This window comes from Solanum lycopersicum, chromosome 6 (assembly GCF_036512215.1).
Source record: "Solanum lycopersicum chromosome 6, SLM_r2.1".
In the NCBI taxonomy this organism is placed as follows: Eukaryota; Viridiplantae; Streptophyta; class Magnoliopsida; order Solanales; family Solanaceae; genus Solanum; species Solanum lycopersicum.
Genome location: NC_090805.1, coordinates 40,936,733 through 41,225,090, shown reverse-complemented (window position 1 = coordinate 41,225,090; position 288,358 = coordinate 40,936,733). Strand labels below are relative to the sequence as shown.

The 288,358-nt window shown below is 31.0% G+C and overlaps 26 protein-coding genes, 3 long non-coding RNA genes and 4 other non-coding genes across 46 annotated transcripts; 17 read left to right on the top strand and 16 right to left on the bottom strand.

Moving 5' to 3' along the window:
* The first annotated feature begins 6,168 nt into the window (after positions 1–6,168).
* On the top strand, positions 6,169–10,644 carry LOC101252997 (peroxisome biogenesis protein 19-2). The gene is made up of 5 exons (XM_004241953.5): positions 6,169–6,386; positions 6,591–6,639; positions 6,742–7,033; positions 8,810–9,126; positions 10,440–10,644. Exons 1-5 carry the CDS (start codon positions 6,344–6,346, stop codon positions 10,483–10,485), a joined length of 747 nt encoding a protein of 248 aa, XP_004242001.2. The 5' UTR covers positions 6,169–6,343; the 3' UTR covers positions 10,486–10,644.
* A 102-nt stretch (positions 10,645–10,746) lies between these two features.
* Positions 10,747–15,893, bottom strand: LOC101247438 (putative glucuronosyltransferase PGSIP8). Of its 2 annotated transcripts, none has more exons than XM_069298757.1 (5): positions 15,269–15,893; positions 12,428–12,680; positions 12,090–12,291; positions 11,856–12,003; positions 10,747–11,601 (listed from the first exon to the last, which is right to left on the bottom strand). In XM_069298757.1, the coding sequence occupies exons 1-5, from the start codon at positions 15,517–15,519 to the stop codon at positions 11,058–11,060; spliced, it is 1,398 nt and encodes a 465-aa protein (XP_069154858.1). In that variant the 5' UTR covers positions 15,520–15,893; the 3' UTR covers positions 10,747–11,057. The 2 variants fall into 2 exon arrangements, with proteins under 2 accessions (XP_069154858.1, XP_010322898.1); XM_010324596.4 differs by lacking the exon at positions 15,269–15,893 and adding an exon at positions 12,753–14,927.
* A 9,869-nt stretch (positions 15,894–25,762) lies between these two features.
* Positions 25,763–28,407, top strand: LOC101247729 (uncharacterized). Its single transcript, XR_742110.4, has 2 exons — positions 25,763–25,888; positions 26,022–28,407. It is a non-coding gene; the product is annotated as an uncharacterized lncRNA (long non-coding RNA).
* Positions 28,408–32,222: 3,815 nt separating this feature from the next.
* LOC101253295 (serine/threonine-protein kinase ZRK4) lies at positions 32,223–33,894 on the top strand. The gene has a single exon (XM_004241954.5). The coding sequence runs from the start codon at positions 32,663–32,665 to the stop codon at positions 33,782–33,784; it is 1,122 nt and encodes a 373-aa protein (XP_004242002.2). The 5' UTR covers positions 32,223–32,662; the 3' UTR covers positions 33,785–33,894.
* A 3,101-nt stretch (positions 33,895–36,995) lies between these two features.
* LOC101253598 (serine/threonine-protein kinase ZRK1) lies at positions 36,996–38,665 on the top strand. The gene is given in 2 exon segments (XM_004241955.5): positions 36,996–37,087; positions 37,090–38,665. Coding segments are annotated over 2 exon segments (1,047 nt in total). The 5' UTR covers positions 36,996–37,065; the 3' UTR covers positions 38,115–38,665.
* A 9,346-nt stretch (positions 38,666–48,011) lies between these two features.
* On the bottom strand, positions 48,012–59,260 carry LOC101253908 (protein arginine N-methyltransferase 1.6). 8 transcript variants are annotated; one of them, XR_011221504.1, is made up of 14 exons: positions 58,129–58,590; positions 57,233–57,467; positions 55,580–55,748; positions 54,299–54,519; positions 54,107–54,225; positions 53,933–54,036; positions 53,263–53,534; positions 51,138–51,368; positions 50,909–50,985; positions 49,480–49,569; positions 49,246–49,395; positions 49,068–49,142; positions 48,885–48,981; positions 48,012–48,727 (listed from the first exon to the last, which is right to left on the bottom strand). XR_011221504.1 is itself a non-coding variant. In XM_010324599.4 (14 exons), exons 1-14 carry the CDS (start codon positions 58,437–58,439, stop codon positions 48,573–48,575), a joined length of 2,211 nt encoding a protein of 736 aa, XP_010322901.1. In that variant the 5' UTR covers positions 58,440–59,260; the 3' UTR covers positions 48,012–48,572. The 8 variants fall into 8 exon arrangements, 6 of the variants coding, with proteins under 6 accessions (XP_010322901.1, XP_010322903.1, XP_010322899.1 ...); XR_011221505.1 differs by having other exon boundaries at positions 50,909–50,982; XM_010324599.4 differs by having other exon boundaries at positions 49,480–49,573; positions 54,299–54,463; positions 55,623–55,748; positions 58,129–59,260.
* On the bottom strand, positions 50,405–50,530 carry LOC112941731 (U11 spliceosomal RNA). Its single transcript, XR_003247304.1, has one exon. It is a non-coding gene; the product is annotated as a U11 spliceosomal RNA (small nuclear RNA).
* Positions 59,261–64,505: 5,245 nt separating the features above from the next.
* Positions 64,506–66,056, top strand: LOC104648117 (uncharacterized). Its single transcript, XM_010324696.1, has one exon. It carries the CDS (start codon positions 64,506–64,508, stop codon positions 66,054–66,056), a length of 1,551 nt encoding a protein of 516 aa, XP_010322998.1.
* A 17-nt stretch (positions 66,057–66,073) lies between these two features.
* On the bottom strand, positions 66,074–75,445 carry LOC138349392 (uncharacterized). Its single transcript, XM_069299727.1, has 5 exons — positions 74,058–75,445; positions 71,796–73,989; positions 71,458–71,654; positions 70,383–70,566; positions 66,074–66,100 (listed from the first exon to the last, which is right to left on the bottom strand). The coding sequence occupies exons 1-5, from the start codon at positions 74,312–74,314 to the stop codon at positions 66,074–66,076; spliced, it is 2,859 nt and encodes a 952-aa protein (XP_069155828.1). The 5' UTR covers positions 74,315–75,445.
* A 7,104-nt stretch (positions 75,446–82,549) lies between these two features.
* Positions 82,550–86,766, bottom strand: LOC101248019 (cation/H(+) antiporter 15-like). Its single transcript, XM_026031534.2, has 3 exons — positions 86,628–86,766; positions 86,174–86,420; positions 82,550–86,056 (listed from the first exon to the last, which is right to left on the bottom strand). Exons 1-3 carry the CDS (start codon positions 86,657–86,659, stop codon positions 83,753–83,755), a joined length of 2,583 nt encoding a protein of 860 aa, XP_025887319.1. The 5' UTR covers positions 86,660–86,766; the 3' UTR covers positions 82,550–83,752.
* On the top strand, positions 82,608–83,302 carry LOC101254214 (14 kDa proline-rich protein DC2.15). Its single transcript, XM_004241957.5, has one exon. The coding sequence runs from the start codon at positions 82,608–82,610 to the stop codon at positions 83,010–83,012; it is 405 nt and encodes a 134-aa protein (XP_004242005.1). The 3' UTR covers positions 83,013–83,302.
* A 10,843-nt stretch (positions 86,767–97,609) lies between the features above and the next one.
* On the bottom strand, positions 97,610–101,085 carry LOC101254502 (protein NRT1/ PTR FAMILY 6.3). The gene is made up of 5 exons (XM_004241958.5): positions 100,754–101,085; positions 100,219–100,396; positions 100,045–100,084; positions 99,148–99,716; positions 97,610–98,756 (listed from the first exon to the last, which is right to left on the bottom strand). Exons 1-5 carry the CDS (start codon positions 100,869–100,871, stop codon positions 97,883–97,885), a joined length of 1,779 nt encoding a protein of 592 aa, XP_004242006.1. The 5' UTR covers positions 100,872–101,085; the 3' UTR covers positions 97,610–97,882.
* A 20,788-nt stretch (positions 101,086–121,873) lies between these two features.
* On the bottom strand, positions 121,874–121,944 carry TRNAG-GCC (transfer RNA glycine (anticodon GCC)). Its single transcript has one exon. It is a non-coding gene; the product is annotated as a tRNA-Gly (tRNA).
* Positions 121,945–130,899: 8,955 nt separating this feature from the next.
* On the top strand, positions 130,900–136,456 carry LOC101254810 (flavin-containing monooxygenase FMO GS-OX-like 4). The gene is made up of 7 exons (XM_004241959.5): positions 130,900–131,914; positions 132,915–132,985; positions 133,567–133,719; positions 133,905–133,987; positions 135,046–135,181; positions 135,270–135,443; positions 136,054–136,456. The coding sequence occupies exons 1-7, from the start codon at positions 131,311–131,313 to the stop codon at positions 136,264–136,266; spliced, it is 1,434 nt and encodes a 477-aa protein (XP_004242007.1). The 5' UTR covers positions 130,900–131,310; the 3' UTR covers positions 136,267–136,456.
* A 2,803-nt stretch (positions 136,457–139,259) lies between these two features.
* On the top strand, positions 139,260–143,899 carry LOC101255111 (probable trehalose-phosphate phosphatase F). 2 transcript variants are annotated; one of them, XM_010324603.4, is made up of 15 exons: positions 139,260–139,449; positions 139,565–139,640; positions 141,095–141,180; positions 141,267–141,371; positions 141,548–141,713; positions 141,825–141,965; positions 142,055–142,126; positions 142,222–142,344; positions 142,450–142,506; positions 142,622–142,723; positions 142,837–142,914; positions 143,002–143,071; positions 143,198–143,268; positions 143,352–143,444; positions 143,526–143,899. In XM_010324603.4, exons 5-15 carry the CDS (start codon positions 141,555–141,557, stop codon positions 143,577–143,579), a joined length of 1,020 nt encoding a protein of 339 aa, XP_010322905.1. In that variant the 5' UTR covers positions 139,260–139,449; positions 139,565–139,640; positions 141,095–141,180; positions 141,267–141,371; positions 141,548–141,554; the 3' UTR covers positions 143,580–143,899. The 2 variants fall into 2 exon arrangements, with proteins under 2 accessions (XP_010322905.1, XP_004242008.1); XM_004241960.5 differs by having other exon boundaries at positions 139,328–139,449; positions 139,587–139,640.
* Positions 143,900–159,003: 15,104 nt separating this feature from the next.
* Positions 159,004–163,242, top strand: LOC101255412 (bidirectional sugar transporter SWEET1). The gene is made up of 6 exons (XM_004241961.5): positions 159,004–159,131; positions 159,273–159,309; positions 159,740–159,835; positions 161,058–161,337; positions 161,897–162,016; positions 162,874–163,242. The coding sequence occupies exons 1-6, from the start codon at positions 159,086–159,088 to the stop codon at positions 163,063–163,065; spliced, it is 771 nt and encodes a 256-aa protein (XP_004242009.1). The 5' UTR covers positions 159,004–159,085; the 3' UTR covers positions 163,066–163,242.
* Positions 163,243–163,897: 655 nt separating this feature from the next.
* Positions 163,898–166,594, top strand: LOC101248588 (bidirectional sugar transporter SWEET1-like). 3 transcript variants are annotated; one of them, XM_069299259.1, is made up of 7 exons: positions 163,898–164,038; positions 164,792–164,857; positions 164,977–165,013; positions 165,121–165,216; positions 165,642–165,924; positions 166,003–166,122; positions 166,226–166,594. In XM_069299259.1, exons 2-7 carry the CDS (start codon positions 164,812–164,814, stop codon positions 166,403–166,405), a joined length of 762 nt encoding a protein of 253 aa, XP_069155360.1. In that variant the 5' UTR covers positions 163,898–164,038; positions 164,792–164,811; the 3' UTR covers positions 166,406–166,594. The 3 variants fall into 3 exon arrangements, with proteins under 3 accessions (XP_069155360.1, XP_004242288.1, XP_069155359.1); XM_004242240.4 differs by lacking the exon at positions 163,898–164,038 and having other exon boundaries at positions 164,681–164,857; positions 165,645–165,924; XM_069299258.1 differs by lacking the exon at positions 163,898–164,038 and having other exon boundaries at positions 164,689–164,857.
* Positions 166,595–167,566: 972 nt separating this feature from the next.
* Positions 167,567–167,639, bottom strand: TRNAK-CUU (transfer RNA lysine (anticodon CUU)). Its single transcript has one exon. It is a non-coding gene; the product is annotated as a tRNA-Lys (tRNA).
* Positions 167,640–167,738: 99 nt separating this feature from the next.
* Positions 167,739–170,565, bottom strand: LOC101255707 (uncharacterized). Its single transcript, XM_004241962.5, has 6 exons — positions 170,392–170,565; positions 170,194–170,286; positions 169,580–169,678; positions 168,905–168,946; positions 168,593–168,824; positions 167,739–168,058 (listed from the first exon to the last, which is right to left on the bottom strand). The coding sequence occupies exons 1-6, from the start codon at positions 170,515–170,517 to the stop codon at positions 167,877–167,879; spliced, it is 774 nt and encodes a 257-aa protein (XP_004242010.1). The 5' UTR covers positions 170,518–170,565; the 3' UTR covers positions 167,739–167,876.
* Positions 170,566–177,359: 6,794 nt separating this feature from the next.
* LOC101256008 (uncharacterized) lies at positions 177,360–178,571 on the top strand. The gene is made up of 2 exons (XR_011221770.1): positions 177,360–177,906; positions 178,083–178,571. It is a non-coding gene; the product is annotated as an uncharacterized lncRNA (long non-coding RNA).
* Positions 178,572–181,392: 2,821 nt separating this feature from the next.
* LOC101256299 (protein cornichon homolog 4) lies at positions 181,393–185,755 on the top strand. The gene is made up of 4 exons (XM_004241964.4): positions 181,393–181,822; positions 182,368–182,549; positions 185,091–185,213; positions 185,382–185,755. The coding sequence occupies exons 1-4, from the start codon at positions 181,751–181,753 to the stop codon at positions 185,422–185,424; spliced, it is 420 nt and encodes a 139-aa protein (XP_004242012.1). The 5' UTR covers positions 181,393–181,750; the 3' UTR covers positions 185,425–185,755.
* Positions 185,756–186,371: 616 nt separating this feature from the next.
* LOC104648088 (uncharacterized) lies at positions 186,372–190,055 on the bottom strand. 3 transcript variants are annotated; one of them, XR_011221768.1, is made up of 4 exons: positions 189,685–190,037; positions 187,096–187,186; positions 186,819–186,973; positions 186,372–186,714 (listed from the first exon to the last, which is right to left on the bottom strand). It is a non-coding gene; the product is annotated as an uncharacterized lncRNA (long non-coding RNA). The 3 variants fall into 3 exon arrangements; XR_011221767.1 differs by lacking the exon at positions 187,096–187,186 and adding an exon at positions 187,565–187,688 and having other exon boundaries at positions 189,685–190,024; XR_011221769.1 differs by lacking the exon at positions 187,096–187,186 and having other exon boundaries at positions 189,685–190,055.
* Positions 190,056–191,468: 1,413 nt separating this feature from the next.
* Positions 191,469–193,450, bottom strand: LOC101256600 (protein DETOXIFICATION 56-like). The gene has a single exon (XM_004241965.5). The coding sequence runs from the start codon at positions 193,315–193,317 to the stop codon at positions 191,854–191,856; it is 1,464 nt and encodes a 487-aa protein (XP_004242013.1). The 5' UTR covers positions 193,318–193,450; the 3' UTR covers positions 191,469–191,853.
* A 6,933-nt stretch (positions 193,451–200,383) lies between these two features.
* LOC101256890 (uncharacterized) lies at positions 200,384–201,423 on the top strand. The gene has a single exon (XM_004241966.5). It carries the CDS (start codon positions 200,384–200,386, stop codon positions 201,284–201,286), a length of 903 nt encoding a protein of 300 aa, XP_004242014.1. The 3' UTR covers positions 201,287–201,423.
* Positions 201,424–217,342: 15,919 nt separating this feature from the next.
* Positions 217,343–218,593, top strand: LOC101257183 (AT-hook motif nuclear-localized protein 24-like). The gene has a single exon (XM_004241967.5). It carries the CDS (start codon positions 217,557–217,559, stop codon positions 218,217–218,219), a length of 663 nt encoding a protein of 220 aa, XP_004242015.1. The 5' UTR covers positions 217,343–217,556; the 3' UTR covers positions 218,220–218,593.
* A 6,384-nt stretch (positions 218,594–224,977) lies between these two features.
* Positions 224,978–230,868, top strand: LOC101257481 (transcription factor VIP1). Its single transcript, XM_004241968.5, has 4 exons — positions 224,978–225,761; positions 227,022–227,154; positions 229,648–229,732; positions 230,633–230,868. The coding sequence occupies exons 1-4, from the start codon at positions 225,238–225,240 to the stop codon at positions 230,722–230,724; spliced, it is 834 nt and encodes a 277-aa protein (XP_004242016.1). The 5' UTR covers positions 224,978–225,237; the 3' UTR covers positions 230,725–230,868.
* Positions 230,869–231,546: 678 nt separating this feature from the next.
* LOC101249183 (zinc finger protein ZAT3-like) lies at positions 231,547–233,221 on the top strand. The gene has a single exon (XM_010324606.4). It carries the CDS (start codon positions 231,940–231,942, stop codon positions 232,747–232,749), a length of 810 nt encoding a protein of 269 aa, XP_010322908.1. The 5' UTR covers positions 231,547–231,939; the 3' UTR covers positions 232,750–233,221.
* A 12,380-nt stretch (positions 233,222–245,601) lies between these two features.
* On the bottom strand, positions 245,602–246,538 carry LOC101249467 (protein MKS1-like). Its single transcript, XM_004242242.5, has one exon. It carries the CDS (start codon positions 246,407–246,409, stop codon positions 245,687–245,689), a length of 723 nt encoding a protein of 240 aa, XP_004242290.1. The 5' UTR covers positions 246,410–246,538; the 3' UTR covers positions 245,602–245,686.
* Positions 246,539–258,017: 11,479 nt separating this feature from the next.
* LOC101257781 (uncharacterized protein C57A10.07) lies at positions 258,018–263,176 on the top strand. Its single transcript, XM_004241969.5, has 3 exons — positions 258,018–259,369; positions 260,823–260,947; positions 262,653–263,176. Exons 1-3 carry the CDS (start codon positions 258,775–258,777, stop codon positions 262,968–262,970), a joined length of 1,038 nt encoding a protein of 345 aa, XP_004242017.1. The 5' UTR covers positions 258,018–258,774; the 3' UTR covers positions 262,971–263,176.
* Positions 263,177–265,762: 2,586 nt separating this feature from the next.
* Positions 265,763–270,240, bottom strand: LOC101249739 (transmembrane emp24 domain-containing protein p24delta4-like). The gene is made up of 5 exons (XM_004242243.5): positions 269,810–270,240; positions 269,492–269,704; positions 269,332–269,408; positions 268,391–268,495; positions 265,763–267,964 (listed from the first exon to the last, which is right to left on the bottom strand). The coding sequence occupies exons 1-5, from the start codon at positions 270,020–270,022 to the stop codon at positions 267,856–267,858; spliced, it is 717 nt and encodes a 238-aa protein (XP_004242291.2). The 5' UTR covers positions 270,023–270,240; the 3' UTR covers positions 265,763–267,855.
* LOC112941724 (small nucleolar RNA Z221/R21b) lies at positions 266,018–266,119 on the bottom strand. Its single transcript, XR_003247298.1, has one exon. It is a non-coding gene; the product is annotated as a small nucleolar RNA Z221/R21b (small nucleolar RNA).
* A 931-nt stretch (positions 270,241–271,171) lies between the features above and the next one.
* Positions 271,172–273,768, bottom strand: LOC101258075 (transmembrane emp24 domain-containing protein p24delta3-like). The gene is made up of 4 exons (XM_004241970.5): positions 273,348–273,768; positions 272,545–272,757; positions 272,350–272,426; positions 271,172–271,491 (listed from the first exon to the last, which is right to left on the bottom strand). The coding sequence occupies exons 1-4, from the start codon at positions 273,552–273,554 to the stop codon at positions 271,347–271,349; spliced, it is 642 nt and encodes a 213-aa protein (XP_004242018.1). The 5' UTR covers positions 273,555–273,768; the 3' UTR covers positions 271,172–271,346.
* Positions 273,769–274,955: 1,187 nt separating this feature from the next.
* On the bottom strand, positions 274,956–279,685 carry LOC101250027 (uncharacterized). The gene is made up of 4 exons (XM_069299726.1): positions 279,626–279,685; positions 279,039–279,161; positions 278,015–278,182; positions 274,956–275,222 (listed from the first exon to the last, which is right to left on the bottom strand). The coding sequence occupies exons 1-4, from the start codon at positions 279,683–279,685 to the stop codon at positions 274,956–274,958; spliced, it is 618 nt and encodes a 205-aa protein (XP_069155827.1).
* Positions 279,686–288,358: the final 8,673 nt, after the last annotated feature.

Here is a 288,358-nt window from a genome sequence, read left to right as displayed (position 1 = left end):
ATTGGAAGTGTTAACTGACAATTTTACATTGGTAATGAAGTTGGATCAACAGTCCTTCACGCGCCCATATGCTGTGACAACACAAGTAGTGTTAAAATTAGTCAAAATGGTATATTTATTGTAGACTTAGATAGTTTTATGGGGTAATAGACACTCACAAAGTTAAAGTATCTTTTTGAAAATTTGAAACAACTTCAATGGGGATTTGATATTTTTTCTCTATTTCTTTTTGTATAAAATTTCAGAACTAGATGTATTAAGGTGTACCCTTCCTTTTGATTTTGGATTAACAACTATCTGATTCTTTTATTCATTTCCATTCTACTTCTTCAAGTATATTAATTGATGATACATTTAGTAGAAAATTTATTCAGTCAATGTGTTTGATAAAATTCTCCTGTGAATTGTGTGTATAAACAGCAGTAGGAATGGTACTACACTCTTGAAAAAACTCTTGTTTTTTTTTCATTGACATGTTTTCTGCACTTGTCTTTGAAATGATCATTTATAACCTCTGTGCGAACTGGCACAAGTCTAGATAAGTAAAATCAAAACGAAAATGACTATCTATATCATGTATATATATATAAACTGACGCAAGTCAAGATGAGTGATTCGGAATGTAGTTGGATGGCCAAAGAGAACGAACAATTTTGTGCTTTCTAATAAATGAAACTTGATCTTTCATTAATCGAAATTCAGTGATACAAGGTGTATTATTGGATCCAACATGATCTATGTAGATAAAAGGAAATTGCATATGTATGACTTTTTGTGTTTAGGTGGAAGTTTTGTATATACACGATTGGCCTAAAAGCCACACTCCATCATAAATATAATCATTATGTGTATGTTTTGTCTAATATTTTCGATTATACGTGTTAGCATATACAACTTTAGGATGATAGCTTCGCTTACCAGTAAGTACTGCAAACTACTGATCTGCCAGAGAATTTGCTTTTTAGAAAAGTGATTTGAGAGTTACACCACTTGCAAACCATTGTATGTTGATTACTTTTTAGTCGGTGTCTATAAATTTCATCGAAAAAAACTTATTATGAAGGATAAAGAAGAAGATTAAAAGAAAAGGCTAGAGGAAGAGAAAAAAAGAATTTCAACATAAGGCATAGTGTGCCCTTTATTTAATGTAAGATGAATCTTTTTGAAATGGTTCTTTCATGTTGTTACTCTATTGTAGTATTTTACATATATATGCATGTCAATACTTTTTTGGTTTACTCATGCAACTTTATTTATAAATTCTCAGTATCGTTGGTGCATGAAGGGTGTTTGACAATATAACTAGATCAACCAATGTTGATTTACTTTTTTTTTATTTAAACAAGTGTACTAAATGATTATAGTTTGAGAGCGGATATAAGGCATAGTTCATGTTCTTTTTAAAGTTCCTTAAATTTTATTCAATCTAAATACACATATGGTTGTCATTTATGCATTATATGTTTTTTATTTTTTCCAAATGAAGGAGAAAAAGATACAGAAAATGACATATGATTGTTACTTATGGAAAAGTTGGTAACGAAATTTGGTGTTGGACCTAATTAACATATTGTGATAAAAATGTGCCACTGAAATTTTATGATAAATTACATCTGGAGCAAAATGACGGTCAATCATGAACATGCATATCCAAAAAATGAATATAACAAATAGAAGTATGCTCGGATGGATATGTAAGTATATTAGGAGAGATAGGATAAGAAATGAAGTTACACACAACAAGGCCGAGTATGATTTTTTACTTTAATATTGCGAATATATATTGAAAAATAATGAGTGACTTCTTGTAACAGTAGAAATTGATAAAGTAAAATTCCTTTAGATAAATTATCTTACAATGTTCCAAAAAAGAAACAAAAATATGAAAGATAAGAAAAAGAACTGGCAAACAAACAAATGTATGATAACTTTTGGATTGGTTTAAGTTGTGGAGTGTGTTGTAGATATCATTTGCTAACAATTTAATAACATTTAGTCATTTACACATGTTCATGTTTAAATTTTGAACTTTTTTTTTTGAAATATGATTTTTTTCGAATTTGATAAATCGAGTTTGTGTAGTGTGGAGACTGAAGTTCGCTGTTTTATCTTTCTATAATATTTATGGTGATCAAGCTAATAGTATATTTCTACTAGCAGTCAAGAAGTAGGAGTAGGTCAGGTAGAAACTGTGAATTTTGGACTACTGCTATTTATTTCTTTTTCATCAATAATGTGATTTTTTTTGTTTTATGAAAAATCATATGATTTGTTGCAAGTATTTGTATTGTTTCATGACAAGTCTTTACATATTGAATATTGAATTATAGTCGTGTTATATCTGAAGAAATTCCTCTTTGAAGCTGAAAGAAGATTAGGAACTCTTTATCAACGCCATGCTCTCCATCCCGCCTACACTAACAAAAGTTTTGCTGGTTTAATGGGCTGCTCCTTTTAGTACATCAATGGAAGTGCAAAGACCTTCAAGAGTTCACATAAAAAAATTTATATATAATCCAAAGATTATTTATATTCATTGGTAGATTAGCAAATGATATTAAATTGAGCATGCAATTGTGCTATTAAATGGAGCATGCAGTTATAATAGTAATCATGTAAGAAATTCAATTATTGTTTATATTAACGTATTTGTGAGCATTGCTGGTGGAAATGTGAAACCACATATGTATCTTTATTCATCAAAGTCTTAAAAGAAGTTTTAGACAAGTTTTCTATTTTAAGTGAATAAGTTGTGGTGATTGTATTGGGTACCTACTAAGCACAGTCAAATAAGAAGGCGAATTCAAGATTTGAAGATAGAGAATACTATTTCTTTAAAAACAAGAACTCATGATATTGCATAATAAAGTCAAAGTTTCAATTGATATATCGAAACAAGTTATGATAGACTCATTATAAGGGTGCACGATCAAAATATATGGTTATTTCTTAGACTCGCGTTCATCCTCACGGCACTGTATGGGTTAACCAGTGATGATTCTCTGTTTCGCACATATAGCAGAGTAGTCAACTGTTTTGGTTATGCTACCTCAAAGTACCTCAAATTAATTATAGAAATTACATCAAAATTCAGCATCTTGGGCCCGTGCTCAGCAGGCAATTCCATCTAGTATATACTTATGTTTTACTAGAAAAAGTTATTCAATATATTATGTGTTAGTATTATTGGAAAAACACCGATAAAAACAAAAACATATATGATAATAATGGAAATAAAATGAGAAAATAGTGACACCAAAAATTTTACGTGGAAACCCTTCTAAATAGGAAAAAAACCAAGGGCCAAGAGGAGCAACTTATATCACTATAGTAAGGAATTTTACACTGTGTGGTCACGAATACAATATTCTAAGTGTCTACTACATAGTCAAAACGAACAACACTCTTTTGATTTCCACCTTATTAAAATATCACTCACACTCTATTGTTGTTCACTGACAATTTTTCTTGTAGAGTGTATGGAATGCCTCACTTTGCTCTCAAAATGGTATTTTTCTCTCTAACTTGGTGTATAACAAATGAGCAAGAATGTTTTATTTATAGAAGGAGAAAATCATGCATATGTCACTAATGACATATGTAAATATAGCAAAGTCAAAAATGATTGCAAATTTTACCAATTTACCAACCACCAAATCTTTTATTTTCAACTCTAATTACTATTCCTTTTTAACAATTACTTATAGCAATTAAATAACAAAAGTTGACAAATTTATGAGATGAACTCAACAAAATATTTAGTAAAATTAGTTAAGGAGTATGCAAGCTGATCTGAATATCATGATGATTATATATATAATTTTTTATTCAGTATAAACTGAATATATATATATATATATATGTGTGTGTGTGTGTGTGTGTTACTGTATTTGAAATATAAGGAGCACCATTTGATAATAATAGTATGCTTTACTCTAATAAAAGAATATTTGAAATAATATTTTTGTTTGAATGTACTTTAATATAATATCAAAAGTGAAAAATGAGTTTAAAAACATATATACTAACATGTTTTTCAAATTTGAATATACCTTCAAGTTTGAAAGGTATATTTCAAATTTTCATGATCAAAATCAATTTTCAAATAAGTAAAAAGAATTCTTTGATAAATTTTAAAAGTAAAATTAAAATAATACGAAATACAAAAGTGGAAATTTTTAATTTACTATAAATGAAAATGGAAGAAAAGAAATAGAAATAATTTTGGTGGTCAATTTTATAATATAAATGACCATTTAAAGAATTAAGTTGAATTTTTTATTCTCATGCCTTTTGAATTAATAAAAAATTTAAAAAATTTGACTAATATAATAAGATAAAAGAATTATTTTAATATGTACAAAATGATAGAGTACTTAAATTAGTTTCAAAATAGATTTAAAGAAAAAAAAGAGGAAAGAGAAAAAAAAAAGCGGAATGATCTGATAGACTCTTATACTTGTATCAGTTTTTATTGGTGACTCTTCTACTTAACATTTTGTTAGCTGAACCCTTATACTCAACTTAACACAACATATTAAACTCCTCTTACCATTGACCATCTTTATGTGGCATTAATATAGATGAGTTGGCAAGAGAGTGTTGTCACACGCCTATAAAGGCAAGTGAACATGATATTTAGAATTTTAATTTTTACTTTTAAATTATTAAAATTATTAAAAAAAAAAGAAAAGAATAAATTTTAAAAGGAAAATACTCCATCTTCTTCCCCACACTACTATTCTTTTAGCCACCCCAAGCCCAACTCCATTTTTCATTTTTATCCACACCCTATGTTATTTATCTTCTTTTTTCTTTCACTTCTTTCTTCTTTCCCCCACCCATTTCTATTTTTTCCCTCTTCAATCATCACTTTCCGTTCTTTCCCTCCCATACCTCAATTTCTCTCTTTCTGCCTTTCTTGTTCCTTTTCAACTTCTTTCTTGTTTTTCTTTTTTTCGTTTGTTTTTTATTTTTTGTTACCCTAAGTAAAAAATGGAATTGAATTTTTTTTGAACATAATAAGCAAAGAAAAAATCAGAAAATTAGTGGAATAAATATAATTGTTAATATCTCTAATGAGTAATTTGACCTCTTTTACTGTCAAAATTATTCTTGTATTTGTAAGCAATTTGGGTGTGAAATAGTAGTTGGCATTGGATTATGAAAAGTTTGGTCAGATCTGGTTGTTAGGTGGCTTATGTTATCGTTAGTGGTTGTTAGGTGGCTTAGATTGTTGTTACTTTGATTTCGCCGGCAAATGTGGAGACGACGCCGGCAAAAATGAAGACGACAAAATGGCTCCATCGATTTCACTGACATCGATAAGATCTTCTACCTTCTCCGACCAGTTTGTATTGTTATCCATGTCGAAAAATCGAAAATGCTATGTTGGATTTTACAGTTGGATTTATGATACCGGCGATGACTTTCTTTTGGTGGTCAAATAGTGAAAAATGGGAGGATGAGAGATGTCAATAATAAATTAAAATGTTATTATTTTACGTTTTATTAAATAATTTTGGTTAATAATTTATAAAAATAGTTATGAAATAATTATGATACGACATTAATATATCTTACTTGGATATGACATGTCAATTAAATAAAAGAGAGTGAGCTACACACATGATTGGAGGAGCTTAAAAATATCATTTTGGTGGAGTTTAAGGGTTCAGTTGACAAAATATTAAATAGAAGAGTCTACAATACAAACTGATACAAGCATGAGGGTCCATCAGACCATTCCACCAAAAAAAAATAAGAGAAAAAGAAGAAAAATAAAGTGCAGGTCCCACATGTGTAAAAATAATACTCTCTGTCCTTATTTAGTTGTCTACTTTAGAAGTGACACAAATATTAACGCATCAATTATTATCATAGGTTAGTTACTGTTTAACCATTAACTTAAAAGATTATGCAACTCTCAAATATAATAAATGTATTTTCTGGTTTCAAAAAACATGCATTACAACTCTATATTATTAAAAATTTTCTAGAATTAAATAAAGACATTTTAGAAAAAAATTATTATCTTTTCTTGATTTATTAAAATAGACAAGTAAATAAAGAATACATACTAAAAAAATATGAACAAATAAATAGAGATACAAGTAAATAGAGACGGGAAATAGTAATAAAGTACTCCCTCATATATTGTGCCTCATTAGTAATAAAATTTTTCGCAAAACCCTATTTCCCTTTGTCGGCTTTTCCGCCAAAAAATACGTCATTATACTACCCACACCCTCTATATAAATTAAATCTCAATTTTTATTCATTATCTTTGATTCAAAAAGATTAGGTTTTGGCAATAGAGGAGACGCGGAGCTTAGAGGCATCCATGGCTACGGACCACTCTGATGATTTAGACCAACTTCTTGACAGTAAGTAGCAAACACCCTTTTACCCATTTCGACCAATTTATTTCTATTAACCTGTTTCTTGCCTATATAGTCAGTTGCTTTGGAGTGAATACAGTGTTTGATATTAATGTTTTTTTTTCACACCGAAAGCAACAGTTATGAGGTAAGTGTTTGATTTTGAGGAGAAGATTGAATTGATTTTGATTGGAAATTCATTATTTTTAGGTGCTTTGGATGATTTTCAGAGCCTCAATCTCACTACTGCTTCTCAAAGGTTTTTTCTGCTTTCTCTTGTGGCATGTAAATCTTTACTTATGTTTTAGCTAATGGGGTTGAATTTTGAGCTGTGATTGAAAAGGGTTGATTTTGATTGTAGAAATGGGGATGGAGAGGGCAAGAAAGAGAGTTCTTGTATGCCTAGTGAGGTTCAAGGGCTTGGGATGTCGTTACCCAATTTGAAAGCTAAGAATAAAGGGAAGCAAAAGGCTGCCAAGGAGGTGAAGGACTCGCATGTCTCGGAAGCTCTTGATAAGCTTAGAGAGCAGACAAGAGAGGCTGTTAAAGGATTGGAATCAGTGGCAGGGCCAAGACCCAGTGTGGAGAACTTTGGAAGTGATCCAATGATGGAGGATTGGGTCAAACAGTTTGAGGAGCTGGCTGGTTCTCAGGTATATTTCTTATGCTTTTTTAATGTTTAAGTTTGTTGCTTTTTTCTCTTTAGTTCTTTCTAATGAATAGTGGCCCATTTTGTGGGTTTATACTGGTGTATGTTTTGTATGGAACGGTGAATATTGAAACTGCAAAATATCCATCTCTTGTGAAGCTTCATAGTTGAGTGTGAAGTCCCTTTCAGAAAATTTGTATAATGATCGAGACATTTGGTTCTCCTACATATGGATGTTCGGGAAAGGGAGGGTGATGAGGAAAGAGGATGTTAATATATTGATATAGTTAAGAGAAAGCATTTTGCTTCATTATGAACATAATTAATATTTTCAGCTGACTAAATGATTGCTTCTATGCATGGGAAACTTTTGGTGATGAATTGATGTAAGATCTCAAGGCTTTTCAATGATTTTAAACATTCTGCAGATTGTGGAAGTTGTTGTAGTCTTGTTTTTAGTTGGCTTGTTAAGTATGTTTGGACCAACATATACTGTATAAATCAGTTCGAATCGCATATGTTGATCTGTCCTAATCAAAAATAAAATAAAATTGCATATGTAGATCAGTGGACTAAGGAAGCTGAATGAAACTTCTTGTTCCAAAGAATGAATTTCATTAAATTGTTTGGTTTTGTTGACTGAATCCTCCAAAGTAGAGAACTGCCACACTTCTAAAGACCCTTTGGAGGAACCTATCCAGGACGTGCCCCTTTCAAAGCCTATTACATTCTTAGGTCCTGTTTCCTCTACTTTGGGATTTCTCTGCTTAGGATTTTGGATATCATTATTGATTTATATGCTACTTTACTTTTCAATATCTAGCTGTTTGAATAGCTTGTTTTTCCTGGTAAGGAAATTGTTCTGGTTATGAAGGTTCAGCTTTGGCTAGATCTCTGTTTCATCTTCTTGATTCCTCCTACTTAATAACGCAAATGAAGTACAGTTATGGATCATATAAGAATAACGTAGGACTGTTAAGAGCAAAGCGCTGAGACAGCTTTCTCATTGGCTGGAGTGGGGGACAACATTGGAATGTTAATTACAACAGTCTTTTAAAAATAGAGGTGGACAATATTGAACATGATGAAACATTTGAATGCGTTGAATGAGAAATTAGAAAGACTCAATAGTTTTGTACTAATTGAATGGGAGGCTAGAAAGAGTTTGGTTGCTGTGCACTTTTGGATTAAGGTGTTATATGGTTTGGAATCTGCACTATTGGCTTGGCATAGGTTTCTTTGTCTATCAGAGCCATGAAAGGTGTTCACAGCTTGGATTTGCTTTGAAGTTTTGGTTACCTATAGTATGAAAGCTTCCAGTTGCCTTATTCTCTTTTTCTTTTCTGTTAATAAGTCAAATTGCCTCTCTATCTCCACGAGGTAGTGGTAAGGTCTGCGTACGCTATACCTGCTCAAACCCTACTTAGTGGGATTGCACTGGGTTTGTTGTTGTTAATAAGCCAAAATCATTCTATCAATTGCACCACCATTGTACCTCAGATAACACAACACGACTATTTTACTAAGCCTTTTAAAAGTCCATTGTACTATCTAAAACATAAAGAGATACCTTATGTACACCAAAAAGTACAAAAGAAATTTAGTAGCGAATAGCTCCTAAAATGTTCAATTCCTTTGTTTTCTGTTCATTTTCTGCGATCATCCAGAATGTCCATGTAGGGACTAAGCATTCTCTCTAGTGCATTTATTATTCTTATATGTTTCTTCTTCTAACTTGTTTGGAATGGATTTGTAACTATTTTGATTGACTAATTGCTAGGACATGGAGTCTATTGTAGAGACCATGATGCAGCAGCTTCTTTCAAAGGAAATTCTTCATGAACCTATGAGAGAAATTGGAGAAAGATATCCAAAATGGTTGGAAGACAATAAAGCCAAGTTAAGCGGTGAAGAATATGATCGTTACAGGCAGCAGTATGAACTTATCAGAGTTCTAAACAAAGTTTATGAAACTGAGCCAAGCAACTTCAACAAAATTGTTGAGCTTATGCAGAAAATGCAAGAATGTGGCCAACCACCAAACGATATAGTGCAGGAACTTGCTCCAGACTTTGATATATCAACTCTTGGACAACTGTAAGTGCTCTAGCATCTTCAGAATTCCATTCAAATTAAGTTGTCTGGGTGTTGATCTATCGGTAGCAGTTAATTGCTGGAATCATGCCCTTTTTCCTTGTTTTACCTGGAAATTTTAGGCATTTAAGCTTTTGGCCTATACAATTTGCCTAAAGAGGATGGACGTAAAGCATGCATGCAAGTATCTTTTATAGTCTATATTAGATATAAGCGCTGATCATGTGTGTCAACTGTATTACCTTATGATAGGATCCTATTAAAGCCGGAAAGTTCCACTTCTTGGCTCAAACTTTTTGACTAAACAAACCATTCCTACAAAACTCAACTGCAGTCTGATCAAGATATCCTTTTTTCTTGTGATACCGTTAACACCGCTTTATGTGGACCTTAGATTAAACCACCATAAGATTTCTGTTAATCTTGACGCTGAAGGGTGGAGATATTAAGTCTCAGTCCCATTGTCTCAATTTATGTGACACTCTTTTTTTAGTCTGTCCCAAAAAGAATGTCACCTTTTTATTATTAGAAACAACTCAACTTTAATATTCCCCAATTGCCCTCAATAAAATAAGTTGTAGCCACAAAAATGTCTAAGGTTTGTTTTATACCCACAATTTTCTCTCTTTTTCTTGAACTTTGTGCTTTAGTCAAAGGGTGCCACATAAATTACGACAGAGGGAGTACTATTTACTGGGAAAACCTATTGAGGCAAGTTAATCAAACAATACAGATGAGGAAAACAATATTTTGGTGGTTGCACAATGGTTGCAATTTTCAACTAGGATGTTAATGGACGTGCTTGTTAATACCTCCAGCTTCAACAGTAAAAAGTCCATGCAAATATGGAAGCGTGCAGATATTTGTAAGGGTTTTTGCTGATTTGCTTTAACCTTATGGACAGCAAGCATGTGCACTTCTCGACCACCCTTTCTCTTCCCTCTTCTGTAGAGAGCTACATTATGAAGTTCAAAGTTATCTTTGGACTGTATCCTGTGTGACAACTATCCCAGTTTCAAAAGGGAAAACAGCTGGGTAAAGAACCTTGTGATACATTATAAAGGAAGAACAAAATTGATGGCTTATGTTAGAAAATGAGGAGAATTCCTCAGTCTATCCACCATCTTTTTGATGATATCTGAATCTTTGGTGCTAACCCACGTTTCTTGGAAATGAGCCCTCTTCTTCATTTGAAGACGTTTTTGTTTTCATGTCTTATCACTGTATCTGCATGAAAATGAAACCCCTGTAACTGTTTTGATGTTTCGAAGTATCTTTAATTGTGATTGAGCAGTTTTTCTTCTTATGGTTTACAGATCACCGGAGATGCTCGAGTCCCAACAGAACTGCTGTATTATGTGAAGACACTGGGCTCGACCATCCTGATGTCCACCTTGCTCCTTAAGTTGGTTCTTTTACCATTGTAAACAATATACATATAGAACACGGGTTATTGTTTGTATGGAATTTGATTGTGGTTCTCATCTTTCTAATAAGCATTGATATGCATTTTTTTCTTTCCTTTTGGCGATCGTTATTGCATGCCTTTCCATAAATGACATGCTTCAAGATTCTGGAGATGGTGGACAAAGCATTGACAATTCTTTAAATGCATGAATAAGGTAAATAAATAATCTCATACTTTTGTTCTTTACTGATTTCACCGTAAATCCATGAATAAATTTTGAAAAACCTATTACACATACATTTTAGCAACAGAAATAATCTTTTTCGTGGAGTAGCATTCAAGAGACCAGAGATGGTTCATGTACAACACAAACATACTCCCAATTCTAAACTCACTCACAGAATTCGTTCCTAATTAAGAGCACATACTGAAGCAGCAAGCGCAGACTCCAAGTCTCCCAAGCAAAAAGTTTGGAGATGTTTCTGAAGTATTAGTTCTCCTGTTGATTGCTTCAACTTATCGAATTTCAATAGAGTTTGTTAGAACCAGCAGGTGCTGTAGATTCACTTATCTTGGGCAAGAATCCTTCCCTCTCAAGTGAAACATGAAGAGAGCACTTGATTTTAACCAATGCCATCCATAATGCTGGGGAGGCACAAAAGGCGTATGTAAATACAGCCATTGCTCTTACAACACCGTCGTTGTACCAAGGGTAAGCCATCACTAAAAGTGCCCCAAGGATTCCAACCCATGGCACTAAAACAGGTAGCATCGGCAAAAGAAATGCATTCACTGTTATACATGATAGTGAAAAAGAGCCGAGTAAGTAGAGACTCCAGCCAACTAGTGGATGAACTGTACATGGAATCACGAAGAAAGGAACTGTGTAGGCAGCAAGAATAGACCATATCGCAATCAATTTAAGGCCAGTTCGTAGTAACAAGGCACTCTTGCTATCATCATGGCGATAGCACAACTTTGATAAATTTGGGCGTGCTAGGCGTGTCACTGCAATTATTCCTAGGTAGAATATAGATTGGATCAGTACTGCTATCATCTCAGCACCGTACCTGCCAAATATCAAACAGGTGAATTGATGCTATTGAGAAGTCTCAAGTTATAACCAAAAAGTACATCAAATCCTGCAGATTCAGGGTGCACTTCACGAAGAAACTAGCGCGAGTAACAGGAAGAGAAGAAATAAAAGAAGAAACTGATTGGCAATAACAATTTCTTGAGTAAGATGATCAACTTTCAGGTATAAATCACACAAAGCAAAAAGAGTTCTAAACATATTACAAAGCAAAAAAGGTTCTAATCTTACCCAACAGTTAGACGTCGCTGTTCATGCCACTGGATGCCCAAAGGTAAGACAGGCCATGACCACCAATACCATGGTTTTAACCATGGAGCACCAGGAAATGTAATGACACTATTAGGTCCACAAGGTACCGACCAGTGGAGTTTGAGATCTATAGAAATAAAAGTAGACAATCATTATAACTTGTGAAATATGATGAACTTTGTTCAGATAACACGCTCAGAGTCTCAAACTTACAATAATAAGACGCGTCCATTTGATATCCTAGAGGAAGCCTGTAACTTCCCTGGAGCTGCGTACCATTAAGAGTAGGGTGGAACATCGGCCGATCAAGTAAATCAGGGAAGTGACCTCCAATAAAACCTTGGTCTGCACCGTCTTGATTTTCCCTCCCAATCTCTATCTCATGAATCATGTCATTGAACACCATTTTTGATGGCTGCAATTTAGCTTTTGTAAGTAAAATTTAGATTTCAAAATCTATGCCCATATCTATAGTGATACAAGAGGAGTAGCTATCATTAGCAAATTAATCTGTCAGGAAAAGAATACTATTGAAGATCGAATTCTGTTACCTGTAAGACGAAGAGACCAGTGTGGAAGATGCAGGGATTGATGAAGACAGCACAAAACTGGCCACATTGGAACAGTTCATCAGTTTTCTGGAGGAAAAGGTTATCTGCATCAAGCATGACAACCCTGTCATAATCCACGAGGCTCCACGCATAAAGTTTGTTCAGTGTGAGCTTGAATCTCCAATTAGGGTTGATACAATACGGATTGTTCAGATTTTTAACTCTCACTACCTTTGCACCATCTTCCTGTTCTCTGCATACCAAGAACATAACGGATTACTACTTCATTTTCAAGGTTCATATAGTTTTTACATGTCATGGATACCTTTGCACACATGTCCCCCACAAGTGACTACGTGCATCATCTAAGTTTGAGGTCGTTATATGAACCCTAATTGTCCTTATCGCGACATTTAAAATCATCTCATTCCAATAATAACTTTGGTAAACCATCTTATCTAAAATTGAAACGTAACAAATGAATTTATTCAAGTTGCAGGGTAAAATGACTGCTAGGTGCATCAAATAAGCGATCACCTATCAGATGAAATTGTTCATTGGTTAATACTAATCCTTTCACAATATAATATTCATAAATCACGACATAGCTACAATTCAATTGCTAGATTTTTAAACATAACCTGAGATACACCACTTTAGATCCCCACTATGGTATGGAACCTGAAATAAGCTCACTTAAAATATTACCGAAAGGCAACATTGTATAAAACACAAAGTGCAAACAAATATTCTAATGAAGTGGATACTTTTGATTACTGTTAAGTAATAACCTGCCTACTCTGCTTTCTAATAATGTACCAAAAGAAAGAAGAATAAACTAGTAACTTCATCTGTATATAACAACAATAAAAAAATCCGTGTGTAGTTCACAAGCGAAATCTAAAAAGGTTGATGTGTACATAGCCTTAATCGAGTCAAATAAATAAATTAAAATAGTTTAGTGTACTAGATAGAATAAACACATGACATATGGACCATTAGAACTCGTAGATTGGTTCATACTTAGGCAAGTCTTATTATGTAACAAGAAATACAACTTTTATCTGGAGTATTAAGTGTTCTTTAATCCTCTGAAGAATACACTTGTTCCATTTCAATTTATTTTCATGCTTTTCTTTTAAGTTTATTTCAGATACAATGCATTCTTCGTTGTATATATAAATTTTATATTAAGTTAAAACTAGATATAAATTAAATCGATCGGAGTATCATTCTCGGGTCTACATTCAGTAACCAGTCACATGATCCAGCAGTGCTTTGAGCGACTTCCCAAAAGCATTGAAGTGGCAATATATTATTATATTATATGTGGAAAGAACAAATTAAAGGGCAAGGTGCACTTCCAAGAAGCAACCCATCCAATCAAAACTTGGCTCTGTGTCAGAAAATTTTTATCTTTATTCTACTTATATGTCAGATAGCACTATAATTTTGAAATAAACCACTTTTTTACTACAAAGTTATCACTTTTTTTTCTTTTACAACCAAAGTGATATGCACGATTTTCAACTCAATGATAATATGTTTGTCCAAGAGATAATATTTTTGGTGACTTAGACCAAAGGCTTGGAGCACTATTATCATATTTTTGCTATTCTTATCTTATAAATCATAAAAAAGAATGAGGTTGAAACTATTTAATATAATTATCATCCAAATTTACGCCAATTAATCAGTTTCTAATTAGGTATCCTTTATTTTTAATTAATATAAAAGTCGCATGGGTAAGAAGCTCCGAAGCATACTTTTAATACGAATTTAAATTAGTTCGATTCTAAAATAAATATGAAATACCAAATAAGAAATCAAATCAAATAAATTCTTATCATGTATTCCTAAAAAAGCTAAAACAAATATCCTAACTATATCACCTCTGTCTTTGATTGTCGTCACATAGCATGAAACAGTTAAAATATCTTGGCCGTGCCAGCGTATGTTTAAGCTGGCAAAAATAAAATTAACCAAATTGCCAATTAGTTTCCTAATTTGCCCCTCCCTATTACCTGTACCAAAGCCATAACGCAAAATTCTTATTTAATTAGGCAATTACAAATAAGATGGCTTCCACGTCACCCAATTATAATCCTTATCAAGTCTTTGGCTTTTTAATCAGCTTGGCGTGGGCCCAACAAGCACAAAGCACAAGCTCAAAACCCCAAAAGTAGATGACAATGCTACCAAATTATTCAAATAGCTAAAACAAGTGTTGAAAAAAATATCAAGGTGACAAATTGTAGTCAAGACTCAAGGTGACAAATTGTAGTTTTCTCGAGAGGGTTACGAAAGAGTGGCAAGTAATTTTTTATCAATATTTGAATCTAGTCTGACTAACAAATATAACACCCTACAACGAGGTTCATAACAAGCAAGTTATAATTGTAAATAAGAATAGAAGTATTTTTATGAGGTACGTTTTAATAAATGTAATATTTTTTTTGGATTTTTTTTCTTTTTTAGTATTTTTAAAAAAGAATGTATTTTTTATCTTTTTTGATAATATTTTAATTTCAGCTTTTCACTCGTAATGTTTAAAATTACAAGACAATTTTATACATTTGACCCAATTTTAATTTAAGACTATAAAATTTAAAAATTATAAAAAATTCTTAAATTTTGTGCCAATTCACTCTTCAAAATATAAAATTACCAGATTCATAACTATAGAACCAAAAATGACTGGAAAAGTATATTTTTCGGGCAATTAGGTTATGTATCATATCTAGGTGGTACCTGAGAGCCACGCCCAAGGTGACAGCGCATTTTAGCAGAAAACCACCAAAAGATAATAAACAGAGAAAAGGAGAAAAAATGAAAACTTACAGAGTTTGAACCCAGTGAAGAGGAACGTCAAGTGAAGCAATAACAACGAGATCGGCTTCAACTCCTAGCCGGGTAAGTGATCGGAGCATTACTCGAGTCGCCACATAAAACTCGTAGTCCCTCGGAGTTCCCATATACATCATAGTCGCATACGCATTTCTGTTTACCCTTTTTAACGACGTCGTTTCAGCTCCAATAGTCGTTATCGTTGCTATCAACAGTACCAACAACAAGCCCGCCCTCCCTATCATCTTCTCTGTTTTTCTCTTTCCTCCAAATAAAAAAATCTCAAGTAATTAATCACAAGTCTTCAAAAACTTGTGATGTTTTTCACATGATATTATCTACTACTTCTACCTAGAAATAACAGTGTGGGTTCAAACTTTCACCGGGAAAAAAAAGATTCCGGTGAAAATGGCCTCCGGCAAGTGTATTGAATAAAGTTGGAAAAGAAGATCTCGGAGCCGATGGATAGAAGAGTATTGAATAAAGTTGAAGGAGTTCATGGAAATGAAGAGGCATTTTATAGAATTTGTAATTTTCAAATGCTTTTCATCTTTTGTTTCTGAGATACATGTGGGACTCATCTGCATGTTGAAAGTTGTGCTCGTTTGTCAAAGTTGACTCGATGGCATCAATTAAATGGTTAATTTTTATTACGTGGCAAAGATATTTTTGTCTTAAATATGTAAGTCCTTATTAACTTTCCTTTTCTTTTTGATGTATTTTATATATTTTTAATTTTAAGATTGTACAATTTAAATACTTTTTATCTTCTTAAAATTTATTGAAGAATTATAATATCAATAATATAGAGAAATAACTAATCATTGTTGACTTTTTTCCTATTCAACATTTGGAATTGACCAGCTACTTTCAATATAAAAGAGAAAAACGTGTTGAAATAAGAGCCTACTTTTTAGATAGGTTTATAAGAAATAATTTATTATTAATTATAATTATTTTAATATATTTCTAAAGCATTAAATTTATTATATTAAATAATCTGCTTGTTAAGGATAATAATTATTCTGTTTACTATCCTTAAAAAAATCTATTAAATTAAACTAAAGATCTAGTAAATTAAACAAATAAAAATAGACGGAAAGAAGTGTTTATTTGATTTTTGAATCATTCCATTCGCTGTTTATGATTTTGTGTTGAATACTTTGATTGAGTCCTGCTATGGGCATTTGTTTATGATTTTTATTTTTCTTCTTTAAAAAGTTGTATTTGCTCTAAACTGGAATCCACCACCTTCATGGCCAAGTGGCAATTCTTTGACACACAATTTATAAATTAATTAGGATCGTTATAATCTTGAATTGGAATATCCTACCCCTTCCATACTCGTCCTAAGGCCGGCTCTATATTTTAGTTTCATATTTTTATTAAAAATAAATTATGTGTTAAATTTTTTTTTATAAAAAATTATTTAATATTGATTAGAAGTATGATATTATAAAAATATATTATTTTAATATTTTTTTTACTTCGTGAAAAATAAGAATTAATAATGAAAAGTGTTGAACAAAGTGAATTATAAATTATTTTTTTAATTTTTTTTTAGCTTCAAGTGTTACAACAAGCATATTAAAATGGTGTATATTAAGTCATCTACTTCACGAGATTCTATGGTTCAACTTTTATCTTTATTCAATATTTGTTAACTTATACTTATAAAAATAAAATTTGAATCAATGTCTATACGAAGTTTGTTTATATTAGGTCTCGAACTGAAATTTTGCTTTAGGCCCCCAACTACGTTAAGTCGTTCCTGCCTCTATCCCTAATTATTTATGCATATTTCCTTTTTTAGTTGTCCCTTATTACTTGTTCATTTTGACAAATCAAGAAAGAACAATCTTTTTTTTATCCATTATACCACAAAATTAATTATTTTTGGAAAATATAGAACTAATTGGAAATATTAAGTTTTTAATTAATATACTTCATAATTAATAGGGGTAACATGATAAACTCATTATATCAATTATTGATTTCTTAATAGGTGTATCGATTCAAAAGTGGACAAGCAATTAGGTGCAAAAGGGAAACATCAATTATTTATTTTTTACACGTCTTATAAAAACTACGTCATTAATTAGGAATTTTTTTCTAGCTATATATCTTTATTTATGTTTTTAGAATTTAATCTTTCTTAGTTGAAATTTATTCTATTAATTTAATTTCTTCTTAATTGGAATGTTTATAATTTGATTAATAATTTCTGATGTTACAACTAAAAAGAGTAATTAATTATATCATAAATTTTTAATATTATGATTAATATGAAAAATTATGCTAAAAATAACAGTAATGCAAGTGGATCATTACGAATTGAGATGGAGTAGTTTTGAATATTTGTGAAAAAAGACAAAATTGGGAAGACGCAAGTGGAGTAGGAAGCACCGCAGTAATTGTGATTTGTGTGCCTCCTGCCAAACTATTTCTTTGACATTTTTGGTAATTACATCATTATTTTACTTTTAATATTAATTTATATATAAATTTCAAAATAATAATAATAATAATAATAATAATAATAATAATAATCTACGAAATATTGTTTAATGGCTATTTTATTGCATTTTAATATAAGCTGGGAAATTTTTGATTTTATATATCCTGTTTAGTCTTTATTGTCATGATTACATTTAGATTTAATGGATATTTATGATGATTAATGTGAAGATATTTTTTTCGTGTACGTTCGTATTCGAATTTAGATATGTCTTAGACTATAAGAAATTGTTTGGTTTGAATATGAGTTATAATGGAATAAGTTATGTTGAGATCAGTTATGATGATGTAAATTGTGCTGAGATTGTTTTCTATTTATTATTTGATTTGTGATATTTAAAATAATATAAATTGATAATTTTTTAGAATAACTAATTTATTTTACAAAATTATCCTTCACTTTATTTAATTTTTTTATATTTTCTTTGCTAACTTTAGTTATTCACTTTTTAAAATAAAACTTTTATTTTATTTAACATAAATATTTTTGTTTATGTATTCCCATGATAAGTTATCTCGAAATAATTATACCACCCAATATAAGAGATAACTTATCTCGGTACTAATTCATAATCTTGAGATAAGCTATCCCAAGCTTTCCAACCAAACAAGGAAATAAAAAATGCTAAAAATTTTATCGTGAAATTAACTCTCCTTATCCATGACCCCAGACAATCCCTAAATTCTCGAAGTTCTTTTCACTTCAATATATAGAGATTGATCTATTTTCTACGGGATTTTCTATGAAAATGACTATTATCAAATTATATGCACCTAGTTTATTATTAGAAGGACTTGCTAAAGCATAAAAATATATTTAAACCAGTGAAAATTCTTAAGAATAGTGTCGTGACATATTGCAAGCTACGAACGTTTCCGTATTTTACATCAAAGGGTACCTTTCGAATGTTACTCAATTAATTAGTTCGAAAAACATTCTTCCCTCATAAAATATGGATGAGGTAATTTAGTGATTCATTAACAATTTTTTCAGTATAATATCAAGTTGTTTTTGAGTTTAAACTCTATGATAAACATTTTCACGTTATAAGATAAATCACATTTAATAATTATTTTTGAAGAGTTTAAGATTTGTAAGTATATATATCTTGGTTAAATGAGGATATTTGATTATAGCTAGCTTGATGATAGACAGGATATTCGTTTAATTATAGAGCATCAAAATATCATTCATATTTGACTTTTCATGTGTATAGATCAACGGAAAATATATAAATTTAATATTTTGTACTTGTATGTATCAGCCGAAAATATATAGATTTAATATTTTGTACTTTTGTTTGGGTTCAATATTTAATTTTTGGATCTAGGAATTTCATTACTGGGAATATATATAATGTAGCTTTGACAATATAATATCATACAAATACATATATAATTGATGATCAGTTACGATTCAATGATTTGTTTAAATAATTAGTAGTTGATTGAACATGTTATATTAATTATGCGCCAATAGTACTTATCAGCCTTTAAATATTACTACTTGGCAAAAAATATATATTTGTTTTTCATTTCCTTGATTGAGTTCTGAATTTTGGAAATAGCATGTGAACATAGTACATAGTAAACGTAAGAAATACCAACAACAAATAAGATACTAGTAATTAAATTACAAAGTGAATAACGAAAGAAGAGACAATATTCCAGAATATTTTATTCCGGTTTGATTATGTTAATATTTAAAATGATACATATACATCTTTTTTAAAGCATTTCATTTTCACAAGAAGTAAAAGTCAGATTGTCAAATATAGTTAAATTAAAATCTTTCAATAATCGAACTCTCCCTTATTATCCTAAATAAAATAATTGATCAAGTTGAAGTGTGACCACATATATGCACAGCGCCATCATTATCTGCAATAAAAGCTAGTGCAAATGATTAATTAATTGTTGTTTTGATCGTAATTTATTAGAAACACACACGGTTTCACTAATAAATTAATACTATATTTAAATTACTCTTTCAAGTTTCAACAACCCATAGAAACTAAGAAAACCCAAAAAGGAACATTTCAAGTCAAGGGTACTTATTCATTAATCTACACACCGCGTTTGAATCCGAGGTGACCAGATCCAAATAAATCCATTTTCTTCACAAGTTGTAAACATATCTCTATTTCCTACCCGTCATTAAAAAAAAAAAAAGTCTCGTACACCTGATTAAAATCATTATATTTCCAACATTCAAACAACAAGGTAATTTTTTTATATTAATTTATATGTTTGCACCATAATATCAATAATTATATTATGAAAGATATAAAATTATGTTGTATATTGAGAGCACAATATATTTCTCAAAAATATAAATAATAATGAACCCACATACGCATGTATCCTATCATCTCATATTAGTTATTTTTTTTTTTATGTAAAACACATAAAAGAACATATGTGCAAAAAGCATATATATCTCTAATTTCTGAAAACTTAAACACAAATTTTAAAATACTATGCAATTTATATTGCATAACTTAATTCTTATAAAACATATGACAAATGAGAGAAAAAACATAATTTCAAAAAGATAAAATATTCTAAACATACAATGTCAGAATAAATTCTGTATGAATAGATAGAGATACTTTGATCCACAAATTTTTCTTAAATGAATAACAAGCAAAAATTAAATAGCAGTCCATCTAAGAGGTAATCCATGCAAAAACTTATAAAATTAAAGGGTGAACATGGTATTGACATATGGGGTGAAGCAATTGACTAGGGTTTATTCACTGAAATGTTCATATCATAGAGAAGTCTTTTAACTTTTTACCTCCCAAAGCCATGTTTGGATGAGCTTCAAAGTTAGTCAAACTAATTTAAAAGTCAGTTTTTAATTTATTAGAGTGTTTGATAATTATCAAAATGATTTATTTTAAGTATGATTTATTTTAAGGCAGAAGCTAAAAGTTAGGTGAGAGTATTTTTTTTTTTAACTTAAAAGTCATTTTATGTTGACCAAGTATATTATTTTATTACCCCTAATTCCTTTTTTTAATTATTATTATTAATTATTATTGTTATTTTATTGTTATTATATTTATTATTAATTTTTTAAAATGTCAATATTTTAGCATTTAAGAGGACTCATTAGCAACAATTTCAATATTTAGTAAAAATGTCATTTAGTTTGTTATGTATCTTATTTATGTTTTTATTATTTATTTTTATTTAAAGAATATAATTATTTAATAACAAAAAGGAGAAAATTAAGGAGAGAATATTTCAAAAAAGACAAGCATCCTTAATTTTCTCATCAGTTACATTTTCAAATAAAATTTAAATTTTGTTTTTTTTTCTCTAAAATTTTTACCTTTTTAAAATTATATTCATTCCACAATATATTCTATTTATATTTATTATAGTTTTTTATTAGTTTGTATTCATTCCGATAGGAATGCCGAATTAATCTATATAGTCATTTAAGAAATATATTTGTATTTTCATATATTTTTTCCCTATATAGTTTTTTCTTCTTCAAAAATCCTGTATGTATTCATTTCAATGTGTATTTTATTTGTATTTCTATTTATTCTAGTTTTTATTTAGAATTTTGTATAATAATATATAAAATACAAAAAATTAGTAAGATGAAAAAGTGAATGAAATATAAAATTTGAAAAGAAATAATTGAATATTTGGTGTACTCATTCTTAAATAAAATACATAACTAGTTGACATACCTTTAGAATAAATACAAATTAGAAAAAAATGTCAAATTCAGTTGACATATCTTTATTAGTTTGTATTCATTCCAATATGTATATCAAATAAAATGTAGCTATTTAATAAATACATTTGTATTCGTATATATTTTTCATTGTGTATTTATTTTTCTTTTCAAAATCTTGTTTCCTTTTCTAAGTCATATTCATTCTAATATGTCTATTATTTGTATTTGTATTCGAATATAAATAAACTAATAGAAAGTTGTTCTTCTTATAAATAAAATACATAACTAGTTGACATACATTTGGATAAATACAAATTAGGGACAAATACAAGATTCATAAACCATGCAACATGCAATTTTTAATAAATACAAATATTGATAGTATACATAGTGATTTGAATACAAATTAAGAAAGCATACCAAATTCTAAAAAAGAACTATAAATACAAAACAAACTAATAGAAAATTCTTCGACAACTATCCGATCTTCGTCGTCTTTTTCAAGATCCTCACGAGTAGACAAAGATTCCACATTTCCGTTCTGAATTTGAGGAAGGTTTTGCACACCAATGAGTCTTGTAAATGTTCTTACCCTCTTTCTTCCCTCATTTTAGCAGCGGATCATACATTATACACTATTTGTTAAGTAATAAATAAATTAAAGGATGAAAAATCACCAGAAATTGGTTGATTAAGATGAATACCTCTAGTAAGCCTCTTGGATTCAGCCATTGGAGAGTAAATCATAACGGAAATTGAAAAATACAAACAACATTTTTTTAAGATTTAAAGAAAAATAAAATTAGAAAAGAAATCTGAAAATAGGATAAAGATTAGAGATACCTTAATCAAAGAGATTCTTGTTGATTCAATTTTGGATTAAAAAAATAACCAAAATATATGGCAAAAAAATATTTGCAACTTGAATGTTGGAGGAAAATGAGAAAAGATAACCATGAGAGAGAAAAAAAAATTACAATTTGAAAAGATAAATATGAGAGAGAATGATTTTTTTTTAAAAAAAAAGATATATAGAATTAATTGAAAAAGAGAGATAAAATAGGAAGAAAATTGGGACACATAATTTTTTTAAAATAATGACATTTTTGACATTATTGCTAATATTTATAAAGTATGAATATTTTTACTAAATATGTTATTTATTTTGACTAATTTACTAATTTTTCCAAAAAAATTCCCCAAAACAAAACCCTCTTTTTTCTCTTTTCCCTTCATGTTATACAATCTATTCTTCTTTTCTTCAATTTCTCCTTAATTATCTCCACAAATTCAATTTCACATTTCCAATTTCTCTAGCACGTCTTTCGGTTCACTAAAGTATTTCAAAAACTTTACGTAGAGCCCAAAAACTCATCTCACTTTATCAATTGTTGTTTATTTTTTTCAATTTCTTCAAACTAATTTTTCACTTCACTTCATAATCCCTTTAGATTTTTTGTTCAAACAATGGATGTTCAATCTCCATCGAAGAGATTCACATGACGTATAATTTTGAACACCCATCGTTTTTCTTGGGTCTAACTCAGAATTTTGGGAAGATTTCAGGTTCAATGTCTAAACCGAACACCATGCAAATGATCAAATTCAAATTGAGGAATGACCCAACTAGATTTGTGGATGGAGGTGTGAAAGATCATGCCGATGTTGTTGATGGGTCAAGTAAGAAAATGAAAGTTGAAAATGAAGCTCTTGGTTCTGGGTTATTTGAACATCATAAGGTATTTGTATAATCGTTGTCCATATATTTCAATTTTATATTATATTTATATTTTTGTTTTGATTCATGTATTATACTGTTTGTTTATACAATTGTGGTTGTATAAATATATAAATGTATAATCTATCTTAGTATCTGTTTTGTGTTTGTGTTGATTCATGTTTTATGTAATTGTGATTTTATAAAATATAATCTTAGTATCTGTTTTTGTGTTTGTGTTGTTTGTTTATACAGTTGTGGTTGTACAAATGTATAATCTATCTTAGGTATATGTAAACTAAATAGGTATATGTATAGAGCTGACAAATTCGTATAAACATATAACAGTTTCATACACTTATACAACAGTTTCAGCCTTTACATACACAAATTAAAGCTTTATACAAATATACAATTCACGAAAAAAACATGAAATAGGTATATGTATATAACTGACGAATTCGTATAAACATACAACAATTTCATACACTTATAAAATTCACCAAAAACAAATAGGTATATCTATATAATTGACAGATTCGCATAAACATTCAACAGTTCAATATATTTATACACTTCGTATAAACTGACAGTTTCAATAGCTTGATCGATTTTTTGAACGGATTAAAATGGAGTTCTTTTGATTGAATAAGACGAAGAAGGAATGAAATTATATTGAAACAGAATCTGCGTGATTGCTGGGATTTTTTTCCTTTTTCATCTAAAGGAAGTTATAACCCTTTTTAATTTAAACAATTAAAATGTATAAATCATACAAAAAGCACATCCGTAGCAAACTACAATTTTGCTACGGAATGGAATTTTGAAAACTTTGTCAAACGCACAAAATTCTTAATTTAATATTTGCTATATATATAAAATTTGCCCTAATTTTTATTATTGTTATTATTATTTATTTTATTATTATTTATTTTATTATTATTATTATTTTTATTATTATTATTATTATTATTATTATCATTTATATTATTATTATTATTATTATTATTACTATTATTATTATTATTATTATTTCTTATTTAATTATAATTTTTATTATTATTATTATTTTATTATTATTTATTATTATAATTATAATTATTATTATTATTATAGTTTCTTATTTTATTTTTATTATTATTTTATTATTTTCTTATTTATTATTATTATTATTATTTTCTTATTTATTATTATTATTATTTTCTTCTTCTTCTTCTTCTTCTTATTATTATTATTTTCTTATTATTATTATTATATATTATTATTATATTATAATTATTATTATTATTATTATTATTTATAAATAATTTGTGATGATAAATAAATATGTGAATGATAGGAATGTTATTATGTAAAATATAAATTAATTTTGTTTTATTTTTTTTAAAGTATAAAAACCTTACGTTAATCAACTTTTTATCATGTTAACAGGGCATTTAAAATTTTGATTAAAAAAAGTGATTACCAACACTTATTTATCAAACACATCAACAACTTTTTTTTCAATTTCAGGACTTTTATCCAAACACATAACTACTTATTTTAAAAATAAGTTTCACACTTTCAAAAGTATTTTTTAAAAATTGCTTTTTGTAAGTCAATCCAAACGGACTCTCAAATATGTGACTGTAAATATTTGTTCTTTTAACACTATAGTAATAAGACAAAAATAACCCTATTATTGAAAAGAAAAAAATCTAAAAAGGAAAACAAAATTCGCAAGACAATTATTTTTGCTAGGCACATGTTATTCTCTATATATGATATAAGTTTAGTGGTAAGAAATTATATCTTAAAACATTAATGTATAAATTTCTAAAAGAGAACTTATGCCGTTCATGACATAACTTGTATATCTTGGAACATAAATTTAATTTATAACAGTATGCCTTAAAAACTTCATGCATTGAACTTATCTTGTAGGCATAACTTGTGCTTTGAAGAAAACAATGGACCACATTTTTATCACAAAGTTAGATTGCTAATTATGAAATAGTGGCTAAAAAACATATTTTTATGATGTCCATAAGCTTATGCCTATTTATATTTGTTGGGATATTTGGAAGACATATGTAGAGCTTAATATGGTCATCTTTTGCTAGAATTCTTTATGCTATCAACTATATATCATATTCACAGTTTTGAATATAGTCTTTCTATGTATATAGTTTTTTTCAAGGATGAGGCTCCCTTTGAATCATCTATTTGATGTGTTTTAGGTCTCTAACTTAGACCTCACATTGCAAAGCTTTTCTTTCTTTCTTTCTTTTCTTTTCTACCTATCTAGAAGTGTGAGTTTCAACGTGTGTGTTTATAGTCATATTCATATTTGATTAGGGTATTTTTGTCATATTACATTAATTTTTTCTTTCTACCTATGTAGAAGTGTGAGTTTCAACGTGTGTATTTATAGTCATATTCATATTTGATTAGGGTATTTTTGTCATATTACGTTAATTTTTTCTTTCTATTCTACCTATATAGAAGTGTGAGTTTCAACGTGTGTTTATAGTCCTATTCATATTTGATTAGGGTATTTTTGTCATATTACATTAATTTCCATGGTTTAACTTCATTACACGTGGATTATACGTGTCCTTCACCCCCACTTCCGCTCCTTTTATCAAAAGCTCAAAGCTTTCTTCAACTTTCTCAGACTCGAAGTTGCTGCACTTCTAAGGTACGATTCGTTGTTCTTTTATTTAGTTGAATGGTTTCATATTTTTCTTCTGTTTTCTCTTTATCTTTAATTTTTTCTTCAGTTTTTTATGTTTTGTTGAATGGGTTTATGAAAGTTTTTTACACATACATAGGTAAAAAAAAGAGTTCGCAGTAAGCAAAGGAGAAAAAGAAGATGGGTTCTTATTTATGTACTTGACAATTCTATGGGTTTTGAAATTTTGGTGCTTACAAGTTTTATTTAGGTTTACGAAGTTTTCAGTTTTTTGTTAGTCACAATTCAATGAGAACCAAAATTAGGGCAAAAATTGAGTTACAAGCCTGCCAAATATTTACTACTCAGAATAAAAAGGCGAGCACAACTTAAAAGAGCAATCCTTGAAAATCTAGAGGATTAATCTTTAATTAACATTTGACCATGAATATAGAAAGAAAGTGGTTCTTGATTATCAGTAAAAGGCCAATTATATTATGAAACAAAGATGTCGAACAGAAACTATAGTACCCTTCTTAATTACTTATTCATTTTTAAATTGTTACACCTATTATAACAATAATGATTAACATATTAAATTTATCATTTTATCTATATTACTTATGAAGCATATAAATTTAAAACATAAGATTTTCAACAAATTTTACTTTTTTAAAAATAATTAATTGAGGATATAATAGATAATTTTTTTTAGGGATAATAATATAAAGCAAATATAGTAGTTACCATTTGATTTATTTGTGTTCCACATCAAATTATTTGTCATTCCCTCTCTCCCTCATATTCTCGCTCGCCACTCTTCATCCTCTCTTTCGCTTTCTTCGCTCGTCTCTCTCGCTTTATACCATAGAATTATATAAATTGTGCTTTTTATTGTATAAAGCAATAGAAAATTATGTACACACATGCAAATATATATATCTCTATCTTATACACTTACAATTATACAATAAAAGCATTTTTCTGCTCAAGTTTTTTTTATCTTTTCTCTTTCTCGTTTTATACAAATTCAAATTATAGATAATTTTTCTCTCGTTTTATACAATTTCATTTAATTGTATAGTCCCCGTCCAAGTCTCTTTTGCCTTTCTTCCTTTCTCGTTTTATACAAATAAATTGTATATAATTGTCTTATGCACTTATAATTATACAATTTATTTTATATACTTCATTTTATACAATTTTCTGTCCAAATCTCTTTCTCTTTTTCATTTCGTACACCCCGTTTTATATAATTTGCTTCAATTGTATATGTATAGCGAATTATATATATATATATATGTTTGCTATGGAGCGTATTGTGTGAACTTTATTATATCATACAAATATAAATTTTATATTTGTTATTTATATAGGTGAAGATTGTTCTTTTTCTTATTTTTTCTTATATTGTCAAAAATAGATAAGCAATTAAAAATAACTAAAATTAAAAATAAACAAGTAATAAAAGAAGAGAGTAAAAAGATAAAATAGGAGATGTAGAGGTTTGTGTTTCATTGGCTTTACCCAAAAGTCGGGCACTGAGTCAACTCCATAACATAAATAAATAATACTCCTTCTGTCCAAGTTATTCATTATTGAGCGCAACTTTTAGAAGAAACAAAAAATAATAGAGTAATTTATAAAATTATCCTTTAATTTTATTAAATTTGATGTATTGAGAAGTGTGTTAGATGAGTCTAGTAATATTTAAGTTAAAATAGATAAAATATAAGTGTTTATATGTTGATTCTGTAAATTGAACAAGTATGATTGGACCAACACAATTATTAAAAGAAAAGTCAACTAAACAAACATTTCCATTAATTAATGTGTTGTATTGGGAAAAACTTGACAAACAACTACAAGGAAAGTGCTTGGAAATTCTTAAAGAGAGCCCAATCAAGTCGGCATAATTTTGTGTGGAATTGAATGCACAAATTAAGATCAGCAGCTTCCCACTTGTTCATAGCTTCTAGTTACTTGTAAATTAGATGGTGATGCCTTTCTTCAGGGTACTCGCAACAACGAAAAATCTTCTCTCCTCTGCTTGTGCTGTGAGGCGGAAGAAAGAGCATGATTGTTATTTAAAGAACGGCAGTGCGGTGCTTGAGGAGTTTCTTGCTTTATGCGATGGAAATTGCAGAATTCCCATCCGTTACTTCTCTGCCGTAGAGATCAACAACGCAACAAAACACTCTAAAACCATAATATTGGATGTGTATGTGGTTACGGGCTTGCTTGAAGAGGATAATGTACTAGATCCCATCATTTTAGAAGAACATGGAACTGAGATTCAACGACAGTTGGAAGACTACTTGGACCTTGTTAAAAAATGCACAGCTGATGATAGACCCTACATGATTCATGTCGCAAGGGAATTGTGTCGAATGGAAATGTCTTTCCGCTCTTGCTCAAAATGAAATGTTATATCTTAATTCTTTGAACTATTTATATTATGTTTCTATTCAAAGGAAATTCAGTTTGTTTGTACCCTTGAACAAAAAATGATATCACAGATAATGAAATTGCCACTTTGATCTTAATTTTGCTCTATTTTAGAATGATTACTTCGGTTTACCGAAAGAAAGAAATGATTAAATACACACGGTTTCACTTATTAATTTATTTAAATTTAAAATTGAACTCTTTCAAGTTTCAACAACTTTTAAGTCAAGGGTACCCGTACCATTCATTAGTCTACACGCTGCCTTTAAATTTGATTTGAGACGATCAAATTCAAAAATTAAGCTAATAATAAAAATTATGTTAATTTGATCTAAATATTCGATATAAATAAAAAAAATTAAATATATTTTTCACCCACCAATGTTACTAGTCAACTTATTGATTTTACAAAAATTAGGAGTCTCGTGCACCTAATTATATGGTTTATGTCATAAAGTCGTTATGTTTGTCATATCGAAATAGCAAAGTAATTTTTCCGTTATTGTTCAATATTAGTTTATATGTTCGTATAGTAATATCTAGAAGTAATGTTATGAGAGATATAAAATTATGTTGTATGTGTAATGACTCACTAGATCATTTGGAATTCTCCTGTAAATTTTAAATTGAAATTTGGAATTTATTTGTTTTACTATAGTTATTAAATTAACATGTATTTGTCAAATAATTAATTTTAATAAGTCATAAAATCTAAAATAATTACAAGTTCATATCCAAATTCAAAGTAATTTCTGAAATACTCGTTTTCTCATTAATGTTATTTATTCAGAAATTACTCTTTAGTCAATGATATTATACTCCCTTTATTTCATAATAATTGAATTTTTGAGATGTCTCACGCCCTTTAAGAAAGTAGACTAAGACATAAATTGAACATAATTTTTCATTTTTACCCTTATTTATTATTGTCAAATTATTGAAGTCATCACATTGGAAAATCAAATAAATGCTAAAATTAGAAGAATATTTTAAAAGGGAAGTGTTTAATGGACGGAAAATAAAAAAAAGTTATAATATTTTTTTTTGTTTTAATATAAACTGATGTTTGTCCATTTTTAGTTAAAATGTATTAAAACTAAAAGGTAAATGTTTAAAAAAGTAAAATAACATAGATAAACTATTATTTTGACCAAAAAAATTGTTCCATTTTAAAAATAATCTTAAAAATAAAATAATTAAATTAATTTGAAAAATGAAAAAATATCTCAAAAATGAAAATAAATGCACAATAGAAGAGTATCCCGCACTGAAATTTTGTGAAGAAAATCAGAAAATAACAAGCAAAGCAATTTGACAGCCCAAACAAAATTATCTATACTGCTGTCTTTTTGTTAGAAGTGCTTTTGAAAAAATTCTAATAATTGTATTTGACTTATCAATGCAGTAAAACATGCCGATGTGTCTATAGTTATGGGATCGCTAGACAACCGCCCTGTTTTAATTTACATGTGAATTCAACAATATCCACCGAGATATAGCAATTACTGCTCAGATGAGTCAGAATTTGAAGAAGCAGTTATGGTGTATGAATATGTTAGAAGCTATCTCTTCAATTTTAACATTTTACTATATTTTTTAATTAATTTTTATTGGCCCACGGGCGGGTCCTATCGATAATTCTAAAGGCCCACAAATTAGAAAACTTATTTAGGCCGGGGTAAAAATAGATTTTTCTTAAATAGATTTCACAAATTTTAGTCCAACCCTATTAAATCTCAGGTTAGGCTAGGCGACTCAACGAACCTAACCCATATTGACAATATTTAATCAAGTCTTCTTTATTCAAGGCATCACTTCGATAGAGATGGTTTAAGATTATAAACTTCGTGGTCTCATGATTTCAGACCAAACACAAATCACACAATCACACAATCAAGTACATAAAGGACTTCACAATATCATTCAATGCATATCGATCACTATTAAGAGTCTGTCTATCAAATAAAATAAACTAAAACATACCTCCACCAAATAACCGAAGTCAAGCAAGCTACTTCTTCAATACTTTCTCTATACTCAATGCCTCCAAATCTTTCCAATGTATCAAGTATATATGCATAATTTGTAAGTTGACGAGTCTATAAGCACTCAAATTATTCAATGTCTAGCCTAGACCCAAAAATTCAATTAATACTATATATAATTAATTTCCTAAAATTCAAACCTAAGTATAAGTTTTAATTCATTCAATTTGCATAACCGTATTCAAATAATACAATAAACTTATAGTTTAATTACCTATATCAATATGAAAATTTAATTTGATATGATAACAAAAATAATAATATATAAATATGAAAACCACTGGGTTCGAAACCAGTGGCGGACTAATAACAACCCAACGTTCAAAACTCAAATTGATTAACAATTACACTAAGAGTGTGTTTGGTATGAATGAAAACATTTTCTGGAAAATAATTTTCTCATGTTTGGTTGGTACAAAAGTTTTGAAAAATGTTTTTCAAATCAACTCATTTTGCTCAAAATTAAGGAAAAGACTTCCCTTCAAAAATTAAGGAAAACATTTTCCAAAACTCTCATCCAATTTTAAATTTACATTTTTTTGGGGGAAAACAACAATTTAAAAAAAATTCAATTTTAAAATTTTTTTTTTTTTTACCCTATCCCTGACCCCAACCCACTCACCACCGGCCAGCCCCCCTCCCCAACCCCAACCCTTCCCAAAAAAATAATTTTGCTTTTTCAAAATATTTTTAACTTCAAATTTTTATTTTTAAACTCCTCCCCCCCCCCCCCCCCACCAATCCCCCCAAAAATTAATTTTGTTTTTTATAAATACTATAAAGTCCAAATTTTTATTTTTTCACTCCTAACCCCCTCCCCCTCCCCCTCTCCCCACCCCCACCCCCACCCCAAATAAAAATTATTTTTAAAAATATTTTTAATTTTATAAATTATTTTCTACTCTAGTAAAAATAAAAGATGTCTCTCAAAAACATTTTTTATTCATAAATCAAACACTAAAATTTATTTCTAAAATATTTTTTCTACTCACCAACCAAATATGAAAAGATAAGTTTAAAATTTACTTATTTTTCAAAAAAATATTTTCTGAAAAAATATTTTCTATAAAAAACATTTTCATTGTTACCAAACACACTCTAAAACTTTATTTGCTCATCATTAATGGTTGGTCTCCATCTTCCAATCAGAATGCACCTTTAACTATTGAATACACATCTATATCTAGCCATAATGATTTTTATAATATAAACACTTATCGACCATTTTTATATACAAAAGTTGCTATATTGCCCCTCCAATTCATCATCCATTTACACCCATATATATATATATATATATATATATATATATATATATATATATATATATATATATATATATATATATATATATATATAACCTTCCCTAATTATAACAACAACCTAACCTTTCAAACAATATTTGTTTTCATCCCCAATTTGACCAATCATTACTTTCCTCAACTTGTACCTTTCGATTCTTTATTCATTTTCACTATTCAACATACAAATCCACTTAAAGGTAATCAACCAACAATATAAATTAGAATGCTGGAAAAATTCTAGTGAAAGAATTACCTCAGGCCGTCTTTCACTCTTTGCTCTACGATCGTGCGATTTTTATGGTAGATTATTTACTAATCTAATCATTATATGCTTAATTAATAAAAGTGACTATCTATTTATTGTGATGCAATTTTCTTTAACCACGAACTAAATTAGTTATTTAATTTATCCCTTTAATTTTATAACTCTAGTTACGAATAGTCTAAAATACTCATTTAAAATCTATTGGAAAGTATTTTATGAAATAAAAAACTTTAGTACTCAAAACGATCAAAAGGGTCATGACATAAAATATCTTATTTATGCAATCTAATTTAACTTTGAAAATTAGTTCAAATTGACTTTTGAAAAGCACAATATGACAATTAAAAGTGAACATAAGAAGTATTATCATTTATGCATTAATTTTGTAAAATAACAAGTACTAGTAAGCCTATTTTTAATAAAAAAAGAACAAAAATTAATCCGAAGCCGAAAGGACAATTTTTTTATTTATTTTTTAAGTAAAACATTGTAAAGGGACAATAGAAGTGGAAAAGAGAAGAACAAACGGACAAAAGCTTAGAGGTATCACGCGTTATTTTTCTTTTAAAAAAAGGTTAACGGAGACTTAACTTTGTAAAGCAGACGCGTTTCCACTGATGCTACCTACATTCACAATGAAAGTTGTTGGAAACTCAATTTGTGTGGAATTCAATGCACAAATAAAGATAGCAGCTTCTGACTGGTGAGTAGCGATGTGCCAATTTATCCCAAATTAGACATGCCATTCTTCAGTAAAAATCTTTTTTTCTCTGCTGTAAGGCGGAAGAAAGAGAAGGACTGTTATTTGAAGAACGGAAGTTGTGTGCTTCAGGAGCTTCTTGCTTTATGCGACGGAAATTGCAGAGTTCCCATCCGTTACTTCTCTGCCATAGAGATCAATAATGCAATAAAAAACTCTCAAACCAAAATGGAACTTGCTGATGTGTCTATGGTTACGGGATTACTAGGCAACCGCCCTGTATTAGTTAGGTTCAATAAATGGACCTACAATATCCATCGAGATATAGCGATTACTGCTCAGATGAGTCATCTGAAGAATGTGCTGAGACTAATCGGTTGCTGTCTAGAGTTTGAAGAGCCAGTTATCGTGTATGAATATGTTAAAGGTATATCTCTTAGCGATCTACTTTTCAAAAAGGGTAATCTTAATAGAAAATCGTCCTTGTCTTGGGGAAGTAGATTACGAGTTGCACGTGATGTCGCTTCTGCAGTCGTTTTCCTCCATACTGAATTTACTACGCCAATCATCCACAGAAATATAAAGTCATCTAAAGTGATAATTGATGAGATCTGCGGTGTTGCCAAAATAGTAGACTTCTCGCTCTCCATATCACTGCCTCCAGGGGAATTGGAGGTACAAGATCAGGCGTGTGGAACAATGGGGTATGTAGCTCCAGAAAATTTAGCCTCAGGTATTAGTACTCAAAAAACTGATGTCTACAGCTTTGGGATTCTTCTCTTACTGATATTAACCGGAAAGGACGTGTACGATATTATTGACAGAGTGGATTCTATAAAATCAGAAGAGAAAATACATTTTGGAGAAGACTCGGGTAATTCTACGAATTCAAAAGAGACAATAGTAGATTTTAAAAATCTTCCAACCTCTTACGTCCTTCTCGATCACTATATTAAAGAGGCTAATGTAATGGATATAACGGACCCTATCATTTTAGAAGAGCATGGTATTGATATTCAACAACAGTTGGAAGACTACTTGGATCTTGTTAAAAAATGCACAGCTTTGAAGGGAGATAATAGACCCTACATGATTCATGTCGCAAGGGAATTGTGTCGAATGGAAAAGTCTTTTCGTGCCCTCGCTCTTGGTCAGAATTAACTGTTTAGAGGTATTCGTATTAGGTTCCGATTTCAAGGAAATTCAATTTGTTTGTAGCCTCATATTTATGTTAAACAAAAAAGATCAATGAATTGTCAATTTGATCTTTACTTTGCTCTATTTAGTTTGATTTCTCCTTAGTTTGTATTTGTTGATTGAAGCAGCACATTCCTGATGCATAAATTGCATAAACGCTAAAGAGGAAACAATAGACCACATTTTTAGCACAATTAGTCAACTAGCTAAGAAGAGAAGGTATCACTACAACGAAAGAGATCTTTAGTGGTATTTAATTTTTCTTTTAGAGGCAATTTTTATTGCTATAAAAACCTTTAGCGACATTTAATCTAATGCCATTACATCTACTGTCGCTAAAGATTTTAATGACATTTATTTAGAGTGTTAGTAAAGGCCTATAAATTAAAATGTTTATTTGAATTCTCTGAACTATTTATATTAAGTTTCAATTCAAAGGAAATTCAGTTTGTTTGTACCGTTGGGAAAAAAATGACATCACAGATAATGAAAGTGTTAATTTGATCTTTATTTTGCACTATTTTAGATTGATTACTTCGGTATACCGAAAGAAATGGGACCATGACTGAGTATTTATATAATTACTTTATATATTTTTTAATTTTCTCCAAATTTAATAGCAAGTTAAATGAGATTGATTGAGAGAAAAAACAATTGAAAGAACATATTTATGATAATAAAAAGGAGACATAATATATATCATATATTATTATAAGTGGGAAGCTCAAATATTTAAAATTGGATTATCATTTTGCCCTTTCACTAAATAAAAATAAAATTAATTAATTTATTAAATATTAATATTTTAATTACATTATGATGGAATATGAAGTTCAACAACTTCACTTTAATAATAAATGACTCTTCTAATTCAATGACTCTTTAAATTTTGAAACTAAAATAAATTTTATGTATTATGATTCAATGTGCTCTATTAGTTTGATAGGTGAAAAAACAACTAAATATCACTAAATTGTTTTTGATATCATCATATTCATGGAGAAAAGAAGCAAGTTATTGAAGATTAAGTGAAGAAGGTGGACAAATATGTTTTGTCAGAAATTCAGGCCAAGGGGAGGTTTTCCTTTTAGAAAAAAAGGTTTTGGATTGACTAATTTTTTTTCTGGTAGTAAAAGGTCCAGAACTCTATAAATAGAGGCATGTTCCTTTTAACTTAGTCAGCATTCACAATGTAGTCTTAATGGCTTTGAGAGTTTTGATTAGAAGGGAAAATTTATGGGTCACAAGTTTGATATCTATCACTTGTGTGAACCTCCCATGTATTTCGAGTGAATTGGTTGAGGTTATTTCTTAGTGGATTGCTATCTCCTTTGTGGATGTAGGTCGATTAACTGAACCACGTCAAATTTTTGTGTCTTTTGGTATATTTCTTGTTGTCTTCTTACTCGTGGTCTTTTGAGATTTACTTTGTTAGCTTCCGCGTTTACGCCTGCTTATTTCCGGTCCTAACAATATAGCCATTTCTGCTCAGATGAGTCATCTCAAGAATGTGTTGAGACTTGTAGGTTGTTGTCTAGAATTTGAAGAAGTAGTTATGGTGTATGAATATGTTGAAGCTATATCTCTTTTCGATCTACTTTTCAAAAAGGATAATCTTAACAGAAAATCGCTATGTTGGGGAAATAGATTACGAGAGGTTGCTTCTGAAATTGTTTTCCTGCATACTGAATTTACTAAGCCCATCATCCACAGAAGTATAAAGCCTCACAATGTGATGATAGAGAGGCACTGCCACAATATTGAACTTCTCACACTCCATATCATTACCTCCAGGGGAATTGGAGTTACTAGATGATGGTGTGAGTGGATATAGCTCCAGAATATTACCATCAGTGTATTATTACTCAAAAAACTGATATCTACAGCTTTGGGTTCTCCTCTTTCAGCTATTAATTAACCAGAAAGGCCCGTATGATACAGTGGAATCAAAAGAAACGATATTAAATTCACGTTAAAGTGCCATGCCCTTGCCCTTGCCCTGGGTCAAAATTAAATGTTCATTTTAATTCTTTGAGATATTAATAGTATTAGGTTCCAATTTCAAGGAAATTCAGTTTTTTCGGTTTATAAAAGAAATGGGACCATGTTAGTTTTGTTCTTGTCATTCTCATTCAATTAATTTTAGTAATAGAATTCAGATAATATCACTGCAGGTAATTCTTTCCAAATAACTATCTGGTAATTTATGCTGACTTCATTGTTTATCACCGAGTAATTATATGCATAAGTCTAATCACAAGGTTATATTATATTTTTAAAATTAAATATCTACATTAGACAAATGAAGGCATTTATAAATGATTTAAATGAAATATTTAAGATATTTTGATTCTTTTAAAATATGTTAATTAACAAACATATGTTTTTATTTTATATGATAAAAACTTAATTTAGATTTTTAAAATTAGTAAATTTTCATTAAATTAAACTAATAATAAAAAATAAAAGTAGATAATTTCTACAAACATAAAAAAATACTTGTTTGACAAAAAAAATCATGAGAAAAAAGATAATCTATCAAGTCTAATTAAAAATAAATGACTCACAATGTGAAATATCAACTCATTATTACTAAAACAAATGAAACTGATAATATAACATAAGTTTAAATTCAAAATAAAAAAATTAATATTATATTTTTATGTCAAATTTCAACATAATGTATATAAATATGGCTTAAAAGAATACTAATAATGTCAATGTTTTACCGTGTGATTTCTAAGAAATTGCACTACTGATGGCCAATTTTGGAGGTTTTGATCAAAACTAAGCCAGAATATAAAGTAACTTACTAAAATAATATATTTTTGTAAAATTGTACAAAATTAGTATAAACGTATTTCACATTAACATTTTAGGATATATTTTATTTTTTTAAAGCTGACGGCGGTAGATTGATACACGTTACTTAGGCTGAAATCCTTACTTATTAGTTTTTTTTTTATCCTTTAAAAATATTATTGTTACCATTATTTGTAATACTTTTGGTGGACTAACAGCAAAATATCAAAGAGGACAAGGTGTCGTAATGGACTTGATGATATGAAAGTGCTTGGAAACCCCACTTGTTGTCATTTTGTGTGGAATTTAATGTACGCGCTAGTGTCAAATTTTCAATGGAAACTCAATTAGTGTGGAATCAATGCACAAATGACAAATTAAAACCAACAGGTAGCAGCTTCCTACTTTTTTCATAGATTACACTACTAATCCCAATTCAAATTATGCCTTTCTTCAGGAAAAAACTATTGTAAGGCGGAAGAAAGAGCATGATTGTTGTTTAAAGAATGGAAGTTGTGTGCTTCAGGAGCTTCTTGCTTTATGCGATGGAATTCCCATTCGGTACTTCACTGCCATAGAGATCGACAAGGCAGTAAAACACTCTACAACCAAAATGGAGCTCCGAGGTGTGGTTTTGGTTACGAGCTCACTAGACAACCGCCCCATTTTAGTTAGGTTCAACCGATATAAATTCTTCAATATCCATCGAGATATAGCAGTTACTGCTCAGATGAGTCATCTGAAGAATGTGCTGAGACTGATCGGTTGCTGTCTAGAATTTGAAGAAGCAGTTATGGTGTATGAATATGTTGAAGCTATATCTCTTAGCGATGATCTACTTTTCAAAAAGTTTAGTCTTAATAGAAAATCGCTATGTTGGGGAAATAGATTACGAGTTGCACGTGATGTCGCTTCTGCAATCGTTTTCCTCCATACTGAATTTACTACGCCTATCATCCACAGAGATATAAAACCATCAAAAGTCATAATAGATGACAAGAGCGGCGTTGCCAAAATATTGAACTTCTCACTCTCCATATCATTACCTCCAGGGGAATTGGAGGTAATAGATAATGGTGTGTGTGGAACAGACGGGTATATAGCTCCAGAATATGAGCAGCAGTTAATTATTACTCAAAAAACTGATGTCTACAGCTTTGGGATTCTCCTCTTTCAGCTATTAACTGGAAAGGACGTGTACGATATTATGATTAGAGTAAGAGATATAGAATTAGTACCGACATTAAATTATATAGATAGAGTGAAAAATGCAACCAACGTGGATCGTTATGTTCGGGAGGATAATGTACTAGATATAGTGGATCTTACCATTTTAGAAGAACATGGAATTGAGATTGAGCAACCATTGAAAGACTATTTGGACCTTGCTAAGAAATGCACAGCTGATAAGGGAGATGATAGACCCTACATGATTCATGTCGCAAGGGAATTGTGTCGAATGGAAAAGTCTTTTCGCTCTTGCTCAAAATGAAATGTTTAGAGGTTCCAATTTTAAGGAAATTCGGTTTGTTTGTTTGTACCCTCCTATTTATGTTGAATAAAAAATGATATCTGCAATTGTTAAATTATGAAAAAACTCACAAACTGTGCTGAATTTCTGTTGATTTTTTTCTGTAAGCAACTATGGTGAAAGTATTGAATGTATAGTGGTCCAACGAACAGGGAGATTCAAAAAGGGATTGAGAAGAATTTCTTGTGGAGACTAATTTGGGCTATTAAATGTCTAAATAGATCACCGGACTGAGGATTTTCTTTCTTCAGCCGCGGAAGGCTTGGTTCTGTCGAAGAGCTAAAATGGTGAGCCAGAGGCTAAACAACATTATATAAAATGTTCTTATTAAGAACATAAATTAATTTATTTTGATTTATTAAATTGACCAATGAACATGAATTAACCATTTAATTTTCCTTTGTCGGTCAAATTTATACTTTCAAAGTAAAATAGTATTGTCATTTATGCATTAGTTTTGTAAATAATAAGTATTAAGATTATTTTTAATAAAAACGATATATAAATAGAAATGAAGAAAATAATTGAAAAGCTAACAACATATTGAAAAGCTTGGAGGCACCCCAACTAGTCCTATTAGGATTAGTACTTCTTAATCCTAGTCCTAATATTAGTACTTTTTAATCCTAGTCCTATTAGGATTAGTACTCCTTCCTATATCTCCTATATATATCTCCCATATATTCCCTTATTAGGTTAACACTTCAATACAATCAATATTCCTTCAATATACACCGAAATATAGCAATTACTGTTCAAATGAGTCATCTCAAAAATGTGTTAGAGACTTGTCAGTTGCTGTCTAGAATTTGAACAGTCAGTTATGGTGTATGAATATGTTAGAAGCTATATCTCTCAGCGATCTACTTTTCAAAAAGGTTAATCTTAATAGAAATCGTCATTGTCTTGGGAAAATCGATTACAAGTTGCACGCCATGTTGCTTCTGCAATCGTTTTCCTGCAAACTGAATTTACTATGCCCATCATCCACAGAAATATAAAGCCTCACAATGTCATAATAGATGAAAATAGCGGTGTTTTGTATTTGTCATTTACTCCCAATTTATATGACTTATTTTTCTTTTTATATTTATCATTTGCCATTTGGATATGTCATATGTCTTCTCTGCTAGTCGAGCACAGAATTCTCAAATTAATATGAGCAAGACCAGGTTCACGTCATTATAACGAATTATACATATAACTAGATAATTTGTTCGTATCATAAATAATTTCAATAAGAATATCGATCCTTCTCTAATATCCAAATTCTTAACGTAATGAAAAGACTCACAAACTGTGTGAGTTTCTGTTTGTCACTTCACATAAAAGATCCATGTTGCTTATATTTTTCAATTGCTCACTTTACGTTGATTTTTTTGTACATTAGAGTCTAGAAAGACCTAACACATAAAAATGTTCTTTTAACTTGACGTCAGCTCACAACTATGATCTTTAACTTTGTATATGCACAATAGACATTTAAATTTGTATAAAATTGAACAAATGAATACATTTGTCCTACATGACAATTTTTATATTTACATGGCATTCTACGTGTATTATGTAATGTAGGACACGCGTATTTATTTGTTCGATCTTATTCAAGTTTAAGTGTATATTTATATACACTCAAAATCAAAAAGCATAATTATCCGCTGATGTATTAAGCGATAAAGAAAATATGGAGAAAGAAGTCATAATGAACATTCTGAAAGTCTCAACCAAAACAAGGCTAAACATGGAATAAATTGTGATTTTTGTTCAATATAATAATTGAAGGCCCAAAATTCGACATCATCAACAAAGAGTATATTGTTTTCGTAACGTGAAACAAAATTTAATAAACCTTCCCCAGATATTCTCTCCTTAATTAGTCCCTGTAAGGTGGGGGACAAGTTCTCCAGCTTGCTGCATAACATAGTAATGTCACATCAAATGAATTCATTTCACTTGTACATTTTCTTCACCTTCACCAGATGCTTTTGTGATTTTATCAGTAATCTAATTTACGAGTATTAAATGAATGGATTAAGTTGAAATTCAGTATATTAAAATGAGTTGAGTTGTTAAGTAAGTGGGTAATTGATCAGTCCAAAACTTACTTGAAATAGATTAGGCTGATTCGAAAATGAACTAAAAATTAAGTCATTAACTCAATTAAACCAGTTCTTAATTACTATCCAATTTGCGTATGTTACATAAATTTCATAACTTCAGTATGAAATTACAATCTATCCCTAAAAATTTCTAATTACATTAATTTCTTAAAAATTAAAAAAAAAATCGGATACAATAATTGAAATTCGGATATATTAATATATAGCTCGGATACATTAAATATTATTTTGAATACATTAATATGTAGCTCGGCTACGTTAAAAACTAGCTCCGATACATAATATGTAGCTTGAATATATTAAATACTCGCTATAATACATTAATATGTAGCTCGGATGTATTAAAGAAATAAGGAATTTTAGAGATTTTTAAATTAATAGGAAATAATGGAAATAAGTAAAACAAAAGGCATGTATTTCTATAATTTGTTCAATTTTCAATTTTAAATGATTTGTTTGTTTTCATATAATCTATTTTGAGTACCTAATCTTGTTTCCATATATTATGACTATATACCATATTAAGTACAAAAATATCATGAAAAAAAATCAAATATAATTTTGTTATAGGTCAATGTCAATATAAATGATATATCAATTCAAATTTTAAACAAAGTCAAATTAAACGGGTCATTAACTCTAAATTGATCGGATAGATTTATCTGTTGATGCGTCATTTCTAGTCTTATCTAAACTTTAAAGTGAACATTTTATTGTTTCAACTATTAAAGCTATTTCCTAATTATGGCAATTAAGGTTCTCTAGATAAAATTAGAGGAAACGTTAAAAACACATAAATTATCTTATCTAAAAGTTCAATATTTCGAAAAAATAACATATTATTTTCTTTATTTTCAATTTTTGTTTTTGTTTTTTTCCCCACAATCACTTACATGGCTGCTGCTTTAAATTGTGGCCAAGTTGCTCGTAGGCCCTAACTATTTGCTGGCACTTACCTACCACAAATTCCTTCTTTTAAAAGAGATGCTTAGCAATTTTTAACGCATTTTTAGCAACTAAAATAAAACAATCTCCATATTTTAAGCTAATCTATTTGGCTATTTAAGCATTCTGGTATCTATTACTAGTAGGAAAATTATCGTATTTTTACTCATTAAATTTAAATTTTAAATCTAATTTCCGATAAAGAACAACAAAAATTATACTTGATTAAAAAAAGAACGGACAAAAAAAGCTTTGAAATGTACCACAACACCAGTATATGTATAATAATAAATCAACAGATCAATCCAACTGACCTAATATTATTATTTTTAACTAAAATTTCAATAGATACTAAACTACTATGATCACAACTTGAAAAAATTTATACTATCGATAGATCGACAAGCAACTAAATCATTGAATTTAAATTCAAAATCTACCTCTTTCGTCTTTACCCACCCGAAATTCCAATCAAATCTTAGTTCAAAGAGCAATCATGGAGAGAGCGCGCAAGCTCTCTTCATCCATCTCTCGAAATTGTGTGTGCCTTGTACGTGTGAATCTCTCGTAGACAAGACGAACAGCTCTTTCCCATCGTGTAGGTGCTGGGGGTTGAGAATTTAAGGTAATTTGGCTCATCTGGAAGAAAAAAAGCCTAATAGAATGAACCAAATTATAGTGAATTTGATGAAGAGGTTTAAAAGAACAAGCAGCTAGCCTTATTATAAAAGGGCATAACAAGCTTATGACTAAAGGAGTATTTAAACTCAAAGAAGATGCTCTCAAATTCAGCTTTAAAATAATCAGTAAATGCAAACCCATGAACTAATAAGTTAAGATCTGTTTTTTTTAATGGATGATATAAGTGAGAAGAATTGAAGAAAGACTTGAAGATCAAAAAGAGAAAGAGAATATAGTCCAAATAATATGGGTAGAAATCATGACTATGTAGCAATTAATTAGCAGTTGCTGCTGAATATTGAATAACAAATAGATTGGGTAGAACTTATTTTAAAGAAAAAAAAGACAGTCAGCGTTAGATCCACAAAATAGTGTTACATAGGCTGAAAAGGGATAAAAAATTATTAATAAAATAAATTTAGTAGGTAATAGGACCTTAGTGTCTCTGAAATTTCAAGTATAGGTTGAGGGGATATCTAAATGAATCAGATCTGTAAGAGACTCTTAACAACATTCAGACTCATTTAATAAGTTATTAAATAATAAATCATCGTTTCTCTGCGTTAAGCGTGTCTTTTTATCTCATAACGAAAAATTTTCTTTCTCTCTTTTCTCAATCAAACACCATTTTTTCTCTCTTGAAATCCTTTCAAGTTTTCTATTATATTAATAATTTTCTTGTATTGACTGTGTCAAGAACACTGTTGGTGTACTGGCTTTTATCAAGGTTTTGAATTAAAAAAATAATGTACTTTCAATCATGATTACTAAAACTTTTTTTTAATCAAAAGCGATATATTTTGTTAATTATGAAATTTTTATGATATTTTATTAATTTAATGATAACTTCACATGCACATTCAGATATTGAAAAGTGTTTGGATTTAGAGACCACATTTTAATATTTAGATGTGTATTCAGATCAAAACATCTGAATCTTAATGCAAATCTTAATATTGAGATGTGTATTCAGATTCAAACTTCTTAATATTAATGAAAACAAATAAGACCTTAAACAGTACGTTACAGTAATTATTTTGAAATATTAATTACTGAATAAAAAAGATCACATATAATTAAGTAGCAAATAACCCTATATATATCCATAATAAAGTAAATTCAGATGAATTCCTTCCATCACGTAATTCCGCTCCTGGGATTCTTCTGGACTATAATAAATTTATAATAATGACATCTTCTAATGTTAGTTGGAAAAAGTAGTGTATATTCCATTTAAATCTTCGCTAGATGTTATCTCTTAATTTTTTTTGTCCTTATAAGAGACAAGCTCTCCAACTTTAATTTTGCTACATAACATAGTAATGTCACAACAAACTAATTAGTAATTTACTTGTACCTTTCTTCGCTAGTATTGAAATGTCTCTTTCTTGCTTTTGCATTAATTTTTGTATTGTATTGCTCTCTTAATATTAATTACGAGAAAAGGTCTGAAATATATTTTAATTTTGATCGATATTATTGTAACAATATTAAAATTTAGAAAGAACCTTTTATCTTTATACTATTTAATAGTGTATTTTAACAGTATATATGTGTTCACGTAAACATCATAAATATTGCTTAATTATAAATAGTAAAGTGTCCATGTGGACGCATATAAACCTTTAAAATACACTATTAAATAGTGTAGGGGGTAAAAGGCCATCAATTAAGTTTGGTATCGTAACAATAATTTCGGCCAAAGTTAAAGTATTTTTCAGGCCCTTCTCTCTTTAATTTATTTATTTGATTTTAACTTAATCTGGAATTAAAGAAAGTAAAAAGGATAAATCTTGTGATTATAAGTTAAAGATACGTAGAATATATTGAAATTATCATTTAATCTTATATTCTAATAGCAGAGTCGAGAATTTAGTGAAAGTTGTGCAAAATATCTTCACAGTTGTATTAAGAATGCATAAAATCAAATATATACTTATAAGGGAAAAGAGTCTGATATACCCCTCAACTTTGTCATTTGGAGATGATATGCCCCTCGTTATAAAAGTGTCACATATATGCCCTTACCTTTATACAAACGGGTTACATATACCCCAGCCGTTACAAAATGGCTCACATATACCCTTCATTTAACGGAAGTTAAAAAAATTAGTTTTAAATTTATATTTATTACTTTTAGTTTTTTAAAAAAATTATTTAGGGATATATATGATTCTTTTATCAAAGTTCAAGGTATATTTTAATTTTTTTAATACATAAATTATTTTTTGACTTCTTTTATTATAATTATTTGAGTTTATTATTCTTATTTTGTTTTTCTTTCATTCCTTTGTTTAAAGAAAAAAAATTTAAACTATTTTTTTTGTATCTGTTGTATTTCGATTTTTGTATTCGAAGAAAAAAATTGTTCATCTATAATAAGTTTTACAAGAATATTAGTGAAACATAAATAAATTTGATTCTCAAAATAATAATTCTAAATTAGTCATTGAAACAAAAAAAAATCAAAAAAATATGTTTGACGAGGATTAAATTTACTCATATGGGATTATATATTGTAGAAAAAAATAATAAAAAGTTAGATTAAAATTATCTTTTTTTCATTTCCGTTAGAGGAAAAGGGTGTGTGTGAGCTATTTGTTTATAAGTACGTGTATATTTGAGCCAATTTCATAACAAGAGGTATATCAGCTCCAAATGACAAAGTTGAGGAGTATATCAGACCTTTTTTCCTACTTATAATAGCTAACATTTAATTTATATACTCCACATAAATCCTTTCAACAAAAAATATGCGTCAAACCATCCTTCGCCTAAATATATTAAGTTGAAAATTAGAACATCTTTTTGAAAAAACCAAAAAAAAAATAAAAAAAAATACAACAAATCAACTAAAACGAAGAAAAGTACATGGTAGTCTCATCTAAACTTGAGTGTGATTGAGTAATTGTAACATCTACTTATTACTCTCTTTCTATTATTTGTCATTTATAAATTTGTCATATTTATTAAAAAATAATGAACAGACAACTATTTTGTCACACTAATCCTACTAATTGATGTTTTATATATAATTGCTTAAAAAAATTCGAGAATAACTAATTAATATTAAGAGTAAAATATAAAATAAAATAAACCATGGATTTGGTTTGTGAATTTTTTTGTTGTTGTGTAGCTAATGGATGATATAAGTAAGTTAGAAAATTTGAAGAAAGATTTGGAGAGTAAATAATTAAGGGAAAAAATACATAAAAAACTCTTAAAAATTTGATCGGATAATTTATTTTAGTACTTAAATTATATGAATATTTAAATATTTTCTTTAACATCTTTGAAGTAATTTAAAAGTGAGTGAAAACAGAGGAAAAAAATTGAATTTTCAAGGCCATGACCTTTTTTTACTGGCCTATATATAACAAATAGTTAAATAGTTTTTTTTTACATAAATATGTAAATTTTCTTAATAAAGAGGTAAATGAATTAGTGGGTCTCCTTTTTAATTTCATTATTTTTTTTATTTTTTTTATTTTGTTGTCTTCTTCAATACACACCTTTCTCCATTAAAATATCTCCTCCATTATCATTCCCACCTTTATCTACTATTTTTATTTCACTAGTTTTTCACTAATACGTAAAATTCAGTAACAATGTCATCTTATTGATGTTAGTTTCACTCTTTATTATTGGTGACGAATATAAATTTTCTTAACTTTTGAGTGACCCATTATTATTTCTAGATCCATTCAAGTATTTCTCATAAAAAGTATATTTTTTTAATCAACTTTCTTATACAATCTTCATTTCTTATTTAAATTGTCAAGAAAATAGTGACTTTAAAAAAAAATTCATTCTCCAAGTGGTTAAATTCGCTAGGAGGGTTCGAACAAAATAATGTGAATATTATAGTGGTTTTCCTTCTATAAAGTGACTTAAAAAATTGTTAAATGGTGAAGAAGAAGAAAAGAAACTACTGAAGGTTGGAATAATGGTGAACAACGAGGAAATAAAAAGAAAGGGGGTGAGATATGCAGTTATAAATTAATTAATTGATATAATTAATCTTCAAAAGTGTTTAAGAAAATAATGTGGATAAGTAAAAAAAATGACATGTTGCCTACAAGGTTATGATGTAACGCTTATGTGGCTATAATCTGACGGATGAGAGTGGTGTAATAGTCTCTGAATGAAAAAAAAACACTTCAAAGATATTAAAAGGAATATTTTAAACATCCGTATAATTTAAGTACTAAAGTAAATTATTCGATTAAGTTTAAGGAGGTTTTATGTATTTTCTCAATAATGATTCGTCTTATTAGTTCAGTTAGTATTAATAAGAGAGAGGAAGAATATAGTCCAAATAAGATGTGTTTGAAATGAGTATATGTAAGTCAACATCGAATGGGGTACATTTTGTATAAGAAATAAACATCACAACAACTTTGTGTGGACTAATACATACTGATTTTGAATATATACAAACAAAATATTTAAATTTGTACGGAGTTGAATAAGTAGATACATGTGTCCTACTTGGCAATTCATGTGAGACATACGCCAAATAGGACATGTGTCTACTTGTTCAATGTAATTCTATACAAGTTTACATATTTACTTGATATATATCCAAAATTGGATAATATGAATTACAGTTAAGACCAAGTTAAAGAATATGTTTATCGTTATGCCATATTTTATCCTTCGTAGTTCCTCCTCGAAAAAACAAAGCTTCATTAGCTCAATTGATAAAAGATAGGAAGAAGTGTTGAAACGTCCTTAAACTTTGCACGAACTATTAGTTTTATTCTCTAATTATTGACAATCCTAAAAGTACCCCACTACTTGACTAACTTAAATATACCCCTGATCTTACAATATAAGTGCAATATTCCCTACATTTCCGTCAAGTTTAAAGGTATTTAAACACCTCTCTCAACTTTTTACTAAGAGTTTCATCCTCATACAAAGAGTTTGAGACCACTTGTTACGTCATGTTACTAATCGATGATGTATCTAATTTTAGTTAGTTAAGTAGAAGGATGTTATTGAGGTCGTTCAATAATTCGAAGATAAAATTAATAATTTGCATCACATTCCAAGATTTTTTCAATACTTCTCTCTAAAGATACTAGCTCATAAGCATCAAATACTGAAAACCCCCTTTTTAACGATTAAAATCAATTTTGTAAATAAACAGAATTTTTTAAATATAGGCGATTACCTGAAATGTCATAAATATTTCATCAAAGGTAAGTTTGATAGGATGATCTTTAGATCAACTATGTCGTATAGGGCATAGCAAAAAATCAACATGCTTATGAATATATCAGGAGAGACAAAATTAAAAATGAGAATGTAAATAATAAGATGAGAATGACCTCCGTATTAGACAATTGCTAAAATGATTCGGACATGAAGAGGAGGATAGATGCCGCAGTATCTAAATTCTAAATGTTGACAAATAAATTTTTGATTGTTCATATATTTACCCTTTATATAGCATACTATAATAAGTCGATGATTAAGAAACACATAACTTCCATAAGGGAAATGGAACTTAAACATTGATGAATTGATGTTACATTCCAAAAGGTTATATAAAAAAGAAAAGAACTGAAGTGACGTGCAAGACAAAAAAGTCACAATAACTCTTATTGGATAGTACTACTATAAAAATAGATGATAATTTGTGTCCACAAGTATAACTGATTTAACTGTTTTGAGTCTTTTGAAGGTGAAAAATGAAATTATATCTCAACTACTGCAATAATTTCATATCATGTGATCAGCACCAATTTTGGGGCCTAGTATTATTTTTTGTTCCTTTGTACTAATAGAAATTTAGCGGGAAATGACTGACAGCAACACAGTGTAACAATGATTTGAATTTATTCTTTCAAGTTTTTCTACCGGACCAACTAATTCAGATTCATACCAAAAAATCTTAAAAGCGTTCATCCACTCTAGTGATGGAGACACGAAAGGTGTGTTTTATGACAAAATTGACACAATGATGCATGGTATCTCATTAAAAAATGGATATGACAAGGCACACAGGAAGAGTAATCTGCAGTGAACAGGTTAGTGATATCTAAATACTCTTAAAACATATATTTGAGTGAGACACATTAGGCATTGAAATTTTGAAGGATCCTTTCTCTTCACAGAATACCATAAATTATTAATATTAAGTATAGGGCTATTCAAAAGCGAATCGAAATTGATAAGCCGAACCGATAATCAATAAGTCAACCCGATAAACTTCAAAACCAAACCGAACCAGCCGATACACAGCCCTAATTAAGTAGCTTCTACTTCATGTTTACCTTCTGGTGGTTCTTTAACATACTACAAGTAGCGAGATGAAGATGACTTGTAAAATGGCGACAAGTACAAACACATGGAATGATGACTCTATCCAATCTAAAATACATAACTAGATGCAAAACTTCTGCACAAGGTCACATCTGGATGATATAATCTTACTGTAACTCGCCATCAAGGAGTTGTAGACTGCAGTATTACGCAGCAAGTAGTGCTGATTAACATCCTTGAAACTGTGGCCTTGGAATTTGAGCTAGACCTTCTTCATTGCCGATATATTTATGCCAATTAAGAGTGAGGAGTACGGTGACTTACAGCTCTGGACTTGGATGGCATTGAGAAGATTAAACTAGCTTCAAGTCTGATTGCGCAAGGCAACTAATGCGCTTGGTTACAAGAAAGCATATTCTACAATGAGGTCACCAGTTGATGGATCGAAAGACGTTTCAATATCTGCTGAGTGACAATCAGTGGTGGCAGATCTATGGCTCCCCACAGCCACGGGCTCCTTCATAAGCTTTACCCCTTGCTTCCAGTATCTTTGTTCTGAATCAGATAGAAGATTTTTAAGTTAATGAAAATTCATTCAAGGATAAAGGGATAGAGCAAAATTTTGTGAAAAGAAAACAAGAAGCAAGCATTTGACACCCCAAACAAAATGTCTTAGCAATTACTGCTACATTGCGACTTCTCAAAGACACACCTGGTCCTGTAGACAAGACAATGGATTCTTCTGCATCCATCACCCAGTCGATCCAAAGAACAAATCCATGACATTTTCCATGTGAAATAAATTCTACCTGCAAAACCTTGGTTTTGTGAGCTAATGTACAAGCTGCCTTTATTGTTAACAGAATCTTGCCAGTTTCCACGCATGACCTGATACCTTAGCTTTTCCAGAACATGGGCTTATTGTTTTCAGGAAATTGAATTCCATGATAGTAACTATGTCGCTCATTTTCTGCAATTTTAAATCTCAATTGTATCAACATCAGATTTAAACTTTGTTGCATTAGATAGTCTAATTTGTAGCATTCTTCTTCCTCAAAGATGATGTGAACTACCTTGCTCTCCCCACATTGCCAGACTGAAAAAGGTAAAGTAGGATTTTCTTGTCCGGGAGGTAAACCTCCACATGCCCCTAACGTGGAATTGACAACTGAATGATCAAAGCCTTCAACATGTTGCAGGCACTGATGACTTTGCCAAAGGTCCTGCAAACAGTTTAACATGTCCATCACATGAATTTAACTCTTCTCATGGTCAAAGCATCAAACAGAATGCATCCATGAGCTTACAGGAAGAGACATCGCACAAGCCTTTAACAATCCTTTGCAAGGCATAATCACTGCACCTTCTGATAGGATTGAATCCAATAAACTTCGGTCCTTCCTACATATGATCTCATAATCAGAATAGATACTTTATAAGTAAATTCCCATGAAAAAAATTTCACATTTCTCATAGGTATTATAATAACCTCCACCTCCACGAAAGAATAAAGAGTCATACAGCAGCAGCAAAATTGAAGAACAGGAACATAATTATTTTTTTGATGACCGTTGTGTCCAGGCTAGCTTACGCGCACCTCAACTAATTCCACAGGATATCTTTCACCTCTACCTAGGTAACTCTGTCCACCAAGGCTAGAACAGAGAGGAAGAATCACCTAGTGTTTTTTGTCTCCACTGAGTTCTGAACTTGAGACCTCAGGGTTCTCAACCATTGCATATAGTGGCAGTTTCTAATCTCAGTATGTCCAAAGGTGGAGATTGTTTTTGGTCAAATGGTAACTGCTCTATAAATGCAGCTTACAATGATTAGAAATTTTTATTACGTTGATACAGTTAAACCCATCCCCTCCTCAAAACCCCATAACCAAGAGGGCCACAGTGGCATTTCTCATTTTACTCCCTTGGTGATTCAAATCCCAACCTTATGGTTGGAAGTAAAGGTTCTTTAATACTAATTGATCACTCCCTCGTTAGCTTAGAACAAGAAATACAGGTTTATATCCACTACAGCTTCTAAGAAACAAAATGATGCTCTTCTATTGGTAACTGACAGATTGTTAGGCAGTGGTGCAGTGCTTTAGTGCTGATTGTAATTCCAAAGCGGCTCGCAGGACATGTTGTGCCTATGTGTTCTGATTAGATTCAGGTTGTATTTGGAACTCAGTGAGGCACTAGCAAAGAGTCTCATTACATTTTATTTCATTTTATTTTTTGAGGGTCGGTCAAGGAGCCAACCCGATAAAGTTCCACAAAATTATGTCGGCCATATGTCTTAATAGCCATACAGCATTTGCCACGCAGGCAGAGTGGCATATTTAGCCAACAGACCCTTTTTTATTCATTACATATTACAATCAATATTACATATTGATTGTAATATGTAATTATTACAATCAATACTAGTAAAAAAATTCCATAGGTTTAATGACATCAATCCTCTTAGCTGTGTTGTGAAAGACATAACTGCTAATCCGCAGTGATAAGGGTATCAAAACAGTATAGCTGGGAAATCACTAACAAAAGCAAATGCAAGAAAAATATTACAAACATTGATCTAAAGAGACCACATTACGAGATTGTTTTCCAACAAATAATTTAAAGCATTCAGTGTCCAGCACTGAATAATCTATCCATAAAAGTGCAGCACAGAATCATTTCAGACAGCATCAACTCAGTACACTAAAATCAAAGGAACAAGTTACATCATATTTACCAGAACCGTAGATTTTGCCATGGAAGCACACTGTTGTTACCATAATAAAAAGGTTCCCCAACTAACAAGTCAATCTGCTGAGAAACAACAAATCATCAACATTTGCAAGGAAGTGGTATAGTGTTAGGCAGACAAAGTTCCATATTTGAGATGCCATGGAAAAATAGGTTAGAAGAGACAACAAGCAATCATGGTCGAGGTTCAAGAGAAAAATTGTTACATTTGTTACCTTCTCCTGACTACTTTGAGAGGTCAACAGTTCACTCATCTTCTGAACTTCTACATGATCCTTTGAATAACCATTTGCAGTTGCAACAGCTTGCAAATATAGCGCACCTTTCTCTTGCAATCCTGGAAACAATGATAGCACATGAGACCCTTTTGCGAGATGGGCAAGAGCAACCGCAAGAAATATGCTATCATCCACAACAACACACAAGGAGGGAGTTTTCTGCTTCATCTGTAAGGAGCAAAGGAGCACAATTAACTCCAACTGACTATTTGAAGTAAAAATAGCAAAACAAGCAGTCAGTTCCATGTAAACAATAATAACATGCATGATTGTAATTATGAGCACATATTATCTGACTGGCTTTGTTCTTCAGTAAGAATAATTAATGTAGGAAACAACATGAAAACTGATAGGACCCAAAAAATATCGGCAGTAAACAAAAAAAGATGTAGAACGAACTTGAGGAGCTATGCTGATGAGAACTTCCATTTAACAATGAATTTGGCACAATACTTGAGGTTACACTTTCTCCCCCGAAACAACCAATACTTAAGGATTTACACTCATGCCATCAGTAGTAGAAGTAATCACCTGTTGCTTAAGAAGCTACAGTTACTATGTTTGTCAGGGTGAAGTGACACTTCTTTGAATAAGTGTGCTTCAAAGCTATGTTTGGAGGATCTGACACGGCTATATGGCATTTTTGGAGTATCCAAACGACTTAATCAGAAAAGTGAAGAGTAATGTAATTTAAGAGACAAGTGGTCTCATTGAACCCATCTTTAAAAGATTTAACCACCAAAGAAAGAACATTTTGCAATCTTCTTCTACTTTGGTCAGCCAGTACTCTCTTTCATTAATTCTATTTCTGTTCACTCTTGATAGCTAATTTCTTCTACTTTTCTTCACAATGACTATCTTTTTCTTCTGATGTACAAAATCTCCTCTAGCTACTTCTGTTTTTGAACTTCTTCTCTTCTATCTCTCTCTCACCCTCTCCTGTTGTCAACAATTTCCTTTTTTTCTTCTTGTCCTTTTGATGAAGGTATATCATTAAAAGCCATCAAGTGGATGCATAGTTACAAAAAGCAGAAGAGAGTTTGTTAAGCCCTTTAGGATGTGTGAATCTAAATCAGGGATCTGACGAAGTCCAAAAATTTACAGGGGTTAACTTAGTCCAGCAAAAAAGATTTAAGTAAATATTTAGCTTTGAGACGGTGATTGGTGTTGAAATTCCATAAAAAAAATCAACACAAAAGATCCTCTATCGAATTCCTTTCACTGTTTCATTCTCGATTGTCCCGCTCTATATATAAAGCCTTATGGCATAGAAACAAAATTGACTTGCAATTGAAAATTATTAATACTGCTACTGAAGTAACTGACTAGCTGATGGGAGACAATGGGGTGATACTGGTTCCCGGAAGAGTTAATATCTCCATTAGCTAAACCCTTTCTTACCCTGCCTTTGGATTCGTATTTTGTTCGTACACAATCAACGGAGGCCTTCCCGACATATGTTGCAACGTCTCCAATAGCATGCTCTTACTTCGTCTTTCCCTTAATAATTTTATCGGGACCAATGCTACGAGCTTCCGGAATAGAATGGGATCTTCGTAAAGTTGATCATTATGAGTCTTACGACGAATTTGATTGGCAGGTTCAATGGCAACAATAAGTGAAAATTAATGATGAAATATGCACAACAAATATGTCATAGAAACACTTACAGATTCTGCCACTTGATAAAAAAAGATATAGCAAGGAACAAACACATTGAGAATGGAAGCAATAAAACATCAAATGATGCATCAAATATAATCAACTCAAAGGTAAAGTAAACCTGAGAGGCACCAAATACCATAAGCATGGAAAATCTGAAAGCATATGGCTTCAATTCATCAAAAGCTAACAAGGATATGATAACCAACATCAATTGCAAACATCCAAACATGTTTTCGCTGTTATTTTCTGAGTTCAGGTTCACAGTGCTCAATTCTAAAGAACTATACTCAATGAATCCACATGTGCAAACATTCTTTTTAGAAAAACTGAACAATTAATGTGGATGTACAAACATTCTTTTGGTTGGTGGTTCCATGGAATAGATGTGAAAACTTACTGCATTTTTTATAGCTTTCAGCATTGAGCATCTCCAATTGACATCACTATATAATGCAATTTTTTCTGGCAGCAAAGTGATTTGGTACTTCTGAGCACTGACCTCACTTTGTTCAAGTTCCAAGTTCTGGGACAAAGTCTTCATTTCATATGAGATGCTAGTATCAGTGTGAACCGCCAGCAAACTAACTTCTTCATCCTTCAATAAAGACAAACCTTTCTTTGGTATGAACCAAACACACTGTTTCCAGTGGTCACACCAATTCTGACTCCCTATTGTGCATACAGATAAAAGCACAAATAAGGAGTTATGTTTAACTCTGATACTAGAAAGCCTGTTAACTCATTTTTCCATTTATAGGCATGCAAAGGATACCAATAACAAATATAATAATGTGAAAGAGTACTCCTTGCAGCAAATCCACAAGTGAAAAAGTATTCAGTTCTATCCCAAAAAAAAAAAACGAAACGGTATGTATTTTTTATGTCAAAATCAACACTAAGGAAGTGCTAATTTTTATGATTACATAAAAGAAATTAAACAAGACTCAGTTTCCAAAAAAAAGAAATTAAACAAGATTATATGTAATTCTATCCAAATTGCCTCTAGAAACTACAAAGTCCCGCCCTAATATCAAAAGAAAAGAAAAACACAGAGATACTCCACTCACAGCTGATAGATGAATTAAATCCTTCCACGCTAGATGGGCAACTTATCCATTTGGGTGCAGTGGAGTAGAAGATAGTGCCTTTCTCATCAAGCTGGAGCAACCACCTAAAAAGTAACCAAGTTATATATTGTTTAACGTGAGAAAACAAAATCACTTCAGAACCAAAATAAGTACCATGAGATTACAGCATGAACAGCGCCAGTATCAGTAGCTTGTACACTCAGCTTTGTTACACGATGACTATCCGGCCTTCTCCAGAAGTCAAAATCAAATACTTTAAAGGGTTCTGAGAGCTGTATAAATTGAAGTGAGTGGTATTCCAGAAGTTGTCAATATAGAAACATATTCCGCTATGAAGTACTTTACCAGCTTGATGTCTTCTTCCAATGCATCACAATGCATGGAAAATTGTTGCCGTTTGACACATAAAGCTGAATCCATTCCTTCTGGAACAAGACAAATTTCATCTAGTACTTCTTTCTCAGTGTTATACAAATCATGCAGCTTCCACAAATCTGTGCTTTCTACCAGCTGGAAGGTAAGTTGGGGAAAAATAACTGCTTTATAACCAAAAGGAACCCAGTGGGCTGAAACATACTCTAACGATTTTAGTACATCGCAACCAAGTAATATAATGGCAGGCAAGTTATTACTCTTTAGCTAGGTTCAATAAATATAAAAGGAATATCTGATTAGTTTGTAGATCTGAAATGCGTTCTATTAACTGTATATAAGATGAGTTTATCTGAAATTTACTACGAAGCACTTGGAATGGCACCTGAATTTCAGCTGATGCAAAAACAGTAAACCCAGCCCGACAATCAGGACACGCACTGACACAAGTTATCTAAATGACTTAACCGATCAACCAAGAAAGGAAATTGAGCTATCTAAATGACAGCACACTAACAAGGTCAGTCAACTTTTGAAGACCCAACCAAAACTCATTGGTTTTCGGAGAGGACAAGTAACCAGTCAGTTCATGGAAAATTGCAGGTTTAGCTGAAAAGTAACTGCCTGCAACCAAAGGACCCTGACCCTACACCATCAGGTAGAAGTAGAACAGATATAAACCAATTGCTACGGGAAATTTTCCTAATAGTGAAAAACAAAGCAGAATATCTTTAATAGTGATCATTTTGCATAAGAAGAGCTCTTCTTTTCTTTCTATTCTTCTATATGTATCCATAAAAGCCCACTCTTCTAATTTTAACGTAACAAGAATTACACTAAAAGTTTTGAGTATAACGCAAAATGTTCTACATCTGTCATTAGAAATTAGTACGTGGTACAGGTAGGATTGTTGGCAAATAATATACTGTTCCATTATCTTTCTACAGCATATCACAATGGTACTACCTTTTTTTTAATCATGACAATGTTACAATTTTATTGTAGATGACGATATTTTTTTAATTCATTTAATCTCTGGTTACTTTGAGGTTTCCTCTTGCCTTAGGCAAGTGATTTATGAAATTGGTCCCTATTGTCAGCATATAGACTACTCATAGTAAGTCATTGTGCTTCTCTGACTCCCTAGTTGACCATAAGTCCTATTAGTCGGGTCAATGTCATTACGACGTGATGCAGAGTAGTCTTAAGATTAAATTAAATCAAAGCAAACTACAAGAAACAAATTAAACTTACAATCTGCAAAAGAATACTTAAATATGAAGCCATGGTCAAACACCTGACCATAAACCGTTGCACGGTAAGGCACTGTTTTTGGATTGTCTACCAGTAGCTGGTCATGAGCATGCTGCAGAGTTGGAATTAACCCTTCTCCCAAAAGCTCAGAGTCAAGTATTTCGCTAACCTGAATTTAGTGGTAAATGATTAACAAGCATTCATGCAACTGTACCATGCCATTGGTTAACAATCAACCATTCAATCTTTTTAACATAATAAAACATGGCAGATGTGCAGCGTGAATCTCCAAATGAGATAAGTGTTCAGAAAAGGAACCAAACCACCAACCCAAATTAAAACAACTCATTACAAACTGACACCCAAACAAAAATAAAGCATGGTAGTTTTTGGATTGAAAAATTGCAAAAATGGAACGGCTTTACCCCAAAAAAAAAACAATCTACATGATATGTAAAATAAAGTTCTTTATTGTCCCATTTTTATCATCCAATTAAATAATGAAGACTCTATAGGTAGACTTGAATTTATTTATTTGATAAATTAAGAAGTAAGCCCTTAAGTCTGAGTAAATGTTACTCCTGGAAGTTTGAAATTTATGTAGAAGTTGATCCTGTGTTATTATTTCAAGCAATAAAATATTATCAAGTAAGAAGTAGTGAAGAGAAAGTATCCATTTAAAGAAATAGACACCATTTACACTAAGATAATATTTACTTTCCTAACTACGGTTGTAGCTTAATATATGAGAATAGAGGTTCATTTTTAAGAGTGATGATATGAATTTTGTTTATATCATAACTACACCCTCACCCTTTAGAAATAGGAGCGCAAAAAAAAGAATATTCAGAAGCTTTGCATGAAGAATCTCATCCAAAGTTAGAGACCAAGACGCAAGTAAAAACTTTACAGGTAAAAGTAACTTTCCTGAACAAACTTGTTAGCAGTATTATACAATTCCATTACCACTTATATTGTACTACTCCCTCCATTCTGCTTCATATCATACTTTTTCTACTTGTAGACATTCCACAATGTTGACACCATAACGCAAATAAAGCTACTCTATACAACTTTCAAAAATTCAATTCATTTAATTATTGAAACTTTTTATACCTTTGATGTGATTTTTGCACATCCAAACTAGCTTTTTGACACACTACTTCAATAACCTTTTTTACCACCATTTATATAATATACATGTCAAATTAATGTCTTATACTTCGTGTCCAGTCAACCAATGTCATTTAAAATAAAATGAAGGGAGTACATAACATTTTAAACTTTGCACCAATGGCGTCAAACAAAATGGCCATATAGACTGGTAATTTTCATATACAGCAACCGGCCCGGTATCCACAAAACTTGAAGTAGAATGGCATCATGTTAAATAATGTTTACATAAACGAGGCAAAAAGAAGATTGAAATTTTTAACATATTTAAACAGTAAATTAGGTGAGTGCATCTTTCATTTAGTCCAGCAAAGTCTGTAACTAAAACTTCACAGACTAGCCCACATTGTACTCTTTTTTCCCCGACTGGATGTCGTGGAAAAAGTTCATGACTACTTTATCAATCATAGGCACATGTTCAGCGTAAAGTATGTCAATAGTCTGGATCTAGTAATAGGGAAAAAAAACTAGTGTACTCACAAGCACATCTGCCCGTGAAGGCATGTCCACACCAACTTCTAGTTCATCTGACCTCTTGTTAATGATGCGGATTTTTCTTTGCATACCATTGGCATGCAAAACCTTCCGCATCAATTTTACCATAGGAAGATATGACTCACAAGCGGTAACCATCCCCTTAGAGCCTGAGCTCTCCACCGAATCTCCAAGATCCATTGCTCTGGCTGCCATCATAGATAGTAAACCAGTTCCCGCTCTGCAATTTGTATTAAAAATAAGAACCTAAAATATATGTATGTTGACTCCCAATTAACAAACCATACATCCACCAATCTTAAGTCTTAAGACCTACCTAATTGTTGCAAAAAGTTTGTCAACAGTAAAGTCATAGTTTATACAGATCAAGCTTTTCTCACCTTTTTCCTTCTTACATTTGGTTGCTCTTACTTATCATATTACTATAACATATATTTTCTTTCATCTATTATCATCTTAAACCAATCTTACGGTGTTTCCCCGTTCAATTTTGTTACTTACTTCTCATTCCAGAAAAAGCTGAAACCTTATAATAGACCCTCTGTTGAATTCTTCATTTTCTGCTGATTCCATTCATATACATAGAGGGGCTGACTTTTGAGCTAAGTTTAATTAACACTACGTCCAGTGTCCAGGAAATATTCTGTATGAAAAATGTTTTTTATCTCGGGAATCATTTACTGGATAAGTTAAACAAAATGGAACATAAGGTATGTCCATAGATACTCAAAGTGATTCTTCTATAGTTATATGCATTATAAATACAAAATCCGATATAAGAAAATACAGTCAGGATAGTGATTTTTCCGACTTATTGTGCAGATAACATTCTTATTTCAAAGTAATTTAACTTCCGAAAATGATATATAACTAATGAATACCCAATATCGAGAACATGGCAAGGCTTGGTTATGGTCTTGTCAATGGCTTCCCTATAAGCTTTATTTCTTCGAGTATCATTAAGCATGTCCAGGTAAGAAGTATTGGCAAGAAGCTGCTTTGTAGCATCTCCTGAAGCTTCATCTTCTTCAATGACGACCCATTCGGAGTTTCCGGTAAGTGGGTCGACTTTGAGCTGGAACATTCGTGACCCGGAACTCATGCTTCGGACAGTGAAGGCCTTTGAGCGAGTATTGTTAAAGGAACGGAGAAAAAATTGGGGGTTTAGGGTTTTAGGGAAAAGGCACTGCATAGATGTTAAGACTACGAAGAAATATTCCCGACAGTGGTGGATAACATGTCTCGCAACTACGCCGAACTGAACAAAAATATTTTTAGTTATAATAATTAATCTAAAATATTAAAAATGTGAGATTCATATTTAAGCTTTCACCTTTAAATTTGAAAAATAATGATAATTTAAGCATAAACCTCACGCTCTATATATGATGACTTAATAGGTCAAGGTGTACTTTTTTTCAAATAAATACATTGTTTCATTCTTTTTTTGATGTATTTTTGTTTTAATAATAATTTATATTACAAATAAATGTTTATCCTACTTACTCAAGGAAATTAAGAAATATAAATATTTTTTATTTTATAAGAATGTTTTAATTTTATATATCTAACTGCTATTTTAATTAGTAAAATGAGATTAAAAAGAAAAAAATTAGTTAATATATTCTTTTTAAAAAAAATGAAATTTTCTAGAAAGTACAGTAATTTCTTAAAAGAAATAAATAATAGATTTATAAGAAAAAGAAAACTTTGGGTATTATTAAATCAAACTATTAATGGTGGAGCTAACTTTGGGTCTTTTTCATTCTTGAGAATGGTCGCCACTTCTATCAAGACCGGAATGATTATCCCTGCTCTGCACCAGCGACGGCCCCTACCTCATTCCTTTGCCTCCCAACGAAGCCAACATATATCCGATCCGAATTAAAAAAAAAAAGGAAGTTTGATTATTGTAGTAAGATCAATTGGCATAGGCCATAGACGGAGAGGATGAAAGAAAGACATAGAAATTTTCCCCTGAAGCTACTATTAATGGTGGAGCTAACTTTGGATATCTTTTAAAAGGTAAATGAAAAAATTGGCTATATTTGATGCAAATAAAATTAGGGGCATGTAAAAATCGAACTGGTTGATAAAAGCGAATCGAGAAAAGTGTTATTAACGTATTGTTATTTGGTTATTGAGTTAACGGATTTTTAAAAGTTCTATAAAAAAAATTATAGGATTAGCGGTTTGATATTGATTTTTAATATTGGATTATTCGGTATAACCCATTAAGACTAGTAATTTACTAATTTTACTTGTACATGAATATCATATACTAATTTCAATACTTATTAGTAGGTGTTTTTGTCCTTAAGCCTTCAATTTACTTTATAGTAACTTTGAGTTCACAACATCAAATCCTACAAAACATCAAAATCTAAAGTAAGAATCATATTCCTTTTAATTTCTCGTTGTATTACACTTATATAGTTCTTTTTCTTGTGTTTTTATTTTTATTTCTATTTTATAAACATTTGTAAGGTCACATCAGTGTTGTAGACGTCATATACGTATTTTATAAGTATTTAATAATTGGTTAGACCGAAAATTAAATTGTTAAGAATCAAAATTGATAAACCAAAAACCATTAAAAATATTATTGATTTAATGTAATTATAAATAAAAATCAATAAGTCAAATCGAACCGACCTATGCATACCTCTAAATATAACTACTTATTTATTCTATATTTATGAAATCTATCCTTTCAATACTCTATATTTTTAAATTAACTTTTATTAAGAAAATTATGCAGTTAAGCAAATTTATACTATTTAATTACTCAATATATTTATAGTTTGTTATAAATACCACTCGCAACTAACATTAACCAGTAATTATATGGGAACACTTTCAATTTATATAATTAGTCAAGTTTGCATAATTCGTCACATTTCTATAATTATCAACTAACTTTCTTTATTTGGTTTGTATTTAAACATGACAATGATTTCCTTTGGTTTTCAGTTTTATCATTATATACATTCAACCTTTTTTGTATAAATTTTTAAAGTTTGTATAAACGTGTAGTCTTTAGATTTTGTATAATACAATTTATATCATGTAATTTGTATAAAATAATTGTATCATTGTTTAAATTTCATATGTTTATGTTTGTATCAATTCGTTATTTCAAATTTTATAATATTTGTATAATTCGAGACTTTGTATTACTCAATTATACAAAAATACGTGAATTAACGAGATGCAAATTATACAAATTGTTTTTCTCTCTCGCTCGTCTGTCTCCTCCCTTTCTCAATCTCGCTTGCCTCTCTCCTCCCTATTTCAATGTCGCTCACCAGTTATACAAATGCATATGCATATCAGTTACATGTATACAATTATATAGCCGATATACACATACAATTCATCTCTCTCACACTCTTTGTCCTCTCTCGCTCGCCTCTCTCCTCCCTCTCCCAATCTTGTTCGCAACTCTCCACCTAACATTTAGCTATGCCTCGTAATTAGCAAATTATAGCTATGGAGCGAAATTAAACATTTTTGAGTGACTATATGTGAAATCCCCTTTTTTGTTTGATCCAAGTCTTGGCCCAACCAACTTCGCTCAAGCCTTTCCGGGCCCACTTGAAAAAATCATTTTTTTGAATGTGTTTCAAAAATCATATTACAACCTTATCAAATCATGAATTGGGTTGATCGGTTCAACATGTGTAGGTCATATTGACGATTATAACTATAATTTAGATGTCTTAGTCTGAATACTAAAATGATAAATTAAAATCTGAATACTAAATAATTAAAACTATTTTTTTGAACATATGAATATATAGATTTGTGTTTATTTAAATAATAATAAATAATGAATTAATCTACTACCACACCGAAAGAGTGCTTTTAAATAATTATATAGTTATTGTTGATGGTGATGAATAATGAGTAGTAATTAATATTTATGGTGGCTGATAGTAATAATTTAGTGTTAACAACCAATAGTTATGATGAATAATGTCAATATTAATAGCAATGACGAATGATGTAGGTGGTTGGCAGTATATAATAGTATCCGGCGGTGATGGTTATGGATTGTGATTGATTGTCACTATAATAACGATAGCTTGTGCTGATTGTAAACATTGACTAGTAGTGGTGATGTCTTATTATAATGATCGATAGTGATCATAGTGATTGTGGGAGGTGGGCGGCAGCCATTGGGGTTGATAGCAATAATGTTAACCGAATAAAATTATATTAATGACTTATTTTCTTCGTTTGAAATTCTTGAATACGACTTTGTTACATATCATAATTATTCAAATCTATTTAGATTAATTAGGTGGTTAAAACATATTTAAAAACAAACACATTTAATAATTAAGGTCATAATAATTAAAACTTTATAATTGTCTAAGAATTAAAATTAAGATATACTAAAACCAATAAGCGCCAAAATGAGGAGGTTTAAAAGATGGGATTAGAAATTAAAATCAAAGATTGGAACATAATCAAATCCAATCACAAACTTTTGTATGAGTGGAATAATATCTACCCTGCTATCATCATAGTTGATTAATTAATTGAGTAACAAATATGGTACTTACTCTGTTTCATAAGATTAGGCTAGTCATGTTGTTAATTTTTTTATTTTTTTATTTTGTGTGTCTCCTATTTTGTTGATTTCATTTTGTAAAACAATAATTGCTTCTAGTCTCAATCAATCCAGAAAGCTGAACAGTCATTTTAAAAATTATTCAGATTTAGTTAGTTTTAATGTAAAAGTAAAAGTTGAAATACTTCTAGCTAAAATACGAAAAAACTCCAACACAATATGTTGAATATTTCTTAAATAAATATTTGAATTTTGAATATGTAGGTCAAATTTCAAACTCCAAAAACTAATAATAAATTCATAATAGCAAAACTTATTTGAACCTCATAATATTATTGAAACTCTGATAAAATGTTATTGATCAATTTAAAGAGGAATAATAATGAGTGAATAATCTTTTATCTTATTTTACTTATGATAGCTAGTAAACTTATAATCAAAACTAAGAATATACCATGAAAAAATATTTTGAAAATTTGTATAATCTTCAAATTGTTCAAAAAGTAACTTTATGTAGTATAAAATCTCCAATAGAAATGGATTTTTTGGTTGCAAAAGGAATAATTAATTCCCATGTTTAAGTAATTGACATAACTAATTATTGTTAATTGATCACTTACTCCAGAAGACTAAACTTTGCATGCAGTGTAGTCTTTATTTTTCAATTTTCAAAGGTCTTATTCTAGAAAAATAGTTCTTTTCTGGACCAAACAATTTTGCTCATGTTAGTAACATTTGTAAATATAATATATACTTTTCTATAGTCAAATGAGTCATAAGAATACTAATGGCCAATGCGCTATAGGCTATGTATTTTCTGATTTGTATTTTTTTTTCTATGTTCGATATTTATGTTGAGGTTTTTACTAAAATTAATTAACTTTAATTTGGATTGGAAAAATCTATTTTCTATAGCCATGTACGTATGAAGTTTGGTTTGCTTTTATTGGAGATTTGCTTCTTTTTTCAATACTATTTTTTTGATGGGTTCAGTTTTTTGATTTATTTTTTATTTTTATTAACCCTATCGGGTTCTTAATTACCTATTTACTATTATGTTTTTTCTTTTTCTGTCTTTTCTTTTGTTCATACATATAAGATAAGAATTTAATAGTTTTCTAGTTCTTCTAGTCTTTGTTGATTTTTGAGTGTTACATGAAGTATATTTTATAATAAATATAAAGTTTCTTACAAGTTGGAAATCTGACTCAGTAGGGGGTTGGGTTGGGGTTGTGGACGGTGACAAATATTGCAACTGAGTGTTGATTCGCGAATTTGATAGTTAAATAAGAAATACGTTATTTATATATTAATTTTTGTATAACTTATACGATGTTTTGTAGGTATATAGAAAATAAGTTATTTATGAATAAAATTAATATGATCTTTGATATACAACTAGAAACATAACTAGCTAATATATGTATAACTTATAATTATGAGGCAATCTCTATATATGTGTACAAGTTATAATTATGAGGCAATCTATGTATTACTTTATTTAAGATAGAAGGTGGAATAACTAATATATGTATAATTATATTCTATAAAATATTACATAAATTCACTAATAACTGATCTCTACATTACTAAAACATTCATAACTCTAACCAGCTATTAAAATGTTTGTTACGAAAGAAAATGTTTTTCATGAAAAATAGGTGAGTGTTTTACTTAATTTTTAGTGTTTGGTAAGAAACCAAGAAAATATTATACAATAATATTTATATGTTATCTAGCAAAACATTATGCAGACAAATAGGGATGGAAAGTGAGGATTTCGGGGGTGCATGAAAGCGATAAGAGGAGATAATAAACTTGAAATGTCACTTATCTAACTTGTTTTCACTACTTACATTAGAAAAATTAGTAAAAAAACTCTCATTATTATTTTAAATGTTTTGATTCTCTAAATATGACATGAAATTTCCACTGAAAATTGTATACTAGTACTAGAAATAGAAATCAAAGGATATTAGTTGCATGGAAATTTCAGTTCACTACTATAAGGTCAAAAAAATAGGTCGTTATCGTCAAAGAAAGCATTGAATAGACTTTTTCCTATAATTTCAATTTTTTCAAAAACATTGCTCTCACTATATTCGTATAATCTCCAAAAGATTTGGATTTTTCTGTTGCAGAAGGAATAATATCAATTTTTTAAAAATTGTTTTAACTAATTGTTAGTTGACTTGTACTCTGGTATGAACATACTGAGCAATTTCTATAGCAAATGTCAAACTGCAGACTCAAGACTCAAAAGATAATGAGTCAAGAATTTTAATTTTATCGGTTCTAGATTCTAAAATAACCGTTTCAAGTGTTAATATCTGAGTTCTAACCTCAGTATTAATGAATTTCTTAACACAATAAAAGTTACTGGGTCTGACCGAACCTATACCAGAGTTCTAGCTCCGCTCATGCTCAATGAACTTAAAGACTAGGAATAAAGTCTATTTCAAAGTAATATTTTCTATATAAGTGAAGTCGAGTGTCTAACGGAAACAACCTCTCTATCTCCATGAGGTACTGGTAAGGACTGCGTATACTATTCTCTTCAGACCCCGCTTAGTAGAATTTTGCTTAGGTATGTTGTTGTTATTATTGTTCTCTATATAAGTAAGATTGTGGCCATTGCTTTTTCTAATCTAAATTACCTTTCATCACAAATTAAATAATATGTCTCATCATGACAATTTCAGTGCACCAATGCCATGGATTGGGAGGTATATTGTAGCAGCATCTTTGATTTGCATACTTGCAATGTTAGCAGATGCAGAACAAGGAATTAGAAGGCGAAAATTCTGGATTCCATGCAGATTTTTCACTTTTAATGCTGCTTCATTGACATTGTTAGGGGTTGTAGTTAAGTTGCCACTTGATCTAAACAATCCCATGCCAGGGAAAATTGATCAAATGGCTAAACTTAGCAGTGTTGTCTTTATGTCTACAGCAATGGCTAACTTTATGCCATCGCTCGCGCTGATGGATAACAAGGACATCCTCATGGGCATGACAGCATTGGGTATTCTTGTGATCACCCTTGTTGTGAATGTCTGCATTGAATTAGGCACTGGTATTATCTACTCAGAGAAAACAGAACATATTGTTGTTATGCTTTCTATGGTTGTTCTATTTGTGATCATGTGCTTCTCCGCGCTCACAGTTCCAACTATTAAAAGTTATTTGGAACTGGAGTACAGAGAAAGAAGCAACATGATTGAAATTGATAATCTAGTAGAAGGTGAAAAACCGGTTGAAGTGAAACTGAAAGAAAATTTGAGTAAATTTTTCGTCATGGCAAAAACAGGAAATCCTCAGTTTGTGATGGCGCGTTCTGCTACTTGTGCTGCTTGTTGCGCTATCTGCTGTCTGAATTGTCTGCTGTTACTGGAAGTGTCATTCCGTGACAACTTATTTGATGCACATGTGCTGTCCATGTCTGATTACAGAAGATCAACATATTGCATTGCGAGGATTCAATCTGCTGGAGTGGCAGTAGGCACATTGTCCTCACTCATCAGATGGTTTGCGATTGCTACAATTAAGTCGTCAAGAAAAAGCATATGCATTAAAGTAGAAAAGCATTGGCTTGAGAGACTTAAAGATTGGAAAGATAGTCCCTTTGCCCCGGAAATCAAGAATCCAAAATGCAGAAAGTTAGTCCAGCAGATACATATTATAATCTTGCTAAATTGTATAAGAGTACAGATACTAATTGTTGTAGCTAGCAAGATAGTGCAAATATTCCCTATTCTCCTCCTAAGTTTTCTACGTTTCTGCTTTTATTCTTCCTCACAGTGCAACAACATAATCAATTCTGAATCAGAATCAGCAGAGAGTCTGGAGGAAGACATTAGTCGATATGTTTTACATCTGGAAGGCGAAGAGGAACTGACTCAGGTGACGGCGAACAAGAGGGATGACACCACCTGCATGATGGAAATTGGTAGAAAACAGAAGCCAGAACATCTCATTAAGCTTTTGCAGAAACTGACTGATTTTAGAGGAGTCAGTAAGTTTGACATCAACCAATTTCAAGAGCTACATATTGGTTGGAAAATGTGTATAGTAACTTTAACAACAATTGCCACAACAATACCTAACATTGATCACAAAATGGCGGACAGTCTCTTGCTTAGTGTCAAGGTCTCAAGTATGTCAGCCTCGTTGAACATGTCCTTGGAACCAAAGAAAACTCGGAGAAAAATAAACAAGCAGCAGAGGTAGCGTGGTTGGAGCTATATCTACATCGTAGATGGCTTGATCAAGAACTGCAAAAAATGGATCTTCAAGGAAAAACAAGCAAAGAGATTCTTCACAATTTTGCAGACATAGCGCAAGACTACGCCACAAAAGATGCTTACTCAAGAAAGCTAATTGAAGTTATAGCAGCAAACTCTATGTATCAAATGAGTCAAATCATACTACAGGACAGCGAAGGAATTGATGATCAGACAGAAGCACACTTATTCGATCATATATCTACTATGATTGCAAGTCTACTTGGCGCGATATGCCTTATGCTATTACTAAAAAATGTTCTTCCAATGCCATAGAGATGAGGGAAGATAATGTCCAACATGCTATTCGTCTTCTTGGTGAAACCGAAGAAATAATAAAATTTCTTCAGCAGCATGTCACGACCGGAATCTAGACCCCAGACGAGACCGGCGTCGTTGACCTCTCAGAGGTCGCAGACAAGCCTGCTTACGTCATTCTTACTTTACATAGATTAATTTTAGCGGAAAATTTGAAATTTTTGATTCTTTAATCATACTTGCTGAACATTCTTAACATTTCGTAATCGTTCATCATCAACCATCTAACATTTAAGAGATAAGCAACTGAAAGAAATAATTCATTAAGTATTACTTGTATATCGGCCAAAATAGCACCAATACAAAGTTTGAACCAAAACAGGAAAGAAACGCTAGTGGAACATGCTCCGCTAGCTCAACTCTAAAACTACGCTAGAATGTAAAACGGTAGCATCCTCGAAAGCATGAGGACCTACCAAACTCTGGATGAATACTGATGTCCGGATAGCTGCAACAACGAACCTGTAGCTCTAGCGTCCACCTGTGCTTACACCTAAAAGTAGATGTTCGTATGGAATTAGTACACACTTGTACTAAGTATGAGTATATGCAAGTACACACCAGGGACATGCATGAGGAAGAATAGCTCTTTCCTAACAACATGATTTTTGGAAGTCAAGTCAGTGGACTTGCCAAATTGAGATTGGGAAAGTTATGCCATGAGAGTGACATGCATCATTATAATTATCGTATAGCACACAAAACATAACATATTCATATAACACATAACATATAACACATACTTTCTTTCATATTATTCATTCGTATACCATGAGACCTTATTATCATAGACTTAACTTTAAGACTTTCCAAAATGAGGGCTCAACATATGGGACCTCAACTAGGGAGCCTTCTTTAGCAAACACAGAATCTGCTTCACTCATTCATTCGTATTTCATTTCAATTCATTCATAGGCCAGTGCGAACACCAGGTATACCTAGGATGTAGTTTAAGACTCTCATCGGGTTTGCTGTGCAATGATCAGGAATGACCTAATGTCATTACCTGAATCTAGCTCACCTCTTGATTATCCTATCCTAACACCTTCGGTATTATTCATTTCTTTATATGATTCGTTTGAGGCTGACCTCATTCATTCATTGGGAACTTTAACTTTAACCGACATAGATCATGTGAGCATCATGAAATCCAGTGTCTTCCCCACACCGAAAAGAGGTGGAATCACCGGCCAAAGCGATTCAGTAACATGCTAGCGTATATGGGAATTTAACCCCGCCAGATCCCTATAGTGGCAATATAGGTTCAAAGACTAGGAGATGTATGGAGACCCATACCCGGCAAGCCGGACAGTCTCATCTCATGAGAATTACGTGAACCTCCGCCCTTCCCGAAAGAAGGCATCACCACTCATAGCTAGCCTATCGGTGCTCGGTATAAAGTTCCATTACATGCAACTCATACATCATAGAAGTTTGCTTCTAGTATGAAGACATCATAGCTCAATAGATGATTTCTCATCTCATCATTAGTATTAAGTGTTTTAAACTCAATATTTTTATTAGAGTATTCATAGAGACTGGTCTCTTCATTATCTTACACTCTCATTGGTGAGTATGTATCGGTAACATTTACTTAAGCTCATTTAAGATTGCTCTCATCATATGCATTAACCTCACATCATGATTGTCGCCACATTCTTCATTTCATTACGTATATCTTAGGTTCACTTATTCTTGAACGTATGTTAAACTTATATATCTATACATACAAGCCATGAGGCTTCATTTATAGTTCGTTAAGTGAATTCTTGTTTTTCTAAGATTATGTATTACAAGACTTATGTATCTTGTATATATGCCAAGATCTTTGATTTTTGATCTAAGTAGATGACATTATTCTTGAATATTTCACTCACGTATGACTTATGTATCAATACGGAGGTTTGGACACGAGAACCCAAATTTTGAATTATTTGGATATCATTTATATTTTTCATTGATTTTAGTTCTAATATTCATAAATTTAGAACTCTAAGTTAAGTCTCAACATTTTCGTGAAATAATAAATTTTCTATTTTAATTAGAATTCTAAATTAAATTTCAATCATTTACATGAAAGAATAATTTTCTAATTTAATTAGAATTCCAATTTAAATCTCAATATTTACATAAAAGAATTAATATTCTATTTTTAATTAAGATTCTAAATTAAATCTCAATGTTTACATAAGAGAATTAATTTTCCAACTTTAATTAGAATTTTAATTTACTATTATTATTATTTTTAATTAAATTCGCTTGAATAGGGAGGTTGTGGGTTCGAACCCCCACAGCCCCCCTCATTTTCCTCTTAATTTCGCTGGGAATGGAGGCTGTGAGGTGGTGGGTTCGAACCCCCACAGCCTCACCTTTATTCCCTTAATATTTTTACCCCCCCTTCAGCCCTGAGGTCGTGGGTTCGATCCCCACGCCTTGCATCCCCCCTTTTTATTTATTTATTTTTTTTTTTTAATTCTTTGACATCCCAAAAATTTCCAGATTCTTTTTAAACCTATTTCTATGTTTTTGGAAATTTATTCCACTATTTTTCTGCACTTTTTCATCAAGTTTCACATTAGTTCTTAGGGAGATTTCATGGTTCATTCACTTCACTATGCTTCATCAAAATAAACATCACATTGCACACCCATTTCACACATAAAATACATGATAAATAAACAACTTATATACCCCAAAACAATGCCTAAAACACTGCCCTATACACACCCATACATCAACTTTTTCCGATCATATTCTGATGATCATTATCGCGATTTCCCGCACATAAACACATTCATATTTAATTTAAACACATCATTCATGCAAAAATCTAGCAGCACAACATACCCATCCTACAAATTCATTAGGGAGCTAAGGACAAGGACATACGAAGGGGAACAACCTTAGTTTCAAGAGTTTAAGAAACGTCCGAAAGAAAGTACTCTTGGAGAAAGAATTCCATGAGAGAAACTCATACCTTAATCGATGTTCAAACTTTAATGTTGCTGCCCGGAAAACTCCTCCAAACCACTCCCAATTCACTTCAAAGTATACCTCTCTCGACGAACCTCTCTTAGCCTTGACGTTTTGATTACTTTTTCTTTTGCTTAAAAATTTTTTTTGTGAGTTCTTCAAGCATGAAAATTATTGATATTTTGGCAGAAATAATGTGAGGAAGATGGAGAACGTGAGAGAGGGAGTTTAGAAGCGTGAGAGAGATAGGACTAATTGGATTAGGAGACTAATTCAAGAATTAGTCAAATAACATTAAAATAAATAAATACTAATCTGTTTTATTTATTTATTTATTTATTCATTTAAAACGTGAAAGGACAATTATGCCCTTAAATACTTATTTACATAATTCTCTTTTTTTTTGAATCGTTACATTATCCCCCCCTTAGGAACATTCGTCCCTGAATGACACCACCATTTCACTTCATAATGCCAATGAGATCATAACTTAATTGCTATGTACAATCAGCCAATAGCAACAAATACGAAGAGATAAGGAACTATAGTTTTACGAGTAGGAAGCCTAACCTCAAGAGTTGAAAAGATGTGGATATCGGGATCTCATGTCGGCCTCAGTCTCCCACGTAGCACCCTCAACAAGATGGTTTCTCCACAATACCTTCACTGTGGCAATCTCCTTGTTCCTCAGCCGCTTGACCTGTCTGTCTAAGATCTCAACAGGTATTTCCTCATAGGACAAGTCTTCACCAACCCCCAAACCTTCTACAGGTAGGATTGATGCTGGATCACCTAGGCACTTCTTCAACATAGAGACATGAAAGACTGGATGCACAGAAGCTAGCTCCGCAGGCAATGCTAACTCATAGGCCACCTCACCCACGCGCTATAGGATCTCATATGGCCCCACATACCTCGGACTAAGCTTCCCTTTTCTACCAAATCGCATCACCCCTTTCATAGGCGATATCTTCAAGTAAACCTGGTCACCAACGTTAAATTCTAAGGGTCGCTTTCTGTTGTCTGCATATGACTTCTGTCGGCTATAAGCGGTAGCCAACCTGTCTCTAATCATTCTAACTTTCTCCAGGGCTTCATGAATGATCTCTGGACCCAAAATAGATGACTCTCCAACCTCGAACCACCCAACTGGAGATCTGCACCTCCTACCATACAATGCCTCAAATGGTGCCATCCCAATGCTGGAGTGGTAGCTATTATTATACGAGAACTCTATCAAAGGTAGATGGTCATCCCAATTACCTCTAAAGTCAATCACACACGCTCTCAACATGTCCTCCAATGTCTGAATAGTGCGCTCTGCCTGCCCATCTGTCTGAGGATGAAAGGCAGTGCTAAGTTTCACCTGCGTGCCTAAGCTTTTCTGGAAAGATCTCCAAAAATGCGAAGTAAACTGAGCTCCTCTATCTGAAATAATAGACAAAGGAATCCCATGCCATCTCACAATCTCATCAATGTAGAGTCTCGCGTAATCCTCGGCCCTGTAAGTGGACTTCACAGGGATAAAGTGGGCAGACTTAGTCAGTCTGTCCACAATAACCCATATAGAGTCATGCTGCCTCCTAGTCCTCGGAAGACCAACTACGAAGTCCATATTAATGGCCTCCCATTTCCAAGTCAGAACCTCAATAATCTGAGTCAGACCACCAGGCTTAAGATGCTCTGCCTTAACCTGCTGACAATTAGGACACTTAGCCACATAGTCTGCAATATCCTTCTTCATGCCATCCCACCAATAAATCTGCTTAAGATCATGATACATTTTTGTGGAACCTGGATGTATGGAATATCTGGAACCATGGGCCTCTGTAACAATCTTGGTCCGTAAATCATCTACATCTGGTACGCACAACCGGTTCTGGTATCTAAGTATGCCATCATCTCCCAAAGCAAAAGACTCATTCATTTTTAACAACACTGAGTCCTTCATCTCCATCAACACAGGATCGAGATGCTGACCCTTCTTGACTTCCACTATCAGGGATGATTCAGAACTAGGGTGAACTGAAACACCTCCACTAGTAGAGTCAACCAACCGTACACCCAGCCTGGCCAGTCTGTGTACCTCTTTCACTAGCTCCTTCTTCTCATCCTCAACGTGGGCTGTACTCCCCATGCTCATCCTGCTCAAAGCATCAGCCACAACATTAGCCTTACTTGGATGATAGTGCACATTCATGTCATAATCCTTCAGCAGCTCCAACCATCTGCGTTGCCGTAGATTCAGCTCTCTCTGCGTGAACACGTACTGGAGACTCTTATGATCCGTGAACACATCCACGTGTACTCCATATAGATAATGCCTCCATAACTTCAACGCAAACACCACAGCTGCCAACTCCAAGTCATGAGTGGGATAATTCTTTTCATGAACCTTGAGCTGTCTGGAAGCATAAGCTATCACTTTACCAGCCTGCATAAGAACACATCCCAAACCGACCCTAGATGCATCGCAATAGACAGTGTAATTCTCGCCACTCTTAGGAAGAGTAAGTACCGGGGCTGAAGTGAGTCTGTCCTTGAGCTCCTGGAAACTCTTCTCACAAGTATCCGTCCATTCAAACTTGGATTTCTTCTTTGTCAAGGTTGTAAGTGGGGCAGCAATGGAAGAAAATCCTTCCACGAACCTGCGGTAGTAACCAGCCAATCCCAGAAAGCTACGGATATCGGTGGGTGTAAGAGGCTTTGGCCATTTCTTAACTGCTTCAGTCTTTCTGGGGTCCACTTCGACACCTTGATCGGACACAACATGGCCCAGGAAGGTCACTGATCTCAGCCAGAATTCACACTTGCTGAATTTGGCATACAACTGATGCTGTCTAAGTACCTGCAAGGTTAGTCTCAAATGCTGTTCATGCTCTTCCTTGGTCTTAGAGTAGATGAGAATGTCATCAATGAATACTATGACGAAAGAGTCAAGGTATTCATGGAAAACTCTGTTCATGAGGTCCATAAATGCAGCAGGTGCATTCGTGAGACCGAATGACATAACCAAGAACTCATAATGACCATAACGGGTACGAAAAGCTGTTTTTGGGACATCCCTATCCCTAACTCTAAGTTGATGATACCCTGAACGAAGATCAATCTTAGAGAAGAAACTAGACCCTTGGAGCTGATCGAACAAATCATCAATTCTGGGAAGTGGGTACTTATTCTTTATAGTGACTTTGTTGAGCTGCCGATAATCGATACACATTCTAAGGGTCCCATCCTTTTTCTTTACAAACAACACTGGAGCGCCCCAAGGGGATATGCTCGGCTGAATGAAACCCTTATCCGTGAGATCTTTTAACTGCAGCTTCAACTCCTTGAGTTCTGCTGGAGCCATTCTATAAGGAGGAATTGAGATTGGTTTAGTATCAGGTTCTAAGTCGATACCAAAGTCAATCTCTCGAAGGGGAGGGACTCCAGGCAAATCTTCAGGAAACACATCTAGGAATTCACTTACTACAGGCACCGAGTCTATGGAAGGAACGTCATGATCTAAATCATTAACACTCACTAGATGACATAGTAACCCTTTGGCCATCATTTTATTGGCCTTGAGATTTGAAACCAAGGGGTTAGGACGAATCGGATTGTACCCCTCCCAGACTAACTCTTCTCCATTAGGGAAGCGAAACCTCACCACCCTACTACGACAGTCCAAACAAGCATAATAGCTGTGAAGCCAGTCCATGCCAAGAATAATATCAAAATCGCGCATGGGTAACTCAATCAAGTTTGCACACATAGCCTTGCCACTCACAACTATTGGGCAATTCTTGTATACCCTATCGGTTCTCACATTTTCTCCTAAAGGCGTACTAACCACTATAGGATCATGCAGAACTTCAGGTAGTATTTCAAAGGTAAGGGCAAGCAGAGGAGTCACAAAGGAAAGCGTAGACCCTGGATCAAGTAAAGCATAAACAGAAGTTGAGAATACTTGCAGCATACCTGTGACCACATCAGCGGACTTCTCCTGCTCCTCCCTACCTTTCAAGGCATAAAATCTGTTCCTCTTCGGAGGTTCGGCTGCTGCTGCATTATGTGGGGTAGGCCTAGGCTGAGCATTACCCCCAGCCTGACCTCTGTTCTGGGGACAGTCTATGACCATGTGTCCACTCTTACCACAACCGAAACAGGCATTAGTGCCCTGTCTACATTCTCCAAGGTGCATTCGGCCACACTTAGTACAAGTCTTCCTTGGACGCTGCATCTCACCTCCATTGCCCCTCTTGGGTTCGGGTCTGCCTCCTCTAGGCGTTGTATTTCTCTGAGGGTCAGAATTTCCAGCACTATGTTGCCCCTTCTTGAATTTGGGCTGCTTGCGGACGCCAAATTTGTTTCTGTGGCCTCCATGGCTGGGACCTGCCTGATCTTGAGGCCTAGGCCTCCTAACATCACGTACACCTCTCCTCTTTCGGCTGTCCTCTACCTGTTGGACATGCATCATTAATCTAGAAAGGTCCATATTATCATGGAGCATCGCAGCCCGACAATCTTCCTCTAGGTCTCCATTGACTCCTGTGAGGAATCTGCTCATCTCCTCCCTGCTGGTAGAAACCAAGGGAGTAGCATACCTGGATGATTTCAACAAAGTTAAGTACTCTCATCATTCTTGTTATCAAATACTAAGGGAAGCACATACCTTGATAACTTCACAAACTTCAGGGAATACTCCCTGACAGTCATGGATCCTTGCTTGAGGTTGATGAACTCCTCAACCTTGGCCTCTTTCATCTCTCTAGGGAAGAACCTTTCCAAAAATGCTGTCTTGAACAGCTCCCAAGTGACTGGCACCCCTCCTAGGACACGACTATCTCGCCACATTTTGCACCAAGTCTGTGCAACATCTTTGAGCTGGTAGGAAGCCAACTCAGCCTTCTCAATATCAGTGGCCCCCATGACCACCAGTATCTTATGCAACTCGTCTATAAATTCCTGAGGATCTTCTGAAGTCTTAGCCCCTGTGAAAATTGGAGGATTTATCCTTGTGAAGTCTCGCAGTCTGTCAGCTATGTTGCGAACCGGTGGGTTTTCCCTCAGAACATCCTACCGGTTGACTTGGGCAGTCATATCTTGGGCCTGCATCGTGATGGCCTGTGCCATCTGGGCTAGAGATGCCCTCACCTCCGCATCAGTCAACCCAGCTGGGTTCACTGGCATGGCCACTCCTTCAGCTGGAGCCTGGGGTGGATTCTGATTACCCCTAGCTGCTGCTGCTCCCGTCCTCAGACCCTTAGTTCCCCAGGTATTCATTCTCTGAAAAAAACCAAGGTTGATGTTAGACACGTTCGTAACACCAAGAATTAAAACATTAGGAAAAGCACAATAAGATAAGAAGAAGGGAAGTCTTTCCTACGCATCATGCAGTCTCTAATCCAGGATAGTGGTGCACTTCACTACCATGACTTAGAAACTACTCAATGTGGTTGATGTGAACTCATTATTTCAGGAATTTAACCTAGCGCTCTGATACCAACTTTGTCACGACCGGAATCTAGACCCCAGACGAGACCGGCGTCGTTGACCTCTCAGAGGTCGCAGACAAGCCTGCTTACGTCATTCTTACTTTACATAGATTAATTTTAGCGGAAAATTTGAAATTTTTGATTCTTTAATCATACTTGCTGAACATTCTTAACATTTCGTAATCGTTCATCATCAACCATCTAACATTTAAGAGATAAGCAACTGAAAGAAATAATTCATTAAGTATTACTTGTATATCGGCCAAAATAGCACCAATACAAAGTTTGAACCAAAACAGGAAAGAAACGCTAGTGGAACATGCTCCGCTAGCTCAACTCTAAAACTACGCTAGAATGTAAAACGGTAGCATCCTCGAAAGCATGAGGACCTACCAAACTCTGGATGAATACTGATGTCCGGATAGCTGCAACAACGAACCTGTAGCTCTAGCGTCCACCTGTGCTTACACCTAAAAGTAGATGTTCGTATGGAATTAGTACACACTTGTACTAAGTATGAGTATATGCAAGTACACACCAGGGACATGCATGAGGAAGAATAGCTCTTTCCTAACAACATGATTTTTGGAAGTCAAGTCAGTGGACTTGCCAAATTGAGATTGGGAAAGTTATGCCATGAGAGTGACATGCATCATTATAATTATCGTATAGCACACAAAACATAACATATTCATATAACACATAACATATAACACATACTTTCTTTCATATTATTCATTCGTATACCATGAGACCTTATTATCATAGACTTAACTTTAAGACTTTCCAAAATGAGGGCTCAACATATGGGACCTCAACTAGGGAGCCTTCTTTAGCAAACACAGAATCTGCTTCACTCATTCATTCGTATTTCATTTCAATTCATTCATAGGCCAGTGCGAACACCAGGTATACCTAGGATGTAGTTTAAGACTCTCATCGGGTTTGCTGTGCAATGATCAGGAATGACCTAATGTCATTACCTGAATCTAGCTCACCTCTTGATTATCCTATCCTAACACCTTCGGTATTATTCATTTCTTTATATGATTCGTTTGAGGCTGACCTCATTCATTCATTGGGAACTTTAACTTTAACCGACATAGATCATGTGAGCATCATGAAATCCAGTGTCTTCCCCACACCGAAAAGAGGTGGAATCACCGGCCAAAGCGATTCAGTAACATGCTAGCGTATATGGGAATTTAACCCCGCCAGATCCCTATAGTGGCAATATAGGTTCAAAGACTAGGAGATGTATGGAGACCCATACCCGGCAAGCCGGACAGTCTCATCTCATGAGAATTACGTGAACCTCCGCCCTTCCCGAAAGAAGGCATCACCACTCATAGCTAGCCTATCGGTGCTCGGTATAAAGTTCCATTACATGCAACTCATACATCATAGAAGTTTGCTTCTAGTATGAAGACATCATAGCTCAATAGATGATTTCTCATCTCATCATTAGTATTAAGTGTTTTAAACTCAATATTTTTATTAGAGTATTCATAGAGACTGGTCTCTTCATTATCTTACACTCTCATTGGTGAGTATGTATCGGTAACATTTACTTAAGCTCATTTAAGATTGCTCTCATCATATGCATTAACCTCACATCATGATTGTCGCCACATTCTTCATTTCATTACGTATATCTTAGGTTCACTTATTCTTGAACGTATGTTAAACTTATATATCTATACATACAAGCCATGAGGCTTCATTTATAGTTCGTTAAGTGAATTCTTGTTTTTCTAAGATTATGTATTACAAGACTTATGTATCTTGTATATATGCCAAGATCTTTGATTTTTGATCTAAGTAGATGACATTATTCTTGAATATTTCACTCACGTATGACTTATGTATCAATACGGAGGTTTGGACACGAGAACCCAAATTTTGAATTATTTGGATATCATTTATATTTTTCATTGATTTTAGTTCTAATATTCATAAATTTAGAACTCTAAGTTAAGTCTCAACATTTTCGTGAAATAATAAATTTTCTATTTTAATTAGAATTCTAAATTAAATTTCAATCATTTACATGAAAGAATAATTTTCTAATTTAATTAGAATTCCAATTTAAATCTCAATATTTACATAAAAGAATTAATATTCTATTTTTAATTAAGATTCTAAATTAAATCTCAATGTTTACATAAGAGAATTAATTTTCCAACTTTAATTAGAATTTTAATTTACTATTATTATTATTTTTAATTAAATTCGCTTGAATAGGGAGGTTGTGGGTTCGAACCCCCACAGCCCCCCTCATTTTCCTCTTAATTTCGCTGGGAATGGAGGCTGTGAGGTGGTGGGTTCGAACCCCCACAGCCTCACCTTTATTCCCTTAATATTTTTACCCCCCTTCAGCCCTGAGGTCGTGGGTTCGATCCCCACGCCTTGCATCCCCCCTTTTTATTTATTTATTTATTTTTTTTAATTCTTTGACATCCCAAAAATTTCCAGATTCTTTTTAAACCTATTTCTATGTTTTTGGAAATTTATTCCACTATTTTTCTGCACTTTTTCATCAAGTTTCACATTAGTTCTTAGGGAGATTTCATGGTTCATTCACTTCACTATGCTTCATCAAAATAAACATCACATTGCACACCCATTTCACACATAAAATACATGATAAATAAACAACTTATATACCCCAAAACAATGCCTAAAACACTGCCCTATACACACCCATACATCAACTTTTTCCGATCATATTCTGATGATCATTATCGCGATTTCCCGCACATAAACACATTCATATTTAATTTAAACACATCATTCATGCAAAAATCTAGCAGCACAACATACCCATCCTACAAATTCATTAGGGAGCTAAGGACAAGGACATACGAAGGGGAACAACCTTAGTTTCAAGAGTTTAAGAAACGTCCGAAAGAAAGTACTCTTGGAGAAAGAATTCCATGAGAGAAACTCATACCTTAATCGATGTTCAAACTTTAATGTTGCTGCCCGGAAAACTCCTCCAAACCACTCCCAATTCACTTCAAAGTATACCTCTCTCGACGAACCTCTCTTAGCCTTGACGTTTTGATTACTTTTTCTTTTGCTTAAAAATTTTTTTTGTGAGTTCTTCAAGCATGAAAATTATTGATATTTTGGCAGAAATAATGTGAGGAAGATGGAGAACGTGAGAGAGGGAGTTTAGAAGCGTGAGAGAGAGAGGACTAATTGGATTAGGAGACTAATTCAAGAATTAGTCAAATAACATTAAAATAAATAAATACTAATCTGTTTTATTTATTTATTTATTTATTCATTTAAAACGTGAAAGGACAATTATGCCCTTAAATACTTATTTACATAATTCTCTCTTTTTTTGAATCGTTACACAGCATGAGAAAGTTACTCTAACTAATTCGTCTAACAGTGACTCGGCTTCTTCAAGCTTAGATGAAATTAGAATACCTATTGAGTAATGTATAATAAAAAGTGAGAGATATGCATATTAGTTATTCATTAAATTGGACCTTCTGTTCTCCCAATTTTGTTTGAATTCTCTTTCAAATTTTCAATACATTTAACAGCTAATTTTGTGTACATTTCAACTGCAATAAGTTCATCTTTGGGCTATAAATGTTACAACTTGTGATGCATTGGTGCTTTTTGGTATTATGATTGCTTTAAAGTCCCAAAGAAGAATTGAATCCCCTGTTTTTTGCTTAATAATTCCCCAAAAAGAAATAATAAAAAAGGCGTAGTTGCTATTATTAGGAGTATTAATCATGTTGAGTAATCCGTCCGTTTACTTTTATATGTCATGATTTTCTTTTTTAGAGTTAAACAATAAAATTTTGATCAATATTTATGATGTATTTTTTATCGTATCGATATGCAAGAAATTACAATTTATAATACTTTTTATATAATTTTTAAAATATCTATTTTTTTAAATATCAAATTAATATAATCTAATTTAACTTTAAAAATTAATCAAATTAACTATTAAAAATAACGCACAAAGGGAGTAGCAATTTCCATAAAACTCTAGTCAATGTTGAAATGGGTGGATTATATGCTTTGGAATTTGAAGAATAAAAGACCTTAACTTTGAAAACCAATATACACCAAGTTTCTTCAATACGAAGGAATCTTGAAAAATATTTTTATTAAAAATATAGTAATTCAGTTTTATATTCATTTTCTTGTATCGTAAAAAAAATATTATTCTAAAAATATTTATATGCAATAAAACATAATTCGGTGTGTGGTAGATCACTATGTGAGGTAAATGTGGAGGTAAAGAATATGGTGGGGGATGGAGCTGATCGGTAAAGAAAATACAATCAATATATAAGTCGGAATTTCATTTCCTTTATCCCTATTTTTAAATAACTTGTTCTTTTCAGATAATTTTTTTTTGACCAAATCAAACATGAAATAACTTGTTTTTTCAGATAATTTTTTTTTGACCAAATCAAACATGGCAAAATTTTTGTCTAGATTCAAATTCTGTACGTCTATATTTGAAGTTTCAATCTCTATTCCACGTCATTTATTTTCTTCTCCTACATTCATGTCGTTTACATTGATAGTATAATGAACCTTTTGTTGAATGTTGAATGGCATTAATTTACCTGACATTCTTTTTTTTTTTTACAATCAATTTAAGAAGAATGATATTTTCTTATATTCACACAAACAATGAGGTATGACTAGAGTCGATAATTCCAATTCATATTATCGATCGGGTCAATAGTAATATTTCCTTCTCAGAAAATATCTTCGGTTGTTTTTGTAGACATTAAAATTTTGAAGGAGGTTTACAAAATCAGTTTTATTTCGATTAGAATTTTTGAAGGCTATACTTTAACATAAACTTTAGCTCGCATCTATATAAATGGGAGTAATATATTTTCTTAAAGAGACATATAGAATATTTCACAATTCATAGAATATTCACAAAGATCAAATAAATCTCAAGGAGATTCATATTATTCTAATTTGAGAAATATATCATTTTCATTCTCAAATCGCGAAGAAATCTTAAGAGAGAAGAGTCAAAAGAACAAACAAAATTGTACCAATATATTTTTATCGACAAAGTTATGTTAATTTCTTCATATTTTATTTGTGATTGCAATTTATTTCTATTACTTTAAAATTTGTTGCCAACTTTAAGTTTAGAATAGGGTGACATATTGAGGGGCTTCCCGGATAATTATATTTTAGGGAAAAAGATTTGATATACCCCTTATTATGAAAGTGACTCATATATACCCCTACTTGTAAACAAATGGTTTACATATACCCTTTTCCTCTTACGGAAATGAAAGAAAAATAATTTTAATCTAACCGTCAAATATTTTTTTTTTGACTTTTTTTTGTTTCAATGACTAATTTATAATTATTATTTTGATGATCAAATTTATTTATGTTTCACTAATATTCTTGTAAAACTTATTGTAGATGACCAAATTTTTTCTTTGAATACGAAATTAAATTACAATACACAAAAAAAATAGTTTAAGTTTTTTTCTTTAAACCAAGGAATGAAAGAAACAAATAAAATAAGAATAAGAAACTCAAATAATTATAATAAAAGAAGTCAAATAATTTATGTATGAAAAAAATTAAAATATTCCTTGAACTTTGATAGAAGAATCATATATACCCTTAAATAATTTTTTTTTAAAAAATTAGAAGTAATAAATATAAATTTAAAACTAATTTTTTAACTTACGTTAAATGAAGGGCATATGTGAGCCACTTTGTAACGGCAAGGGTATATGTGAGCCGTTTGTATAACGGTAAGGGCATATATGAGCTACTTTTATAACGAGAGGTATATCAGCTCCAAATAACAAAGTCGAGGGGTATATAAGACCCATTTCCCTATATTTTAAGAAGCTTTATGTCAATAATCATGACTATGCTGCAAAAGGTTCATTCAATGTAATTCCTAAAATGGTTCTTTTGTGTAGTTGTAAACTTGTCCACTCCATTTAGTAAATTTAAAATGAAAAAATACATGGTCTCCAAGTTGTTGTTTTGGCACAAGACTTTCAGTAGGAGTATCTAAGTTAGACACATGGTATTAATTAATGGATACATTAAAATCATGTCAACTACTAATTGCCATGCCAAGAAGGCAAGAACTGAAAACCACAAGATCCCAAATATCATCAGTGAGCTTTGAGGCTCTGTCTTTATCAAGTCCAGAAGAATCCTTTCCACTTTCATAAAGCTTGGCCATGCCCAATTATGACCCTTCAATATATATATATAGGTTAAAAGATATTTTCTCCGTTCACTTTTACTTGTCATAATTTACTTCACAAAGTTAATTTGATTAATCTGAATTACATATGTAAGTAACAAATTATAATGCTTCACTTTAAAATATTGATCAAAGTTGTTATATATTAATTTTTGAAAAATGAAATGGAACAGCAGGAATATAAGCAAGGAAATACTAAAAACTTATAAAATAGGTACATGTCATCTGCAGTTAGATAATAATAATAATTACAAATAAGACTTTGATGGAAGTGGTAAGTACTTCTTCATCCTTAATCAGAAGTTTCAAGATACAAAACACTTGTGTTAGAGAGCCTAATTTTTTTTTTTTTAATTACATTCCCTTTCTGTACATGAATATTCTTAACAAAATTGTACTCTATGTAGCATTTTGAGGACAGGATACACGTGACCCAATTTAATAGTTACAAAATTAATGTTAATTACTTAATTACAAATTAACACTTCAAATATATGATGGTTTAGTATTTTCTGATTAATGGGTTATTACTTCCTAAATCAATATAGTAATTAGCAGAGCTTAATCTTAATTTATTCCTGCGTGTCATTCTCTGCCACTCTAGGAGCCATTAATGCAGCATTTTTGTGACATTATTGTGTTTGGTATAACTTATTAAACTCATCAGGATATTAGTAGTAGTTTTTTTCCACCCCACTCATGCTGAGTAACAGTGTTCCCGTTCAATTTATCGATTAATGATGGAGATGTTCAACGCCTTAACTAGTTGAACAAGCCTTACTTGTCGAGATAGTAGTATTTAATAGCTTCATTTGTTTGTGAACAAGTTATATTAGAAGTAATCATTACAAAATTAATTGTTCTGAAATTATTTTCCTATAACATTGTAATACCGAAATAACTAACATATAATTTTCAAGGTGAAAATAAGAACCAATATACACCTAATGAGGATTTTAGATAAAGATCCAACATCTTCATGCAAAAATAGGGGATAGTTTTGTTTTTTTTGCAGATCGAAGAACATTGACAACTAACAAAATCCACAAAGCTCCAATGTCAACAACCATTATAGGCTATGCTTATCTTGAATTACATTTTGCCAGCTTACCCTTATATCTTTCTATATCTAATGCACATAGCCCACAACATGGACATGTCCCTCTCTAAATTTTCTTGATCACTAATTAGTTACTCCATCGGTTCTAACGTGACTTTGTTTGATTAGGCACGAAATTTGAAAAATGATAAGCAGATTTTTGAAACTTGTAATCTAAATAAGCCTTATATATTTGTGAAATTTAAAAGTCGAACCGTTTCTAAATTGTGCTACATAAATTTACATAATAGCCAAAAATAAATAAAAATACTCACATTTTCCATCTATAAATTGTCACTCACTTGTTCATTTCCAACACCAAGTACCCTCTTAGCTCTAGCAAAAAACACACATCCCAAATTTTCACTTGTAAAAATGGCTAAGGCTATTAAATCATCATCCATTGCTCTTCTCTTCATCACTTTGAACCTTCTCTTCTTCACAATGGTTACTTCAACTTACATCTCATGTCCACCAAAGACTCAACACAAGAATCCTCCATCAACTTACCATAAATGCCCAAAGAACACACTTAAACTAAAGGTGTGTGCCAATTTATTGAATGACTTGGTGCATGTTGTTGTTGGAAGCCCATTATTGTCATCAAAGAGTTCATGTTGTTCTCTTATTGAGAATCTTGCTGATGTTGATGCTGCTGTTTGTCTTTGCACTGCCATTAAAGCTAATGTCTTGGGAGCTCACCTTAATGCTGCTCTTTCACTCAGCTTGTTGCTCAACAACTGTGGAAAGACTGCCCCTAAAGGTTTCAAATGCGCGTAAATTATCAAAACCATCTCTATGTGTTTGTTCATTGTCTACAACTTCTTTTTTTTTTCTCGTTTGGATTTAAGTTATATATACTGACAGTGTAAAGAATTTTTGCACTATCAGTATTATGTATGAGTGTTACATGCATGGTTTGCTTATTTTGTTAGTAAATGTGTGTGGAGTTATTTTACTATTTGGTTTGAAGGAAGGCTTCTCCTATCCTTCTTTTCGCTCTGTTGTATCCCATTTTTATTAGTTTGATATTTTCTGACGAGATTAATAAAAAAATGGACATTTATGAATTGAGGCTCCTGTCCTCTAGTTTTTTCCAGTACTAGATAATATGTTTTTTTTTAGAATATTTCATATCGTTTGAATATTAACGAGAGATAAACTAGTAGTCCCTCAACTATTAAACGCACACTCTCAATAGTTCAGAACAAAAGAAATACTCTTCATTCAAGCTTTGAAATAAATGAATACCATGTTGCAAAGTGAAAAAATAAAGAGGAGAAATGAAAGATAACACAAAAGGTCAAAATCTTAGCAGTTCAAGGCTATTCTTTCGCAGAGAAATAGTAATTCAATCAGTAAGTTTCTATACATAATAAATAGGTGGAATCCAATGACTACTTTCCACTCTTGGAGGTGGTCTTTCGAAAATTCGAAAAAAATGAGGAAGAATGTCACTATTATCTTGAAATATTAATTGACAAAACCACAAAAATAAAAAATCTTAATGTATATTGTTTTCAGGGTTGTGTATGACATTGAGGTGGTTGTCCTCTTATTTGTGTTCGATTATTCGTATAGCCAAAGTTAAAATGTTCATGTAGTTGTTGTCCGGGGCTGTCTGGTATGAGAATATGATCCCCATGCCCCATTCCTACATATTGTTGCACCACTAACACTGAAACAATCGCTGCATTATCTGATGATGCTAATAGATCTCCAATTGCACCTAGCTCCGGGCACTCGCTCCAATCAGTAAGTCCTGCTGTCAACGGCGATATGGTGCCTTGTCCTCTGCCTACTATGAACAGGTCATGTGATTGATCTATAGTCCTTATTGCTGCTACTGTCTCTTCTCCATGATTCACTACTTTTTCAATGTATACAACTGAATCATCATTAGCTGTTCTTAACCTGAACGCGTTGACATAGTCCTCGTCTAGCTGTTTTTCTTTGTCGTCATCTGTTACTATTGTTAGTACATTTGGATCATTCATATTACTTCTTCTTGAACCTGATCTTGCCTCTTCATGTGCAGGTACTCCAGGGAGGAATCTCATGACGGTGAGGTTGATCCCGGGATGTTCCCTCATCCTCAATCCGTAGGACAATGCTTCACGATCATCCGGTCCACCAAAGAATAGTACAGCCACATGGTGAGAAACTTGATTTGCTGCTAACCTTGTGGAACCACTTAGTCCTCTGTCGACAAGTATCCCAACAGAACAAGGTGCATTTGCTAATACATTTTGGTTTATCGTTCGAAAATTTGGATTTGTGATTTCCATTCCGCCATCAACTGTTAGCTGCTTGTGAAAAGGAATGATTAGAAACGCCACTCGTTTGTCCTCAGCCACGGTGCAAATGTCTTCGTGCATGGTGGAGTAAGGGGAGATGGCAGTGAGGGGTTGCACGGAGACACTACCAACATGTTGCTCAAAGTTCTCAAATGCATTGATAATATGATCCGATTGAGCTTGAGTTCTGTTAAGTGCTGGCCTGCCAGATTTTCGTGTATTGTGGACGATTAGCATGGCAGACGAGCGTCCAGTGAGCTCAACAAGGTGTAGGACATATATGCATATTGGAGATTTCTTAGTAGGACAAGATGCTTCAAGAAGATTGATGATTGTTGGAACATTTCTAGGTGTGTGGATGCAAGTCAGTACCCTAAATTCGCTATCTGGTTTTGTACTTTGAACTGTTCTTCTTTTATATGGTGCAAACTTTCTTGCTGGCTTGTAAATCAGCGTCACGAATGGGATGATAATTGCAGTCATAAGCACAACTGCCACAACCATAATTGCAAAAGATTTCTGATCAATAACCTTTTGATCTTTACCAATATTGATCACAATCATCTCAATGAGTCCTTTGGCATTCATGAGGAGACCAAGAGTAATGCCTTCATGGATTGGTGTTCTGTAATACAGTGTTACAATGACTGTTCCAGCAATCTTTCCAACACAAGCTAAGACTATAACCAGAGCTAATATGGCCCATGAACCAACTCCATCAATGGCGTTAATCTCCGTCTTGAGACCACTAATGGCAAAGAAAAGAGGCAACAAAATCCCCGAAATAAAGTCCTCTAACTTTTCATTAAGTGTAAGGCCAAGGGGACCGTTAGGAATAACCAAACCAAAGATAAAAGCCCCAAAAATAGAATGCATTCCAATAGCATCTGTTATAAATCCACTTATCATGACTCCTGAGAGAATGATACATATAAAAAACTCACTGATGGATTCGCCTTCTGGAGTTCGCTTTATCATCCATCCAATTAAAGGCCTGATAATTATAATGCAGAAAACAACAAACGCTGCACTAGAAAGAAGTACCCATACAGAAGTCAAAGCCATGTTTTTGTTCTCAGAAAAGGCAATGGCAAACGCCAAGAGAACCCACGCGAAAATATCATTTATAAGTGCAGCCGACATGGCTATCCTACCAATTTCACTGTTGATAAGTTTTAGCTCCGCAAGAATTCGTGCAAGAACAGGAAATGCAGTAACAGAAAGTGCAACACCAAGGAAGAGCACGAAAGTCCCCTGTTTAGTATCGTGTGCACTTCTATGCAACATGAAGGAAAATGAAATCCCTATAAGAAATGGCACTACCATCCCTGCTAGAGCTATAGGTATCGCCCTTTTCCCTGTTCTTCGGATAACAGCAATGTCCATTTCTACTCCAACCAGAAAAACAAAGTAAAGAAGGCCTATATTTGCCATTGTCTCAAGCACCATCACACTTCGTAGAGGAAACACTGTATCAGTAAATTTTTTACTTCTTCCTAATACCGATGGCCCCAAAATTACACCACCCTGTTACCATTGAACACAAACATTCATTAGTCCATTTAATCAAACGATCAGGGGCCTAAAACCAATACTTATTACCATTCACATAAGATTATGACATTTTAATAAAAGGAAACTTACAAGAATCTCAGCAATAACACGAGGTTGTCGAAATGGTTTCAACATGAAAACGAGAATACGAGTAAAGACAACCACTAATGTCAATTGCAAAAGGAAGAGTGGCAATGCATAATCAAGTGGATTTTCACCCTGCCATACTCCATTTGTTGTTATCATCGATGGCGAATAACATACTATGTTTTCCTCTGTTTTATTTCCCGACGTTACAACCTCTGTTGCCATTTTGCCTCTTTTCAATAATGTTACCCTGTATTTATTCAAAAATTAGATCCATAAACATAATATCTTGTCAACCATATAAAACATGCATGAGTACGTTCTTGGATGAGTACAGATTTGCATGAAAGAAAAAGAAACAGAGAAAAAAGGGAGAAAACAGACAGAAAAATTTTCAAAGATGGAAATTAGGTGATTGACTCATTTGAGCGCTAAATCTTCTATGGTCCATAATTACCATTGGAATAACAGAGGCAAATAATGTGGCATCTCTATTCTCTAATATGCTTTGGAATTTTTTTTTCCTTTTTTTTCTCATGTTTTTTATATTTTTTTCCACTTTTATATGATGTCTTGTTCTTAAATCTTAATTTGTTATCATGATTCATTTTTTAACACCCATGTTACATGTTTATGAATTATGCATGATTCATTGCATTCAATTGATTCACCTTTATATCATGTTATTCCTAATGATTATAGTTACAATTAGGTCAAACTTAACTGATCTGTTTATTAAATACTGATCATTTTAACGTTTACTCAACATGGATTGACATAGAGGTATTGACGGCTCAAGCTAATTGGTGTTTTCAAATCAAGAATAAATTGTAGGCATAACTTTTACTTTATTTTTTTTATAGCTGATATCCAAAGTTATTTATATTGTGGCGCTCTATTTTTTTGCAAAACAGGTCAATGCTGATTGATTTTTTTTTTAAGCTAGTGTCACTTAGGCCCGAAAAGAGGTATACTATATAGAAAACGTGAAGTGAAAGGAAGACCAATGGCACTTGAGCAAATTTGACTTTATATAAGGGCAAAAGGTAATTACGCCATGAGATAAAAGTGGACTCTGAAAGTATTTGATTTCTCTCTAGAAAGTATTGATTTCTGTTTCTCCTCCCAATAGATAGAACAAATAAGCAACAATTTTCTCTTCGTCTTCTCCTCATCCCTGTGACGCCAGGTATGTTTTTTCATTCAAATTAGTTTTTGGTGTCTTATGTCTTTCAATTTTATTCGTCAAACCTTTATTAAATTCGTTCTGATTTTTGTTTGCTTCTCCAATTTCTTGGTCACGAACATGACGGAAACAATGTAGAACAACTAATTCATCTCTCCATCCTGTTAACCATAAATGACCCACAGTACTTCATCTTCTATAACAGAATTTTGCAACAGATAATCTATATAATTGTGCCAAATATTTTTCGAGCTTTAGGAATATTAACGAAATAGATCTATTTACCCACAAGAAAAAAATATCAACCAACTGGATCGTTGCTATATTCCAACTGCAAGTTACAGAAAGGGATAGCGACCAACTTAGCTTCAATGAAAACAGAGAAATGATAGTATATATAAAAGTAGTAAGCTCCTATTGTTTATTTGTTATAACATGCTTAAAATGAACATTGATTTGAATGTTGGTTAATATATGAAGTGTCGGAGGACCTCGTCGTTTGCAATTGCAATAACAAGGAGCCAATGACGTCTACAATGGCTTAGAGTCTATGACAGTTTTATGATTGATTCTTTTTCTTGTCAAAAATCCCCTCTGATTTTTTTTTTCTTGAAAAATCCAACTTAATGAAATAGTTTAGGAATTGGATGTATCTTTTGAGAAGATAACTGTATTGCCTATGTCTTATATTATATTTGGTTATTGGTGTCATGTCTTTTATGAATCACTTTCAAGTTCAGGGACTTACATATTTATCCAAGACTTATAAAAACTTGCTTATTAGTTATTATCATGTCAATTCACAATGAAAAGGACCCAACAGTTATTCCATTGTTATCAACAGTAACAATGCTAACATGATACTCCCTCTGTCCCATTTTATGTGACACTTTTTGTTTTTCGAGAGTCAAACGATTTAACTTTGATCAGACATTTGCGCATGGAATCTTCAATTTTTTTTTTGAAATGAAATTTATATATTTGTAACTACGTAAAGAGTTACTAATGAGTCACAGTAATTGATAATTCAAAATGTTAAAAGGATCTATGAAAAACTTACGGTCAAAAATAGACTTATTTAAATCTCGAAATGCGAAAAGTGCAACGTAAAATGGGACGGAGGGAGTATTTATTTAGTCGATCCAACTTTTCATTTTCTGTTCAGATTCAATTAATCTTGTTGTTGTTATTACCTACACCTTTTCTTTTATGAAGCAAGTATGTTTTCATAAAATGCACAAAAAGAGATGCTGCAAAAAGGTTACAAAACTTGTGTCTTTCTGAACTTCTGCTCTTCAATTTAATTTTTAAAAGATTTCTGTAATTTATAAATAAAAAATGATACGCAGGTTGATTACATGATGCATCCAATTACTTCTGTTTTGGGATAATAGTTATATATATGGGCCATGATTTTCTAAATTTATTTACTTCACTTTTAATGTGTGACCTTGTATCATAATATTTGCTATAAAAAAAGCATATCAATGTGGTCTGATTTTTTTTTTCTTTTGTTATTTTATTTTCTTTTAGTGCATGGCCTTGCATTGCACTCCTACTTGATGCTGTAATTTCTTCTATCCTTATGAAATTGAGGAGTGAATACTTAAATCTCAGGGATACTAAAATCAAATAGAAAATGCACAATACACATGATCTCACATAACCAAATAAATGAAAGATGTCGTAAATTGTTCAGTAAACAAAACAATCGTTGAACTGCATTTTTAGCTATGTTCTTTATGTTTGCCATTGTGCTAAAAAATTGAAAATGCTTAAGCTTTATGCGTTAATGAAATTCAAATCTATGTGATGGCTGATTAGAAATGATTATATATGTTGTTTTAAATCCATCAAATACTGTTTACCCAAATTTGAACAGGCGGACCCACGTGGTGTCCGCCGGGTGCTCAAGCCCCATTAACTTCGTTACGGAATATATATATCTATGTAGAAATTGATAGGTATTTGTATAAAATTAATATAAAGCACCCAATAAATAAATGATTTAGTTGGCCCAATGGCTCCTGGAGCACCCACAACCTTAAATTCCTAGATCCGTCACTGACACACCGTGTGATGTTTTAAATTTACAAGCAGCTTGTTTATTCTACATGAACTATATACACCTAGCTGTCATTGGGTGATGCTTGCGGCAAAATTTCATTTCAAAGAGATAGAGAAATTAACCTGAAAGGTTTGAAGGTTACCGAATTAGTGAAGAATTGTAGTTTATTATCTCAAAGCACCGATTAAAATGTCTATTCAATTGACAATTGGTATTGTGGTATCTTTTATGTAAGTTTGCTAGCTTATATAGCTTTTTTCATAATAGTTGTTGAGATTTCAGCTCCATCTTCTTCTTCAGCTCCTTCAAGGAGAAATACAGCAAAGGAAATGTGGACAAACAAGCAAAGAAGAAAACATTTGGGCTTCCTCAGATTGGGGCTCAGATTGGGCCTCCTCTTCTTTAGAGTGGCCTCAGATTGGGCCTCCTCTTCTTTGGAGTGGACCTAAAAATATTCCTCAAATTGGGCCTGGAAAATCAAATTGTATACGGGCCCAAATTGATGAAATATCTAGTTTGTGTACATATTGATGATCTAGAAATATTTTCAGTTAGATTGTTTTAGAGAATAAAGTTTGTTATTGAATAGCAAATAGCAGTAGGACACCTGTATAGTCAGTTAGGAATAGAATGTTCTTTTGATTCCCACATAGCTGTATATATACATGTATTTGGAAGAAATGAATATACAGAAAATTTCCAATACTATCTCCTTTACTATTTCTTGCAATTCCTACATGGTATCAGAGCAGTAATCAATCTTATCAAATCATGCCAAACGAATCACTCTCAAACCCTGAATCAACACCTACAGTTTTGGTAGGTGGATCATCTTCAGGAAACAAGATTGATATCAATCATGCTTTCTATCTTCATTCTTCAGACTCTCCTGGAATGGGACTGGTGAGCAGCATTTTTGATGGAAAGGGCTATCAAGGCTGGAAGAGATCAGTTCTCATAGCACTCTCTGCGAAGAACAAGCTGGGTTTCATCACTGGAACACATCCTTCACCAGATTCAACATCTTCAGATCTGCAGCCTTGGAGTAGGTGCAATGACATGGTAACATCTTGGCTTCTTAATTCCCTTTCAAAAGAAATAGCAGATAGTGTTATATACTCTAGAACTGCAAAGGAACTCTGGATGAGTCTGGAGCATAGATTTGGTCAATCAAATGGTGCTAAACTTTTCCATTTAAAGAAGGAACTTAACAGGCTGGTGCAGGGAACTAACAACATTGCAGGATACTTCACCAAACTCAAGAGGCTGTGGGATGAGTTGGCTTCACTTGACTCACATGATAAGTGCACTTGTGTATGTGTCTGTGAAGGAAAACAGAAAGTGGAAAAATCACTAGAGGATGAAATGCTCATACAATTTCTCATAGGACTCAATGATATATATGCTCAAGCTAGGGGAAACATTCTTATGATGAATCCTCTTCCTAACATTAATATTACTTATTCATTGATTTTACAGGATGAGAATCAAAAGAAGACATACATGAGTCCTATTATGTCTAATGACTCTTCATCCTTCATGGTAAATAATATGAATCAAAACAAAATTGGTAAGCAATTTCAGAAGTTAAACCCCACTGCACCAGGATCAACATCTGGTTTTAAGCCAAACATGGGCTACCCTAGGGTGAATAACCAGCAACCACCACCACCTAGATACCCAAAGCAGAATCAAAGATTCAAAGGAAAGAAGAAGTATAATCCTAATGTTTCTTGTACTTATTGTGGCAAAATAGGTCATATCATAGATGAATGTTACAGATTGATTGGGTTTCCTGAAGATTTCAACTTCACAAATGACAAGAATCATTCAGCACCAGTTAGGGGAAATGCATCTTCTTCTATGGAGGAAGAGGATCCTAACTACTATATGGATCAAGTCAATCAACACATGAGCAAGGAACAATTTGGACATTTCATTCAAGTCATGAAACAAATGAAGATTCCAGAATCAACAACTAAAAGTGCAGCAGCTGATATCAATGCTAATGCTGTAGCCGGTACTATTTTAAAATACTTTGGGACTTGTTTTTCTGTTTTTAATTCTGGAACTTGGATAATAGATTCAGGGGCCTCAGAGCATATGTGTTTCAATTCTGACTCTTTTATTTCCTTATCTACTCTTAGAATTCCAATCAATATAAATCTTCCTAATTCTCACTCTATAAGTGTCACTCATATAGGTAGTGTACAAATTTTTTCTGACTTGACAATACACAATGTTTTGTATGTGCCAAGTTTCAAGTACAACCTATTGTCAGTTCATAAATTCTGCAGTCAGTCAAAAATACAGTTTCCTTCAATTCTAACAACTGTATGTTGCAGGGCCATTCAATGAAGAGCCTTCAAGTTTTTGGTAAAGCAAAAGAAGGTCTCTACTTGTTGCAACCTTTCCCTAAGAAGTCTAGTGCAAATCAAAATACTTTCCTGGAGTCTAAATATTGTAGTAGAATCAGTAGTTCTGTTTGTTTTCCTGATTCAATTTCAGTTTCCTTTCCAGTTTCTTCAAATGTTTCTTCCAATGTAAGGCTATGGCATGTAAGATTAGGGCATTTGCCCTATGCATCAATGAAAAATGTCAGTTTCTTATCTAAGTCTCAGTTCTCTGATTGCTCTTGTGATGTATGTCCAAAGGCTAGACAGTCTAGATTACCTTTTCCTACCAGTGAAATCACCACTAAGAATTGTTTTGATCTAATTCACATTGACACTTGGGGACCATACAAGGTGTCTACCTATAACAACTATAGGTATTTTTTAACAATAGTGGATGATTTCAGCAGAGCTACATGGACATATCTAATGAGCACCAAATGCAATTCCTTTTCTGTGATTCAGAGTTTTTTGTCTATGGCTGAGAGACAATTTAATGCTAAAGTGAAAATAATTAGATCTGATAATGCTATGGAGCTAGGGAAAAGTGAAACAGCCTTAAACTTTTTGAGATCACAAGGAATTATCCACCAAACTTCCTGTGTAGCTACCCCACAACAAAATGGGGTAGCTGAGAGAAAACACAGGCACTTGTTGGAGATTGCAAGAGCCCTTCTGTTTCATTCAAAGGTTCCTCTTATCTATTGGGGGGAATGCATCCTAACAGCTACTTTCTTGATCAATAGATTGCCATCAAGAGTCATTCATGGAAAAACTCCTTATGAAGTTTTATTTGGTACACCACCCTCCTATCACAATCTCAGATGTTTTGGTTGTCTCTGTTATGCTAGTACATTAAGTCAGGGAAGGAACAAATTTGAGCCAAGAGCTTATAAATGTGTTTTTCTGGGATACCCAAGTAACCAGAAAGGATACAAGGTTCTTAACTTAGAAACTAGGAAAGTCAGTATTTCTAGAGATGTTCATTTTGTTGAGAATCATTTTCCTTTTTCACATCCTACTACTGATAATTCTATCTTCATTGACAATTCTTCTACTCCACCACCGGATCTTTCAGATTCTGAGGATTCCACCATAACTATAGGTACTGATTTTTTTCCCACAATAAATGTCCCTGTCAATTCCCCTGTTATAGATACATCACCAGTACAGTCAATTGTTCCTTCTGAACATGTTGCATCACCATCACCAATTCCTGTTAGAAGATCTCACAGAACAAATATAGGAACTCTACCTTCCCATCTTAAGGATTATATCTGTAACACCATTTATCTTTGTGATGTTACTGATTCTTGTCTTGCTGTTCCCAGCAATCCTTCTAATTTTTCTTATGCCAATCTTTCTCAACCTAGTCAAATGATCCTGAAGTCCACCTCCACTATATCAGAACCTAAAAGCTTTTATGAGGCTTCTATGCACACAGGTTGGCAGCAAGCCATGCAAGATGAACTTGATGCCCTACAATTTAATCATACTTGGGGTGTTGTGCCTCTACTAAAGGAAGAAAATCTTTACCTTGCAAATGGGTCTACAAGGTCAAGCAACATGCTGATGGGACAGTTGAAAGATTGAAGGCAAGACTAGTTATCAGAGGGGACATACAGAAAGAGGGGATTGATTATAATGAGACATTTTCACCAGTGGTAAAAATGACCACCATTAGATGTTTACTAGCAATTGCCACTAAGAAAGGGTGGGATATTTTCCAGTTTGATGTCAACAATGCCTTCTTGCAAGGAGAATTGCAAGAAGAAGTCTACACGAAATTTCCTAATGGTCTGGATCCACCTCAAACCAACATGGTCTGCAAGCTGAAAAAATCACTATATGGGCTAAAGCAAGCATCAAGGCAATGGTATGCTCGATTAGCAGGGGCATTAAATTTTAAAGGATATGCAGCTTCACTCAACGACTATTCTCTGTTTTTTAAGCAGAAAGGTGAATCCATTACTATTGTTGCTGTTTATGTGGATGATATTTTAATCACGGGGAATGCTGCAGATGAGATTCAATCCTTAAAAAGTTTCTTGCATAAAGAATTCAAGATAAAAGACCTAGGCCATTTACATTATTTTCTGGGAATGGAAGTATTACGAGAAGAACAAGGGATGATTATCAGTCAAAGAAAATATACCTTGGAATTACTGGATGAATTTGATGTTTCCCATATCTCTTCAGTTTCTTCTCCAATGGATCCTTCACCTAAGCTATCTGCAGATTCAGGCACACCACTGTCAGATCCCACCATTTACAGACATCTTATTGGAAAGATCAACTATTTAACTCATACTCGCCCAGATTTATCATTTGCTGTGTTAACACTTAGTTAGTTCATGCATATGCCTACCATTGATCATTACAATGCTGGCCTACGAGTCATTCGTTACCTGAAGAAATTTCCAAGCCATGGTCTTTTCTTTAATGCTTCATCCTCTTTATCGTTGACCGCCTTTTGCCATGCTTATTGGGCGTCGTGTCGTGCTTTTCGTCGATCAGTAAGTGGTTTCTTCATCAGTTTGGGGGGATCGCCCATTTCCTGGAAATCCAAGAAACAAAGTTCAGTTTCTCTTTCATCTGCTGAGGCGGAATATCGATCAATGAGAAGATTAGTTGCTGAGCTAACATGGCTTACCAAATTACTCACCGATTTGTCGATTCCTCCTCCATTGCCGGTTCCTATTCACTCGGACAGCCAAGCAGCTATACATATAGCCCGCAACCCTGTCTTTCATGAACGGACGAAACACGTTGAACTGGACTGTCATTTTGTCCGCCAACAGTATCTCGCCGGCTTAATTTCTTTGTCCTTTGTTCCGTCCAAGGATCAGTTGGCTGACATCTTCACCAAGCCACTTGCAGGTCCTTCTCATCATAGCAACATGCGCAAGTTGGGGCTCACTTTGTTCCCCTCCAACTTCAGAGGGGATGTTGAGATTTCAGCTCCATCTTCTTCTTCAGCTCCTTCAAGGAAGAAATACAGCAAAGAAAATGTGGACAAACAAGCAAAGAAGAAAACATTTGGGCTTCCTCAGATTGGGGCTCAGATTGGGCCTCCTCTTCTTTAGAGTGGCCTCAGATTGGGCCTCCTCTTCTTTAGAGTGGACCTAAAAATATTCCTCAGATTGGGCCTGGAAAATCAAATTGTATACGGGCCCAAATTGATGAAATATCTAGTTTGTGTACATATTGATGATCTAGAAATATTTTCAGTTAGATTGTTTTAGAGAATAAAGTTTGTTATTGAATAGCAAATAGCAGTAGGACACCTGTATAGTCAGTTAGGAATAGAATGTTCTTTTGATTCCCACATAGCTGTATATATACATGTATTTGGAAGAAATGAATATACAGAAAATTTCCAATACTATCTCCTTTACTATTTCTTGCAATTCCTTCAATAGTTCCTTTCTTCTCCTCATGATGAACAAGTATTATGCTTTGCTTGTTTTCTGTTGGATCACTTTTATAGACGAAAATTTTATAGACAATTAAACAAAATGGGACTAGAATTTCACTTTAAATGCCTGAACTAAATTCTTCAAGTGTTAGTTCTATGATCTACGGGTAAAAGATGTGGTTATTAAAAGAACTTTCTATTTTTTGTATAGATCAAACATAAGGTACATTATCTACACTGCTGTTTATTTCGACATGACATTTTTATCTATATACATTCTCACAAACACAATAATTTTATGTATTGACGATGTTATGAGGCAGGTCCTGGTGTTTTGTGAAGACCACGAACAAAGGAAGATGATACCGAGGCTATCCTTTAAAGTCATGATACCAAAAAAGCAATTGGTATGTATAGACTCACACACTTTCTGTTGTTGTTTTATGTAATAAGTTTTCAATTAGCTATACACCATTGTAATTGAGAAATGGTAAATTCTAATAAGATGAATGCTGAAAACAGACTAGGACTTGTGCAAAGTATTCAATGATCTAAGTATTCTATCATATGCTAAATCGTTTGTGGTCGCTAAATTATGTATCTTACAAATTTGCCAATCTCACTTTTTGAATTATCATTTCATTCCTCAAAGACTACTAATTATTGTAATTTCAGGTAATTTCTTTCTCAATTTTTTTTCCTCTTCTTTCAATTATCTCTAGAAGTTTTCTCAATTTCACTGATTGACAGTTCTTACTTCTTTTAAGTCTATTTCTACGACTTATTTTTAATTTTCTTGCACGGTTGAACACTACGTTTACTTAAATTCTTTTTTTCATTCGGATATAGCTTGGACTGATATTTTGATTATTGGTCCTGTTAATGTAAAGCTCCAATAAGTTACCGTGTTTGTACTTTTTCATTTACTTGAGCTAATCTGGAAAATATTGCGACAGTTAATTGCCTATCTCTTTTTTATTGGATGTTCCCTAAGGGACAGTTGGCTCTCTCTTTGATTGCTATTTATTATAAATAATAATTATTGTTTAAACTTTTTTCATTTTGTTTCATTGTTGTCTCATGTATGTACAACATGTAAACTACCATTTTATTTGAGACAATACCTTAGTAATAATGTGGAAATTAAATTCACTTGTGCTAAAAGCTAAAATGATGTTGTATGGAAGGCCAAGTTCAAATCATATAGACGTAAAAAGAAAAAAAAACAATCATCTAGGTCCCTATCGTGCAATACAACAAAGACCGCTAGCACGTCTCATGTACTGCAGTTATAATTCATTTTATCCTTATTTTTTTTCCAATTAAATAAGTAAAAAAATTTGTTGAAATATATATATGTCAATTTTTTTAATTTTGTGGTCCTAAACATGTCATGTGGAAGTTATATTTAAAATTGATAAAAAAAAACGTTCTTTAATGTTTCAAAACAAATTATAAAATGACAAATAAACTATAAAAATATAGTATATATTTTTTTAAGTGTTCATATTTTTTATAAAATTTTTAAAAAGTTTTTAAGCGATAAATTAATAAAATTATCTTTTTATTTATAATTTTTTAGTATCATATAAAATGAATAAATTGATTATCACTCATTATTTACTGAATAGATATTTCAATTTAAAATTTAACAAGTAAATAGAAGGGCAAGCTAGTTAACAAGTTAACAATGCTGACCCCCAACACTACTACAACGAGGATTTGCTTCTTTTTTTTTTAAAAAAAAAAAAAGAAAGTAAAAATAACAGGTTGATCCCAAACTTATAATTATTAAAAAAAAGTAAAAATATTTCTTTATTCAAATGATAATAAATATTTCTTTATTCAAATGATAATAAATATTACTCCATGAGTTCTTTAAACAAGCAAACGAGCAATTGCAAGGAAAAGATCAACCACAAGAAATAAGAATCATGGCTATATATATATATATATATATATATATATAGGTATATCTTTTTAGCTGTAACTATCATGAATTATAACCCCTTTTTTTTCCAAAAAAATGATTGGAAAAGACACATTTTCATGATTTTAACTTTTGATGGGAGATTTGAAGGAAATAAAATAAAGAGATGATTGAAAGCGACTTAGCAAATACACGACAAACTCTACATAATAAGTGTAGTTGTTCTCAAGGTCCCATAAAATAAATTCCAAAGACTAATTATTTTACTTTTCCTACATCTTGGAAAATTCGTAGAAAAATTAAAAAACCCCACAAAATAAAATGACAGCCTTGACACTCATCATACTTTCCTTATTTTAAAAATAATTTTAATTTTAATATTTTTAGGTCATAGCATTTTAACGTTTCTTAAATTTTTATGTCCAGATAAATTCGATACTGAGATTATAGTGCTACCAAACCACTGCTTCTTTGAAGCAGTGGGTTCAGATCATCTTTCATATATAGTACATTATTTTCTACATACAAACTATATAGTAGGCTTGAGCCAAAGACAACGGGTCCTTTGAACCCACTTTTTCTATGGTACTTTTGCCACTAAAATAAAACCCCAACAAGAAACTCAAACACACACAAAAGTAAAAAAAAAAAAAAAAAAACTGGCTATGCTAATGAAGTACTGCATTGATAGCTTTTTTTTTTCTTCTTTCTATTTACTTAATGACAAACTGGTCCCGAGTCCTCCATTTGAATTCCCACTTCAGCTAGCCTCTTCTCCTTGTACACGTAACGTTTAGCACAATAGAAAAAAAGTATCACGTTCAATACACTCAAAATGGCCAAAAGCCAATAGAAATTATATAGTTTCCCTTGGTTTAGATTATCAGCTAGCCACGGCCTTGATTTCGCGGTCACCTTATCTACGATCGATACTAAAATCGAACTAAAGAAAAATCCAAGCGAAATCGTGCTTATAAATAAGCCAGTACTCATAGTTTTCATCCCTTTTGGACACTCTCTTAAGAAAAAATCAAGTTGTCCAATATATGTAAAAGCTTCACCTCCTCCAACAAGTAAGAATTGTGGCACCAACCAAAACACACTCATCGGAATCACCGCGTTCGGATTGTTAATCAATCCGTGAGACTTAGCAACGTTTAATCTCTTTATCTCAGTTAAAGCAGCTGCAATCATCGCGAAAATAGACGTAACTAACCCTATTGCAATACGTGTCAGAGGAGTGAAGCCATGTGGACTGTTCATGTACCGGGCGCATAAGGGTACAATAACCCTATCGTAGAAAATAATAACCAACATGACACTTGCAACGAAAAACGCGGTGAGTGAAGCCGGAGGAATTTCAAAGGATTTACCGATGTGACGATCCATAGTTGTAGCTTGTGAAACAGAAAATGTTGTCATTTGAGCATAAACAGTCCAAAACATAATGGACGTACCCCATGTTGGTAACATTCTAATTACCAATTTAACTTCTTCGACATCTGTTAAAGTTGCTAACTTCCAATTATTCAATATTGCTGTCCCAGAAAATTCACTAGAACAATCTTTAATAGCTGCTTTATCCAAGAAACTGCAAAAAAAAAAAAAAAAAACATAGCCAAAAAGTAATTAAAATGTTGCCCACATGCTTGGAAGATAGTGGTGATTTGTATTGTTCCTATCAAAGATTGGCCTACCCACGTGAATAATTACAATTCCAGCAGTCCCAATTGCTCTTTTTTTTTACATTATTTACATAAATAATTCAAGACATCGACGACGCAAACTTCAAATAATTCACTCGACATATAATAAACTTGATTTCTTACCTAACTATAAATTAAATTTTCTTTATTGAAATACTAGTACAAATCACGTGCGTATTCATTCAACTCTACGCGGAATTTAAGAGAGAATGAAGAACTTGGATAAAAGTATAGTATCAGTGCAAAAAATATTATCGTTAAAAGAGTAAAACTCACCGGAATTCCTTGCTATGAGGCAACTTTTGTTTGTCTTTAACGTTTTCATCTCCAATGATATCATCAATATTGAACAAAACGGAAGAATCTGACGGTAAATTCATATGCCGTTTTCTCCAGGCAGCAATAAATACCGAAGCAAACTGCGATAACGGACTCCCAACGAGTTTCTTGAACCGGTACCTTTTCGTACCGCACAAGAAAAACACAAGGCCAACTAAAATGGCGCACGCACAAATTCCATACCCGAATTTCCTTCCAACTTTATCTTGAATGTACACCAGTACGGTTACAGCAGTAAGTGCTCCAACATTGATTAGGAAAAAAAACCAACTGAAGAATTTAATCATCCGTCCTTTTTCCTTCGGGTCGGACTCATCAAATTGGTCCGTCCCAAAGCCCGAGACACTGGATTTCAGAAATCCAGTGCCTAGGGCTGTCATGTAGAGGGCGATGAAGAGGACGGCCAGTTGTTTGCCGTCTGCAGGGATGCAGGATGGGCTACCGAGATCACATTTTGGAGGTCGTAAGCTTGGAACTATGGTCGAGATTGTTAAAATTGTTACACCCTATTAAGAAAATAATTAATATTAATATGAAAATAATGTAAAAGCAAAACCTATTGGCGTTCTGAGATAGTTTTGAATGATCTCTTAGTTTTACTTAAATGATTGTCACTTTGTCTAGTGATATAAAGAAAAAGAGTCTACAAATTACTATTTGGCAATATGCTTATCACTTGTTGCATACGTAAGAAAAGAAAAAGGTTGATTGGTGACTATATATATTTATTAAGTTCCAACATTTTAGCACTCTTAAAAAGTGAATGAGGTCATTTAATTAACAAAATATTTCTAATTTTCTTATTCATTTTGGGCAAGAAACATCTACACTTACTATTGCTTGAACAGTGGCTCCGATGCCAACGGTAAGATACCTGCAAATGATTAAACCAAGAAAATAAAAATCAAAAGATGCTAAGCAAACCTATTTAGTTTTCAAATAGATATTGGATCTAACTGATCAAGAAGCGAAGATTGTCCAAATCATATTAAAAAGATCACTAAGTACCTTCCGAGGAAAGTGTCAGCAACGTAGCCACCAAGCAAAGTGAGTATATAGGAAGTTCCCATAAAGTTCGTAACAATGTTGGCAGCGCTAGCATTCCCTAAATGCATTGTTTTAGTCAAGTACACCACCAAGTTCACAGCAATGCCTAGCGTTACTAGCCTCTCCACAGCTTCGACACCTGATAAATAATATTATACATACAAAAACTCTACGTTAAAAAAACACAACGATAGATCTATCTACTAACGAAAAAATAAAAAAAGATATGTTGATTTCACGGATCACCACTCAAAATAGTTATTGTCTCAGAAAATCAACTTTCTTTAACAAAGAAAATGACTTTTTGACATAGTAATAATTATTATCAGAGTGAACCACCTCCTAATGGATGTGGTGGACACAGGTTTGTACTCTGAAAGCATTTTATCCATTATTTACCCTATCTGACACGAATCTTAGACAATATAGTCTCGATATCTATATATATATATATATATGTACGAGATAATTTAAATAGTAAAAGAAAAAAAGTTACCTAAAATCATGGCGGCACCAGCCCAACCACCAGAGGTAGATCTAAGGGCAGGTCTACCTTTGTAATCCCAGGCATCTGGAATAACTTTTGTTTCCTGTTGTGTGTGTGGAAGGGCCATTTTTTATTGGTTATTGTATTTTTTATGTTTCTTATGAGAAATGAGATGGAAAAGAGAGGTCTATAATGGTAGGAGATTTTAAAGGAGTAGTAAAACTCAGACTATGGCAGACTGAATTGATTCCTTCACCCTTTTATAGCAGAGAGTCGTGTGTGTTGTATTCTTGTTTCTTTAATATTTAAATGCAGGTCCATGTCTGACGGGTGGGTTACACTCACGGGTCATTTCATTTGGTACGCCACATGAAAATTTCCAGATAAAATATAGTGATAATTTCATAACTTTCCTTCGAGGTTTCTTCTCTAATGCTCATGACTTTTTTGATGTAGTCTATGACTTTTTTGATGTAGTCTATCGTATTATGTTTATCTTTTTTTATTTTAATTTTTTTTAACCATTCTTTAACTTTTTTTTACGATTTGATAAATTTATCCCTCTTTATATTAATATTTTATATTATTGAAAATGACTTTTAAAATAAATCAATATGAAGAAGTAACTTATTTATGTTGATTTATATTTTAATTATTTATTAAATAAGTCAGAAAAATGCTTTAATATGAAAAATATAATATAAAGAAGAGCAATTTGTCAAGTCAAAGTTAATTTATATTTATTTTAAATAAATTTAAAGGATAATTTTTAAAAAATCAAAATAATGAAGAAAAAAGATAATGTTAATAGAGTAAAAATGAAGGAACGACTCTATTGATATTGATATTAATGTGTTTGCTTATTGATATTGTTTGAAATTGTTTTTATCTCGTATAAAATGTGGAATAATTAATTATATAAGATATCTCAATTCTTTTAAATAATTTTATCTATCAACCAATCCCTTCATACCCATGATTAGTTGCCTTTCCTTTATCTTCTTTTTATACACGGTAAGTGAATTTTAGTGGTCCATAGAATCTTATGATAGCATAAATGATTGATATTTGATAGTGAAGTGAACCTTTTTCCCTCACATCCGTGAACTTTATTACTCTAGCCCCTATTCAAAACTTTCAGATATACTTCAACCAAGTTTCTCAAAATAATCTCTTCCGATGTTTCTCGAATTCTTTAAATTTATTAATGTATTTGTTATTTGTATTGAATTTTTCAAAATATGTATATATAAAATAAGACAATTTTCACATATAGCAAATAAAAGATTCATATTTGTATGCTATAGCAAAGTTTGCATAATTGCGTTCCATAGCAAACATAGAAACTGTATAATTCGCTATACATATACAGTTGAAGCAAATTGTATAAAACGAAGTGTATAAAACAAGAAAGAGAAAGACACTTGGGCAGAGAACTACATAAAAACAAAGTGTATAAAACGAATTGTATTATTATAAGTGTATAGAACGATTATATATAATTTGAATTTGTATAAAATGAGAAAGAGAGAAAGACAAAAGAGACTTGACAAGGAATATACAATTGAATCGAATTGTATAAAACGAGAAAGAGAGAAATTAGATACAATTTGAAAATTGTAACAACCAGAAAGAGAGAAAGGCAAAAGAAACTGGGCAGGGGGTATTTTTATTGTATAATTATAAGTGTATAGGACAAAAATATATGTACTTGCATGTGTATATACAATTTTCTCACGCTTTATACAAACAGAAACACAATTTATACATTTCGCTTCTGTTTGTATAAGTGAGAAAGGCGAGGGTGGCGAGCGAGATTTGGGAGAGTGGCGAGCGAGATTTGGAAGAAGGGAGAGAGGGGAACAAAAATATATGTATTTATACAATTTCCTCTGCTTTATACAATTAAAAACAATTTTTATACACTTGTGCTTGTATAAAATAGTGAGGAAGCGAGCGAGAGATTGAGGAGAGTGGCAAGCGAGAGATTTGAGAGAGAGACGGCTGACAATTTTTTTCAAACATTTCCTATGGAGCACAATTAAATCAAACCCTAGCTACTCCATTTATTTTAGATTATTAGTTTGCTATTATATATAATTTTCTCTATAAAATATTTGATACGCATTCATCGACTGTTATATTAGAAATTCTCGTAACTTTTTTTTAGAATATTACAATTAAGTTAATTTTTTTTTATATCACCAACCTAACGACCTAACCCCTCATCCCACCTCCGATGCCTCACTCCCACCCCTTTTCACTCCCGTAATGTTCTCCAAAATTACATGTTAATACTCTTGGGATAATAATTTTTTTGCTACTTACAAATTAAAAAATAATAAACAAAAAAAAATCACTTGTTTTCCTTCATGCCAAACACATGACCGTAAGGGCAAAAAAGAACATTGAAATTAAACTACTACCTATGGAAACAAAAAATGTCATTCTTATTAAGATTGACTAAGATAAATCGAGACAAAAAATATTAGTACTACTTATTTCAATTTCAATAAATTTTTACGCATAATTAAATTTATATTTTATATTAAATGTTATGAACCGTTAACCGCTCCACACGCGCCCTACCACGATGCCTGTTGAGTATCTATATTTTCATTTCATCTTTCAAAGTAGAGTTTTTATTGGTAATAAAAATTTCTAGCATTGCATTATTTTCTTTTATTTAAAAAAATGAAGGGGCAACATTCGATAAGATGGCTGAAAGAAAAACAGCCACTCTTGTTGGATTAAGGGTCTGGTTAACACCTTCATTTTCTAAGTCAAGTTCCTATCTATTTATTTATTTTTAAATCATTTTTAGCTTCAATTTTAATAATAATAAATAATTGCCTAAATTTAAAATTATAAGTAAGATAAGATCTCAACTATTATTAAAGGAATATTCCATCTTCAATTTTCTAAACTTTGAACACCCAAATTTTTTAAACGCAATGAATTATTGGTGGAGTATGAAATATGCCACTAATTCGAACTCTATCTTTCTTTCTTCATAGCCACATGTTAGCTTTTTATGTGTTGTCACGAGCTTAATGCTGATTTTTGCTGCTGATAGATACGTGATTTGCATACGGATTCAATTGAATTCAATAGATTTTATTCAAACAGTATATTTGTATTAATAAATTCATTGAAATATATAAGTATTAAATAGAAAATTCAATTATTATCATTTAAAATCTTCGTGATAAAATTCATAACCTATAAAGCTAAAATTTTAACTCCAATCTCTCAATGAATATATTGTATGGGGCATAATGTTGTCACTTTCAGTGTTACTAGCTAGTTGACTTAATTAGTGTTCACAATTCTATTGCTTGTGCTTATCGATCGTGGGAATATAATTGATATATACATACATTGTTGGTGGCCCTTATAATTCTTATTCATAATCACACTCTATTGCATTGGGTAGCTATTCATATTTTAGTCAACATCTAATTATAGACTACTAATGTTAGCTTCTTTTTTTTTTTTTGCTTGCATGGAAAATTTACCCACAAAGTGTGATTCATGAGTTTTCACTTGTAACAACTTCAAACACCAATTAGAGTTTTTCCCAATTTTAAGTCTAAGTGTAAATTTTCATCCAAATAATTTTTTTTTTTACATTAAATAGTGACTGATTATAGAGGTCCAAAAAGTATATGGCTATGTAACGAATTGACCCTAGATTCAGTGTACACTCTTTTTTCATTAAAGAGTGACTATGAATATATTTTCATCATCTATCTCAATCTCATTATTATAGTGAAACATAGTATACATGAATTTTCATTTTATGAACCATCCATCGCTGCCAATTAAAATTGTACAACGTCCTTCTGGTATAGCTCCTCTGCTGAAATTCAATGGTCCATATAGTTGTAGATCAACTCAAGTGCTCCTACAACAACCACATACAAAAATGTAGTCCAACTCAAGTGCTCCTACAACAACCACATACAAAAATGTAGTCCAACTCAAGTGCTCCTATAACAACCACATACAAAAATGTAGTCGGAGTGTGGAAATGATACTGTGTACACATATTTTACTTTTCTTTCATAAGTGAAGTAGAAAAATTATTTTTAATAGATCTTTCATTCAATTAGGCATAAATAATTTTTAAAAAGATGTAATAAAATTACAAAAGACAACAAAACAAAATTACATATTGTACTGAAATTGAAATAATTAAAATATCATGCAAAAAATTATATCGACGATAAATCATATATCAATGAGAACTATACTATTATAATATATTAATATTGTTTGATCAAATAAATACGTTTCGAACAAACTTAAAGTTTAATCATTCCTTTTTGTTAAACTCGTGACTAAAAAAGAGGATGTAGGGAGTATTAACACATGTTCCAAGTATATAACAAGGTCGGCCTTTCTTAAGCAAAATTAATTAGCATTATTAATAAAGAGGATATGTATAAAATAAGTGGATCTAAATCAACTGATAAACAGTTTAAAGATAAGTCGGTGTAAATGAATAATTATTATGTAGAGAATAATGATACTTTAATTAATAGTCTAGCAAAAACATCTACTATTCCAGATTAGATTGTCCTTTTAATTAACAACTCTAACGCCACGATGTTTGTCTTCAAATGAGAAATATTACAACTAGAGAACCTATACATTGACTTAGTGACAGATCTAGAGCACAACCTATGAATTCACCAAGGTATAATTTTATCAAAAATTTACTAATTCATAAAATTCACGTGGAAATTAATAAAATTTAAATTTTGAATCATGTATTTTTACGCTATTTCACTCAACAAAATCCATCCATTTATAAGCGAATGATATAATTATATTTGCACCGAGAGTGCTATATAAAAAGCTAATTTTATCAATAAGGGTTGTGGTAGAGACATGGAGTGGTAATTGGTAAGTAGACGCGGGACCCACCTTTCTAGATGGAATGCATATACACGTTATAACTTTGAAAAAAATCATATGTATATATGTATATTTATTCTAAAAAATTTACGAAAATTAGAATATACCTCTCTATTTTAAAAAGGATTACCTAGTTTTTCTTGAAACGGAGTTTAAGAAAAGAAAGAAGATTTTTTTAATCTTGTGTTTTTAAATTAAAGTTATGTCAAATGTATCAAAATGCCCTTTAATCTTGTGGTATTAAACATATCAAGTGAAAAATTAAAGTTAAAATTTGCCAAAAAAGAAAAGTGATCATTCTTTTTCGAACAGACTAAAAAAAAAATAGAGTCATTTTTTAAAAACGAAAAGAATAATTAAAAATCATAGTATCATTGTACTGTTGGTAAAATCTGAATTCAAATCAAGCTGGAGTTAATATCGGGCAAGACAAAAAGGATACTAACAAAGAAGACAACTTATTAGTGAAAAAAAAATAAAAAATAAAAAAAGATAAAGTAACATTCTCCATAAAACTATGGGGTGGAAAGTGGAGCATCTCAAGTAAAAAAATATTGGGAAAATCCAAACAAAGAGAACATGAGGCATGGTTTGGTGTTTGAGATAACTAGGACAAAATTTTAAAGGGTATATACCACTTGTTTATAATGTTTCGTCTTTGTCCAACGCATTTAATTGAATCTTTTCTTCGACTTCACCAAATCCCACTATCTACCAATAACCCATTAATAATCACAATTCTATTTTTTTATTAACTTTACACATTTCTAACGCGTCACATGTTTACCAAAAGTTATTATTTCTATAGTGAATAACAGTTTCATATTAGTTCGAAATTCTAATCAATCAATGCTTGATTTATTTGAGAATTTGGACAACTTTTGTTTTTGGAATTGAAATTTATTGTTTTTCTTTTTTTTAAAAAAAAAATTGAATTACGTTTTACCCTCTTTATATCCTATTTAATAAACTTTATTGGATATATTATATCGTTTATTTTGGGAATAGAATTAAATACAAAAATCATTTATTTACTATTGGAGAGATATAAAAGATGGACAAGATTGTTGATAGATTTTGTGATTCCTTCTTCGTTTTTTTATTTATTTTAGTATTTTATTACAACAAAAACAATTATTAGCGACAATAGATATTGACATTAATAAAGAGTGCTAAATTTTTTATTGACATTAGTTAAATGCTATTAAAATCTTTGTTGCTAAGATTTTTGGGACATATACAAAGTATGAATTGCCGCTAAAAATACATATTTAAATGTCATTAAGAATTAATCATCGCTGATGATCATTTTAATTATTTTTAAAATATAAATATTTTGTTTAAACTTAAAAAGACTAACTAATTATTTTTAATTACATTACAAATGATTACTAAAGTTAATGAAAAAGGAGATAATTCCATCAAATTTTTATTGTTTGTTCCCCTTTGCCGTGTTGACCGTCCCATGTGACATGTTTACTCCCACTCATCTAAAAGGTGATCGTGTAACATATTTGTTCTTTTTAATTATATCAAAAGTTATAAAATTTAAGTATACATTTATAGTAATTGATATTTTAATTTTTATTTATCATTAAAGCTGTGGATAATTTTTATTTATCACATAATTCTACCATTTTCTTTAATGTTCGATCGATTAAAAAAACTTTGATGAGACAAAGTGTAAGAGTAGAGTGAAACAATAAAAAGGTGGTGGAAAGCTCATTTCTAGAAAATAAGTGATGTTCTTGTATTTTTATTTTAATGATTAAATTGGTAAGCGAGAAATACTTTTCAAAAGTATATTTTTAAAGTTTTTTGGTTGGTAGATACTATTTAAAAATAATTTGGGAACATGATTTATTACTTAAACAAATCCCAGAATAAAAGTAAAAAAACTCACTTATACTTGGAAGAAAATACACAGAGAAAGCATTTTCCCTCACCAAACACACCCATGATCAGTTCTAGTAGTTCATGTCATTACATCACATTATGATTTTGAGCGGCAATTAATTAATAGTAATATCTTAATAATCGCTAAATATATATATTTTACAATAATTAATATTTTTTATAAATATTCTTAAAATCTATAACAACATTGAATTCAATAATAGTTATTTATAATTAACGATAAAAAATTTAGCATTATTTGTTAATACATATATTTAGTGCTACTAAAAAGTATTTTTATCGTAGTGTGTGCTCTACCCACCCACCTACCTACCTCCATCTATCCAATCCCCCACTTCCAAATTTCTATATCAAAATATTCTGTTTGATTAATTACTATTTCTTCCAATACAATTTTGTTTTTTTCAAATATAGAAGTACAATTTGATGAATTTGGTTATTCAGTTGGACGTAAAAACAGGGAAAAAAGAACATTGGATGGCTGAGAAAAAACTTAAAAGTAATTTATCGATGCTTGTGGAAATTGTCCCCTAGCTACATGTTAGGAAATTTATTTTCGAGACTTTTAAGGAAAATGTAATTTTGAGAAAATATTTTTCCACAATTAAAATATGAAATATTTTTTTTAAAATAGTTTATTCCATTAACCAAATATAGCAAAAGAGATATAAAATATTCCATGACGTTGGAATAAAATAGTGTACGTTTTAGTTGGAACATTTGTTGGACCTTAATAAGAGATTGACACACGTTGTCTACTGGAATAATAAAAATTTGAAATTACTTATTAAATAAAAACTTAGAGGTTGACGGATTTGGGGAATATAATTATTATTTGTCGACTCTAGTCAATGCCTCAATGGTTATAAAACAAATGGTATTAGATAAATTATTAGATTTTTTTTTAAAATGTCATAAATCTCTATGTATAATCAACAATTGTAGTTCCAACTCTTAAAATTATAAAACTAAACTAATTTCAATATTTAAGTAGCTAACAACATGATATTTTAACGATCAATCTTAGGTAGAGAGCCAAGGTATATAAAAATGAAATTTTATAAAAATGAGAACTTATGAATAGAATCATGAAATTTGTTTTCCAAAAATAAAAAAAAATCATGAAATTTGTGATTTTATAATTGAAAACTCAAAGACAGTGTTATAGAATTACGTTCATGTTTCTATAATTAATTGCACTGAAAATAAATTCCTCGTGGAAGAGAATTTTTCAAGTCTCACAAAATGTACTGGAATTATTTTATATATTGATTGAAGGGTATTTTTACTTAAAAACTTTAATTATGTCCACGTTAAAATAATTATTTATCAATTACATTTTAAACTTTGAATAAGCATAAAATAGGGGTGTATCCAATTTTATTTTTTTTAGGGGTGTATCCAATTGATTTTCACTATTTGTACTCCTATACCCCCATTGACGTGCCCATGTGACATGTTACCACTTTACTCTCCCACTCACGATTGCATTAAAACAAAAAGCTAAAAAAATTATTTATTTTTATTTTTAAGTTCCACTAAGTATTTTTTTTTAGTGAACTGGTCGATGAGAACCAGATAAAAAATAGTAATAATTTACACTACAATTTTTTTATTTATTCGCGATGGAAAAAACTTTATAATTTTCTGTAGTAGTGATTGAACTGATGCCACATTCTTTACAATACCAATCAAGTAAAAAAACTTGACAAAATAAACTAAAAAAGTAGCATGAATCGATAAAAATGAGGTGCCACAATTATATTATGCATTGAAATAGAAAAACAAAACGCATATGGTGCAACGTATAAAAAATACCATTGGAATCGAATATATAGTATTAGTTGAAATATAGTTGTTGAACCTTATTACTTTAATAAGCAATTGACACGTTGATTATGAACTCTTATATATATCGTATATTTTTATTGGCTAATAAATACAATCATGTATATATTAATTTCTGACTTTTAATGGATAGATCAAACTTTGGGGTTGAATACGAGGGAATAATCTTTATTAATTTGTCGACCTAAACTATAGTTACTCGTGACTCATGAGTTTTATACGTTGTATCCAATTTTTTTGTCATCATTAGATTAGATAGTTACGTGCGATATAAAATTAAATTATTTTGTATAGCACACATTATTTTTAATGTAGAAAATAAGTCAATATTATTAAATATAATAAGTCTTCGTTTTAAAAAAATGAGGTAGGAGTAAGGAAATTATAAGATAGAAAATTAAATCTCAATTAATAAAGTGAAAAATTAAATTACCAATTAACTAATAACTAATTTATTTTCTATTAATTCTAAGAAGCCTTTTTATAAAACAAGAACACATGTGCTATTTATTCTATTGGTAATAAGAGAAGTCTTCAGACAAAATAGAGAAATAAATGAAAAGGGGAAGTGTGTTATTGTAAAACATATAAGTCAAACCATTACCTAATTAGTGCAATGATACTATGTAAAATAAGAATAATATTAGAGCTGGTATATATATATATATATATATATATATATATATATATATATATATACCAGCTCTAATATTATTCTTATTTTACATAGTATTATTGCACTAATTAGGATATATATATGTATATATTCACATGGAAACAACTCATATAATACCCCTTTCATTTTTACTTGATCATTTTACAAAAATAGATGTCTAGATTTATTTATTCAAGTTGAAAAATTAAGAAATAATACATCTAAAATGTATAAGTGAAAGTAATGACAAAAATAAAAAGGGTATAAAATATATAATAATTTATTTCAATATTGCTAAAGAAAATACATAAAAATTAGTTGTTCCAATTTTTTAAAAAGACATTTTAACTTTGCAAGTGTCCTATTATCCTATTGAACAATCTCAAAATAGTATGTATATTCCATTTTTCAACCAATACCATTTATACAAAATATCTGTAAGTCACACACTAATAGTCACTTAACACGTGTTAAAACTAATTTTTAATTATTTTTATTTAATTTCTTTGCTTTTCTTTTTTTTCTTTTTTTTTTTATGTTTTTTTTTTGTTTCTCTTTCTTCTTCGCTCAATCCTGTAACTTATGTTATTCCTTCTTCCATAAGAACAGTCGCCAAATCCATTGGTGTGGGATGAAATTTTTCGAAAGTATTATTAGTTATTTGTAAAATTATCACCAATTAATTTATTTATGAAAATATATATCGTCAAATAATCAAAATTTAAATATTCAAATATCACCAAGTTAAAATCTGACATTTAAATCACCTCCTTCTCCAACTTCTTACTCCCAAATCGAGTTTTTCATAATTTCACTATTTCCAAATTTTAAATTTGATTTGTATAAGGAATAAAATCACTAAACTAATTTGTTTTTCAAAATAAAAAAGAATAAGAATGAACACAATAACAATAGTTTAGAAAAAAATTGAAGGAAGACGTAGATGTCCAAAAAACATAAGTAAGCTAATGATGGTAGGGAAGATGAGAAAAAAAATTTAAAATTAAAAACTATTCCTAATAAAGCTTTAAAAAAATTAATACATGGGTTTTCGTATTTTTTTCAAAATAAGTCAAATTGAGAATGTCACATGACAATTTTACGTTGGTCTGAAGCTATACAAACAGTCTTTCACGCGCCTAAATTTTGTGACAATATGAGTGGTGTTAAAATTAGTCAAAAAGATATATTTATTGTGGATTTGGATAGTTTCATGGGGTAATAGAACGCCCGCAAAATTAAGGTATCTTTTTAAAAATTTGAAACAACTTTAGTGGTTACTTTATGAGCCCGTTTGGCAATAGATATTCCAAATAATATTTGGGAAAAAAACTTGGCAAATAGTGTTTGTCCGTACACTTTGTCATTATTTGACAAATATCCTAAATTTTCAAATACTAGTTTTTCTAGAATTTTCGTTAAATCTCATTATTTAAGATCTTTTAAAAATTGAAAGCTTACCCCAAACTTTTGTCTTTTACAAAAACACCCTCTATAGTTGTTGCTTACGTTGTATTATATAATTTTTTACATTAATTCTAAAGTATTGATGAAATATTCGGTGAATGTGAAATGATAATATAATTATTGATGAAAATAATGAATAATCGGTTGAAGATAACAAAGTCATGTGTTTTGTCTACTTCACGATGTATGAAATGATGCTTGCTGCATTCACTCAAAACTACCACATTGCTCTAGTGTCATGGACACTATTTGTTATTGTTGTAACAAAAATCCAATTGACTTGTAAAATTAAAACTTATAGGTATAAATCATATTTTTCTAAAAAAGTGAAATATATTTCCCAAATACTATGATTAAACACATGATAAAATTTCACTCAAAAATTTACAAATAATATTTACCAAAAATATTTAAAAATTTATGACCAAACATTAGCTATGTCTTTTCTCTATTATTAAATTAACACGTAAAATGACATCTATTCTTTTTTATTAGATACATAAAACGAAAAGAGCATATTACGATATTAATATATTTAGTCAAAGACTCTAGTAATTGACGTGTCAAACATTTAAGGCATGACACGTGGAATTGAACCATTTTTGTATGTCGGCATCTTTATAAAACACAATAAAATAATCGACCATTCTTGTAATGTTATGGTGCTCAAATTATTTATCATTAAAGGTAAAAGGTTTATATATATATATTTCAGATATATATTGGTGTATCAAATCTTTTTTGTGAATATATATATCAATCTCTAGACATGGGCCAACACATGGCCGATGGAATCATACACTAGTTGAAAATCATTGAAGTCCATGCCAATAATTACACTTTTAATAATGATTTTTCTTAGTGAATGTTTGAATTTTTATAAATAGATCTCTTTCCCCACATAAACTTGACAAGTGGCTGGTTAATACTACTAATGCATTTTTTAAATTATTTTTTTTAATTTTATTACTTCAGTGGAGAAATCATTCTCTATCAAAAAAAAAAAAATTCGTACTTAAAATTTATAATTAAGTAAAAAACAATCTCTTCCGCTCCATCTTAATGATGATGCATGCATGCATTAACTTTTGAAGTCTTGGTGATCCACCAGGGAAGGAAGTGAAAGAGAATTCTAAGGGGTCAAGACTTGTTTTATGTGGTAAATTCTTTGTATGAGAATTTAATGCGTAGAAGAAATATTCAAGAAAAGATTGATGTGAGTTCAATTTCTTTATCGACAAAACAATAGTCGACTTAATTCGACTCATTTTGGTAAAGGGTCGTTATGTTAGTTACTATAACATATTTAGATAATATATTAGCTTTTAAACTTGTAATTAAGTATCTTATCGACATCTTATTTGGGACACCTTAATGGGAATTGAACAACAAAGATGGCATCACTGGTGACTCGCTTATCACGTTTAAAAAATTTTTAAAAAAAATCAAATGGTATATACACTTATAGGCGTTTAATATAATTTTTCATATGATTTTTGATACTTATATTGAGATTTCGTTATATTTCAATTTACGTCACATAATCTTTCTACTTCATAAAGAATCAAGACTTTAACTAAAAACCTTTAATTAAGAACATAAAAAATATTTACTGTTTCACCATAAACACTGGTAAACTTAAAAGTATGTAATGAAACATCTTACCTTTCTCTATTTCGATATTATGAGAGATCAAAATGTTTCTCCCTATTGGATATACTCTATATTCGTGTTCATCCCAATAATTACGGGAAAAAAACATAGCTGACGTGACGTGGCTTGATATTTAATCATCACTTACCTATACAATTAATCAAGATTAGTTAGTTTAGTTTATATATGAACCGACCTTTGATCAGGTGAGTTTTAAGTAGAAAAAATGAGTGTATATATACATATGTCAACTCATGTACCAAATACATAATTTATTTGAATTAATTATTAACTCCAAGAATTTAAGGAAATATGTCTATTGGAGGACTTGAAAAGGCAGCAAAGAGTAGTACACTTATTTTAGTAGTATAAAATATAATAATTATAATAATAATGGGGTATATATTGTTAATCTGCAGTTGTCTTGAGCTGTATATCCAAGTCATCATGTGACACCTTTGTGTCTTGTTTTATGTGCAATCATTTTTGCCTCTCCAATTATTTATCCTTATGATACTACCAATGAAGGATTATACTCTAATTTATACTTTAAAGTATTACTCAATGTACTTATTTAATGAGGGACAGAGTTGTTGTTTGTTATCTTTTGTTCCTTTTAGATATAGAAAGATATGAAGTATTTTTTTTATTTTTATGTATCATGTTCGAGCTTCCTCTTCTCATTTTTAATTTATTCAATTATACTTATGGTTTAATAATTTGCTTCATAGTTAGTTTTCCTTTTCTCATCTTATTTTTTAATTACTATTATTGTTTCCATAATTTCTAGTTGTATCACTTATACATGGTTGAGTTTCCCGTCTCAATTCTACTAAATTTTTATATTTCTAAAATGAAAAGTTTTCTTTTTTGGTTAATAAGTGGCCACTAGTTCTTTGCCCATCTTATTATGCCATCCTCCTCTTGTAATAATAGGAAGAGAAGAAAATACTCTCCCATCCGAAATTATTTGTCATGATATGCTTATCAAAAGTTAATTTGACTAATTTTCAAAGATAAATTAGATCACATTAATTCGATATCTTAAACAAAAAAATTAGATATCCTAAAACTATATGAAAAATGTTATATATTACATTTTTTTGCATATTAATATGATGAAAAAATTCATCTTAAAATGTTAGTCAAAATTTTTATAATTTAACTTTAAAAATAAAAATCATGACAAATAATATCAGACAGAGAAGGTATTTGGGATAACCATTCTTAATGAAAGAGTTAAAAGTATTCAGTCACGAATCATGGAAAACTACAAGCTAATAAATATGATGTGTTTTACTTGTTAATTGTGCATTATTTTTGAATATTTTCATTACACAATTTTATCAAATCTTATCCTCTTTTAAATAAGGAAAAATAGTTAAAAATGTCTTTAAACTACGCGAAAAAATAAAAATATCCTTCATTTATAGTTTAGCTCAAATATCTCCTTACTGTCAATACTTTGGTTAAAAAATGCCCTTTAACTATACGAAAAGAACAAAAATGCCCCCCATTTGTTGTTTGGTCCAAAAATGTTCTCGTCATCGATATTTTGATCTAAAAATACCGTTATTATTATTAATGTGTCAAAAAAGTTCATTTTCTCCAAATAAATATATATTATTTTCTTTTTGATACATTTTTTTTCAATTATTTTTTTAAAAAAAATAATTAGCAAATGTTTATCTTACTTTAATCTAGATATACTTTGATCTTACATATATGACATATATTATCTATTGAAAGGGTGTATGAAATTATTCTATTTGATAAAGTGATTTTAGAAGAAAGAAAACAATAGTAATGTTCCTTAATAATATTTTATAAAGAAGATGTGTTTTAAAAGAAAAAAATAATATATTTATTAGGAAAAGGGCATTACATTTTGTAATTACAAGGGTATTTATGGACCAAAGTATTGACTGTAACGACATTTTTGAGCTAAATTATTGACGGTAAGGACATATTTGAGCCAAACTATAAACGAACGACATTTTTATTCCTTTCACATAGTTTAAGGACATTTTTAACACTTTTTCCTTCAAATAAATAAGTTGTAGACTGATATGTGTGTCATACCGTAGGCGCGCGCGCATATATATATATATAAATATATATATAATTTGAAAGAGAAACTACTATCTCAAAATATACAAAGAACAATGAGATTATTTGTCGGACTTAAATTTAACACAAAATAAATAATTGCGTTCAATAACTTGGAAATAGGAATTCTATGAAATGAAAAAGTAATCTAGGTGTAGCACAAATCGGGGTTTGGGGGGATGGAGGTAGACTAAAACTTAAATTGAATGCATAATAATGGGTTTTATTTTGTTATTGGAGCGTGTTGGGCCATTTTGAAATGTATAGTTGTATACTATACATAGCTAATATCATACTGAGTTTTAGGTTGTGGAAAATTATGACTACTAACATTTGAAATTTATTTCTATCTTGATACCTACTATGGACATTGTGCTTATTTATTCTTAAAAGGTAGCTCATAAGAAACGATTTTCCAATAGAACATGATTTCGTTCCAAAAAATAAATTGAAGAATGAATTAAGGTTGCACAACATTTTTAACGAGGAAATGACATGTATATACAACTGATAGTTATTAAAGATAATTATATAAAATAGCAAACTAATAACCTAAAATAAATGGAGTAGCTACTGTTTGATTTAATTGTTCCTCATTGCAAACGTTTGCCAAAGTTTGTCAGTCGCCTCTCTCCCAAAACTCTCGCTCGCCACTCTCCCATTCTCGCTCGCCACTTTCCCTCTGGTCTCCTCTCTCGCTTTATACAATAGAAGTGTATAAATTGTGTTTCTGTTTTGTATAAAGCGAGAGAAAATTGTATATACACATGCAAGAACATATATCTTTGTGCTATATACTTATAAATTATACAATTTACAAACATTTTACTTCGATTCAATTGTATATAAATGCAAATTTTATACAAATATTGCAGCGAAAAAGGCCAGCGAATTATACAATTGCAGTGAAATACAATTTTCTCTCGCTTTATACAACAGAAGTGTATAAATTGTGTTTTTGTTTTTGTATAAAGCGAGAGAAAAAACATATATCTTCTTCCTATATACTTATAGTTATACAATATACAAACATTTTTACTTCGATTCAATTGTATGCAAAGCAAATTTTATACACATATTGCAGCGAAATATACAATTGCGCATTATATAATTGCAGTGAAATAGGCAGCTAATTATACAATTGCAGCGAAATAGGCCAGCGAATTATACAATTTAGGCCAGCGTATCATACAATTGTATAGTATAGCGAGGCCAACGAATTATACAATTTAGGCCAGCGAATCATACAATTGTATAGTATAGCGAGGTAGCGAATTATACAGTTGTATATGTATAGCGAATTATACAGTTATATGTTTGCTATGGAACACAATTATGTAAACTTTCACGCAGATATGAATTTTTTGTTTGCTAATTGTGAAAATTGCCCTAGTTATTATTAGCAATAAATAGACCAACATTAATTAATATTTAATAGACAAATAAAAAATAAGCACAAAACGACCCAAATTAATAAATGACTTTTTTTTTTGTTTTTCTTGTATAATCAATATCACTAAAAAAAATTCGGTAAACATATAAAATTATACATACAATATAGTAACCGCCTAAAAGTCATAAATTATATTTTATCATTAGTTATTTGATAATAAAAAATTCAATTGTATACTTGATGATTGCATAGAGGTAGAAAATGGTGTATTCATTCATTTAGTATTGGTATACATTTATAGCTATGTTATCCCTTTATGTATTCATTCATTCATAATATGTATACTTGTATTGAAAAAAATAATTTAATCATGAACATCATGTATGTATTGCATTCATGTATGCATATCCGTGTATTCATTCTCTCAAAGTTTATATACATTCTAGATTTGTTCATCAGAAAATGAGGATTGCACATGAAATATAAAATGTTCAATAGACAAACTTAGATAGCTATAAAATTTTAGAGATGGAGAATCCACAAAATTAGAATCAAAATCTTCATTTTTATAAATAATCCCTAGGATAACTTTCTTGAACATGACAATTAATACCACAATTAAAAACTATAACATAAATTTTTTTTTACCTAAATTAGATATAACCTTCTATTCAAAATTAAACATCCCCCACCCTCCACCAAAAAAAAAAACAATATAAGAGGAATCAAACATAGCCTAACAATTAGAAAAATTGAATGGTAAATATTAACAAATCATCAAAAATTTAGGAGCGAAAAAAAAATACACTATGACGAATGTTTTTAAGAAAATACAATATGTTAAGCTAATAAATAAAAAAGTAAATCATCTTTTGTTCAAAATAATGAAGAAGCGCGATTCAAAAGAATTGTTTTTGACAGAAAAGAAGAGAAAAAAAAATAGAAAAAAACTACTTACCAATAAAAAGGGACATCATGCTGCCACCCTCTCAAAATTATTAATTTAATTAAAAAAAGCTTTTCAATATGTGAGCTACTAATTGCAAAATTAGATTTTTAAAAATCTTTTTTTGTCAAAAAAAAAAAATGATATACATGCTGTGCCATTTTTTCATTAAATGACATATATATACAACTGTTATGAAAAATTAGCAATAAATAATCCATAAATAAATAACATTTAATAGACAAAAAAAAAAAAGAGCACAAATTAACTCATATTAACCACTACATGCTATTATTTTTTTTTTTTTAAAAAAAAGTTCTTGTGAAACTAACCACCACACACTATTCAATTCAATTAGCATAATTAGACACATAAATCTATGTTATCCACAACAATGAATATCTTTTCAAAAATTACATACTTTATGTATCCAATCATTTATAATAGGTAAACAATTAACTAAATTATTTTTGATCATATGATTGGATTTTTATCACGTGGATGAACAATCATGTATATAATGCATTCATGTATATATACTTGTGTATTCATTCACTAAAAATGTAAACACTGAATCGAATAATCTTTTAACACTTGAATGATTTTTTATCATTTGAATGAATAATCGTGTATACAAAAATTCATGTATGCATACATGTGTATTCATTCACCAAAAATTTGTATACATTCCATATTCTTCCTTTAGTATGTAAATGAGGATTACACTTGGAAATTAAGATGTTTAATATTACACAAGTCAAAAATATTTAAAGTTAGATGATTCATCACTTTCTATAATCCTTCTCCTTCTAGCAATGTTAACAACAACAACCGATTCACATTGTTTACCTTTAAAATTATCTTTACTACGAACCGGATACTGCGAGGAATTTGCATGACTCAAATTTGAAGTTTTTTATGGAGATTCAACAAAATCAGAATCTCTTTTATTAGAAATAATTTTTGAAATATTTTTTCTTAACCATGACAATTGATACCCACAATTAATTAATATCTCCATAATTTTCACCCAAATATAAAAACTTTCAACTTGAAAAACAAAATCAAGAAAAAAGTTAACAACAATATAAAAAGTGAAAACATACAAATCTTCTAGAGAAGATATAACATCAATTTTTTCGAACACTTTTGCTTAAAAGGATTGAAGAAGAATGATCTAAATATTTACATTATCAAAAAATATTTACCAATCAAAGAAAATGTGTATATAAAAAAAGAAGAGAAAAAAAAAGGGAACAAAGGCCCACTTCCCTTTAAAACTGCAACATGTTGTCACTAATTTTAAAAAATAATTAATTTAAAATTAAATTACTTCTCATATTAAACGTGGGCCATAAGGGCCAAAATATACCGATTTTTTTTAAAAAAATCTTTTTTTGTTATAAAAATAAAAAGAAGCTATATGTTGCCAATTAATTAAAGTATAACTTACCTAAACCTCATAATATAGTGGCCTAAATTACATATTATCCCTATTTTTTTTCAATTTACAAAAATCCCTCAAAATAAGTGTTTATCCGAATACATAGCAAATGAGCTGGATACATATATTTCGATACATTAAAACAAATTCAGTTACACTTTTAAAGGAAAGAGATTCATTTTGAATATGACTTCCCCAATTCATGCTAATCATTTTGATGTCAATCTCTCCCAAATGGTAACAAATTTAACAATTCAAAATTTAAATTTTCTTCCATCAATTCTCTTCCAAATATTTAGTCAAATGCAAATCCTTCCATAATCAACAAATTCAAATTTCATTATTTTTTTATTCATCGTTTCATGTTCATCAAATGATCATTCAAATTTGTTGAAAATTTGATAAGATGCATAATGAATTGGAGTTGGACAAATAATTTTGCGTGGATCTCAATTTCACCGTTGCAATATATCGATGAGATGAGGAAGAACTTGAAAATTCAATATATAGCAGAAGGAAATCATAGGAAAATGTTGATTATGTTGCTTGGCATCCTCTTCATCTCATCTCGATCGTGGGCACCATAGTAGGATATGACCAAAAAAGCTACTGTTCATTTGAATTCGTATTTCATATTACATTAAAATCTAGTTAATATATCTCAAAATTCTTCTTCTCATTCTTTCTAAAAAATTTCAATTTTGAATCAAACTTGTCGACAAATTGTACTGATACAACTTGAACATGTCGATCTTGTTGAGACATTTCAAAATATGAGAAAGTAAGGTGAGGTATGAACGATACAAAAGTGATAAAATTGTTGTTGGTCAAAATATTAATTTGTGAATCTCAAATCAACCATTGCAGTTGAATTAAAGATCGATAAGTTGTTGAAAAATTTGTAGATCTAATATATCGTTAAGGTGAAGAAATAAGAGTTGAAATTTTCAATGTATTCGTTATGCATTGATACAACAAACACAAATGCTAAAGAGATGCATAACTTTGACAGATCATCATACTTTTTAAAATGTTGCGTAAACGTTTTTCTGAATTTTGTTTTTGATATGGATAGATTTATAAATACATTACTATTTATGTATCTCTTTTAAATTGGTAAGTGTTATATTTCTCTTAAATACATTAAATAAGTAATTGTTGTCCATACAAATGTTAGGTTTAAGATTGTTACATTACTTTGTGGTAGTTTCTACGTATCATACCATTAGTATAAATTCAAATTTACGTATCATATCTAAAAAATTGTGTATTTGCTCATTCAAAAAATAGATTGTTGTGTACCCGATACAATATAGAGTATCGTATACCAATTATATGATTTCATAGATGTAAAATTGTGTATCTAACACACAATTTGTACAACTGTGTTTGATAAAAGGGCATTTGATATTAACACTGTTTAAATGACAAAGTATTGTGTACATGATCTTCAAGATCTTCACATATTGTGTCAAACTAAATAGGCTTTTGATAATAACATTTACGTATCACCATTTATGAATTTGATACATACTTGTCTGACACTTTAATGTATCATGTATTGTGTACGAATACATATCCTTCTAAATTTCAACATGATAGAAGATACATAGCAACACCTAGATACATGATACATTTGGTAGAAATTTTATATCAAGTATGAAAACTAATTAAGTTTATGTATCAAAACGAATATTTGAACACGATATATTGTGCATAATGTATCGAAGTGTTGAAACAAAGACATAAAATATTAATTTGAGAAACAAAGTTAACTAGATACTTTAAAAAACAGTTAATGTATCCCAAACTATAATCATAAGAATACTTTAGTATTTAAACACGATCATTGTATATGATGAATTTGTAATGTATAATAATATTAAAATGGAGGTATTATACAAGAAACAAAAACAACGAGATGTATTAGAAATCTGAACCCATATAAATTAGAAAAAGATGAACAAGAAAATCAACAATTTGATTCTATTTCGACTTCTCTTTCTCAACATTCACTTTAGAAGATAAATATACATCTATTTTTTTCTACATTTACCCTTGAATCTTTTTTTTTTTGAACTATTAACATAGACATGATTCATGGATCTCGATCCAAAGTCCTTACCGAAATCACCGGTAGATCAATTTTTTTTCGTCCTTTTAAGCATTTTTTTCACTATCTATTTAAAGCCTAAATGCATCCTTCTTCGACTAGTTTAGTAATTATAATCCTAAAATAAGGATCTTAATCCGTATGTATCAAGAAATAAGAAGAAAAAAAAAATTTAAGAAGATGACTATGGAGGTGACACACTTTATTAGGAAATAAAAAAGAAAAAAATTAAAATTGAACAAGACAACTATTGATTAGTTTAAACTTGATTTAGTGGAGAAAGAATTCTTTTGTAAATTAAATTGATATGAAAATTGTAACTGATAAAATTATGGAATGAAATCAGGGAGAGATTGATGGAGTGAAAAAAGGAAGAAAATCGTGTGTTAAGATTGTGATATATATATATATATCTGTTAACTTGAAAATTAGAAAAAAAAAGAATTTTAGAAATATTTTAAAATAATAGAAATTATAAAAAAAAAAAGATGTATTATACATCTTAATTAAAAGAGAGTACATGTTTTGCCTTTTTTTCATCGAAATTACGAGTGTTAATGGGCCCAACCTAAAAGAGCGGATCCACCTAACGTTGAAAATGGTTTGTTTCGATTTTTCGTTTAAATGGGGGGAATCAAACAAAAAATAAATCCAAAAGTTCTGCACCAGCCGGGAATCGAACCCGGGTCTGTACCGTGGCAGGGTACTATTCTACCACTAGACCACTGGTGCAAGTTGTTATAATGTCATGTTGTTAATTATAAAGATTTCAACTTTTTGTACTACCATGAAGCATTTTAACGAATATAATGTATAATAATTCTAGGGATAAAATGCAATATCTTTTTGTCCTCCGTTTGATTGGAGGCACTAGATAGTAGTTGAATTACTCATCTCACCATTTGTATTATAGTAAAGAGATAAATTATTCCATATACATGATAAGATAACTTATTTCGCGATAATTAACCCTAGAATAACTTGTTTCCAATCAAACGATCGTCATATACATTGATAAGATAACTTATTCCAAAATAATTAAGTCTAAAATAACTTGTTCGCAATCAAATAGACCCTTTCTATATGAAGATTACTTAGTCTTCTACTTTTATTGCACACAATATATATATATAGAACATAACATAGTCTCAAATAGTCATCTCATCTCATAACCATCTAGTAAGAGTATATCGAATTGGTCCTAGCCCATACATCAATGAAATAAGACCACATATAGGTCATACAACGTTTAATATCCAAATGAAAAGGAAAGAAACATAAGAGTCTTAAAACTAAAACAACTCCGTTAGCTCAACAGTGGTATCACCCTCAGAAAGTGAGGACCAACCCTACTTGGATGAATAAGAGATCCAAGTCTTCTTCAAGTCGTCTCTAAAAGCCCTTCAACAACCGGAATCTAAAATGTTGGGGAAAAGGAAGAAATGGGGTTAGTATACCACTTGTACTAAGTATGAAACCATATGCACACTATCGTAAAAACATGCTAAAATAGAACATTTCATTAAGTATGCGATTTACTTTGAAAAGCGTTATGCACATTCAACATGACCATACCAAATCAATAAGACATAGTCATTAAGTCATAGGCATGTACATCACAAGACCCAACAACATCAAAACTAGTCAAGTCAACATTCATATCATGTAATTGAATACATAGTCAAGTAACTCTACCACCAAGTCATAACCTCAACAAGCATGAATAGGAGTTCATTATAACACAGCCAAAGCAAAACAATTACCCATAACCCCTATCAAGTCAACAAGTGCAATGACAAAGCAAAGCCTCATAACTTTACTCAATTAAGTAACCCAACAAAAATCATGACTAACATCCTACTTCACATAACATAGCATTTTAAAGTATATGTCATCATACCTTAACAATATAGACCAACATATGTTCATGAGTGAAACAATTCAACATATAATATTAACAATGTGCAAGTTCATCATATACATGTCATGTACCATTATAAACATATTCATAATAAGAACATCCTCATAAGGTTTACCTTAACAACATAGACCACAAGAGCTAAGTGTGAAATTCGGTGTTGTAAAACCTTACACCGAAGAAAGGTGTACTACCGGCCAAAGTAGTTAGTCTTCCTATGGGGGCAACATAGTTCAAGAACTAAGAGATAGATATGGTCCCTCGACATACCACTTGGCAATTGGGGCCTCCTCTCATGGGAATCCATTGGATGATTATCCCTCATTGGGGAGTCAACACCACATGTGGAACTACAGGGTGAATCTTCCTCTATGGGAAGTTATCACCTCCCTTTGTCAAGTTCACTCGGTCCTAGGCTAAGTTCCTTTTGAAATATCTTTAATGTCTTTATTAATCATCATAACTTATTGTAGGTCATATTGTCTAACCCTTGTATATTCATCATTATCATATCTCGATAAGAATTGCATGAGTATTATTCTTTCATTACAATTCATATCAGTGAGGTTAACACATTTACATATCACTTCATGATAAGGTAAATCGGTATATCATTCACCATCCTTGTAACATTTAATTCTTAAGCCAACACCTCACAAACCATAGTCAAGACATTTCAATTCAACATCATACCACTCTATCAATCCTAATACAAGGCATACTCTAATACAACATCATGACTTAATCACAATTAACCATAATTTGAAGTAAAGAATAAGGATCACAAGACTTACGACGTCTCCTTCATAATTCATCAGCAAGGTCTTACCATCAACCCTTAATTCAACCCAATTAGGGTGTAACATCATCATAATTAAATGACCAATATGGTAACAAGGATAAAAGAATCACTACATCACAATTTAAATACTAGCTCATAACTTAAGACAAGATACTTTGGTCAAACTCACAACATAGTTCATAGCCTAGATCAGTTCTGAAGAACTAGCATGAAAGGACTATAAATCATCCTAATTAATTCATGATTAGTATAACAACATCATCTAGTAGTAATTCAACCAATAACCAAGTTAATTAAACCAATATAACATAATTTATATTAAGATCATAACCTAGAGTTAAGGGGTAAAGGTCATCTTCTACAAATTAGACAAATCCATTAAGATATATCATAATTAAGTTAGAATACATGTTGATATATTCATAATATCCAAAAGAAATCATAAATAAATCAATTCATAACATAAATTTTGAGATTGGATGAAACCCAACTTTGAAAATCAATTTTATGGAACCCTTTGAGAAAAGAGGTCTCAAAGGTGAAAGAGATCTCATACCTTGATAATTAATGAATATTAATGGTAAAAATTGAGTCTTTTCATCACTTAAACCCTCCCCTAGGTTGGTTTTCAATGGAGTTCTTCACTAGAGAGAAAAAGAAGAGAGAAGGAAGAGAGTTTGAGTTTGTGAGTTATGGGAGTTTTAGTTAGTCTCAATTAGGTTAGGACTTTATATAGGGTGTTAACTAAGTTCATTAGACCTCCCTAATCCCCCAACTAATTAAATAACCCTTAAATTAATTAATTGAAACTAACTTAAAACGTGCAAAAAGGTCAGGCCCTCACAGACGAGACCTCGAGCGACGGTCCGTTTGTGAGTCGACGACCCCTGCCCCCTTCCGTGCTACATTTCATCGATGAGTTCAGAGGGTGGTCCAAATGGACCATTATCAAAAATGGATAAGTGTTGGTAAATGTATGGAATCGATGTCCTGTCGATCCATACACGCCCCATCGTTTTCTTTCGTAGGTGAACACTGCCCAGGCAATCTTGACCCCAAAATGCAAGGGTCCTCCTTAAGGGCCCTTGGTTGGTCCTTGGGGAGTCGTACCCGGACGTTTCTACCATGAATCAACCTAAACACATGTTAGACACCCTTCCACCAATTTTCATCATTTTTCGACTTCTAAAAGCTAGTCAAATATGCTAAGGCACGCTGGTACCTTCTTGAACTAGTTTACGGACGCCATGGACGTTCTTGGATGTTTTAGTTTCTAAACTTCCTAAATGACTTATATTCATTAAAGTAGGCATTAAAACACTGTCTAAACCTTATGACACTTATGTTAGGTTCTAGAACACGTCTTGAATTTTCGAATTGTTACACTAATACTTTTCAGATCTCCAAGTTGTAAATCGTATGTTCTCATATCTTCATGATTTTGATCACACTTGGCTCCATGTTTATGATAAAGTTCCAACAAGTATTTACAGGGCGACTCAATAAGATAAGGGGCCTCAAGCGTAACTTAAAATATGGGCCCTAATATTTTTAATTTGTTTATCGTATATACTTTTATATAGCTAATTCATTCAATTTCTCGTGAGACATTATTGATCTTAAATAAGACTTAATCAATATTAGTTTCGAAAAACTACTTTGGGCTAAGACAACAATTATAAGAACTGTTATATTCTATAAGCAATATATTTATTTCGGAAAAAATCAAGTCTTTTTATTTGATTGATTATTTCTATAAAATCATATCTTTCATTTGTATTATTTCTCATAACTCTTTTAATTCAAAAAATAAATTTAAACCATCAATATTAAAATAACTATAATGTGTTGAAGGGACTTTGTGATTTTGTTATTCATATTTTAATCAAACCGTTTCTTATGAAATTCAAGTTCTATATTCATCACATATACAATTTCCTTAGTAGAAATGATTCCACTCATAGAATATATAATTTTTTTTTTAAAATTACCATTTATAAGTAAAAAAAAAGAAGAAAAATTAAAATAAGATCCTAAAAATATGGGGCCCTCAACGATAACTTTAGTGGCTTAGGGGTTGAGACGACCTTGAGTATTTTATCTATTTAAGAATAAAACAAACCCTTACACTTTGTTTGGATCATTGTTACTCATTGTTTTATAATGTATTTTATTATATCGTACTATATTGTATTGTATTGTATGATAGATATAATGTTTGGCTAGATTGTATTGTTTGATAACATTTTAATTGCTTGGTTTGTTTGTATTGTATTGTAATTTATAAATTTACGAAAACATCCTAAACTATTCCGTGGTAGGAGGTTTGACTAGATTTAAATAATTACTGTAAGCGATAAAATTGTTATGAAATTATATAAATTTAGAAGAAGAATAAAGTAGGAAGAAGAGAAATGACTTTTTATTCATCTTGAAGTATATTCAGGATTCATGGATTTTATTTACAATGAAGGAAAACCCCTTTATTTATAGAGGAAATCTAACTTTGTCCCAAGTAAAATTCCTAACCATATCTCTAAAAGGACTCCACGCGATAGACATAAATATCATGTAAAGATATAATTGAAAAAAAAATTAAGTTACAATGAGAACACACCAAATCAATTTGTTCCATAAAATATGAGTTTTCATTATTATGTAACAACGAAATTTAACAATACAATACAATACATTTTAATTAACAATCAAAATAAACATTATAGGTACAGTAATGATACAATACAATGGATAATAATAATTCAAAGATAGTGTTAAGTTAGCTACCATTAAAAGAAGACTTCGAGAATTATATCCTTTTTTATTTGACTTTATAAAAATTATGCATTTACATAATTAAATTACGCAATATGAAGCTGTAAATACTGAATGGATTCAAACACTGAATGTCAGAGGCGGATCCAGGATTTTGAGTTTCTGGGTGCAAAGTAGGTTCAACGGTTAAATTAATTTTAGGTTTCAGTCGAATTATTCATCTTTTCGGTCTATGAAAATATGAATAACAATAAGATGACAATTTTTGTATAATATATACTACAAATTCTTTGCGCATGAATCATGCTAATCTTTTTCGCATTATATTAATTTTATCAGATGTCTCCAACGAAGCAAAAGTTTATCGTTTTAATTTAAATGCTCTTGTTGAAAGTCGAATTCAAGACCGACAACGGAAGATTAGTTTTCTCACATATTATTTGAAAAAAATTACTTTAGCTCAATTGGTTGACGATTTGAACTCTCACCTTACAATTTTCCCTTCACTTCCCTATCTCCATATATAAATCCAAATTTTCACCTCACATTTGATTGAGATCATAAAGTAAACAAAGTTAAAACTTTCAATTATACTATAACTAGCATAAATATTTATCATTTATTTATAATTGTACTCGACAAGTTTTTACATTTTTAAAACGATCAATGACGATATCAATGCTTATATTTAGAATGAATCACGTTTATTGGAACCGCTAGTCAAATATACTTATAAATTACTAATCCATATTAAGACAACTATTAGTTACAAACAAAAAAAATAATACGTCGCTATCATTAGGGGTGTGTAAAAACCGAATTGACCGATAAATCGAACCGAAAAAAATATTATTGGGTTGTTGTTATTGGGTAATTGGGTTATGTGGTTTTTAATGAGTTTATAAAAAAAAGTTATTCGGTTATTGGTTCGGTATCGGGTTTTATTGTTGGGTTATTGGATAAACTGATAACCCAATAAGATAGTAATAATTTATCATTTTATCCTCCGTAATAATTTAATATATAACTAGACACTGTAACTATATCAAATTATTAATACTCTATCTATTTCACACTAGGCTGCTTAACTAATTTTTATTGTTTACTAAAAACCTAAAAACTAATGTAAGGTTTCGCAATTGTAGCTTTTGATTTTAGTTTTAGTTTTAACTAGTGTAGTTAGCCGCGCTTCGCGCGGTTATAAAAAAGAAATTTCATATTAATATCAATAATTACTTTAATAAAAAGATTTTTTTTGTTAATCACATAATTTTATAGAAGAGAAACTATGAAAAATATTTAGATTAAATATGAAATTTATTAAGAAATCAATATATGTGAACTTCGAAAAGTTAATATTAAAAATAAATTTTATAGAGAAAAAGGGAAGGTAATAACTAATAAGAATTGGGTAATATTAGAACTACTTAAATGTAAACTTGTGATCATTTTTTTCTTTTTTATTTGAGATTTTCTTAGTATAATTTATATATATTTATGTAAACTTTAAATCTAATCGTTCTTTTATGCTTATTTGTAATTTTATAAATTATATTCTTAGTATAATTTTTCGGCAATGTATAACTCGGATTGCTATTAATAGTTAGTATTCATAACTATATAGTTAGCCAACATTATTATAAATCATTATCCACAATTACTATTACTTGTCCTCGTCATGACCCCCAATCATCACATGTTTTAATTATTTTTATTGTACAATATTAGATTAATTTAATATTTGTATTAATAACTTTTTAATAATTAAATTTTAAATAAAGAAAAGTTTAAAAATCTTAATTAGTTAAATTTCATACTTATTATTATTATTATCATCATCATTATACATAGGTTTAGATATTCAATTATTTTTGGGACAACTTATATTGGATAAAAATGTAAAATTTAAAAATAACATAAAAGAGAACAAAAGAGAGAATTAACTACGAAAAAAAGATTCAAGAAAATGAACATACACAATTCCTTTTTAAAAAAATTTTGTTTGGCTTAAACACAAAATATTAAAAAATATATTTCACATTTTAAATAAATATTACATTAAACATAATAAATTCCTAAGAATAAAAATCACAGTAACTAAGAGGATTAATAATATGACTTTGAACTTTTGTAACATAATAAGAGTAATATTTGTACATTATTACACTAATAAAGAACATTAACTATAGAAAATGAAAACAAACAAATTAGAGTTATTGAGACAAATATTTTATTATAAGTAAATAGAAAGGTAGGAAACCAACTAAATTTTTAAAATTATAAATTAATCGTAATTTTGAAATAACTTTAGAACTCCCGAAAAATAACAAATATGAAAACATAAAGACTTATTAATAAACAACTTGAAATATCTAAGAAAAACAACAAAAATGAAAAATTTAAGAATTGTAATTTTACATATTAATAAATAATTTATTTTTGATAAAAGCATGTGTATTTTAAAAATAACAAATTAACTTTACATTCTTATGTTCTATCATTTTTGTTAATAAAAATTGTTTCACCGGATTATGAAACTATATGCACATATTTCTTTAAGTAGCATATCGATTTCTACTTCTATGTTTTAAAATATTATAAGTCACAAACACAATAAACTAATATTATCAATAAAAAAGTGAGAGAAGACTTTACCTAAACAAATAATTATTTTTGAAGAATGTTATCATTATATATAATTAAATTATCTAAGAATCATATAGAGGTCTAAGGAGAATAAATTAGATGTTTTTTTTTATTAAAAAAACTCAACATTTCTATCTTCATGAACATAAACAAATAATATTAAATGTATGATTCAACAAAGAAAGAGTTGTAATTATATTAGACATATCAAATTATTTTTCCTTGTAAACTCAAATTATGCAAGAATGTCTAACCATTTTCACTATAGATATATCTTCTATAATCGGCAAATCTGATTAAATAAGTTAAAAAATTATCTACCAAAAGAAGAAAAAGATAAAGAATAAGGAGAAAATACCATTTAAACACATATAATTATTTTTGACAAAATATAAATAATTCAAAAGGAATTAATATAATAGAAACATTACTTCTTAAGGACCTAAAAAAATAAAGAATAATCACTATATAGCTCAAAATCCATTAATCTCTATCTCTGAATGTTCTCATTTTATCCTATATACAAGAGTCAAGAAAAATAATAACAAATAAATTATTAGTCCTAAAATGAATCTCAAAGTTAACAAAATAAAGTATTATATCTCATAAAGAATAAGGAAAAATTACATTTAATCATAAATTTTCCTACATAATCATTTTGGACAAATAATCAATATATTTAACTCAAAATCTACTAATCTTTATCGCTTGATGTTATCATTTCATCATATATACAAGAGTCAAGAAAAATAATAACAAATACATTAATAGTCATTAAATAAATATCAAAGATAACAAAACAAAATAATTTATCTAGAAGAAATAAAAATATGATGACATATTAGCCTTACTTGCTAATTAAAAGTAATATATGAAATAATATTTGAAAAAATAATACACCTTAAAGCTTACAAATATTGTAACATTTCTTCCACTAATTCTCTATCAAAGATGACTACAAAATAACAAACAATTTTAGTGTGATTTTATAGTGTTAATGTAACCTTTCACATTAAATAATTAGAACTTATGAATATGAAAGGTTTAAGAGGCTATGAATATGAAAGGTTTGAAGGTTATGAATATTATTAATACTAATTTAAGAATAAAATTTATATAATTAAAGAGGTATAAGTTTATAAAAAAATAATTGAAAAAAAAAAGAAAAAATGTCAAGTAAAAGAAAAAAAAAGAAGAAAAAATGAATGGAGGTCATAGAGGAGGTGATATATATATATATTTTAGTCTTGTTGGACTGGTTGGTTTTATTTTTAGTTTGTAATTGTAGGTTGTAGCATTTGCAAGTTTGTAAAGGTCCGTAGTATGTTTTGGCAGTGACATGTAATTACATAGTTCGTACTATATTTAGCTAAGTAAAAAGTCATATAATATTTTACGGATATTTTCTTATTGGGTAAACCGAAAATCGAACCGGTAACTATCAAAAACCGATAAATCGAAAACCGATAACTAATATCTTATTGGTTTGTTATCGGGTTAGCTTATTTAAAAACCGAATTGATAATACATAAAACCAAACAGAACCGACCAATGTACACCCCTAGCTATTATATTAAGGAAACAAGTTAAAATTGCAAAAGGGGCTCAGCAGCAAATTAAAAATTGCAAATTAAAAAACTGTCAGGGCCTTAACGAGATTCAAATTCGCGACCTTCGTATTCGATTATGACCATTAGTCAGCCACGCCATAAGGCCTTTTCGGTTCCTTAAGTGGCACGTTTAATATTTATAATTTATTATAGACATATGCCTATATATATTAGAGTTTCCGTCAAATCCCGTGGTGGCGTGACACTCCCGCTGCCTTTAGTAGATCCGCCCCCGCTGAATGTGGTGAGGAATCAACCAACAAATCCACATGCAAAGATACTCAAATACAAAACTCAACCAAACAAATCCACATGCAAACTCAAACACAACATAAAATATTACTTTAGTCATGATTCTTAAAAATGTCATCTTTTCAAACCAACCTTATACTCGTACACTTGTATGCCATTTGCCCATGTCTCAAAATTCCTCCAAAAACGTCGCCGTTATTGGTGCGGGCTCCGCGGGCCTCGTTGCGGCCCGAGAACTCCAACGAGAAGGTCATAGAGTAGTTGTATTCGAACGAGAAAATCAATTAGGAGGCACATGGGTTTACACGCCCGATACAGAATCCGACCCGGTTGGGATCGACCCGAATCGGGAGATTGTTCATTCAAGTCTTTATTCATCTCTCCGTGTTAATCTTCCCCGGGAAGTAATGGGTTTTGGGGATTACCCGTTTGTGGCCAAGAAAAAGCCCGGTAGAGACCCGAGAAGGTATCCGAGTCATGGGGAGGTGTTGGAGTATTTGAATGATTTTGCTGTTGATTTTGGGATTATTGGGGTTGTGAGGTTTGGGATGGAAGTGGGGTTTGTGGGAAAGATGGAGAATGGAAAATGGAAGGTTAGTTGTAGAAAGAGGGAAAATGATGATTTGTTTGCTAATGAGGAGTATGATGCTGTTGTAATATGTAATGGACACTATACTGAACCAAGAATTGCTGATATTCCTGGTAATTTATTGAAAAAATTTGATCTTTATGTTGAATAAAGTACCATATCTCCTTTAGTCACTATCAGATTTTTCGAAATTATAGATTCTTTGGTGAAATAAGTTTAATGCTGATGAACTTTTTTACACTTCTGTGCTTTTAGTAATCCAGTTGTAGTACCTTTTTTTTAGCTTTTGTGCACCAGGTATTTGATAACTTTGTCCTAGGACAAATGGAAAAAATGATTTTAACTTGACATTTTATTGACCTCTAGATCATGCCCTTGGGTGCATCCAATTGTACTTTGATCTTTAGTTGTTCATACTTGAATAGAATATTATCTCCAGGAGTTATGTTTCTCTTTGTAGTAATTGTAGATTCGTTTAGTTGAGGGAATAAGTCTAAAGTGTTGATGAAATTTTTGTTTTAGTGATAACGTTTGATATGAAGATTTCAAACATCTGTACATTGTGCTAATAGTTACATCCTACTAACTGAAATATAAGTTGTACCCTGTGGGCGAGCAAAGTTGATCTTTTTATGACAAAGATCAACCTTCTTCTTTTCTCTTTCTGTTGTTAAGGCAGTGTCCACGAGAAAGAATGAATATTGTACAGTTAAGATTAGTCTTTTTTCAGTGGAAAGATTCCAGCCTTCTTTTTGGCTTAGACATAATTTTGTTTCTCTTATGTGGCACACATATGTTAAGTAACTTTTTTCCTGTTATGGTTTTATACGTTGTGAGCAGTTCAAAATTTTGATTTTTATTTGAATTCGCACATCTTTTCCATTTTCTGTCTTGTTCAGAACAACCATATAACAAAGTGAAGTATTCTGAAATTCAATAGTGTCTTTTTTAACTTGAAAGTGTGGCTGAAATTTTCTTTTTTCCATTTTAACATCATTTTGTGGCAATACTATATGATTAGCTCTGAGAATATCTGTGAGTTGCCAAACTATTGACATACTAAGTCAATATGCAGTTTTTGAAGTTTCTAACTGGAGGCCTCTAGCCTTTCAGGAATCGAAGTATGGCCTGGAAAGCAAATTCACAGCCACAACTACCGTGTTCCTGACCCTTTTCGAGACCAAGTATGTGTCAGGTTCATTGTTTCTTTAAGATGTTGATGTTTCTGAACTAATACTGTTGTGACTGAAATGCTTGCAGTTACTTCAATTATGAATTTGCTCTACTTATTGGAAGCGATCTTTTAATTACTTACTAAAAGTGTTCTGTGATATTCTATTGCGTGAAGTTTCAGGCCAGATATAATAGATTATTGAATGGAACGTTCTTGAACAATTCTATTATTGAATTCTTACTTTTGCATGAAGCACTGGATGTATGAGTGATGACGCCAAAAACAAAGAAAACTTTAAATTTTAAATCTACCTTTTCTTCATAAATGAATATTAATAGTTAGTACAAGTATAGTAGTCCTCCTTCCTAGGAAGCTGTTTAGAAACGATGGACTATACAGAAAATGAACATTATGTATATATGCTTATATGAGCCTAGGTATGACTTGGGAAAAATGCTCCTTGGTTATATCAGCTTCTAATATTTGACAAATATAGCTCAAGAAATAGTATCATCTTTTTGCCTGATCCCATGGCATAACTACCACCCTTTGTACCAAGTTCAGAGTAAATGACAAATGGTTTTTTGCCAGGTTGTTGTGCTGATAGGTGGTGCTGCAAGTGCTACTGATATCTCCAGGGAAATTGCTGAAGTTGCTAAAGAGGTCCACATTTCTTCTAGGTCAGCTACTAGTGGAGTTCCGATGAAGCTGCCTGGTTATGATAATATTTGGCTCCATAATATGGTAAAGTGGTTAATAACTTGTATATTCATGTGGAGGTTTGTCAACGCTTGATGCTGAATCTGTACTTCACATCCCCTGGATACTATTTAATGAAATCCTCTTACGTCATAAAAAGAAAAGAAAAAAACACATGATACTGAATCGTCAGTTGCGTAGGAAAAAATTTATACTAGCTAATGATGCAGATTGAAGCTGTTGGCAGTGATGGTGGCGTGAATTTTCAAGATGGGTCGAAAATCCTTGCTGACATCATCCTACACTGCACAGGGTGAGTGATTAGTCCTATTGAAACTTCCCTTTTCGCCTACGGTTAAAGAAAATGAAAGAAAGCTGACATTGATAGCCTATTCTTTTTCTTTTTGAGGAAATGTGAAGGGTAATGCATGCCTGTTTTTCTGAGGGTCATAATGATATGAAATTGCGAGGTGAACTGACCTTATAAAATAGCAAAAGAATGATGAGGTCAACAGATAGTTAAAGTAGGAACTGGCATGATAAGGGTAGATAATGGATCCAAAGGCAAGAAACAGTAAATAAAGTAGTTGATCTGCTCTTGAGTAGGCAGTCTCAAAATGAACCTCCCATATTATATGTTTAATTTCATAATTGTAAGCGTAAAAAGATATTCTAATCTATAGGTTAGAAACAGTAAATTAAGTAGTTAATCTCCTTGAGTACGCCAATCTAAAAATAAACCTTGTAGCCTTTAATACCTTTAGGGGCTGTTTGGTTGATGGGATGGCATAGACAAGGATATCCCATTGGATTATTTTGTCTTACCTTCTACAAGGGATAAAATATCCCATCATTTATACTAAAGTGGTGGGTCAAAATAATACCTATCACCAATCACAAGATAAAATAACCACATGGGATATATCGGGATTATTATCGTTATCCCATCTACCAAATGACCCCTAAGTATAAGCTTAAAGGAATGTCTATTAATATTGTCTTATCCCAGACCCCTAAAAGATTGAAGAATGTCTATTAATATTTTCATAGCCTATAAGAACATCAGAAATCCAGTAGTTATCTATTTAAGTATGACAGTTTAGTGAGGCAGATTTGGTTAGATATTGTGAAGGTAGCCAAAGACTAAGGAGTGTAAATTTTTCTGTTCCGGGTTACAGAAACGAAGGGAAGTTATCTTCAGCTAAAATGAATACTAATTTATGTGAGTTTGGTAGTACAGGCCTCCTAATTCATAGTAAGATGTCTCTAACCTTTACGATTGTAATAAAAAATAATTGCTAGTAATCTTACAAAATAATCAAATTGATGGGAGAATAAGTATCATGAATGTTTCTTATCTTTGTTTCCCAGGTACAAATATCATTTTCCTTTCCTCGAAACTAACGGGATAGTGACTGTGGATGACAACCGTGTTGGTCCACTTTACAAGCACGTTTTCCCACCAGCCTTTGCACCAAGCCTTTCATTTGTTGGGCTGCCTTGGAAGGTAAAATTTAGAGGGTTTGTGCTGGGGTTTATAGATTTACATTTTAAATGGTGGACTTGAACGTAATATTTGTCCTGGTTGGCACCAGGTTATACCATTCTTCTTGTGTGAATTGCAAAGCAAGTGGATCGCTGGTGTTTTATCTGGTCGAATTTCTCTCCCATCAAAGGAAGATATGAATGCTGATATTGAAGCTTTCTACTCATCCATGGCAGCCTCTTGCATTCCAAAACGGTACACTCACAATATGGACGACTCTCAGGTATAACATCTGCCAAAAAACCTTGTCGAATGGTTTTAGGTTTTTTGTTTTGTTCTATGGGTAAAGTGTGGTAGAAACAGCTGAACACTTCATGCCTACCCGTAACATACAGAAGTTCTTGGTTACACCATCTTAGTTAAGTTAGAAAAGAAAAGAAAGAAACAGAGAAAAGAATCGAAACTGAAGAATTAGAGTGTAGTAAGCTTCTGTCATTAATTCAGTGCACGATCCTGATTTAGTTGGGGTTCCAATGTGGGCTTCAAACACCGGGTGGGAAACCCAAAAAGAAAAGAAAAGAAAGAAAGCGAGTGTAGAGCTTCTGTCATTGATTAACATAGACTGCTAATATGAACACATCCAAGTTGGGGGTTCTTTAGCACGGTGACATTATAGTCGTCCTTTATGAGATATGAATCTCTGAGCGTGTTGAGCATGTTTACTTTCTGTATATGCTGGCTAAACAAGATTGTTGCACAGCAACACCAAACCAAATGGCTTTGCCCCTTTTATACAAGAGTGTAGCTCTGGTGTTCATTATGTTATGTATTATAGATTACCAAAACAGTATTACATATAGTTCGTGCCTCGTAAATAATCCCTCTCTTTACAGTTTGACTACGATGATTGGTTGGCTGCTCAGTGTGGATCTACACCCTTTGAAGAATGGAGAAAACAAATGTACTTAATCTCAAGAAAGAACAAAAGGACTCTGCCCGAGACATATCGTGACGAGTGGGACGATGATGACTTGATCATTCAAGCTCATGAAGACTTCGTAAAATATATTCCTGAACTAGCTCAAGAACAGAAGCTCTCAAGATGATTAATTTTGTTGTTACATGAAAATATAGCTGAATAAATCGAGAAGTACTGTAAATAAACAGGAAATTACTCAATTAATTTCAATTGCAACTCTTGCCACATGAAATTTTAATGCAAGTCATCCAGTTTGTAAACATTACACATATACATTTATTAAATAAGATAGTGGTAAATTTCCAGTTCCTTTTCAATTTCTGTGCAGGAAGCAAAAAAGCAGAAAACAACAGCAGATTAAACAGGGGTTGTAAATTTGGGTAAAACTATTTACCGAGGTCTAAACAAATGAGAAGAAATCACTCAAAGTATTTTTTCTTTTGCCAAATTGTAATTTATACCAAAGACAGGCTTCATAGTTCTCAACCTACTTTATTAATCACCCGGTTACACCTTTGGATGGAAAAAATTTTATAAGGAATATATATGTTACCAACCCATATTTGATTTTTGATATCAATCCAAGCTGGTCATCTTTAAAAAATTGGTTGCAGTATTTTCAGGTCAGCTTGGTTTTGGGGAAATAAAACGTCACTTATTATATTCATCCGTTAATACAGAAAATTCAAATACTATTCAATTTTTTATACGTTAATTATCTGTCACACGTAATGCACTTTACAAGGACATACATATATATTCGGAAGAATATAATACTAGGTAAAATCAAATTAAATATTGCAAAATCAAACTAAATTAACCAAAATGTACACCTACCCTGAAGCAGATTGGCAGGCTTGAAATAAGAAATTCTAGACAACGTACTATACGATAAAAATATTATTTTTAAGTAGCTTGTTACTGGGAGTAACATGCATAGAGCTTTGAATATGACTACAACTGAATATTGACATCAAGAAATTATAATGGAGAATTACATTTTTATCTTATATTATCTGTCATCTTTCTATACATTGTCATAGTCATGGCCTATTGACTTTTCATATTGTTAATGTAGAGACGTAATTTGTGTTGGACCTCGGACATTATGGCCTTGTGAAGACCAAGCAACAACTTTTTTGGGCATGTGTTCTTTAAGTGTCAATTACGTAGTTAATTTATCTATGTAATGAGCCCTTAACTTTTTCAAAACTTTAATCAAGACTATCTGATAGAAACACTTTATAACACTTCACGTCCTTAATTGAGATATACTATAAGTTAAGTATCTAAATCAAACTTAAAAGCGATATATTCGATCACTACACGACAAAGTGTAGGAGAGCCATGCAATTTCTTAATTTTATTTTATTGTGCCTTTAAGAATTACTGGTCCAAGAACCAACTAAACCTAACGAAAGATACCAAAGTCAAGTTCGCAACTACTAAATAATCACGTGTGACTTTAATTTTCCCATGTTATTTTCATGGTGGGGGGATGTCCCTGCCCCCTATATATCAATGGTTGGTGGGATGGAGGTGGGGGGTGGGCGGGGGTTGTGGTTTTTATTTTGATTTTTCATATCTGGTATTCATATTGAAGTCTGACTAATTTGAAATAGCATTACGTAACATCTCATTCGAAAAAAAGTAGTCTTTATTAAAAAAAAATTATACTCAAGACTCGAATCTAAAAATTATACCGAAGAAAAGAGCTAATGCATCCACTCCATCACATCCCAGGCTAGGATGGATGCCCCAATATATTCCATGGTGGAGGAATAAAGAGGGGTGGGGGGAAATCCCTACTTCTGATTTGGTAATTACTTTTGACAACAACTTGGGAATTGGCCAGACATACTATATTTTCTTTTCTCACATGGCTAGCTAGATCAAATTAGACCAATCAATTAAGCTTACCATTATGAGAGCTTATTTGATTTTCATTTATTAAAAAGGATATAATAAAGTATATATCATTAAAATGTTGGGGATTGTGATTTGAAATCTATCCAAGCTTTAGAAATGGAGAAAATTAAATTCAAGTAAATAGCGTGAAGTTCTAATGTATATATATACAATGTGATTAGAGTTTGAACTTAAAAGTACAAAATCATTGAGTTTCCAATTATAAATCTACAAAACCATGACATAATCCTTGCGTTATAAAACTATAAACGCTGCTATAATTTCCTTGAATTTTTAGACAAGCTGTACGTTGCTATTGTCAACTTTGACATTGTATAATAAAGACATGGAAAATGCCTTCTGGTTTTTAAGTAGTCGCAAGAACATTAATATTAAAATTTTAATCATTTGTTTTTTTTTTTCACTAGAAAGATTCAAACATTGACTAAACATTATAAGAAGAGATATCTCTTTATTTTCATAACTCAATTTTGATATACAAATTTAATATCAGTTGCTTCAATCATTAGTTGATGTATCACATGTAGTGATGGAAATTAAATACTTTTCCATTGTATCATTTGTTATTCCAAATCATTTTCGTAACTCTCCTTCCTTATTACCATCTCCGTCTCAAAATAAGTGTCATCTTACATGTATCACATTCATTAAGAAATTAATAATTAAATACAATGTGCAGTTTATTTTGAAACAAATTATTCGTTAAGATGACAATTTTTTGGGACGGAGGGAGCAATTTAATGTTTTAACAAATACATTCAGTTCATTGCTTCTTGTTTTTCCGTTACGGTCTGAAAGCATTTAGTAATTTAGGTTTGATGAAACCAAAAACGGAAAATAAGAAGCTAAGTTTTTCAAATTTAGTTTAGGTATTTTTCTCCAACTATTACACAAGTGGCTAAACACAATTTAGTTTTTAGATGGTGACTAATTTTTAATTAGCAGTGTAAAAGTTGCTAATTTGTTATTATTAATATTATACTTGAAACTAGTCGAAATTAAAATATCGAATTAAAATAATTTTATTACCAATTTATAAAGTATAAGTACCCTATGCTTCTATACACATTTTGCATAAAAAATATTGAATTAGGATGAACCATTCACCTCAGAGCTGCATCCGGTATTGAATTAAAATAAACCTATATATATGTTTTGCATAGCTGAAATATAATTAATATTTCAAAAAATGGGAGGAAGAAATTTGTTACTTATATGTCACGTCTATTAAACTCTATAAATACGTGGCCTTTTACATCCTTCATTTTCTCTTTCATTTTCTTTCCCACTCCAAATATAATTAGTAATTAAATTAATCTCCTTCTTTATTTTTTCCATTACATCTCTGGCAATTCTTAGGGTTTTCTCATTCAATTTCTGGGTAAAAATTCATTTTTATTTTATTCATCTCTTTTAAATCTGCATGCTTTTCGTTCACTTTGGTATCTAACTTTTTTTTTTTTTTGTTTTTGTACAATTCAATTTGTATCTAACAGTTCCTTTTGGGCTTCGAATTAGGAGATCGACATTGGATTTTAGATATTCACGTTTTTTCTAAGATCTTTCAACCAGGTACTTATTGACATTTTAGCTCTTATACTTGTATATATTTCGTTTTTTTTTTGATAATCTAAATTACATTTTCTCATGCAACTATTTTGAATTTTTTTTTCTGTTTCTTGAAATTGTTACGCTAACTCATTTTGATCCTTCTTGATAATTTATTCCTAATTTTGGATGCGTACGCAAATTTGCAAGTTTTTTGCAAAATTTTGCGAAATACCAATCGATCAAAGGTTTACCCTATTTTTATTTGTTGTTGTGACATTTACCATGTACTAATAATACCAGGCTTATAGTCATATTTGACAGCAGAAAATCCTCTAATATATGTAGCAATAACGGATCCAACATTTTCATTTAAGGTTCGAAAAATAAAAATATAAATATGTGAACTAGAGTGCCCGCCCAAACAGGAATTGAACCTGCAAACTGGGGATCGCATTCGCGACCCAAGTTGCATAGTCCAGTACCACTTAGCTATCTCTCTCCTTTGATTGAGGTGGTTTGAAATTAGTATTATATACAAAAACATTGAAAATCAAAGCTATATATATGGTGTAATTTTTTGTGGAGGGGTTCGCGTGAACCCCTAGCACCCACGTAGGTCCACCCCTGGTTGTTAGATGGATGTAAATATTTAATAGAATAAGTACTAGTTAATGTTTATTTTACAAGTTTACATATGATTACTTTATATAAGTGATGTGATCGTGTAATATTTTATATTCAGAATTTATGTTTTGCCTATGCCACCATCCTTTATATGCGCAATTGTACATTTCTTTAATATTGTTTAAAGTCAACTGCATGTGTATGCAACATTTTATAATTTTGTTGTAATAGACAAAAATTAATCTTTACAGTTGAATACTGTTCATATCTTTGTTTTTTTCTCTCCAAATTTTCGTGTTTGAAATGGTATAAATGTGGTTATAGAGAGCTTTAACTCGATAAAGTTTCAAATATGTAAAGTTGTTTGTGTTTGTAAGTGATCTCTAAGGTGAAAAGGTTTCAAATGCATCTAATCTTGTTACCTACATTGCATCTTAATCCATAGAACTGGACAATTGATAGCTATAACTAATGTTTATGATTTAAACGAAAAGTCACACTTCGTAAAAAGAAAATGTCTGCAAGACAGCAAACATCCTGTAGGACATGGATTGTGATAGTTATGCAGAGTAAAAATGTCATCTCTGTTATTTTTTCTTCTGGTCTAACAACAAAACGCCTACGGATTATAAGCACTAAAATTAATCTTGGTTCCTTATTGACTCAAGGAATATCGAGTACACTTTCTATACTATGTTAATATTACTAGATACGTTTTTCTTTTAATGCTCCATGTTGTGTGCTACCATACCATTGTTTAGCTAATATTCTTGCCTCCACTGTTTTTTTTTGTTTTTTTGGATACAAGTAACGCCATGACATGTATACGCTGTTTTCTTCTCTCCATGTAGGAAGCACAGAGGCATATAGCTAATATCAAGATTGTAAGTTCAAGCATGTTGTGTTTCTTAAACTGCAAGTTGGCTCCGGAAATGAGGTATTTTTGTGCTGACTGATTCATATAATTGGCTAAATTATGCCAGTAATTTGACAGTCATGCAAGTTTTTGTTTTGATTGACCAGGTTTCAGGAAGTCGGTGCTTGATGGGCGGTATACTAAGGAGTAGTGATAAGAGAACACTAAAGAGGTGGTTTTTCATCGACAAAAGGGTGGGATAAAAAGATTAGGTACTACAATTCAACTAGTAAAAATCAGTCAAATTCTTAGAGATTCATTCAACTTGAATTCAAGCGAATGCTTCTTCTGTTCTTACGGATCCTTTGTAGATAATTAAGCAAGTCTAGGTTGTGGATTTATTCTAACCTATTGACTTATTCACAATCAATGCTTTCATTCTCCATAGTGTTCTAATGATTCCGAGAAAGAAGCCAGGGAGGCTAGATGATGTTCGTTCTAATGGTTGGCTTGATGCAATGAAGTCTTCGTCACCTCCTAGTAAGAAGGTTCAGAAGGAAGCAGGCGTTGAGGGTTTCTCTGATGATGCTAAAGTTGGTTACTCTTCTTGGATGGTATGTTCAATATTTCATTGTTTCCCTTAGTTTTAATTGATATTTTCGTAGCCAGAATGAATATCAGATACGTTATAATCAAGTGTCTCTCTTCATGTTGTTTGTGTGAAGTTCAAGTATCCATCAGCGCTAAAATCTTTTCAGCAAATTGTAAACCATGCGAAGAATAAAAAGATTGTTATCTTTTTAGACTACGATGGTACTCTTTCTCCAATTGTAGATGATCCTGACCGTGCTTTTATCTCCGCTGAAGTAAGTAACTACTCTGATTTTTCCTTATTTTAATAAAGAAGCTTACCTGAAGATGTTCACACAATGAAAAGAAATTACAAATTCTGCAGATGCGTGCTGTAGTCAGGGATGTCGCGAAGCACTTCCCAACAGCCATCATCAGTGGAAGAAGCCGTGATAAGGTAAAGAGTTTCTCATTAGCATGTAATTCAGGCATTGTTTGTGTTTACGTTCTGTTGGTGTGCGTCATGCTCCAACATGTTCGTCCTGTTTTCAGGTTTATCAGTTGGTAGGACTAACCGAACTCTATTATGCTGGTAGTCATGGTATGGACATCATGCTTCCGATTAGAAATGAGTTGTGCACTAATGATTCACTTATTAAATCTACTGACCAGCAGGTATTGCAGTTTATAAGAGTCGTAGTAAAGATTGGCATTTCGTCCTTTTTACTCATTTCTACGTTACTTTCTTATAACGAAGGCACTAATTAATGTTTTGAGCAGGGCAAGGAAGTTAATCTATTCCAGCCTGCTCGTGAATTTTTACCTATGATAGATGAGGTGTTTTACTTGTTTCTCTACATGTTGCATATAAATGGATCTATAGTACTAATTGGCACCAAAAGAGATGAGAATGTTTGATGACTTGAACTGAACGAGCTACAACACCTTGCAGGTTTTTAAAACCCTCGTCGATAAAACTAAAGAAGTTGTAGGTGCAAAAGTTGAGAACCACAAATTTTGTGCCTCTGTACATTACCGTAACGTAGATGAGAATGTGAGTCTCATTTCCTTGCTGTTTCTATTAGTCTCTTAATTCCGAGGTTCATTACCTTTATGAATTACTTTGCAGCCATTTGTTTGTGATGATGGTTTTCATTTTGAATGCAGAGTTGGCCTATTCTTGCCCAATGTGTCCATGATGTCTTGAAAGAATACCCTCGACTACGACAAACTCATGGGCGGAAGGTATCTCCGTTACGTGATTTTGGTAAACATGACTACACACATCATTCTATTTGTCAAAATCTTGCTCCTTTTTTTGCTTGTCGATAGGTTTTAGAAGTCCGCCCCGTGATAGACTGGGACAAAGGAAAAGCAGTTGAGTTTTTGCTTGAATCACTAGGTATGTTACATGAATGAATTGCTCCATGATCTCCTCAACCCTCCTCTCCCCGAGAAAAAAACGTATAATAATAGTATAAAACGGATGTTTCCAAACTTCCATCCATTTGTATGCACAACAATGCAGGTTTTAGAAACAGCCATGACGTGCTCCCTATCTATATTGGCGATGACAGAACAGATGAAGATGCATTCAAGGTACATTATCAATACACGACGAAAGAATCTCAGCATCACTCTTTTTTTATGCTGTGAGATTAAAGAGTAACTGTAAAATCCAGGTTTTGAGGGGGAGATATCAAGGTTATGGGATTCTTGTTTCGGCTATTCCTAAAGAGAGCAACGCTGTCTTTTCTCTCGGGGATACTTCAGAGGTTTGGAATGTGACATTATACCAAATTTATGTTGAAATAATGTAAGTGAAACGTCGTTGATGAGAAATCTAATGTATGCAGGTTAAAGAATTCTTGGGTTCTCTTGCGAAAACTATGGAAAATCAAGAAATCTGAAATGCAGGATGGGTGAGGGAACAAAAGAGATATTATGAATAAACTGTGAAGTCATTTCTTTTATCATATTGTTCAAATATGTTTCTTACAAGTGCAAGAATTTTGTTTTCATTTTCATCTTTTTTTGTAATTTCATTTTGAGTAAGGAGGAGACTGTTGAGAACAAAGGCCATTTTCCTTGAGTTAGTGTACTTGATGGGTCGTTTGATCTTCTTATATGGACTTGTGTCTTACTTTCGTTACGAGTGTGTTGAAAACATGATATTGGTCGTACTCAATCCAGTTTTGATGTCAATGAAGACCTAATTTTGCTAGTTATATATTTCAAATCTCTTCTTTTTAAATTATTCTCATGGAAATATATTTTGAAAATATAGAATGGTAAACAAAGATTTAATTTTTCGTTCTCTTCAATCATTTGCATGCATCTTGAACCAACAAATAATTAATCATTTTCTCTTTCCGTCTGCAATTTGTAATCTTAATTATTAATGTAAACAAAAAACACTAATTTTTTATTTATATAAAAAAAATTCTTCTTTTTTTTTTGAATCGTCACTTGGTGCATTTGTTTATAAACCAATTCATTTGTAGAAGAAAGAAAAAACTTTTTCGAGATAAGTCAAATCTAATAACAGATAGTATTAAATAAATAGTATTAAATAATATTAGTATTTAATGTGTACTAATTCTAGTCCTATTAGGATTAGTACTCCTTAATCCTAGTCCTATTAGAATTAGTACTCCTTCCTATATCTCCTATGTATTTCCTTATTAGGTTAACACTTCAATACAATCAATATTCCTTCTAGGGCGGATAGACAGAGCGGACCAGAGCGTGAAGCCATTGACAGAGCGTGAAGCCATTTGGAAGAAGGATAATTCTCGATGTCCCGCTATGCCTACCCCGCTCTAATTATGTCGAATTTCTTTATTTTTTCTAAGTATTATAGTGATTTTGTGAACGTAAAATTAAAGTGATGGTACGTCTCTACTACGGTTAGGCGATATGATGGACCTGTACCTCTCCCTTTCAATCTAATGTAAATTTACTTTTTTTGGTCAATTTCTAGAATTAAACGAGCCTGTTTAAAATTAGAAAAAACTTTAATTTTAGGATTTCAAGATTACGCTGCCATTATTTTTTTAAAAGCAGACATAGACCCCCGCACTGATTAGTAAACAATCTGTGATTTGTTTATTACGTAGAAAAGAATACTTAAATTGCATTTGAACTGCTTAGAAGTCATAATTTTAAATCACTATTTGAATATTTAATTTATTTATTTTAAATATAAATTTCGATTTCATAAATTTATATTCATGTATCAATTTTTTGGGTGAAGTATTATCCAATTGAATATGTATTTTCACTGATAGGGCCAATTCTTCAACTATACCCCAAACATAATCTACATCCTTAAAATATAATTTTTAGCAGAAAACATCTTCCAAGTATTTAAAAGTAAACAATTTTCATCTTTATGTTAGATATCGTCAAAAAGCTAAGAAATCTTAAAAAGTCATGAGCAGTTCACGTGACTATCAACAAAAGTTTTCCTGCATAGTTTTATTACTTGCTATAAAAAGTTTCTGAATTTTTTTAATAAAATATTAGACATTATTGCTTATGGAAACAAAAAAAATGTTTGAAAGTTGTGAGAGTAGATACATGATCTGCTTTTTTTCTCATTTAGTAATCGGAAAGAAGTTAGAGCTTAATTATCTTACCTTTTTCATAGCCAAATTGTATTTTGGATCAATAAGTTTTTGGGTGATATTGAAGTAATCAAAATATTGATTATGTTTCGCATTTGAGTTTCATTTTACATTGTTAGAAGCTGAAGTTTCCAACAAACGTGCTTTTAGCATATTCAATTGAGAAGAAACATATTTCAACTAATAATATTTTTAATATCAAACTACATGAAAAATAAATGAAAAAGTTGTCAAATTAAAAGATTATGCATAATGCTAAACTCATTCACCGGAAAAGTTCATGATAGTATTTTTGGTGTATCTAAGAATAATAATTCGAAAGAAATGATTTTATTCTTGTGGATCTGTTAATTTTTTGATAAATTAAAGTAGAAGGGTGAAAATTGTTCACTTTTAAATACTTGCATGATATTTTATGGTAAAAATTATACTTTAGGGATGTAGTTTAGATTTGGAGTATACTTTAAGGATGATTTTAGCAAAAACTTGAGCTAGAAGCTCAAATACAGGTTTGATAGAATCAGTATACCCTATAACAACACTAGCTTTTAGAGACTGTAAATATGCACATTAATAAAACTACTAAAGCATTTATCGGCATTATTTAATCGTGATTGAATTCATTGTCGTTATAGACTTTAACGACACTTACAAAGAGTATTAATTGCTACTAAAAATTATTTAGCAACAACTAAATTATTGTTACTAATTAATTATCGGTAATAATCATTCTTGATGTAGAGAAAGCTAAAAGCTCATATACAGGTTTAGCCAATTCATCAACGTTTGCTCACATAATATATTATCAAAAAATTTAAATTTAGAATCTAATTATTACCGTCTGAAATATTCATAATAATATTCAAAACCCATACAAATAAAACAAGGGAAACTTTCACATATAGCCACTTAAAAATAATTAATTACTCTTTATAGCTATAGTTTGATAATTACAATTTGTAGCTACATGTTATTTGGAGGAGAGAAGCGAGCGAGACTGGGAGAGAGAGGAGAGAGGCGAGAGAGATGGAGAAAAGAGTGGGAAAAGGTGAATTGTATATGTATATTGGTTAGATAATTGTATATTATACATATATAATTGTACATATGGCAAGAGAGATTGGGAGAGGGAGGAGAGAGGCGAGCGAGATCGAGAGAGGCGAGCGAGAGAGGACATAAAGTGGGAGAGAGGTGAATTGTATATGTATATAATTGTATATAGCTGTATATTATACATATACATTTGTATAAATGGCAAGCGAGATTGGAAGAGTGAGGAGAGAGGTGAGCGAGATTGAGAGAGGGAGGAGAGAGGCGAGCGAGAGAGTGCAGAGAGGTGAATTATATGTATATAGGCTAAAAAATTGTATATTATACATATTTATTTGTATATCCTGGTGAATTATACATATGCAAACATGACTAATTATACAAACTCGAAATCAGCCCACGTAATTAATAGATAATATTAGTCGTGAATGATAATTATAGCAAAATATAACTATTATGAGTAATTAAATAGTACAAATTTACTTATCCGCGTAATTTTCTCTATAAATAAAGTCCTAACTTTGCCTCTTTCTACTTTCTAACCTTTCCCCGTAATCTATCTAAAAACTAATAATTGTGAAGTGTTACCCTAGAAGGCTTTTCTATAATACAAATAAAATATGAAATACGCTTGTACAACATTTTATTTCATTTGAAATGTGCTGAATAAATTTAACTAATTAAGTACAAAGACTCACCAATCATGCACAAAGTTACCGGCGCATTATCATTTTTTATTTTTTTAGTCCTCCAAGAACCTACGCAACAATTCCACTAGGAAGTTTCTTTTTAACAAATATTTGATATGTTCCTTTATGTCCAATTATCTTCAACACAAGGGGTCGTGTTTGTTTAACTTTTTTGGGATGATTTAATTACGCAGAAATTAATAATATATGAATTAGTTAAGAAATTTATAATGAATTTAAAGATGGAAATACGCAAATAGTAATACGTGAACTGTAATTTAGAAAATTTTAAAAACGAATTTAGCTTGTTTTAATAATACGATATGTAATTTTAAGAAAACATCTCAACTTTTTATAATATAAATAAAATAAGTTTGTGAACTATTTAGTTTTTATAAGAGGGCTTTCCGTCTTTTGATTTTTTAACCCATTTAATGCTATTTTACATTTTCTTCCGTTTAAATAAATACAAATAATTTTATAAGTTAATACAAAAACATATGTACATCCAAATCTCGTTATATTAGTAATGTTCGCCTTAAAACGTTATTTTTAAATATTTGTACTTTGAAATTTGTAACTATATAAATATCATAAGTGTTATTATAGAGAAGTAAAATATAATATGAAAAAATGATTCTAATAAAAAATATGTAGATTTTTATAATGAAACATTGTTAGAACTTAATTGTTGTAACGAGGATTGAAGATATATTTTGTAGGCCTAACTCATTCGTGATCTCCTAAAGTTGGCACCAACTTTCACTTAGACACTTTAACTAAATTTTGTTCATTTTAGACACCTCATGTCATGGTCTCGTTGTGTCATTTTGACACTTTTAACTGACATGGCATAGTGAGTGTATCCATAGCAGCGCGTAAAAGGCTCATTTAATCATTTTTTTTTCATTTTCTTCCTCATTTCTCAGTCACCAACTCACCAACTCACCATCTCTCAAAACTTGAACTCCTTCCATGGAGAAATAGTTTTGATGATGCTACAAAAAAAAAAAAAAAGAATTTCAACACAAAGAGATTTCACAAAAAATAAATTTCAATCATGATTCATGTTGTCACAAATAATAAGGATAGCGAAAAAACTTGAAAAAGACGGTGGGTGGCGTGGGAAAGGGGTGGAGAAGACGATGTGAGTGGGGAAGGGGTTGGGGTTAGGGTGGCCAAAGGTGTATAAGACGTTGGATGGGTGGGGAATAGTGAAGAAGGCGACCTAGGTAGGTGGGTAGAGGTTGGGGTGGGTGGAGTGGAGAAGATGACCTTTGTAGGGTTGGGTTTTTTTCTCTTTGAATTTGTGTAAAATATTTTACATGTCCTTAAGTCATTGGCTACTTTTTCATTCTACTAAAATATCATTATTTAAAAATTATTTTTAATATATATGCCACATGTTTTTATTTAATTTGTCACTTTGACACATTGAACGAATGTGTTACACACACCTTATATATTTGATTGATTGTTAAAAAAATATTAAAATGATACAATACAGTATGACATGAAGTGTCTAGCATAAACAAAGCTTAATTAAAGTGTGTTAGTGAAAATTAGTGCCAACTTTAAAAGGTCACTGATAGATTGAACCTATTTTATTATACTACTTTTATATGTTTCACATGAAACGAGCACTATTATTAGTCCATGGCACGTTTAAGTGTAACATGGTCGATTTTCTTTGTAAAGTAATGGACTTTTTTAACTCACTATCACGATTATATGCAGATAAGGTATCATATATTTAGTTCTTTCATTGTTTTATTAATGAGTATTAATTAGTTGCTTGAATACGTACATGTGAAGGTCCACCTAATCCTGTCATTTGATAAGTATTGAGTTTTAGAATGTATATATATTAATCCAAACTCTTTGTAATTTTATATAAAAAAGTGACATTTATAGCTAACTAATAAAATTTATTAATAATACTATTTAGTGATTTATCAACAACTTCGAGATGTATATGGTATGTATATTATAACTTTTTATTGTATTCAAGGGTGTGATCTAGTGGTCAATAAAGTGGTTAAAAACTTTGAGATTTCAAGTTTAAATTCAGCCTAAACAAACAAAAAAAATGAATAAATATCTCGTAAGATTAATTGAAATGCACGAAAATTGATCTGAATATCACGATTATTAAAAATATATATGGCTTTTTGTTGTTAAGAAAATTGGGCAGGGGAAAAGGGCAAATTGCGTTCAAGGTGGACAACATAAAAAAAAAGATTGAGTGATGTCATTTGCTTTTTGTTAAAGCCTTAAAGGAATGGTTAATTTACGGGGAAAATAAACATCTTATCCTATTTTCTGTCATATGATTAGCACTAGTGTCTAATAATGCATCAAATTGCATATTACATAAGAAACTTTTAAGTTGATGAATATAGTAGTATACCCATGATGATTCTATTAATTTTATTTACACCTTATCCTTTTTTGTTTGGTGCAAGGACGAGTCATCACAGAAATCTCATATTGTGATGCATCTCACTTTTATTTTATCCCATTTGTGAACAATTGTACCCAAATAATATATACACTTGCCCTCAATCCTCTGTGTCATGGCTTGTGAGATAAAGATCACATACTTTTGCGTATGTAAATTGGAGTTGTAATCAACAAAATTTTGATCAAGACAAACGAAAGTTAGGTGTGTGGCGGTCGTTAAGTGTTATTTTCGTCTTTAATAAGAGGTTCCAATAGAGTTTTGTTACGAATCGAATCTATATCCTGAACGTGGCTGACACTCCAGAATTATTGATGGTTTCCAACCGAATTCTCATTCTAGTTGATTACAAGCGGAAAATCAACTCAAAAAATAATAGACTTAAAACTGAATTACATCTGTTAAAGTTAAATAATCAACTCATAAAGTCTAAACATATTCAATAGAAATACTTATAATTTGTAAAGCAACTCAAAAAAAAGTAAATATTGGAAGACTTTTCAACTCTATCTATAAAGCCTCTATGACTAGGATAACTGTCGCGATGGAATCCTCAACAACTTAACAAAAGCAGGACATAAACGTGAAGCCCTTCGAAAAGCGTGAAGGCTCACCAAAGCTAGATGGAGTGCAAATTGTATCAAGTAAGTTTTTGTTGATGACTCTGAACACCTGTATTTGTATCATAGTAAAATACAGATCTAATGACATCGGTAGACTGAATGTGCAAGCATGTAAGGAGATATGAAAGGATAGATAACTGAACTGACAAACTAAATACAAAAGCAATAACAAGAGATGCAATGTTTAAAGCGTTATAAAACAGAAGATATAAAATCAATGATATATAAAAATATAATAAAATACTCTTTACTCTTATTTGAGAGGTTCTCTAAGTGACAATCGTTATTATAAGTTATGTGATAAAATATATCACCCACGCTGTCAAAATTGTTCTATACTTTGTCGGGGGTATAGAACACCTCAACTAAGTGGATCCACTAACCTATGCTTAAAAGCAATACAAAATAGTTCAAGTACAATCCTTTACCCATGTTGGATACATGGTTTATAAGGAATGTGTTGTCTGAACTGAGTGTCATATCACTGCTCAATACTACTCTCAATAATTATATACTCATGCTCAATGTTTGAAAACATTATTTTTGCTCAAATTGAGGTAATTACTCAAAAGGTCCTATTAAAAGAGATAATGCTCTCAACGCATAAACTTATTTAGAAATCAAAATTTCTCTCTTTCAATGGAAAAGTGTTACATTTGTGAATACTTAGTTCTCTTATATTCTTTCTCACTCATGAAGACGACTCTTCTCATTTCTCATATTTACTTTTTCAAAAAATTAGCTTAAAACCATTATTCGTTACAAAGGATCCTCAAAATAACTCAAAAGGACTTCTTAAAACTTTCCTCTTAAATTCACTCTTAGTTTTGAATGTAAATTAAGACATGTGATTAGAACATGCAGGAACTCTGAACTAGTTTTGATGATATTTATAATTAATTATTGAAGAATCAGATTTTAAATTGTTTTTAATATGAAATTAGTAGTTTGGACGATTGTCAAACGACTACAAAAGAATCAGCTCCCTAACTAGTTAAACTGACAAGTGAAATTTGAGTTACAGAAGTGAAAAAATCACCACCCTTTCCCTGGCAACTTTTACTTTTTTACTCTCTCAATAATTCAAATTCGTAATTTTTTGAATTAAAGATAAGAAACATTTACTGCCTACCATCTGAGCAACTCATTTTTATAAGTGAATTTAACAAAAAAAAATTATTGTGAAATTTTTTTATATTTTTATATTTCGTACCCCCAATTATTCAGCACGGTAAATAATATTAAAATAACATATAACACCAATTTATATTCATTTACTCCAAAAGTAAGCAGACATTAATCCTCATATATTTGCATATCTTTAGTACAATATGTGGAACTCACCAACTACTAGTAGAGTGTAGTATAGTAGTAGTATTAATTTTTCTAAAGTATGAGACAATATAATGGCATAAAACTTTGGACCAGCCAACAAAAGCTATTATATATATATATATAGTATAGTCAAAGAAATTATAATAACTAATGACAAGTTGACAACTACTTTTTCAGATTTAAAACGTGTGGTACGTAAAATTAGCTGCAAGATCAAAAAATAAAGGTGAAGATTAAGGGTATTAATCACATTTACAATGATTTTCGTTTCTATATTGTCTTTTAATGATTTATACTATGAAAAATACGTATTTATGTGTGGGCAAGCTTTACTTTTTTTGATATAATTTTTCACCCTACCCCACCCAGTCCCCACACTCCTAAAAAATTAAAGTTTATTTTTTAAAAAATATTTTTAATTTTTAATTTCATTTTTTTTACCCTATCTCACCCCTCCCCAGCCCCTCACCCCACCCTCCCTAAAAAACTTTAAATTTATTTTTAAAAATTATTTTTCAATTTCTATTAATAAAATTATTTTCTACTCTCTAATAAAAATAAAAGATATTTTCTCAAAAATATTTTTCATTTATAAATCAAACACTAAAAAATCTTTTTAAAAAAATATTTCTACTTCAAGCAAACATGAGAAAATTAATCAAAACTCTACTTGATTTCTACGAAAAATAATTTTGCTAAAACAATATGATTCATTCACAGAAATATAAAACTTCAAGAAATAGTAAATTATTTTATTTTAATACATAAATGTGAGGTTAGAATTTAAAATTAATTAATGTGTCTTGAATTTGTTACCAAAAGTCATAGCTTATTTTAGTTAAGTAAATTTATAATTAAATATTAATATATAATTCATAAATTTCTACATAAACATTAAACTTAAATAAAAGTTATTGACTTTATTCAAAATATAGAATATATATTGTAGCTTTGTTCTGGAAAGTCCGATCTCCGAAATTTTTAATCACACTCATATTCATTACCACAAAAAATGGGTTCAAGCTTCCTCTAGCACCTTCTAATGTATTGTTTCATTTTTAAATTTTTTTTATGCATAGCGCCCAATATTATATATGAGCATAATAAATAAATATGTTATATGATTTGATTTTTACTGTATTATTTATATTTTTGATTTTTACTGTATTATTTATATTTTTTTTAATTTTATATAAATATAAATAAATACATAAATTTATATAAAATTAAAGATATAAAGATATAGGATACTACTACTCAAAGATTTTGAGTTAACCTCAAAGGAACGAGCATGCCTTTACCTATTGTATTTAATCAAAGAAAAGTATAAAAAAACAAAACGTTTGCAAATTAACTAAATAAATGTTCAATAATAATGTTATAAATTCATTGAATGAGTGGATAGTCCATAAGGTTGGTACATGAACAACCATTCATATTCACTAGGTTACATGAACCTTTTTGGATAAGAATGTATCTATTTATTATGATACTTAATATGGTGACCTTTGGAGTGATTTCTCACTCTATAAATAGGGTTGTTCATTCACTATTGTAATATATACATATGAAAGTTATATACACTTGAATAAGAAGAAAATCTTATCTTCTATCTTACTTCTCTTGTCTTCATCTCTTTATATTTATATCTCTTATGAGCTTGATTTTATAACACGTTATCAGCACGAGTCTCTATCTAATTGAGAGTGAGTTCTTATTTTTCTTTAGCTCATATTTTGGTTGATCTCGTTATGAAGATCAAAGTATTATATGCATAAAATCAGGTATGTATTTTCTAGAATAAAAATAATATTCAGTCATTAACAATTATCAAGAACCGAATACATATATTACTATTGGTTGAATATAACATGTTATACAAAACTTCTTAAATAAATGAAGGTATAAAATTTTAACAGCATGAGTTTGAATGTTATTTTGATTGTTTTGAAAGACTGAAAGGGTGAGTCATGTTGTACTTCGGTTTATTATACCGTTGGTTAAGGGTAAGACGATGGATTCAAGTTTCATCGCATCAAAAGGGTAAGACATCAGGTTAAAGTCCAGATGCATCATAATAAAAATATTTGGGGATAAGACGATAGATTCAAGTTCTATCGCACCAAAAGGGTAAGACATCAATTTGAGTTTTGATGCACCGTGATTGGGTTCAAGTCCCATAGAATTATGGCGTAAAACGCCTTATATGGATAAGACATTGAGTTTGAGTCAATGCACCATAATGATGATATAATGATGACTAGGCTTTGATGAAAAGTCTTGAAATTCGTTCTATTGAATTTGCTTCATTCCTTGAAAAGAATGTGGTAGCAACATGTAATAACTCTGAAATCCGCCTGTTAACTTGCTCCATTCAATCATACGAATGTGGTAGCAGTGAATGTTAGTCTGAAAGATGACAAATAATTAATGATATGAATAAGGGCGTGGAGGGACATAATTATAATAGTCATCATTGTGGTAATGATAAAAGGAAGAACACTATGAGTTCTTCAAATAGTCCTTCAAAATGTGAAGGCAATTTTTATCAAAATGGTATCTTTGATATGAAGTAGCGCTCAATGATATAAATTGTGATGAGGATCTTGAATTCAAATCTGTCATATAGTGTGGACAGATAAATGGTTGGCCAAGTAAAATGCACAATTCAAGTATATTTTGTTTCACTTAGAAAAGTGACATTTTGGACTGGTAGTCCATAAATCAAGATATAATGTCAGTGGGGTACAAATAAATTATTATGCGATAGTATAACCGTAAGATATCAAATACGGTTTGTGCCTTGGGGCATAAAGGTTTACCGCAAAAATCCTGACATTAGTGGAGATGTTTTCTCCTTTGGTGGATGAAATGAGGTTTGTTTTGATCTGGCAACATATGAAAACTTGAATGCATGTAAATGAATAATTGTAATGTCTAGCTAGACAATGAAGGTTATATGAAAATCCTTGAAACAATCGAGGTGTCTGAAGCATATAAGAGTTTGAAAGAAACTTATCCAATAAAGCTTCAAGAATTCTTATATGGATTGAAATAGTCAAGGAAGAAAAATGGTACAAAAGAATGACCCTAATTGTCCTTGTATTTTTATGAAAAGGTCTTGGTAAGACAAAATTTTGCCTTGACCTACAGATTGATAATTTGACAAATGAAATATTTGTCTAACAGTGCACATACACTGAAAAATTTTGATGCAATTTTATATGAATAAATCGCATTCATTGAGTACCCCAATGATTATGAGATTACTTGACATAAATGATGATTCAGTTTGATCTCAAAAGAAGGATGATGAGTTTCTTGGTGATGAAACTCTATCTTGGTGCAATCAGGGCACTAGTGCATCTTACTAACAATATTATTCCAGATATTTGTTTTGCAGTAAATTTACTGGCAAGATTCATTTTCTCCCCGATAAAAGGACATTGAAATGGTGTTGAGCACATGATTGAATATCCTCGAAGGACCATAGTTATGGGTTTATTCTATCCCGAGGAATCCAAGACAAAATTGATTGGTTACGCAAATGCAGAATATTTATCTGATCCGTATAAAGCTCTATCTCAACCACGCTATGTGTATTCATGTGGAGGCACAATATATCCCGGCGATCAATGAAGCAAACAAATGTTGCTATGCAGAAATAAAAGTTCTCCATGAAGCAAGTTGAAAGTGTGTTTGGTTGAGATAAATGACACACCATATTCAAGAAATGTGTGGTTTTTCTTTAAAAAAGAATATACCAACCACAATGTACGAAGATTGGAGACATCATCACAAGAAATTAAGTGATGTTTAAATCAGGGGGAGTACAATACGTGTTGCACTCTTTTTCCCTTGATCGAGGTTTTTTCCCACTGGGTTTTCCTGGCAAGGTTTTTAATGAGGCAACAAATGGTGCGTATCAAAATATATGTGTACTCTTTTTCCTTCACTAGAATTTTTTCCCACAGGGTTTTTCCTAGTAAGGTTTTAACGAGGCACATTATCTATGGACATCCAAGGAGGAGTGTTATAAATTCATTGAATGAGTGGATAGTCCATAAGGTTGGTACATGAACAACCATTCATATTCACTAGGTTACATGAACCTTTTTGGATAAGAATGTATCTATTTATTATGATACTTAATATGGTGACCTTTGGAGTGATTTCTCACTCTATAAATAGGGTTTTTCATTCACTATTGTAATATATACATATGAAAGTTATATACACTTGAATAAGAAGAAAATCTTATCTTCCATCTTACTTCTCTTGTCTTCATCTCTTTATATTTATATCTCTTATGAACTTGATTTTATAACATAATAGTAATAATAATAATAATAATGCCAAATATAGGTATACAACGTGTAACAAACAAAAAAGAAGTAAAATATAAAAATGACTCTTCCACTTTTAAGGAAAATTTTAGTGGTAGATATTCTATTAATAAATAAATATTATTTCATTTTTAATATATGTATATTTGTCTGCCCTTTTCTTTTTCCATTATATTATATTATATTATATTTTCCTTTCTTCATCTTTTTCTTCTGCTTTTCCTCTTTGCCTTTATCTATTCTTTTTCTCTTTATTCCGTCCATTCCAAAATCTCTTTTCGAATTTTATATCAGTATTTATTTTTTTCACCTTTCTTTTCTTGTCCTTTTCTCTTTCCCTCAGTTTTTTTTTCCACTCCTTTTCCTTCAATAATACTTCATAAATAGTCTTTTATTATTTCAAAAATAAATAAATATTATATATCTCAAATTGATATTTTAGATAATCATTCAATAAATTCTTATAATCTCAAAAAATTAAGATAAAAAGCAAAAATTTTTTTAAAATAAAATAACTAATATTTGAGTGATCATTTGAGAAATTAATCCTTATATCTAACGTCACATGCAGGGCGAAAGGGTTGAACACCAATATGAATAGCTTTTATCATTTTTATACAGGAGTATTAATCAGTAAAAAGAAGCAGATATTTTAAAAATTGAATATTCTAGTACTCCACCATTTTACGTGAAACTGAATTTTTAAAATTCAATACATAATCCATATACTAGCACTTGTAAATTGTGATTGTATTTAAAATTAAAGAATTTTCAATTTTAACTAGGACGTATTAAGGCTCATAGACTTGTATGAATTAAAACAGAATCAACATGTATATAGGACATGTAGCTAGCTAGAAATAAAAAGAAGTTTCAATTAAATAAAGTAACATATATAATAGATAATGAAATTCATTGAGTGCATCATAAACTGAATGTGCTACATCACTCAGTTTAGTATTTTGCTTCTTTAGTTTCGTTGTATTTTTCCTTTATTCATTTAAATTCGTATTTGAATGATAAAATATTTGTCTAAAATTTTGATTAAATTGATTCGAATTTAACATATAATTATTGAAGTAAATTGTCATGAATTGTTGGCCGGCTATAATAGATTGATAAACTTGGCTATTTAATTGATCAAAAGCAATCTAATTATCAAATATTTTTAAAAATAACTTTCCAAATGGATTAATCTAACTTCTGAAAAGGCAAAAATGTTCATTTTATAGAGATGAGGTATTTCACCAAGTTCGAACGTGAAAAGTAAATACTTTGAGTAATAGAAGAAGCTGAAAAACTTTTTTTAAAAAAATCAAAACAATTTTTGAAATATTAATCACAAATCATTACTTTAATGAAAAATATATTTTTTAAAATAATTAATCAAACATAAAATGTTATTTAATATTGAAAAAAATACCTCAAATTGATTATCGATAAACATTTTCTTTTTTGCACTACTGAAAACAACATATTCAAAAGAGCAAATTTTAAAAAGCCTCTGTTAAACTGACAAAATCTGATATTCTCAAAAAAGCGTTTTTCTTCTTTGAAAAATGCTTTAATAAAATATTTCTGAATTTTGTGCGACCAATATTTTATATATATGTGTGTAATCTAGTCCCAAAAAAAAAAGATTTTTGGAACGCTTTAATTTTTTTCTGTTTCTGTTTAAAAAAATTGAAAAACATATTTTATCACTATACACTTTTTTTTTTGGAACCTCAGGACTATCTCTATCACGATCTCTATTTTTACTATGTAATAATTTATAAATCACATAAGAAATGTAAATCGCACTAGACAAGCCTTTTGTACATGCTCGACTCAGAAGGCATTGAAGGAGATCAATCCTGAATTATACAGACCATCCTCCAAACCAACTAAAGCATTCCAAAAGATATTTCATTCAGAAATACTTAAAGCTTGAGTAAACACTAACTAACTTTATTACCAAAATAAGTGTTGTTATTTTTAAGAAAAATATAAACAATACTTTCACAATCTTTGAAAAGTACTTTTTTTTTCGTTGTTTGCTTTTTTAGTCGTGTATGATCATGATCACATCTTTATAGTAACACATGCATCTATCGTCTTCCTCTGATATACTTTTGAATAATTATTGGTCAGTATTCCATTTTCTTGGATTCTTTAATTATTTATTCGGAAAAAGGTTTAATATATTTTTGAAATATTAAAAATGGTATAAAATTATCCTTTATTCATCTATTGACTTCAAAATGTCCTTCTCATTTATTTATTGAATTTAAAATACCCCTATCATTCACCTTTGGGTTCAAAATTGACCACTTCTTTAATTGTTTTAAAATTAAATTCTTTAAATATTTTTTAAAATACTTGGTGTTCAACAATTGGTTATAATTTAATTTATTAATATAATTTATAAATCAATCCACTGCCCGCTCATTACTATATAAACCCCATCTAATTAATAATCTAATTATCATATTAAAATCGCCATAAACAATACTAAAACACGATGAAATTATAGATTCTTGAAAATAACATCTAAAATTATTCGAGTCCGAATCGAAGCCCCAATTAAATTTAGATTGAGTTGTTTATTTAGGAGTACACTTTCAATAGGATTCTCTTTCAAGATTGAATTAGAAATTTATGCATCCTGAATTAATTCATGTACTTTTTTTAAATATATTTTTATAAATATTTATGATTTGTTTTAAAACTTTTAATATATCATTTTAAAAAAGTTACATATGAAGTAACATCACATAATTGAAACGTAAGAATAATTAAGATGAACATAGTCAGACTTTTAAGTTTATTGGTAATTTTTATTTACCTCAAATTTTTAAAAACACTCAATTGACAATAGCTTTTCTGTTGTTGCATTAATAATATGACGGGCTTATTAATTTGAAGGGGTTTAATTAGTAATGGATGGATAGTGGATTGATTTATAAATTATAACAAATTGTTGAGCGCCACACATTTAAAAGAAATATTTAAATAATTTAAATATAAAACCGTTAAATAAGTGGTTAATTTTGAACCAAAAAGTGGATGACAAAGGTATTTTGGACTCAATAGGTGGATGAGAATGGTATTTTGGAGCTATTAGATGGATGAAGGATAATTTTATTCCATTTTCAATACTTTAAGAATATTTTAGATCCTTTTTTCCATTATTTATATGACTATAATATTATTTAAAGCACATAGAGTACTCTTTTCCTCTATATATATTGAACAAGTTCATGGACTAAAGAACTAACTAATATATAGAGAACACAACAATATGGGTGGTCTTGTACATACTATACAATTCATTTTTGGGATTGTTGGTGAGCTTATTTCACTTTCGTTTATTTATTTTCATATATTAAATTTATTTTGTATATTTTTTTCTTTAGTTAATTAAATTAATTTCTGGTTGAGTTTTTCTTCTCATTTGCTTCTCTTTTTTTTCCTATACTAATTAACAGGAAATGCCGCTACTCTTTTTCTCTTCTTGGTACCCACGTAAGCATAATTCTCAAATATACTCCTTAAAGAGTTTTATTTTATTTTCAATAATGAAAACCCGTTTTTAAATCAAGATTTATTTCTTTTACTTTAGTATTTGCCAAAACTAACACTTTAATCTAGTTAGATTGGTATATTATAAATTTAAAATTCTTGTTTTCTGTATTTATTTTTATTGATCAATGATAGTATTTTTTAATTGAAGCGAATTGGTCAATTTATCTCTAACTTTTTTGCCTGTAAAAAAAAAAAACTCATTTGATATATTTTTATCTAAATTATTTTATACTTGACTATAGATAAGCAGTGAAACTTTTTTTGAGAAATTAGATATTCACTCAAATGATAAATCAATATTACTCGATTATAATTTATGTACACTGATAATATAAATAAATTTAATATATTTTTGTTTTATTGAATTTAGGTTTACATTCAAGAGGATTATCGAGAACAAATCAACAGAACAGTTCTCTGGAGTACCTTATGTTATGACATTTCTCAACTGCTTGCTTTCTGCATGGTAGTTATCTATGCTCCAAATATCATTACAATAAAAACACATCATATATAAAAAGAAATATAATACATAAGTTGAACAAATGCTTCTACTGTGTGTTTCTCGAACTTATCAAGTTGAAATTAAGAAATAAATAAATCGTTTTTATGAAATGTAAAAGCTTAAAGTAAATTTTAAATTGTTAAAACTTTTCAAATAATAGAATATAGGTAAATATTAATTTTTGTATAGTATTAAAAAATGTTTTATCTTTTGTCAAAATCATTTGTCATATAATAACCAATCGTGTAATCATGCACTATGTGTTATATATAATATTTATTCAGAAACGTATTTGAGATAAAATAGGTTAAGATGTGGTTTATACCTAAACTTTTTCATTTTTTATTACAAGTTTTAGCTGTTTTATTTTATAATACTCCTATTTTAGTTCCAAATAAAACTTTATTATTTTTAGTATGATCATATATAATATATAAAATAAATACTATGTATTTTCAAAAAGTATTTTAACATAGATTTTGTATATGTCAATTTAGGCTACATATTAGCTTAACTTTTCATAGAGTAAATTAGAATTTTTCATCGTAATTATTGTATTAAAGTTTACTGATAAAATTATTGATTTAATGAATGAATATGTGTTTTTTTTTCAAAAAAAAATACTTTAACATAGATTTTTCATATGTCAATTTGGGCTACATATTTAGTTAACTTTTCATAGATTAAATTATAATTTCTCATTGTAATTATTGTGTCAAAGTTTACTGATAAATTATTGATTTAATGAATTTCAAAAAATACTTTAACATGGATTTTTCATATGTCAATTTAGGCTACATATTAGCTTTAACTTTTCATAGATTAAATTGGAATTTTTCGTTGTAATTACTGTGTCAAAAGTTTACTGATAAAGTTATTGATTTAATAAATGAATATGTTTTTTTCAAAAAATACTTTAACATTGATTTTTCATATGTCAATTTAGGCCACATATTAGCTTAACTTTTCATCGATTAAATTAGAATTTTTCATCATGTGTCAAAGTTTACTGATAAAGTTATTGATTAATGAATATGTTTTTTTTATAAAAAAAAATTAACATAGATTTTCCATATGTCAATTTAGGCTACATAATAACTTAACTTTTCGCAGTTTAAATTAGAGTTATTTATCGTAATTATTGTGTCAAAGTTTATTGATAAGTTATTGATTGAATGAATAGGTACGGTTTGCCATTTATATCATCAAACAATATTCTAATAGCAACAATAAATGGAGCTGGAGCTGCAATTGAGTTGATATACGTGTTGATTTTTTTCATATATGCACCCAATAAACAAAAGGGGAAAATATTAGCAATGTTGATATTAGTTATAATCGCATTTGCTATCGCGGCGGTTATTTCGGTACTTGCTTTTCATGGAAAAAATAGGCAACTCTTCTGTGGTACGGCTGCTACCATATTCTCCATCGTTATGTATGCATCTCCTATGTCTATCATTGTAAGCTCTCGATATTCTTTTTATTTCAATTTATTTATCTAATTTTTATTTGATACGATGTTTAAGTACGTAAAGAAAACTTTTGATCTTGAACGAAAAATATGTAAAAAAAATATCAGAATATCATTTAATTTTATAATCTTATAAACATATGTGAAAAAATTCTAAAATTTAAAAAACACGAAAGAATTTTAACAAACTAAAAAGATAAATAGAATTGACAAACAAACTTAAACAAAAGAAGTATATATATTATGCAATGATTCCTTTTCACCATATAAATTTCAAATCCTAAATTCACCTTTAACCGTTAGGTAGATTTAAGGTTTAAACTAGATGGATCCAGTATTTATGCTTTCATTATTTAATTTATTGTATTTTTTTAGTTGTGGATTCAAAAATGATTAATATTTGTTAATTTGTACAATTTTTATGCTCTGTTTGATTTAATCTCACAACCTTAAAACTATAAATAAGGAATATTTTATCATACGAGCAATTCCCTCTGATTTGATTTCGTTGAAGAGTACTTATGAATGTAAGATTAAAATTTGTGCAGAGACTAGTAATAAAAACCAAGAGTGTGGAGTACATGCCATTCTTCTTGTCATTTGCTGTTGTGGTATCTTGCAGCTGCTGGTTTACCTATGCCATGCTAGGAATGGATCCATTTGTTGGCGTAAGTATTGTGCCTAGTCTCTCTCATATTTATCATATGTTAAAAATTGAATCAAATCTATATTTACAGTGGTAAAAATAGCTCAAATATACATAATTTGCTTAATTTATCAAAATCTTATAGATTGTGTTCAAAGTAATTCGAATTAGGTCAATTTCAAATTATTTAAGTCTTAATTCATTTTCATTACAACAAAAATAATTATTAGTTGTACTTAATTTTTAATTATCGTTAAATATGTATTTTAAGTAACAATTGTCACTCTTTGTATATATTTCTAAAGCCTTTAGCGACATTGGTTCTAATGACACTTAACTAATGCGGTAAAAACTTTAGTATTCTTTTTATTAATGTCAATATTTAATGCCGCTAAATGTTGTTTTTGTTGTAGTGAAAATAAAAATCTTCAATTGAGTTCAATTTTTTAAGTCTTTTTATTTGCATTAGTGCAATGTATGTTCTCATATCGAATGTATGAATTACTATCTATTTAATATTTTTTTGGATTTATCTATCAATTCGTAAAGAAATTTCTAAATTTTCTTAAGTTAAAATTCGAATTTTATTTGTATTTATTTATCATTGCTTTCAGTGAATTTCGTATTTTATAACGACAATGTGATTATAAAAGATAATAACAATATTTTAAAATTATTTAGATTAAATCGATCAAATTGAGCAGATCATGACCCACCCAATTGTTAGTCCAACTCATTTGAATTCAAAATAAAATTAGACCTGTCATGACCTAACTCAACCCGGCCATTTACACGCCTAACTATCACTCAACCAGCATTAATTAATATGTGGGACATTTGTGAATTACTTGTATTAATTAATAATTTTGTTCTTTGCAGATTTCAACAGGTGTTGGCTTGGCTTTAGGAATAGTGCAGTTGATCTTATATTTTATTTACTGTGACAAAAAGATATTAAATAAGAAGACATCTGCTACTGATGAGTCCCTACAGAATATGGGCAATGACTATAGCAATAATGTTAAGTGTTACAATGATGAGAAGCAATCAAATTTTCATGAGCAAGTCTAGACAAGTTATGAAATCAAGTTCAATATGCAACTCAAAACTTGCTGATTTTTGTGTAAAATCTCTCTCTTTAGATTTTATTAACATTTTGATGTACTTGAATAATATCATATTGTAAAAGCATAAAAGTATGTCAAGAATGATTAGATATCTAAATGAAATATGTATGATTATGCATTATGTTCACACTGTGATTGCTTACATTAAAGATTATTTAATGTTTATGGTTATAAATATTTATATATATTCCATGAATTTCTTAACACATTTCATGATCTGGTCTGCACTTTTTGATGAAGAAGCTTCGGATTGATCACCTTATTTTATCATATTTTCTAAAATATCTATCATTTGAGAAAATTATAAAAATTTCTGTCTTGGATATACATTACTTAACGCAATATATTGATCGGGTACTTTAAGCGATGAATCGAACATTAAGTAATGTATTTAAAATTGAGACACGATTATCGAGATATATTCAAAATTGAAACGTGATATATCGAATGTATCTAAGGTGTTTTTGTAATTTGAAAAAGATTAGGGATAATTGTAAAATGTAATTAACTTTTAACAAGATTGGTGTAAAATTTCCCAATAAATAAAGCTAGTAATTTCGCATTTTCTAAGTAACAATTTTTTTAGTCTATTTATTAACTTTATTTTTTAAAAAGAAAATAGTTAGCTAATATTATTATAGTATATTATACTTTGTATATATATTTTTTTTTTTAAAAAAAAAAACAGAAATGGAGGAGAAGAAGTCCTAATCTAAAACTAATTCCCCCCCAATCTAAAACTAATTCCCTCTAAATATTTTCAAAACAAAACCTAGGTTTCCCATATGAATCTTCAACCAAATCACAACTTATACACGGAAAAAGAAAGGAAAAAAAGTACTATTGTTATATTATTTTAAACGATCGAACACATATCTGATTTTATAGTTTGTTTAAAAAATCTTGGCTCAATAAAGGTTCGTTTTTTTCCCTATTTTATTTTTCTGATTTTTATTATATATTATACTGTTTGACTCTATTTTTATCATAGTTTGGCTCAATAATGCTATGGATTATTTGTTGTTATTTTGTGAATGATTGACACCCCAAATTATCGATCATTAGAATTTGAAAATTTGAACAATTTTTCATGTTTTATTTATCCTTTGACTCTAATTCTTCATATTGAAACTCATCATTTCCATTTACCATTGCCTTGTACAGCATGAGCTTTCCTTCTTTACTTAGGTAATTTGCTTTTGACTTAACACGTAAATATTCTCATTTAATTTGGTCTTATGCTTTCTAATTTTAGATGTGCATAAATAAATATTAAAACTTGTATAAATTTGAACAAATAGACACATGCGCTGACGTGACATAATACATGTAGAGACCACGTTAGATTTCTTGTAGGATATGAATTGCCACCTAATTAGATGTCAAGTAAAACGCATATGTTTATATGTTCAACTCTATACAAATTTAAGTGTTTACTTATACGGACCCAAAAAGAAAAGAATATAAATATCATATGACAAAGTTAAAGCTTTTTACTTTTCTAGTAGTGAGTGATCATGATGATATCTTTATAATAAGCCACGCAGTTATGAATAATTATTGGTGAGAATTTTCCCTTTTTAAGTACTCCATATTCTTGATTTAATTACTCCTATTTATTTTGAATTAAAATATCATCTCCTCTTTATATTCAACTAACTTGCTCATAGCTTGTAGAGTAATCAACAATATGAGGGGTCTTGTACACACTATACAATTTGTTTTTGGGATTCTTGGTGAGTTTATTTCACTTTAATTGATTCATTTCCATATTTATTTTCTTTGTATATTTTCCTCTTGAATTAATTAATTTTTGGTTGAGTTTCTCTTCTTCTTTTTTCCTGCTAATTAACAGGAAATGTTGCCACTCTCTTTCTCTTTTTGGTACCCACGTAAGTATATTTCTCAACAACACGATCAGAATTTCTATTATAATTTATACACATTAATAAATATAAATCATTTTAATTTTTAATATATTTTATTTGATTGAATTTAGGCATACATTCAAGAGGATCATCAAGAACAAATCAACGGAACAATTCTCTGGCATACCTTATGTTATGGCATTTTTGAACTGCTTAATTAGTGCATGGTAACTATCTATACTCATGCAGCAAATTTCTTTTCAAATTTTGATGCATATAAATGGACTTTAATTATTATTTTTTGGGAAAATGCGCAAGTACCCTTCAACCTATGCCCAAAATTCCATAGACATACTTATACTATACTAAGATCCTATTACCCCTGAACTTATTTTATAAGTAATTTGCTACCCTTTTTCGGCCTACATGGCACTCACTTGAAGAAAAAAAAGTCAACCAATGTTGGGCCCACAAGATAGTGTCACATAGGCTGAAAAGGGGTAGAAAATTATTAATAAAATAAGTTCAGGGATGTAATAGGACCTTAGTATAGTATATGTGTGTCTCTTTGATTTCGGGCATAGGTTGAGAGGGTAGTTGTGCATTATCGCTTATTTTTTTAATAAAGTTATTGATTTAATGAATGAATTAGCAGGTATGGTCTGCCATTTGTAACATCAAACAATATTCTGGTTGCAACAATCAACGGGACTGGAGCTGCAATTGAGTTAATATATGTGCTTATATTTTTATTATATGCGCCCAATAAGCAAAAGAGAAGAATCTTCGCAATATTTGTATTAGTGGTCGTTGCTTTTGCTGCAGCTGCTGTTATCTCAGTGCTTTTTTTTCATGGTAAAAATAGAAAGCTCTTTTGTGGCATTGCTTCCACGGTTTTCTCTATCGTTATGTATGCTGCTCCTCTGTCTATTATCGTAAGTACTCTCAAATACTCCTCGATATAATCTCACATATTTTTGGTAATATTATACACATTTTTAATTTTTATTCAGAGACTAGTGATCACGACCAAAAGCGTGGAGTACATGCCATTTCTCTTATCATTTGCCGCTATCCTATCTTGCACTAGCTGGTTTATCTATGCCATACTAGGAATGGACCCATATATTGGGGTAAGTACTTCTTTCGAGAACATAAGTAATGAAAGTTTAGATGAAACTCATATGAATTATGAATTACTAGTAGTAGTAATTGGTGAATTTTGTTACTATGCAGATTTCAACAGGTGTTGGGTTGACTTTAGGAATAGTGCAATTGGTCTTATATTTCAGCTATTGTGACAAGAGAATTTTAAATAAAAAGACATTTGCTGTTGAAGAGTCTCAGAAGAATATGGACAATGACGTTAAGCCGTATGATGAGTCAATACATGAATGTCCATATGTGAAAGTCTAGACAAGTTAAAACGGAGGACCAAGTTCATGGCTTGATGATTTTTGTTCAGAAACAGTTTGTTTAGATCTATTATATTGGCATTTTCATGTGCGCAGACAGTATTGTAAGAGCATAAAAGCATAATCTTCTGCTTTACGTATTTGTTGTTGTAAATTGATCAAGGAAATGACTATGCATTTATTCATTCAAGTACTTTTATAGTATACAATAACTTGTTAAAAGATTTACCTTTCTATATGAAAATTAAAAATAACACGTAACCCCAATCACACATATAATATTGAAATATTTAATATGCTCACTAGATACATTTAATAGTTAAATATGATCTTCTGAATTTGTGCTACAACAAGTCCAGTTTTTTTTTGTTCTCGTTGACTTTGCTAGCTAAATTATTCAGTTTGACGTTTTGCTATATATATATTGTTCTTCAAAGAACAATGTCAATCTTTAGTTTTTATGTAATGAGTTGCCTGCAAAATTACCTTGAAGCTATATTTAGCTATCTTAAAACGTATTAATAGAACATCAAATCCCAGCGAGTTTCTATAGGACCAAAAAATGTTGCCTTTAAAATCTGAATTTGACCACTATTAACTATATTCTTATTTAATACTAAGGGTAGTATGAGAAAAAAAAACCCTTAATTTGAAAAATGAAAAATCAAAACATTTAACTTAATATTTTTTCAGTGGATATAAACTTGCTCGTGTAGTTTGGTAGGCTTTTTTTAAGTATCTAATAATTTTGCTTCTGCTCGTTGTTGGTGCAGCTTTTCTAACTATTCCGAAACAATCTTTCTAGGAGAGATAATTTACATATTTTTGTCAAATCCTTCTATTTTTACGTACGGTTGGAATCGTACCATTTCGATGTGTTCTAATTCTTTCGACCAAGAGAGGTTTGATGTTTTTCAATCCATTGTATTAATTCCACTTCCTATTCGTGGTATGTTATTTATGATCTCGACTTATGATTCAATTGTCATGTATTTAGCTATTGAGCCTCAAAGTTTATATGATCGCAACATCAAAAAGAAAGTCGACTCAAAATATATGATCTTAGATACATTCCCCTCTGTTTAGGAAAAATCGGACAACTACCAATATCTGTTATAATATATATATTCGAACAAGAGGTGTGACCACGGAAAAGAAAAAACGCCCACCGTGGGGCTCGAACCCACGACCACAAGGTTAAGAGCCTTGCGCTCTACCAACTGAGCTAGACGAGCTCTTGTCATATTTCACCAACATTTCTTATAATACAAATAACTGAGAGAAAACACATTGCAATAACTGCGAGAGAACACATTGCACCACTAGTTATGATATATTAGAGAATTGATCAGAAAATTAAATAGATATAAATAGGTACATACTAGGTTAAGTCTCTACATGCATAATATATTTATATTAAACTAGCTTTTGTAATGCAAAAATAGAATATAATAGAGAAGAGCTTTTGACTATTATTCTTGAGCCTTTTGGATCTCTACTTCATTAGGCTTCTCTAGTTTTTTGCCTTGTTCCACACCATTTTCAATGTTAACATGTTTGCAGGCTTCATTTGGTCCTCCACCAACACAACTCTCATTGGAAGATAAGGCAACTTCCCTTGTCCAACTTTTCAATGTCTCCACAGCTGCTTCATCTGTTTTATATCAAATTGTAACATAAATTATACTCACAAAACAGATAGAAAGAAATTTTATTGATCCCATTAATTTTTAGTTTTTTCTTATTCGTTCCTATGAGTTTTCATCTTTTTGCTTATTTGGTGACTCAAATTTACAACCTCAGAATTGTACGAGGAGGGTGCGTATTGTCTACATAACCTACTCTTTGTCAATTTTTAATTCCTTCGCTTGTAATGGTAAGAAAATGAATTTTAGGTTCAATTCAAATAAATTGTGTGACTCTTATTTAACACCCCAGCTCATGTATAGGACTAGACATCTAAAGCATGAACACATAAATGTTGAGATAGAATCAACCAAAAATTAACTCAAGAAAAAAGATTGCCCAAAAATCATATAAAAAGACCACTCACTCATCCCCTATTTGTTCAATGGAACTACTCAACTATTATAAGTTTTTTTATTTTTCTCAATCTCCAAATACTTCATATCAACTTGTAAAATTTTTAGTAAAAGATAAGACAAGACAAATTTGTAATTTCACTTGCCTATTCTTGGCACAGTGTGGCCTTGAGGATGCCTTATGATGATAGGATTCTCAAAATCTGTTGTAAGTTCTTGTGAAGGAAGTTTGAGCCAATCTTTCTCTCCAATAAAATGAACTGATTTAACCTTCATCATATCTTTGTATGCAATGTTACAAATATTTGGGTCCCTAAATTTGGCACCTGATATTGATACAAATAATTTCATTGGTGGATGCTCTTTCAGAATCTCCCCCTGTATAAATAAAAACGTATAAATTTCCCAAATTATATTGGAAATTATGAAGTAATTTTGGCTAAGAGTTGAGGTGATACCTGCTCCATGTACCCTAGTAAAAGGCCTGATAAAGTTGCTCCCTGCACCAAGGGATTATTCAGTAATTTGATATTTGTGACAAATTTTAAAATTAGATAATCAGTTTGGATTTGATTTGAAATATTACTACAATTTACTATAACAAAAATATTTTTTATGCTAAAGTCTTTACCGACATTATTTAAGTGTCATCAGAACCAATATTGTTACAAAGAGAGTGTTAATTGCCGCTAAAAATACATATTTAGCGACATTTGTGAATTAATTGCTGCTAATGATTATTTTTTGATGTAGTGATTTGCTATTCAGGATTCCCAGACTATTGAATTATTTACTTAATGAAAATCGTATATCAAATAGGTTCATTACTCATTAGTACAAGTCCAAAGAATAAGTTAAAGATTAAACATTTTAGTTGTGTCAATTTATTTTTCTTGATGTGTTCTTATTTGTTGATCTTCCATTATAATGTGTTTCTACATTAAAAATAAAAATATTGAAGCAATAGTAATACACTTGGCTTCAACTTCAATTTAGTATTATTGAATATCATATCAAATCAAAATTTAATTTACTGATTACCGAATAATCAAATCATAATTTAAGAATTCTATATTCAAATATCTACCTTATTAGGCGTAAAAATAAAGATCTCTCGTAGAAAGTGAACAAACCTGGGAGAATCCGAGAAGACCATCAAAAGGCCCTTTGCTTGTTATATACTCACACAAGTACGTAATGCATTCTTCTAAGTTCTCATATTCTGTGAAATCCTGAGAGGAGGTAAATCATTGTTGGTAAAAATTGATTGAGATATCAATCTGGATTGTGATGTAGTGGTGTCATTGCTCTACTTAAAAGGAGGAGTTAGGTAGAGGTTCATGGATTTCGAATGAATCCGATTGTTTTTTTTTATAGATTTTGTATTTATAATAAAAAATTAAATTAATATATATGTATATTAACTTGTGAACTCGGTCCCGTGATAAAAAAAAAAATGAACTGTGAAAATACTTTTCAATTAGAGTACTTGTGGATTTGAAACCCTCTCTTTTAGGACTTCCAAACTTTAATCCCGACTTCATCTGTGGCTCCATAGGTCTTGGGTTCGAGCCTAAATATGGAGGCAATTTCAACATTACTCGTATAAGATATGGAATTTGTCCGCAATCCTTAGCTAATTTGCTGCTAAAATGCTATCGAATCTTCTTATAACTATAATCCATAGCTAAATGAGATTAGCATGAAATTTTTGTTATTTAGCTACACGTTTGAGGTAGGTATTTACCTCATTATACTGGAACCACTCAAAATATGGTGGTGGAAATATCCCCTCAATATCTGATTTACCCTTTGCTGCAAATATTCCATCTGGAAAATCCTGCCAATGTATATTCATTTATGATTTCAAAAATTAAACTTTGATCTGTTACATTATGTACAAAGAAAAATATAATAAATTAAATATAAATATGTAACATCATACCATTTCAGAATTAGCAAAAATAGAAGGATCCCATTTGCTTAATTGTTTTTTTAAGAAATTTCCACTAGTTCTAAATCCATGCAAACAAAGAATCTTCATCTTTTTTTCTTCTATTATCTCTTCCATCCTCTAATGAATGTGGTGAATTTAGTTGAAAGTTGAAGAGTAGTGTGTATATATATATATATATCTAAATACTCAAAAATACAACTACTCACTTTGAAATAATTAAAGCCAATAATATTTTCGGCATATCAAATTTATTTAAACTCAATATTTTTTATATAAATTTTATAAATTTATGTTAAAGTTACAATAAATATGAATGAATTATTTTTAAAATATCATTAATTAATGTATTTATAAAAATTAAAAAAATTTAAATTATGAATCCGATTCTTCGCGAGTAAACTAAAAATGTAAAGTGGGATCTATGTTCTATTGGGAGAGTTAGGTAATAAGAGTGGCTGGCAGGTGAACACGTGATTCGCAACGGCTTTGCAACTATTAATAAGTGTAATGCTAACTCTTGAAGTTTGTCTCAAATATTTAGAAGAACATTATTATGCATACGTTTTATTATTTCCTAAATAATTTTAAATTGGTATTGTTATACTTATTTTTTGATTCATCCTAAATTTTAGAAGTAAATATAGTATCATGTATCAATTATTACGTGATAAAGTGTTTTTTTTCTCATTTAAGTTTTTCTTTATTTTTATTCTTTCTATTACTTTTTGATTTGTTTTTTTAAAAAAGAAATTAATTCTAAGTAAATAGAAAAATAATAAAAGATTCCCTTAAAACTATGTGAAATAAATATGTGAAATAAATGAAAAATATGACTTTGACAATTAAAAAAAAAAATCTTCAATTGTAATTTCAAATATTCTATAATTGTTATAGCTTATAGGTGTGGTTTTCTCTTTTTAATTTGGGGTTGTTAGTTATAACCTTCAATTAAATATAAACTTAATAATCCGTATCTAACTCACATGTATCGTCGATAGATATATCTGAATGCCACATATTAATAGATATATTCGTTGTGAAAAATATGGTAAGATTCATAAATATACAAATTGAAGGGAATGGAGATAAACTAGGTACAAAATAAGTGAAATATCTGTTAAATGTAGTGTATTGAATTCAAATTCGATTTTTCGGTCTTACCAAAATAAAATAGTCCAACACTAATCCAAAAATTAAAATTCAAATCTTAAAATCGATAGTTATTTATCAAATCAAAATTAAGGATAAAAAAAATTGTGTTTGAACAGTAATATGTTCAGCCTTAGATTTAACAGTTTCAGTCTCCCATTCAGCTAATTCTCAAACTTCGAGCGAAAGCAAACTTTTAATTCGAATGACAATACATCAAAATTATGTCGATCGAAGTTCTTAAAAAATGCACCATACACTCATGTCCGAAAAGCAACCGCATCATACACGAATGAACCGCCAAAAAGCTAGGAAATACAATTAAGTTTTATTTTTAATTATATTTAAAAAAATCTTTTTAAAAAATGATCAAATTTTCTAAAGCAAAAAATTATCATAAAAGTTGTCAATGTTTTGAGTTTCTTTTAATTATATATAGAGGGAACTAAGGAATGATTAAGAATTAAAATTTTAATTAATTTTAAATATTACATTTTAGGAATTCTTATCTTTTTAGTTAAGCCGTTTAGTTTTAGATCCGAAAAAAATTGCTTGATTTTATTTATTAAGTTTGTTTGTTAGAATTCACCTATATATATATATATATATATATATATATATATATATACATACTAGAAGGGTATGGCCCGTGCCAAACACGGACCCAATATTTAATATTTTAAAGTAATGTTTGCTTTGCAGTCATTTGATGTAAAAACGGATGAAGTTGTCAAAAAAACAACAACATAAAGACATAACTATTTTAATATAAAAGTAGGTCGTATAAGTACTTAATTTACACGGAAAAATGCCTTCCCAAGTAATATAGGCATTGCATATATCCAAAACAAAACTACACCAATAATGACTAATAAATTTGAACTTGGACAATCAAGTTCAAGACAAACAGTACATTGTTTCATCTCTTTACACAAAAGGAAGAAAACGCCAAATGAAAGCAGTCTCACGGAATCAAATTCACTAGCACGGGCCTAATATTTTAGTCAATGAACAATGAAAAATATCAATAAAGAGTAGAAAAAAGATTAAAGTAGTACATAAAAAATGTAAAGAAAATTTCCGATATGATTGAAGCAAGTAGAATTCATAACTCATATATATCATATTGAAACAAGCAGAAGTCATATATGACAATTTTTTCACATAAATTTTCTATTGTCCTTCAAAGCTTCTCGGCTCACTTCCCACTTCTTTTTTCAGAAAGCTTGTATATTCTTCAAAATTTGTACATGCAATGTAAAAGTTACACATCAGAGAACATACAATTAAGTTCTACAATGTACACTACTCCTTTTAGTTGTCATGATTTGCTATACCATCAAAAGTAATTTTACGATTGACCATCCTTCGTACTTTGTCTTTTCTGTCAAAGAAGATCGAAGGCAATACTTCAGATGAAGAAAGATGAAAATTGTGAGAGGAGAAATTATAGCGTAGTTTTACTCAACCTGCATTTTAATTAAACAATCAATTTCATTTAACTTACCCTCTCAAAGTATCCATGATTACTTGGTGGATGGAGCCAATGCTCATAAAGAACAATAGAAAATTTAAGGACAGTAAAAGAAAGTCAATCATAAATTTTAATACTGTACACTAGACATTGAATGATGATACATTTCCAACGAAAATCAGTAAAGTCTGAAAGAAAAATAAAGATTGGGATAGTAACCAAGAAAAGATCATTAATTGCAAGTAGATTAAAAGATAAGACGATTTATATTTAGAATATGCATTCCAGTCACATCATAAGGGCATCAACTTGGTGGAAATTATATTGTTAACCAAGATACTTCACTACAGTGATGAAAAATCAAATCTCAGATAATAGGCTTTCGAAATACAAAAAGAGCTGCTCAAAAAGCTCTCTTCATAAGTGAAATTCAATCAAACAAAATATTTGTCTAGGTTATAAATTTGTTGTATTGTAACTATCATTTACCTCATAAAATTGAATTCTATGATTATATCCCCCCCCCCCCCTCTTATATCCTCCCCCCCCCCTCCAAACTCCTCTTTCCTACCCCCATAATAACCAGTTAATCAGTTTATGTCAAAACCACCATGTCCAAAGAACTTAAACTTCTTATTTGGTAAAATCCTTAACTACATAAGTAATCACTGATTATTGGCCCTATCCATATTTATCATCACTAAATGATATATTTTGTAAGACCTCCACACCTTCATCATCTAGATGCTTTGTTGTTGCATTTTTATGGCCACATACACCTTAGTTATCTAATACAACAGCAACATATTCAGTAGGTCCACAAGTAAAGCTTGAGGGGAGTAAAATGTGCGCAAAATCTTACCGCTATCTTGTAAGGTAGAGAGGTTGTTTTTGAATGACCTCAGCTTAAAGAAAACAGAAACAACAAGACAGTAAGAAAGTAGAGGCTCTAAGTCAAACCTGCAAAGCAAAAATATCAAAATTAATGGTCGTATATGCATATGCTATTAACTATTGAAATCTTTAAAGTGTTCGAGTTTTTTCTTATGTTTTCCTTTTTGACAAGTCTCAATGCTTTCTTTTTACTGCACTAAAAACTACAATATGCACTTTCTATACATTTTACATCCTCCAAAATTATTAGATCCTGAAAGAGATTGAACAACGACATATATGCTTTAAGTTAGGCATGAAATTTATTCTCTGAGTAAGGAATCTCACTCAACTCTATGTTAGCAGAGCCAACAAATCTCTTGTACCCATAGCATAATGACTGTTAAAAATTTTACAGACTTTAAATCTCCTTTGTCTTGTCTGCTTTAAATCTCCTTTGTCTTCGTATATGCATGTGTTTTATGGTATACGTAGGACACGAAGTGTAATGTACGTACCAAATAAAGTGTATATCTTTTCTCCTTTCAATTTTGATTTCTTTCCTTGTCATTTTAGCTTTAAAATTTTGATTTCGTTGTCATATATTGTAAGGCTTCCAACTATCAATTTCAAACGGATCTTTTGATTCTATTTTGAAAAGATCGATCCTGCCCTATCATTGAACTATAACCCTAATCTTTGCCTATAAATACATCTCAAAAAGCTCTAGCCACAGCATCATCCAGACCAGGAGCGACTCTAGTAAATTGGTGGCCTAAAGTCAAATTCAAATGGAGGCCTTAAATTTGAATATATATTTTTATAAAGTTTACTATAGTCATGATTTTTTCTTGAGACATAGTATTCATAATTTGTCAAACTTCTATTACTTCTTTACTCTTTTATATAAAAAAAATTATTTTCTACAAATAATACTCAATACTATTTTTTTTTAAAAAAGACTTATAACCTATTATTTTTTTAAAAAAATGAGGCCCCTCAAATTTAGGGGCCCAAGGGGATTGTTTTTTTTTTGCAAAGCTGTAGAGCCGCCCTGATCCATACTGCACTCACTCACATGTAAACATTATTTTTGATCCTTTTATAAAATAATTACACATTTTGTTGTGGTCTACTTGAAGGTTTGTGATCCTAAAGATTAAAAGTTGGTTAGCTTACCTTCCCTCTCTCGAATCATAAAAAGGAACGATTTGTAGTTAATATGATTTCAATTTTTTATAATACATAGTTTGGCGCTCTAACATATAATTTTTATTTTTTACTTAAACACTTGGTGCCTAAAACAAAAAAAATAAATAAACAGGGGATTTGGTTGTAGATTTTGCTGTATATATGTTTGTGCATATAAAAGTTTTAGATTGTGTGTATGTTTTATTAGTGAAGGTGCAATTTTTGAGGCTTTTTAGCAGTGTAATTTTTTTAAATTGTTTTTCCTGTCCATGTCTATATATTTTCTTAGTCTAAAAATATACTTATCTCTATATAATCTTTAAAAAGAGAGGAAAGACCTAGGTCTAAGTGAATTGACAAGCTAATAAAAAGTTAGATAATTAAAATTTCAATTTATTTAGGTGATATGTTTTTAACGAAATATATGACTAATAGGAGTATGAACCATCAAAGATTTAAGAAATATAATTAAGTTTTAATTTTATTATATTAAAAATTTTCTTTTAAAAAGATGATCAAATTTGCAGACATACAAATTAGGGAAAAAGAGTCTGAAAAATATTTCAGGCCAAGATTATTGTTACAATACCAACTCCCTGCACTATTCAATAGTGTATTTTAAAGGTATGTATGTGCTCACGTGGACACGTTACTATTTATAATGATACAATATTTATAATATTCACGTGGACGCATACACTACAACAAAAATGATCATTAGCGATATTTAATTCTTAATTGCTGCTAAATATGTATTTTTAGTGGCAATTGTCAACCACTTTTTAAAAAATCATTATAATTTTTTCCCGCAATTATTCTATTCCTGACTATGAATAATTTGTGAATCTATTTTTTTCTCCCTAATTATTGATATTCATTCTAATGAAAATCATTATTTCGACTATAAGCTATATATACACATTAATAATATAAATAATTTTCCTTCTAATAAATTTTGTTTGATTGAATTTAGGAATCATCATAAACAAATTGACAAAATAATATTTGACATAACTTTATGTTATGACATTTCTGAATTATTGTTACTAGTACGTAATTATGTATTACGGATATATATAAATACTTGAAGTCATAAATGTTCGTATTTAATCATACACATTTCACTGACCATTTTTTTTTATATTCTTTACAATATTTTGATTATCATGAAAACACTTTAAAAATATATCAAGAATGATCATATATCTACGGAATATGTACATGATAATATATGAATATTTATGAGTTCAAATATTTATACATATTAAAATTATTATATTATTAGTGTGTATAATTTATAGTCAAAATAATGATTTTCATTAGAAAGAATATCCAAAATTTAGAGGGAAAAAAACAATTTTACTGATTATTCATAATCAAGAGTAGAATTATTGCGGAGATTTCTTTAATGATAATACTAAAAAAAAGTGATTAATAAAAGATAAATAGCCAATAGTTCTCTTTATTAGTTAAGATTGATATTGTATTAAAAATTACAATGTATCATTTATCTGAATTTAAAATGTCAATTTCAAGAAATATTTAGTTAAGGAAAACTTTTGATTTCAAAACGAATATAAAAGTGATTTATATATTCATAAAAAAAAGATTTATATAAAAGGGGAAAATGACATGATATGCCTTTTGATTTTGTTATTCAGAGTTGCCATATTTATAAAAGTGATTCATATATATTTTTATACAAATGACTCAGAGTTGTGATATATATATATATATATATATATATATATATATATATATATGAAAGCGAAAAATCATCGTTAAATTATTAAAAAAGACATTCATGTGGGGTATATTTATATATTTTTGTTTGGCCGTCTTTAATTAAATAGGTAATTTGAATAAATTATTTTGACGATCAAATTTATTTGTTTAGAAAATTTATCATATATACCGTCAATATTTCTACAGATATAAAAAATAAATTTTAGTATATTAAAAAAAATAGTTACAATTTTTTCATTATATTTTTCTTTTTTCAATTCCACAATTTATTTATTTTTTTACTTCTTAAAAATTGAAATAATTAAAATAAAAATAAGAAACTCAAATAATAATAATTAGAATTAATTTTTTTAATGGGAAATATATTTATTTAAAATTTAAAAATCAAAAACAGAATCAAATTATTATTTTTATTTCTATTAAATTAAAGAGTATCTTTGTAACCATGAATATATATATATGTAAAAGATATTATGAATCATTTTTATAATGATAAAAATAGACGTGAACCGCTTTTATAAGCAACAAACAAGGGATGAGACCTTTTTCAATAATTTAAATAGCTATGTAGAGGAGTGTGTGGTAATGGTAAATGATAATGTAGCAAATCTTTGAGAGCGACAAAATAATGAAATCTGCAATTTCCTAGAAGCTTCCCGCTAACCATCAACTGAAAATAATTTCATTCAGCCAAATATAAAAATTGATGAATACTGAATCCGATTACAAACTTTTCTTAGATATTCTTCAATTGAGATTTCCTTGAGAAATGAGATTTCAGTCGAAACTCGCTGAAGCACGTACAAATTCAAAAGCCCTTTCGAGTAAAATTGTAACGATACAGAGAAATTCAGCTGCAATAAGTGAACAGAAGCTAGCGAAGCTGTTAGTGAAAGTGAATTTACAGAACAGTGTGGGGCCGGTACATGTCGTAATGTCGCCGGAAAACACCGTCCGGGAGTTGATGAAGGCTGCGATTGAGATTTACGTGAAGGAGAAGCGGCGGCCGTTGTTGCCTAGTAGCGATTCTCGGTGTTACGAGCTTCATTACTCACAGTTTAGTTTGGAGAGTAAGTGCTCTGTTTTTTCTCCAACTTTTTGAAGCATGAATTTTTCAATTGATTCAACGATTTATATATAAACACAATTTTATAGAAGAAGTTGATTCAATTGCACCTGTGTGGCTAGCTGCAATGTCTTATTTGAATTTGACTAATTATTTTTCTTTCATGGTGAGAATGTACAGGCTTAAATCTAGACGAGAAGTTGATGAATTTGGTGTCTCGAAGTTTCTTTCTATGTCGAAAACCAAACTGCCGTCTTAATTCGTCATTGAAAAACAAAACAAAGGGCACTGAGAAACTTCCATTTATTTTAGCGAAGTTCATGGATGTCTTGATACAAATTGTGATAAATCTAAGTAATATTTGGCCAAAATTTCACCCCCAATGGATTTAATCATATATTTTCAACAAATAAAATTTACACTTATTACTTCTCTTTTTGTTGTAATTGATTCTTCTTCTTTTTAGTTTTTGTGTGCAACTTGCGTGTTTTTGGTAAAGTTGCACAAAATGACTATCAATGTTCGATGGAGCTTTCAATGTGATTGAACTCTACTAGTAAAATTTGGTGCAATATGTATTCATCACAATTCACAAGTATTTCAACATTTTATATTTTGTAAGTTAATTAAGCCCAAGTATGCTCAATAAAGAAAATGTGTTATTGAGAATTGGTTTATTGGTCTATTATTGTGAGTAGAGTGTTAATTTTATATACTTTTATTGTTTTTTTGCTATTGGACAAGCAAGTTAACATTTACCAAATGGACAAGTGATATTCAGAATCTTCAATTTCGTTATATACAAATTCAATGATATTGACAATCAATAGTAGATGTGTCGATAGCAAGGATACTCACCCGAATATTTATTTTTGTTGTTGTACTCAATGTTTTTAATGGTTATTTTATCAACCTTAACAAATGTTACTGAGATTGAGGTTAAGGTTTATGCCTTCCTTCGCGTAATTAAGTATTATTTTTAGTAATATACAAATTAAGAGTCTTGTTTAAACTCTTTTAACTGTTTAGTAGATCTTCTCGAAAAAAAGAAAACAAAATGTCAATTTTAGGACATAAATGAAAGGCCTAATACCTTTTTATAATATATACTTTTTAATCTATAATAATATACATTCATCTTTATAATGATTCACTTTTTCGTGAAACAATCTCTCTACGATAATCTACAACAATACATATTCATCATTATAATGATTCACTTTTTTGTGAAACAATCTCTTTATGATAATCTTTATATATATATATAAAAGTCAAGTACCAAACTCTAATTAATCAGAGTTGAAAATAAAATGTTAAAAATGACTAAATAATTTTTTAGGCTGAATCACAGATATCTCGCTCTCTTTAAGGAGATTCAAGTCCATTGCAGCATAACCTACACCGATCCAGTGGTATATCTCTTGAATTGTCTTCTCCAGGATATGACAACTTAATAACGTTGTACAACTCAAGCAACTCCGGATTAGTGGAAGAGTATACAGTAAAACCTCTATAAATTAATGTAGATGGGACCATGAAATTTTATTATTTTATAGAGATATTATTTAATCGATAAATTAATATTTATTAATTTAGAGAATGATTTGAGATTTGGTGAAGGTTAATTTTGATTATAGCAAAATCATTTTATCTTACTAATTTATGTATCTTCTTTATCGATTTCACATAAAAAAATATTATACATAAAGTACAACGAGTATATCAAAATCACTATATCTTACTAATTCAATCTTGTAATATTGTGTTAATAAGAGCTTTCAAGACGTATTATCGAACAAATTTCATCGTAGAATATTAGAATATTATGAAGTACAAACTGATCCAGCAATGATCAATGTTTTGGATGCTATCAATTTTGCAATCCCTATTTGGACAATAAATGTTCAGCAAGAGACAATAACAAATTATTTTCGACATTGTAAAATTCGTTTGGGGGATACAATATCAGAGAATTTGAATGAACCTACTTGTGAAAACGTCATTCATGAACTTGAGGTCATGATTAATGATCTCGATTACAATAGTAAAATGGATGTCAATAACCTGTTGGATCATTGGGCTGAAAATGATACATGTTCAGAGGTCTAGAACTTGGAAGGTATTTTGGATTCCATGGAAAAAAAGCAATATTGATGATGAAGTTGAAGATGATACTATACCTTTGGAACGGTTACTCGTAAGAAAACAATTATCGCATTGAGGACTGTCTACAATTTTATGGTGTAGTTCGAAAAGACAACATTGATGCTCTTAGATGCAATAAGAAAAGTTATAGATGAACTTCAACTAGATTTAAACTTTAAGAAAAACAAAAGACAATATACTCATATTTCACTAAATTATCTTATATATATTTGTATTTTTAAAGAATTATTAATTTATGATATTAATGGGACCAAATATTTATATAGGGGTTTTTTGAAAATATATTATCTTATTATCTTATCGAAATTGGTGACTTTTTCCATTGGCCCAAGTCGGGACCGAACAAAAATATTATATTAGAGAGATTATTAATTTATCAAGTATTAATTTATAGAGGTTTTACTTGTATACGAATACCTTCCTTCAACATATAAATATTCTCTTTTGTATAGTAACATAGTTGAAGACTTAGAATATTTTTTTATATCTCAACTTTCTTTTTCAGTATACTAATCTCAATATACACAATATAACACTTCAAATTTTTCGTTACACTCTTTCTCTTGTATCTCTTCTTTTTCATAATTCAAAGAAAGTCATCAGTATTTATAGGTGAGGATTCTTCCTTATAGATAATGAATAGTAAATTGAGTAAATGAATAGCCCAAATATTATATAATTACAATGTATAATGAGGTAGAATAACGAGTGAAATTAGTGATTGATTATAACAATAATGGTTACAATAGTTACATCATAATAATGAGTACATTCTTATCAACTTATATCTCTAACATATGTACTCAATACTTTAGTTTTAATATTAAAATACATAAACACCAATAAAATTCAAATTACATCTCCTAAGTTGAAAATTGTAACCGATAATGAAGATTAGAGTGAATTTGACCCTACTACACCATGAGAAGAATCAACTGCAACATATTCTTTCTTGAGGATTATTTACAAAATAACAATAATACGTAATTTTAAATTAATAATTTTTTTAATATTTTGAAATATGAATATAAAAAAATAAATATATTTAAAATTTTTTTAATTACTCAATTGATTGAATATTTAAATTTTCACAAAAATAAAGAAATTGACATTTCAGTAAGACTTGATAATAAACTAAGCTTTTTTAAATATATAAAAGATGAAATATTAGTATATCATTTTGTTCATTCGATAAATAATGATTTTTTTTTTACATATGTTATTAAAGAAAATCCTTTATGAAGTTTATTAAATAGTATATGAAAGTTAGTATATATTTTAATGTCGCTTTGATTTAATACAAACTCTAATTTAATTTTTTTATATCGATTTGATTTGTGTACCCTGAAATTTTTTTTCATCTTTCTTAAAAAAATAATGTGTTTGGCTTTGAAAAAAAAATATGTACTGAATTTTATTTTTTTTTGGCACAAAAGGTTTTTTTTTTTCATCTATAGCAAAGCCTCGCTCACACCGGTCAAAGTTCCGAGCGAGACACACCAACTGCTCCGGCTCCGGCTACGGCTACAAAGTGGATCGTTACTTCAGCTTGAAAATTGGAATCGCCTTTTCGTCCGATTCGTTGCTTGCTGCCAGGAAGCACCGGGGGCGCATCACGCACCTGGCCCTATTAATCTTCCTTCTTCATCCAATTGATTTGTGGAGCTAATAAGAGGAGAAAAATGGCTGATGTTTGGGCATGGCTTCTCTTCTTCTTCATTCTCATTGCTCTCCTTGTCATGGTTGTTTTTCAGGTCTATATCCTAAATCCTACTCTTTCCACTTATTTTCTTTTATCTTGTATTAGATTGAAAATTAGGGGTTTAGTTAAGTTCAGTGTTTGAAAATTTTGACAATGCAAACCTGAGATTCGTGATGCATTAGTTTCCATACTGAACTTAAGCTGGATAAATAACGATTCTGGTCTTATTCAACTATCTCCTATACAATTATTGGTCTTGATGGAGTTTCATATAGGGGGCTTGTCTGATGTATAAATATGCGTTGCCTACTTCGATGCTTTAAATTATATCATATCTGAGGGTTTCAGGAGAAAGATTTTACATCCTCCTAATTTTTTTATAAAGACATCCTATATATACACAAACATATATGTTTATATTAATTTGGATAAGAACCATGAACTGTAAACTGCTCAGCAACAACACATACTTGTTAGGTAGCTTCTACAATCTATGTCTTCTGTTGAATATAGCATGCATAGAACTGCAGTGAAGTTGTATCTTTTTCTTTTTCTGTATCTAAGATGAAGAAGTCTGACATTTGAAATGTGTTACAGCTGATGTGCTTATCAGATTTGGAGTTTGATTATATCAACCCATACGACTCTGCATCTCGTATAAATGCAGTTGTTTTACCTGAGTTCATCACACAAGGAGTTCTGTGCTTGCTCTATTTGATAACAGGGCATTGGGTCATGGCACTTCTATGTGTTCCATATATGTACTACAATTACAGATTGTAAGTTTCTGCTCGTCTTTTTGCTTTATGGCTGCACTGCAAATGAAATTATGATTTGATCCAATTCAGATCATCTTATCCATGGATAGCACATTAGTTGTTATAGCATGCTTATGAGATCTTAAATGTGTTTTAGAAATGATATTTGATTTTCTTCCTCCATTATGCTCACTTTCTTTCCTTAGCATTGATAGTTTTCTTGGAATTTTTAATTGTCAATAAACTGTTAAACAGAAATCTGGCATATGTTTCTTTACAGTAGTGAAATTTGGTTTATCCACTTCATGAGCAGTACTAAATTGTCTAGAAGCGACTCCTTTTTTTTTCAGCTTGGCATTCTACTTGTCTTTCGTTTTAAATTGTCGTATTACACAATTCAATATGGTATAAAAGTTGGTAGAGTTCTTGAACTCGAGACTCACCCCCATCTATCAATCAAAAATTTCACGTGCTTGCTGCTATCCTAAATTATAAACAAAACTATTCCCAATTTAGTTATTTATGCTTTATAGATGAGTTGGTAGATACAATTCAACAACGAATTTTCTGTGTAGGTAGTGTGTGGATTTTTTGTGACATGGAGTTATTTTCTAGTGTCAAGGTTATCAGCAAATCTAGGGTGTCTGACAATTTCGTTACTCAGATTTGCAATTGTGTGATTTGAGCAGGCTCAGATTAGCATGCGTGGTCTTCTTTGTTCCAATTTCACATTGCTCAATTCTTAAACCTACTCACCACATTGAACCTTAATGAACCCTTGTAATTTAGTCTCAAAGCTTGAGTGTTCCTCATGTACTGTTAGGACTCTGAAAGCCCAGTTGCTTATTTTTTGGTTGACATACTGTTGGTATGTCCACGAGGCAGAGTGGGACTTTTGAGCAAATTCAAGCTACAACATGACAATTTAGGTTCCATGTTATTAACATATGATATTATGTTAATTTACGAAGCTAACAAGGAAAATAACCGAAAATTTGACTGTCGAAAAACACTCTAGAGAATTAGAGTTTAAGGATAGGTAAAAGTAAGATAGAATATATTTGCAACTGCAAGTTCATTCTCATAAGAAGAAATAAAGGTGAGATTAGTGGGGATTATGATACCTAAATGCAAATTATTAGCTCAGACTTGATCTTCCAAGAGAATGGGCATGGTGATGAAGAAGTAACATATAGAGTTACAATGAGATGACTGAAATAGGGTATTACAGGATCATCTGTGATAGTCTGATCGAGAAGTACCAATCGAAGTGAAAATTCAAGTTTTATAAGCAGTTGTGAAGTTTCTCAATGGTATATGTGAGTGAACGATTTGCCTAAAATGTACAATGTAACAAGAGTGATAAAAAACATGAATGTTAAAGATGGATGTCCAACAAGTGCAGAGGATACAAGATGGAGAAAATTTTACCTTTCTCCCCTTCTCAACCCTAAAATACATATGCCTGCTAAGCGCTTCATATCCTTAACCTGTGATCACTTGAAGTTGGTTCGAACTTGCTTGGAACAAAATATGATGAAAATGTAAGATTTATTGTTAGGTGTATCTTGTTTGGAACAACTTAATCTGTTTGATGTTAGTAAGACATTGTGTAGAGTTGGTCAGCTTGGCCAAGTTAAGGCACTGGTGCCGGTTCACCCTGCCAAGAATTTGGGGGGTGTCACTTATAGACCTTACAAAATAGGTGATATCAAAGATTATTATTTAAGTCATTGTTGGCATACTAACATTAGGTCAGGCGTTTACTAGAAGTCAGGACCTAGAGAACTCTAGTTCTAGAAAGCTATATTTCATTGCAAAAATATCGAGTAGTGGAAAGGAATGGGTCCAAACAGGGGAAATAGGTAGAGAGAAGTCGTATGAGCCGAGTTTTTTGAAAATGGAGGGCTTTTACTGATACCACCTAATAGATTAATTCAGAGATGAAACTAATACGTTTTCATGTGCTTGGCTGATTTTGTTAGTTAGTCTTTTGCTTATTTGTCTATCCCTCTTGTAAAAAAAAGGTTTCCAGTTGAGCCTTTTTAAGTTTTACCGCAACAAAGAAATGGTAAAATTACTTTAAATATTGCTAGTATCTTTTATTATTGCTTACAATTTATTGATGAAGCAAGTCCGGGGGGGGGGGGGGGGGGGCAATTTGCTATATGAAACTAGAGGAAAAACTAATTTCAAGTACTGTAAGGGTGGACAAAAAGGTAGTCGTATAGGCTGGAATGAGTCAATGTTTGGTAGAACATTGGAGGTCCACCAAAAAGCTGGTACTTATTTGCTAAAATACAGTGTAGATATAACCAATACTAAGTGGTTAAAGGATCTACATTACATCCCAGCTGAAACTGTAGCAGTCCTTTTCCATCCTAACGTTACCCTCTCTTCAAATGCATTCAAAGTGACTCATATACTTGTATTCATTGATTTTATATGAGGGAAGTTGTTTGTGCTTGATTCAGTGATTGAGATTTACTAGATATTAAACATATCTAATATTGCTGATGTGTTTCATCAAATTAAATTTCTTATGTTTGCTTCATGCTCTAGGTACACGAGAAGGCAGCACCTTGTTGATGTGACAGAGATTTTTAATCTGCTTAATTGGGAAAAGAAACAGCGGCTTTTCAAACTAGGCTATATCGTCCTTCTCCTCTTCATATCATTATTTTGGTGAGTAGTTAAATAGTGCTCATATCCAAATTTCTGTGAATAAGATATGACTTATGGTACAAACGTAGGCATCCTTTTTTGTTCTTTTTATTGTGGTTTAGAAGCCCACAATTTGTTACGGAAGTTCTTATAAGTAAGACTCTTCTTGACCAAGACTATATTCTACAGGTTAATTTACAGTGCCTTGGAGGATGATGAAGAGTCCCTATAGGTTCTATTTCTGCTGCATTTGCTCATTTATGCTGGCTTGTTCTAGTTCATTATTCTTGAATGTTCAGGGTTTAGAATAGCAGATTTGATCGCAGATTTGAAGCTCTCCTGTCCCCCTCCCTATTCAATTTCCAAGCAAGTGCAGGTTTTCGGGTTCTACATATGTACTGCAGGGTGTGATTTTGAGTAACATAGTACCTTCAAACTAAAATCCCACTGTGCTGCATTGAACATGCTCTTCTGTAAGCTTATGTTCATTTGTTTTTGCTGTCCATTAACGCTACATTGCTAATTCATGGTGCTATTAGTAGGATTGAAAATCTTTTTCTTTATACCGTCTCGTGATGTTGAACAAATGAAACGCAGAAAACTGAATGAACTGATATATTAGTTGATGTTCTTTCGATAAAAGCAAAAAACTGTGAAGGTTGAATTTAATGAAATGATGGGTACTTAAGAACAAGTGTTGTTGTAATAGGTTATCGACATGTGTTTGAAATTGATATGGAACGGAGTAGTAATGTTCAACAAAAACATTAAAATTATGTAGCATAGAACTTGCAATTAACATGTGTTTTTATAAAACTTCACATGAAAGATAAAATGAAAAATATAAAATTAAATGTTTACCAATATGACGAATAAAAAAAGAAAAATGCCACATAAATTGAAATAATAAAGTATCGACTTAATTTTATACTGTGTGCCATATGCACATTCCTTGCGTTAAAGTTTTACTAATCACAATGTTGTGAAAATCTTTAAACACGAAGGAAACGATAAAAAGCGACGACAAAACAGTAAAGACCATGAAGATGTAGAAGTGTTTTATCATCAGCTCATGGGACAATGTTCACAAGGTATAAAATATATACGTCTAGCAAGTAAACACTCCAAGTACATTGAATATATACGTCTAGATACCTCAATTCGCCTTCACTATGTCACTTGAACACTCCAACCTGCAAAAATGATCATATAGACACTTATAGAATTCATGTGATACATCATTGTGTCTCCAGGAAACCAAAGTGGGGATGAGTTGGAGTTTGTTACTTTTTTGTATTGAAGGCCTAATTAATCCGTTAACGCTACCCACTAGAAATCACAAAAATCGACTGTGCCCTTCACAGCAGGATCTTAAGGTACATGAGTTCTTTAAATAAAGGTGGACAAGATAAAGATTCTGAAAACTAGTTCAGATTACTAAAAAGACCTGACTAGGAAGGGAATGATGATATGCAGCTCACGTCTGCTCATGCTAATTTTCAGGAAGGATTCCCAGAATAATCTGCTTCATAGCAACAAAGAGAAATATGTCAATTTATTATAACTGAACAAAGTGCTTCATATTGCATAAATAGCACACTGTGTAAACGAGAATCAATTCAATACCTGCACAGGACTGGCAGCTACCAATTGACTGTCGATCCGACCACCAATGACACGTCCCTCCCTCGGGGCTTAATAGAGACAGACTCATTCCACCAGATAAGTTTTCTCATTCCTCCAGCATATGATCCAGCGGAAGTAAGTAAATCATACCGGCCCTATACGAAGAATGGAAGAGGAAGTTTAAACGCAAATGTCAACCAAGACAACAAACTGACAGAGAAGTCATGTTTCATCTATAATTCCTATCACAAACCGATTTGAGGGACTTGGATGATACCATTGTCTACAGGTACAAGAAAACGCACGTCCATGCCCAAGGCAGTCAAAGAATGAAAACTATTTGTTTTAAGGTAACAAAAGCACCGCGCCTTCAAATGAAAGGAAGTGCACCAATAAGATCAATGTCATCAATCTGATAAGTCTTTCACATTATTATAAAAATATCTATTAGTTTCCAAAATTAACCTATATTTGTATCTATAGATAAAATTGAAAAAAGGAAGAATAAAAAGTTTTAATATTTAAGAGACTACTTAGGCTAAATATTTCATCAATAACATTTCCCGACACCTAATTACCAGAATTGCATAGTACTACATCATTTGATAGGCCAAGAAAGAATACCATACAATGGAACTTCACGTGTAGAAGCAATCATCAAATGTACATGGCTCTTCAAAATGATATTGGCACAAGATAATCAGAAGATTTAACCATAAAAAGAGCAAAGTAATAAGATGCAACACCTCAAATGTCACTTTACCACCAGAAGTATCTGTTTGATGAAATGTGACACTAGAGATTACACCAGTTGCTGAGAGAATACACATTGACCGAGACCCTTGTTGAAAAAATGATAAAACCTTCATGCTGACATCCAAAATAATTAATCGAAATATGAGCAATTTGTTATAGAGATATATTGGCAAATAGTCAATTCACAGTGGTAGGTTAAATTGCATTTCGTTGTTCAGGAAAAAACATGCATGCACTATCCAGGTATTACAACTTTTTTGAACACCCATCAAGTTTATAACCCATTAAATGAAACAATTTGGAGAAAAAAAGATCTGGTATAACTAGCAATGTAAAAGAGATGCATCATATAAACTTAAAGAAAGACGAGAGTGGAATTGCAAATGCAACTCATATCATGCTATAAAGAGAACTTTCATAGGTATGAACATTTTTTACAAGACTTCCAAAGATACAATATACCTCTCCAGTATTAACCGTGAATACTATGTAATGTAAAGTGAAAGTAAGTATATCATACCAGCCCTACAGAAACAATGGAAGAGGAAGTTTTTACGCAAATGTCAACCAAGACAATAAACTGACAGAGAAATCTTGTTTCATCAATAATGCCTATCACAAACCGATTTGAGGGACTTGGATGATAGCATAGTCTACATGTACAAGAAAACGCACATCCATGCCCAAGGCAGTCAAAGAATGAAAACAAAGTTTTAAGGTAACAAAAGCACTGTGCCTTCAAATGAAAGAAAGTGCACCAATAAGATCAATGCCTTCAATCTGATTAGTTTTCACATTATTATAAAAATATCTATTAGTTTCCAAAATTAACCTATATTTATATCAAAAGATGAAACTGAAAAATGGAAGAATAAAAAAGTTTAGAAATTTGCGCGAGTACTTAGGCTAAATAACATTTAGAAAAATCAAGAAGCTAGAATGAGTAAGTGTGCACCATATTATGCAGAACACCAAACATATTACTTCTTCGGGAGAAAGTATTGCCTATAAAGTTAGCTTCCAAGACAAATAAATATCACGAGAACTTGTGAATTAATTAGATAAATCTAGTTAAAACAAAATCACGTGTACAGAGATTATCACACTTTTACGAATTAAATGTGACATAAATTAGTGTAATTATAGCATAATCACTAATGCCCATCATGGTCAGGATTGATTTTAGTACACTATTTAAAATGAAATCTACTTCCTAGAAAATATTTATAGAATTTAAATGTTTTCAAAATAATAACAACTTTGTAATTTTTCACCAATGAGTACTTAATTTCACAATCTCAACTCCTAAATAGGTTTGAATGATGCACAAAAGACAACTTTCAGGGTCAGACTTATACGCAAAATAAGGTACTGGGTAATATGCACCTCTTAGGTCAAATTTTATATTAGTTAGGGCTTAGATACAAACTTCTACATCACGAGGATACTCGGACAGATCCATAATGGAGAACAACAGTATAGTATACCTATATGAAATGTTGACCTCAAAGAAAAAAATGTTTTGGTTCTCCAAACAAGAGTAGTGACGGTACACTTGGGACAAAGGTATGAAGAAAGAAGAAAGATATCTGTTTATTCAAGTAAGGAACTTCCAAAAACTTTATTTACTTAGAAGTCACAGTAAGAAGTAAAAGTTGTTATATATTATGGAGGTTCAAACTAAATCCTTCCATTCATCATTACGCCATAGATGAATGTACTTGTTTCATTTGTTCTATTACTAGAAATAGGAGGATTACTATACCAAAACTAAAAAATCGACTTCTACAGTTACACTCACGTTCAAGTGACACCTACAAGTTCAAGATTCCCAATTCTAAGACCAACCCAAAAAAAACCCCATCCTTTGACATACAATACTTATTCATATCGAGTGTTTATACCTAACTGACCAATTAACAGAAGAATCAACAAATCAGAGGGAAAATGCATGTTACATAACCATGGTTAAATTTTAACAAAATATATGCGAGATCAGACGTGTCTCTTGTATTCATTGGTTTGACATAAACAACAGATGCAATGCAGAATTGAAAAAAGAAAAGAAAATAAGTAGTACTAATCTAAAAGTTATGTTTTCAATCTTTACCTGACTTCTCATTTCTCAACATCAACTTGGGCTGATACAACTGTAATAGCTGACCCAACTGGCTGGACTTTCGCCTAAAAATCAATCACCTGAGAAAAGGTGCGACGGATGAAATTGGCGTGGCCACTGACCCTTTTGGTCCATTATTTCTGGGTCTACCTCGCTTCTTCTTTGGGAGTGGTCACTGCCGTGCTGCACCCGACTGGGTTGCTGCTCCTGGTTGAGCAGATCCAGTCATGTGATAGTCTGATGAAGCATCTGAAGCCGCCATTGTTAACTCTACAGCTAAGCATGCGCAACTAACGGCAACCATCAAATTTTACAAAATTCTGCTAAGCTTAAAAAGGCTAATTTGGGTTAATTTTCAGATTGTCCGAATCACACTATTCAAGGAAGAATAAGTAAAGAAGAGAACTAAAATGCCCCTAAAATATTGCAATATACTCTTCATTTACCTATTTGATTAAAAATATATATCTAATTAATTCTTTCCTATTTATGTCCTTTGACGGATAATTAACATTGAATGTAATATATATATATTGAATGACATTTTATTATTGGTGTAATTTAAATTTCAATCAATAAATAAAATTATCAAAATTAACCTTCTACGGTTGGTATGTTGCAAAAATTGAATTTCTAATTTCATATTTTAATTTCATTTCGAGGACCAGATATGTTTTAGGGTTCTTTTAAATTAAATCAGGACTAAGGAACCAAAGACTACTTCAACCTGTATAGTTGAAACTAAGGCTCACCAGATCGGATTGTTTAGGTACCATTTCAGTCCGTTCCGACCCAATAGTCTTCCGGATGAAATGGGACACCATGAACCGATACTCAAAACGGCACAGTATCACAATTTGATATAGGTATATCGATATCGATTTATCATGGTTCCATTTCGGTTTGGTTCCAATTAGTTATTTTTTATAAATTAATTTATCTTTTATAATTTATATATAGGCATATTTTCAAAACAAATGAAATTAGGCTCAAAACATTGAAGTCTTGAAAACTTAAGCTCAAAAATTTACGAAAACAAAAAACTTTAATAAACTTTACTTACAAACTTAATTACTTCATGGTAAAAATTTAAAAAATATCTTTAAAATAAACTCAAGTAAATTTACATTATAAATCCAAAACTAGTAAACTTAAAAAAAAAAAAGATATTCATATTTTCGTAATTCAAAATAACTAAAAAAAAATATTATTATTTTTTGAAATAGCTACATATATCGTATTGTTTATCCTTATTCCGCTCCATACCAATTCTATCCCGATATATAGTGGGACAGGACGGAACTAAGTAGCCACACCGGTACTGGTCAACAAATCGATCAACCCGTCCTATTGCGATTCAATACCGATCCATTCCGATCCGGTATGGTGCCCAGTCTTAGTAGAAACTTCACATGTTCTGGAGTTCTAGTAAGTAGTAAGAATTTTAAGTTCAAACAAATCTTGCTATAAAATTTAAACTAATTCAATTAAAATTTTAGGATATTGCCATGGAATTCCGGTAAAAATCATGGAGTTTAGACAAAACATGAGTTCCAAAAAGTCCAAGTGCACTCTATCAAAACATTTTGAACAGGACATGTTCAGATAATTTTTAACTTTAGTAAATTGTGTTGGAGTTTTACATGTAAAAGTAAAAATTTCAGCCTGTTGTGTTAGAATTATTATGTCTTAGCTGTAGTATGGTTATCCAAGTTTCATTTTCTTGTTAAAAAAGTGACTAAATTTTGTATAGTTTTGAAGTTTAGATTCTGTGCTTTACTTGGCATTTTATATTATTCCATTCAGTCACTAAAGGTGTCGTTCATATTTCTCAGATAATATACATGGACTGCTAGCTTAGAAATAAGCTTCTCCCATTAGAACATACAATCAAGTCATATGATCATAGTATTCGAGGTGAGCGTATGCTGACACTATAGTCATGAGCTTAAGACACGTGTTCGAGTTCTTTGAAAATATGAGTTCAAACCTAAATATTCATACTACTTATTTCAAAAGCCTTTTCACATATTTATCTACCGTGTATGTTGAACATCATGGTTCGAATGAACTTAGTCCTAACATTCTAGCTCCACCGGTGTATTTCAACATCATGGTTCGAATGAACTTACTCCTGACATTCTAGCTCCACCTCTGAATTCACGAGCCATTTTCTTTAACCACCGATGAAGTTTTCCGATCATCATCATCATCTCTACCACCTTCTTCTTGGTTGCAGGCAAGCATATGTGCTTTATTAGCTTCTCCAACCCAATCAATCCTAGCAATCAACCCCAACAACAGGGCCAAACAAGCAACAACTCCAACCATGAACCCTATCAACAATCCTGCAAGGCCAAGTTGAACCTTGAAAGCCAAAATCACCCCCAATGGCAAGGCCAGAAGGTAAAATCCACTGATATAAGCATATGTCCCAAGCCAAGGACGCGCTGTCCCACGAACAATTCCTCCACAAACTGCTAAAGGGAAGTTAACAACTTCAATTAAGGCCATTAGCAACATGATCCTTTTCACACCTCTAATTACCCCTTTGTCATGGCTAAACAGAGGACCCCAAATTCCTCTTGCTGCTGCCATAACTGAGCCGCCGAACAGGCCTGAGACGATACTCAAGCCTAACGACACATATGCTGCCCTGTAAGCAAGGCGGGAACTATCTGCACCTAGCTCATTAGAAACACGAATGGATGCACATGTCGCGAGTGAGAGCATAACAGAGTAAATCAAATAATCAAAGTTCAACACAATTGCTATAACCCCAACTGCTTGTTTAGCATTCGGGAGTCGCCCTGTTAGCAAAACCAAAATCTCGTAGCACCACCATTCGAGGCAAGTTGTAAGGCAACATGGTCCACATAGTTTGATTAATCTGATCCAATCAAGAATCCCCTGTTCCCACCAGCCTCCTTCGTTCCACTTTCCGCCCTTTCTCTTCTCTGATATTACAATAAAAATAACCAAAGGAATCATGATCAATAAATCTGTTATCCAATACGCCATTGAAACTCCTTCTAGCCCTTTATTCATCGAAAGTAGCACGTTTATTGGTATATGCAGAGCAACCCCCAAAGCAGAGGTTAACATAATTGGGATTGTAACATTTTGTGTACTCAAATAAGCTTTCAATGGACACAAAAAAGATGTGATCACCAAATCAGGGAGAAGATAAACAAGATACTTTTTAGCTACCATTGAAATCTCTTCTTGCTGGCCAAACTTAATGAGGATCTTGTCAACATTAAGCCACAAGCAAGAAATAGGAATTGAGACAACAAGTAACAAAGAAACAAACATGACAAGAGTCTTGTGAAGTAACTTAAAATTCTTGGCTCCAAAGGCTTGTCCACAAATAGGCTCCATAGCACCACTTAGTCCATTCAAGACTGAGAATCCAGTCACGTTCGCGAATGTAAAACCAAGTGTGGCTCCAGCTAAAGAAAGCTCACCAAGCCTACCGAGGAACGCAGTTGTGATGGCTATTTTTGCAAACCATGTGAAGTTCATAGCCATCAGAGGGAGTACAATGTCCCCTTGCAATTTCATTTCTAAAAGGGCATTTTGTATGAGATTTTGTGGCCATTTTTTGGTCATTGATTCAGGCATAGTAGTGTTGGTATTTGCAATATTAGTGATGTTACACAAGAATGGTTAGTTTTTAAATAGCATAAGTTTTTGTGGAGGAGTTGGTGATATTAAAAAAATGGATTTTCTTGTAACTGCCAATTGAAGAAAGAAAACCAATAAATAGAGGGAAATTTTTGGTGGGGAATTTATAGTGCATGATGAGAATGCAAAGGTAAATCAAAAAGGAGTATTGCTAAAAAGAAGAAAATAACACATGGCTCACAAATCTTTATGAAAGATTAACTGTTTTTTCTCATGTTGTGTTTGCTGAGTTGGAAAATGATTTCGAAAAAAATTATAAATAATAATAATAGTAACTCGGAGAGCGTTTTGATTAATATTTTTATTTTGATTAATTCGAGACAACATCTTGAACATGAATAATACAATATAAGGGACTAACATTGGGTACATCAAAACTTGAAATGAATCTGACTTTAACATCATATTTAAAAAAATGGACCTCAAGGTTGACAATTGTCAATCATATCGGGAGATCAATTTTCTATCCTAAAACTGTCGTGGGACTTGATCATTCTTTTTTGAACCTCTAATCGTCTCGATAATGAAAGTAATTCATGTTTCATGAACAATCAACATGCTTTTGAGCCATAGGCCCAAGGCCTAATTTAACAATCACATGATAGACCAACGGTAGAAATGGAGAATAATGTGGGACAAGATTTCAATTTGAAATTATAGGTAATCGGTGCAGATAAATTCTCACATGTTTTCTTAAAGATTCAATGGTAGCTTTTGTAACCGAAAAATTCGATTATCACATGAAACATGTACATATTAAATACATAGCTGAAAGAAGTAGGCTTAATCAGAGAAAAAGAGTGAACAGAATAAGATAAGTTAAAAGAGGTTTTGGCACCATTCAACTTTCTTAATTATGAAAAGAAGGTATCAAATTGGGGTACTTTCTCGTTTTAACACTCTTCAAAAAAAGAATGTTAAAATTAATAGTTACTTTTTATTTTACCCTTTTTAATTATTGTTAAAGTACTCTATGGAGAGACCAAACATACATCATGATAATTACTACTAACCAAGTAATGCAAAGCAAATAACGTTTTTTGAACTCATCATATAAAAAATCTAAATGAAGGGTAAAAGTGGAGAAAATTTTAAAAATTATTGTTGAAGATTGAGCAATTAAGTTTAGGCATACTTCCTCCGTTTATTTTTATTTGTCATGTTACACTTTTCAAAAGTCAATTTGATTAATTTTCACACTTAAATTAAATTACATTAATTCGGTATTTTAAACAAATTTGATTGTAATCCGTATTGAAGAACTAGTTATTACTATTATTGACTAATTGATTGATCTTTATAAAATTTTATGTATTTAAAAATTTTGTTATCACAAAGATTTATTACAAAAGGAACATTAATATCAGTGACTTATCAATCATCAGTATCTTGTTTATAAATTATGAATTATGAATTACTCACTTGATAAGATTGTATAAAAAAAAATTGAAAAATTTTAATAACTTTTAGAATTTTTATATTTATGAGAAAAATACAATTTTTTTTAAAAAAAATATAAATTATATATTTAAATCAATTTAAAGTCAAATTATAATTTTATATCGCATGTCCAATACCCGCTAGCTAGTATATATATTCTTAAGCAAATGACCACTTCCCAAACTCCAATAATACAAACAAATTAAAAATATGCACTCTCTATAGTCTATATAGATACTATATTATATTTATATTAGTAAATATATATTTTAAAAGACAGAGTCACAATCATTCAACATTCTTCATTCTTTATGAGCGGATAGATTAAACTAACAAAAACACATTTCTATCGCGAAGAATCAGAGTAGTTGCAATTATAACGGTATGAAATCATGATCAATTATTCTCTAATCTAATCTTAATTATTTGTCGAAAAGTAGCACTAGTTTGGTTGTGAGTGTAATTGTAAGCTAATAATATTGTTTCAGATGGTATTGTGCGTTTACAATCTTATGCGCACTAATCTTGATTATTTAATTAACTCTAAAAGATGTATCCCTCTTAATCATTGTTTTATGCTTTATTATATAAATATATATTATATGTGGAATAATGGAAGATCTATTGATGATTAAGAATAACTTAAAGGACCTCCCAACTGCAAATTGAGTGGAAATTCCTGATAACAAATAAATGTAACTGAAGAAAAGATTTTATTCGAATGGATCAAAAATGGAATCAAGTAGAATTTTTAAGAAAGAAACGCTAAAACTCAACCGACCTTGTCCGGCGCAGCGTAACAAGAATTTTGATCGAGAGATGTTTAAAATATATAGAATCAAAATTAAATAGAAGTTAAGGAGGATTAATATGATATATATATATATATATATATAACATGATATATATACATACACATTAAAAAATATTTATATATGACTACGGTGTAATTTTTCAACGATGGATATTGATCGCCACCCTTATCTGTCGGGTTGTCAATCGAAAAAAAAAATGACACACTTTCATTAGTTATTTCATGCAAAATATAAAAAAACTCAGAAAAAGATTTTTTTTAAAAACGTTGTTCATTCATTAATTTTTTTAATTATTTTTACATAAAAAGTAACAAAACGAACATCAATTTTTTAAAATGCAAAACTGCAATTGGGGAGCATAAATAAAAAAATAATAATTTCAAAATATTAAATACTTTTTTGCTGAAATAGTACATAAAAAAATGGGATTAAAGGATTACAAATGAAACAAGATTAAGATAGAACAAAAAAAAGAAAGCAAGTTAGAGAGTTGTCTATGTATTTGTCACGACCCAAAAATGGACGTGATGACACTTGTCTTATCCCACCAAGACAAGTCATCCTAAAACTTAACTTATTATAATAAAATGTGGAAAATTTACTATCGACTTACATTATATCCCAAAACCTGGTTGTCACGTGTACAAGCCTCCAAAGTATTACAATTGATTCAAAAGAAAAACTCACGTCTCAAATGAACTTGTTTCTAGAATAGAACAAGATCATAATTATGGAGAAGAAAGTCTGCTGAGATGTAAACAGCTACCTCACAAATCTCCAAGAAGCTTCGGAAAAGAAGAGAATGACAAGTTCAACAAAAATCCAGGCTCATAACCTACAAAAATTTGTAGAAGCAAGGGGTGAGTACCAAACCACACGGTACTCAGCAAGTAAACCTCTAAACACATGCTAAGGGGATGATATACGGGTACTCCTACCACCCCCAACCAAACCTCTACAACTACAACCTGCATTAAAATCAACCCAACCTAACAGCTCACAGCTTACATAGCACGTAGCTCAACAACAACACTTAGACAAATTACATATCCTCAACAACAACACTTCAACAAATTACATATCCTCAATAACAATACTTCAACAAATTAAATATCCGCAATAACAAGCTCAATATTGATCAATCACAAGTTCCGCAAAAAGGCAATCAGAAGATCAGCAAAACACGATATCAAGTTCACTAATGATAAGTATGTGCAATACAATGGAATGCAATGTCAAGTACAATGATGCATGTCTGACCTAGTGATACACACCCGCTGTCTCTCAGTCCGGGACCCATGGGGGACATATCTGTCCATGCATCTGTCGCGGCGCACGACACGACCCTCGATAATAGTAACCATCGCGGCGCGCGATACGTCCCTCGAAATGGTACATCCTCTTAAGTACTCTTTCTTTCTCAATGCACATAACACTTGTCACAACCAATGCCTCATAATAACGCAGATGACAAGTTCACACAAATAATGAGAAGATGACCATTTTCATAACATTGCACAGTTCACAACCACACAAACATGAAATTATATCAACAATGATTCAACAAGCCTTCAACCCTTTCTCAACACATCACACATACACAATTAATCAAATTGCCTTTTTGTTGTCCCTTTTTTTTCATCATTAGAATTAATCAATGTGGACAAGTCAACCCATCACCAATCCCATTACTCCCAAACATATACTACAAGGAAATACACGCATTTCAAACACTTAACAAGAGTTTAGAAATCCACTTGCCTCGAATAATCAAGAATTCACTCCGGCACATGAGCCTTCCACTATCGTTGTACTTTCAACTCAAAGCGATCTATTCACATTATATAACCACAATAAGGTTTCAAAACTAACAACACTTATATTACTATGTAACAAGCTCCTAATCTTAATGCCAATTTACATGTCAACTCTCGTATTTTCTCAATTTCAAGGCTAAGGTCAAGTATTAATTCATCCAATTATTATAAATTTTAAGATATTCAAGTAATATAATATCCTTAATATTTAAATTACCTATTTTAATAATATTAAAAAGTTAAAATTATAATAGAATTTAAGAATATATATATATATATAATATAAAAATGTGAGGCCACTGGTTACGAAACCAGTGGTTGGCGAATAACCATGAAGTTACCAGAGAAACATATGATAAGGGTAGTAACACTACCTAATTTATGATTCAATTATTCAATATATATTTAATCATTATGACACTAACAAGCAATTACTATGTCATGATTTTCCCATTAATATTTTCTTTTCAAATACAAAGGTTGGCAATCAATTTTTCTTTCCCACAAACTCAGTATTATAATATTAATAATAATAATAATAATATAATATGACCCTATCTATAATTATCAATATGAAGATTAGATGTAGTGGGATTTTACCTAAAATTCACTATTTAAAATTTACCCACTAAATTAATACATGTAATTCTAAGAGTAATTCAAAATTTCTATTAAATTTACCGAAGGATATTTAATGAAAGAGAGAGGACTAGTTCTTAAAATGGATTAACGGGTCGTTATAGTATTTGACCCTAAATTATATTTGTATGTTATTGCTATAATTTACATAATTGCGCTTCATAACAAATTTTATGTTTGCTATGAAATTTTTTATTTGTATAATTCACTAGATACGTTCAATTATATATAAATTGTTCAGTTTTGTATAAATTCATTTATAAATTGTACTTGTATAATAAGATCTGTATTTGTATAATCATAAGTGTATAGGATGAAAATATATGTATTTTTATATACATTTTTCTCTCATTTTATACAAACACAAATGCATTTTATACAGTTTATATCAAAATATATAAAATGACTAATTGTATACCGAATCAAATGACAAAAAAATAAATTTTTGTTGCGAATCACAAATAAAATAAACCATAACTATAACATTTAATTTGAATAAATAGTTTGCTATTTCATACCATTTTCCCTTAATTATTTATTATCTAAACTAATTAATAATATTATTTTTATGTTATTCCATTTCATTTTTAAAATTAATTCAAAATTATCCAACATTTCTAAGAATTATGGGCATAGTCATTGTCGGGCTGCGTTTTATAAGTACATAATTTCTATCTCCTCCTTTGTGCATTTTTCCTATTTATTGTATTGACAATTATTATTTGTATATTAAAAGTATATAAAAGAGATTTTGAATGACGAGTTAATAATTTTAGTTCTTTCGAAAAGAAAAAACAACCTAGGTCAAAGACAAAATTGAATTATTGATTTTGGATTATGTATCTGTGGTTTGATTGAGTTTTAAAATTTATCGCTTATCAATTCGTATACATATTAAATTAAGTAAGCAATTGATGTCGCTCGTAAGAAAATAATTTGTAACGATAGTTCTCCACATCCTCTAAAATATCGTAGACAAGTACTTGTGCAACACCCGTTTCAAAGTCATAAGACATAAGCAATGTTATGATGGACGTGATTTCATATAGGTAGAATGTAACAATTCAAGGGGTACATCAAGAATAATATTATTCTCAGAAGAGAAACTTTCAATTATGATGGTGATTTGTATACTATTATAACTTTGTATCATCTTGTATATTGAGGGTATAATATTGTATATGAAGTTTTTAAATATTTTTGTGAAAGGTAAAATGAAAATTTTCTATATTATTATATACCAAATATATATTGTTGTATATCAGATTCTGTTTTTGAACTAAACTTATGTAATGTAAATTTTTGGCTATATTTTACAATGTAAATTTGGTAATAGTACTTATTAATTTTTTTTTTCCAAAATTGATTTGATACATCTCTTTCTAATTTACTTTTTGAGTAAAATAACAAAAGGGTAAGACTTTCCTTTTCAATAAGTAACAAAAAAGTTAAATGACTTTCGGGTGAAATAACAAAAACTCAAGCTTTTCTAATAAATTTTTTCTCTGTTTATTAAAATATTTTTTCTAATAAAAAAAGTTGACTTCCTCAATTATTTCCAATATTAGTTAATATAGTAATGAAATTAGAATTCGAAATAAATATAGAAAAAGTCAAAGTGAATTCAATATTTATTATATATAAATAAAAACTAATTTTAACAATATATAAACATCAAGATTTAGTTGAACCAAAATCAAAATAAATTCAATGTTTACCGACATAAAAATAGTTCCAATAATATATAAATAATAAATCGTTCAGATTCATATGAACTTCTCGATCTTATGTGTCACCGTCCTTCGAGTCACGTGTGTAGTAGTAGCTGAAACTCCCATGCTCCACAGGGAAGAGTTAAAGGTCCCCATTTCACCTTGATGATTTGTCTGAATATGACTTATCTTTTCTCTTTACTCTCTAGGCACAGCTGTATGGTTGTTGCTTCCATTTATTTGTTATCCATTTTTATGTACTCAAATCTTAAATACTCTAATATCATTTACTCCACTAGCCCCTCCACCACATCTTTTTTATTTTCTTTTACAAAATAATTGTTAAGTTTTGTGTTTGTGATATTTCCTCTTAAATATCTTAATGACAACTACATTTCATTAGAAAAAAAAATCCACACTTGTGAATATGGAGGTGCATTCAAGATTATTGTAATCTATTCCTTTCTTGCTTATAACAAATAAAAAAGAAAAAAATCAAGAATGTAAAGGGGATGGAAATTTTTCTTCTTTCAAAATTTTACTTCATCAAGAGAAATTTCCAACACCCTTTTTAGATCTGATGTTTCTTGTTGCATTTTTTCAGATTATTGTTTTGCTAACAGCAATAAATGCAGAATTTTCATCAAGGCTGCTTGATTCAGTTCTTCAAGATTATGCTTTTAGGGCATTTGTTAGGCCAAGAACTGGGATTCCTTATGATGGGAATGTGCCTTTTAATTACACTGGAATCAAAGTTTCTGCACTGAGGTTAAGAAGTGGGAGTATGAGGAGAAGGGGTGTTAGTAAATACAAAGAATTTCATATCCCAATTGGTGTTTTGGAGCAACCTTATGTAGAGAGGCTTGTTTTGGTGTATCATAATTTAGCCAATTGGTCTGATTTGTATTACCCTTTACCAGGTCATATTCATTTAACACCGGTTTTGGGTATTTTAACTTATGATGCTTCGAATTTGTCATCCATTAATTTGCCTGAGTTGGATATCCGACCTTCAAAGAATCCCATTTTGATTAATTTTTCTAGTATAGTGAAGCCTGTGCCAATGGGATTGTTGCCCAAGTGTGTCTACTTTAACTTGGATGGTGCAGTTGAGTTTGACAATATATTGAATGGGAATGTATGTAAGACGACGAAACAAGGACATTTCTCTATAGTGGTTGAGTTTACTACTGCTGCTGAGCCAGAACCAGAACCCGAACCCGCCAGTGGAGGTGATAGAAGTGGTGGTAGGAAAAATTGGGTGATATTTGGATCAGTTGTTGGTGGATTTGTGGCATTGATTTTCTTGGTTTTATTGATTGCTTGTCTGAACAAGTATGATAAGAAGAAAAAGATTGATAGAATGGAAGAAGCAGCTGATAGAGGTGTACCACTGCTAATGACAAAAATTGGGAATACAAAGGCACCAATAGCTTCAGAGACTCGTACAAGACCCTCGTTAGAGAATGAATATCTTCCATAGATTTGATTCTTTCTTTTTTTTTATTCTGATAATCCAATGATTTTTTGCGATATTTTAATTCAATTCATTCCCTTCCATTCTGTTGTACGTTCTACTTTACATTGGGTTATCAGTAAATTGATCAAGTTTTACTACAAGTGTAAGTTATCAAACTTGGTGTTGAAGTTCCAATTTTCAACATTTTCCTTTAAGTATAAGGAAGTGAGCTTCCTTGAACCAAAAATAAAGAACCAAACAAAATAAATACAGTTACTAATTAACTAAGGCTTCCAAACAGCCTAGCACAATTAATCTAGATGCTGACTTTTTGTCCAGCTGTGGCCTAAGTAGTTATCCCCCACCTTATTCTTTCTTGAGATCTGCAGCTACATTGTAGCTAACATCCATTTTCTTTCGCGCCCCCCCTTATCCATTACGTCAACCCTTCTTCAAAGATCCAAAGGGATTGTGGAATTCCTTTTTTAAGCAGACTGATGCATTCATCAAGTTATTTCTACATAATTATCTGGTTTCTAATTCCATTTCTGTTTGGATCTGAATCATCTAGTTTAGATTCATCCGCGCAAAGCTCACTTGATTCCTTACTTCGGCAATATGCTTTCAGGGAATTGACTGGGAGACGAATCAGATATGGTGTTCCTTATGACGCGTATGTTCCTTCCAGTTTGACAGGGGTTAAAGTTTCAGCCATGATTCTTAAAACACGCAGCTTAAAACGGAAAGTCTGTGGCTATTATAAAAATTTCTTCATCCCATCCGGGATCATAGAGGAGCCTTATGTAAAGAAACTTGTTCTGGTTTACCAAAACTTGGCTAATTGGTCATCCTTTTATTATCCTTTGCCTGGTTACACTTATTTGGCACCAGTTTTCGGAATCTTGGCTTATGATGCACATAATTTGTATGCCAAATTTCTACGAGACTTGGATATACAAGCATTGGAAGATCCTATTTCCATCAAGTTCCCTTATGTCCAGCTAGCACCGGAGGGGTCTTTCCCCAAATGTGTTTACTTCTACTCGAATAATTTTGTCCAATTTGGCCATGTTAAGGATGGGAATATTTGTGAAACAAGAATGCAAGGCCATTTTTCTATAGTTGCTGAGGTGAAAGTTGCTCCAAGTCCGCCTCCTACAGCCAATGATACTGCCCCAAGTCCTGCTCCTAGTGCCTATGATACTGCCCCAAGTCCTGCTCCTAGCGCTTGTGATACCGCCCCAAGTCCTGCTCCTAGTGCCAATGATACTGCCCCAAGTCCTGCTCCTAGTGCCTATGATACCGCCCCAATTCCTGCTCCTAGCGCCTATGATACCGCGCCAAATCCTTCTCCTAGTGCCAATGATACTGGACCAAGTCCTGCTCCTAACGCCTATGATACCGCCCCAAGTCCTGCTCCTAGTACCAATGATACTGCCCCAAGTCCTGCTCCTAGCGCCTATGATACCGCCCCAAGTCCTTCTCCTAGTGCCAATGATACCACCCCAAGTCCTGCTCCTAGCGCCTATGATACCGCCCCAAGTCCTGCTCCTAGCGCCTACGATACCGCCCCAAGTCCTGCTCCTAGCGCCTACGATACCGCCCCAAGTCCTGCTCCTAGCGCCTACGATACCGCCCCAAGTCCTTCTCCTAGTGCCAATGATACCGCCCCAAGTCCTTCTCCTAGCGCCAATGATACCGCCCCAAGTCCTGCTCCTAGCGCCTATGATACCGCCCCAAGTCCTGCTCCTAGCGCCTATGATACCGCCCCAAGTCCTGCTCCTAGCGCCTATGATACCGCCCCAAGTCCTGCTCCTAGCGCCTATGATACCGCGCCAAGTCCTTCTCCTAGTGCCAATGATACCGCCCCAAGTCCTGCTCCTAGCGCCTATGATACCACCCCAAGTCCTTCTCGTAGTGCTAATGATACTGCCCCAAGTCCTTCTCCTACACCTGATGAAAATAATCATCAAAAGATCAACTCTAATACATGGACGATTTCATATGTGTTTCTATTTTTTTCTCTCACAGGAATGTTGTTTGTTGCTGTAAACAAGTCTGGATTATTAGAAATAAGACAGAAATTGTATGATTCAGCAGCAGTTGTTGTGCCCTTGTTAGAGAAAACAGAGGTGCCATTGCCATTGGAAGCTCCAACTAGACCGTTGCTGGAGAACGACTACGTGCTTTAAGTAGCAACACCAATTTTTTTGTGGCTTGCATACTTAGGTACAGCTTTCATCAAACTTTAACATATCAATATAATTTAATCTGTTATAACAAGTTAGTATTTATTTTATTTAGTAGGTTACTAGATTGCATGAGTTATAAGTAATCTGTTGTTGTAGTTAGCTTAACTTGATAGTGTAAAAAGTGTATATATGGCCACTATGTCAAACACACACAACTTAAATTTTATATACATTAGGTTGTAAAATGGGGTGTGGGTGCATAATATCTATCGATTCTATAGTACAATTTTTCGCTGTCTGTTAGCTTGATCGTGTGTTTTAGGGAAATTTAGTTCGCAATACGTTGGCTCAATAAAACATGAACGCGTACTTGTTGTGTTAGGTCACTCTGTAGCATGTTGCATTAAAGGGAAGAAACCAAAATTCAGGCTCTAAAATATTTAATTTCCTCTGTTTTCCCATTAAACCCTGCTGGTTTTTTGCACTATTTGAGCATATCCAATGTGCAATACAATTGACCCCTAGCAAGATTAGCTGCTCTTTTGGGGTTCAGTAAAAACTATACCACAACGAAACGAGACAATACAATAAAAGTTTCTGTTAGTCAACAAATTCATTAGCAGACTATGTATAAGCATCACGCTAGTAACAAATTCATTAGCACATTTCCACGAGAATCAGTGCAATCACTCCACCGGCTATGTATAAGCATCACGTTAGCACAAATCAAACATCTATGAACTAATTCGAGACACTTTCAGGTAAACTTAGTGATCAATATATACCTTAAATAATGGACAACAAAATGAGATTTCTAAGAAAAAACTTGGAAGTATGACTAGAGTACGTAGAAATGATCACTCACATTTGATGATTAAGAATCCAGATGAACTCCAAAAAAATTCCACGTTCAAATACTCTATGCCCTGAAATTAGTTAAAGATCATGATACAAGACACTAAATCCATCTCACTTGTTCCTTTTAAGATTTTACTTATAACATGTCTGAACAAGCTTTTGGGAGAAGTTTGGTCAAACACTAATTGATGCTCGAAAATATTTTTAAAATTTTTTAGTCAAACACAAACAGTTGTTCAAATGTACTTTTGAAAGAAAACATTTCTTTTAAAAATAAGATGATTTTAAATATTTGGCCTAACAAACTATTACTTCGTGGCAAGGGCAACTCCTTTTTGAATCTTTCGTTATATTTTCATGATGAAAACTATCCATATGAATCAATTTAATGACATACTGTAGTTTCAAAGGTTCGATGAAATGCCTAAATGACTTGAAATCATGTGTATAGCTGTTAACATGAGTTCCTATTATCGTTATGGTGTATGATCGCCATGATATGCAAAGGATTGAAATCAAAAGGATTTAAAAAAGAAATAAGTTTGAGTATATAAGATATTCAGAATAAGTTAATGTTTTGAGATTCACAAGATTCTTCTTTATTATATAAATGAAGGAAACCATTCTTGACAAAAAACACACCACTTTCTTCCCTCCTTATTTATCTCTTGCATCCATCAATCTTGGAGCAACAACAAATAAACACCAAAAAAATTCAACCAATAATTACAAGAAATCACAAATTCCAAAAACCAAGTCAAAATTTTTACACATTTGTTAAAGAACATGATCAAGAAGAAAGTAAAAAATCTTCCTCGTGTTTAGTTCATCAAACTAATATTATTGATCATGATCAAGATTGGATTTTTTCTGATTATACCAAGAAATTTCATAAGAGAAATCAAGATGATTTAAGTAATTTGAATGCTCAAATTACAAATCATAAGGCTTCATGTTATATCAAGAAGTTTCATGAGAAAAATTGTTATGAGATTGCCTACTCCTCCAAAATCTCTTGTTAATAAGGCAGCAACAACAGCTTAATTATTATTAATTTATTATTATGTGTTCTTGTATATATGTGATTTATATTAGGAAAAACTTCACATCCATATATATTTAAGAAAAATAGCTATGTTTTATTTTTTTTCATCGATTAGACTATAAATAGCAAAGCTAATTTTATACAAATAAATATTTTTTATATTATATACATTTAATATAATAAATAAATATTAAATAGGAAAGTAATTATAATTGAATGCCTAATTAATTATGGCAGGCACATTCGTTAACTTTTTCCACGTTTATCATCATCAAAAAAATTTCTTTTATCAAATATCATATATTACATATTTTCTATTTTCCGTTCAAATTCATTCAAGATTCAAGATACTTTACATCATTGTCGGAGTGATTTTTGTGTTTTTGTACCCATCAGGTATCATTTAATTGCATACTCATCTCGTACTTATACAGTTTAATACTCTCAAATTGTATAAAAAAATTTCTCGTTTGTCTAATGTATCCATACTTATACAGTTTGATACCCACAAATTGTATCTTTTTTGCACGTTTATATAATGTATCCATATTTTTGCTTAGCAACAACGTTGAAATCTATCCATATTTATATACATAGATAATTGTATTGTTATATAAGCACAAGTTAAAATGTTATTTACGAATACAATTATAATTAGATAGACAAGTACTATATCCAGGATAATAAGTTGATTAGGGAATACAAGTACATTTGTATCCAACGTATTCATTTTTGTGTTTGACAACAATTTATTCATTGTATTCTATATTGGTGTATTCATTTTTTTAAACTAGTGTATCTATTGTCATGTAGTTCACCTATTTAAAATTGAAATACTTAACCTTCATTCACAAATTCAACAATTTGCTTACAATAATAACTTAAATCAATGAAAAAAATTATAAATACCTTTACGATGCTAGAATAAGAAATATGGAGACAACAAGAAAATTGGATATGATGTATCACAATTTTTGTTAAACTGATAAAGAATATGATCTGATGTGTCTTTAAATAAGTATTTTTTAGTTATAAAGTTAATTATGGGAAGTTGCTCATTGTATGATGTAATGTGAGGATAGTCGTTATATTTAGAGTCAATTTTTCTTGTACTTAAAGATGTATTAGTGTATAAATAAAAAAATAGAAAATTATACTACAATATAGCAAAAAGGTGATATAAATTATAGTCATTTATTATAAATAACATACTTATAACTATTGATATTCATTAACCCTATATATATAGTTATTTTTGTAAGTTGCTCTATATACTATCAGTGTAATTTAACATGTTTTCATGATATAAGTTATCATTTATAAAGATTACCAAACAATATTATAAAACTGTGTTGTATACAATTACCTTTTAATTGATTTGTTAGATAAATATTTCTCGATAATCAGTGCACATGAACTTAACTGATGTTATTGTATAGAAGTTAATTTATACTCTTTCAGTTTCAATTTATATGTCACACTATGTACCATATCAAAGCGTCTTTGATAGATTAGTCATAACATTTTGCTCCAAACTCAGATGGACAAACAATCACTAACGTTAGAAAAAAGAAGGCTCATAGACCTTTAACTTAATAGGTCTTAGGGCATGTAACTCTTTATAATCTAAAAAATATGATCTTTTGAAGTTAACTTTTATATCATCTCATGCGAAAAACTTAGCTAGTAGAAAAGTCATAAACTTTTCTTAGTGCTAGAGGTCATTATGACCCTAAGCCACATCTATACACTTTCTCCATATAGAAATAAACCTTGATATACAATTAGAAATCATCGATTCGGACCGATATACAGGGAGAATAGTTCAAACCTTTGCTAAGAAGTTGTGGTGTTACTTCGTATTTCATGGATAGAGTATACAATAATTTTCAAGAAATACCAAAACACATTGTGTAATTAATATATTATGATGGACATATATTCCTCATATATAATTCAAATTTGCTAGAGTTATATAGATTTAAAATATATACTTATATTTTTGTAGAAAGTTGTATAGTGATTAATTGAAGTTTAAATAGTTGTTCAATATTTAAAGGAAAAATTAGCAAACTAGATAAAAAAACAAATATATTTAGTGAAAACCTTCCTATTTTAAAAATATTAGTAAAAATGTCATTATTTTTAAAAAAAAATAATGTATCCTAAATCACTTCCTGATTTTTCTCACAAAGCACACGTTTCCGGTAGAAAAAAAAAAGAAAAAAATTACATGTCTCTCAAGTTATCCTTATCAAATTTAAAAAAGAATAATTTATTTTCTCTCTAAAATTTATCTCTTCCATTCTCCCCTATTTTTCAAATTCTTCATATCACGTTTCCCCCATTTTTTAAATTTCTCATATCACTCTTCCCTTTTTTTTGTTGGTTTCAGAAATTGAATTTTCAACAATATCATTGATTAAGGTATTCATCTTTATTCTATTGTTTGATGTTTTCGTTTAAAACTTTCTAGATTTTTATGTCTTTTTCAATCTTCCTATTTTTGGTTAAGACTTTAAATAAAGGGAAAAATACAAAAATTGCAATCCAATTTCTGATTCAAAGAGGACTATAAGAAGTATCACATATAATCATCAACTTTTGGGAATTTTGTCTCTTTGATTTATGCATTACTCCAGGATTATTCGAAAATGTAGTTTGTGCAACTAAAATGGTTCAAGATAGAAGATCTAAGTTTCTTCATGATTCTACCCGCATTCAAGTTCAAGATAGTAATATTAAAAGGATAAATACACTATTAATAAAAGAAAAAAATTAGGTGTAGAAGATTTCGAAAAATTTATAGAAGACCAAGTTGAGGAAGAACAATTTTCTATCAGTTTGTTTTGTATTTATAGTTTTTTTTTAGTATTTGGTATTCCTTCTCAATTTGCATTCAAAACACTAATTTGTGTTTATTAAAAATCTTATGTTGCATAGTTTATGAATCTTGTATTTGTCCCAAATTTGTATTCATCCCAAAAATATGTCAACTAGTTCTGTATTTGATTTATAAGAAGAACAACTTTTTATTAGTTTATTTGTTTTATAGTTTTTCTTCAAATTTTTGTATCTGGACTCAATTCGTAATGCTATTAGCGTTTGTATTTTATTTAAGAATGATTGCAATAAATATTCTTGAACTCTTTTTCAATTTTATACTTCTTTCTCACTTTTTCATCATATTATTTTTATATTTTATACATCATTATACTAAATAAAATATAAAAACTAGAACGAATACAAATACAAATGATATATATATATATATAGGTGTTAAAATTTCTAAATTAAAAATTTATAAATTCAAAAATAAAACTATAACGTATTATCATAAAGTTTTATTACAATAATTAGTGAAAATTGAATATTTAATTTTTGATTCTCTGATATTCATAACAATAATTAGTGAAATTTGAATATTGAAAATTTGATAGACGTGGTACTTCTTTAATTTTGTGATTTTCGTAACAATAATTAGTGAAATTTGAATATTTATTTTGGTAAATAAAAGTGTTTAGAAACAAAAAAGATTAAGAAAATTGGACATTGAATTTTTTTTAAAACAGTGGTAAGTGGTGTATTTTTTAAAACATGGTGGAAGAAAAAGAAAGAGATGTTGGTGTGTTTCGATAAATTTTAACTTATGACACTTTTAAGCATTTGTTCCTTTTTAAAATAATTTCCTTCCTTAAATTTCTCCAATCTGTTATATAAAAATTGTATTCATTAAATAAAAATAATTAACAAAAACATAAAAATACATAATAAAAATAAATTTTTGACATTTTTACTAAATATTGAAAGTGTTGCTAATGAGCCCTCTCAAATATTAAAATATTGACATTTTAAAAAATTTCCCATATTTAATTGACATTTTCATAATTCAATTTTTTCAATTTAGAGATTTTCCACTTTTAAAAAATGATGATAATGTGTTGATCACAAATTCATAATTAGTAATATTATAGCAAGTAAAAATGAAAAAAATTCCATATAAAATATGGAACATAATCTATTTCAAGATACACAATTTCAAAGATATTTTAAAAAGAGTACATTATTCTAGTAGTATATATCATAGCAAATAAATAATTTTCCATACAAAATATGGAATATAAATCTACTTAGCAAGTAATATATTAGTTTCCAAACAAAATATGGAACATAATCTATTTCAGATACACAATTTCAAAGATGTTTCAAAAAGAGTATATTTTTAGTAGTATCATAGTAAATAAATAAATAAATTACCATACTAAATATGGAATATAAATTTACTTCAAGGTATACAATTTCAATAATATTTCAAAAAGTATAATTTTCTAGTAGTATCATAGCAAGTAATATATTAGTTTCCATACAAAATATGGAACATAATTTATTCTAAAATACACAATTTTAAAGATATCAATTTTTTTTAAATAGACCTTCCTAGACATACATTATTGTACACAAAACATTACCACAACAGAAGCACGTCAGTCCAGAAGTCTTTGAATATTCAACAAAAGTGGTGATCACTAAGAGATTAGTTTTACTAATTGAATTGTATTATTTGGCTTTTCTAATTATGATTTCAGGTACTGAAGCTATTGATCAAGTTGTTAATATAGGAAGATGTTCTGATTATCCAGATTGTAATACAGCTTGTATTCCGGCATTCTTTAAAGGGGGTGATTGTATGATGGTTAAAGGCACAAACAGTTGTTTTTGTGAACCTAAATCATAATTAATTAGGCAAAAATTATTGCCAATTATTGGCTTATGTTGTTTGATTAGTAGTCAATTTTTAAGATTTTGGATCATTCCAAAATTACTTTATATGATTTATTGAAGCAAACTCTTATCTTCTATGTGTTCAATTTTAATTTATGTCATATCAAATTCTCATCTTCAATTATTATTTGTTTTTCGATTTCGATTCTGTTTTGAACAGAACTAAAAATGACGATGATGACTTTTTCACCAATAATATCTCCTCAATGTTTTTTTGTAACATTATATATTACTCTTAAAGTGTTAAAAAAGGTAAATTTTATCGCACATTTTCAAATTGTTTGATCTATAAAAAGTAAAAAAAATACATTTTAGAATTAGAAAGGTTGAAAAATAGAAATGCCTACTTGTAGATATAATAGGAATATCTATTTGTAGATCAAAATTCAAGCCAACATGAAAAATCACATAAAAAGTTTAAGAAATAACTTTGAGTAAAAAATTACTTGTATAGATATAATAGGAACATCCGATTTAGTTAGCACGATTAAGCTACAAATAAAATAAACACACAAAAGAATTTTAGAATATATATATATATATATATAATAGAAGTACTATATTGTTTTGTATGTACATTCATATTTTGTATAAATTGTTATCGGAGAAATGATTAATTGAAAGGTAAAAGAGTTATTCAATTTTTAATTGAAGTTTAGATAATTCAAATTTTCAATTTAGGGGCTTCCAACTTTTTAAATAATAAGATGTTGATTATTTTACTGTAATAATCATAGAAGACTACTAATCAATGTAGATTAGAATAGCATCATAGCAATTAGCAAGTAATAAATAAATTTTAATACAAAATATGAAACATAATTAATTTCAAGATGCAGAATTTCAAAGACATTTCTAGAGAATACATTTTTGAAAAAAATTTATAAATAGACCTTCCTAGACATACATGATACATAAAACATTATAGACGATTAAAAACGTGTCAGTCTAGAAATCTTTGAATATTCAACAAAAATGATGACCGCTAAGAGATTAGTTTTTCTAATATGAATCGTTTTGTTTGGCTCTTCTAATTTTGATCTCAGATAATTGAAGTTATTAAGTAAGATATTAATTTAGGAAGATGTTCTCATTATCCAGATTATAATGCAGCTTATATTAAGGCGTATTATAAAAGTGGTGAGAGTACTGAGTGAACGGGCGAAAGGAGATTGGAGAGAAATCCGTTCCACCTTCATCGCATATAAATGGCTTGTTTGTTTGTTGAAGGGGTTAATACTTGATTTTGTGAATCTAATTTTTAATTAATTAGTAAAAGATTACTGCCAATTATTGGTTTATTATGTTGTTTTATGAATAATGCTTTTTATTCAATTCGAAGGATTTTGGATATTCCAAAGATTACTTCATATGATTTATTAAAGCAAATCCTTTATCTAATTCTCTGTGTCCAATTTTATATATGTTATGTCAAATTATTATCTTCTACTACTATATGTTCTTTATTTCTTATTGGTGATCCATAGTTTTTTAATAACTTAAAAATTAAAATGGGAGGTTTCGATAATTTTAGCTAAAATTTTGTATACGTGTCAAAGCAGGACTAAATAGGGCATGTTAGAAATTTGAACTTGAACTTATAAAGTATAAAATTTGAATCTACTTCTACGTTTTGTTCTTATTGCAAGACTATTATAACACGAAAATTGGGCATGGAAGTTGGTGTATAATATGTTCATTGTCAAGAGGATGAAATGTACTAAGTTCACGAGATGCCTGTCACCTCTAATCAGTATCAGGTATCAGGTAAACATCGACATCAGGACTAGGACAGATGAAAAGAGAACACTTTATACTTGTTATTTCATGGTGTTCATAGTTTTCGCTTTGACATTTCCAAATATTATGTCATGTTACCAATTAAAAGTTATAATTGACTGAGAAGATCTCATTTAATGAAAAATATCATGTTACACTGTAGAATGATTACAAATATATTCAAAAAAAAGAAAGGAAAAAATTCCTATTCTAAGCTGTTGTGTAAATATTTTGTCTACAAAAGCTAAGTGAAGTTCGATACAATCACGATGGAATGAAGAAAGAATTGAATCTTATAGATTATCTTTTCTACAATGCGGACTACCTGCATTTGGACAGAAAGACCCTATGAAGCTTTACTATTCTGTGGGATTGGCTTCGAGCCTTTGTTCAAGCTCCCTAGCTTAGATTGAAACGTTGAGTTCTTTTATTGTTGTTCAATCTCCAAGACGAATTTCCATTGAGAATGGAATAGTATTTGTGTCCAAAGGTGAATAAAGCCCTGACTTCTAAACTTGTTTCTCTACAATAGTCATCGGGATTCACTCCTTAGAAAGAAGACTTCTCCCAAGGCAACAAACCAGTTGATAAATCAGCAAAGTTTGACAAAACAAAGTCTCGAAGGCCGGTATCCCAAACTTCACAGAATTGTGATCAGACTACATATGTTACCTACAAAGTTTTACTTGATATTTCTAAAGTTATCTTTGGCTATACAGGTTTCTAGATGATGAGCGCACCTATTATATATAAAAAAGTTGATTTAAGATACAAATTTAATTGGTTCGATTTTTTAAGTTATTATCATTGAAAATAATTAAAATTCTAAACTCATATGTCTAAAAATAAAACGCCTAAGTGTTGTAACCAATAGCCACCTAATGAAGGTCTTACCCAATTGTAGAAAGAAAACAAAAAAAAACAAGATAGATATAAAATTCAAATTTCTAACCTACTTCAAATGGTACGCATAATCATCATCACATTATATGATACTTCGAGTGTGGGTTCACACATCCATATTTCAAAAAATATATAAATAAAATATAATAAGTACTATTATACATGATTTTGGAAGGAAAACATGAATTCACGTGAACCAGTGATTACTCCTCCATACGGCCGTGTTATTATACCTAAGTTACGAGTCATTAGAGATATTGAAAGCTGTATTCTTTTTGCTGTTAAGCCACAAAACAGATTTGATTCATGCAATTAAATTTCACCCTAAAAATGTTAGCACTCTTTATAAATGTCTAAAATTTTAAAAAATGTTAAATATAATATCAATCAATTAATATTATTAAATATTTTAATTTTTTTTTATTAATGTATATATTTATTGTCGCGAACAGAAAGCCAATGAATGCCTAGGAAAGTGGCATCTTCTTGGAGTCTGAAAGGGACAGGGTTGACAGGAGTTGAGTTACATAATATATCAAGTAGCAGCAAATAAGGTTGAACTTGTGAGCCCTTAAATAAAACAAGTTGATTCATCATTGCATTGATTCCTAACGTATGACAACAACTCACATGTATACCTCATATTTGTCGATTGAACAATTTAATTTAATTAACATCAAATTTACATATTCTTAATTACTAAATCTTAAGCTCACATATCCACAACTAACCAGTCTTCCTTCCTGCAAGATAAGTAAACACAGAGAGAGACTCTGGGAAACTAAACCAGAGATTAAACTAGGTGCCTTTTTATAGAAATTAAAGTTAATAGGTTCGATTTACATGAGAATTTGCTTAATTTTCACAATTAGGAAATGAGAAATGCCATAAACAAAATCTCGCATTTAAATGATAAAAATTTCATGCTAAATCTTCATTTAATTACGAATAAATAATGAATTATAAGAAAAATTCAATTAGCTAGGAGTGTTTAAGTGATGAATAGCTAGGAATTACCGATTAATTTCATATTTTGTTGGTCAGCCAACCCACCTGGTCATTTCAAGACACGGATAATTTATAGGTTCGACATAATTCAATTGTTTTGATCAAGATTCTATATTTGTATTAAAAATCAGTTAGCTTGTAAATATTCAATTAGCTTTTTATTTAGAATTTTGAATTTTATAAACTCAAAATCTTAACTACCCTCCGATTCAATAAGTCCAAGACAAAAATTAACAAAAATAAAATTAAAAATAATAATGGTATCATATAGTATAAAACTAATATATCTAATTATAAGGTACTCAGATGACACATGGAATAGTGTCTAAAGAAAACGACATGGTTAATTAATTAAGACAGAAGTTAACAGCTTGCATATAATCAGGTGTCATTATTAATCGAACCAATAGATAACGTTGACACCATTTTATATCTTGATTACCTCAAATTTGCATGTGCAACACAAGAGCAACTCCATGCTTGACCTCTCTCATGGCTGTTTCAAGGAGGTTTATGCCAAACTAATAAATATATGATATGTGTCATTTTCGTACCTATAAATATTTAATTCACTTGCATTAAATGTAAGTCATGGACATTGTGGCGTTGAGTGTGTGATTCATGAAGCATTTGTTGTTGAAGGAAATGTCATCCTCTTTTTTTGATTTTCTAATATTCGAAGCCCCTTATCTGAGAGTAACATTTTTGAACAAAATATTTTTTATATTCAAAAGATCAGAACATGAAATTTTGATAATTTTTATTTAGAATGAAACAGTTCTACCATCAATGTATTACAATTCACGTTTGTGTGTTATAGTGAAAGAGAAAGATAAGGGGAGCAGACAAAGAGCATCTTTAGTTGGATTGAGTGGGGACACATAAAAGTTTTTGAAGTAAGATCAAGCAAAGCCAGTGAGCAGTATAGGGAAAGTACAAAAAGAAGAGTGTTGTAGATTTGTCCTTATTTTTGGCCGATCCAACATAAGTGCAAGTGCCCCTAATGATCTGTCAGCGCTAACCTCGCAACCCATCACCCCTCTCGTATTTTCCGGTCAAACCATGTGCTTCCATAAACTTTTTTTTTTTTAATCATCAAGAGCGGAGCTAAAATAAAATTTAAATCACAAAGGAGCGGAGTTTGAGTAAAATTTAAATTATTTCAGAACATTTAGTGATTTTTCATTTTTCGTGTTCAATTAGGAGTGACGCTTTCAACAGAATTTCCTTTTGAATAAAACACTTTCGCTAATGCATCAAAAACCATATTGGATATTGGTCAATTACTTTCACTAAAATGTCTTGTTTGTCATTAGGAAAAATTCAGGAGAACTTATTTTGAATCCTGAAATTCAAATTTTGACTCGGCTTGTGAAACGTTTTGGTCAAAAACATCTCAACTTTACATTCAAATCGTGGATTTTCTACTTTAAAAAGAGTCAATAAACATCGCTGGTCAATGTTTATTCATATATGATGTACTTGGAAAGTAATGTTAATTTTATTTGTATTAATTATCATAATCCCTAGAAGAGCAACTTATATATAATTGAAGAAATTAAACCACCAACTAGAGTTACACAGAGTTATAATAAGTAAAATAATTAGGCAATAGAGACCAAAAGGCAAATTAAATGATGAGATGGAAGTTACAAAAGACCCGTAAAATAGGGGTATTTGACATTGTTTTGATAATATATAATGGACCCACGGACCACGGTTTGCTAAAACTGAGGAAAAATTAAACAATTTTATACAACTTGAACAGTATGCACATTCATATTATTGGAAAGTGAAACTTCCCCCACCACTATACACATTTTTAGTCTATTTCAAATTATTTATCGAGTTTTTCTTTCTCACATCTATTAAGAAAAAAATTAGTCAAGAGGAAAAATTTTTCCGTCTTAATCTCTTTTTGTTGAATTTTTACTCTATTCATATGTCAGTTTTTTCATAATTATAATGTTTGTAGTCTTAAAAATTATATGAAAAAGTTTTGAATTACCAAAATAACAAATATTTGGGACAATTATATTTTAAAATCACAACAAATAATTTAAGAAAGAAGAGTATAAATTGAACTTTCATTTAATTTTGGGCTCATATTTTGGACTTTCTTTTAAAACTAAATAAATAAATGGTACTACCATAAAACAAATGACAGCTAGTAAGTAGCAACATACCTATACAAGAACAAAAGTTGCATGCAAATAGTTTTTTTTTTTCATTTTCTTTTCTTGTTGTTATTTTAAGGCTCGACTAAATGAATTTGCATAAAGAAATCACAGTTTTGGGAAGTAAAATGTTTCTTGCTAAAAGCGACTTATAAAAATTCACGAATCAAACGAAAAAGTATTTATTACTATGATAAGTAGTAGTCAAAGATATATGGTAGGAATATTTAGTTTTGAAGAAAAAATGGAAAAGCTTAACCAATCAAGTATAGTATCAAAGCATGTGAGGAAGAGAAGGTTTTTGTTTTCTTGTTAGTCAAACAAAATGAAGAAAGTTTATGGGTCAAGACAGGCCAACGAAATGGACACGAGGTATATTAAATACCAAGTGAGGGATCTAGGGTTTCTACAACTAAACATCATATGATAATTTGAGAAATATTAAACTCCAAAAATAAAAAGAAATACTTTAACTAAGGACATAGAATTAATAAACATTTTTTGTTTTCAGTTTGGTGTTTGATAACCGTATAAGAATCTAGATTAATTTAAATTTATTGTGGAAGGTCCATGATATTAAATTAAAGGAGGAACCACTTTTTATTTGTCTTTTTTTATTTTATATATTTAAAATTTAAATACAAATCGTTAATTAAATATGAAGAACTTCTATTCATCCGCCATAACTCGATTAAACATGTTGAAATCACTATTAGAGACTCAATAAAATAACCAATTCATATAAAACAATCTTAATCCTTTTTAAATGAGTCAAAACATAAAATAATGCCATGAAAAGATATAGGACCATATGAGTAAACCTTAATTAATTTCCTAATTGTATGCACCACAGGAGGGAGCTAGAAATGCAAAGACAATACTCACTATAGCATATAATCTTTACCCCAAACCTATAATTCACTTGCTACAATGGTGATTAATTTATTTTTTTTATCCTTATTAGTATTTGATTATTTTAAATTTATATCACATAGGACCTCCATTTAGAGGTAAATGCTTCCTATTCAAAAAAAATTCATACCCAAAACTTGAATTTGAAATATGTGATTAAGGAAAATATAGCTCTATATAGTGATGGACACCCTTTATCGAAAAAAATAGCATACATATAAATAAAGTAATATACAAAATGATTAAATTATATATTTTGAACACCCTTAGCATAACAAGCTGGCGCTGCTATTTCTGAACCATCCTTTAAGAAATTTCTGGCTTCGCTACTCACTGCATCGTTGGTGGTTAAATATGTGCATAAAAAAATATGTTTTTAAATTGAATGCAATATAAATTATTTATGGGGGGAGAGAGAAGGGAGGACCCATATTCCACCGCCCATTAGCACGCAGAATATATTACCAAAACCAAACACACATAACCCATTGTATCATATATGGTCCATCTAACTCTCTTTCTCATTTTCTTCACCTTACATTGCTAAACCCTAACACAAATATTTTGTACTTCAATTTGCTTAGCTTCTTCATTCCTTTTTTTGAAGAAATTAAGTATAGAATTGAAGTAAAAAAGCTATGGATGATGAAGGAGAGATGTCAAGAAGGCCAAGAGGAAGACCAGCTGGATCGAAAAACAAGCCAAAACCACCCATTATCATCAATCGAGACAGCGCCAACGCCCTCCGAACACATATAATCGAAATCGCGGATGGTTGTGATGTAATGGAAAGCGTATCCAATTTTTCGAGAAGAAGACAAAGAGGAGTTTGCATTATGAGTGGAACGGGAAATGTTACTAATGTGAATTTAAAACAACCGGCTTCATCCGGTGAGATTGTAACTCTACATGGAAGATTCGAGATCTTATCTCTATCCGGATCATTCCTCCCACCACCCGCTCCCCCAGCTGCTTCAGGGTTGACTATTTATTTAGCTGGGGGACAAGGACAGGTGGTGGGAGGAAGCGTGGTTGGCGCCCTTATGGCGTCAGGACCTGTTGTTATTATGGCTGCTTCGTTTAGTAATGCGGCCTACGAAAGGCTACCCTTAGAAGAGGATGATCAGAATCATCCTCTTCCAATGCCAGGAGGTCCTCTCGGATCTCCTGGTGGACAACAACAACAATTACTAGGCGGTGACCCATCAATGTTTCATGGGACACCGCCACCAAATCTTCTCAACTCATCAATGCAATTACCTCATGAAGGATATTGGTCAACGGGACGACCTCCTTTCTAACTTGAAAGAAATCTGTGCGCGTAGGTATTATTTTTTGTTGAGTGTTTTTTCTTCTTCTATAACATTAAGAGATCATGGAAAGTGGAAGGGGATTAATTATACGAATCGAATTCACACTTATTATTATGTTGAAAAATTAACTCCTTCCTCCCCTCTCTACCTCTTAGGAAAAAATTTTAGGAAGAGGATTTTTTTTTTCAGGCCGTTGACCATTTGAAGTAAGTTTAATTTGTAGCTTTGAATATTTCTTAGTTTTAATTTACATCCTTTTTTGAACTAGGTCTTTTTTGTATTGTTATTGGTTAAATTAATGATGAAATGCTTGTACTTTGATCAAATTAACTTAATTGTAAATTTGATGTTTTCTTGGTGAATTGTCTCTTGAGCTAATAATAGAATTTTAATTCTTTCAGACTAAAAGCAAGTGTAAAAGAGTTGGGATTTTTAATTTGTGAAGGCTGTATGTTTTGTAAGAGATTTATTTACTTGATAAGAAAATTAAGTATACTGTTATTAATTCCATAATCATGATATACTAAATTATATTGAAGTAATGATAACTATTGAATTAAGAAGCACTCATTTATTAATTTTGTGTTTGGTACCATGAGAATTGTCATTTAGAAAATAAATGATTTCTTACTTAATTTGAAAATTTTGGTTTTCGAAAAATCTTGACCGATGAGGTGTTTAGCCAATTTTGAAGAAAAAAACAGTAATTTTTTTTATAGTATTTGAAAACTAGAGTTGTATTTGGTCATGAATATATAAATTAAAATTGTTTCTAAATTATAAAGTGAGTAATTTGAAGTGAAAAAACAAAAACTATTTTTATTATCTTTTAAATTTCTGAAATTTAGAATTTTCAATATTTTATAATAAATATATTTTTCGAAGTTTAACTAGAATAAAAAAGTAAAAAAATTTGATGGTCAAACCCAATTAATATGTTACAACTAGTTTGAAATTAGCTCTCTCTAACGATGAGTTGTGGGACTACTTCAACGATGTGTGCTACCAATTAATTAGGAGGATTTCAGTTCATAATGTTTCATGGTCAACAATTGATTAACAATTGATTAATTATTTGAATTCTGCCTTTTTTTAATCTTTCCCTAAAGTCACTTTTTGTAAACCCAATTTAATTAACTTTGACTCTTTTTTTTCTCTTCCTTCATTTATCTTGTTTTGATCAAAAGGAAATGAAATCCCATAATAAATGATATGAAGAATTCTTTCAGAATTTAAGTTAAGACTAGAAAATAAAAAAGACATAATTTGAGATTCTTTCTATGATATTTTATTTTTAAAAACATTTTTATTCTTTTAAACATTAATATATTTAAACTAAAAAATGAAAAAGAAAATCAGTTTATTTTAAATTAAATTTTTTAAATAATTTTTTGATTTTAACTAAATTTTTTGACTATTTAACACTTTCTTTTTTTACGTAGTTATATATTGAATTCTTGATCTAATCACCTGTTATAGAAGATTGATTTTCATCCTTTTTAAGGCTGCCAACTTAATGTTCCTATTGAAATAATCATATATTTATAAGCCCTAAGCCTTTTTATCCAATGGATCGCCCTCAAATATAATATAGGCTTTATTAGGGATTAGGTGAGTGTTCAACTAACAACAATTTTTAATCGCTCAATTGATTTATTATTCGAACTTCTATTTTATTGGCTTTCCCTTTCCTAACCCCATTATTTTCTTTAAAAAAAATAGGGCTTAGTCTATATGAAATTCATGTGAATAATGCTGACTCAACAAGAAATTCAATATATAAGCGGTCCAATGATTAAGCCATGTTCATCAATTACGTTGGTTTAGCCCATATTTTTGGATTGGATTTTATCTGACTCCAATCCAAGCTAAATAGGTGCATGTGGTGATAAAATTACAAAGCTCTCATTAGTTGAGTCCTGTGCAAAATTGAGGTTTTGATCTAATGAAGTTATTATATAAAGTAATTTATTAAAATAATATGTTTTTTTAAAATTTAACAGAACTAATATAAACATATTTTGTAGTAATATTTTAAGGTATATTTTGTTTTTTAAAAGTTAACAGCGTTAGAGTGATATGCGTTACTCACAGTAACGTTTTACTCCTAAAACGTTATTGTAAATAACGGTTTAAGAGTAAACGTTACTTACACTAACGTATATCAACCTAATGCTGTTAGTTTTTAAAAAATAAAATACATCCTAAAACATTACTGTAAAATACGTTTATACTAATTGTGTAAAATTTTAAAAAAAACATATTATTTTGATGAATTGCTTAATATAATGACTTAGTTTGATCAACTCTAGAGAAGTAAATTCCACGTTTATTTTTTTCCTTTAAAAAGCACAAGTTTGACTATTTGGAGCATTTAATTAGGTAGGTATATAAATATAGTTCATTTATAGATCATTTAGAAGTGGGAAATATAGCTAGATATATACATTAGAAGCACTTTCAACAACTGATGATCAACAAGAATTTGTCGTAATGCAAACACAAGTATGTGCCTTTTCACCTGTAAAAGAATATGGTATAGTAGATAAGACTGCTCCTTCTTTAATAGAGGTTTCGGGATTGAGCCCAATAGATAAAAAATTTTAAAATTTTTGATAAGCATCATTTTTCTCTAATGAAACTCTACATATCATAAATATAAAATAACATGGCGATGCAAATCAAAATTAATTGAAATTTTATATAATATCAACATCAAATTAAAAAGAAAATTATGTGTTTTTAGCTTGTATATGATGTGTGACAGGTTGGCCCATGATGATGAATTTTAGCCTAATTATCTCAACTTTTTGAAACATCTGATTTTATTTATTTTTTTATTTTTACTTTGACATAAAAGTCAGTCACATTTTAATTAGAAAAAATTGGTTTTACTTTTTCAATCTCTGTGATATTATTTTACGTCGATGACTATATGTTAAAAGTTGTATAACATTATTATATGATAAAGAGTCCAAAAAGAGAAGCTAAGGTAAAGAAAAAAATGAAGTTCAATGGATCTTGTGAATCTTCATTCTTTTCTTTTTCATTCTTTTTGTTGACATTTTCTCTTCTTATAATGCCAATAAAAGTCAATAAACCTTTGCTGCTTTATTAATTTCTTTGGAGTAGATTTACAGGTCATTTGCTTTAAAAAAATAAGTTATACAAAAAATAGTTAGTCAAACAAAATAACAAAATAATAATAAGAGAGTTAGCTATATTAATATACCAACTAGTGATACATTAATTATTTCACTATGTAAGTGGTAAAGTCGTATAACGTTATGTGTAAATTATATAGCTATTACATATATCAAAATTGAAACTACAACCAAATATAGCATAAATGTAGTTGTCAAATATTAGAGCCGTCAAAATAAGCTTAGCTTATTGGACTGGCCCAACCCAATCTATTATGGCAATAAGATTGTGATAGAATTTTTTAAGCGCATTTTAAATTAATATTTATAAGTTTGGTCTATATAAGTCATTGGTTTTTGAGGTTTGACAGGGTCGATTCGGGGTCAGCCCGTAGGTCAAAACTTTTAATTTAAGAGTAACTTATAATAATCTCAATGTAATTTAATTTCTTAAATACACGCTATGTTATAATATTATGAATCTTACTAGATTTTGATATGTCCAGATATCTGGACTCAAAATTAAGTTAGTTTGTTCTGGATACACTCTATTCAGATAGATTCACATGTATCTAGAATTCATAGATAAATCTCGCATCCTTGCCTCCCTTTTATCTTGCTTGTCACTCTTTTATCTCGCTCACTATCCGCTATGCGAGATACATGTTAATTACATTAGACTTTTTTGCTAGTGTTATTGAAACAACACCATTGTTTGTCATATTTATTTGAAAATATTCTCATGTTCTTGATGTTATAGAATTATAAGTTTGAAAAGAAAAAAAAAGGTTAGCCCGCCTCAACCCTCGGCCTTTCTAGGATTGAATTGGGTTGAGCATTTTCAAGCCCTTTCAAATGAAAGGCCAGCCTGCCCTAGCCCTTTAAATTCCTTTGCCCGCGAGACTTGGGCGGGTGGGTCTGAGCCGACCTTTTTTGACGACTCTATCAATAAAGCTCACAACAAAAAATAAAGTAATCATTATCTTTTACCTATCAATTTTAGCTTGTAAAATCGATATGTTGATTGCGTACGATCAATGGATACTTATATATTTAAATTAGTATATACTAAGTAATTCGTGTGTAGTATTTATTTTTCACGTAGTATACATTGACGATACTCTAAACAATATTAATTAGTATTTATTTAGTAGATTTTACATAAATCACATAGTTTTAATATAAAATTACAAATTATCCCTCTTTAGTTTATTATTATATTAATCACTTAAAAAGTAACACAAACCGATATACTAATATGTGGCTCGGTTACATTATAACATAAATTGAATACATAATATGTAGCTCGGATATATAATATGTAGTTCGGATATATAATATTTAGCTCGGATACATTAAATACTGACTCATATACATTAATATGTAGCTCAAATAACTTAAAAAAATAAAGAAGTTTTGAAGTTTTTTTTAAATATAAAATGAAGAAGATGCATTAGTCCTTTTTTCTTCTTCGAAATTTTGGTCAGCCCACTTTGTTCCATTTCTTTCTTTCTGATGAAGCTATTAATATCATCAAGATGCACAAGGTAAGAAATTGACATAGAAAGGGGGAAAAAGTCATTGAAGAAAGAAAATTGGAAAATAGAGTTTCCATACTTAAATTTTAATATAAAATGGTGGATTATTTCGAATAAATAATATATCAATGTATTCAAATTATATACAGTATTCTATAACTAAAATCTGAAACTGTATAGAAGAGATTTGAGTTGGTCGAAGTTATTATAACGTATTAAGATTATATAAACATCGTATATAAATATATACACAACAATGATATATAATTATGCATTATATATATATGATTATACATTATTTATACAACAACTATATAAGATATACATATGGCTATTCAATTAAAAAAAAGGTCACCTGTAGAATCATTACTTAAGAATTCATATCCTCCAGTTCAAATAACTCGAACAATAAGAATGATGCTCCAATGACTATTATAGATGCATCAATTTGGTAATGACAGTCAAGAATTTTATAAAAATGTATGCTTTAAAATAAAAGGAAAAAGAAATTTACAAAGCAAAATTCCTAAGTTACAAATTATGTCTCGTAAAATATAAATTCAATTTTAGAACATTATACCTTAATAAATTTATAACTCATAAGATATGCCTACAAAACAAAGGTCGATAGAGACACACAGTTTAATTTTAAAACACATAAACTTATGCGTTTGATAGAGTATATAGAATAATTCTAAATAAAGTGTATTAGTTATGCTTGTATTAACAGTAATGTATTAGTTATGTTTGTATTTATTATACATAAATTATTTTAATATATTATTTGGCTTGATGCATTAAGGCTTAAGTTATCAACAGACACTCGAAGTTATATGCAACATTCACCCAGACACCTAAATTCAATCTTGTACCTGTTAAACACTTCTATCTTTTTGAATTTAAACCATTTGAACATTATTTTGGACCATTGGCTAAAAGTATAAAATGAGTAAAATACGCTTGCGATGACATGGCAAATTGACAAATTAAATAACGTGTTATTTAAATTTTAAAAAAATATTTTTAAATTTATTACAACGTGAATGAAAAAAAATTACTTACTATCAAAATAATATGTAGTTCCAACGGACTGACCCGCCGCCGAAACCCTTTTCCTGCAATTCCATTACCATATCGCTGTCCATTCCAACTCTTTAACATTGTTTAATAACTCCGGCGACCATAAAATCTCCAATAATTTTAAGCATGAGTGCTTCATACTGTACTTCACATATTAACATGAAAAAAGGATATAACTTTCTTATTGTCGTATCCTTTTAGATTATTATTTTGCTGCATTAATTTAAAAAAGTGAGAGTAAATTAGAGAATTTTACTTTGGAAAAAGCGTCAAAGGCAGACGAGAGCTCAGAAGAAGAAGGGTTGGGGTTGAAAAGGGATTTGTGATGATTTATTGGTCGGTTTGATTTTTTGCACACCCCTATACATAATAGAATGTATAATGCAATCATTAGTTATACATAGGTTGAAAAGACATAATACATAAATATGACTTTTAATTTTGCCGCAGTTCATATTTATGCTTTCAAACTTTGGGTGTTTTCAAGAAGATATTTAAATTTGTATAAAATTGAGCAATTAAATACATACGTCCTATTTGATATCCTACGTGTATTATGTAACAGAGGACTCATGTGTCTACTTGTTCAACTTTATACAAATTTAAATATTTGCTTATACACATTCACACAAAGTTGAAGAGCATAAACATGAAATAAGTCAAGTCAAAAAGCATGTTTATGTATTATGTCGACTGAAAAAGAATACCAAATAAAATATTGATAATACACAAGATATTAATATATATTATTTCCTCTGATACACTCGATTAGACGATCCTCAAGAAACATAAGTTATTTTTATAAGTTTTTTGCCGCAAAGTAATAGCGACAGTAATTCGATAATTTTTTATCCTGTGAATCGGATATTACACAGGTAAAAGTTCTCTAAACTTTAACTTTTGTAAAATTAGTTCACAGTTAAGTATTCTATCGTTGACTCATCACTTCCGTGGGCAAAAACTAAAGACCAGCACAACATAAATATAATTCGTGTTGCATTAAAATATTTAAAAAAATTATATATATAAAAAAAAAACATTGTAAGTCATACTTTTTCTGTATTATATATATATTAATTTAATAAAATGAATGTTTTGACAAGTTCTACCCCTATTTTGTGGAAACTTGTCGCTGACTAGCTGTAAAGCTCTATATACTCACTCTTTCAGCCGCCACCAAAATTCACTTTCCTTATTCTTCTTCTTCCAAACAAACAAACGAACAATGGGTCCCATTCATTTCTGATGGACGCTAAGTTCGCCGGAAAGCCCATTCAGGCCCAATTTTATTCCGGTCAAACTAACCTCGAACAGATGCAGGATACTCCAACCCGCGGGGCACGCCACCGCCGTGCACAATCCGAAACCTTTTTCCGTTTTCCCAGTTTTGATGATGATATGCTTTTAGACGATGTCGTTTCTGACTTCAGTCTCGATGTTCAGGCTCCGACCCTCATGCAGCCGGCTAATTCGCCTGATTCTTCGTCTACTGGACCAGCGTTGTCGGCTGGACCTTCCGATTACCCTAAGCCGCTGGCTCACTACCGTAGTCTATCTGTTGATGCTGATTTTTTCGATGGACTGGATTTTGGTGGTGTGCCGACGGAGAAGAAACTGATGGGTTCTGAGCCACGTCATAGGCATAGCAATTCTATGGATGGGTCTTTTGATACGTCGTCGTTTGAGTCTGAATCGATTTCTGTTAAGAAGGCTATGGCTCCTGATAGGCTTGCTGAGCTGTCCTTGATTGATCCCAAAAGAGCTAAAAGGTTATACATAATTTAATCTTTTGTTTGTTTTAACTACTTTTATTACAGTATTTGTTCATTTTTGAGTGCAAGTAAATATACTTTTCAGTTAATAAGAATCATTTCGGGTTAGTGATAGAGGAAAAAGTAAGTATTTTTGAAGTGTTTTTTTATTGGTTTTGGATTAGGTTTGGTGAGAAAATGGGGCAAGGTAGGTGGTAGTTGCAACTTGCAAGTCTTCGTTTTTAAGTCATTTGTTGTTTCTTTGGAATGCTGAAATATCGTAATTTTAGCTGTCAATGGATTTTTTTAGTTTAACTTATTATGATGGATTCCTCAAGAATGGATACAATGTGTAGATATGTTAAAAAAATACCCTCTTGTTCCCAAGAATAATGGTGGAGTTGGGAGTACAAAGGTCAATGAAACTAACTATTTTTTTTTAGAAACAAATTTAATATATTTGGGTGTTAGATTAAGGTACTACAAAACACAAGACGTTGAGGAGGGAGAGTGGGAAAGCATTTTGATAAACATTTGCCACAATTCTTCCATTTTGAATTGCTGAAGTGACATATTTCACATTAACAGCCATGGGGTTTTATCACTAGCAGACAGTGTTTTTCCCAAAGAACTTGTTTCACTTGTCATAGTGTTGTCATGTCTTGTTATATATAATGAGAGGGAAGTTGACTTAAAAAAAAGATTTCTTGAGACCTGTTAACAGAAGTACAGAGTAACACTGGAAACACAAGGAAATGGAGAAGAATGAATCGAAGTTTTGTAAGAAGAACTAACTAGCTTGTTACTTGTGTTAGGTCAACTACTTAACTAATTTTGATTTCTTTCTCATTTGCATATTAGAAGGAAAAATGAAAAAGAAAAAGCTAGCTCCTCAAAGAGAAGTTCACTTATTGTGTTGAGAGAGATGCTATTGCACCTTTTATGGTGATACAAGATACAGATAACAGAGCCAAATAAGAGGTGGTGATATTTTAAGCTGTTGAGTGTTAAGAGAGTGGAGTACATTGGGAATCATTGATGAAGTACCGAGCATCTTTTCAACATTTGGAATTTAAAGTTTTCTAACAAAAGGACATAATTGCATTGTTTTTTTTTTTTTAAAAATCTCATGGCTTCCCAGCATTTACTTTTTGGTGTTCTCTTTTCTTTAAACAAAATAATATGCCTTTTGTGTCTTATTTGTTGGATAAGAACTCTAGAACCAATCTGCAAGTTTTAGCTTTTAAATGAAGCTGTTTTTTTGGTGCAATTTTGCAGGATCCTAGCAAACAGACAATCTGCTGCACGTTCCAAGGAGCGAAAAACTCGTTACACTAGTGAGCTAGAGAGGAAAGTGCAGACTCTGCAGACTGAAGCCACCACTCTATCCGCTCAGATCACAGTTCTACAGGTATGGAATTCTGCAGATATTAAATATGTGACATTTATTATGTTTGTGACATTATTGTCTAAAGTAACCTTCCATGTTGAATAGCTTCTCGTTTTTAGCAACATATGGTCAAAAAATATAATGTGCTTATGCAATAAAGCCACACCATCACCAAGGCGTCAGCTTTATTTGATGTCTAAACTAAGTAATGATTGGCTTCACTTGATGGCCTTGATCTTTACTTTATATGTTTGTAATTGAATACACTTCCGCTGATACTTTTTCTGCTTTCTCAATTTACTATATTTAAGAAAAAGTCATATTTACGTCAAAATCCTGGCCAAACAATTGGTCAATCAAATTTCTATGCAAACGAACATTTTGAAACACAGACACTCTGGAGTTGAGTCGGTGGAATTTCCAAACCCTTAGCTGGCTTAGACTAGGTTGGCATAGTTTCCTTTCTAATTGATAGGTTCGATCCTCTTCCAATTGAATTCTTGAATGTCGAAAAAAGAGACTTTTCTTGATGGGATTGTTGTACAAAATGGGAACCAAGATTGCTACTTTTTAACCCCACTTATGACAACAACCTTATCGTATTTCTGGAGCTTTTGCATAACATCTTTTCTGTTTGTCAGCTGCTGTATACCACTGTACACAATGAAATTGATATGGTCAACATTTTTAGTTTGCATGTTAACTCTTTAGTTGTACTCTAATTTGTAGTTACTGGTATGACTTAAGAAATTGATGTTGTGGTGTGGTCAATGGTTTGGGTGGAGAACCATGAGGTCTTAGGTCCAAGTGCGAGGGGAGGCAAAAGAACACTAGGTGATTTCTTTCCATTTGCCTAATCCTTAGTGGACAGACTTATCCAATTCCTATGTTGGTAAGAAATAGTTGGTACACAGTGGAATAGTCAAGGTGAGCGCATGCTGGCCCGTACACCACTAGCATTGGTTCTTTTCATGTATTTGAAAATTCCACTGTTCCATTTGGAACTACAAATATACTATTGTCGTCACATTTTATGCTTATATTCACTTTATAAGATATCCAATTAGTTATGGATCAATTGCTCTATTTCACTTGCTCCGCAACTCAAATTCAAATGATATGAAAGAAGCTATAGCAACCTCTGTCTGTCATGAAGTCATGATTTAGCGGATGGTCAAATATTGAGTTCGAAGTCAAAAGAGCGACAAAATTGACCAAAAATTTCAAAAGGGTAAACAAATTACGAAGGTAACCAAAAGGGTAAAGGCGAGAGGGCCCATGCGCCTTACCTTTTATGCCATTAACAGTCAAATAAAGAAAGGTGTCTCACAACTTGCGCCTTACATTGGCCTGACTAAAGAAGAAAGACACATGATATTTTGTGCCTTATATGTTCTGTAGACTTTCTTTCTCCTTTTTCATTCGTTAGTTATTTTAAGATTATCTTTTTCTTATTCATTCTTTAGTTATTTTAACTTCCTTTCGAGTCTATTTTTACATGCGTCTTACCTTTTTTTAAATTTTTATAATTTATAATATATGTTAGGGGCAAGTTGTCAGGCGTCTTTCTTTTTTGTTGGTTAACGACGTAAAGGATAAGGCCCTTTTGGATTTTTTTGTCAATTTTGTTGCCATTTTGGCTCCAGAGTAGTCAGATATACTTTGCTGTTCAAATATCTCCATATGCCTAGTTCACTGCAATTTGAAAGTTTGTAGGTAATCTGAAAAGCTAGTTACTTGCAGTTCTGTCTTGTCACTCTTGGGAAGTCGATAACTTATTTTATGATTATGGAAAAAGGTTTAGCCATTCCTTTTCATATTTTTCCACTAGTCTGTCTTGCAATCTGGTGTTTCTAAGTGGAAGCATGCCTCAGTGAATCTTTCTTCTCTAGGATAGTCATCATAAATTAATTATTCCTCGGTATATTTTTGGACTAGCATTTTTTCGAAATCCTTGTTGCTGCTAATACTAACACTCTAGTGGAACCAATTGCACTTGTTAACATTGACAATGCATCAGTTTGCTATTCTTATTTCCTGTTTTCTTCTCTTGTAATCAAAGGTGAGTATGAGTTTAACTTAACAGCACCATGTGTCTCACTCTAGTTTGTACTAGAAAAGCTTCCATTGACCTATTGACCGTCCGTGATACCTCTGTAGCATTCTACTTCATTTTTGTCTCTTTCTATTGGGGATGACTTAATGGTGCTTATCAACCCTTTTACTTGTATTTTCTTTTCTAGGACTAACATATAATAGGGTACTTTCACATGATGTAGATATTTTCTTTGTGCATAACAGCCTTTTCCATTATATTTGGTTTATCTTCACGTGTATTCGCTTGCACTATAAGTATATTGCTGGGGAAATATTCTCAAGAAGTTAACAATTGTCAAGTGCCAACACATTGTTGGTAAAACCAACAGTGGGTCATTTCCACAAAGTAAAACATGTAGAATTTTGAACTGTCAATCTTTCATACTCATTTTTGCTCAATATTGGATGTTGATGCAGAGAGACACTTCTGGACTAAATGCTGAAAACAAAGAACTGAAATTTCGGTTGCAAGCTTTGGAACAACAAGCACACCTTAGAGATGGTATGTCTTTACTAGATATGAATGTTCACTCTTATAATAGATGGTTATAAAGTATCCTCCAAAAAACAGTGTTTTAAGAATTCATTCTTATTATGTTTTCTTCAATCTAATATGGTTTCATCTACCACCTAATAAGATTGGTAAACCTAATGCTACTTTTAATAGATTTATTTTACTGTCTTTACTCGTAAGCGGTCCTACCTGTATCTTCTCCTTTCTGCTATTTGTCTTTACCTTGTTTTTTTTTTTACCAACTCTGCCTTCATACTTGACGCCCAGAGGATCTTCCTCACTCTTTCACACACGACACAACCATTTATACACATATCAAAGGAGACGTTTTTCAAATAATTTTTAATCTCTATATATGAAGGATCTAGATTTGTCTCTTCCTATATGACTATATCTAACTTTTGTTGGGTCTGAATGTGCGTTTCAATTTTCAGCTCTTTATATTGAGTACAAACCTCTATATTCAAATCATTTGTTCGCTACGAGTAGGTTTCTATTTTCAACTCTTTGTATCAGTCTAGTAGTTTTATCATTTCTTTTTTTGACAACAAGGGAAACCCGCAGCCGCTACTCTTTTGGGTGTGCACAGGATAAAACCCCGCTCCTATGCAATAGCTCGCAAACCACATAGGAGAGGTAACCCGCACCAGGCAAGCCTGGTGCGACGAGCTCGACCCAGAAGGCAAATCCCTTGCTTTCGCTGGCAAGGGGTTTCGAACTTGAGACCTCCTAGAAGTTATCATTATTATTTCCCTAAACAATTCTTCGAAATGAACCAGAATTTGTAATTTGCTCCCCCCCCCCCCCCCCTCCCTCTTCTATGATAAAAATCCTCTTGATATTGAAGTATAGAAGTATAGTACTGAAGCATATGCGAATAAATTTCAGCTCTAAATGATACGTTGAGGGAAGAACTGCAGCGGCTTAAGATTGAAGCAGGCCAACTTCCATCTGCAAATGGAAACAGAGGAATGCATTAGTACCGAAAACACCCTTAATCTGGCATGGACATTAGAGATCTCGAGTTTAAATTTCTTTGTATGTGATATCACATTTGTTAACGAGTGTTTTATCTATAATGTAAGATATTCCAGCGTACCTAAATCCTATTTTAATTGAACTAATGTGAAAAGAGTCTTTAAAAAAATGAAATAGAAGTTAACCAACACAGAAAGGATATATATAATAAATATCTTTTTATATTACCATGTTATTAACAAAATATACATAAATAATGATTTATAATATCTATAATAAGTCAAATTATCTACTACAACAAGTCAACAAGAAAGAATTAAGTGACTGATACTTTGATAGTCTATTTGAATTTAGTCTTATTAATGAAGGTTTGGTTCTCATATCATAATTTTTTTCCTAATATTTTATTCTCTGCCCCCGTTTTAGAGGGAAGAAAGAAGAAATAAAAGTTGATTGATGGTACCATTCTTTTAAAATTTTATGTATATAACTCAAAAAAATTTATCTTCAACCCAGATAAATTTGAAGGTAAAGTAAATTTGATTTATCACTATTTTTGTTTTTATTTACTCCTTCAATTCACTTATTAAAAATAAATATTTATTTATATGTTTCTTACCTCAACACTATTTATTTATTTTTTAAATAAATTCCCATCAGCTAAGAGTATACATGACTTAACATTGATATATGATAAAAGTAATATTAACATATCTATATTATAGTGAAAGTCTATTAACATATTCATTATTATTATTATTATTAACATATATGTGTTATAGTGAAAGTCTATTACATAAAATATCTAGTATATAGATTCATTTGCAAAAAAATAGGAATCCTGCTCAGTAACAAATTACTTTTGTATTATAATCAAAAGGAAATATAAATAAAATATTTATTTTTTAAAATTTAGCTTGGTGCGTTTTAAGGATTGTTGAAAAGCAGTTATCAATTGAGCGTGTGTATGAAAATGCTTAGAAGACGTGCTTATCCATTTTCCATCTTCTTCTCATCCTTGCTCAAAAAGTAACCCTAAAACTCTTTTAAAATGAAATAAATAACTAAAACTGAACTGCTCCCCCTAATTAACCCTATACACATGAAGTAAATCAAGTATTAACCGCTTCTCTCTCACAAAAAAAAAAAAAAAACTGTCTCTACATATAGCAAATCAAACCCTTTTTTTCAACTTTTTTCTTCCTCCAAATTTAGTCATGGAAAATCATCCTTTCACTAGTAATTCCCATTGTTATCATCCTTTTTCTAACAATTTCCACGAAGAAACACCTATATTACCTGTTCATCAATCCGTCGATAATTTTCACAGTAATCCAAAAAGGAAAAGAAGTAAATTTGTTAAAATCGGTGGTGATGCTGCTGCTGCAACTTCTGGTATAAGTAAGCCTAAAATTACCAAAAAGCCACCAGACCCAACTGCGCCCAAAATTACTCGGCCTTGTACGGAATGCGGGAAAAAGTTTTGGTCATGGAAGGCGCTTTTTGGTCATATGCGTTGTCATCCTGAACGACAATGGCGTGGTATTAACCCCCCTCCTAATATTAGGCCGCGGCACGATGTTAAATCTCGTGAGACTAGTCCTAGAAAAAACCCCAAATCGGTTTTTGATGCGATTGTGACGGAGGAGGATCAGGAGATCGCCTCGTGCCTGTTGCAATTGGCTGGTGGGTCATCAGAATTACCTGATAATGAAAATGAAAATGAAAATTTTGGTGTTGTTACATCAGAAGATCAACATTGTTCTTCTTCTTCCGGCGGAGGAGGAGGAGGGAAGGATTTTCGATTCGAGTGTTCGGGTTGCAAGAAGGTTTTTGGATCACATCAGGCATTAGGTGGACACAGAGCGAGTCATAAAAACGTGAAGGGTTGTTTTGCTTCAGGATTAACACAAGCTGTTAATAATAATTTGGATCTAAATTTTCCTCCTTCAGTTACATGTCATCATGAAGATCACCATGATTCTTATTCCTCAGGTTCACCCTTGGATTTGAGGTTGAAGCTATAACTATATATACATATATAATTAATTAATTAGTTACTGGGATATTGCTATATTCTAGAAGCTATTAGCAAATTATACATCTGTGGTTGCTACTGTTAAATAATATTACTATTTACTCTTAAACTAGCAACAACTTCGTAGTTATGTTACTCTTCTAGCTACTTGTTGGTCTTGTTGCATGTGTTTTACATGAAATATAATCACTCTAGTGTTCCTAAGCATTTTGTACAAAATAAAAAATTATTTTAAAAGATTCTAGACATGGTTAAACAGGTTCTAAATTAGGTCACTAGTAAATTTCATGTTATACTTGGACTTTATCTCTCGCTTGCATCCTACACTCTATTGACTTGTGTTTTCGATGTTTGTAAATTAGGTCAAAGATATAATATTATTACATATATGTTATGTACATTTACTTGGAATGGTATTAATGCATAGATTTACGTTTATATTCTACTATAATTTTAGACCATATACAGAGAGATCTTTCGTAAATATTCTTCAACTTGGAGGATGATCTTATGTTAATCAGCTCATTAACTTATTAATTTTATCATTTCGCAAATCTTAGTCTATAACTACACAAATACACCTATATAGAAAAACCTTAAGCATTGTAAACTAATATTTACAATTAAATGCTACAATCTACGGTGGTGGATTAATCCGCTTTCAAAAGCTTGGGATTAAAAATATATAGAGTCCGCATGTAGAATTATTATCATTTCAAAAAAGTATAAGAAGGCGCAAATGGTCAAATGTTATTGAATTTTAAATCAATTGTACACTTCCGTTGTCCACTACTAATTGCCATATTGCAAGTTAAATTAGATAACATTCATTCGATATGATAAGTATAAATTTAGATAATCTATACGAAAAGTATTAGAAATTGCAATTTTTTTTTCAAATCAATATGATAAAAAATACATCATAAAATGTAGTTAAAATTCTTACTCCCTCTGTCCAAATTTATTTGTCATGTCGCGCTTTCCAATAGTCAATTCCACTAATTTTCAAAATTAAATTAGATTACATCAATTTTGATATTTTAAGTAAAAACTTTAGATTTTCAAAAACTATATGAAAAGTACTATAATTGCAATTTTTTATATATTGATATGATAAAAATACATGTTAAAATATTAATTAAAATTCTTATAATTTAACTCTAAAAAAGAATCATGATAATTAAAATTGAACGAAAATAATCTTATTTAATTTTATAAAAGAAAATCATAACGATTAAAAATGTAATAAGAAAAGTATTATAATATAAACAGTTTATAAGTTGCTGGTACTTGATTTTCAAGTTTCTATTTAGAGTAGTCGTAGCTCCCACATGTCCTCATTAATGACCATCTCTTATTTGTTACCCAAATAAACAACATTAACTATCAACTGAAAATGATAGCTTTAAGTACATTTCAATTGTTTTGTTTATTTAAGTGTTTTTTTCTTGTCATTAATTAATTAATTCCAATTGCTAGGTCAATATGTTAGTCAAACAAGTCTACTTTCGTAATTTTCTCCATGTTCCAACTTTCATATCAATTAAATAAATCAGAAATGCATCTATTAAACTAATTTTTCCTTCGGATTTACAAAATTTGTGACGCTGGATTGGAATTTGATGAACCAATTAATCACTCCTTTAGTTGTAGTATTGAACCCTTTTTACTTTGCCTAGGTTTACACCTTTGGAATATTCACTAGGCAGGCATACAAATTTGATATTTTCATAGTATACATTCTTCATACACTTTTACTTGTGTATTATACTTAACATAAAATTAAAAGCTAAATGATAAATTATTTTTTAATTTTTTAAATAAATATGTATTAATTTACTCCAAAGGTTGGATTTATTATTAATAAGATCTAAAATTTATATTATACTTAACATAAATTAAAAGCTAAATGATAAATTATCTTTTAATTTTTTAAATAAATATGTATTAGTTTACTCCAAAGGTTGGATTTATTATTAATAAAATCTAAAATTTAGCAAATACGCTACAATAAAAATAACTTTTAGCGACATTAAATATTGACACTAATAAAGAGTGTTAAAGTCTTTACCGGTATTAGTTAAGTGTCATTAGAACCAATGTTGCCAAAGACTTTTGGGATATATACAAAGAGTGACAATTGTCGCTAAAAATACATATTTAGCGGCAATTAAGAATTAAATGCCGCTAATAATCATTTTTGTTATAGTGATAAAAAATACAACACTCTTATACGTCTAACTAATAGTTATCAAAATCTTTAATTCTTAACATTGACCTATAGTCTATTTAGATACTCTATTTAGATCGATTTATTTCAAATATTTTTAAATAATTCTTTTAAAGCATTTTGCTTCAACAAATTGTAAACTCATCCAAACGGACTTGTATTTTACTTAAACAATAGTTAAAAAATGAAAAATTGATTAAAGTATTATTTTGTTTTAATTATCATGTTACATTTTTCGAGACTCAATTTGACTAATTTGTAAAGCTCAATAAGATTATATTTATTCGATATTTTAAAATAAATCTTTGATATTTAAAAGTTATACCTATAGTACTATAAATTACATTTTTTATATTAATATAATGAAAAAGTATTAAATTTTAAAATATTAATCAAAATTAATATAGTTTAATTCTCAATAATAACTAAAAAAGAACGAAAGGAGTATATAATAGTTGGTCTAATTCTATTTGAGGCATGTTTGCATTTATTTTGTTAATTAGGCTATAAATTGAGCTACAAAGTCCACATTGAAATTTTCAACATAAATTTCGTAAGCAAGCAAGACATTATACTATGTGTGGTATGTACAATGTACCAACCATCTTGAAAATTTTGGTCTTCCAAAAAACAAATTTCAATCTTTTATTGAACGGCCTTTGACATCTATTTTTTATTGAATGACTTTTGACATAACTATTTCAAAAGAGGCAAAATGTGATATTTAATACTAGGAACATACAATTCATTTTCTTTTTTAAGAGCAAGATAAATAGCCTACAGCGTCGAAAAATGTACTACTTGAACAGCTACTCGTACAACTAAATTTAACATGATGTAACTTGAAATAATGCCAAACATTTTACCTAAATTTGTCCTTCCAAACTGCCACTTACGTATAGTAGTAATTTTGTATAACTGAAAAAACATTTCAAATCTCATGATCTTCCCTTTTGAGACTAATTCTACTTTCTTATAGAAGTGTGACATATGATGATTTAATTTTTAAGTATAGAGTGGTTTTCAACTTAAATATTTTTTATTTCCGGAGTTTTGTCAAGTAGATATTGACTCGTAGAATTAATTAAGCATTTTAAAATCATAATTTTTCTCAAATTATGGAGACTGGTATGGAGCTAGGTAAGATTGACAAACGAGGTTTCATCTAAACGCGAAAAAATTACATTATTTATATATAGTTTAATTTTTTTTAATGTATATATAATAAATGTTAAACTTTCTGGTTACGCTACCACTGTTACGTTGTTTATTTTTCTTATTTTAATTTTTTTCTGATTACGCGCCATTATTGTGGTATTATTTTATTTTTGGAAACCCTCGACACACAGACAAATCCCCCTGGCCCAAACCAAACACATTTTATGACTTGTTCTTCTGTTTTGTTAAAGAAGAAGTCAAATAGTAGTTGGGTTTTCTTCCACTTCTTAAAAGTTTGTTAGAGACCTTGATTCTATGTTACTACTAAATTTTCATGTCCACAGTTGAAATAATTAAAGAAATTGAGGAGGAAAATAATCATATATAAGCGAGAGATTATAAAATAAAATTAAAAAGAATCATGCATGAGAGAACAAAGAACAATTATGTTGTATCACGATAGAACGCAGACCTAGCTAGAAATAGGTTTAGTAGAATTCAGTAATTTTAGCCCAAATATTCCATTTGTGTTAATTAAGAAATTTCACTTAATATATACAAATAATTTGTTCAAAATACAACTATAAAATAAGGTAAATTCTAGTTTTATTGATAATCATTTCATAGTCATACAAAATAGGTCATGAATTGATCTAGAACTTAACACACACAAAAAAAAACCAAGATATAAAGAACCACAACTTAAAAAAATATCAATGGGTTATAAATAGCTTCTCTTTACAAAACTTAAGAGAAGTAATCAATAATTCCACAAAAATAATATAAGATCATATAATATATGAAAATGTATACTCACTAGTGAACCATGTACAGTTGGAGGCACCTTCAAAATAATCCTCACAACATATATTAAAAGGAAATGTTCAATAATTTTCCCTTCAATAATTTCTTCATGGTCTTCATATATTGATTTGATTGTGCCTTTTGGAAGGAGCAGAAGGTGGAATAGGGACTCCTTTTGGCAAAGATTGAGAAAAAGATGATTTAGAATTGTTATTACTAGGTAATAAGGGCTTAACATTAACAACTTGTGAGTTTTTTACTGCATTAACATGGTGATCATGATGATCAACCACCAAAATCACAAGAAGTAAATAAATTAATAGTGTTGTGTTGTGATTTTTTTTCAACATCTCTTGTAGTTTGAGAAAGTTATAGAAAAGGGGTGGAGAGGGAGACTATTATTAAGTGTTGAAACAGAAAAAGAGAGGGGTGATGTTTGCTGTGGAAATTTTTCTTATAGTAGTAGTATTAGTTGGTGGAGAAATGACTTATTAATATCGTTGTGAGTTTAGGTTATATACATCAATTTAGTTAGCTAGAAAAACAAGTCACGCCATCAAGTCTCTTTCACTTTCTACATTTGAGGTACAGATAAAGTCTACATATACTCTATTCTTAACAAACACTATTTTATGGAAATGCATTGTATGTTTTCATGGGCAAAGCCAGGTAGGATCACTACAACAAAAGTGACTTTAACGGCAATTAATAGACACATTAATATAGTGTGCTAAAGTTTTTATTGATATTAATTAAGTGTCATCAGATCAAATGTCGCTAAAATCTTTAGGGACATATATATACAAAGAGTGTTAATTGCAACTAAAAATATATATTTAGCGACAATTGCTAATTAATTGCCGCTAAAACTCATTTTTTATGTAAGAGTTAGACGATGTGTGAACCTGATTAGTGAAAATTCTGACTCCAACGTGTTAGTTGTTATTGATTTTACAATATAAAAACTAAAGTTACTATAACTTGTGTATTTTTGTGTGGGGTCGGGTGGGGATGACTTGTGTCTGAAGTTTACTTATGAAGATAACGGATTTGGCTGTTTCTCTTTGGTTTCCTACTTCAATTTAATAGCCAAAATATATTTGTGGACATAATGAATGTTCATTAAACAAGCTCTCACTAATAAAAATTGTGAATTACATGGGTATTTTCAGGAAATTAGTATGAAAATTTGCAGGAAGTAAGTTTCTTGCGGATTTTCATATTAATTTCTAGAAAAATTTCCATGTAATTCACAGTTTTCTTATAGTGTTTCGAATAATGAATATAGACGGACTTAGTATTTAAAATAACGAATTCACATGAATTGAATGTTTTTTTAATTGTAGAAATGAATTTATAATTTTAAAATGTAACGAGCTTAATGTTACAACTTTTAAGGTTGAATCCATGTAACATACAACTATATGTATTGTGATCCGCCTCTACAAGTAGACAATGAAAAAGTAACTCTATGCTAACATATATACTACATTTGTTATTCATTTTCACTTTGTTCAAACACTAGTATAAGTTTTGTGCTTATTATAAATGGTTTCATATAATTAATTAAGGGCAACTTTCACATATAGCAAACAAAAAATTCATATTTGTATGCTATAGCAAAGTTTGCATAATTGCGATCCATAGCAAACATAAAACTGTATAATTCGCTATACATATACAATTGTATAATTCGCTGACCTAAATTGTATAATTTGCTGGCCTATTTCGCTACAATTGTATAATTTGCTTTGCATACATTTGAATCGAATTAAAATGTATGTATATTTCATAATTATAAGTGTATAGCAAGAAGATATATATTTTTCTCACTTTATACAAAAACAGAAACACAATATATACACTTCTGTTGTATAAAGCTAGAGAAAATTGTATTTCACTGCAATTGTATAATTCGCAATTGTATAATTCGTTGGCCTTTTTCTCTGCAATATTTGAAGTGAAGTGTTTGTAAATTGTATAATTAAGTGTATAACACGATGATATATATTTTTGCATGTGTATACACAATTTTCTCTCGCTTTATACAAAATAGAAACAGAATTATACATTTCTGTGTATAAAGCGAGAGAGGCGAGCGAGAATGGAGAGTGACGAGCGAGATTTTTGGAGAGAGACGCTGGCAAATTTTAGCTAATGTTTGCTATGAAGCGCAATTAAATTAAACCCTAGCTATTCCATTTATTTTAGGTCATTAATTTGCTATTATATACAATTTTCCCATTAATTAACGGTTTATTTGTTTTTTAGTTGTGGTAAAATGAATGGTACTGTCCAAGTTGCCTCTTAGTCCTTACCAATTATTTATGTTTGAAGCAATTATTTATGTTTGAAGCAAGATGTGTGAAATTAGAAAATTGAACTACAAATGGATACTACCTTAATTTACTTTTATTTATTTATAATAATATATAATAGACATTGTATATCTTAATCCAAATTGCACATATGTTATTAAAATATTAAAATATTTATATTAATTGATATATAAATTTAATAAATTTAAGAAATATTTTAATAATGTCTTTCTTACGTGTTAAAGAGGACAAATAAAAATAAAAATTATTTTTTATATACTCCTCTGTCTCATTTATGTCGCATTCAATTTTTTAGGAACTTTCACGTAACTATAATTTGATAATTATAATTCGTAACTACATGTTATAGGAAGGAGTGAGGCGAGCAAGAATGGGAGAGAGGGGAGAGAGGCGAGCAGAGCAAGCAAAGAGTGGGAGAGATGTGAATTGTATATGTATATCGGTTAATTGTATATTATACATATGTATTTGTATATAGGGCAAGCGAGTTTGGGAGAGGGAGGAGAGAGGTGAGCAAGAATGGGAGAGGGAGGGGAAATAGTAGGATAGAGGTGAATTGTATATGTATATTGGTAAGATTACTGTTTATTATACATATGCAATTGTATATATAGCGAGCGAGATCGGAAGAGGAAGGAGAGATGCGAGCGAGAGAGACAAAGAGTGAGAGAGGTGAATTGTACATGTAGATCAGTTAGATAACGATATATTATACATATGTATTTGACGAATTATAAATACAAACGTGACTAATTATAAAACTCGAAGTCAACCCATATAATTAATGTATAATGTTAGTTGCAAGTAGTTATTATAGCAAACTATATCCATAATGAATAATTAAGTAGTATAAATTTGCTTAATTACGTAATTTTTTTTATCTTTTTTAAATGTCACGTTTATTATATATCAAAATAATTTAATTTTAAAATTCTTCTTTTTTATTTAATAAATTATTTAACAATCACACAAATATCTAAAGATTGTTTTAAATTATAAATTTCGAAAATCCTCTTCTTCTTTATGTCACCATATTAAATTAAATAGTATCTCATAAAATGAGACAGATAGAGTAATAAACAATTTAAAATATAAACTTTAAATATAAGAATAAACAATTTAAAAGATAAACGGTAAATATAAGAAAGAAATTGACGAAAGAAAGAAACAAAAATTAAGGGAAATATGAGCATTAAATATATATTAAAGCAATAAATGTGGAGAAGTATGAAAACACGGAGCATTAAATGCCATGGAGGGCAACAACACATGTTTTCTTGGACTAACTTCCCTTTAAATCTGGAGAAAATAAACAATATCCATCTTACTTTTAATAATAATAATAATAATAACAATAATAACATGTATTATTAACATTAACCATCTTTATAAAATATGATATTCTAATTTTCCAAATGATTTTACTTGTATCTCAAGTATATGCAGAAAAGATGGAAAAAGGTGGGAACATGGTAAATTTCCATTTTAGAATACTAAATTAAAATTGTGTTTTGATCATATTTTTTAAATAAATATTAAAATAGGGCTATCTTATAAAATAACTAATTTAGTTCAAATAAATTTTGAATAAAATGAACATGTTATCATAATTTTTTTATAATTAAACAGTGATTTTCAGATAAATTTGAGTTCGGCTTATCTATGGTACATTTCCATTTTAGAATATGGTTCCTTATTGAAAAGAGTTGGTAGGGACATTTTTTTTAATTAATTAGTCAAATGTTCTAAAGTATCATGAATTGATTTAGCATGGCTATGAATAGTTAGGGTGCTAATGATATTCTCCAATAAAACAATTTTCAATTTATCATATTTTGTTAGTTAAAAATTCCTCATATTTTATCGAATAATAAAGAAGTACTTTGAAATAAGGAACATACTTTCCTATTGAAATTAATAAAAACAAATTCCAGAAATATCATTCCACCCCACGACCCCACATTCTATAACATGTCGATATTTATTATTTTTTACTTATATGGAGTATCAAACATTAAAAAAAATGTAAAAAATTTAACTAATATATTTTACTATCAATATTTTGAACAAGGCATTAGCATTAGGCCTCCAATTTTAGGGAGTCTTTTTATCAATAATAAATTAAGTGTTAACTAAAAAAATCAATCATTTATGACAAAATTTAGAAAATTACTTTGATTTTATTCTCATTAATTCTATTTAAGTAGAAGAAATTAAAAATAATTGTTTTATTTTTTCAGGGTCTTTATGCTAATATTCATATTATTTTATTCTTTTTAAATCCTTTTACACTCTCTTCTTTAAATGTTTGATAAGTTGGAGTAATAGTCTACCAAAAAATATAAATCAATAGTCAAAAGTGTTGAGCAAAGTGAATTGTAAATTCTTTTTTTATTTCTTCTTAGATTTCAAGTATTACAACAAGCATAGTAAAAACAAGGGGTATACAAAATTATCAACTTGATTCTATGTTAACAATTCATATAATTATTGTCCGAGTAAGCAAATATTTTTCAACAACTGATAAAATCAAATAAATTATTTATAAAAAAAATATTAAGTATACTTTACATTTAAAAATGCAATTTTTTTTTTAAAAAAATAATACATATAAAATTCATTTAGAATTTAAAACTCTAGCAAAAATTTCGCTTTAGGCCTCCATTAGTATTGAGCCGCCTCATTTTTATGTAAAATATTTTCCTCGATACCACACCCTTTCAAGGACAAAGGCAAGCAAATTCAACTCATTATACCACTGTCAACTTACCAAAATGTATCATTGAAAAAGTAACAATCAATTTTAGATTATTAATTAATGGTCATGTGAAATATATATATACTAATTAAATTATATTTTTTTTTCATTTTAAGAGATGTAAATATATAATTTGATTCGTAAATCAGTAGTTTTGTGCTTGTGGAAATCTTTTAAGTCTGCCACTACTAGCAGATCCAATGAAGATCTAACAATATGATTCATTTGTCTACAAAAATATCTATTGGAGAGTGACACATTATTGTATTGGAGGCAAGTAAAAGAATGATTAAAATAGTTTCTTATGTTTGACATTGGTATAAAATAGTTTATTAAACATATCCTCAAATGATTTTAATCTTTTATGATAAAAAAAATCACCAAATTTAACAAATTCTTTGTTGGTGTATATAATACTAATTATATAGAATTACTGCTTGAAAATAAAGTGATAAAAAAATATAATATATATTTAGATCGAGACTTGAATATCTTATTCTCTTTAAAGAATTGTAAGTGAATTGTAAAGGCACTAACATTCTTGGTATTAAATTTAACGAAAATTATGAATTTCTTTATTATATTATTATTTCTAACTTTTATTAAGATTTTTTGAACCTTAATGGACCTTGTTTTTTTTTTTTTTGGGTTAAATCCTCCCCAACAAAAGATTTATATTTTTTATATAAAAGAAAAGAGAGGTCTTAGAGACAAAAGGGCAAATTTGAGTGGTCAAATGTTGGAATCTATTTGAAATAACGGGGAAAATGAACATAGTGTCATATGATTTGGTAGCAAGTGGACCAATGCTAATAAATGGCCGATTGTTAGTTGAACTAAGTACACATTTGATAATTTCGCGGCACGATTCAAATTTAATTAAATTTAAAATAAAATAAATATTTAGCTAAGAGTTTGAGTTTTTGGAGATGAAATTCTATTTGATAAATTTATTAAAAATAATATTTATACATAGAAGGTCAAGTATGTTAGCTTTGAATTTTTCATAATCAAATACTGGTTTTTAAATAAAATAGAAATTATTTTATTAAAATAAATAAATAATTTATATAGCCAAAAAAATAATTGCTTCTTTCATACTATATTTTCTGCACTGTATTTCTAAACAGGGAATGTTGTCCATCTGCTTATCTGAGCTTGTTTCTTTCATTGTCTCTTTCTCATATTTAATGCTCAATTTAATCAACTTTGCAATAAGTCAACACCGGTTGCCTCCAAATACTCTCCAGCTTCTTTTCAAAATAAGTATTGTTTTAATTTATTTCATGTTCATAAAATAAGTATCGTTTTAATTTATTTCATGTTCACTAAAAAGTAAAAATTTCTTAATATATATAAATCATATTCTTATTTAACTGGCTCTATATTTTATAATGTGACAAGAAGAAGCTGCTCAGATGATAAAAATCCTCTCACTATAGTGTTGCGCTATGGGATAAATTAGGCTGGTAAATAAGGACAAATAACTCAATTTAATTCAAACACTGCAAACAAAATTAATAATATATATATCACTAGGCTATAGATAGTGATAAATGTTACCATTTTTCTGACGCTTAATAGTTTGGTAAATTTTTGTGGGTCATAAATGCTTATGTTTTTCAACCGTGCTTATTTATACTTTTTTGAGAGAAATACATTTAGAAATTTAGAATAACTTCTAAAAAGTTTGATCAAACGCTAAAAATATTTTTAAATTTACTAGTATAAAAGAATTTTCTCACCAAGAATACTTTTTTGAATATAAACTGATTTTAGAAGTTAGGCGAAACAGGTTGTTTAATAAAGTTAAGTGAATTTTTTTAAAAGTAGAATAAATGTTATGAGTGATTATCCATAGAAGTACCATTTAATTAGTTTTATTTTCAACTTGTAAATGAACATGATCGAAATCAATGTTCTCTAAGGTATATTTGAGTGATTATGACGAATTCATACCGCCACAATTAGGAGTATCAAATAAGAGGATTGAGTTAAAGTTGAAGAGTTACAATTAGTGGTGGATTCAGGATTGTTTTAGGAGATTTAAAATTTGAAAAATAAACACACGAAGAAATAAAATATATTCACTATTTAATATATCTATTATAATGTATACATAATAAAATATAATCATAGTCATATGGAATAAGATTGGGCTTCACCTTGGTACATGGGCTAAAAACTTTGTCAAATAGAAGAGTACAATGGGCTAGATCAAGGTGCCCACATTCAACCAACTCTCTTCAAATCACTGAAAAGTTATCGTTGGCTTGTTGCTGACCAATTGTTCAACTCATCATGACTTAGTCAGGTACGTAATTGTATAAATTAACGGAAATAGTTTACTTGTCGTTAAATGTGTATCTTTTAACGATAATTAACATTCTTTGTATATGTCTCTAAAGCCTTTAGCAACATTGAATTTAGATATTTAACTAATGCCGATAAAGACTTAAACACTCTTTATTAATGTGTTTAATTAGTTATTGTCACTAAAAATTATTTTCTATCAAGAATATTAGTTTAGGGTTTAGATGATTTTTAGATTCTACTTTTCACTAAGTATGCTCATTAAAGAAAGAGAAAAAATATATATAAGGGAAAGCAAATACTAAGATAAACTACAAATTTACTTATAAAACTGAATATTAGTGCATACTGATTAACAAGGCCATATGATTATATGTCAAATAAGCAAAACGCACTGAATTTGAATAAGTCAAAATTGATTAAGCTTGATAGAAATGCTTGACCTTCCTAATAATTACTTGGATTGTGATGATTTAGGTTTAGGTAGGTTACATACTTGTATTGTTGTGTGCATGTTTCTTGTTGTTTCAAGATCATTCCAGTTTCATCACATTCAAAACACTGTGGATTTGTGGAGATTCGATTTTGTAGTCTATTACAAATTTTATTTTAGGTTTATGTCATTTTTATACTTAAGAGTTCTGTAAAGCTCATTTTTAAATTCAATTTGTAAGTAATTATCAGATATCATTAACATATAACCACTCCATCACATAAAAAATTATTTTATGAACATATATAGCCACTAGGAAATGTATTGCGTACTGCTCTTTCCTTTCGGTATTGTTTGTGATGTTGCGCTTTTCAAAAGTCAATTTGACTAATTTTCAAAGTTAAATTAAATTACATTACTTTGATATTTTAAACCAAAAAAATAGATATTCTAAAATTATATAAATAATACCGGACAGAGAGAGTAAATTAAAGTCTTGCCAAAGTCATTTTCTGAAAATAGGTTGTCTATACAAGTGGTGTACAAAAATAAACGAAACTTTAATTAAAAGGGTCCGCATGACTGGGAAGTAGATGCATCTTACTTTTTCTACATCATTTATAGTCCCAACAAACTCTCCTTTCCAAAAACGATACATTATTTAATTTGTCATATCGACAATGGTAAAGAACTTCCTAGTAGTAGTGGGTATAACACAATCAGAACAGGTTTAGTAATACTAATTTATATTTTATATATATATATTTTTAAAGAATTACTAAATAAGGATAAAAGTAAATTTCGAATTCAACAAATCAAATGTGATGTGATAGAATTTCAAACTCATCGCGTAAAGTACAAATCTTAAATCCTTCTCTAAAGAGAATGTTTCTATTTCTCTCTATATTGGTCAAAGATGTTATTGAAAAGGTCAAAAGAAGGAGTACTTGGAGATAGAATTATGGTAGGTGAAATAAAATTTGAAGGACTAGGCAAATAATTACTACTATGTTCAAAATAATTCCTATTATGATGTAATTCAGGACTTAAATCATGGAAAAATCCAGCTGATGGAGGTGAGAAGAAATTTGATGATATAGGTTGAAGAGAAGATGGATTTGGTGACAAAATACCTTGAGGAAAAACTCCACTACAGCTTCTTTCAATTTCTCTACTTATCTCAATCTCTTCATGATTAACCATTTCCATGTCACAACTAGTAATTTGTGATCTCTTAATATTCCCTCTTGTAGTTCTTGTATTCTCTATTGAAGCAAACCTAGCAGCCGGAGATATCGCGCTAATATTTTCTTGAAAAGGAAATGAGGAAATTGATGATGATGACGTGGAATTTGGTCCGGTGAGTCGTTGGACTAAAGACATGAACTCACTAGGGTTTGCATGGATTACCTTTGGGGACACGGTGTATATTATAATGGGTGGTCGTGGTGGTGGTGGTGGTTGATGATGAGGTGGCAATTGGTGGTGCTGATGTGGCCCCACCGGTGGTTTTTTAATCTTGTGTGAATCTTTACGTAATTTGAGTGGCGTTGGCCGGGGACCTTGGAGTTCTCTTTTCGGCGACTTCCCGGCGGAGTTTTCCGATGAGTCCATCGTGAAAAATGAATAAAAAGTTGAATATTTGAAATGATGAAAGAAGAAGATTTTGAAAACTAGAAGTAATGGAGGAGACTATGAAAGGGAGGAAAAATGCCTTATTTTGTCAAGGCAATTTATAAGGGAGGTGGCAATATATTTTAATACTTAGCTACTATTTAAAGAGAGCAAGTCAAGGGAGTGTGAAAGTTGATGAAAATACAAGACAAAAGAAATACATATTTTAAACTAACATAAGTGGATGAAAATACAAGACAAAAGTAATACACATTTTAAACTTACATATATTTTACTTGTTTTCGTTCGAATTGTTTAGTTGGGAACAAGTTATCACATAATTAATTATTCTGAAATAAATTATTGTATGGGATAATTTATCCATCACTATGACATAGATGGTGGATGAATAATTCAATGGCTACCTAATATCTCTAATTAAACATAAGATAAAATAATCCTGTATTTTATTCTTAATTATACGTCTTACCTCAAATCAAACGAGTATTTCGGAGTTTAAGTCAATATAAGAAGTCTTATATTATCCGATCATCTAAATAATACTAAGCCAATTTAAAATATGAGTTCTGTAAATTTTAAAATAAAACATTTTATCTTCTATAATAATTAAAATTCATATCCTCATATAAGAAAATATTATTATTAACAATGCATATTATTTAATAATTTGTATTCGTTTGTATGTAGGATTTTAACAATACATAGGATATCATCATGTGCCAATTTCGTATTGTTAGAAAGGTTTGAACTTGTCCAAATGAAAACTCAAAAAGCTGCTACTGGGAAATAGTCAACTTTTGGTGATGCCAGTAGGCATATCTAAACCTTGAATAAATAAGAAATAAATAATTACTTGAAGACTATATATTATAATTAATTCAGGAGCCAATGACTGCATTTCTGAATGCGATTAATGTCTTTTTTTAAAAAAAAAAAATTGAAGGGTAAATTACGGAGGGATAACAAAGAGGGGAGTAAAACTCCCACTAAAAAAGTGCAATTAAGATAATTAATCAATTGAATTATTAAAATTTTGGAACGAGATAAATGTTGATGCATCCATTTTCACTTTCAAACAAGTGGTATTCCCTTTAAAGGCTTTAATTTTCTACCTAATCACGTGATCCACACAGACTGATCGTAGTAATTCATACTAGTGCACGAAGGATCTGTAAAAAAAATCGATATGAAAAAATTATTTGTACTATATAAAAGAATTATATTAAACAATATTTAGTTACTAGGAGTACTTACTACTATTAATATTGATTAGGGGGTGTTTTAAAAAATTATGTACATTTCGAAATTTATGATAGTAGAATATAGAGATATGTGATTCATTTATACGGTGTCATAGGATATATCAATATCTTATTTATGAACTGAATTGTGCGTTTGGAAAGATTGAGAAAATTTTAATTGATGTTTTCATGTTAATGAAAAGAGAAAAAAAGCAACTTAAGAAAAACAAAAATTCATCATCTATTAATCTGATTTCAAATAATGATTTCATATTGCATATCTAAGAATTCTCTTCGGAAAGATTGAGAAAATTTTAATTGATGTTTTCATGTTAATGAAAAGAGAAAAAAAGCAACTTAAGAAAAACAAAAATTCATCATCTATTAATCTGATTTCAAATAATGATTTCATATGGCATATCTAAGAATTCTCTTACACTATTTTTATTTATTTTAAAAGGTATGTTGATCCTTTTGGCAAAAATAACTTAAGATTATTTAAAGGGAACTTTAAATTTCTAAATTGAGATTAATTTCACGTATTGTTTGTTTTTCTTTTGATATATATAAAATTACAGTAGTTGAAAGATAGCATAATACTTTTGGCTCAATGGTGTAGGCTTAGCTTTGAAACATATTGCTAGAAAATAAAAGTCGACACAATCTAAAGTTGTGTGCTTCTAGAACAATATGTATTTATGTTGCTCTCAAGTCAAAGTATTAACTACTACATAAATGGTTGATTGATTATTCAAACGTTTACTCAGTCTAAAACTGTCACATTTTATTATACACACCCAAATAAAGGTGCAAAATTTCTTGTTTAATTAAAGAATTTCAAAAGCATATGATCTCATGACCTCCAACTCCAAACGTAGCCAAATATTTTCTTAGTCATGGATATTGACGAAGTTTTAATCTGGCACTACTCATAAATAAACAAGGCATAATATAAAGGGCATATTAATTTTTTTAAAAATTCAAAACGGTAAAATCGCTCACGATGTAGCGACTTGTACCTTTTGAAAAAGCGAAATCGCTGCAATAGCAGCGATTTCTTAAATTTGCCTTTTCTTTTTTTTTAAAAAAAAATTAAACAAATCGCTCCACACGGAGCAATTTTCAAAATAATAAAGAAAAAATTCTACAGGTCGCTGCAGAAGCAGCGACTTCCATCAAATTTTTTTTTTTGCTTTATTTAAAAGAAAAATTGATTCATTTTTAAAAAAAAAATCATTGGCAACGATTTTTAATTAGTTTTTTTTAAAAAAAATCAAATCTCTGTAAAGGCAGCGATTTACACTAAATTTATATTTTTTTTAAAAAAAAATCAATTAAATACTGCAAAAAAATTAACCGATTAAATTAAGTTTTCAAAAAAAATTAAAATTTAAGTGTAAAGCGAAAAATGTGTTAATTAAGAATTCATAACATAAAATGAATTCTTAATTAACACATTTTTTGCTTTACACTTAATTTTTTTTTTTTGAAAACTTAATTTAATCGGCTAATTTTTTTTTGTAGCGATTTAATTGATTTTTTTTAAAAAATATAAATTTAGTGTAAATCGATGCCTTTACAGCGATTTGATTTTTTTTATAAAAAAACTAATTAAAAATCGCTGCCAATGATTTTTTTTTAAAAAAAATTGAATCAATTTTTTTTTTAAATAAAGCAAAAAAATAAAAAAAATTTGATGGAAGTCGCTGCAGAAGCAGCGACTTATAGAAAAAAATAATATATTTTTTTTATTTTGAAAATCGCTCCGTGTGGAGCGATTTGTTTAATTTTTTTTTTTTAAAAAAAGAAAAGGCAATTTTAAGAAATCGCTGCTATGGCAGCGATTTCGTTTTTTCAGAAGTTACAAGTCGCTAGCGTCTTTACCGTTTTAGTTTTAAAAGAAATTGATATGCCCTTTTGGAATTTTTGACAATTTTTTTTACCCTTTTAACTCCGCACTCATAATATAAGCTTGCATTTATGTTTTTAAATTTTGAGTGTGCAGTAAACACTTAAACTTGTATAAAACAAATAGACACACGCGTATTATCTTACATGACAATTAGATCAATCACGTTTATTAGAAGTCGAAAATAGAGTGATCTACCAACAAAGACATTGTATATGATGTCCTACATATACCAGGCCACATAGAACTCAAGTGAAAAAATAAAATAAAATTCACATCTGAGCTCCATAATGTAATTCAGAAATACAAATTAAATACAATATATATATATATATATATATATATATATATATATATATATATATATATATATATATATATATATATATATGTATATATATATATAAAAGATCCTAAATCGAGAACATGAAGAAAAGTATATTGGGGTCAATATATACTAACGTACGTAACATTAATTTCTTGTGGACCTTTAGTTTTAGATGCCGTATGGAGACCTGTTTGTTAATTATGAAACTTTATTCTAAGAAGATTCTAATATATTCTTTGCCAGTTTCTTCGTAAGCGATTCTTTTCTTTTCTTTGCAAAATTCAAATAAATTTTGATTCATCCAACAGAAAGCACGTCTTTGGCAAATACTAGGTTTTGTCCTCTTTTGACTTTGCATCTACTCACCACATACTTGTATTCTTAATTTCATGCTGAATTGAAAAAAAATATTTCTAGGAGGTTCGTTTGATCTTGAATAGTAGCAAATGCGCAAGTTGGATTGAAAATAAGTTAAATAAAAATAAATAAATATTTTAGCTAATTATATTTAATACAGATAAAAAACGAGTTAATCAACTCATAATATGAATATTCTTTTTCTTTTTTATGATTTCAGAAATTGTCTGGTTAGAACACAAATTAAATTGTAACGACTCTTTTGGTCGTTTTGAGTATTAGAGATTTTTTTTTCATAACTATTCTTCCGATAGACTTTAAATGGGTGTTTTGGACTATTCATAATTATAACTATGAAATTAATGGGATAGTTTTACTAATTTATTTAGTTAGTGGTTAAGAAAATAATATTATAATTAATAGTAGGTCACTTTTATCACTATTATAATTAGATAAGTATAATAATTAGGGTAACAAATAATTCGTAAAGAAAAGAAAAGAGCGGAAACGGAGAAAAGCAAGTGGAACGAAGAAAAATCACGGGAGCATCAACAGAACATGGTGCATATATTTTTTTTTGGGTACCTTTTCTGTATATGAGTAACTACTGATTTTTTTTAAGGATAATGCATGTGCGCCAGTGGTGTCGTGACCAGTTGCTTCAATTGCTAAGGTTATATTATTAATTAAGGGATGATATGCAAATGGTTTCTACTAACAATTAGGAGAAAAATTTATGCATGTGTGCCACTGGTCTCGTGACCAGTGGCTTTAATTGTGAATGTTAGTGGGAAATTAGGAATTGTCTTCGACGGTTACTATTCTATTCTGCCACCGATTTCGTAACCAGTGGCCTAATGTTAATATTATAAATGGTTACTATTCTGCCACCGGTTTCGTAACCAGTGGCCTAATGTTAATATTATAAAATTTTGTTATGATATAAGAAATTAAAGGTTGATATATTGAGATAGGTAATTAAATATTTGGTGTATTATGTTATATGATTATTATTAAAATTATGTTAAGTGGAGGAATTAAGACTTATTCTTAGGTTTGAATTTTAGGATATATATATAAAGTTAGGTGAATTTTGGGTCTAAGCTAGACATAGAGTAATATGATGTCTGTAGACTCGTTAACTTACAAATATGTATATATATTTGATAGATTGAAAAGGTTCATAGGCATTGAGGAAAGCAAAGGCATTGGAGAGGTAGCTTGCTTGATTTCGGTTTTTCGGTGGAGGTAGGTTATGGTTTATTTCTATGTGATAGATAAACTTTAAATAGCGATTGATATGTATTGAGTGATATTGTAAAGTCTCCTATGTACTTGATTGTGTGGTTGTATGTTTTGATTGTGTGGTTTGTGGTTGGCCTAAAATTATGAGACCGTTGAACTTCTAATCTTGAAACCTCTCTATTAAAATGACACCTTGAATAAAGAAGGTTTGATGAAATAAACACGTTCCGACACGGTATTATGAGATCGGAGTGTCACGTTTCGACACGATATATGGGATCGGAGTGTCACGTTCCGACACAATAACATTAAAGGAAAGGAATCTTGAATTAACTTAATACACTCAATCTCAAAGAACTTATTTTCTCTGTAAATAAACTTCCACAACGGAAGAGACTGTAACTATTATATTTGAAGGGTCCTAGCTACGCCATGCGTTCAATACAAAATCTGGAAAGCTGCAGGGATGACAAAAAGAGGGCAAATGAGTATGGTGTGGAGGCATGAGTCCTCATAGGTGTGCTTGATGTTGTGATTGATAGTGTACCTATTATGGTGTTGTTGTCAATGGTTCATGTGTTTGTTGTTTGCCACCTGTTAAGTATTGTAGTTGATTTTATATTATTATTCAATATATATTGATTTCTATTTTGAGTTGACCGATGATACCTACTCAGTACGTGTTCATTGTACTGAACCCTTACTTGTATTTTCTTCTCTGTTCTTTTGTAGAGTGCAGCAAGTGTACCATCGACTTCGACTCGCCCTCAGCTCTAGCCAGTCTTCAGCACATCATAGTTCAAGGTGAGCTGTTAATTCTAGCTCGTGCTGGATTCTCTCATTCACGTGTTGATGTCTTTGGATTTCGAACATGGACCATCTTTTTGCTTATTTTGGTTTCTTAAACACTCTTAGACTTGGTAATTTGAAAATAGATGTCCTTGACGTGATGACTATCAGATTTTGGGATGATAAATATTAAACTTTAGAAACTTATTTAAATTGGTTGCTTAGTATCTTTTGGAGCTTCCGCATCATTTATATTATTTATAGTTGAACTATTGATATATGTTGGGTTTAGTGTTGGTTCGCTCACCTAGGAGGGTAAGTGTGGGTGCCACTCACGACTCGTTTTGGATCGTGACAAAGCTACATAAGTTTAGATTCATAAAAGTGAGTGGGATATAATAATGGGGAATGGGATATAATAATGGGGAAATTTCCACATATGGCCACTAAAAAATAATCTGACTACTCTCCATAGCTATAGTTTGATAATTACAATTCGTAGTTATATGTTATAAGGAGGAGAGAGGTGAGCGAGACTGGGAGAGAGGAGAGAGCAAAAAGTGAGAGAGAGGTGGATTGTATATGTATATTGGTTAATTGTTTATTATACATATGTATTTGTATATATGAGAAGCAAGATTGAGAGAGGGAGGAAAGAGGCGAGCTAAATTGGGAGAGAGAGGACAGAGGCGAGCGAGAGAGGGTAGAGAGTGGGAGAGAGGTGAATTATATATGTATATTGATTAGATTATTGTATATTATACATATGTATTTGTATATTCTGGTGAATTATACATATACAAATGTGACTAATTATACAAACTCGAAATCCGCCAACATAATTAATGTAAAATGTTGTTGTGAGTGGTAACTATAGCAAACTATAGCTACGATAAGTAATTAAGTAGTATAAGTTTGCTTAACAGTGTAATTTTCCTTATAATAAATATCAGGGCAGTGCTAAATGACCAAAAAATTTGGTAAGCATTTGGCCTGAATATAAAAAAAACTATAGTATTTTTTATTTATTTTAAAATTAACTGATTTTTTTTTCATTTTAAGTTAAAAGGGTAAAAATATGTTAAAAAATAAAATAACATAGAAGAGAAAATGTCTGACTGAATTTTTTGGCTAAAAAAAACCTTTCCTAAATTGTAATAGCTATTCCAAAATAAATACTCATACTATAAGGGTTTGAAGTAATCATTGTGAACTCAACGTGAAGTAGAAAGCAAATTTATAGCTATAGTAAATCTTAGCATTAATCATTTGGGACAATGTATCAATAATTTAATTTTGTCAAACCTCTTTTGACTTAATTGTGTGAAACCCTTTTAGCTTGTATTCAAGTAATAAGTTACTTTTCTTTATTATTATTATAATAATTTAGAGAAAAAGATTAGTGTTGATTGATATTAGAGAGAACGTCAAAAGATAGGGCTGAGTCGAGAGCCGCACGACTTGACCCAAGCAAGATTTATTAAAAGTAATTTTTTAATTGGACTATCATTATTCATTGCTTAAGCGGGGAGGTCGTTTTAAGACTAGCTTTTTTCGTTGAAAATCTTAAATGGAGAAGTATAAGATAATAACGTAAAGTTTAATTTTTAAAATATTTTAATATTTTTTATTCTCAACAGAGCCTTGATTTAACCTGCCACAAAAATTAAATTGTCACCTCAATATAAAATAACGATATATATACTTTGACATTGAAAGCTATCTTATAGCACATGCATAGGTTCTAACGCTATGCTTAGATCTGTTTGGGGCAGGTGAACATATGACTCGAGATTGATTGTTGGCTTATAAAGTATCGTTATACCTACTTTCGATCATAAAGCTATCTTTTTCGAATGTAGTTCTCGCTCCTTTCGTTAGATCCGATTATACCCCATACATTAAGGCTTAACCTCAATGTTGTATTGGTTATTTAAAGTCGTGTTTGTTCTAAATAAAGTCACAATAAAATATGACAAACATAAAAAGATGTGAAATCGACACATATATTGACATGATTTGAGTATAATATTAAGGTCAGAAAATGTAATCGAAATAGATTAACATTCAATAACCTAATTAACATTTAAAACTTTTCGAAATATAAAAAAAAACATCAATATTCTCAACTCATAAAATATTCAAAATAGTCATTTGAAGAAGAAAAAAGAAATTGACAAATATCCTATTTTTCAGCATATCTTTTAATCAAAATTGATTCTACTTTTATATCTAAAATTAGTTTTTTCTATTTCATTGAGCGGGTATGATTGAAAACACATGAACGATGCTATACATAATATTTGAGTAATATTATAGGTCATCTGTACTATTTTGGAGTAGAGATTAAAATATGGAAAATATCATGGCTTGTATATATGACGATGTATATAATGTATATTAATGTATATAACATATAGAATTTCAAAGATATACATAATATATATAGATATATTATTATTACTATATAGAAGCATGAAGAGGAGGAGGACCAATGATATTTTTGTCAATCAAAAATAATTTCAAGCTTCGTTTAATAGTACCTTGTGCAATAAAATATTCAAATTTTTACAAAAATCAACAAAAATTTATGTAATTCCCAATGAATCAACCACTAAGTCAATAATTGTGGATTCTAATGGGCACACATGTATAAATACATTTGGAGGAGAAAAAGAAATCATTGCAAAATCACATGAATCCCATTTATTGATTTATTATATTTCAAAAGCCTGTACATTCAAGCTGATACATTTTTTTTTAAAATCTTTCTTAATTTTTGAATGTATAATTTTCAATGAGATTTTTTCATACCAAAATTCAAATTTAAGGGCTTTTAATCATTTCCTTTTTATGTGTGGTTTGGTCATAAAAAATATTGTTTATTTTATTTAAAAATATATAGTTGAAGTCATTAAAGTTTGTGCAAAAAATATTTAGAATATAAATATAACTTTTCTAAAGACATAATACATAAATATGTCATTTAATTTGATTTCATCTAACATCTATGTCCTTTAATTTTAGATGTTTACAAATAGAGACATAATCTTGTATAAAATTGAACAAGTTGACACCTGTGTTTTACTTAACGTCCTACATGACAATATAATTCACGTCATCAGCGACATTTCATGTCGCTCCTAAGTCTGTTATTCCCCACAGGACATGTGTATCTACTTCTTCAACTTTATAAAATTTTAAGTACTTACTTGTGCACGCTCTAAGTTGAATGTCATAGATGTCAAACGAAGTCAAGTTAAACGATATATTTATATATTATGTTTTTCTAAATATGGTTTATGTTCCTCACTTTCTACAAGACTAATTTACATGAGACATAATCAAAGAGCACTAAATAAAATAATATCTCAAAATAGATAGTTGTATGATGTCATAGATCTTATATAAATAACACTTCTTTTTAAGTTGAACTTAAGTTAATCTATTGATTTTGCAAATAATATTTGACTATTTGAATGTATTTTTTTGAGAAAATTGGGGTCAGTTTTATAAGAATAAATAATTTGTGATAAAATTTTAAAATTGATGATATAGTTAGGGGCCATTTGGTTATTGGTTAGAGTTATGCATATATTAGTTATGCATGATTTATTTAGGGATAATGCCCAAGCACCCCCTCAACCTATGCCCGACATCTCAGAGACACACTTAAACTATACTAAGGTCCTATTACCCCCCTGAACTTATTTTATTAATAATTTTTTACCCCTTTTAGCTTACGTGGCACTATCTTGTGGGCCCAACGATGGTTGACTTTTTTTTCGAACTAGTGCCACGTAGACTAATAATATATGTATTGTTGAGGGGGTACTTGGGTATTTTCCCATTTATTTATGCAGGATTTAGTTATGTGGTAATAGTTACCTAGAGATTACAACAATACATATATTATTAGTTTCTTAATATAAAGCAAATAGTATAATTTCACCCAAAAAATATATGCTCTATACTTAAATGGAATATTTTATTTCTCTAAAATCACAACTCTTTCTCTATTTTGACATTATTACTCAAAAATCTTTCTCTTAAAAGAGATGGTACTCAAACTGCTCAAAACTCTTTTGGAAATCTTTGTTTCCTCTCATCTTAAATGTAAGAATATTTACTCTTGAGAATACTTGGTTCTAATATATCATTATAAGAAAATGAACTCAGTTCTACTCTTCCTCAACTCAACTCAACGACTCGATGATGCCTTTCATCTAAAGATTGTTCGACTCATAGGGTTCGTGCACTGCTAAACTCAAGGACTTCATGGGTAACATGTTGCAACCCCATGATTAAGAATATAATCCCTAAATGTTTAGGAACTCAATACTCAAGACTTAAAACTTGACGATACTGTCGCTTTCAAATATACTCAACTTACGAAGTTCATGTGAAATTTATGGACATGAACGACTCGACTCGAGTGTCTAAATAACAATATGGAATTCATGTATACAATTTTTTTCATTCTCATACTTACTTCCTCAAAACATAGCTTCAATCAATAATCACAATTAAACTCAAAGACTTTCTTGAATTTTACTGTTAGCTCTTTCTCGAATTAGAATTATGAATTCGAGAGTAATGATTCATGATATGAAGGATTTCGATGATAGTATAGATCCATGAATACATCTTCATCATTCTCATACTCACTTACTCGAGTTTTGAAACAAGTTATTAGAAATTATAGATAACTCCTCAAAAGACTCAATAGACTTTCTCAAAAGATTCGAAAGAACTCTCAAAACTTAACTCTTAACTCTATCTTGAATTTGAATTATGAATTCTAGATTATTATTTTTGGTATGAAAAATATCGTAATGATTAAATGAGTTTTCGATAGTTAATCGTGATAAATGATCAAGAAAACATTATTTGAAAGCAAATCCGCGATACGAAGATGCATTTTAATATTTGATCACGAAATAATATATTTAAGATTGTAATATTGACTCCATTAACAGGCTCTTTCATATCTAATATGGAAATATGCATCGATATATATGGAGATATACGTGAATATACATTGGGATGAACTAATGGAAAGAGTACAATCTCAGGTGTTAAATTTATAAATCAATTCAAAACCGTCTTAAATCGTATAAGTTCTTTCTTCATATTCTTCTTCTCAATAGCCGATTTCAAACTTGAATACAAATTCAATGAGACTTAAAACTTATTAACATGACTACACAACTATAATGCAATATTGTGGGTCCTACTTTTACATAATTATGTCACAACTTTAGATTTCTAGCACTTGACAAGTCGCTCACGAATTTTTAACGATTTGTCAAGCTTAAATAAGCTTTTCAACACTAAATCGCTGAGAGAATAAAGAAAGACAAGATGGAATTTCTAAGAAAGCTTTTAGATTGCTTGATTGATTCATTTATAAATGATTGCCCCTCTATTTATAGCTAAATAAATAATTATACAAGTCTCAACATATTTACAATTTACAAACAAGTCTTCCTTCTAGAATTCTTTTTATGTCTAGAATATTCTAAGTTTTTTCAAGATGTTCTTCGTGACTCAAGAATTTCTCATAAAAGCTAGCATATTTATGCTTCCACATGTACAACTTATGCCACATGACATTTAAGTAGTGTGATAAAATGACAGGTCATGACAACTATGAATTATTCCAATAAATATATCAATATTTATTACTTCTTTCGTAAAGGAATCTGTCGTCGTCATCCTTATTTTTGAACAAGTAGTTAAAAATACAATGTTCTTGACAAAGATAAAAATAACTTTTTAGTTAGCACTATAAGTGTTCCATGGCGAGACACATTATTTCTTAACATAATTTTAATTTTTTAAGTATCTTATACTTTGATTTTGTCCTCATTTTATTTTCATTCGTATGAGAAAATAAAACTGAATCGAAGCGAGGTGGATAAATCGAATCAAATCAAAGTAGATAACTTTGATTTGATATAGAATGCACACTTTTTTAAAATAAAAAATTGAAGAACTGAAATTTGATAAAAATTGAATCAAAAAATCGAATGCCTGCTCCAACCTTAGTGGCCAAAAAAAGAGATTGTAATTTCTTGAGTGAGTATTACTCAAAATGTAAAGGGGCTTTAAGTGAAATTAAGACAAACTATAGTTTCTCATAAACACTCTGCGAGAGATCTAAACATTCATCACTCTCAAAGTTACAGCATACATCTTTTCAAATCTTTTTGTGATTTTCTCTGTACATACACAATAAACATGTAAAGCTGACTTTTTTCGGATCTGATTTACAATTTCGAAAATTGCCCTTCAATTTCTGTGCTGAGTGAGTTTCATTCCCTAATTTTTATCTGTTAGATTCAATTGAATGGTGCTTTGAGAATCCCAATTTGCTTGCATTTTGTTAGAATGATAATTTCATGCTTCCACTGAATTATTCCCCAATTTTGTATCTGGGTATGTTTGAATTATCTGCCTTTATCAAACCCATATGAAGAAAAACTATTCAGGTGGGTCTGGTAGTCCTAAATCTTTCCAGGCCTATTTAAGGGGCGATTTTGATTTGGAATCAGGTACTGTTAAAAGATCAAGAAAGGCGAAAAAATCGAATTTTTATCCTGTCAAGATGCTTAAATCATTAGGAAAACGAATTCATAGTTATTACAAGCTTCACCCAGCTAGGCTGTTTATGATATCTTTGTTAATTGGGGTCATTATTCTCATTGTATTGTCTGTTTCCGAGAGGCGATTTCGGATGATGGGTAATTATGCAAAATTTGATGTGGGTGTTGATGCATATCCATTTTCCAAGTTTAGGAATCTTGTTATGGTTGCTGGACATTCAGTTTATACTAGTAGTAGTTGTGAGAAAGTTGATAAGGAGGATTCTTGGTTTTTAGAGTCTTATCAAAAGCACCCTGGTCAAGCTGCAACTTTTGTTGATCATATAAGGAGGGGGGTTGAAATTGCAGCAGATGACGATGATGCATTACTCCTGTTTAGTGGTGGTGAGACTAGGAAAGATGCCGGGCCAAGAAGTGAAGCTCAAAGTTACTGGACTGTTGCTGAAACTAAAGGGTGGTTTGGTGAGTTCTTATGTTTCCCAGTTTTCTATTCAGTATCATTATCATTTCTGAGTCTAGAAAACAAAAATGAATAGATCAACGAAACCAATTGAAGAGTTATGATCTACTATTCCTTTGCAAATGTTCCATCGCGCTCTAGTATTGTCAAACTTCCAAATCCTTATATTATACTTCATTGTTGAAATGAGCTAAGATATCTGAAACATGTGGGATATCTAAGGTTATTTTCCATTTGTAATATGAACTACCATCTGGCACATACCTCTCACATTTTGCGTGGCCATTAATATGTTTGACATTACTCTATATATTGGCCAATAGAATGGACATACATCTTTTCAGATAGTACCATGATAGTATGTCTAGCTGATGAAGGTTATCCTTCTGTTACATTGTTTGAAAAATTAAGTTGCAATTATTCAATCGTCTACCTGATAATTTCGAAATGGTTTTTTCCCATTTACAATAATATATGTACCTCTTCACTTGATCAGAACCCTCATGCAAGTGATTGTCGGACCTTAGAAGAATTTTCCAAAAGATTTACAAGTTCATAAACCACAATCTGTTCCCTCAACGAAGATTAGTGATTGAGGCAAGAATTTGATGATGTGGCTCTATCAGATATTGTGATTCATGGCTGCTTTTCAGTTTAGTTTGATTGGAGGTGGTAGTCAAAGCTAGATACGAAACTGATGCTATAATCATGAATTTGCGTTCCCATTTTTTGTGTTGGTCTTGGAAGCATCTTGTTAGGTAATAGTGTTTATTTTCACTGGATTTCTGATTCATATGATCCCATCAAGCCGAAAGGTGTTGGAGTGTGCTTGATGGAAAGCGATAGTCTTCTGTTAGGTGAATAGCTGTATGTTATGAGATTAACTGGATTTTTGAAATGCTTAATTTTTAATTCATGAGTCCTCTGCCATCTTTACTGTTCAACACGAGAACAAAAGAATTGAGTGTCATACCTAAGGTTAATTTCAATTTGTAAAATGAACTACCATTTGGCACATACGCCTCATATTTGGGTGGCCCTTAATATGCCTGCGATTTTGTTATATCTTATCCACTAGAAAAGGCATTTCATCTTTCAGGTAGCACCATGATTGCGTGTCTAGCAGGCTAAAAGGTTCATTCTCTATATACATAGTTATAAGATTTAAGTCCAATTAACTAGTCATTTCTGAAAGATTTTCAGCGGATCTTAACATTTCAAAATAATTGTGCCTCTTCACATGATAAACATCCTCGTGAGAGTAATTTTCGGACCTTTGAAGCATTGACCAGACAATTCACAAATCCACAAATTATAATGTGTTCCTTCAACGAAGCTCTTAATGTTTCTCTCACTTTATCTCTTGTTTGTGGCCTCTAATTCATTTGTGACCATAATTTTCACTCTGATTCATGGTCATATTTACATTATTGAGATTTTCCACTTTGTATGCAGGCAAACAAGAAAGTGTAAGAGGGAGGGCACTCACCGAAGAGCATGCTAGAGACAGTTTTGAGAATCTTCTCTTTAGTGTTTGTCGGTTCAGGGAGCTTACTGGCACATATCCACATAATATAACTGTAAGACATTTATTACCTCCTATAGCTAAAAATTAGAATTCCATGTATAAAAGATATAAAGGAATCCCAACATTTTCATTACTGAATTGCTTATCAGAAAGCAAGCTCTTGTTAACTGATATCTCAATCAATATACGGATATTTTGCATCGAAAGTAAGATGGAATAAAGGTAATAGATTTAAGTAAGAAGATATGCCAGGCTTTTGCTTTGCACATCTAAAATAAACATGAAGAGATTTGCTCTTAGATGTCTTTGCATCTGAGTATTCCACATAAGTGTTGGAGACATTGATTACTCCCTTGTTTTTGGTCCAATAACCATACAGTTGGTAGCAATCAAGGCAGTGTACCTCCATAAGCTGTTGTCAACTTTTCTGCACAATAATTACAAACACAAACTCAAAGGGTCCTAATAGGCTAGTACTGTTGTTACAGCTTTGGCAATTTGTCTTTTCGGCATGATCACCCTGATAAAATTATATTCTTGTGGTAGGATCTATGGAGCTGTTTGTATTTTGTAGATCACTGTGGAAAAACCTCTTTCCAGTGGAAGTCAGTATTTAGGACATAATTGAAGAGACATCATTTTCTTTAGCTTGTAATTAATGTGAAATTAAACATTCAAACGTTGATGTCATAATAAAAAGGCCAGATGGTTGTCAAACCCCCCCTCCATGGACATGGGAACAGTTTCTGTGTTTTCCCTGTTACCAATATTGGGGATAACCCAAACGACACTGATGCCAGAGATTGCGCTGATATAATAATCTCAACTGGCTTCCTTGTGAACTAGGTCCTGTATTACGTAGCAAGTTCTCTGTCTCTAGAACATGAAACAAAACCTTTTGTATCTTCTGAAGACCTTTCAGACCCTTATATTAATCATGTAGTGTAACTAAGTAAGATGCCTCCGTGTATGCTCAATATGAGTTAGTGGACTTGCTTATTGTTTATGGTGTTCTCTAAATCCCATATAATTTTTTAATCTCTTCTCTAGTTTAATTAAAATTTCAGTTTCTTTCCATCTAACAACTAACTTATCCATTTTTATTTATGTTTGGTGTATTTTAAATTTTATGTGGCCACATGATTCTTCATCTGTCCATGATCTCTAAATTAAGCCCCTAAAATATTCAGAATAGTCCCATCAAGTATTTGGTGGACTATAGGGAAGGAGAGGAACTCTAGGTGCATTTAGAACATGAGCAGTATGCAACAAATCAAGCTTAATTGCATCTTGCTACTGTGTTTTTGGTGTAACCAAATATTTTTACGAATGCTCCTGTCTCTTTTATTGATATTTTAGACTCATTATATACATAGGATCAGTACTTCTGTAAATATGGTTGTGCTACAACTCTTGTAAGTATCTGCTTCTAACTTGTATGTATACAAAGTTACCGTTTTCCACAAAAATGTCTATGATAAGCAATTTTTTTTTTAGTTTTGGCATGTTTGTGTCTCTCCATTTGTATTTGTAGTTGAAATGCTTAGTTGAGTTCCCATGTGATGGAAGAAGTAGCAAGATCTTAGCACTTAGCAGCAAGCTCACATGTGTTGGCACAGCAATTCTTTTTCTTTTAATATGCATGTACTGCCTCTCCATTTGTAGATATATATTTGTAATTTGTAATGGAAATGCTAAGCAAGTTTCTGCAGGACAGAGTAGCTTAGTCTTGATAAATCTTTTCAACTACTGTGCAGGTTGTAGGCTATGACTTCAAGGAGAAGAGATTTAAGCATCTACATCGGTCTGCAATTGGATTTCCAGAAACAAGTTTCTTTTACTCAGGGACATCATCTTCACAAACATCGAGAGACGCTGCTTTAAAAGGAGAAGCACTGGTGAGGACACAGTTTAAAGAAGATCCTTACGGATGTAAAGGCTCTCTCCGTCGCAAGAAGCTTGGTCGTGATCCATTTCATCGCTCTATCCCTTATCCCAATGGATGTCCTGAAATTGAAGGTTTGTTCAGATATTGTGGAACAGCTCCATATCCAGGTTCCCTACCTTGGGCTTAAGTAGAATTTCATAGTTCTAAAAAAATCAGAATATAGCAGTAGAAAAACTTATATCATAAAATATATATTCCTTCTTTTTCTATTACTTCTTCATGTATTCTTTCATGTTGTTCCTTGTACTAGTTGTGTTATATTAGAATAGCAAAAAGGAACTAACCTGTCTACTAGTGTAGAGAAATAAAAGGGCTTTTCTGTCTGGTTTACAACATCTTGTTGAAACTGAACCTGAGTATATACTAAATATACATAGCGTATATAGTAAAGAAAATCGCGAATTTAGATTATTCTTTTTTATTAAGAATAGGAAAATATAAATATTTGCCTAGACTTTCAGTTTGGTTAATATTGAGAAGTTGGTGGATTTGCATTTTGAAACTTAAGACAAATTGAAAACTGACTTACACTCTCAATTTTCCTTTTCCTTCCGGCCATTTCGAAAAAAAATGTGGTAAAAAGCCAAAAATCTGTAAAATTAATAATGAATGTAATTGTAGGTTATAGACATGTTATTTAGGTAAACAATGTAAATATAGGGAGTTTTTTTTTTTAACTCGTGAGATATAGTTAGATGTAATAAATATAATTTGATTAGTGAAAAGAATAAGGAAAAAATTCAAAAAATGAGATGCAATATAAATATTTTGTTTAGGTAATATAAATGTGTCATACCACCTTATTACTCTAGCTTTAGTATATATTATAGATCTGAATTATTCAAATTATTGACATCTTACTTGGTGTTAAAATTGAGATCTCTAGACGATGAGAATTGTGAAAAAAAATAATATTTGAAACAATTTTTTTTTTTTACTTTTTAAGCACAGTTGAACTATTTGAAATATATAAAAATATTTCTTAAAATGTTCTAATCAAGTGGTAAAAATTGAAAACTATTAAGTGATTAGAACTTTTAAGAGTAATATTGTTAACCATGAATATTTTCTAAAATATTATATAAGTTCTTATGAATGATAGAGATGCTACGAAATGGTTTAAACACCACGAAGTTCAAATAAAAAAATGTATGATTCTTATTATATAAATACGCATCACTTATAAATGTTTAATTTTCAGACACTAATTAGAATTCTAACTTCTGTTTGTATATGCATTTTTATTGATTATAGTACTTATTAGGGTCTAATTTTCAAGAGTAAAATGCTATAAAGAGAGATTACGTAGATAAATTAGACCCTAATAAGAAGTATTTTATAACTTCATGTCGTTTTCCCACAAAATTCATTGATAAAGGTAAGAATTCGACCCCTCAATCTTGTAAATTGTTCCTTTAAGCCTTAGAAACTAGAAGGTTAACATTAGAGAAAGGTTTCGAGCATGATTATATTTTGGTCATGATTGGGATTAGTTAGTAAACCAATTAAATCAATGGGTCAATTGTGATTGATTGTTGTTGTATTTTTTATTTTAGACCAAGAACATGTTAAGACACTTCACAAGGAGAAATTTTGGGCCATTAGGGTCATCAAGGGGATTAATTCGAGGTAGGTGATGATTATATGATTATGAGTTATGTATATATGCATGTTTATTGCTTATAGTGTCATATTGTAATACGAAGCATATAAAATGAACTTGTAGGTTCAAATGGTATTGTCCATTCTGTTATGTGATTATGCATGCTTGTTGTGCGTGTGATTTAGCATGATTGGCTCGAGTATCATATCGATGCAGAGTATTATTGATTGACTTAAATATCACACCTGATATGATACACTTCGATTGGATTTCGTGAGAGCATGGTCGTCTCAATCATAAGGCGACAAAAGCAATCACTTGGGGGCTCCATTTTCTCCCTAAAGATGTATGTATATATATTGTTAACAAAAATTTCATGTATTGATAAATTTAAAGAAAAAAAATTGAGAAATTGAATATTATTTAGTTGATTGTAGTTATTTATAATGTTTACATATATTCTTGTCTATCGAAACTTCATTTGTAAAATCACTCTAAGTATGTTATAATTATTCGATTTATATATTTATTAACTAAAAACGATAAGAACCTCTTTATAAAATTTAGTTTAGACTCTTTAAAATAAAATAAAATTTAGACCCCAAATTTATTGAGACGACCTAATATGTACTGGAGATTGTTGGGTTTTATTTGCACTGATTTCTTATCATAAATAGATTTTCCTTTTAGGAAAAGGTTTTAAATTGACTATTCTTTTTTGGTAGGAAAAGGTTTAGGACTCTATAAATAGAGGCATGTTCCTTCTAACTTAATTAGCATTCACAATGTAGTTTTAAGGGCTTTGCGAGTTTTGGTTAGAGGGAGAATTTGTGAACCTCTCATGTATTCCGAGTGAATTGGTTGAGGTTGTTTCCCTCTGTATTTTGTACTCTCATGTTTATAGTGGATTGCTCATCTCCTTTGTGGACGTAAGTCGATTGACCGAACCACGTTAAATCTTTGTATCTTTTGGTATATTTCTCGTTGTCTTTTTACTCGTGGTCTTGAGGTTTGCGTTGCTAGCCTGCGCGTTTACACCTGCTTATTTTCCGGTCCTAACAGAGATTCCACGAGAGAACTAATATTTGCATTGGTCAGTTTTTGTTTGTGATTTCATGTTACTTAACTGGCAATTTATGTACGTTTGGTAATTGTCATTATATTTTGTATTAATTTATGATTACTATTTGGTAATGAATTGCCACGGGAATCTATCAGTTCATAATGATTTGTAAAGATCTATACCGCTCCAAATGCTCCCAACCCTTTACAGTTTCTACATATTATCTCCTTGATTAAAATAAAATAAAATCATATAATATGAATAATTTTTTATTTTTTTTAAAAAATAAATGCAAATGAAATATACTTTAGAAAATAATATGAATTATAGAAGGAGCCATCAGAAACCAAAGTTCATCCCCAGAAGCTTTAGGCTATGGTACGGTCCGCATCATGGTTAGATCTGAAAAGATCCCATCACGCGGCTCCTCATTTTCAATGAAAAAGTCCTTTGAAATTCAAATAAACAAATAACAATGAATGAATAAAATTGGAAAAAATAAAATCATGAGCTCAGAAGCAAAATGGGTATGAGAAATTTGTCATCAATCAAAAAAATAATTAATTTTGTAAGAGTGGTGCATGACTTTCTTCAGATCTCATCACAGCTCTTCAAAAACCCAAAAAATATGGGAGGCGGGAAGAAGAAGATAAAAGAGGAAATGGAGAGGGCTGAGACATAAGTTTTGTTATTTGCTGCTGTTATTTATAAGGATAGAAAAAAAGGGGTTGAAACCCTAATTTGAGAGATTACCATCTTGTTCATCTCAATTCACAATATTACAATCTTTGAAAATGAGAAATATATTTTGACACCACTTCTGTTACTTTATTACACTTAACTCCAACTAATTCTAACTAAACCAATTTCCTACACTTTATATGGAATTTATGAACATGGAGTTTTATTTGAAGATATTTTTGGTAAGATTATAATAAAAATAATTGAATGTACTTTTTAAAGACATGATTTACACCCTTGAATTTTAGAAATAATGAATCATTCAACTTGACTAATTTATATGAAATATACAAATAAATCTATTCTAAAATAGATAATTACATATCAGAAAATTTAATTCATATTTAATTTTTTGCTTGAGATTTTTTAGCTTATATATAACTAATACATACCAAACCATTAGGTTAGCAATACATGGGGAATGGGTTATTAACACATGAATAAGTATAGATAAAGATAAAATTATCATAAATACACCAAATCAAACGGTAGATAACAAATAGGTTCAACATTACTAATACATACTTTATTTAATACTATTTTTATACATTCTATCAAACAATTCTAAAATATCATACTTATATCACATATATAAGGTACACACTATTATAAATATTTATACTTCATTTGAATTTGTTGAAGTTATAATAGAGATGATTATAACTTTTACAAATTAATACTTGGTTGTGTGAATATATTTTTACAAATTAATACTTGGTTGTGTTAATATATTATTCCTAAAAAACATGAGAAAATTTAAAGGTGGCCATCTTTGTATAAATGAAGAATGGTAAAATTTAAATTTAAAAATATAGTAGTTAAAGTGGAAAAAGTGAAAGGGAAAGAAAGGTTTTGGATGTTTTTCAGAAGTTGTATGTGAAATTTTATGACCAAAACTATGATTTTCAAATAAAGTAAATTTCTTTTTTGAGAAAGAAAAAAATTCTAATAGCCAAACAGGTGCGAGTGTGTTTGGATTGCATATATTTTTAAAAATTTAAGCATAGTGTACAATAAAATTTTAAAAAGTATATATTTAAAAACTTGTTTTAAATAAAAATAAATCAAAAATCATAAATTAGTATTTGTAATTTCTTGTTGTAAGCCCATCTAGGTTTCGGTAGAAATAATGATAACTTGAATTGTTTATAAATCACCAATAACAAAATTTTGAACAGTTTCAACAGAAAATAAATATAATGATGTGTGTATTCATGTGATTCATAAATGACAATAGTGAGAAAGTGGGAAAATTTATTCAAATAATGATAATTATTTTCGTAATTTTTATTTTAGCCACCATCCATCAACAACAAATATCAAATAACTCCGTCGAGTCTAAAGGCCCATTTAGACATACATTCTCTCTTCTTCTCTTTTCTTTTTCTTTTTTTGTCAAAAACTACTTGATTATACATAGTTTGAAGTTGGAAAAAAATCCTCCAAAAAATTTAATGTTTTTTTCAAATATTAATTTTGATAAAAAAATTAAACATCTCTAAATTCATATTCAACTGTCTGTTAGTTTTATTCTATTGAGTAATTGAAAACTTAACTTCAGGTCATATTCAAAGTTCACAAACCAAACAAGAAATGTTACTCGCACTAGGCAAATGTACAGGGATGAGTTTGGCTTAGAAGGCATTGATAGAGAGAATCAATCCCGACCTGACTTTCCTTATGAGATACCACCTGCTGCACCAATTCAGTCACCCTACAATTAACAACAGTTTAAAATTGTCATCGTACACCTATACAAAAGAAGGTTAATAAAGTGGCAGTGGCTGAATGAGTTGATGGAGCTAGACTTTTCTCATTCCCACTGAATATGGAAACTTGTTTGTACGACTTCGCTATTGTGAATTTATACAGTTTTAATGGTCAAGCAAAGACACAAACGAGCAATTTATACATCGATATATATAGACAACTTGAAATACATTCAAGAATTGGTTGCATTATATTGCTCAAGAATGTTACTGAAATAGCTTCCTCCATGTTGATACTCTTTTGGTACAAAGGAAGAGAACTTAATGTTGATATTTTATATGTGAGTTGTGGCTCCACAACAAAATGGAAGTTATCATTACACTCATAAAACTATATGAGATTTTTCTTCCTAAAGAAGCGCTTCAAATACCATATTTGCGTGGCTGCAGCCAATATGCAGAGACTAAGGGACATTCCACTGAACCATGCCACAGCTGCATTCGTTCTCTCACTCACTTCACTCATTTCTTCTTCCCTGCAAGTTTAATCCACAAGAAACACGTTAATTTTGAGGTTTTATCTATAATTTTTTAAAAATTTACAAACATTTGTTGGATTGTATATATACATATGTCAAGTTTTAAACATTCGTGATTAATTAGTACTTCTGAAACAGAGGCAGTTAACCAACACGACATTCTCTGTGAAATACTCCAAATCTGTATGCTATTATATACATACAATGGACCTCTCTATTGCTCCGTAAACTTCAACCATCAACTTTCTGAGGCTATTAGTTCCCCAGCTTGACATTAATTATATGTAGTATCCTTCCAGCAATCCGTTAATTACTCATTGATCTGTTGAGCTTCTCTCTCAATTCAACCATCAAGACAATATCTCTACTCCGGGATCAATCCTTATATCTCAAGTTCCTCTCTATTTTAGGCTGACTTTTCAGGCTATCGAGTCCACCTTATCAATTCTAAGCTCATTACTTAGCCTAATGAGTGTATGGTTCTGCTCCAAACATATTCCTCAGACTTTAAAGTTATTTCGGTCTTCTCAAAGAGAAACTCATCCACATGTAGAACTTAGAACTGTACGTTAAACGCGTAGGAGATTTTAAAGGATAAACTTACATAATATAAGTTGTGTAAAGGAAATATGTGTTTTTTTTTGTTGGGCCACTGATCTTTCCATAGCCTTAAACTTTTTGGGTTAGATGTTCAAATTCTTTCACATTTTTGGCTAATCAAAATGAACCATGAAGTGTGCGGAGTATGATGATATTAAAAAGAGCAGCAAACATATAAAATCTGGAGAAGCTAATTAGAAGCAAAATTTAGCAAATTTAAGACTCGAAATCACCTCTTCTTCATATAGATTAATTTTTCACGGATGGATTGCACCCATGCCTGGAATTTCATCAGCACAAGTTCAATGTCCTGCAAGTAAAGGTAAAAGTAGAGGAATAAGGAAGAATACAAGAGAGCTTCCTATTCTGCTCTCCTCGTGATTATGAACTTACTTGTATCTTTTCTTTTCGAGCAATTGAGTACCAATCCTTGGCAGCAATCCCAATTTTCCAGTCAAGACCAATATGTACAGCTTTACCATCAGGAGTTTGGCTATTCATGAAAAAGCACGCCATATAGTTTCCAGGCTCAGTCGTTGTAAAACCAAATTCACCATTTGTAACATTATTTTCATGGTGGAGAATTTTTCCAAATGGTGATGTAACCTGAAAAGTATTAACAATGTTCACATATTTGTGCAGATGCAGAAGTAATCCCATAATTTAATAACCAAATTCCAATTACTTTTCTGAGATGAATCGTTTAATTACCTTAAGGGAGATCAAATCGCGAATAAAACTATATTGATTCTGCTCATTGATACCAACAATAGCATACTCAACCAAAACGACGACGTTATTACGGATTTCTTCATACACACATTTAGCCCCTGAACTCGGCATTTCTAGCCATAACGCTTCCGCCATTGTCATCGCCATCGTCACCACCACCAAAATTAATTTTAATACCTTCATCAACTTCATTCTCCTTCTTTTTTTCTCCAGAAGCTATATCTCGTGCCTCTAATTAAAAAAAAAAACAGAGAGAAGAGAAGAGAAGTTCTAAAACGTATAGGCGTAGACTGTGTATGGTAAGCAAGCCGGCATTTTAATAATTTTCCAAAAGTGTACTTTTGTCAAAGTGAGAGGGAGATTCTTTTACAAAGGAAAATTAAATTCAATGCTTGGACAAAAATATCACTCTCTTAATTTTCAAAGAGAATTAATTTTATTTTAATAAGTTGGTCAATTTTATTTTGTAACACAAAAAACACTTCATAAATGTTTTCGGGATAATTTGAGAAACTTTTCCTCACACTTTACCTTATGAGTAACACTTACTTTCTTTGTGGTTATAGATATTACACTTTTTTTTTTACAACCAAAATTATTTAAATGGTAATCTTTAAAAAAAGAAAAATCAAAAAATCCTTTTTGTGACATTAATTTAATTATATAATATTTCTATGTGACCAGTACCTTGAGCAATATTTTATTGGGTTTAGCTTATCTTCACTACTCTTTTTTCTATTTTCTCCACGTTCATGTTTAGAAGTATGAAATTTGACTTGTTTAAATATTTACGATGCAGATCTTTAAGTAATCAAATATCTTGATTTTAAGTAGCACTAGATTTTCGTCCCAAGGTATATTATTTAAATATCACTAAATTAACGCTCAAATGTGTGTAAGTTGATTTTACTCTACTTGAGAAACTGAAAACTTAAATTTCAGTAAAAATTCAAAATTCACAAACCACATGAGAGATGTCAATTGTACTAGGCAAGTGTACCATCTGCTGCACTAACTCGTTCATGCTGACGGGTAACAACAATTTAAAGTTGTCATGGTACACCTATACAAAAGAAGGTTAATAATGTGATGAGTTGAGGGAGCCAGACTTTGCTATTCCCACAAGGAAGATGAACATGGAAACCTGTTAAGCACGACTTCACTTATTGTCAAAACAGCCACGATTTACCCAGAAATTTAAAATTGTTTGGATAAAGTGAAATGTTGTTTTCATTCACCAGTAATACACTATTTGTTTGATGGCAGAAATTAAGCGTCATGGCTTTAGAGCAAAATCTAGACATGAACGAGCAATTTGACTGACTCATCGACATATATAAATAACTTGAAAGACATTCAAGAATTGCTTGAATTATATTGCACAAGAAATACACTGAATTGCTTCCTCCATGTTGACACTCTTTTGGTACACAGCAAAAGAATTCGATGTTGATATCTTATATGTGAGTTGTGGTTCCACACAAAAGGAAAGTTATCGATCATTACATTCATAAAATTATATGAGTTTTTTCTTCCTAAAGAAGCGCTTCAAATACCATATTTGCGTAGCTGCAGCCAATATGCAGAGACTAAGGGACATTCCACTGAACACCGCCACAGCTGCATTCGTTCTCTCACTCACTTCACTCATTTCTTCCTCCCTGCATGTTTAAACCATGAGAAACACATTAGTTTTGAGGTTGTATCTATAATTTTTTAGATCTTACAAACATTTGTTGGATAATATATATGTTTGGTGATAAATAAATAAACAAATTAAATCAAATTTTAAACATTCGTGATTATTTAGTAGTTAGTACTTCTGAAACAGAGGCAATAAACAATATGACATTTTCTGTGAAGTACTCAAAAACCGTAAGCCATAATACCATGACAACGTTACAATGGACCTCTCTATTGCTCCATAAACTTTTAACATCGGAGGCTACATTAGTGCCCCAGCTAGCTTGTTATAAATTACCTATCCAACAATCCGCCAATTTCTCATTGATCTGTTCTGGGGATTCTCTCTCAATTCAACCATCAACCCGTTATATCTGCTACAGGAACAGTCTTTCACTCTCGGGTCTCTCTATAATTCAGGCTGACTTTCCAGTCTATCAAATTCACCATCTCAATTCTATATGCCCTCTACTTAGCCTATATATTGAGCCTATGAGTCTACTCCGAACTTATTCCTCATCCTTTAAAGTTACTTCGGTCTTCTCAAAGAAAAACTCATCTACATGTAAAACTTAGAAGTACTACTGTGTTAAACGGAGACTTTAAAGGATAAACTTACATAATATAAGTTGTGTAAAGATTTCCAATTTTATTTTGAGCTACTTTACCCATAGGCTTAAAGTTTTTTGGTCAGACGTTTGAATTCCTTTCACACTTTTGGCCACTCAAAATGAACCATGAATGCGCGGGGATGGTAATATTAAAAAGAGCAGCGAATATTTATAATCTGGGGAAGAAATGAAGCAAATTTTAGCAATTCCAAACCCAAAAATTACCTCTTTTCTAGATAGACTATTTTTTCATGGATGGCTTGCACCCATGCCTGGAATTTCATCAGCACAAGTTCAATATCCTGCAAGTAAATGTAAAAGTATAATAATACAAGTTAAAAATTCAAAAAAGAAAGAACACAAGAGCTCCCGATTCTTCTCTGCACACACTGGAGTATATTGATATAATTATGAACTTACTTGTATCTTTTCTTTTCGAGCAATCGAATCCCAATCCTTGGCAGCAATCCCAGTTTTCCAGTCAAGACCAATATGTACACTTTTACCGTTAGGAGCTTGACTATTCATGAAAAAGCACGTCATATAGTATCCAGGCTCAGTCGTTGTAAAACCAAATTTACCACGAGTGACATTTTCTTCATGGTGGAGCTTGTTTCCAAATGGTGATATAACCTGAAATGAATCAAGAATGTTCACATAATGTCCATGTAAGTTGTAACTGTACCATTATTCGAATCAGTGTAAAATATAAAATTATTTTTTTTCACAACTAATCTGAATTCAAGATCAATTAATAAACTAGCTTTAGAGTAATTCATGCTATGCAACTTGATGAGAAAATGCTACATCCGCGTTTACAACACCTATACTTTTTTTGTTTGTTTCAAAGGTGATGCATCGATGTCCTTGAGATTGTATACTCTTTTATTTCATCACAAAGAACTATTACGAAAGTTGGATATTGGTAAATCAAATCCAAATTCTATATGATTAGAATTGCCACATACTTGCAACGTGAATTGAATAATCAATTATTGAATGTAGCTTCAACTCTCCGAAAATATTGCCTAGCCAGTATCGGATCCTTAAAAGAATGCACTTATTCCGGAGAATCTGATATGCAGTAGCCATTTTTTTAAGAGTCCGGGCATCTACATACATATAGCCTATAATTTCTATATTTTTATCATCTATCATATCAATTTTTAAATAAAAGTTGTTGTAGAAACAAAAACAAGGTTCTAATCCCAAAATTTAATTACCTTAAGGGAGATATCGGGAATAAATTTAGGTTTGTCGGGCTCATTGTCAACAATGACAGCGTAATTAACCAAAACGACGACGTTATTACGGATTTCTTCATACACACATTTAGCCCCTGAACTGGGCAATTCTAGCCATATCGCTTCTGCCGCCGTCATCGCCATAGTCGCCACCACAAGTAATTTTAATACATTCATCAACTTCATTCTCCTTTCTTTTTATTCAGAAATCGAAGAAGCTATTTTTCGCGCCCCTAAGAGAAAAAAAAAAGAGAAAAGAGAAGCTCTAAAATTTATAGACTGTGTATAGTAAGGAAGCGGGATTTTCATAATTTTACAGAGAGCATTTTTGGTCAAAGTAGGTGAGACAGATTTTTTTTTTCTTAACCAAGGAGACTTAAATGAACAGCTAAAAATGGACATATAGATAAATGAAAATCACTTGATAAATATTAGGGGTAATTTGAGAAACCTTCCCTCATGGTTAACCTTATTATGGGTATCGAACTCACCTTCGTCATTTTCATATTTTTAAATGTTTCGTCAATATTCCAAAATTATAATTTGTGACATTAATGTAATTATTTAATATTTCTACGTGATCGATAATCAGAATATTGTTTTATTGAAAAAACTTAAACTCACATTTCCAAAAGCAAACTCATAAGGAGGTCCAAAAGCAAGCTCATAGGGAGGAGGATTGTCCAAGCCTTATAAAGAGTTCATCCATTTCATTAACTACCTATGTGGACTTTTGTCATTTTTGTCATTCTTTAACATAGAGAGACAATTTGCAATAAATTAGACAATCAACATAAATTTTGTCAATTCATGATCATAAATTTTGTCAATTCATGATAAACTTTAATAAATACATTGAGCTTAAATAATAAAGGAGAGGTAAAAGATTACTGTTACATATAAAGCTAAATTTTAGGGGTGGTTTTAATTCAACTATTGTCATTTCTCCAACTAATTCAATCATACGGCTTACAGATATTATTGACATAGAAAATTGAAACGATATTTGTCACTATTGTTAAATTAGATTCCAACTCCGATCAATCTCAGAGTTACAAAACAATATAAATCAGGAGAAAAAGAACGGAAATATTTTGTGTTGATATTTTATGATTTTATCTGTATGTAATTGTAACCTATGGCCACAAGAAGAAAAACTATATGAGATTTTTCTTCCTAAAGTAGCGCTTCGAATACAATATTTGCACAGCTGCAGACATAATGCAGATACTAAGGGACATCATACTGAACCATGCCACTGCTTCATTCGTACTCTCACTATCAATTTAAGTTTAAACATTTTGTGTACGACTTTTGAAACAGATGAAATCAACAATGTGACGTTCTCTTTTAAGTACTCCAAATTCGATCCACCACAGACCACAAGAAATTGCAATAGCATGGATCTTCTACTACTTAAAATTATGCCATAAACTTTGGGAGACTATAGTAACCCCTGTTTATTCATACGGTACATTACCTCTTTTTTAGGTACAGTAAGTTTTCATGGATGGCGCCAACCCTTTTAATTTCATCAACTCAAGTTCTACTGGAAAATGAGAAGCAAACAACACAAGTTAAAAGAAATTACAGTAAGGGCACTGAGATTGGCACCGGGAGGAGGGTAATGTCATTGTGTACTTGTATCTTTTCTTTCCGAGCAATTGAATCCCAATCCTTGGCATCAATTCCAATTTTCCACTGAAGAGAAATAGCCACACTTTTATTACCTAGGACATGACTATACATCCGAAAGCACACCAAATAGATTCCATGCTCAGATGTTGTAAAAGCAAATCGACCATAAATGACGTTTTCTTCATGGTGGAGGTTGTTTCCAAATAGTGATGAAACCTGAAAAGAACGTTTGGATCATATTGTCATTGTTAATCTGAACTAAGTATGGCGGCGGTATCGGAACCGGGTGAACCGGACCGGTAAGTTCCGGAACCGGGACGGAACCGGTACTGTGCGAACCGGTACCGTTCCGGAACCGGGACCGGTAAACCGATAAATTTTGTCGTTTTCCGTTCCGGTCTAAAAGGAAATCAGTAGTATATCGGACGGGACCGGATCGATAAACGAGACGGACCGGTATTAAAAAAATAATTTAAATTATTTAAAACTTAAAGATTTAATTTTTTTTAATTGAATATAATTTTTATTATAATAATTAAAAAATTAAAAATTTAAATTTCAAATAAATATCAAACTTTAAAGTTATAAAATTTAAATTTTCAAACTTTTAAAGTTTGAAATTTAAATTTTATAAACTTTAATGTTTGGAAATTTTAAATTCAAAGTTTAAAGTTATAAAATTCAAATTTCAAACTTTTAAAGTTTGAAATTTTCAAATTCAAACTTTAAAGTTATAAAATTTAAATTTCAAACTCTTAAAGTTTGAAAATTTTAAATTCAAACTACAAAGTTATAAAATTAAAAATTGACAATATTAAAAATTAAATTTAATACAACAATATTAAAAAATAAATTAAGACGAATAGCCTATATTTTTATTGATATTTATTTGATATTACAATTACATTAATTACATTTACAAAAATGTTACTAGAGTATTAAAAGATTTAATCTACACAGCCACCTACTGAAAATCTCGAATTATCATACTTTTACTAATAGTTGGTGCCACCATATAAATTCCTTCGTAAATCATTCAACATTTCTTTAGTAACATGATCGGGGATTGGTGGAATAGAAAGATGTTGCATTGCTTTAATCCCGTTCGTCACTATAATCCTCCATTACTTCATCAACGTCATCTTGAAATTTGGTCGGTAGTGTTTACGACCCACATTTCTTCTCTCGGCATTAATCCAATCTCGAAATAATATTGATATCTCCAAGCTGTCGGCTGCTAGTGAATGCCTATGTTCTTCAAGTTGAAACCTTGTTGCACTAAAGACACCTTCCGAAGCTACTGACGACGCTTGCATTGCTAATATATCTCAAGCCATCGGTTGTAGTTTTGGAAATCCTTTGCCACGATTTCTCCACCATGCTAGAATATCTTCAGTAGTTCTGTATTTTGATTAACATAGGCATCAAAATCATTCCATCAAATCTACTCCTAGAGCTTTGAGGTTCATTTTCACTTGATAAATTTATATTAGCATTATATAAATCATACAATTTTCTACCTTCAATTTTTATGCTATCTTTAACTTTTTAACAACTAGGAATTTCTTCTAATACGTCATTAATATCTAAGTTAAAATACATTTTTTCAATCATTTTTTATGCACCTACATCTTTATACTGAGTGTTTAACAAACATGTGGTTAAATTTGAGGAATAGGAATCTAATAGTTTTTAAATTTTAGAATCATTTTTTCAATGGTTTGTTGAAATCTTGGTTTATTTTTAAATTGATATAATTTAGAAGAAATCGTACAACTATCAGACAAAACAGTACAAATTGATGGACTATAAAGTAAAGATATTCTTTTTGTAGTTAAGTAAAAAACTTTTAGGAAATCTATAATTGCATTTATATCACGCCAATCACTATCATCTAGTGTATATGTCATATCAGAATTATGAGCATTCCAAATCATTTGTAAGGGTATTCTATATTCATAAGCGAATACGAGCATTTCATATAAAGTATTCCATCTAGTAGCCACTGTTTTTGGAATTTTTCTAGGTGGAAGATTATTTTCAAAACAACGATTTTGAAATTTTTTACGCCTAGACTTAACTTGACATTTAAATATAAAATGACATGCATTTTCAACTTTCGTACATCCGTTATCATACATATGTACACCATCTCTAACCAACAAATTATATATATGTGCAGTACACCTAATATGATAATTATCACCATAGAAAAGACAAAGAATAGGTTTTAAATATTCAACAGCAGCATTATTACTTGAAGCATTATCTAAGGTTATACTACTTATTTTATCATATATTTAATAACTTTGTAAAATATCTAAAATAGTTTGAGTAATATAACTACCAGTTTTTTGCATTTGACAACATTTATAACCTAAAATTCTTTTTTGCATATATCAATTTTCATCAAGTCAATGTGCAGTAACAGTCAAATAATCGTTACCGTTTACACTACGATCCATATCAGAAGTAATAGTTATTTTACAAGTATTATAATAAAATAAACAACGAAAATATTGAAAATGGTGTGCATGATAATCAAATACAACCTTTTTAATTGTATTTCTAACAAAACCTTTAAAATTTGGATTATATACAATTTGAATATAATGTATAAAATTGAGATTTTTAACAAAACTAAATGACAAACCCATAACACATATCATTTTAGCTAGTTCTTCAAGATCTTTTTCTCTACTATATGAAAGTGGTAAACTAGAGCCAGAAACATTAGACGGATTTAATTGTGTTTGTACCATGTTAGAGCCGCCTACTCCTACATTTCAGGAAGGGGGTACCATTTTTTTTAGCTTCCGCTGCCGCTTTAGCATGCAAAAATTCATTTTTACAACAAGATATTAAATGACTGCTCAAATGTCCCGTCTCGCCAGATTTACCAACAGTTTTATGATTTAATCTATTTTTACATTTATTACAAATAGCTTGTGTTTTATCTTCATTTTGTGTCATAAATTGCCAAACAATCGATTTTTAGCACGTTCTACCTTAGGCCTAGGATGTACGGGAGGAACAGGGGCAGAACAACGAAAGGGAGCGGGACTGTGAGTATTAGTAGTCGTAGGTGGCTCAGTTTCATCATCATCATCATCAAAAGTAGGTGTATCAGTATAATTATCAATATCATTATCATTATCATTATCACTAGGCAAATCCTTACCAAAATTACCAAAGCGACGTTGTAAATGTTCATGATAAGGATCTAATCCTGAATTACTATCAATATTAAAAATCGTATCATCAACATGTGTATAATCATCCGTATTTATTCTTATAATAGTAGATTTTTTAGTCTTTGATTTAGAAGAACTACCGATTTTTGCATTATCGGAGGATGTAAAGTTACATATATTTTTTACACGCTCAAATGCATTTTTTTTACCCTTTCCTTTTTGAACAATATTTTTATCGAAAACCATATTAAAATATTACGTGAGATTATATATAATACGAAAAATGTAATGCAAATAATAAATCACAAAATAAATAAATAGTTATTTAAATATAAATGAAATATAAAATAAAAATTGGAACGAATGTACCGAACGTCTACTTAAAAAAGTAGACGTTTATGACCGCCGAAAGCCGAACGTGGAAAGTTGAAAGTTGAATTTTGAAGCTCCAAATTCAATTTCCAAAGACCAAATAAGGCAACACCGTAATTTAAGATATTATATATTAGAGAATTAGAGATTAGAGAGTAGAGAGTTGAGAGAGTAAAATATGAATAGATGATTTTGTGATTTAAAAGAATGAAATTTAGGGGTATTTATAAGTAAAAAAATGGGTTAAGTGTAATTTTTAAAACTTTAGGGTATTAAAAAAGTTTGGGGGGGGGGGGGATAGGAGTGTAAGTGGCTGAAATTTGGGTCAAATAGCCATTGGGGGGGCCCACTAGCCGTTACCCAATGGCTATAAACGGATAAATTTTTTTATTTTTTTTAAAAATGACCGGATCGATAATTTTCGAAATCAAGAGGGACCGGTAAATTCCGATTTCCATCCCATTACCTGTCCTGAAACTGGACCGAACCAGTCTATATCGGGACTAATCAGTATCGAAACGAAACAAGACCGAACCGAAACAGACCGGACAGATAACCGGGACTTACCGGTTCCGTTGCCAATCTTAATCTGAACAGAAGATTAATACATTTAAGAATTTTAATAAGAGTAATCAGATATATGTATCTTTAATCGATTATGCAATTTGATGTTCAAATGTTGTTACAACACATAAACACGGTTAGTTGCACCATAAATAACTCTCATAATCAATTATTCTCTCGCACTAGCTCCATATTTCGAACCATTAGAACAACAATAATAGCATACTTAGTTTAGTCTCACAAATGGGGATCTCTCTCATTACCCATACCTTGAGAAGATAAATAAATAAAATTTAATAGACCCTCGACTTAAATAAAGCATATCAATACATGAGTATATAGTTGAACCCTTGCATACATAAATTGAACTCTCCAATTCCATCCTTTGGTAAGTTAAATTCTTTTTATCCTAATATATCGGTAACCAAGCCTATCATTAGATTCTGAATTTCACCACAGAGCATAAATCATACAAAAATTGCAACAAACCGTAGATATGAACCCATCATTTCTAGGAACCTTCAATGCTGAAGTGAAGTTTGAACCCATAAAACTTAATCAAGGTTCATATAGAAAATTAATCCCCAAATCTATATGTGGATTTAATTAATTACCTGTACAGAGATAGTGAAAATAAAATTAGTTTGAATGTGCTCCTCATCAGCGTTGATGGCAATATATTCACCCAAAACAACATTATTATTACGGATATCCTCATATACACACTTAGTCTCTGAATTCAAGCCATATTGCTTCCGCCACCATCATCATCACCATAGTCGCCACCACAACTACTTTTAATACCTTCATTAACTTCATTTTCCTCCCTTGTTCTTCAGCAATTAAAAAAAAGGAAAAATACCAAATTTTTTGATGATTTTTGTGTGCTACCATTTTGAAGGTCAAACGAGCCCCGAAGCGAGCATACCCTCATTTCGATGATTTTCGTGTGCTACCTTTTTTTGGGTGATCCAGATTCCGACGTAAAAAATGCCAATTTTTTTTGTGGACGTCCGTCAAGACCTTGTCTATGCAGCCGGTTGGCCCTCACGGCACGTCCGACCCATTTTGAAGGTCAAACAAGCCCTAAAGTAAGCATACCCCTCATTTCAATGATTTTCGTGTGCTATAGCAAACCATTTTTTGGGTGATCCGGATTTCGACGTAAAAAATGCCAATTTTTTTGTGGACGTCCGTCAAGACCTTGTCTATGTAGCCAGTTGGTCCTCACGGTCAGTCCGACCCATTTTGAAGGTCAAACGAGCCCCGAAGCGAGCATACCCCTCATTTCGACAATTTTCGTGTGCTATAGAGAACCATTTTTTGGGTGATCCGGATTCCGACGTCAAAAATGTCAAATTTTTTTGTGGACGTCCGTCAAAACCTTGTCTATGCAGCCTGTTTGCCCTCACGGACAGTCCGACCCATTGTGAAGGTCAACGAGCCCCGAATCGAGCATACCCCTCATTTCGATGATTTTCGTATGCTATAGCAAACCATTTTTTTGGTGATCCAGATTTCGACGTCAAAAATGCCAAAAAAAATTTGTGGACGTCCATCAAGACCTTGTCTATGCATCTGGTTGGCCCTCACGGCCCGTTCGACCCATTTTGAAGGTCAAACAAGCCCCGAAGCGAACATACCCCTCATTTCAATGATTTTCGTGTTCTATAGCAAACCATTGTTTGGGTGATCCGGATTCCGACGTCAAAAATGCCAAATTTATTTGTGGACGTCCGTCAAGACCTTATCTATGCATCCGGTTGGCCCTCATGGACAGTCCGACCCATTTTGAAGGTCAAGCGAGCCCCGAAGCGTGCATACCCCCCCTATTCAGATTATTTTCGTGTACTATAGTAAACCATTTTTAGGATAATCCGAATTTCGACGTCAAAAATGCCAAACTTTATTGTGGACGTGCGTCAAGACCTTGTCTATGCAGCTGGTTGGCCCTCACAGCCAGTCCGACCCTTTTTTAAGGTCAAACAAGCCCCGAAGCGAGCATACCTCTCATTTTGACGATTTTCGTGTGCTATAGTAAACCATTATTTGGGTGATCCGGATTCCGATGTCAAAATTACCAAATGTTTTTGGGGACGTCCATCAAGACCTTTTCTATGCATCCAATTGTCCCTCACGGCACGTCTAAACCATTTTAAAGGTCAAAAGAGCCCCGAAGCGAGCATACCCCTCGTTTCGACGATTTTCGTGTGCTAAAGCAAACCATTTTTTGGGTGATCCGGATTCTGACGTCAAAAATGCCAAATATTTTTGTTGGACGTCCGTTAAGACCTTGTCTATGAAGCCAATTGGCCCTCACGGCACGTACGACCCATTTTGAAGGTCAAACGTGCCCCGAAGCGAGCATACCTCTCATTTCGACGATTTTTGTGTGCTATAGCAAACCATTTTTCGGGTTATTCGCATTTGACGTAAAAAATGCCAAAACTTTTTGTGGACGTTTGTCAAGACCTTGTCTATGCATCCAATTGGTCCTCACGGTCAGTCCGACCCATTTTGAAGGTCAAACGAGCCCCGAAGCGAGCATACCCCTTATTTTGACGATTTTCATGTGCTATAGCAAACCATTTTATGGGTGATCCGGATTTCGACGTCAAAAATGCCAAATTTTTTTGTGGACGTCCGTCAAGATCTTGTCTATGCATCCAGTTGTCCCTCACGGTCAATCCTACTCATTTTCAAGGTCACACGAGCCCCGAAGCGAGCATAATCCAATTTCGATGATTTTCGTAAGCAATAGCAAACATTTTTAGGTGATTCGAATTCCGACGTGAAAAATACCAAATTTATTTTGGACGTCCGTTTATACCTTGGCTATGCAGCCAGTTGGCTATCACAGCCAATCCAACTCATTTTCAAGGTCAAACGAGCCCCAAAGCGAGCATACCCCAATTTCGACGATTTTTGTAAACAATAGCAAACTATTTTTTAGGTGATTCAGATTCTGACGTCAAAAATGCAAAAAAATTTTGTTGACATCCGTCAAGACCTTGGCTATGCAGCCAGTTGGCCATCACGGCCAGTCCGACCCATTTTAAAGGTCAAACGAGTCTCGAAGCACGCATACCCCCATTTCGACGATTTCGTGTACTATATCAAATTATTTTTGGGTTATCCAGATTCCAACGTCAAAACTGCGAAATTTCTTTGTGGACGTCCGTATAGACCTTGTCTATGTAGCCAGTTGGCCCTCACGGCCAGTCCGACCAATTTTCATTGTCAAAGAAGCCTCGAAGCGCGCATACTCCCCATTTCGACGATTTTCGTGTGCTATAGCAAACCATTTTTTGAGTTATCCGAATTCCGACGTCAGAAATGCCAAAAGTTTTTTTGGACGTCCATCAAGACCTTGTCTATGCATCCAGTTTGCCCTCACGGCCAGTCCGACCCATTTTGAAGGTCAAACAAGCATAGAAGCGAGCATACCCCTCATTTCGACGATTTTCGTGTGCTATAGCAAACCATTTTTTCGGTGATCCGGATTCCGACGTCAAAAATGTCAAATTTTTTTGAGGACGTCCGTCAAGACCTTGTCTATGCAGCCGGTTAGCCCTCAAGGCCATTCCGACCAATTTTCATGGTCAAACAAGCCTAGAAGCGCGCATACCCCCCATTTCGATGATTTTCGTGTGCTATAGCAAACCATTTTTTGGGTTATCCGGATTCCGACGTCAAAAATGCCAAATTTTTTGTGGACGTCCGTCAAGACCTTGTCTATGAAGCGGGTTGTCCCTACTGGCAAGTCCGACCCATTTTGAAGGTCAAACGAGCCCCGAAGCGAGCATACCCCTTATTTCGCTGATTTTCGTCTGCTATAGCAAACCATTTTTTGGGTGATTCGGATTCCGATGTCAAAAATGCAAAAAAATTTTGTGGATGTACGTCAAGACCTTGTCTATGCATCCAGTTGGCCATCACGACCAATCCAACTCATTTTAAAGGTCAAAGGAGCCTCGAAGCACGCATACCCCCCATTTAGACGATTTTCGTGTGCTATAGCAGACCATTTGTTATCCGGATTTCGACGTCAAAAATGCGAAATGTTTTTGTGGACATCTGTCAAGACCTTGCCTATGCAACTGGTTGTCCCTCACGGCACGTCCGACCCATTTTTAAGGTCAAACGAGCCCCGAAGCAAGCATTACCTCTCATTTCGACGATTTTCGTATGCTATATAGCAAACCATTTGTTGGGTGATTTGGATACCGACGTCAAAATGCCATATTTTTTTGTGGACGTTCGGCAAGACCTTGTCTATGCAGCTGGTTAGCCCTCACGGAACGTACGACCCATTCTGAAGGTATAATGAGCCCCGAAGCGAGCATACCCCTCATTTCAACGATTTTCGTGTGCTATAACAAACCACTTTTTAGGTTATCCAGATTTCGACGTCAAAAATGCCAAATTTCTTTGTGGACGTCCGTCAAGACCTTGTTTATGCAGCCGGTTGGCCTTCACGGTCAGTCTGATCCATTTTGAAGGTCAAACGAGCCCTGAAGCGAGCATACCTCTCATTTCGACAATTTTCTTGTGCCATAGCAAACCATTTTTTGGGTGATCCGAATTTCGATTCAAAAATGGCAAATTTTTTGTGGACGTCCGTCAATACCTTGGCTATGCAGCTAGTTGGCCATCACGGCCAATCCAACTCATTTTCAAGGTCAAACGAGCCCCGAAGTGAGCATACCCCAATTTTTGACGATTTTCGTATGCAAGCAAACCAATTTTTAGGTGATCCGGATTTCCGACGTCAAAAATGCCAAAAGTTTTTGTGGACGTCCGTCACGACCTTGTCTATGCAGCCAGTTGTCCATCACAGCCAATCCAACTTATCTTCAAGGTCAAACGAGCCTCGAAACACGCATACCCCCATTTCGACGATTTTCGTGTGCTATAACAAATTATTTTTTGGGTGATCCTGATTAAGACGTCAAAAATTCCAAATTTTTATGTTGACGTCCGTCAATAACCTGGTTGTGAAGCTAGTTGGCCATCACGGCCAATCCAACTCATTTTAGAAGTCAAACAAGCCGCGAAGCGAGCACACCCCAATTTCGACGATATTCGTAAGCAATAGCAAACCATTTTTTAGGTGATCCAAATTCCGACGTAAAAAATGCCAAAATTTTTGTGGACGTGTGTCAAGACCTTTTCTATGCATCCGGTTGTCCCTCACGGCCAGTCCGACCAATTTTAAAGGTCAAACAAGCCTAGAAGCGAGCATACCCCTCATTTCGACGATTTTCATGTGCTATAGCAAACCATTTTTTGGGTGATCCGGATTCCGACGTCAAAAATGTCAATTTTTTTTAGGACGTCCGTCAAGACCTTGTCGATGCATCCGGTGGGCTCTCACGTCTAGTCCAACCAATTTTCATGGTCAAACGAGCCTCGAAGCGCGCATACCCCCCATTTCAAAGATTTTCATGTACTATAGCAAACCATTTTTTGGGTTATCCGGATTTCTACGTCAAAAATGCAAAAAAAAATTTGGACGTCCATCAAGACCTTGTCTATGCAGCCGGTTGGCCCTCATGGCCAGTCCAACATATTTTGAAGGTCAAACAAGCCCGAAGCGAGCATACCCCTTATTTCGATAATTTTCGTCTGCTATAGCAAATCATTTTTTGGGTGATTCGGATTCCGATGTCAAAAATGCCAAAAAATTTTACGGACGGACGTCAAGACCTTGTCTATGCAGCCAGTTGGCCATCACGGCCAATCCAACTCATTATAAAGGTCAAACAAGCCTCGAAGCGCGCATACCCCCCATTTCGACGATTTTCGTGTGCTATAGCAAACCATTTTTTGGGTTATCCAGATTCCGACGTCAAAAATGCCAAATTTTTTTTGGACGTCCGTCCAGACTTTGTTTATGCAGCCGGTTGGCCCTTATGGCCAGTCCGACCCATTTGGAAGGTCAAGCGAGCCCCGAAGCGCGCATACCCGCCTATTTAGATGATTTTCGTGTGCTATAGTAAACCATTTTTAGGGTGATACGAATTCCGACGTAAAAAATGCCAAACTTTTTTGTGGACGTGCGTCAAAACCTTGTTTATGCATCCTGTTAACCCTCACAGTCAGTCAGACCAATTTTGAAGGTCAAACGAGCCACAAAGCGAGCATACCCCTCATTTCGATGATTTTCGTGTGCAATAGCAAACCATTTTTTAGTTATCCGGATTCCGACGTCAAAAATGTTAAACTTTATTGTAAACGTCCATCAAGACCTTGGCTATTCAACCAGTTTTCCCTCACGGCCAGTCCGACCCATTTGGAAGGTCAAACGAGCCCCAAAGCGAGCATACCCCTCATTTCGACGATTTTCGTGTGCTATAGCACACCATTTTTTGGGTAATCCGGATTCCGACGTCAAAAATGCCAAATTTTTTTGTGGATGTCCGTCAAGACCTTGTCTATGCATACGGTTGGCCATCACGGCTTGTCCATACCATTTTGAAGGTCAAACGAGCCCCGAAGCGTGCATACCACTCATTTCGACGATTTTCTTGTGCTATAGCAAATCATTTTTTGGATGATCCTGATTCCGACGTTAAAAATACCAAATGTTTTTGTGGACGTCCGTCAAGACCTTGTCTATGCAGCCAGTTGACCTTCACGGTACGTCCTACCCATTTTGAAGGTCAGACGAGCCCTGAAGCGAGCATACCCCTCATTTCGACGATTTTCGTATGCTATAGCAAACCATTTTTTGGGTGATCCGGATTACGACGTCAAAAATTCCAAATTTTTTTATGGAAGTCCTTCAAGACCTTGTCTATGCATCCGGTTGGCCATCACGGCCTGTCCGACCCATTTGGAAGGTCAAACGAGCCCCGAAGCGAGCATACCTCTCATTTCGACGATTTTCGTATGCTATAGCAAATCATTTTTTGGGTGATCCGGATTCCGATGTCAAAAATGCCAAATTTTTTTTGTGGACGTCTGTCAAGACCTTGTCTATCGATCCGATTGGCCATCACGTCTCGTTTGACCCATTAGGAAGGTCAAACGATCCCCGAAGAAGGCATACCCCTCATTTCGCGATTTTCGTGTGCTATTGCAAACCATTTTTTGGATGATCCGAATTCCGACGTCAAAAATGTCAAATTTTTTTGTAGACGTCCGTCAAGATCTTGTCTATGCATCCGGTTGGCCATAACGTCCCGTCCGACCCATTTGGAAGGTCAAACGAGCCCCGAAGCGAGCATACCTCTCATTTCGACGATATTCGTGTGCTATAGCAAACCATTTTTTGGGTGATCCGGATTCCGACGTCAAAAATGCCAATTTTTTTTGTGGACGTCCGTCAAGACCTTGTCTATGCATCCGGTTGGCCCTCATTGCCAGTCCGACCCATTTTGAAGGTCAAACGAGCCCTGAAGCGAGCATACCCCTCATTTCGATGATTTTCGTATGCTATAACAAATAATTTTTTTGTGTGATCCAGATTCCGACGTCAAAAATGCCAAATTGTTTTGTGGACGTTCGTCAAGACCTTGTCTATGGATCCGGTTGGCCATTACGGCCCGTCCGACCCATTTTGAAGGTCAAACGAGCCACGAAGCGAGCATACCCCTCATTTCGACGATTTTCGTGTGCTATAGCAAACCATTTTTGGGTGATCTGCATTCCGACGTCAAAAATGCCAAATTTTTTTGTGGACGTCCGTCAAGACCTTGCCTATGCATCCGGTTGGCCATCACGGCTTGTCCGACCCATTTGGAAGGTCAAACAAGCCCCGAAGCGAGCATACCCCTCATTTCGACGATTTTCGTGTGCTATAACACACCATTTTGTGGGTGATCCGGATTCCGACGTCAAAAATGCCAAATTGTTTTGTGGACGTCCGTCAAGACCTTGTCTATGCATCCGGTTGGCCATTACGGCCCGTCCGACCCATTTTGAAGGTCAAACAAGCCCCGAAGCGAGCATACCCCTCATTTCGATGATTTTCGTGTGCTATAGCAAACCATTTTTTGGGTGATCCACATTCCGACGTCAAAAATGCCAAATTTTTTTGTGGACGTCCGTCAAGACCTTGCCTATGCATCTGGTTGGCCATCACGGCTTGTCCGACCCATTTGGAAGGTCAAACAAGCCCCGAAGCGAGCATACCCCTCATTTCGACGATTTTCGTGTGCTATAGCACACCATTTTTTGGGTGATCTGGATTCCGACGTCAAAAATGCAAAAAAATTTCATAGACGTCCGTCAAGACCTTGTCTATGCATCGGTTGGCCATCACGGCTTGTACGACCCATTTGGAAGGTAAAACGAGCCGCTACCCCTCATTTCGACGATTTTCGTGTGCTATAGCACACCATTTTTTGGGTGATCCAGATTCGGACGTTAAAAATGCCTGGGTGATCCGGATTCCGACGTCAAAAATGCCAAATTTTTCGTGGACGTCCATCAAGACCTTGTCTATGCATACGGTTGGCCATCACGGCTTTACCGACACATTTGGAAAGTCAAACAAACCCCAAAGCGAGCACACCCCTCATTTCAACAATTTTCATTTTCTATAGCACACCATTTTTTGGGTGATCCGGATTCCGACGTCAAAAATGCAAATTTTTTACGTGGACGTCCGTCAAGACCTTGTCTATGCATACGGTTGGCCATAACGGCTTGTCCGACCCATTTGGAAAGTCAAACGAGCCCCGAAGCGAGCATACCCCTCATTTCGACGATTTTCGTGTGCTATAGCATACCATTTTTGGATGATTCGGATTCCTACATCAAAAATGCCAAATTTTTTGTGGACGTCTGTCAAGACCTTATCTATGCATACGGTTGGCCATCACGGCTTGTCCGACCCATTTGGAAGGTCAAACGAGCCCCTAAGCGAGCATACCCCTCATTTCAATGATTTTCATGTGCTATAGCACACCATTTTTTGGATGATCCCAATTCCGACGTCAAAAATGCCAATTATTTTCGTGGACGTCCGTCAAGACCTTGTCTATACATATGGTTGGTCATCACAGCTTGTACGACCCATTTGGAAGGTCAAACGAGCCCCGAAGTAAGCATACCCCTCATTTCGATGATTTTCGTGTGCAATAGCACACCATTTTTTGGGTGATCCGGATTCTAAAGTAAAAAATGCCAAATTTTTTCGTGGACGTCCTTCAAGACCTCGTCTATGCATACGTTTGGCCATCACAGCTTGTCCGACCCATTTTGAAGGTCAAA

Coding starts and splice junctions, on each gene's coding strand:
- LOC101252997 (XM_004241953.5), top strand. CDS start 6,344: ATGGCTACGGACCACTCTGATGATTTAGACCAACTTCTTGACA. Junction 6,387..6,590: donor TTTAGACCAACTTCTTGACA/GTAAGTAGCAAA, acceptor CATTATTTTTAG/GTGCTTTGGATGATTTTCAG. Junction 9,127..10,439: donor ATATCAACTCTTGGACAACT/GTAAGTGCTCTA, acceptor TATGGTTTACAG/ATCACCGGAGATGCTCGAGT.
- LOC101247438 (XM_069298757.1), bottom strand. CDS start 15,519: ATGATAGGGAGGGCGGGCTTGTTGTTGGTACTGTTGATAGCAACGATA. Junction 12,681..15,268: donor CTTCACTGGGTTCAAACTCT/GTAAGTTTTCAT, acceptor CTTGGTATGCAG/AGAACAGGAAGATGGTGCAA. Junction 11,602..11,855: donor CAGCGACGTCTAACTGTTGG/GTAAGATTAGAA, acceptor GATATTTGGCAG/GTACGGTGCTGAGATGATAG.
- LOC101253295 (XM_004241954.5), top strand. CDS start 32,663: ATGCCATTCTTCAGTAAAAATCTTTTTTTCTCTGCTGTAAGGCGGAAG.
- LOC101253908 (XM_010324597.4), bottom strand. CDS start 58,439: ATGCAGTGCCTTTTCCCTAAAACCCTAAACCCCCAATTTTTTCTCCGT. Junction 49,143..49,245: donor GGCAATGTGGGGAGAGCAAG/GTAGTTCACATC, acceptor TTAAAATTGCAG/AAAATGAGCGACATAGTTAC. Junction 48,982..49,067: donor CATGTTCTGGAAAAGCTAAG/GTATCAGGTCAT, acceptor AAGGTTTTGCAG/GTAGAATTTATTTCACATGG.
- LOC104648117 (XM_010324696.1), top strand. CDS start 64,506: ATGTCTCATCATGACAATTTCAGTGCACCAATGCCATGGATTGGGAGG.
- LOC138349392 (XM_069299727.1), bottom strand. CDS start 74,314: ATGGGGGCCACTGATATTGAGAAGGCTGAGTTGGCTTCCTACCAGCTC. Junction 73,990..74,057: donor AAGTTTGTGAAGTTATCAAG/GTATGTGCTTCC, acceptor GAAATCATCCAG/GTATGCTACTCCCTTGGTTT. Junction 70,567..71,457: donor CTGGCCAGGCTGGGTGTACG/GTTGGTTGACTC, acceptor ATTGTATGGTAG/GAGGTGCAGATCTCCAGTTG.
- LOC101254214 (XM_004241957.5), top strand. CDS start 82,608: ATGGCTAAGGCTATTAAATCATCATCCATTGCTCTTCTCTTCATCACT.
- LOC101248019 (XM_026031534.2), bottom strand. CDS start 86,659: ATGCCACATTATTTGCCTCTGTTATTCCAATG. Junction 86,421..86,627: donor TTGCCTCTGTTATTCCAATG/GTAATTATGGAC, acceptor GAATAAATACAG/GGTAACATTATTGAAAAGAG. Junction 86,057..86,173: donor GTGTTATTGCTGAGATTCTT/GTAAGTTTCCTT, acceptor CAATGGTAACAG/GGTGGTGTAATTTTGGGGCC.
- LOC101254502 (XM_004241958.5), bottom strand. CDS start 100,871: ATGGCCCTTCCACACACACAACAGGAAACAAAAGTTATTCCAGATGCC. Junction 100,085..100,218: donor GCTGACACTTTCCTCGGAAG/GTACTTAGTGAT, acceptor AATCATTTGCAG/GTATCTTACCGTTGGCATCG. Junction 99,717..100,044: donor GAGCCACTGTTCAAGCAATA/GTAAGTGTAGAT, acceptor TTTTCTTAATAG/GGTGTAACAATTTTAACAAT.
- LOC101254810 (XM_004241959.5), top strand. CDS start 131,311: ATGATTCTTAAAAATGTCATCTTTTCAAACCAACCTTATACTCGTACA. Junction 133,720..133,904: donor ATATTTGGCTCCATAATATG/GTAAAGTGGTTA, acceptor CTAATGATGCAG/ATTGAAGCTGTTGGCAGTGA. Junction 133,988..135,045: donor ATCATCCTACACTGCACAGG/GTGAGTGATTAG, acceptor TTTGTTTCCCAG/GTACAAATATCATTTTCCTT.
- LOC101255111 (XM_010324603.4), top strand. CDS start 141,555: ATGATTCCGAGAAAGAAGCCAGGGAGGCTAGATGATGTTCGTTCTAAT. Junction 141,966..142,054: donor GTGCTTTTATCTCCGCTGAA/GTAAGTAACTAC, acceptor CAAATTCTGCAG/ATGCGTGCTGTAGTCAGGGA. Junction 142,507..142,621: donor TTTTACCTATGATAGATGAG/GTGTTTTACTTG, acceptor AACACCTTGCAG/GTTTTTAAAACCCTCGTCGA.
- LOC101255412 (XM_004241961.5), top strand. CDS start 159,086: ATGGGTGGTCTTGTACATACTATACAATTCATTTTTGGGATTGTTG. Junction 159,132..159,272: donor ATTCATTTTTGGGATTGTTG/GTGAGCTTATTT, acceptor ACTAATTAACAG/GAAATGCCGCTACTCTTTTT. Junction 161,338..161,896: donor CATCTCCTATGTCTATCATT/GTAAGCTCTCGA, acceptor AAATTTGTGCAG/AGACTAGTAATAAAAACCAA.
- LOC101248588 (XM_069299259.1), top strand. CDS start 164,812: ATGAGGGGTCTTGTACACACTATACAATTTGTTTTTGGGATTCTTG. Junction 165,014..165,120: donor TTTCTCTTTTTGGTACCCAC/GTAAGTATATTT, acceptor GATTGAATTTAG/GCATACATTCAAGAGGATCA. Junction 166,123..166,225: donor GAATGGACCCATATATTGGG/GTAAGTACTTCT, acceptor GTTACTATGCAG/ATTTCAACAGGTGTTGGGTT.
- LOC101255707 (XM_004241962.5), bottom strand. CDS start 170,517: ATGGAAGAGATAATAGAAGAAAAAAAGATGAAGATTCTTTGTTTGCAT. Junction 170,287..170,391: donor TTTTTGCTAATTCTGAAATG/GTATGATGTTAC, acceptor ATACATTGGCAG/GATTTTCCAGATGGAATATT. Junction 168,947..169,579: donor GTCTTCTCGGATTCTCCCAG/GTTTGTTCACTT, acceptor CCCTTGGTGCAG/GGAGCAACTTTATCAGGCCT.
- LOC101256299 (XM_004241964.4), top strand. CDS start 181,751: ATGGCTGATGTTTGGGCATGGCTTCTCTTCTTCTTCATTCTCATTGCT. Junction 182,550..185,090: donor ATGTACTACAATTACAGATT/GTAAGTTTCTGC, acceptor TTCATGCTCTAG/GTACACGAGAAGGCAGCACC. Junction 185,214..185,381: donor CTCTTCATATCATTATTTTG/GTGAGTAGTTAA, acceptor TATATTCTACAG/GTTAATTTACAGTGCCTTGG.
- LOC101256600 (XM_004241965.5), bottom strand. CDS start 193,317: ATGCCTGAATCAATGACCAAAAAATGGCCACAAAATCTCATACAAAAT.
- LOC101256890 (XM_004241966.5), top strand. CDS start 200,384: ATGTTTCTTGTTGCATTTTTTCAGATTATTGTTTTGCTAACAGCAATA.
- LOC101257183 (XM_004241967.5), top strand. CDS start 217,557: ATGGATGATGAAGGAGAGATGTCAAGAAGGCCAAGAGGAAGACCAGCT.
- LOC101257481 (XM_004241968.5), top strand. CDS start 225,238: ATGGACGCTAAGTTCGCCGGAAAGCCCATTCAGGCCCAATTTTATTCC. Junction 225,762..227,021: donor GATCCCAAAAGAGCTAAAAG/GTTATACATAAT, acceptor GCAATTTTGCAG/GATCCTAGCAAACAGACAAT. Junction 227,155..229,647: donor CTCAGATCACAGTTCTACAG/GTATGGAATTCT, acceptor ATGTTGATGCAG/AGAGACACTTCTGGACTAAA.
- LOC101249183 (XM_010324606.4), top strand. CDS start 231,940: ATGGAAAATCATCCTTTCACTAGTAATTCCCATTGTTATCATCCTTTT.
- LOC101249467 (XM_004242242.5), bottom strand. CDS start 246,409: ATGGACTCATCGGAAAACTCCGCCGGGAAGTCGCCGAAAAGAGAACTC.
- LOC101257781 (XM_004241969.5), top strand. CDS start 258,775: ATGAAGAAAAACTATTCAGGTGGGTCTGGTAGTCCTAAATCTTTCCAG. Junction 259,370..260,822: donor TGAAACTAAAGGGTGGTTTG/GTGAGTTCTTAT, acceptor CTTTGTATGCAG/GCAAACAAGAAAGTGTAAGA. Junction 260,948..262,652: donor CATATCCACATAATATAACT/GTAAGACATTTA, acceptor ACTACTGTGCAG/GTTGTAGGCTATGACTTCAA.
- LOC101249739 (XM_004242243.5), bottom strand. CDS start 270,022: ATGAAGTTGATGAAGGTATTAAAATTAATTTTGGTGGTGGTGACGATG. Junction 269,705..269,809: donor GCGATTTGATCTCCCTTAAG/GTAATTAAACGA, acceptor AATACTTTTCAG/GTTACATCACCATTTGGAAA. Junction 267,965..268,390: donor GCTGCAGCCACGCAAATATG/GTATTTGAAGCG, acceptor TGTTAATTGTAG/GGTGACTGAATTGGTGCAGC.
- LOC101258075 (XM_004241970.5), bottom strand. CDS start 273,554: ATGAAGTTGATGAATGTATTAAAATTACTTGTGGTGGCGACTATGGCG. Junction 272,427..272,544: donor CTCGAAAAGAAAAGATACAA/GTAAGTTCATAA, acceptor ATTTACTTGCAG/GATATTGAACTTGTGCTGAT. Junction 271,492..272,349: donor ATAGTCTATCTAGAAAAGAG/GTAATTTTTGGG, acceptor TTAAACATGCAG/GGAGGAAGAAATGAGTGAAG.
- LOC101250027 (XM_069299726.1), bottom strand. CDS start 279,685: ATGGGTTCAAACTTCACTTCAGCATTGAAGGTTCCTAGAAATGATGGG. Junction 278,183..279,038: donor TCGGTCCAGTTTCAGGACAG/GTAATGGGATGG, acceptor AATTTTGGTAAG/GATTTGCCTAGTGATAATGA. Junction 275,223..278,014: donor CCGTACATCCTAGGCCTAAG/GTAGAACGTGCT, acceptor CGTTCTTTTCAG/GTTTCATCACTATTTGGAAA.